General features: G+C 25.3%; 1 protein-coding gene across 27 annotated transcripts; it reads left to right on the top strand.

Annotated features, from left to right (window-relative positions):
* The first annotated feature begins 85,721 nt into the window (after positions 1-85,721).
* LOC129614661 (potassium voltage-gated channel subfamily KQT member 1) lies at positions 85,722-220,093 on the top strand. Of its 27 annotated transcripts, XM_055529392.1 has the most exons (22): positions 85,722-85,769; positions 95,927-96,115; positions 118,625-118,759; positions 143,787-143,869; positions 143,992-144,167; positions 147,174-147,299; positions 147,501-147,611; positions 152,069-152,256; positions 154,853-154,897; positions 168,041-168,088; positions 172,272-172,349; positions 177,889-178,136; positions 182,249-182,335; positions 185,850-186,212; positions 194,496-194,566; positions 195,926-196,053; positions 210,223-210,319; positions 210,464-210,739; positions 210,826-210,974; positions 211,179-211,360; positions 217,879-218,081; positions 219,878-220,093. In XM_055529392.1, the coding sequence occupies exons 2-22, from the start codon at positions 95,979-95,981 to the stop codon at positions 220,025-220,027; spliced, it is 3,081 nt and encodes a 1,026-aa protein (XP_055385367.1). In that variant the 5' UTR covers positions 85,722-85,769; positions 95,927-95,978; the 3' UTR covers positions 220,028-220,093. The 27 variants fall into 27 exon arrangements, with proteins under 27 accessions (XP_055385367.1, XP_055385389.1, XP_055385390.1 ...); XM_055529393.1 differs by lacking the exons at positions 85,722-85,769; positions 195,926-196,053 and adding an exon at positions 200,926-201,053 and having other exon boundaries at positions 95,914-96,115; XM_055529397.1 differs by lacking the exon at positions 85,722-85,769 and having other exon boundaries at positions 95,914-96,115; positions 182,306-182,335.
* The last annotated feature ends 68,265 nt before the right edge of the window (positions 220,094-288,358 follow it).

Below are 288,358 nucleotides of genomic sequence, written 5' to 3' on the forward strand. Positions count from 1 at the left end.
TTAAAAAATTTAATCTATATACTATATTCTTTAAATATAAACATTAAATAGTTTACAGAAAATAATTTTTTCTTTCTATTTTATTTTAAATGGACAGAAAATTAAATGAAAATCATTAGATAAAATTTGTTACCCAAAAAAAAAACAAAGTCCTATAAATACACTACCGAAAAATTAAAGCTAAATTAAAAGGATTTTAAAGTGAAATCTATTGAAAAAAAAAAATTTCGTTGTTCCTTTCATTATAAGTTCATTTTGATTTACATTTATAATTCAATTAAAATACTTTGTTTTGACACTAACCTGACCGATCAATTTCGGTCCTTGAATTCATCAAGCGAAATAATGCACCGTGTACATAGGAATTAAAAAATTTGGTATACACCTTAATAACAAGCTGTATATAGTCTGATATATTTCTTTGTCTCTTTAACAACGTAGCTTTAAATTTCAATTATTGTCATATTCCAATTATTGAAGCTATTAACTGCGATGCAACTTCATTATAATGCAATTTATCTTAAAAATTTAGAATTTACATTTCTTTGCCTGTATAATTTTAAAATGAGATACTCTTCATTATATGCAGTTAAGCATAAAAATTTAGTAAATATTCTTTTTTCTGTATGATTTCAAAATGAGAGACTTAAAAAGTATATTGTAAATAATTTCTGTATGATTATAAAATTGAGAGAATTAAATATGAACAGAGAATTAAATAGCAACGCGTATTGCACTGTTGCTGTTCCGTGATATTCCTAATTATTTTAATGAAATATATTATCTCAATATTTTTTTAACGCTCTCAATAATCTATTCATTAAACTCTCTTTTATTGGAATATTGATAATGGGAATTTTTATTAAAGAGAATTGTGGGAAATTTCACTTAATATGTCTCATAAATATTTATTAAAATATTTTATTATTAATCGTTCTTACTGTAAAACCACAATATTAATCTTTGTAATGACAATACAAGCAAGTTTTACAAGAGGGTTAAAAAATTTTCATACACATTCTATGCAAAAAACCAAATATGGAATATTGTTTTCCTGCACTTTTATAAAAAAATTTAAATAAAACTTAATTTTAAGGCATTCATGTTTAGTTTAATAATAATGAACCTTTTTACAGATCTTCTAATTTTAGTTAAAGTATTTTAATTTACAAAAGAAAACTCTTACATTTTATATATACACGTAAATGTAAAATCATTTAGTGTTAGAAATTAAGTAAATGTACAACACAAGAAACAACACTATTATACACTATACATGTATAATTCATATACTAAAAAGTGTCATCACTCTTCTATATCCAATAGGGTTACAAAATTATTTTTCGGGTTTTTGTCATTGAATTAATACATACGTTTTCTATTATTGAAGAGAAACAAAAAAAAAATAATATAACATTTTTAAGAATATATTATTTATAACACATTTACCATATAAGGAATTATATATATAATATAATTATATATTGAAAAGATTATGTGTATAGGATAAAGTTTTGGGGTTAATTTTATTATTAACATCTTGAAAAGAGATTACGTGGTCTCATTCTTAATTCATTTATTGGTTTTTCTTTATTTATTCTTCAAAAATTTACTATTCATTTAAATATATTCTGTATAACTATTATGTGTACTGAAAGTATCACATTCTAAAATATACAAAATTTTCTTAGAATGATTGTTTGATTGTTGAATTTAAGAAAATTTTGTTAAGAGGGTCATATAAAATTGTAAATTGATTGTTTTGTTTTAATGGCCATTTATTTGTAATCTAATTTAAATTTATTAACCTTATTCCTTTAATGCGGAATTTTATTAAGTCGAAAATATAATAATATAAGCCACGTTTCAAATTTAGTTTTTTAATTATTGAGTGAGAAAAATGTTAAATTAGAATTCTAATTTCCTTAATTGCAATCGCCATATTTTCTATAATTATTCTCATTTTTGAAATAATAGGAATTTTTTTTCAGCAACAATAAAATATGAATCATACAATTGTATTATACAATCATATTAACATTGGACATATATTATTTCTCAAATACTTATAAACACTAACATTTCCTCAACTACAAATCCTCATCTAATGTGAATTGCTACTACTGAATTAAATTTAAAAAAAAAAAATTTAATAATTTAGAATGTAATAAAATTTTTTGTGCAATCTAGCATTTTAAGTTATAAACTTTGGTAAAAAATATTTTTGAAATTTTTATTTTTCCTTCTCGGAGAAAGGGGATTTAAGCCCTTCTCACGCCAACCCATAGGATCTATTGTGATTCTCATCCCCATCTACATTAGATCTATACCTAGGCCCCTTCTATACATCCTTTACGGGGTCACAAAGCTACTCCTCCCGCCCCGCCCGGAAGCAACCCAGTGGTAGGCGAGCTATTGCCTCGCACTCACACAATAAATATGCCATCGTTTCGTCCTCCTCCTGACATAAACGATAAATTCCGTCCTCCATCCCACCCATCAGATAAACCATCGAGAGACAGTGCCCAGTAAGGATACCCACCAATAGCTTGAAATCTGGACGATCAATCATGGCCAGCTTTCGTCCCCCCAATCCCAAGAGTGACGAGAGGAAGGAAAGCCAAATATAGTTGTATGCTTTAACAGGAATCATATAAATTATAAATTGCATAGCTAAAACATGAAACACGCCACTTGAAAAAAAGAACCTACATAACTCAAACATATACAAATAAAAATCTGTTATAATGTAGATTTACATATGTATATGTATTTGTAATAAATCACGAAAAAAATATTTGAAGAATTTTAAGAACAGAATTACAAAATTTCATTAATTTTTGTTTTTAGTTTTTTTGTTGTTTGAAACAGAGAAATTCATTCGAATTCTTATTGTGTATATTGTGTAAATGTATGCACTAGCAATAAGAAACTCTTCAACATCATCCTTATTAAGAGCTACTAATAGATACACATATATATATATATATATATATATATATATTGTACATTTCAAGAATTTGTTAAAGCGTGCTTTTGATGATATCCTCCACTTTGAACATCTTGAAATTCACAAGGTCAAATTTTATTCTTTTGTGAAATTTCAGTTTATTTTTTTTTCATTTCTTCACATTTTTACTTTCAATTTTTGTTTCTAATTGTTGTCGGCATAAGAAATATTTGCTGTCATTAAGAAGAGTCCTTAATTAGAAATGAAAAAAGAGAAAAACAAAATGAACAGAAAAAATAGAAGGAAAAAAAATTATTTTTTGAAAGAATTTTAGAACTCGAATATTATGTAGTATAACAGAATAGCAGTAACAGTTTTGTTTTTAGAATTTCGTGTTGAAGAAAATCAAAAGTTCAATTATAAATCTCGTATAATATTTAAGTGGAATTTTCTAAAGATAAAAATTCCATCTAAAATTTATAGTGTTTTCATTTTGTGTGTATGTTTCTTTTTTATTATAATAGTGTAATTAAAATTTTAAGTATATAGATAGAATTCATCTTGATATTCAAAAGAAATTTTTCAATAAATTAATATTGTTAGTCAGAGGATATTCTAGGGTAAAATGTATAACAAATATATATATATATATATATATGTATATTGTATATATTATGTTAACTTATATAAAATAATAATAACAAACTATTAAAACACTTAAAAATAAATAAGAAATTAATGTTGTGAAATTCAAGCAATTTAAAATATTAAATATGAATTTTAATGATATGGAAGATTGTAGTACAGCTCAAATTCCTAGTTGTCTTTGAAATTCTAATTCAAATTAAACGGTAGAGGTGATAAAATTATACTTTCTGTTTTGATATTGCAGATAGGAGTAACTTTAAAATTTCAATGTACTCGTATTCACAATAAAAACCTACTTGATAGCCAATGTTTAAGAAACCAAGTCTGTTTGAAATGAAATTTAAAATGGTGATTTTTCTTCAGCTTATAATATTCAGTGCTGTTATTATATTGGTTTTTACATATTGAAAATGGGTTGAGTTCTTTCCAGTTTATCGCATATTATTTTATACATTAGAACCACATTGCATTTACAATTTCTTAGCATTTAAATTTTTTAAATTTTACTCTGTTTTCGATCATTTTGCCGTATTAAATTAATAAAAATTATATTATATGTAAGATTTGTAAGAATTTGTACAATTTTTGTTGTTTTACAGTAAGAACTCAAATAATTTGAAATTTTCATACTTTCATGTATTTTGTATAGTTTTCGGACATTGCTTGTAACAGGAAAATGAAATTCAAATATCTGGTATATTTGCTACATTGTTTATTTAATTATACATCTAATGTATAAGAATAAAAAGAAAGGGAAAATAAGAAAAAGAAAGTCAAACTATTAATTTCGTGCTCATATCCTAAAAGTATGCAATTTTTATGAAAATTCATTGTAATTTTATAAATTTTATACGAGTATATTATATAATTAAAATTTTAAAACTAAATTAAACATTTAGCTGAAATACATTAAAATTGTCAATTTTTTTAAGAATTATGCTCTCAAATTTTATATTGAACGTTTATTCTCTAAACTCTTCAAAGTAAATTGATGCAATAACTAATGCACTATTGTTAACTTTTTAATGCTTTTGAAGTAATTTAGCCATACTAAAAGAAATTCATACAAATTCAAATTAAATTCTTATTATCAAAATAAATAGAACAATTTTACGGAATTCTATTAAAAATTCAATATTTTGAAGAAAATTTGTGTTAAATAATTCCAAAATTAAATAAAATTTTATAAAGGACTTTTAAATTTAAATTAATAATCATTATTTATGAGTCACGAATTAGTGAAAAAAATTTGCTTTCTGATAATTTATTTATTTGGTTCTTATTTCTGAATCTACCGATTGCTCTTTTATTTATATTTCACTTAATTTCCAATAATAACGTTGCACTAAAACTTAAATGAAATTTAAAGTCAATAATGGTTTTTTTTTTTATTTATTTTTTTATATTTATTGTTTATATATTTAATTATTATTTGAGAGCTATGGTTATATTTATAAATTCAATCGATTTTTACATGAAATTATACAACCTTTTTAAATTTCAATTTAACCTGTCCCTATCGTTATAGCCTTTTATGAAAAATTGATCAAATTTTTTTAAAAACTACATAGGAACGTAATAATTTATTTATTGCTCCTATTTATATTTAATTTTAAAATTATAATAAAAACAAGGTTAATATTTTTCAAATATTTTGTATTCGATTGAAATAACAAACCTCTAGATTAAATTTCGAGTTTTGTAAAAATATTTTTCAAGAAAAACAAAAAATCTGACTTTGACGAGCTGTATCTCGAAAACTATGGCCCAAATCAAAGTAATTGTAAGACCAAAAATAAAGAACAATCAATCGTCTATAAAACAAGCTCCTAATGATAACTTTATGTTGGATGATTTCGAAGTTATAAGCATTTATTTATATGCAGGAAAAGTTTGGTACCTTTTTTTTTCAACAGGCTGTAGCTCGACTTTCAACAAGCTGAAATTATTTGCCACCTTATGCGAAATATCCTGTATAACAATATTTTTAGTGCGTACATTTTTAATTCTTGTATTGGAATTGTATTTTTTAAATATTTTAAATTTAAAATACTATAAATTTTCTATATGAATTGTGTTAAAATGCATAATATAACAGTTTGAATGTGTTCTCTAATTTTCTAAAAAATTAGTAGAGTAGCAAAATATACTACACTCTTTTGAATATAATTATACAATTATATATGAAAGAATGTTAACTTGTGAGAATCGTAAAAAAAAAAATACATTTGCAATTTTCTGGTATTATCATAACAGTCGCTATTAAACTAAATATTATTCTCACATATTTTCTTTGTAACAAATGCAACATTTTGTGTAATTTTATTACATCTCTCTTTGCCAACCCTTTATGTACTCAATATTAACATTTTCTCCATTCTATATAGAGTAAATTGTACTGTAAGTAATTAACAATTTGGGAGAATAAATCAAAGGAGAAGAAGACTAATAATAAATTTTTAACATTTTTTTCCTAATTTCTTTCGGCTTTAACATTTCATTTATCATTATTTCCAATACAAAAATATTTTGCTATTATATAAAAATTATTATTATAAAATTATTTTCTATTTTATTAAAAGTAATCACTGAAGGCGATTTTCTTAAATAATTTGAACGTACAATTTATTTAACAATTCGGAAAAAAAACATGAATAAGAAAAAATCGAATTATAACATCAAAATTCAATTATAAACTAAAATATCCTTAAGGGTTAGCAAGTTTAAATAATTTTGCTCTTCATTATTATATCGTTTGTAAAATGATATTCTTAATATTTTGTTATTGGACTGACTTATAAGAAAAATGTCTAAGCATTTAAGATTTAGGTCGGCAAAAATTTTATTTTACAAAAATATAAAAATTTTTTAAATTTAAATGTTAAGCCTTTATTTGAATTGAATAATTAACTGAGATAATTGTGAGATTGAATAATTAAGTGAGATTTATGGTGGTGGTAATCCGTATGAGCTTGGCATATATTAAAAATATAAAATCTATAAATTTCGGTCGTTTTTACCGAACTGCACAAAACTAAGTATAAAAGTCCAAATATAATTGAAAGCCAATTAGATTATTTTAAATTTTTCAAAATTACATTTGCCTTTTTTGATATTGACTTCGATTTCCATGAAGTATGTGATATTGTAACAAAAGTCAGGAAATTATCAAGAGTGTGTGTTTATTTGCTGACAAGATACACTTAGAATACTTTAAGTATTAAATGTAGTTCTGGAATCATTCCTATTGGGGGAAAAATTAAAAATAAATATGAAAAAATTTTATTTTTTTTCAACAAAGATGAGAAAAAAAAGAGGTGGCAATAATATGCCTTTAGTCTTTTAATGATCCTTTCATTATTTCTCCTATTCTCTTTTCTTTAATATAGTTTGGAATATTGAGTATTATATGGGATATGTAGTATATCTGAAAACATTTCCTTTCAAATTCCAACCATATTTTTATATTGTTTCTCGTTTTTTAATGATGAGGAGTCGCTCAAACTATAATAATATTGGATTGCTGTTGTATATGTAAGGAATAAAAGTCAATAATTTTTATTTGAAGCAATTTAAAGTCAATTTTTGTTATATTTTTTTTGTATCTTTTCCAACCCTTAAGTTTTTAAATTACTTTTTGATATTGTAATTCTTGAATATAGAATATTAGAGGAGGTAAAAGATAGCATTATGATTCAAAAATTTCGTTTATAATAAAGAATTTATAAAGTTTTTAGATTATTAGATTTTGAGAGCTATGTACCTAAGATTTCAATATTTTTGTGTTTATACTGAAATTTATTCTGATTCCGGATATATTTAAGTATTATGAATTTATTTTCTTCCTCTTAAATAGAATCATAAGGCAATTAATATTTTAAACCATAAAATATTTTTATTGTAATGATTTTATTTTTTTTTTCCGAAAGGAATACGAAAAATTTGTATGACGTATGTCTATTTATAATAATAAAACCTAAGAAATTTTGGTTAACAACTAAAAAATTTATTATTTTGCAAACCATTCAATTCCATTTATCATTAAATACTAGATTTCTTTGAAAAAGACACTTATTTGTGCCTTTGTATTTACAAAATATTCTTATAATTCAGTAATTTGAAACTCCAAATTACAAAATTGCATCTTTCTTTGTTCATTGAATGAAAACAAAACATACGCTGTTGACTTCAACACGATTTTCAAGTACCAGAAGATGAAGAGGGCAATTTTTTCATGTCCTTTCTGTAAATGTATACTATAAAATCTATACTATTAATATTTTTATATAAGTATATAATTTATTATAGACACTATAATGGTTTATTTTGAAATTAATAATTCATTTCGGCATTTCTTCGGCATTTTGTTTTGTTCTTACATTTCTCATTGAACTTTGTTATCTTCAATATATTTAAATATACACATACATACATATACATATATATATTAATTTAAAATAAAAAATATTGTTTTTAATTTTTTTTTGAAGTTAATAAATTTTACAGGTCATAATATATTTCAATATTGTCTTATTGTAAATATTTTACAAGTTATTTGTAATAAATAATCCTTAAAAACGGAGTGGTCCTTATATAATTTATACGATATATTTTTCTATAATATTATACTTTATGTATATTGTACCTAGTTTACTTCTTGTTATAGGCTGAATTTTAATTTATATAAAGTATAAAGATGATGTTTTTATGTATTTAAGTATTATTTATTAATACTTACTTATAAATTTATTTATATACATAATAATAATATAGACACGACTATACTACTACTCGTAGTATTAAGAAGAAATATGTATGAATAGAAAGGCGGTACGCATCCAAATAAAAAAAAACAAGTACTTTTACTTTATTTTTGTGTTAAGCAAGATGTTGAACGTTTTATAAAAATAAAAATGAAAGATGTGGAGGAGGATGGGGAGAGGGAGAGAAGTAGAGAGAAAAAAAAAATCAATATTAAATTTCCTTTTTATTTTTGTTGTTGTTGTTATTCTTATTATTGTTGTAGATTGCTGTCGGTCGATGCTGTCTTTTCATTTTTGATAATTTTTGTTTTTTTTTTCTTGTTTATTTTTTTATTTATTATTTTCTTTCAGGAATTGATAACAAAAGCGAATTGATGTTAAATTGGTGAAAGATATTAAAAAATCATTTATCATAAAATATTAAATTTTTAAATTGAAATTTACAAAAATTTTCTTAGCCCTTTATAATTTTCTATAAAAAAAAAAAAATTTTGTTTTTGTTTCCTTTGAGTAAAGCAACTCATCATTATCCTTACATAATAATTCTTATAATAATGCAAAGAATAAAACGCGTGTAAAATTTATTTTTTTTTTAAGAGGCGTTATTCTAATGATTTTTTCTTTTCCAAAAATAAAAAAAAAATTTAATAATAAAATTCGGGACTAGCCGGATAATAAGGAAATTCTAAAGGACATTGAAATAACATTGAGTCTTAGAAAATAAAAAAGAATTATTTGTGTTACTTTATCATGAAAAAATTAAAGGTATCCGAATATACACATATACATAGGTATGTGAAGTACCATTGTATATTATAAAAATAAGAAGAAAATAACAAAAAAAAAAAATTAAATTTATGAAAAATGATGTGAAGGATTTTTTAAAAATATGTTTTTGTATTTTGGTTTTCTTTTCTCGAATTTTTTAAAACAAAACAAAAAAGTAACCTTAGAGAAATTAAAAAAAATAACCTTCGTTATTTGAAATATAATAACTCCAGGATATTCATTCGTAAAATATGAAAATAAAAAAAAAAAATTATTCTTGGAAATAAGTCTAAAGCAGTTCAAATATCAAATCAAGTTTGACTAGAAATAATAGGTGTCGGAATGAATATGCGTCGGCTATAAAATTAAATTGGAATTTTTTGCAATGAGAACGGTCCCGATAGTTTTGTTTTCGGTATCTTTACACAGTACTATACATATGACTTGAATTACAAAGAATTTGAGCTTGCGAGAACTTTTCTTTTAACAATATTTTTTCTTTGTTCGGTTTAATATCGTACAATAGGCGTTCTTAAAAATTTGTTTGCCGAAGTTTATACTAGTTTTCTAATATTATAGATATTATGTACTGAATAATCAATTTTGTAATGTTATACACGAATATTACATTATATTGTATTAAAATTAAATTTATTATTACAATGTATAGATAAAAAAAAAATATTTCTTTTTTGTTTGTTTTTTGTCGGTTGAATATTATTAATGATATCGACTTTAAAATTATGTAAATATTATCTACGACTGCGACCATATTACTTTTTTTTTTATAAATAAGTACTATAATATATATATATTATACAATATACAGGAATGTAAGATTAAATCGTGAGAGAAGAATGAGATTATATAATGACGACGATCATAATAATAATAATGTAAGCAGGGTTGCCATTCATGAAAAATTAAAGAAAAAAAAAATTTGCCTAATTTAACCAAAAAGTGCCAAAATTGATAATATTCTTAATTTTAGAAGTGAAACACTTATTTGTATTCTAATTTCAAGTTTGATTGAAATTTTGGCTTTTTGATTTCGAATTTAATATTAGGTTACGTTGATGATCTGTTGTAAAATGCCTGGAAAATTTTTCGAATATGTATTAGAAGTGAAATCTTTGGTAAAATACGCTTAGTTATATACATTCTACAACAGAAATCTCAACATAATGTTGATGTGAAAACTTTTGCAGCATTTAAAATTAAAGTTTTCTTCATAATTGAGAAAATTGGTCAAATACCCAAAAATAGTGGGCAAACTGACTTTGAACAAGAAAAATGAGCCATTTTTGACTTATTTAAGCTAAAATGGCAACACTGAATGTAAAGCGGAAAAAAAGCAAAATAACATTACATTTTTTGTCTCTTCTCATTTTTTTTTTTATTATTATTTTAATGGTGTTTTTGTTGACCATTGTAATGTAATCTCTCTTTAGAGCTCAGTCTTTATAAATAGTTATTTTTTGTTTTTTTATTATTATTTTTATTATTTAGGTTCTTTATTCCTGTACATAGCCCATAGGTATATATATATATATATATATATATATATATATATATTATAAATAATATTTTATTGGTTCGATTTAGATAAAGATTTCGTATTATATTTTCTCTATTTTTAATGTTAAACAAAAGAAAAATAAAGAAAATTAGAGAGTATGAAAATGGTGGTGGTAAATTAGAGCAAGGAGAGGAAGAAAGAGAGGAAAATTCAAATGATTTATTTATATAAAAATTTTTTATATTTAATAACGTTCGCAAATTGATAACCAGGGATTTTAGGATTTTTATATCATTTTAATTGTTTCTCCGAAATTTTTTGGGATTTTTTTTTTTTTTTTGAGTTTTTTTATTTTATCTTTTATTCTCTTTTAATTTTACTTTTTGAGCCTGATTTTTTTATGAGGGTATTTTTAAGAATATATTTTTTGTTTTTGTTTTTTTTTGGTTTTGTGTTATAGGAAATTGACTATTAGAGATTTGACAGAAGATTATAATGACAAACTCTTCTGTTATAAAAAGTTTTCTTTTATTGTAAATATTTGTTTTTTTTTTGTTGTTTTTGTTTATTGTTTAGAAAAAGGTGTAGTATAAAAATTTTTTAAATAATTTTAAAGTATTCAAAAATGATTTAATATGAAATTTATTTAAAATTTTTTACATATACTGGACAACTGAAATTCAGAGTCAGAACTTTTTATAGGAACTTACAGTTTCCTCATACAAAATGTAGAAAGACGCGAACAAAGCAAGGGCTCTTAAATCAGGTAAAATAAGTGCCCTTTTATTTTCTCGCTGGTATACAATTATAGGTATACAATTTTTCAAAAGAAAAAATTATATTGTAATTTACAATTGGAAATTGCATTATTTTTAAAATAATGTAGTAAATTAGTAATAATTCATACTTAATCAAACAAAAATTTTGACAAATCATACATGTTCGATGTCAATCAAACATGTACGTATGTTATAGATACCAAAAAATTTTAAAATAATGCGGTAAACTAGTGATAATTTCAAACTTAATCAAACAAAAATTTTGACAAATCATACATGTTCGATGTCAATCAAACATGTACGTATGTTATAGATATTACATAACTTTTAAATTAATTCAATGAACATGAACTCCTTATCATAAAATTTCAATGTACGCTAGTATAAGAACGAAAATAGCAATAATACGAAATATAAAAATTTATTTTTAAATTTTTACTTATCAGAAAACCAAGCAAAAAAAAAATTAGAAAATAAAATAATAAAAGTAAAAAAGTAACATGACAGGAAATTTGTTGAATGATAGAATTTTAAGGATTTTTTTTTTTTATTTTGTTAATATTTTTGTGGGCCTTTATTTTAAAAGCATTTTTTAACAATACTTTCATTTGAAAGAAACAAAAATGACATGCCAGATTGAGAATGAGTGAAAAAAAAAATATGCTTTTCAAAATAAAACAATAAAAGTGTAAAAAATAAATAATTTTTAAAATGAGATAAAAATTAGGACAAGATGATGAAATAAAAATTTTATTTTTTTATTTTAAATCATTTTTTCATTTTATTTAATGGAAAATAATTTTCTTTTTTTCATTTCCTGTGTGTTCCTCCATACTAGATATTTTTATATTTAATTTTTATTTTTAAGTTTTTTGATTTTGGAAGAAAATTATTTTTCAATGCAATTGATATATGTGATTACTTTTCTGGAAAAAATTTTCAATTATTTTTTTGTAAAAATATTAAAAAAAAAAAATTATTAAAAAGGAAAGAGTGGAAATTTAAAATTCTTAAATTCTTTTTTAATTCAAAATTTTATAAAAATATTTTTGAAAATTTTTTATTATTAAAAATAAATTTCATTTTCCAGAAATTGAAAATATTTTTTTTTACAATTACAATAAAATTAAACAATAAATATGCAAATAGGTAGTCAAATTGCTAATTAAAATTTTGATCCTTTTATGAATTTTTAAAATAAAATCAAAAATAAAATGAGTAAGACTGATTTAGAGTGATTTTTATAAGTAATAATATTTAAATGACTTAAGTGAAGATGAAGGTGAAATTAAAAATCAACACTCTTTTATTATTTATGAAAGCCACCCTTTATATTTCACTCGTTTTCAGTGTAGTTTTGAGAAAATTTTTCGAATTTAATTTGAAATTCTAAGATTTATTATTATTAATAAATTTTATTTGGAAATTATATATTTTTTTTTTGGAATTCATTTCGGATACAACAATTCTATATAATGAAATTTACGGAATAATCATCATAACTATTTTTAAAATAAATGAAATTGAATTTAAAATACGAAATGTGTGAATGAAGACAGCTGTTATGCTGTCGTTCAGCTGTTGTTTGTTATGTTATATAAATGCTCTGACGTCAATTACATTAAAAACTAAAGGAGATTGAATATAAATACAGCATTTTTTCTCTTAATCTCGAATATACGAATTTTTCTCGTATAAAATGTTCTCATGTCAATTAAATCTACAAAAATGTTTTTATGTATTGAATGATGTCAATTCAAAGACTTTCATATACTGTACTTTGGGTTGGTTCGAAACACAAATGGGTTGGTTCTCAACTGATCTTAAAATTATTCGGGACTGCTTTCTTGTATAGTTTTTTATGTGAAAAATAATCCGTGTGAGTTGTGTATATGAATCGAAGTAATTTTATAATATTACATTCAATAATTTATTGTTATAGTGAAAGTTTTCGAAAGAGTATTAATCATATTAATTAAAAAAATAATTTCGAATAAGATATTGTTCTAACTTAAATAAATTTAATGCTATATTGTGGCCTGAAAAAATTTCCATGTACCTCTTCCTTGAGAGCTTAAATACCAATTTCAGACTAACCTATATAATATGATATTATTGCATATTTAAATATTTAATATGTAATTGTATTCGGATTTTGCCCGATAACGTAATTATGATTTTATTGTGTTATACAATATGTTTAATTCAATATATCATTGTCCACTAATGTAGCGTCATACTTACGATAATAACGTGCTTATAATTTTGCATATACCGGAATAAAATAATCAATGTCGTAATTAATATATCTCGAATTACTCACCCGGGTACTCTCATTTTTATAATTATACAAAATTATAATATTATAAATCAAAAAATTCAATTCACATTTTCATTTATCATTAAGCTCCCACATATCATATGTAATGATTTGATTTGCCAATATAATTCAGAATTTTATGCTTAAATTTGAATCTGCATCTGAAAATGCATTATGAGAATTGAGTTTTGAAAACACACTATCTCTGGCATTATTGTATTTAATAATGTTTTCCATATTATTTGTAATATTAAAATTTGAATGTGAAAATTGTTTTTCAATAGATTTAATCTAATTTTCAATTTTTCTTTTTATTTTCAGGTAAGTCATGTACAATAAATATTAATGTTGTAAAAGTAAATGTGTAAGTATATGTATGTGCGTAAATATTAGTGATCATTCTTCTTTTTACAAAAGTAAAATTAAAATAATATTGTTTTTTACTATTACGATATAATTTCATTTATATTAAAGATGAATTTTCTCTGTACTTTAATCAGGATTATGTTGCAATTTCAATTTCTAATTTAAAATTGAAAATCATTTTAAATACACAAATGATTTTCCACTTATGCAATATCATTGTAATCTTTAATCGAACATCATATTTCAATTATAGTATTCCTTAAGGATTTCATTATATTTAAGAGTTTTCAGAAAAGAATCCTTGTTTTTTTTTAAATAAAGTATTTGAAAATCAGAAAAATTAGGTGAGATTATTTTAATCTATAAAGTAGTTTCATGTTTATTGGAATTATGAAAATTTAATTTTTAAAATTTTAAAATAAACAAAGACCGTAAGGGAAATTATGTAATGATAACATTGATTTTGATTGTTATTCAGAAATGAATTTTATTAAGTGCAATTTATTATTAAAATTTTCTGAATTTTTAGTAATTTTAGACTAAAATATGCATGTAAGATGCATTAATTGTGTAAAATGAATTATAAATACCTTAATAGAAATTTATTTACTTAAAATCACTTCAGTATATCACGTAAGAAGATTTAAGTAAAACATATTATACCTAGAAAATATTTGAAAAATTTAATTAAGAAGTTATGTAATTTTTAATCTTACATCATTATTTAAAGTGTATATATTGGATGTAATTAAGTGTAGGTTTCAAATTATTGCCTCAAATTTCATTAAGCGGTTTAGGAATGCTATACAATACCGTAATATGTATAAGTATATTGTAATATGTGTATATTGTATTATAATAAACAAATGAAATCAGAAATGGGATTAACTGGAATATCTTGAACACCCTGGATGATCTTGAGTATGCGGATGATGTATGCCTTCTCACACACACATGTAGAAATATGAAGCAAAAATTAGAGAAGTTAAAGAGCTGCGCAACAGAAGTTGGCTTACAAATAAACACAAGAAAAACAAAGACCATCAGAATGAATGCCACAAACAACCAACCATTTGAGATTGATGGCGAAGCAATTGAGGATGTAACCACCATAACACACCTGGGGGGCATTATAAGCTCAGATCGCGGAGCAAGTGCTGATATAAAAGACAAGCCCAGAAAAAACTGTTGAAGATCTGGAAATCCACACAACTTTCAAGGAATGTCAAGCTAAGGGTCTTCGACGCCTGCGTTAACTCAGTAATGTTGTACGGCAGTGAAACCTGGGTCATGAACAAGAAAGACATTATTAAAATGCAGGTTTTCACAAATAAATGCCTCCGCATCATATGCCGAATAATTGGCCTATGCAAACTATGCAAACAGGACCCGATAGAAAACCAAATAAGAAAGAAAAAATATAGATGGGTAGATTACATACTTAGGAGGCCAGAACAATTCATAGCAAAGCAGGCATTGGAATGGAATCCCCAGGGTAGGAGAAACATCGGCAGGCCTAAAAATACATGGCAAAGAACAATAGAAAAAGAAAAATAACAGCTGCAGGCAAGACTTGTTCGCAAATAAGATCTATCGCCCAAAATAGAGAGAGTGGAGAGTGACTGAAGTCCTATGCTCCTCAACAGGAGTTTGAAAGGAAAAAAAAAATATTGTAATATGTATAAGTATACTTTTTTCCAACTCATTTGCTCTTGTGCTATTTACAATCAATTAAAATCATTCCTATGATGGTTCCTGTGATGCTATGATGATTTCCAGTGTTAAAAAATTTAAAATTTATAAAATAAATTCCGTAATTTTGTTAACAATTTTTTTCCTAGAACAAATATAACAGTAAATTAAAATATTATTAAAAATATTATAAAATAAAAAAAAAATTTTACACACAAAATTTATTATAACAATATTAATTGCAATACAAATATAAAATTTAAAGATCTATACTAACCCTAACCGTTTAAACAATACTAACATTAAATCTTTTGTATTGGGCCTATTATTTATGGCAATATAATAGAAAAAGGAAAAAAATATCCTCAAGAAGTATTTAATAACTTAAAAAAGGATATTATACTATTGTAAGTTTCTCTTTTTTTTTATTATTCTCTTTTGTTATTTACTATTCTCTCATGTTAAAATCTATATTATATAAGAAGAATTTTAAAAGAGAATAATAAGTAGGCATTGGTTATCAGAACATTGAATAACGTTTATATTATTGTATTAAACTTTTCCGATTTTTTATTAGAGAAAACACATAATAATAATGATATTATTCCTGTGTATCCACAACAACAAGCCTATATCCTTATAATATCAATTTGCATTCATTTTGCATATATATACATATATAATGTGAAAATATGAAATTTATGAATACATAAAATAATAGAAAATTATAATATTTACATACATACATATATATGATTAAAAATAAAAATGAATTGAGTGAGGGCTTTGAATTTTGTTGAAAAAAACGAATATGTAAAACGAATAAAATAAAGGATGAGATTAAAAACAAACCAAAAAAAAAAGGATAAAAACAGGTTAACAAAAATGTCTGTTCTTTTAATATGTAGGTATGAAAATTATAAAAAATATATTTATATGTAGGTATGTAAGAAATACAAAAACAATAGGAATAAAATTGTTTATTCTTTGAAAGGATCAACAATAAAAGAACAATACATTTGATACAAAAAAAAAAACAAGAACAGAACAGAACAGAAAAATTACAGAGAAAAATATAAAAAGAGAATGATTTTCATAATAAAATATGAAGGGCTTATAAAATAAAATATATTTTTTGAAATTCGAGATGTTCTTTATTTGTTTTGTAAGTTTTATGTATGTATAAATAAGTCTATGTTGTATTGAATGTGAGAATTCAAAAATATATCGGTATAGGTGCACATGTTCTCATAATAATTCTGGATTTAGTATACAAAAATAAAATCTGATGTGATCAGAATATAGCTGACCGCAATGAATATTGTCTAGTTTAGTAATAGAATATTGTCTAAAATAATAAAAAATGCCTTTGAAATACTTATTTAAGGAAATTAGTAAGCATTTAGTTAACATACTTGTAGAAAAATATAAATTTGTATCTTAGCATAGAGTTTCGCTTTGCGTACATCTAAATTCCCTGAAAAGTTCGCCAGTTGATATTTCGGTACGAACATTAAATTTTAAGAAATTGTATCAATTTCCGTAGATATAGTAAAAAAATTTAAAAAATTGGCCTCTAGTTTGGTTAAATATTAAATTTTGAAAAAATTAGTTAATTATTTCTCTTTTTAGATCAGAAATCCGGTACCTGATATATTTCAAAACTAGATCAATTCGTCAAATAATAAAAATAAACTCATATTACAAAATTTCATCAAAATCACTTCAGTTGAGATATTTGAGATACACATGTCCGTATACAAACCGACATTTCTCTGAAAATAATTCATTTGCGCTTCCCTAACTACAGAGAATTACGTTCTTACCGAAAACTCGATATCCGGATTTTGGGTGCCATCATATAACCTCTCTTATTGTATGCAATGCGGTCGGTAATATTATAAAAACTTTTTGTATTTGAACAAATTTTTTGTTATTATTTGTGAATTGTAATGGATATGAAGTTTATCTGGTTTTTTCTTTTTGAAATTTGATGAAGGATTAAAATTTTTTTATACAGCAATACCTACATATATATAATATAAACAGATTTTTACTGTGTTAACTTAATATAACAAATAAATTAATATACATACACACATATTATGCAAATTATGGACCTTAATTGTATAGTTTGTTATTATGTAAGTAAACTGAAAATAAAATTCTAGATTATATTGAAGAAAGTTTAACCTTTTATTTGTGCTTTTAAAAGGACAACTATTGGAAAGTATATTTAGTTACTTTTTATAATAATTTCAATATATTAACAACATAGGCATGTATATTAAGCAATGCTATATACAAATGAGAGTACGTAACATATATAGAATTAATGAGAAATTTATTTTGCTCAAAATTAAAACAGTAAGATAATTACTCATTATTTCAAATTCAAATTCTATCAAGAAAGCTAAGAATATTCAACAGCTACGTCAAGTCAGTTCTACTATATGGGAGCGCGACCTGGCTCGTACGAAAAAATGAAATGAAAAAATTACAGACAATGCTGAATAGGTGCTTGCGACTTATCTGCAACGTACATTGGCCCAGAAGAATAACAAATACGGAACTCTGGGAAATTACGAGCCAGTGAAATCTACCATCAAAAGAAGAAAATGAGGGTGGATTGGACACACACTCCGAAAAGCCCCGATTGCAATGGCGCGGCAGGCGATGGAGTAAAATTCGCAGAAGAAATGTGGGAAGAACACGATTAACGTGAAGGAGATCGGTCGGAAATGAGCTAGTCACAACTAGAATATCATGGGCAGAAATAAATTGCAGATGTAAAATAGGGTTCGATGGAGGAGCTTTGTGGAAGTCCTATACTCCCAAAGGGAGTGAAGCAGGGAAAAAATAACAAAATTCAAATTCTATATTATTTTTTCCAAATTTCTAAAGGAGACAAATCTGTTAGTTATGTTTGCTTTTGTTTTGAGCTGAGGTGAGCTGCGCAAATTATTTTTACCCCATTACTTGATGAGTGTTTGATTGAAGTGAAAAGAGAATTAAAATAGTAAAATAAAATTATAGTTGTATGTACCTCCATTGCATTTACAAAATAATATTTTATTAATTTATTAAGTCAACTGTTTTAGAATTGCCATGTATTACAAAATATCATTACTGTCGTTGGTATTATAGATTTGTAAGTGGTTAACTTGTTAAAGGTGAGATTTTAAAGTAGTACAATTATACGTGATTTTAAAATTAATGACATTTAATTTTGTAGTTTAATTTGTTAGGTGATACGCAGCTCCCAGTTTTATTTATTTTATAGTAAAATTCATAAAAATTTTTGAATTGTTTGCAAACTTTTAATATAAGATATGCCGTTCTTGATTCTAATTCAACAACTCTTATGATTTGAAGCCAATTTTTAAACGAAAATATACCCAATATATTATTTTAAGTTTTTTTACGAGATTCTGTGTTTTAAATTGCAAATTCTTTAACTAATAAATGTACTTGGCATGGCAACTAACTAATAAATATGTCTGAATCTTTTCTAAATTTTGTTCATCTTTAAATTCGCATCGGTGATTTGTACACACTTGTACACAATTTGTATTTTTTTCTCTAAAGTAACAAGAACGTATAAACCATTAAATTCTCAATGGAATCAAAAAATGTAAACGTATGTAGGTTTAGGTATGTGTCCTGTTACGTAATATATTTATTTATTTCTTATTCGGATTTTTCAATTTCAAAAGTTTTTTGATTTGTAAAAAGAAAAATGGAAGTTTTGCCTTAATAAAATTTTATTGCTAAAATAGTTTTTGAATTGGAAAGAATTTATGTTTCAATTAAGGATACATGCATGTAAGGTGAAAAAAAAAATTTGATTTTTGAGATTAGTACAAGAACACAAATAGAAAAAGAAGCAAGAAAAGTGTAAGTCCTTTCTCTCTCTTTTTTTTTTCAATTACAACACGTGCATGTACAGGTACACATATGTATATATTAGGGGATGAACAACTATTATGCAACATGAATTTTTTAAATTCTCTTCTCATAAGTTTCCCTATACACGTATAATATATTATATATGTATAGAGATCTCCCTTTCAACACTTTAAAATGCTAAAGGCAAATAATTTTTCTTTTCCATACCTTCATGTAAGTGTTTAAATTGTTTGCACGTGTATATGCACAGAAGTACTTTTTAAATAAGGTACATTATGTGTGTGTTATATACAGGTATGTATGAATACGCGAATATCAAATGAAATATTAAAATTTTATATAATATGGTTGGTTGATTCGAGTAACTTTAATGACGAGAAATCTGCTATACTATAATGATGTTCATTTATTTTATCGGGTAAAAGTAGAGTAAAAATATTTTGACTTTTAAAATTTAGGATTTTAAACAGAGAATAAATAATATTATAAAATGTACTTTAATTTGTATATCAACATTTAATAATGAAAGTTACTATCTTGAGATGTTCTGCAAGGTTTCGAAGAAATTTACGGCGGCTTTTTCTTTTATTATAAGAATTTGATTCTGAATTTGAATTCCAAAGCTGCAACATTTAATATATGTATTGAAAAATATGTCCAAGGGCCATCGATTTATAAACATTTTGTATGTGTATTCCCACAGAATTTTCTTCAATATCTTTACACCACTATTTGTAAGGTATAGTAATCCAAATTCATAAAGAACAGTGTACATAATTGGATTACATTTTTATTTATTTTACGAGCAGAATGTAAAAGCAAATTTTATAGACTTGTCTAACTTCTTTTTAAGAACATTTCATTGAACTCACCTGCCATAATAATTTAATTCACTCTTATACCAAAGAAAGTTTCGGAGGTTGAACTTTCAGGTTACGTTTTACAAAACTCAAAATTTAAATAATAAATTAATAACTATACCACAACGGGCCTAGTTGGCCTATATTGTTATTAATTTAGAGTTTAAATTTATAAGAGTTAAAATTGTAAAACATACCCTAGAAAACGTGTGTGAACATAAAGGGTTAATGAATTCAAATTACAAATAATTATTTTTTTTAAATATAGTGAATGAAAATTTTGTATATTTAAAACAATATTTTGGAGTTGCATAAAATATTTAAATTTGAAAAGTATTATGAAAATTTTTGGCATTTTACATTGTCAGAATAGGTTAAAGTTTATTTGTTCACAATAGAAATAACAACTTTATTCCGAATATTCTGTAAATCTTAAAATTTTGTAAGAATCATTAAGAAAAATTTTGAAATTTTTAAAATTTGCGATAACTGGCATGTGCTCAAATCAAAATTTTAAGATTTCCAAAATTTATTTGACAAAGATTAAGTTTGCTAATTATTTTCGAATATTTTGATTAAATTTTAAGAAATATGAGAATTTGCCAATATTTATTTACAAACAAAGTCATTTCAAACTTGGTAATTTCCAAATTTTTTTTTTCAATTTTCTTCCCTGGCGCCTAATTTCTTTTGTTTTCCTCACTATTAAAAGTAATTACTTTAGTTTTAAAGTGAGTATATTTTTTAATTTAAAATCGCTAAAAACTATAAAAAGTATAGAAAAGCGATTATTTTTTTTGCCTTAAGTCCTAAATCTCCAAAATTGGAAGAAATTAAAGGAATGGACAAAAATACATTAAAACTTTATTTTTTTTTTTGAAAATTTCCAATTTATTTTTTTTAAATAAATTTTCCTTTGATTTTCTAAATAGCGGTTTAAAACTTTTATTTGGTTTTATTCTTCATAAAGGTAATCAAAAGTTTTTTATTGAAAAAATAAAATTTCATTTTTTTTTTTTGTTCCACCAATTTTACTTTCCTTTTATCATTTTCATATTATCTGCTTAAAATCATTAATCTCTTAAGAGTTGATTTTCGAAAATAAATAAAATTTTTTTTTTAAAAGTTACAAATGACCAAAATCTTTTTTAATTCAACAAACAAACAAACAAACAAAAAAAAAGTTTATTGAACTTATCACCATCCATTATTCTTCATCACATCTACAGACTTATTATAGCTACAATTCACAAATGAAATCAAGAGAAATCACAATAGAAAAATAACATTTTTATATTGTCAATTTGTAAAAATAATTTTTTGTTTTTTCAACTTGTAATAAATCATCATAATATTTTAAATGATTTAGGATTACCAGATGTTCACAGTATATGTACAACGAAAAAATTTTATTGTTACTCGTATTTATGAGGAATTTTTAAAATTTTCAGGATAACAAGGTATTTTGATAACAACCATAATATTTTGTCAGTTTGATCGAAAGTTCACAATGTTAAAGCTGAAAGGAGTGATTAAGGCTTTATATATGCACTTGGTAGTTGTCCCCTTAAAAAAACATGTGAATTGTGGCTGGTTTTCTATAGTATTTTACCAACATTTGAAAAATTTATCACCTTCATATATCGGAGAAAAATTATATTTAACATTATAGATATAGAAAATTTAGAATAATATAGAATCAATTACGTCTCTAATTCTACAAGACTTAATTAATACAAGTCCTACACCTTAGTCAAAATGTTTTAGTCAAATATAATTGAAACAGTCAAACAATATTGGAAACATTTTGGAAAATGGGATTTGAGTGTCTATTTCTGTTGATTTTCATGGAACCTGATTAAAAAATAGAACCCCTATAAATAGTGGAGTATATAGAAATTTAAAAAAATGTCTATAACACATTTAACAAAAATGGTTGAATTAAGAACAGTAAATTGACAAGTGATAATTTGGGACTTTCGTAGAGTAAGAACTTCACTTTTTTATAATATGGCCGTCAGTTAGTCTTCAATATTTCCATGTTTAAAAAAATTTGTGCTTTAGAAAATTAATATGCTTAATGTCAGAAAGTATGAACCAAATATCATTACTCTACTTTTCATTGCAGAAGATTGGAAAGTTTTTGGGCCGTGTTAATGACTCCTAGTTGTTGGACCAATGGCAGCTAAGTGATTCAAAGCTTACACCATGCATTGAAAATTAAAATAACTATTGCTAACGTTTTAAATTGCACAATTTTTATTACATATATGGTAACCCTTCTGTTCTACTATAGAAAAGAATATAAATTGAATCCTTTAGCGAGATAATCCGTAACTAAATTGATAATATAATATTCATATATGAATATAAATGTATATAGGTAAACAAATACACATAGATACTTACAAAATATTTGGATAAAATATTTTTGTTTTTAAATCTTCACTAAAATACAATTTTAACAGGTCGTAAACGTGACTGGCAAAATAAATGTTACTTGTTTTTTTTTTTTTTTGCTCTGTAAAATTTTCTATTATATTAGATTTTGTTGATTTGAGCGTTTTTATTAAACGTTTTATCATTGAGACAAGCTAGAAATTTTAATACGCTACTTTTTGTTATACAGAGTGTTTGCGTTTAAATCTGAATAAAATTTGAAATTTCTATATTGATTTATTATAGCTGTGTTGCTGCGTATCTCATTAATATATTTTACAATTAGTAATTGCGTTCTTAATAAAAATTTTGTGTATGATATTGGAAAATAACACAGTTTCAGGTTAATTTACTGCAGACTGTATGAAAATTTGAACCTCTTGAATACCAGCTTTCTAAAAAAAGTTGCCATGCTTTATAATGAATTAAATCCTTGTGTTATATGGGGCACCTGTCTCTTTTTTTCTGCCTTATGTATAACATACAATCAAATTCAAAACTGAATAATCCATAAATTAAAAAAGAACAGTTTTTTCTATTTTTTTTTTTGTGTAAATTACAATAAAAGACGCGCAAAGTCTGCATTTTATATGCATAATTGCATAATTGCATTTTTGAATAACTTTATAAACAACGAAAAATATATAGTAACTAATATAACAATATTTTTCCCCAGACATACTTAACAATTCACAGGATATTTGATGGATATACATAATAAATTATTCATATAAAAATATTTTTACATACATATGTACATATATATACACATAATGTAACTATAGTTCATTTAATATATACCAAATTTTATTTCGAACTCTTTTAATATATTTTTAATATACACATCTGTATGTATGCATATAAATTATAAAAACTGTTATACTTGCATACAAGTACCTATGTTTTTGTATAAAGTACATAATATACTCCATGTATAGTTGAGTGAAATAAAAAAAAAAATTTAAAATGGAAACAATTTTTCTCTCTCATGTCAATAACAAACACCCTACTATTTTACTGTTGTTACATTATTATGAGAGTAGTGTTGACTAACACCGAATATATTGTATATGTGATTTTGTAACAAAGGCGAAAATGAGAAAAAAAAAAGTTATCACAAGAAAAATATAAATGCTGGCAATGCAAGAGGAGTAATCAAAAAGTGAGAAAAATGAAAAATGAAAAAAAAAAAGAAAAAATAAAAAACCCAATTGTAAAATTCTTGTTGACAAATTCTCCTTTTCCTAGATTTTATGGATGAGATATTATATCATAAATCACATGTTAAATCAAAAGTTCTATAATGTCATATAGTGAGGCAAGTTGATAAAATTGAGTTTTTAATTTTTGAAATTTTTTTTGATATTCAGTATTCGAGCACAGTTCATTAAGTAATAGAGCATAGAGCGCTTTTGATACTCTTACAAAATTTAGTTTGCCTATGACAGTCACTACATGAATTAAAACCAAACTGTCGATACAAGTTTGAAATTATGATCGTACGAATGTCGTACGGCAGTAACCTTATTTATGATTTGCTCCATGTCTCTTTTGCTCTTTTCATTTTTATTTTAAGCTAACACTTCCTAATGAAATGATTTCTGCTGGGTATATTACTTTGTTCTCAGCATATATCCGGTAACAGATCCAGCTTGATTCATTCTTCGTCTACTACCTTTTTTCGGAGACCCGATTTTCTTAAGCTAAAAAATTCTGCACATTAATCTTAACCATTTATCAATTCACGAAACCCTGCATTTTGTCTTTGCAGTTTTTTTGTAAAGCCTAGGCTTTATTTCAATATAGGAATCAATTTTCGTAACAGTTACTGTTCGGTATTGTAAAATAGATACAAGTTTTTTGTATTAATTTTGCTGTTATTATAATTTAGTTAAAATCAAGTGGGTTTGGTACACGATAATAGAGTACTGTATTGCGAATTGTATAAAATTTCAGTGTCGTTTAAGGGATTACTGGTTCTCACTGGACACTGCCTCACGAGGGTCCACCTGAAGAGGATGGGCAGGGTGGCGGATGAGGTCTGCCGTTTATGCCTGGAGGAGGACGAAACCATGAAGCACTTACTGCGTGAGTACGAGGCGGTTGCTTGCCTGCGGCTTAGGTGCTTCGGGGGGGGGGGGGGGGCTTTGTGACCCCGGGGAGGATCTCGCAGCTTGATGTGGCTGCCATACTGCGGTTTGTCAGGGGCCTAGGAATGAGTTAATGTAGGGGGATGGGAATCACAAAAGATCCTATGGGTCGATGTGAGTGGGGCCTAGGGGCTTTGGTCCCCGTAGAGGAGAAAAAAAAAAAAAGGGATTACTGATAGTTTTGCTGTTTGAATTGGAAAATAAGATCTACGCACAGTAGTAAGATTATTTAAGAGTCAATGTGTAAAGTGCAAAATATAAAACCAAAGAACCAATCAGTTTTCATCTCTTAAGGAGTCTCTTTCAAGGGGAAAAACAATCATTTCGTACATTAAAATTGGGTGTCTCATAATGACAGAAGAAAGGGATTTTAACTCCTTTTAAAAGACTACAAGTAGTTCAAGATTATTTGTGTAGTTACGCAAGTATGACTAATCGTTTGAAAACCTATTTGATTTCACAAAACACGTGCATTGAGACATTGAATAATCTATTTACGATATAGAATATCTTTAATCCTTTGTAGAGTGATTTCATTACATTCGTTATACTTTTATTATTTGCACGGATATCCTAAAATTAGCATTATTAACAAATTTCGAACGAATATTATTTTTTTTTATTGTTTCGTTCTCTTTTTCTTTGATCTTCTTTATGTTTTAGTGTCTTGTTTGAAAGAATGAATGTATACGTGTGTGTGCATTCTATAGTTAGGTAAATATTCATGGTTGTCTGGTTTTCTTCTTGACAACTTATTTCTTTTTTTAAGGATATTTTTGCTATCATCAACATGGTAATGTTTTTTTTTTTGAATTATTTTGTAAAGTTAAGATGTTGTAAATGAAAGTGATAAAATAAATATGGAACGTTAAAGTGATTGACTCAGCAGTATATTTTTTTTGTTCTTTGGAAGTTCTTATCCTTTAAAATTGAAGCTCAAGAAGCAACATTTGGAAAAGAGAGTTGGAAAATATTAATGAAAAGGTTTAAATGAGAATGTGGATTTTTGCGAAATTTTTTTTTTAAATTTTCCATCAAGTTGCTGTCGGATGGTCACATTCGGGTCTCTTTCAACCACTTTAAATAAATATGGCAAAATTTAGGGAAATATTCTAACAATAAGTTCTGTCTCGTGTTTCGTAGATCTATGGGTGTTTATTTAAACTACATGAACTTTATAATATACTAGATATACTAGAATTTTTAGTCGAGTATAACAAAACAAATTTCCAAAATTCAATAATATAAGGCGGATGTTAATTAAAACCAAATTAAATTTACAGTAAAAATCTTTCGAGTCATGTGCTGGCATTATTTAAAATCTTAAATTACTCGTAATATTTTCCTTTAAACTGCAGTGTAACTGTTATTCAAAAACCATCTTACTGGTAATAACTAGTAAACATAAGTATAATGCAGCAGTTTAAAATTAAAGTGTCCTATTAATATAAAAGCTCTAAACATGCCCCTCTCTTTGTATACTTTTCCTAAGCTTATGCTTATGTGATCAACCCTTAAATCTTTTAATGTATATTTAAGTGAATATTTTTTTTTTCTTTTAAATTAATTCACTCAATGAAAATTCGAGTGGTATACTTAAAAAGGTGTAACCAACATATAAAGCGCTCTCACAAAATATGAGCATTTAAATTAATAGAAAAACTTGAAGAGAAAAAGGACTGATTTTTAAAGCGTTTTTTTTGCTCTCCTCTTTCTTAAATCTCTACAACCCCCGTATAAAATTTTGGAAAAAGTTTAATTATAATTAAAATGTTTTTTTGGAGGAAATCTTTTTGAACGATTTTTTATTTATTCTCTCTCTCTTTTTTTTTTGCTTGTCTAAAACGATTTTTATTAAAATTATTAATAAAAGTTACAAGTAAAATGCAAATTTAATAAATATTTTAATTATTGAAATTTATAAGGATCGCTCATTAAAAACACCGTTTTATAATATTACACTATGTGTGTATGTATGGTGCTAAGAATGATTTGGTTATGATGGTAAATGGAATTAAAAAATTTATGAAAATTTCCTCAAAAAACTCGTCTTTATTAATAATTCTTGGAAAAAAAATAAAACATAAACCTTACCTCCATATTAATATCGAGGTTAAAACTTAAATGAGATATTTTTCTTGTTACTCGTTATTTAAGTGTATGCGGTAAATATGAAAGAAGAAACACAAAAAGAATGATAGAAAAAAAAATAAGAAGAAGAAGAATTAGAAACAGAAAGTTTTTCTATTTTATACCTTGTTAAATCCTTGTTAAATGCTTTTAAAAAATTGTAATACACTTGTTTGAGAGCGGTATAATGTATACTAACACTTAAATTCGACTAAACTCGCTTGTTATACTTGAATAAATATTTTTGGTACAGTCATCGCAAACAATTACTATTAAATGAATTGATTTTGAATTCAATGTATAGATTTTCATGTGAGAGTAAGGCGCAATTTGGAGGGGATGGCACTATTCTTTGATCTAATTTAGAAATTAAACTGACATTTCAACCGGATTTTGTTAAGTGAACGGCCTCATCAAGTTGATATAGTTAAGTTAATACTCAGTCATGAGGAGTTCTACAGGGCTATTAGAAATCTAAAATAGTTAACAGCACAAAATGAGAAAATTTTTTTACTGTAAAATTTTTGAGTCACAATTAATATTAATGTTTAAGTAGTTTGACCATTCGAAAAAGTTGTGTAAGTTAGGTTGACCATATTTTGTGCATAGAATACCATTTCTTATGGTAATTTCAGAACGGTCTAGATCTTAAGCTGCAATAGAGTTAATGCGGAATCTGTGCCCTGTTTGCAGAGTTGAAACATCCTCGTTTTCCGGCGAAGGACAGGATCTCTCCTGATAGGGATACACATTTATGGCAATGAATGACATTTCCTCTCGAAATGTCATTCATTGCCATAAATGTGTAATTGCCAAGGGTTTCTCTCTTCCTTCCACAATGTACCAAAAGAATCAATTTCTTAAGATGTTTAAAAATTTATTCGAAATTTGTATATTTGCAGTTTTTATTTATAAACCTTGAAAATATGCAAAACATTGAAGATTCAGGTTCAACATAGAAGAGATATACACTATCACATATGTTGTAAGAGTTTGGCTTATAAATCTAAGGTAGTTTTGTATTTGATTGTAGTACGAAATGTCAACTACTGTAGGTTTCCCTTCACTCTTTACATTTTCTCTTACATATTCCGAATTTACAAACACATTACTATATTTGTACTTTTACAATTCGTAGCCATTCAAAATATACTTCATGTTTCCTATAATATCTTCTGCTTAGTATGTTTTCCTTATCTTTTCCTCCTTCTTTTATGAATATCTCTGTATTGTAATATGTAAATTTACCTTGTTTTTGTATGAAATGGTATGGAAACACTGTATTGATACGATTATTATATAATATTTATTATGTCGTGAATATTGTTCTATTACACATCGTTATTATTATATTTTATCAAGAAAGTAAGTAAGTCGGAAAAATTTTCCATAATATTATTTTTCACGAATGAAATGAGAATTTTTTCTCACCTTTTGTATAAAAGATTTTATTTACCAAAATAATAGACTATGTGTGTATGTATATTTAAATGATAAAGTGAAAAGAGAAAGGGTAAAGAATAATAATATAAGAAAAAATAAGATAAAGAAAAATAATAACGGAACTAAACAGGTGTGAATATCTTAAAAAGCTGGAAAAAAAAAGGATAATATCATATGAAAATGAAATATTTTAACAGGATAACACCGATTATATTATAATGTAGTTAGGTAACTAAAAAAATCATTGTGATGATAGGGAAAAGGAGAGCTATTATTCGTATATTCTTTTACATATGACTATTATATAAATTTGCATATTTACAGGCGCAAGTATTTAAATTTTAATAATACTATATTCTTGTTATTTCGAATTGAATTTATAATACACATATACTGTCACATATTTTATTTAAAGTCGAGTATAATATTTTTATTATCAAAATTATTTTATATCACAAGGAGAAAAAAGTCCTTGCAATTATATTATATATTTTAAATAAGACGTGTTAATATTTTATATAGAGCCATTTCTCTTTGTTTCCTTGAAACTTTTTCATAATTTTTGATTAAGTTTAAAAGTTCACTTTGTTTAATCATTCACCATTATCCAAAATAAGCAAAACAAGCAACCACATTTTTGTGGTTTCTTCAATGGATTTTAGAGAATTAAAAAAGAAAATTTCAAAAAAAAAATTAAACAATTTTTTTTTCTTGTTTTAAATTTCAATTTTCACAAAATAATTAAACTACCATACAAAAAAGAAAATAAAAGTTTTCCCATAATTTTTTATTTTTCTTGTTTTTTAAGTAATGAAAATTTTTGAAAAAAATTGCTATCCTATTATAAAGGATAATAATTGCGTATTAAAAGATTTTTTAATATAAGTAGTAGGCATTTTCAAATATCTTATAAAATTTAAGCAGTTGAATTGAATTGAAAATGCTTTTCCGAAAATCTTATAGGTTTTCCAATGATTTAAAAGAGCTAGAAATCTTATGCTATAGAATTTCTCTATTAAATGTTATTTGCTTCTGAATTAACTGAATTTCCTCGATTTTATGGCATAATTGAAACTAATTTTTTATACCATATAAGAAGATAAATAGCAATTAAAGTGAAATCTCTATAATTTTCAAATGCAGATTTTTTGCAAGGGTTATAATATACTAGAGTAACTTCATTCAAAGAAGAAAATTAAGCCATATTATAGAATTCTGCAATTAAAATGCTCAGCAATTGAAGAATATGGCAATAAAATCTCAAAAAGAAAAAATTTGAGCTCACAGTTTTGATTGAATTGAGAGAAGAAGAATAGAGAATCAAATATCACTGAATTCCTTTTGATATTTTCACATTATTTGTATTATAGTATACAAGTGTTTGTACAGCATTATTGCTACATTCTTTTTTTTTTATAGAAACAAGAAAAATATTAACCACAAATCTATAAATATTAAAAGAGGTTTGAAAAAATAATAACTATAGTGCAATAAAAAATTCATTGAACTTAATTTCATATTATTTAAAATTGCATATTTATAGGGGAATATTTGAGAAAATTTTACCATTCGACATTATTATCATAAAAATAAATAGGGGAGGCAAAAACAAAAAAAAAAGCAAACAATCTTAATTTTAAAATAATAAAGTTTAATATTAATGAAGAATTAAATGGGTCATGGAAACCATATGCAAGCACCATAAGATTTATAAAAATAAAACAAAAATTAAAATATCAAAAAAATTCTGTTCTACTTTTCAACTTTTAAAGCAAATCACCTATAAGTTATAGTGTACATATACCCGTAACAAGTATGTTTGATTAAAAATGGATTTGGTTTGGTATTCAACATGTCATAAACAATATTTCAACTCATCTTAGAAGTCAAATCATATGAACATAATAATTAACTTTTGAATATTAAAATATTCTTAAATATTATACACAATATAACACTTAAGCAGGTATACTCGTATACATATTGTATTTTATGTTGAGTATTTAAGGTATTGATGTTCATGTATGAATTTGGCACAAAAGTATAAGACAAGGAATGAATGTGGGGTATAAGAGTGTACTAGAGTTTGCTGAAAAGAAATGTTTATACCACATTATCACTTTTTGTTTTTTGTTTTGGTTTTTGTGTTTTGATTTTGTTTTAAATATTTAAAGTTTATCCTGAATAATTCATGAGTATAAATATAAAAAATGAAAAATAATTTACAAAACAAAAAGATAAAATTATTACAAAAGTTTTCGGATCAATATTCTTTCATTTCACAACAAAAACAAAAACAAAAAAAAAAATAATGGAATGAAAATTTTTCAATATATCATTTTAAATCTTATGAATTTAAATTTTAGTGTGGTGAATATAAATTTTTAATTCTTAGGTTCGTTATCCTTCGAAGTTTATGTTGTTTGTATTGAAATCTTCAAATTATCAATTATCATTAATTAATTATTAAATTTTATTTGATTTCGGATTCAAGCTCAAATAAATCTAATGAGCGGTAATTGGAGAAATGTATAGCTCCCCTTTCTCCTTTTCTATCGAAATGCATTGTCGAAATTAGAATTTAATTGGATTTCTGAGTAGATATTGTAATGCTAGGAAACTTTTCTAAAGAAATTTTTTAAAAAATATTAAATAGATTCGAAGCTACATTAGTTTATAATAGCGTCAGCTGTAGCGGTAAGGTTTAAGATAGATGATAACAAAAAATTCTACTAATTCTGAAATGACCGAATTGATAAGGTAGTGTCTTTCTTTGTATTCTCTATCAGTTCAATGCATGCACTCAAAATGGAATATGAAGATTTATAAGCTGAATTAGATGTATTCAACCATTCATAGTCTGCCCCTTTATGCATATATTGCGGCTCATGTACATCTTAAATAAAAGACAACCTGTAAAATTCACGATTTAGTCATGAGCTTCTTTTCATTTTAATTTAATATAAAAAATTATTTTGTAGAAAGTCATAAGAAAAACGGGTACATATGTAAGTGGCAATATAAAATTACCTCAATTCTTAGAACTTTTTTTAAATCACAGTATTGATGTGCTTTTCTCGCCCACACAATGACTGGCATAAAATTTAAATTTAAATGCAAAATTCTCACATGTTTTTTTTTTATATTGGTATCATGTATATACGAGTAGTTCCATAGAATGTTGTAATTAAATTTTATATAAGTATTTGGATTTTTTATGGAAATTTTGCCTCTATATACTTTAAGCATCTTGTGTAGGTTATACTATCTTTATTCAAGAATACATAATCCAAACTATTCAATGGTGAAAATAAATATGTTTTGAAATTGATATTCAAAGAGAGTATAACTAGGACCTATGTATGGTATTAGAAAACACGTAAACAAACATAAAATGTTTCTACATTAATAATATGCAAATTGTGTTTTTTTTTTTTTTTTTTTTTAATATGGATTGATGCATGAAAAATTATTTTTATTGATGTCCCAGGAATATAAAAAGAAAGAAAGAAAGAAAAGAACAAGATTTTTATTTTTATTTGTTCCAAAGAAAAACAGTAAAATTTTCTTGTTTTCTCTTTTTTCTGCTGTTTGTTGTTCTAGGATAATTTTCTACACAGAAAACACTTTGTTTTTCACTGATATGGTTTTCTTGAGAAATGAAAGCATTGTTTTCGTATCGAACTTCGTATATAATCCAAAATATTTTAGACAATTGTAGGAAAACAAAAATATTTTTTAACTAGGCGTCTCTCTAATTGTTAACCTCTCCATTTCTGTTACTTCATTCTCAAATAAAATAATTGCAATTAAATTTTATTTTTGGACTTCCATTGAAGAGATTATGTTTAATTGATAACTCCTGCTTTTGGGACTCAATCACATCGACCTTTTCTTAAACACAAATTTGTATTTGTATTTTTAAAGACATCTTGTAATATAGCTATAGTAATGAATTATATGAATATTGGATTGCTAATCTGACCTGTTCAGAGTCACTGTTCACATAAATTTCTGAAAGTTTCTAATTGAATTGTGTTCGTGGATCGAGTGAATAGATTAACTTTTTTCAGTAATAGAATGACCACCATAATTCGCACAATACGGCGGATGGATAACGACACAACTCAAAATTTTTATAACTTTGACTCGCGGAATCTAAAGTATTTATAGCCGAGTGTAAATTATTATCGAAGGCTAAAAAATGTTGGTATTCTACGAGTATATGAATAAAATTTCCGTATTATTTTGTTAGAGAAAAGTTTTATATATTAAAATATAAGCGAATATCTCTGTATTTTGACTTATGTAATTGTTCTTGCAGTTGGGCGAATTTGGGACTTAACTATAGATCAATCGTACATTTTTACTACTATTTGCAAGGTAACAATGAATTCATCTGTAAGAAGTACACAAGGCGGATTCGGTCGGTCATGTATTGCTCAAATCATATTTTCAATTTTTTTTTTATTTTTGCATATATTTACCATTTTTATATTTGAAATTTTATGCAATTTAAAAATTATGTAAAATTAGCATTGAAAACATTAAATTTAAAATAAAACAAAAAGAAAATTTGAATAAAAAGTTTATGTTTGGTTGTTTTTTATCTGCAACATGAGTTTTTTTTTTTGTAACTTTTAAGTATATTCAACCTTCCAGATATGAATATGTTAAGAAAAATATTTTTTTTTTGTTATTATTCTTTTTGCCTGTTTGTATATGAATTGTATGCAAAGAGAATATTCTTTGATTTATAGAAGAAGAAGAAAAATATAACCGTAATTCTCTATTCTCACTTTGGTAAAAGGAGGAGAGTAAAAAAAGACGAGGAAATATTCTCTTTAAAATAAAATATTTAAAGAGAAAAAGTTTACTTTTAAAATTTTTTTACTCAAAAATTTTAAAAGAAAAATTCAAAGTTTCTTGTTTTTTTTGTTTTTAAGCATAGAGGTACAGAAAATTTTCATAATATTTTGAGAATTTCTAATTAAAATCACTTTGATTTTGGTTTCGAAATTTTTGAAATGCATTTTGGTTTTTTCGGTTTTAAAACTCAAAAGGATTAAGAGCACATATTCAAAAAAGGATTTTTATTTTTAAATTTCATTTTTGAGAAAATTATTTGTTATTTTCTCTTATTAGCTCAAAAATCCTCAATAACTTGCATGCGGAATGAAACAAAATTCGAAAAATGCTTGCCCCGGAGGGTATGCAATTTTTTGATATTACATAAGGGTATATGTTTTTGCTTACAATATGGTAAAATATACAATATAATTTTATTTTATATTCGCACATGCTGTAATTGATAATCATTCGATTTTATGCCATTCGTCTTAGATTTTAGACCTAAGTTAATAGCAAGATTATAAAATTTTCCAAACTATATAAAACGATATAATATACACATATTTGTACTAGTGTTGTATTGCATTGCCTCTAATATGGTATAATTTATTAGTCTTGAGTAAAGACCGGTTCTGACTTATTCAACGCCCTATGAAATTTCCATAATGTGCCTTCCTATCGCCCTGTCAATTCAAATCAGTGTAAAATATATAATAAATTTTGCCCATTCCGCATAATAAATCACTTTCTTTCAACTTTATCATGCTGATTGTAAAATTAGTCACAAAATTATGGTCTGAAATTGAATTTTCAACTTTTTGTTTTACATAGGTGTACTTGTATGTTAGCAAGTTAATTTCGTTCCAAATAGAAAGAAACAAATTTTTTTCGAAAATACGTTATCGTATTTTTAGTTTAAAAAGTTTTCAATAGCATTCTGGGTTTCGGCGCCCATTGCAAATGCTTGTTTTGCATAATTGATTGATCCGACGGTCCCTGAAAATTGTATGGCTCATAACACTACTACAATTTTATATCTTTTAGAGAATTCATCAGTTTTACTTATTATGTATACTTGAATTATGAAAATTGTCAGTGAAGACCAACAATCATGAATTCTTAATTTTCATAATTCACCTCAATTTTTTTCACTACAATTTGTTGAACTTTATTAATATTATTATTTTAAATATCATAGTTTATCACAATTTTAATATTAAAGTGCAACAAATTAAAATTCTCCGTTCTTATTTTTTATTAATTCATAAATTCAATGCCTTCTTTCCGTACCACTTTCCGTATTTCTAATTGCAAAATTTTATTATTTTTACTTATAAAATTGTAAAAAAATGTTATGCCAATTATAGAAAACTTGAGGGAAATTGTAAAATTTAATAAGATGGCAAACAACAACTCTTAAATTATGCATTTTACAAAAATGAAAAAAAAAATTATTTTTCCGATGTATAAAAGTGCTAACAAACGAGCCAAAAAAAAAAAAAATATGAAGGAAGAAATTAAAAATTGTATGCTCTATTCAATATGGAACTAAAAGGGAAAATTAATTTTGATTACAAAACTCTCGCTATAAAATATGAAAAAATTGAAAAATGAAAAAATTTTTTTTTTTTTTCGTTCTCTCTACTAACTGACATTTAAAATGCTTTTCAATTAAATTTTATAAAAGAAACTGTCATCTTTCTATTAGTAAATCTTTTTTTACAAAAGTTTCTCGTTTTCACAAATTATTTTATGAAGGAGAGACCAAAGGAAAAATAAGAAGAAATTAAAAGAAATTAATATTTTAGTAGAAAACAAAAAAACAACAACAAACTGAAAATTTATTTTTATTCGACAAAAAGTAACTTTTATTTTTTTAATTTTGGGCAGATATTTGATTCGGTCCTAAATATTTCTAGTCTTGAATAACAAAATTTGTTCGAAAAGCTTATTTTGTTGTATTTTCACTTTTGTCACTGTAATTCGTGAACGAAAACGCTGAGGTTCAGCGAAAATATTTTCGATTCAATGTGCTTAAAACTGAAGCACATTGTGCTAAAATTTGTTCTTAGTAACATATGCGTATGAAGCGGAAAGGAATTTCATTAAATAATCAATTTTTGTATATGAATTAAAATTAAGCGAATTCCAACTATTATGGCAGTACTAGTATAAATATGACGTATAAGGTACTATACACAGCGTTACAAAAAATGAAGATTTATCTTCAAATTGAAGGTTTTTTGGTCATAATTTTTATGGTCTAAACTTCAAAATAAGATTTTTAAAATTTTTAAATTTTTCAATTTTTTTAATTTAAAAAGTCATTTCAATAGGCAAAGCATCGTAACACTACTTCCAGTACAGAAAATTTTTAATATTCTCCGCTCCATTTAATTCTTTATTAATCGACTTGACACAATAAATAAATGCCCATACGGTTTAAAACATCATATGTCATTGTACATGCCATAAATTTTTCTTTTTGATTCCTGATTTTGTTCGAATTGAATTCGTGAAATTTTAGTTTGCTATTTTTTTTTCAATTTAACTTCTATTGAAGATTTCGAAGGGTTCGTGAAGATATTTTCTTTATCGAATCTTCAAAATTAAGATCTTCAAAATATTTACGCTAATTTATTTGGTAACACTGGCTACAGACAACATTATTATGCAAATGTACCTTTAATTATGTGATTCGTTCGATGATTGAGTTTGAGATCTGAATTAAATGGTAATATTTAGTTAGCCGTTTCTATAACAAAAAATTCGAAGCATACGGTATATTGCTTAAGACCTAATCAAACATTTTACATATTTTTGCTTTTCTGAGTCTGTTACATAAAATATTAAAATAGAATGTCGAAAAGGATTATTAATTTCTCTTTGCCAATACAAAAAAAAGAAAAACAAAACAAAAAACAAGACTGGAAAAACGGGAAAAGAAGAAATTAACTGCAATACTTTGAAAGTTAAGTGAAGTGTTTAAGGAAAAGAAAAAAGGAAAGAAATAGAAAATTTTAAGAAAACGCGAAAAAAAATTCCGAAAAAAAAATTCTAAAGTGAATATTGAATTTTTTTTTTTCCAATTTTTGACCAATTTAATATTTAATTAGTTTGTTATCGTATTTATAGTTAGTTTTTCATATTAATTTTAATTTCTACTCGTTATGGTCTACAGCGAATCTTTGCACGCTTGATTAAGATTTAAGTGATGGTTTTTTTTTTCTTAGTACTTCGTATGTATACCTTCTGCTTTTAACAAGCTGCAATATGTTACGAAATCTTATAAGAGAAATTTTTGTGATTTTATTTTTTTCATACTTTTCAAGGTGAAATTTTTATCACGGCATCACACGATTCACGTTTAATAAAATGTTCCACTTGATTTAAAGTAGATTTTTATATAAGTATAGAAACAGTTGAAGTAATGATGATGCAAGTACAATCTTATAGAAATGAGATTATATTATATATACTATGTATTATATGTATGAAGGTATGTACGATAAAAATCCTTTTTGCTGTTTTTGGATTGCATAAAATTTTACTTGAATTTAATTGAAGAGTTGTGACATTTGAGTGATATTTAAGGGTTTTTTTTCTTTTTTGTTCTTAAGATTCTAGGAAAATGGGAGAAAATTGTAGAAATCTGTGAGGATTGAATAATATTTTTAACTTTATGTACAAATAAAGGATGCTTTTTATATAAAAAAAAAATCGAAAATTTTCAGATAAGAAAATTTTCTTGGAAGGATATCTAAGATAGTTGCAAAGGATAAATTTACTAAAATGTTTGTATTTTTTTTCTCTGTGTATTTTCATATTTTTCATAATAATCAGCTTAAATTGCTGTAATAATCACTGATGTAAGCTTAATTTTCATAGTATATACAGTATTATTATATAATTTCGACAGAGTGAATTAGAATTTAAAGAATTTCGATTATCTTAATTGATCAACTGATTAAGAAAATTTTTGAGACCATTATAATCTAGAAATTTTTCTTTTCTGGAAAACTCGTATCTGGAAATATGGAAAACTTGTTTTTTTTTTTTGAAAAACTGCAATAATAAATGGTTTTTTCTTTGTTAATCCCAACAATCTGATACGGTTTACTGCGAGTTTACAATTCTAAATGCCAAATCTGCATTGTAATAGAACAGCTAAAGCAGCGTTACCTACATTAACTATATGGTGTAATCTCAACAACTAATCTATACTCTATATAAAAATAAATTCTATACTAATTCAGGTTATGATAATATGAAAGCAGAAAAAAAACTTTATGGTTTTGATTTGACAGAAGATTTTTTGCGTTTTAATAACAAAAATTGAATGCTTTTTGCAGCAAACTACAAAAACCTGCTCCCATTCTGGATCTCTGTTAAAACTGAAAACGTGAATTTTTTCTGTAATAGCTTGGACAGTTCTCAGTGCCGTATAGCAGCGTGAACAGTGCATTTAATGTTATAACTCTTATTAATATTAAGTTTGACAAAATATTGCATTAAATTTCTTTCGTAATGAAGCAATGAACTAAACTAATTCTAAATTTTAGTATTTTGGTATTTCAGAAAAATTTCTTTTAATTGCTAAATCCAAAAAATTGTTTATGATTTCATTAAAAATTAAGATTTTCACAATAATATAGATTTCGACTGCAAATTTATTAAATCACTTATGACTAAGCCTCTATCATCAAATCAAGAATATTTCAACATCCCTGTCTCTATATTATTAACGGGAAATTGGAAAAATAAAAAGGATATCAATATTTTCAACAGTTTTGTATTTATTTTTTTAAAACTCAATATTCTTTTTGCATTCTCAAAATTTTTTATAAAATAAACTCTGACAAAACATTTTTCATCTTTTCTAAATTCAATATGATTGGAAAAGTTTTTAGTTTTTCTGTTTTTTATGTTTGTCTTACAACAAAAATTTTTGAACTCTTAACATTTATTAAGAGTTTTCATTGTTTTCAGAAAATAGCAAATTGAAAATAATATTCCTTTCTGATAGTATACGAGTATGTTGTTTAACAAGGACTAAATCAGATATAACCAGTAATATATATTTTCCTTTTAAATAAATTACAATAATAAATAATATTTGTATATTATGTTCATCTCAACTGATTGATTTCAGAAACGTGCACAATGAGAATGCAAATATAATCACGTTTTGAAATTATAAAGTCGTTTTTCCACAATATTATATTTTGAGAAAAAAGTGTAAATGATATTGAAATAAAGTGTAATTGATATTTTTTATTTTCAATTATGATTAATAAATTTAAGGGATACAGATGAACAAGTTAAGATAAATTGATTGAAAATGGTATTTGTATTTGAAAATTACAATATTAATTTACGAAAAACCCTGTCAACTCTGTAATACCCGATACAATTAAAGATATAATGGAGAGCCCCAATAATATACTGGTGGCCGCAAATAATACCAAATAATTTTGTTAGTTGTATGGCAGCTATCGTAAGCGCTAACGATATCTCAATAGCATGTTGCAATATTGGCTTATATTGTACAAAGATTCAATCATGTACTTTTAATAGTTTCTAAGATATGACTAAATAATTATCGAAGTTATATGGCTGCTATCACAATGGAGTCAAGAAATTTCATCAAATTTTTGTCTCACATAACAGCCCCCCAAAAATTATATTTAATTGTAAGATATTTCTATATTATTATAGCTTCAATAATTTCTGAGATATTTCCTAATAATTTTTTAAGTTGTAACTACCTGAACTATTTCCACGTTCAATTTAAATAGGGTTTCGACATTTGCTACTACAAATTTATCATTTTTGAAAATTTGCTCAACATGGCTCAATAAGTTTTAGAGTTATCGTTGAGACGGATGGACAGAAATAGTTAAATCGATACAAATTTCGACACTGATTAGAAATATACACTTATTTGACTATTAATTTTTTAGCGTTACAAACGAAAATTTTTAATTATAAATTGTTTTGTTGAGCTGCACTATAAGTCATTCTTTATCTAGTACAGAACTTATTTTCCTATTAACTGCTTTTTTAGCAAAAAACATGAAAATTCGTTTCCCATATGAAGTGGTGAATTATCTTATTTTTCCAAATTCAATGGATATCTTATTAAAATCGGGATAACGAGTTGTTTAATACTTTCTTTTGATATTATTTTACAAACGAAATTTATTGTTTGTGTTATAACAGTACTATAAAACTTCTAGCGCTATTTCTTTTTTCATCTTTTGTTTTAACAAAAAAATTAATGAGCAAACTGATGATTTTAAAAGTTCCTTTGAAAAGTACAGTCAACAAAACTCTTATACTGAACACTAAAGCAGTATTAAAATATTGATCCATATTTCTATACAAAAATTTTTTTTCTTTGATTTTCCAATTTTTTTCAATCTTCAAAAAAAATTGTTATATTGGAATCAGCGACTAATATTTCATTTGTACATTTGTATTTATTGTATAATATTGATTTCGGAAAAAAAAGTAGATTGAAAGTTGATCATTTCAGTCACATCTTTTGACATTATACTAGCAGATATAGCCATATAATTTTATTTGCTGATCCTTGTTTGATTCAATGAGCGAACAATAAAGAAAATGAGTTTATTTTATATAAGAAGCTTATATTAAGAACTCTATGTCCTGATTTTAGTGATAGCGGCAAATGAAAAAAAAAATAATTCAAAAATCAGGTAAGAAGAAAATAATAATGTTCTTATGGTTTATACATACATATACATACTTGTGTACTTACCAAATTTGATCTGATTGACTTATAATAGAAAAAGCCTACTCAATTTTTAGAAAATAGGAAAATTTAATAAAAAAAAATCAATCGTACAAAATATCTAAGCACAACGCTGTACTAAAAAAATTCTTCCTTGTTTTATTTAATCAGGATTATTTTCTTGTAATATTTTTATGCGCGTAATATGGGAACATAAGTTCGTGTATGTATAGACAGTTTAATATTCCAGAAACTAGGGTATATTCTCGAGACAATTATTTTTTTAAATCTTCTATTCACAATTTTAAGTACCTTTTAATACTAAGTAATTAAAAAATATATTAATTTTTTGGTGATTTCGGGAATTTAATTTACAAGGAAACTATTAAAATTTAGTAATAAGGCTCTGATATTTGTAGCTTTAATTTTGTTGAATAATAATTGAAAATTATGGTAGTGGAAATTTCACATTTAAGGCAAATAATTTGGATATTTATATGAGAAAAGTAGTCAATTATATAATTACATTCAGCTATAAGATAATTATGTCTTAAATAGTAAGATTATAAACACAAACGAAATAATAAGACCCTAAAATCTTTGGTAATTGTTGTATAATAGAACCAATGTGTTTGATAAAAGTCGTTTAAATTTCTTGGTTCTTCTTCCTTCTGGTAGCTGCTATACAACTTCATAAGCTGTTTGCTCAAAGCTCTAAAACTATTAAAGCTACAAAGGTGAAATATTAAACAAACAATTTTTGGTGATGTGGCCATCATTTTCAGTAAAACTCTTTTAGATTGCAAGGGTTTATATCGTAACTATCATATACATATGTACAAATTAGCACTACCCATAAAAGGCAAGAGCTTAAATGAAACTGTATGTCAATTATTTCCAACATTTAAAATTATTTATTCGTACGGGTATCACAGAGTTGACACGGTCAAATGTATCTATTTCCGCTTTTTACAAATTCTTAAAGTAATATCGTAAAACACTCAACTTCACAACATCAATGAGTAAATATTTTACACTTCCATTACATTTTTCTTTTAAATTTTTTAGACTATCAAGTAATAACCATTAAATTTTTGTTTTCCTTGTCTCAAATTTAATGCAACTACATTTTTGTGTGCATATAATATGCTTGTTTTGTATCACAATAACTGGAACTGTGTACATTGAAAATTTTATATTGTAATAATTTTATTGTAAATTACTTTGAATTTCTCAAAATATATGTATATATATATATCCGTATTATATGTATATCCTTTAGGAAAATAAATTTATACTTTAGAGAAATATTTTATTTAATAGAATTTAACGAATATAACCTTGTGCTCTTGTGAATTTTAAGAATTTTATTGACTTCTTTACTGAAAAACAAAATAAATGTACATAAAAAGAGCTCTCAAGTTATTACAAAATTTTACTTACTATTGTTATAAATTTACACGGTAACAAAGGTAGAAAAAGATAGTGTAGTAAAAATGCATGAATGCATACCTATTAACACAAAATTTTATAGGTAAGATGAATAGAATAAAAGAATGTATGTAACAGATAAAGAATGTATGCTACAATAATTCTGATTACACGCTTTCATATTGCTTGTATACTTTCGACAAGGATGAATAAAGGATAATAGAAATATAGAATTGGAATTCAAAATAATAATGGAATATTTTTTAACATGAATATTTACAATACACATAAAATTATAGAATATACATGAACATATTTTGTATATTATAGAGGATGAGATTATGATGATGATCATCATATTTTCAATAGTTGATTTTTCCGGAAAAGCTTTAAAATATTCAATATGTTTATATTTCTATTCGAGTTTTTGAAATGGATTCGAATATTTGTGTATATGTATTAATGCACTGTTAAGTTTTTTACTCATTGGTTTAGAAGAGACTAGTTAACTATTATGGCAATCGTTTCATATGTAATATTCAAGTAATATAAGAATATTTTTGAAATAATGTAAAAATATTAATTTGGTAGTTTCCAGTGAGTTCATAATAAACTGTCAAAATGATAAAATTGCATTTATATTAGACGTTATTGCTTAGTAAAATAATTTTAGTATAGTAAGGCAAATATCATTTAGCAAACAAACGTGGCTATCAGTAACTGTACAACTAAAAACCGCCATCATTTATAGATAAGAAGAGAAGGGAAAAAAAATGCGACAGAAGAAATAATGTTAATAATACTAATTCAATATTAATAAGTAAATTAAAATCTAAACAGCTGAAGCCAAACGTATACGACTACCGTACAGTGAGCCAATAGAAAGTGCCACATAAACTAGGAATAAATTAAACAAACCTAATACTACTTTATAGTCTGATCTTAACAACCCTCTTAATTATATTCACTCAAAAAAACCGACGAGTACATGTTAGTTTCGGGAAACATACGCGTCATCGCGTGCTAATATTCTCAAGAAGGTGAGATTTTCCTTTAAAACCTTATAAACAAAAAAAAAATGCTTGGATCGTTAAACAGAAAATTCTTTAATATTTTTTACATAATATTTAAAATTAAATATAACTAAATTTTGGTTCTCCCCCTAAAACTTTTGTCAATGGTGTAAGATGTGTTCAAAAAAAAAAAAGGATATGCGTAAATAATCTCGAATTCGTCTTCTTTTTTTTTCAATTTTTACGAAATTTCAATTCAATCTAATAAATTTATGTACATTCATTTGAATTGAAATGGAACAATAGAAATGAAATGAAACATACAAAATTGAATTGATTTATTTTATAAGATTTGTGAGAAAGTGAAATGAGCAAAAAAAAAAAAACAAAAAAAAGAGCTGAATACCAAAAAAAATTAGAGAGTGTAAAGACGATAATGGATAATAGAAAAATTTGCATATTTTACGAGTAAAAAACTAAAATGCGTCAGAGAAGAGAACAGGAAAGAAGAAGTAAACAGAAACAGAAAACAATGCCAAAACAAAAAATCAAAAGAGCATGAAAATAGAAAGAGAAAATCAAATTTTTTTTTCTTGTAATGCTGGCATTTTTTATTTTTGCTTTTCGTACTTCATACTTTTAACGCTTTGTATTTCCGTTTTCGCTTTTTTTTCCATTTTTGATCGTTTTTTTATTGTTATTTTTCGCACTTCTTTTACTTTCTCGCATTTTAATGTTTTCTTTTTCTGACTATTTATTAGTATACAGTTGATGTCTTTTCATGGTGTGGTGAATTTTTATTTCTTTTGTTTTTTTTTTTACTTTATGGTTTTGCCTTGTTTCTTTTTCAGGAAAAATTTTCACTTTATTGATTTTCGATCATAATTTTTCTGTTTTCCTTTCTAGATTTTCTTTACCTTCTTTAGAAGAGGCTATATTTTTATTTTTTTTCGTCTCTTTTCAATTTATTTCTTTTGTAGCAATTTTTTCTACTGTACTTCCATTAAGAAATTAATCTAACAAGAAAATCCAAAAAAAAAAAAAAAATAAGGATGAAAGGATAACTGATAACAGTGGAAAGCTGGATGTTACTTGTTTTTTTTTTTTAATAACTGTTATATATTATGTAAGAGTTATGTTTAATTTGTGTTGCCGTATATAACACTAAAGGTGGGAATTATTTTCAATTTCATAAAGTAGAAATATTTTTCCTTATTGATCTTATCATACCCGTGATTTTTTTCTAAATATACCCGTATTTTCAAAGTGCTCAGTTGATTGACTTCTTCTTAGAGTTTTAAGAGCAAACATGCTTCTTAATTATTGTAAGATTTTTAAAATGTAGTCAAATGGTTTTGAAGAGCTTCGTATTTTTTGTTTCGGAATATCTTTATAAATCTGATCCAAAATGTCTCAGGACATATTTTCGACAGAGTACTGTGTACATGTTTATTAAGTCTTTTAGAAGAATGACTATAGCCGGAATAGGGAGCCATTTATGATAGGCAGGTATAACAACTTTCTTAAAATCAAAATTGATTTTTTTTACTTACTTTTCTATTGAATTTTTTGCTTTTTTTGCTTGGAATTTTTGTTCATCATATTAAAGTACTAATATGAGGTTTTTACACTTAAAATAACTGTTTAATTTTTTCGTAAAAAGGTAGATAATAAAAAACCAAATAGAGGAAAAATCCTAAATTTTAATGTCATATTTTGTGCAAAATGAAAGATTCCTTGTATAAAATTGTGGCATTGAAAATATTTAAGAAATCTTAGAAAAATTATGGGAGAAATTACTGAGTCTTAAGTTGGTAATAAATTTGGACGTTGCCTAGACTGTAATCTTAATTAAAAAAAAATTCTAAAATTTTCCTAAAAATCCCTAAAAATATTAATTATGCGAAGAATCATTAAAAATATTTTTTTAATTTAATATTTCTATTGAATTTATTTTACAGATTTCTTTTTAATTAATTTGAATTATATTTGATTTTTATTATTCCATATGAGAAATCAAAAAATAAATTGTAATTTTATTTTATTTGATCTTAAATGTTATTAAAAATTTACTAAAAGAAATGTTAAATAAAATTGTACAGGGTAATTTATAATAAATTTTCTATGATTTTGTGAAAATTTTACAAAATAATGTGAATGAAAAATCTTTTACTCATAATATTTTTCTAGTTCTTTATAGAAATTAAGTCGGATAATTAAATACGAAAGTGTTTTCCATATAAAATTCCCTGTAATTTGTGATTATTAATCAAATGTTGCTCTCTGATAGGTCTGAAACATGTGTACTCGTATTTTTGTGCTCGTTGCGCTAACAAGTAAACCGGCACTTACTTTGCGATTCTTACGGTCGTCGATTCTGAAACGGCTCATAAATCTTCTCAGCATTTTGTTGATTATAAGCGTGTTCTGTAATATTCCTAATTGAGAAAATTTGGTAATGGCTCGGCTAAATATATCACCAGATTATCAATTGATTTGCAAAGCATTATAGATTAAATATAATAAGATAAAGCAGGAGAAGAAATCATGGGTCTAGAAGTATGTGTATTTAATATAAAAAGACTAGTTAAAGTCATTCAGAACTGAAAAATTGCTTTTAAATTACTAATACAATTGTACAATAATAGTTTTAACAACCCTGTAAATAACTATATTATATAACAGAAAAATTTAATTTAAAATATATTCTAGTTCTTTATAAAACAAAAAAAAAAAATTGAAAATTACATAAAAATAAAGAGTGTCCTTTGTATATGGTTTCGTTTCTTTGTCACAAAGAAATTTTGTGTATGACATTTTCTAAATTTTAAATTACCTTTTGATTTTGTTATACAAAATATTATTTGCAAAACATTATAATGATAATAATGTTATAACAACTTGAAAAAGTCATAAAATTAAAAAAAATTTTTATTTTTTTCCTAAGTACCTAACGGAAATAAAAAATTACATTTTGTTTTCTGTTTTATGAATGCCTTGTTGCTTGCAGATGTTTGTTGACTTTTGAAATAATAATTAAAAGTTATTTATTTACTTATATACTGAAAAATTAATATGAAAAAATAAAAAAGTTTTCTTTTATGAAAATTTTCAATATTCTCTGTATGTACTTAATAAGCAAAGTGAATTTGAAATTAAAAAATTCTAATTTCGATCTTAATATTCAAGAACACATGACGTACAGTGTTAAGAAATAGCCACATGTGTGTAGATAGAATGTAGATAGTAGTAGAATATTAATGTGTAGTAGTAGTTTAAGTTGTAAAATGAGAAAATTGAGAAAATTTTGATTAGAGTATGGATTTTTTTTTTTTAATTTGTATTTGTACGTACATTTAAAAAGAAATTGTGAGAATGAGAAAATTTACCAATTTAATACCGCACTTTGTATGTTCAAATTTTCTTGGAATTGGGTTTTATTTAATATGATATATTTAATAGAGGTGTGCAAGTGGACATTTCCGTCGTCTCAATACTGAGGGAACTCAGTACCAATATTGAGCCATATTGAACAGCCTGTGTCGGAAAAAAATATATGAGAAGGTTTATTTACTTTCCCTACAAAATTAACAAACAAGATTATTTGTCAGGTTGTGCAGATAATATTTTACTAGACAGTTTTCAATGAAAACATTTGCAATGGTATACAAACCAAGTTTCTCTTCATCCCCAATAATTGTGGCATTAACTTTTCTGAGTATGATGGTGACATTAACTTTTCTGAGTATGCTGCGGAAAATACCTTTGTAATGTCACCAGATTTTTGTACCTTGCTAATGAAAACGTTATTCCGCCTCATTCAGAAAGTGATGGATAAAGGAAATTAGTACAAGAATTAAGAATGTTATCTAAGTTTTGTATTTGGTTTTGTATTTGTTGGGTAAGACATATTAACAATTAAATTGAAAAAGCCATTCTCTTAATTAAAATTAAATTTTGTTTTTTTCCTATATATAGAAGCCTTACATATAGACTGTTTTGTGTAGAGTGAAATTTTTATTAAATAAATTGTATAAAAATTTTAAATGTCTTTAATGTCAGACATATAATTAGTTCAAGTTTCAATTAATTATTCAATTTTCTCTTTTACATTATTTTCTATTCTCCTTTTTCCTTTTATGCTCTTTATGGCATTGAAAAAAATTCAAATAAAATTAATGACATTTTATTGACTAGAAATTTAGATTTTATAAAAAAAAAAAATAAAATGAATATTTATACATTTAAATATACATTTTATCGTAATTACAAAAGCAAAACGTACAAAGGAACAAGAAATGGCCCAATTATTTACAAAATGAAAAAAATGTTTAACATCCTGAATCACATTTTATATTAAAAATCAAAGCAAAATAGCAACAAAATGGTACTCGTACCACAAATTACAATGTCATTTATAATATTTTATTTTTATTTCTATAGTAATAGAGAATCGGGGATTTTTAACGTAAATGTTTGCATACACACATACACAGTTGTATCCTTTCTTATACATATGCGATTTATACTATAAATATGTATAGATTTTATTGTGGCGGAATGTTCGTATTCCCTATGCGTTCTTTTTAAGAGAATGCAATACTTTAAATGTTTACGATTACTCCCAGCGACATCGAGCAATACCCTAAGTGTGTTATAAACATCTAAATGAAACACGATCATTAATAAATTCATTCGTTTTTGGAGGTAAAAATAAGAGAAGAAATTCGAGAAAGCAAGACGTTGAAATTGAATTTATGTGTGTATGCTTTTGAATTCAATACGCTTTTGAATTGTGGTGAGAAAAGCAATATAGGAGTAACTTACGCAAAATTACATATTGATTTTTCTTTTGTAAATGAAATGAAATTTAATAACATTTTTAGAAGCACCCTCCTCTTTTTTTTTCTCTTTTATTGTAAAAAAACAATAAAAATCATAAAACAAAATGAAATTAACGAAATTGCAGTGTTTTTTTTTTTTTGTATTTTAGCCATGTTGTTATGACTTTTGGGATTTTATTAATAGCATATTTCTAGTATTATGAAAAATAAGAGCAAATTGCTGATTCTGAATAAATTTTTTTTTTGATTTTCTGTTCCCTAAAAGACAATATCAGAATCAAATTATATGAACAATGGTTTTGCGTATAAAATCGCGTAAATGACCTCAAAACAAAAAAATAATATTGCATAAAAGAGCATATTACAGAAAATATAAGGATAGTGTAGAGATGATTTTTAAAGGACATGAGTATATAAATGAATGGTGGTCAATTTTATAAAGTTTTTGTGACCTTGATTTGTTTGATCTCATTAGAATGTTCTAGTTCTTTAAAATTTTGAAAAATTTCATTCGTTTGGAGGTGAAAAGGGAGAGAATAATGTTGAATCTGAAATAGTTGTGTAAAATTTTATAATTTTTTTTTTCTTGAATGGAAACATTTTATTTTTGGATTATCATGAATTTTGTCAAGAAAATTTTAAAATTTTTGGAATTAATGAAGAAATTTCATATTTTATTCTCGATCATATTTACAAAATATTTTATGCGGCAGAAATATTCTTTCTCATATTTTAATAGATGAGTAAATTTTTATTTCGAAAATGCGGAATATACAAACGACTAATAGGTTTTAACACACATGTGCCCTTTTATTTGAAATAGTTGAAGAATTCTTGCAACACTGTAAGTGATAGAAAATAATTCAAATCTTTATGAATATAAAAATCATTTATTTTTCTACTATACCAGTATAGAATTGTGTTTGTATACTTACTGCTTACAACTTTTAATAAAACATTAATACACTATCGAGTTTATGAACCCAATTTGCCCTACTGTTAAACCATAAAAAAACACTTCATCAAAATGCAATTTGCGAATGTTTTTAATCACATTAATAAATTATTATTAAACTTTTCTATTTTTCTCATAAAATTTCCATTATCATATTGGTGTATATATATGAATATAACACATTAACATTTCCCCAACTCAAATTTGTATTATGCAAGTCCTTTTTATCTTCGTATATACATTTTGTATTCTGTATTTGAATTATCAATTTTATTTATCACTTAATTTTCAATATTAAACTTTCAATTTTGTTCCATTTATCATTACAACTTTTCATTGCATAAAATATTTTTTTCCACTTAAATTAAGTAATTGAATTTAAAAAAAAAAAAAATTTAATAAAATTTATGATAATATTACAAACATACTATATAGCTGTTGCCCTTTTTATCACAATTTAAATCGCAACCCATAAATATACTTTAATGCTTATCCTTTGTAAATTTATAATAATATAGTTTTGTTTAAATGCACATTATATACATTCCGTGTAAGTACTCTATATATGCAATGAACAAGTGCATAATTTAAATATATTTGTATTGCATATATTTTAATAGAATAATATATATAGTATATAATATGAGAACATAGAGTATGCAAATTTCATATTTACAAAGAAATATTTGCTAAATGACAGAAAAAACGAAAAAATAAAATAGTAAACTAAACAACCACCAACCATCAACAAAAATGAAATATAGGGAATAACTTGTGAATTAAAGGAAAAATAGTGGAAATTGGAAAATTGACATCAAGATGTTGAAATGAAGAAGCCAAAAGAGAAAAATAAAAGAATCAAATTGGAAATTTAAAGGAAATAAATTTTCATATTAAAGGGAAATTTATGATTTCATATCGACTTTGGGATATTTATAATTCGTAAATCATTTGAAAGAGGGCAATGAATATTATGAATAAGGTTAAGATAATTGCAGTGTATGGTCTTAAGTTTGTTAACTTGCCTTTTGTTTTCGATAAAATTTAATTTTAAACTCGAATTTCATGAACAATAGCAAACAATATTTGACAGTAAATTTCTAAAATAAACTAAAATTTATATTTTTGCCTTAACTCTTTTGTTAAAATCATTGAGTTTAGAACTTGTTGCGCCTTTTTTATTTCAGTATTACTCGATTTCTAGATTATATTTTAAAAATGCTAAATTTGTGTGAATTGTAATATGCTTGCCCTGAAATAAAAATTCTTGGCCTGATTCTTCTTCTCCTCAGGAAGCTCAAATTTTGTTTTTAGTATTAAGACTCTAAAAACATCCATTATTATACAAGATAAGATAGTGAAATAAGGTATTTCAAGTTGAAAATATGATTACTCGACAATGAAATTATATAGAATTGCAAAGCTTTGAAAACAATTATCCAAAAATTATTTGCAAAATTAATAATGTTTCCATTTTCTAGCCCTAGGATATAAATTTCTATACCCAATATCTGCACATAATTTTGAACTTTGAACACTTTAAATTGGCACTCTTATAAACAATCCTGTGAATTCTAATATAAGGAAAAAAAGATTCTTTAAATATCCTACATTATAAATGAAATTTTTCTACTCAAAATCCTTTAACGTAATCAACTACTTATGCAACACAAGAAAGAAAATAAGGAGCATGAAAAAAAAAATGAAGTATAAAGGAGAAAAAGGGAAACAAAGTTTATCTTACAAATTAATCATCTTAAGGCAATATTGTCGTAAAGTTCCGTTACAGCATCACCACTATGCTGGTTAAGCTTTCTATTTTTATTTTTTCTATTTTCTTTTTTATTTTCTTTTTTTTTTGTATGTTCTTTACTTCTGTCATTTTTTATTCTTAAACGGTTGATATAACCAACTACACGCTTACACATATAGATATCTTAAGGACTTTATTCTGTTTATGTACTTGAGTATGTATGTATGTATAATGGTGTAAGCGTTGAGTGTCACAGTATATTATAGTGAAAAAATAAAGTTGTAATCTAAGTTATTATTACCATTAAATTGTGGTTTTTATATAGTAAATTACGTATAAAATAAATAATGTTCTTGATAATATGAAACTATATAATATTGTAATATATATAACAAAATGCATACATACACTCATATATTACACTGAACGAATAACACTCGTAATTCTGCTCGTAAATTCATTTTTATATTTTCCGACAAAGGTATATATACTCTACTTCTACATTTTGTATGCTTTGCTTATACTCTTATATATCCAAGAGAGTAAGTGTATAGTACCATATAGATCACAATCAAAATTCTCTGAAGCATTAAATTTATTCACCATAAGATAAATTGTCAGAGAATTGTCAAATTGCTACTTTTTTTTCTCTTTATTTTTTAGTTTCTTTTTTTTTTTGCCACACGCGTTTCGCCTTTTTACTTTATACTTGTGTTATTTTTGCATTTTGATCTTAACGGTGGCTAAGTTAAGGTGTATTTAAAATGGTATTTTTTTTCTGATTCTGAGATTTTTGACTTGAATACTTTACCTAGATTTTGACAGGGTACAATTTGTTTTATAAAAAAAAAGGAATTAAATGGGAAACAAGGATATTAAAAAAATAAGTAAAAATTTTATCCATCAGCAAATTTTTTTTTTATTTATTCACTCTATCTATGTATTTCGTATGGAAAATCTGGGGGAAAAAAAAAATAAAATAAATTTTAAAATTTAAGAATTTTTGAATTTTCAATTTAATCCATTAATTTCTTTAAAAAAAAAATATATTAAGAATTTTGTGTTTTAGAATTAAGAACTAAGTAGTTCTGTTTGTTTTAGAAATAATGAGTTAAAATGTTTTAACTTCTTCAACACGGCTGATAATCGTAAAGTCCAAGTATATACCAGTAAAGTCCAAACATACTTAAAAGTTAAAAATGGTATTGTATTTGTTTCTTTGCTGTACCATTTTGTTTTTTACATGATTCGACACACTTAATATTAACGCGAATTTTTTCACCACAGACAGTTTGTTTAACATAATGGTAATAGATCGCACATGCTAAACATGTGCTTATTACATTATTCGAATGCTGTTCGAAAGCTGGGTTGAAAGGGTTAAGCCGTAATCTAGTAAGGAGAACGTTGAAATATCGTTTGCAGGTGTTCCACAAAGTATACAATTTTGGACGTATGATTGTTAGTTTTATGTATATATACTCGTAAATGATATGAAAATGGTACTAAATTATACTCAAAAATTATGTTATTCGTGAATGATTCTTTACGATATAGAAGAGGGATGTGCAACTGATTGTACTAACAAAACTAATGAGGCGTTTTGAAAAACTCAATATTGTAGCTTAAATATCGACAAAACGAAATTTATGATTATGAATGGTGTATTAGGAATAATAACGTAAAAAGTGACAATTGGACGATTGAAGTTTAGTGCCTCAAATCAAATACTTTCGTATCTTAATTAATAATATATTGAGTTTTTTTAATAAATTTGAGCAAAAGGGTATCGAACAAAATTAATTTTTTATTAAAAATAAGAAACAGGTTGTCAGAAACAGGTGGTTGATAGTTTTTTTTTACCAAACATATTATTTAATAGACTTCAGCTTTTGTGGGGAATTGGTTAATGAGAATACTACTTAAATTGAAAAGATATGCGTCGGTTATAAATATGTTAAGAATTTTGCAGTGGTTGAGTATTAAGAAGCGTTTAAAACTTAATGTTATTTTGTTTGTTTTTAAAATGAAATAGAATATGCTTCCACAATATTTATGCCGCAGATTGATGATAAGTATATTGAGGATGTTCAACATTATTTTTTAAGAAACACTTTAAATTGTCGCTTAAACTTCTTTTCCAATGAGAATGCTGAAAGATCGAATAAAACGAGCTCAAGATATTTAATGATTTACGAGCATTCTTGAATTAAACATTGCCAGCAGAATTTTTAAAATGATTAATTAAAATTTTTTATTTTAATTGAAATAAGTAATTTTACTTTAATATTCTATTCTTAATTGTTCCATTTTGACAACCTTTCATTATTTATTTCATGAATTCACAGTTTGTACTAAAATCAATTTATATTGAAATAATATTACAAGATAACTACAATTCTCATAATACATAAATGCACATACACAGTATCTATTTAAATAATATGTTGAGTAAATAACAAAATAATTAGTCTACAGTGTTTGTCGGTATGTACATATATGTAATTTTCGAAAATCTCTTCTGCAAATATTAATCCATATAATAATTATGTAAGTAAGCTAATAAATTTATAATTGTAATAATAACAGGTAATTAAAAATTATTACAAATCATAATATTGTTAATTTTGTTATAATAAATAAATTGTTAGATAAATTGTTGTTGTGGCAATATTAGTTGTATAAATTTACTAATTAGTGGAAAATGTCAATTTATAAAAAATTCAGATTTTATTTTCAATATGACCAATAAACAATTTCTAATTGATTTGCCCTTTGGTCTGAACGATCCAAGATATTAAATGGCTCGCGCTTCACCATAGGAACATCATTACCATCTGCCACCAAGGAGCAGAACTTTTTGGACATCGAGTTCATCAGTTGACCGTTTTTAATCAGTTACTAAGATGCCGAACGAATATCGCTTTTGGTATCTATAGTAACTTCTAAGTCCGCTAAATAAATGAAACAGCCTCCTTCTTCCCTCCGACCAAGCTCATTAGAGTACCCGTTTTCTTCAATGCCTCGGTGTGGGATCAATTACAACAACATTAAGCTTATGTATCCGACCAGTGTCCTCAATACATCAACGTATTGCCGAATTTGATTTCATATTTGTTGAGATCAAAATGGTTCCGAGCACGGCACTGCGGTTATGTAGAATATAAACGCTGCACTTTCTAAGCTTCCTTCTGATACATTCAAGAAAACGTACAAATTTTTTAAGCGAATTATCCTTGATTTGAGATCTAATAGTTGAAGAATTAAAATTTTTAAAAAGCTCTTCATACTTCGACAGTGTAACAATAATATCTTGAAAAGCTCATTGAATAAATGTCTGCCTTTTGCTATTATGCAATATTTAAATATACATTATGGGTCTTTATTCTATATTCATTAGGTCTATAATCTATAATACTTATCAATACAATTAAATTATTTTCATGAATTTAAACTTGAATGAAGTGTTCATCGTTTTACAAAATACATAAAGCAAAATTAATTGTGATTGTATAAAGCTGCGATAATTTTTAATTAAATTTCAATTTAATTTTCAAAATTCTAGATTCAATCAGTTCGTTAGCTATAATTCATTCGTGTACTCGTAAACTGGCATTTATTGTCTTTTGTGGTAGATTTTCATATGTTCCTTTTATGTACTAAAAATGCGTATGCAAATTTTATGTATTAAATCCATATTACTAGATTGTCGCAATGTTATGCTTTTTTGTTTTAGAAAATAGTTAACCTAAAACATTTTACATATTGAAACTACACAAAATTTCAAATTCAACAACGCGAAGTAAATCAATATAACCCTTCCAATTTTTGATTTTCATATACTAAAAGGCAATCAGGAATGTGCAACCTTTATACATTTAAATCAAACAAAAAAAACACACAAAAATAATTCACTTTGATATTGTGGTCAAGATTGGTATTTTAAATTAAATTCAAAGGCTAAAGGATTTTAGGTTTTTGATTGCTTTTATATAGCGAACTAATTTATTTTTTGGTGGTTTTACATTTTTTTAAATTTTAAAATCACAAAAATGAATTCAATTTAAATGAATTTGAAACTGGGAAAATATTAATTTGTAGAAATTTGTATTCAATTAAAAAACCGGTTTTATAAGGGTAGTGTTCGGAATATGAAAATTTTTGCAGTGCCAGCTTGTAAAATTTGCATACAGTTACATATATGAACATTTTTAGATTCGAACCAAGATTTTGGCTAGAAATTTTGGCTTTTACATAAATAGGAGAGATAGATTTTTACTTAAATCGTACAGATTTTAGGGTTAAGTAGAAATCATAAGGCAAAACTGATTTTCCTTTAATATCTTTGATAAAATTCAAATTTTTAATTCATTCATAATTCGGATTCATTATAGTTTTAACAGAATGTCTCATTTTATGTGAACAGGGTGTGCACTATAATTTTTTCATAGAATTTTTATAATTTTATGGCAGAAATTATTTGAAAATTTTTTTTTCTTTTGCTCATTTAATATACCATTAATTACGCCTACATAATAATATAGTACAAAAAAATTTAAATTTATACAAATATGATAATGAGACAGCAATAAATTTAAAAATTTTAATACAATATTATGTATATATAGTACATTATAGTTTAAAGATGAAAACAGAAATATGTTGGTTAAGACGGTATTCCAAGCAGTCTTAGGATATCTTGCATAATGTACAAATTTTTTTTTAATCTGATTGGGTTAAAAATTGCTGTAGAACCACAATTTAATTGAAAACTCGTAATAAATACAGGAAATAATTAATTATCAACTACGAATATATTATTAAATTTTCATAATTAATTCCTCAAAATTTTTGATTTTTAGGCAATTTTCGATTGAGCATTAAAAATGAGTTTAAATTTTCATACTTTTTCCAGTTTGACAACGTAATATTTTATGTTACCGCCGACGTGATATGGAATGAGCAAAAATTTCAATATAATGAAATTTCGAATATAATCAATTCGATATTCAAAACAAAACCATAAAATCGCGATTATTTTTACACTAAGCCTTCCATAAAAGTCATAAAAAAAAGGGAGAAAGAAAATCAGATTATCTTAAAAATTGAATTTTAAAAATTTTTATCACCTGAACGAATTTGTTTTGAATAAAAAATTCGAAAAAAAAAATGTTTGTATTTTTCATTTTTTCTTTAAAAAATTTGAATTTTTCTGAGAGTTGATAAAATTCAAGAAAATTTTAGAGAATTTTCCATTTTATTTATTTATTTGTGTATGTGTGTGTTTATGGAACTGAAAAATATTTTATTTGAAAAAAAAAAAACAGAGAAAACCACACACAGAGTTTTACTTATATACAAAAATATTTTTGTACACAGTATGTTGTCTTCAAAACAAAAACAAAATAACTAAATAAAATACACACTCACATACATTTGAATACTGTATAAATTTTATTTGGCTATTTAAAATTTAATGATAAATAACCCCATGGTATAGTTTCTTTTTTAATACAAATAATAAAAAAACACGGCAACTTAATAGAATTCGCAAATTTTATAATTTTTTAAACGATAATTTTTATTTTCGATCATCAGGGATATTAAATTGTTTAAGTAATTTAGAAACTGTTTTAAGATCAATAATATATAATTATTGAAAACGATTAAATTTGATTCTATGAGCAAAATAAATTAGATCGGCTACTGTGTTATAGTGAATATAATGAGATTATCGAGACTGTAAGTTGATTACTAAAATGTGATTGATTGGTTTTTAAAAACTATTAATTTTCAATCTTTGGGGTTGATTATAAAAGTACGTACGTTAGTTAATTAGTTAGTTAGTGAAGGGGTGTCGCATGGTCATTCCATACAACTCTAAGTGGGAGGACAGAAATGATCCCCATTGGCAACTCTCGAACCCGAAAAACCAACCGGATCTCTGAAGACTTTCTTATAAATCGTAAACACTTTACCGGGAAGACACTCGACGATTCCTCCAGTCTACCAAAGGAAAATACCCACATTATGAAAATTTAACTCCTCTTGATCAAAAATGCTCCTCCTCCTCCTGATCAAAAATAAAGACTCGAAGAGAACGTAGTTCACATTCTGTCCCCACCGCGACAGTCTCGATAGAAATTCAAAGACCTTATGCCCAATCTATATATTTTCCTTAAATCGAAATTTAACAGAAATAAAATATTGTACATTAAAATTTATATTGTGAAAGTAAAGTACATGTAACAAATAATATCGTAATTTTAAAAAAGTACAAGAAATTCTCAAATATAATTACAAAGCCTTGCATTGTTGTGGGAATACTTTTTTTGTAATAAAACTAAATAAATTTTACAATTAAATTATATCTAGATAAATAAATTTATGTGTTAATTAATATGCTCTCAGTATAGGAATTCTAAGCCGAGCTTACAAGCTCCGAGCCGAGCTCTTAAGTAGTATAAGTAAATTGTTGTGGTTATTTTACCAAAAATGTTAGGCACTGCCAGAAGTTGATCATATATGAGCAAAATACACAAAAAATTTTTGTTGCATGTGTTCTAAAAGACTATAAAAGTTAAGAATAAAAAATAAACAGGAAAGTAAAATTTTTTAGAAATAAAATTTTCTCTCTCATTTTTACCATTCAGCGCTATGAGGCATCTTGTATGGATGCTTTTGGATATTTGAATTTATTTCATATTAAAAAATATGCCAGTAATTCAACAAGCATGTATACTTATAGTCTAGTTCTAGTGTGTAGCTTATAAAGTTCAAATATATTGTAGCCGAATATTGTTGTCCTCTTCTTCGGACTAAAATTTCACTGATCCTTATCAAAGTGAATAAATTAAAATTTTTAAAAATATGTCGTCATTAAAAGTTGCACCTATAATGATTTTGCTAAACGCTGTTACGATCTTATGGCAAACATTTTTTACGATAAGCTTGCTAAACACTGTTACGATATTATGGCATACATTTTTGTTTTTCTTTTCTCTTCAAAAGATAAAAAGATTGAATTTTATTCGAAGTTTTTTTTTTTGTATTTTATTGATTAAAAAGAAAATACACAAAATAAGGAACACATACAATCTTACAAATGATATTTTATATTTAATCCATTTTTTGAATTTGAAAAAAAAAAGCCGAAAAATAAATTTACGTTAAGAAAATTTTGACCACCGCATAAAAGATATTTTCAAATCATAAAAAAAAAACGATTTATAAAACGTGAAAAACAAAAAGACAAACAAAAATTTTAGAATAATAAAATCAAAACATAAAAAAGAAAAGTCTATACAGTTAACGGTTCCAAGTGGTATAACAAAAATCAAATACGATGAGGGGCAGGGGGTCACAAAATCGAATTTTATTTTTGTAATTTTTTCTTTTTCATTTTGGCATTTTACTTCTGTTCTTTTCTTAGTTAGTACAGTACTACTTATGTGCTCTTTAAAATTTTATTTTGATTTTTTCATTTTATATTTTGTTTACTGCAATAAAACCGTTTTGGAAAATTAAGAAGAAAAAAAATGAAAAAGAGAAATGGAAAAGAAAAAATGATGAGAAAAATTTTTGTGTGATTTTTTGTTTTTATTAGTGAATTAGCCTCTCTCTCTCTCTCTCTATCGTTCATTCTCTTTGATTATTATGCATAATTTTTATTAGCATTTAGTGGCATAACCGGGAAATTTTACCTTTTCTCTCAATTGAATTGAATACGAATTGAGTTCGAAAAATTTTTGCGTTATACAAAAATCACTTAAGAATAAATCTGAATTTATTGAAAATTTTAAATCATTAAATTCAATTCACAATTTCTTGAATTTTATATTAAATTTTTTGATCAATATTTGATTTTAAATTCTCTAATTATCAAATAAATCAAATTTAAAATAAAAATCCAATTTTATTTGATATATGCATTTCAGGTTTTGACTTATGAAGACTGTTCTCACCCATCGAATCGATATACTTCATAAATTAAGTTTATCTTCTATTATGGCAAAAGCCATAGTTACTTTACTAAGGGCTGAAGTAGACATTCAATTTTTAGTTTTGCTTGATTATAGAATCGTTGCACGAATATCTAACCAACTAAATTATTGCGTGAATTCAGATCGGGTTTAAATAAAAATTCCATTCAGTTTTTAAATGTTTGCAAACTGTTTGATTGCTTAATTGTATGTGACAATACAATTGCATTTGTGTGCGCTCGAATATAACCCTATAGAATATAAATAAATAATCAAACAGTTGCAAAACTCAAAATTATTTGCCTATTTGAATCCTTAATGTAATTCTGTTGATGGCTCTGCTGTAATTTAAATAATTTTATGATAAGTTTTAATATAGACGAAAACTTTTTGATCTCACTTTGTCAAAATAATTTTTTTCCAGTAATATAGAAGGTGACTGTATATTATTTACTTTTGTTTTTATATTTTAAGTAAATTTTCTTTGAATAAAAGAAAAAGAAAAAAACCCAAAAATTGTTTTTAATTTAATGAAAACGATATACTGAAAAGAAAAACAAAAACAAAGAAAAAAAATTATTATAAAATATATTTTTCCACTTTATCATTTTCGGGTGTTTTTTTTTTAAAAATTTCATATTTAGTTGTAAATTAATACGCGTGAGTTTTAAAACTTCTTGATTTATAATCTCTCTATAATATTATAAAAAAAAAAATTAAAATATTCTATTCGATTATTTTAAAATAGATAATTTGAAAATAATTTTAATTTAGAAAGAGAAAAAAAAATTATTATTATGATGAATATACGATTATAATTATTAAGTATTTATGGACATACTTACGTACATACGTACATAATCTTGTGCCATAAATAATATGTGTGTGATTTTTTTATATTTTTTTTTCAAAATTTCATTTTAATAAATTAAAAATTTAATGTCATAAAAAATATAATATGTATGTGTACTTATGATGTAGCCTTTGAATACATTGAACTCTTTAAATTATAAATTTATAAAATTTTTTTAATAAAATTTTAAAATAGATTTTCTGACTCTTGGAAGTGGTGTTATTTGTGTTGTGTTTTTTTTTAATTTCCTCTCAATTTATTTTTATTTTTTATAATTATTTAATTTATGATGAAATATAGTTGAAGAAATGTGACAATAAAAATAACTTTAATTACAACTATTAAAAATATTTTTTTTTTTTTTATTTAAAATGTGTTTGCGGTACAAAAATATTGAAATAATTTCAAAATATATTTAAATAATTTTAATGTGTTTATAGTAGTGTGTATATAATGTGAAAAAAATTAAGTAAATGATTACTAAATTTATTTTGTAAAATAAAATTAAAAATTAAAACTTTAAATTAAATTTTTTTTTTCATTAAAAATTCGGTATAAAAATGATTTTTTTTTTTAAAATATACCTAGTTACATACATTCTATATGTTTATAATATATTTAAAAATATATATATATATATATATATATACAAATATACAAAAATATATTTATTTTTTTCGTCGTATTATCCACGAGCGACTTTAAATCTTTTTTTTTTTTATAGACTTTTTGCTATTAAAAGTTCATTAGGTTTAGCAAAAAAAAAAAAAAAATTTTTTGTTTTGTTGTTTAAAAAAAAAATCTATTGGTGGTCAGCATATAACCGTCCGCCTTTATACTATTTCTTGAATGAAAAGTATTCCAAAAATTAAATTTAATTCCAAAATTAATTTTAATTCTATTCCTATTGGTTTAAAAAATATGATGCTATAAGATTGTGATTACGTTCTTTGTGAAATTTATTTGAAAATTTAAGAAAACTAGTGATAAAAACCAAAAAATCTAAATTTGATTATTACCAACCTATTTTTGTTTCCTCCTTTGTTAATTCGCGGGTGAAACGTAGGGTTTCAACAAATCCTCTAAACCACACTCTATTTTGTGTGTAGCACTTTACTCCTGACTAGCATTTTCCAATGAATTCGGCCTCCTTAAGTATAACTTGCCGCCATGTTTACGGGGCCTACACACTCAATTCTTTTTCCCTGTGGGTTCCAATCTAAGGCCTGTCTGGCTATTGTATTATTTGGTTTCTAAAGCATGTGTCCCAGCCATCTGCATTTTCTTTCTTTTATGGCCACATTTATAGGTTTCTAGTTCATTGTCGCCCACAGATCAAGGAAAAATATCATTGAGAAACACGTTTTCATTGAAAATTCGTTTTCCGAAATTTGAGCCGCTCAGCGCATTAGTGGCCTATCCAAAATTTTTCCTGAAAGGAGTTATTATGTTCAATAGAACTTTAATTGGCTAAAAGAATTGTTGTATTTTTTCAAAATATTTAGTTTGCTCCTCTTTTCTTTCTATTTTGACATAAGTTTCTTTTGTGCCATTTACAAAATTTTCTTAAATATTAATTATTTTTAACATTTAATCTCAATTTACTCGAATAGTCATTTTTGAAGGTAAAACACTAATGCGCTGAACGCCTCATTTGTTGTTAACACAATACCTCCCTAATTGCATACGAGACGGTTGGTTTAAAAATAAGAGAAAAACAAAAACTTTCTGTTTTTTTTTTCTTTTTCCAAATTTATTTTATGTATATGTATATTAAAATTAATTTTATTTAATTGTAAAATTTAATGTAAATAATTTTAAGTTCACAAATTAAGTTTTAAGTCCAAAATAATTCTAAACATTTAAAAATATTGAATTTTGTTTCAATGTTACAAATTTAAATTTATTATTAAACTATTTTTAAATTAAAATCTTATAATAAATAAATATTTATAAAAATTTGTTAAATATTTATTTAAAAAAAAATTATTTTTATTAAAAAATAAAAATAATTTTATTAAAGTTTTTCGTGTAGAATAAATTTTTGCATGGTTTCTGATAATTTGGAAAAATTTTATAATATTTTTTTCCTGGTTTCTTAAATTTATATAATTTCATATAATTTTTAATGTATTTATATAATTAAAATAATTTAATTAAATAAATAAAATGTGTTTAATAGAATAAATATTATAAAAATCTCATTTCTAAAATTTATATATGAAATTTAACATGACTTGGAGCTACTAAAATAAGCCCGCACATTAAATTTGAATAAACTGCATAAAATCTAAATTAACCTTTTGAGTGCACACTTATTTTTTAGGGACGTTGAGTGCAAACATGTACCACTTTTGTCTCTTGTCCATAAATTTGTCCTACTAAAAAAGACCTTAATTTTTTTTTATTTTTTAATATCTCTAATGCAATAAAAACATTTACAGTTTCTTATATTCTCAAATTTTTTCGATTCGCTCTTGAAAGATGACAGTAAACTTTAATTAGATAATTTACAAACGATCTCATTTTTAAAATATTGCTGGACAAAAATAAAATATGTGTGCACTCAAATGGTTAAATTTATTTTTGTTTATGAACAGAGAATATCTATAAATATTCAAGTTTGTAACTTAATTGTTAATAATTACGTTGATTCATATACTTATACATAATAAGTAAAAATAATAATTAATATGTATGTACTACATGACTGTATATATCATAATATAATGCGTGTGGCAATGGCTTTTGTTTATAAAATCATAAATAATTCCAAACGCAGTACAATCTTAAATTATATAATAGTTTAATTTTGCCTAAATAAATAAGAATTTTAATTTTCATGCTAATAAACCGGTTCGTAGATTTACACGTGCATTCGATATTCGCCTGTTTGAACTACTACTACTTACATCCTTGTTATTTTCATAACAAACCCCTATATAGCTAAGTACCTATAAGTGTAATGTAATTAATCTTTTGGAATATAAAATAATTTTTTTGATAGTGTACTTGCTTGCGCATTATAAAATTTTTTCTTTGTCTTCATTTTCAAATTTTTCAATTTGTTTTTATTATTTTTAAAAATTTTATTATTTTTCAATTTGTCTATTTATTTATTTATTTAATTCTAAAATATACAATTGGCATATCAAAATAAATTAAAGAATAAATTAAAAAAATTAAGAAAAATTTTAAATAATTTGTCTGGAAAATGAGAATTTCATTCATTGTTTCTTAAATAAGAAAATTAATTAATATTTTTTTTTTCTTTTTGAAATTCTATCAAGTTCAAGTATATGAGTGTTTCCTTTAGACTATAATTTATTTTTAATTTATTTTTCAATTATTCAATTTTTTGTATAAATGGTTAAATAAATGAATTTTTAAAATTAAGGTTACTATTTTTGGTATTGCAATACATATAGCAATTTTATTAGATTTATTAATTTTCTAAAATTTTCGATTTCCTAATTTTTGTAATTTTAATTAATTAGAATTTCCTGAATTAATAAAAATAAAGGAAGCAATTTATAGTCGTTCTTGTTTGGTGCATTTAGTAAAACTTTTATGTAAGCTTGTCAAATGTATTCAAGAATTTTCTACTGAAAAATCTGTTTTGATTAAACAGATCTCATAAATTTAAGGCCTTACTTACCTTTTGGGCCTATAAAATATTATTTAAAGTAAGAAATATTCAAGTTTTGTAATTCCATAAAGGGAGGACTCTGGAGTATTGGAGAGCTAATCACGCATTAAAGATTGTCCATCTATATGGATAGTTCTAGAACTATTTTTTTCTAGTTCTAAGTTACGGGAGTGGGGAGTCTTCTCCGAGAAATTGGAGATAGAGTTATCGATTAGGGTGCCTGATGGTTGTTGGTTTTTCCAGCCGAAGATTTTGGCGGAACTTAGGGCGGCAGAATTGACAGCAACTAGCTCGCTTAGGGGTTCAATCTGGCTATATTTGTGGATTGCAGGGCGGCGATCGGGACTCTTGCCTCCTTCTCAATTATATCAGTTTTTGTAGGTCGATGTACGGAAGCACAGAGGGCCCTTTGTGATATGCGTAAGGTGACCGTGCGCTGGGTTCCCATTCACAACGAGGTACAATGAAATAAGATACTGCCTTGCAATGGCTGGGACTGGCGTGTTGTGGTGCTAAACTAGTGAATGGGTCAGTAGGCCTGCCACTGCAGAACGTCTGCGAATGGAGGAACTGGAGGAAAGAGGCCCTTATCTATATTTTTGGCAATATAGATAGGGGCCTCTTTCAATTTTTACTATTACTACTACTACAACTACATATACGTGTGTTTTTCTTAATTTAAAATAAAAGTGCTTAATTGGTATTAAATTTAAATTAGCAAGGTTTTATATTGAATTTTGTCTTACGTCCGTTCTCGCTAAAAGATGCAAATTAGATGTATCAACTTTTACACCTTTTTTTTTAATATAAAAATGTAAACTTTTACTTTTTCTACATTATTTCTCACCTACTTAGTCCATTTATTTCTCATGATTCCAAAACAATTTTATGTATTTATTTATGTGTTTGTATACATTGTGTTTCCATATACACAATTTTTTTATATTAGCCAGCTAGTTCTAGATTCATGATAAAGTGAAGTAGGTATTTTAAATATTTATAAAGATAAAAACAAAAATGTTTAACAAAAAATAAATTTTTAATTTTAAACAGAACAGACAAAAAACAAGCAGAACAATAAAATTATACACAAGCAGAAAAAAAAAACAGCAACAAGAACGCTATCTAGCGTACTAACTTTGTATCAAAAAAGAGAAAAAAAAAAGTTTGTGATGATATTAAAAAAAAAATTTTTCTTTTTATATTTTCTCTTTCTTTTTTTTCCTCCTAAAAATAAAATTAAATGTTTCGTACATGTTGTGACATAAAAAATGAATACAACATAGCTTTGTACATAATTGCTACAAACTGCTTCAACATATTGTCTATAATTTATATACAATTATTCATGTACCGTATAACACGTATTGCATATGTACACAAATAATTATATTACAGTTTTCTTCATAATACATTTTATGTACTCTCCTTTTACTTGCATATGTGTGTATGTAATACACGTATGTACACATTATTTATGTCAAAATAATATAATTATGTTTCCACTGAAAATATATACTATTTCGGATGCATATGTTAATTTGTTTTTTTAGCTTTTCATCTAGCAAGCTACTAGATAAATTGATATAATTTTCGTACGTTCCTATTTACAATGGCGACATAGTGGTGTACGGATTATATACGCGTACATAATTGTAGTTGTTTAGGAAGCCAGTGTTTAAAAAACTTTAGAAATTGTTTAATTTTGCAATTCGACCCATTTTGGGAAGAAATAATGGGTTTGGTTTAATTCGAGCATTTTGACAATTTTTTTTAAGAGAAACGATGTTCTTTTTGTCTCATATCTTTGTTCCAAAAATATTAGACCAAACAGAGGGTTAGGTATAAAAAAGCTTGCAATAGAAAAAGCTTTTTTGTCTTTAATCGTCTTCGTAGCGGACTATGTTTACCGCATCAGGTGCGTTGCCTGAGGTTTGAACTTTTTTTTAAGCTACTTTCTACAAGTTGCTATTACTTCAAAAGGTACTGAAAAAGTAATTGGTTTGGTAAAAGTGTCGGGCAGAGAGAAATATTAAAAATCACAATTTTGTGACGAGATGTTACGTGACGTGTTATCTGACTTGGTGAGACGGGCTTATATACCTTCTTCGGGAATATATAACGGGCTTATATCTTGTTTTTTTATCTTTTAACGGGTTTTTTCATCTTCTTCTATCTTTTGACGGGTTCAATTAACAGGTGACATTATCAGGAAATATCTCAAGGAGTATAATCGATTTTGATAACGTAGGGGAGGGGTTGTGGCATCATCACAACGAAACATTGCCAGTTTTATATCAACTCACGGAAGAGAATAACTCATAAATTTTTTCTCGTTAATTAGTGAAAGCCCGGAGCAGAAAATATGTGATTTTTAAATTATTTCATTTTAGAAGACTTATTATGTTTTATGGTCCCACTAAAAATAAGGTTGTAAGATTCTGATTTATAGAGAATTTTATATGCATAGCAGCAAGAAATATTTAGTTTGGTGTAAAACAGAGCACAGACAACAAAATTAAATTATTATTTTAAAAAAATAATAAAAAATTAAAAGAAAATGAACATGTGTTCAGACGACTCTATTGCTACTAAAATTCAAAAGTCTTATGAGACGAAGCATCATAAAAAAAAAAATTGTTTCATTTTTTTTTTGTGTGCTTTACAAGTAACTTTTAATTTTAAAATGAAAAATTTACACAATATGTGGAACCGTACATAATTTAACATTTATATATATTTTTATATGTATGTGTGTGTTTAACAAAAATTTTAATAAATGTAAATTGTCATTTAAAACTTATTATACTAATTACAGAAATTGACATATTTTGGTTTTTTTGGTCTTTCAACCAAAATTACCAATAATTTCTATTATTAGTGGGTACTTTAATATTTTAGATTTTTATTTTAAATGTTTTGACAGATTTTTAGCGCTTTTTATCTTTTCGATATTTTTGTTCAATTGTTTTTTTAATTGTTTCAAATTAAAATTTAAAATATCGAACTTATTTTTAGCTCATTGACTCTTTGTCTCAAATTATTACAAATAATAAATAAAAAAATTATTTACTCATTTACAATTTCTTTGCCAAGTTAATTATTTCACTATTTAGCTAGAGGCTCCGCTCCTTTGGAATTTGTTAAGAATTTTCGAATCCTATGAATGACCCGGAATCCTACTATGTAACTCGATTTTCATGAAATGATTTTCATATTTACATAAATTTAAAGGTAATATTCAGCAAATTAATTTGTACTACCCTAACATTTTTCCGAATATGAAAATTGTTTCACGAAAATCGAATTACATATAGTAAGGTTCCATAAATAATATTACTAAAAATCATATATTGGAGAAAAATTTTTGTTCTAGAAATTCAGGCAACAGGTTAAGTGAAACATTTAATTAGCTGATGGGGTCAAAAACTTAATTGGAAGTTATTTTGGGACTATATTCGGTCTCGGAACTGAATACTTACATTACGGCCAAAGGGTATATAACCGAATGTCTTTCAATTGAAAGTAAATGTTATTAATTTAGGAGGGTTATCGGAGCCGGGATGTAATTGATTAAGTAGGGTTAGCGAGACGGAGGGTTATCGGAGACGAGCAAATTATATCGGGCAATTAGAATACTATGTTATGTTCGGTCAATTCTAAAATAATTTGGGTCTGTGACGGAATGGTGAATGTGGGTAGTAAGCACTAAGCACAATTGCATTTGTTTATATTGTACGGGTTAGCAGAAAGGGAGAGTATAACGCTGGAAATAATTAGATAATTTTTACTATTACATGTATTTAAAATTGTTACAATAATTCATAGACAAATAATGTATAGACAAAAATATCAAATTATTACACCTGTAAATTAAAATCATAAAGCCAGTTATCATTGAAATCATTGAAAATTTATCTATCTTTTTTTCTTTTATCTTCTTTTGCAAAAATCATCTTATTAGAATAGAAAGCATATTTTTTTATTCAGATACCCTTGCCAAAAAAAATACAAGAAAACAAATTTTTTTTTTATTTTTTTTTTTATATTTTTAAAATTTATTGGAAAAAAAGTTAAAGAAAAGTTGAATGAACCAAAACAAAAATTAGTTAAATTATAGCGAAATTTTCAAGGTAAGACAGAAAATCACTTGTTTCTTCGGTACTAGGGAGTTCGGTATTAGGGTAGGGTCACATATGTATTTTCATGTTTTTTTTTCATGAAAATGTATTTTTAAAGATATGGGCTTGATATGGGAATATTAAGTGAAATTCAGTTTAAATTCCACTATACAAATTTCAAGAAGAATAAATATTAGAATTCGGAGTGTATACGAGAAAAGAAGGGAAAATAAATTTATTAAGGTACAAATATGTTTTCAATCTTTATTTATTTTATTTATACAACACAAATGTAACAAAACAGTAAATAAAACGCAAACAGGGAGAAAAAAAAAATAGTAGTATAACAAGTATTTTATGAGAGTTATAAATCTATCCTAATAAATTTTTCCGAAATTTTATTTTTGAAATGAAAATTACACGATTCTATTCCCTTTTTTCTTTTTCATAAAATATTTACGAGTTTTTCTTGTTAAAATTTCCAAAATATAAGAATCTTTTATATTGTATAACACTCTAAAATGTTATATATTTGTATATATGTGAGTAGGTATAAAATTTCTATACCACTTATTAAATGGAATATTTTAAATTGAAAGCTATTCACGGTAGTAAATTTTTTGGTTTTTTGAATTTTTGTTTTTTACATTAAATTTAATATTAAATTTTTCTGGTTTTTTCTTTGGGTATAATTTTAATATTGCCAAAATATGTACGAATATATGTAAATGAAAGTTGAAAAATTAAAATTAAAATGAAAATATTAATTTTTTTTCCTTAGAATTCTTATTAATTCCAGTCATTAATTTCTAAATAAACAAAATACACAGAAAGAAAATTAAGCAAAATTAGTAACAAAAGTGAAATATTTTTTTTTCAAGTGTTGTCCTGATTTACATTTTTCTTCTCTTTTTTGTTTTTTTCTCCTTATTCTTTAGAAATTTTACAATTTTGGCTGCGTAATAAGTACGTATGTATATTCGAAAATTTTATTCACTTTGATTAATTGACGATTAGGTTGCTATAGAAATGAAATTACAGAGGGAAAATTTTTACTGTTTTTCTAAAAAATAAAATTTTCTTTTGAAATAATTGAAAAATCTGTATTAATGTTTTTTTTTTTTTTTTTGTTAAATCGCAAGAAAGATAATATTTTTGTATCTTTATTTTCCATTGAATTTGCTTGCGGTTATACGACCTTATAATTGTTAAGCTCAGCCTTTTTGAATTAATTTTTAATTTTTTTTATCATTTTCATAAAATGTTTCTAACAAATTAAAAATATTATTCCTTTTGTTTTTTATGTATGTATGTATGTTTTGTTTTTTTTTTTGAGCGATTAAGGATAATTTTACCTTGTAGTCTTGTTTTTTGTTCTGCAATAGTAATATAAAAGTTTGTTAGTAATGTAAAAGATTTGGGATTATTCCAAGGCTAATTCCGAAATTGGAGTTGTGTTTCAATTTAGGTAAAAATTTTTATATAGTAATATGAATTTTATCACTTAATAGGTTGTATAGTGCCTTGTTTCCAGAGAAATTTCGTTGTTCGCCTTTCTTTTTTTTCAGTTTATGTTGATTTTTAGAACTTTTCCAAAAAAATTTTGAAAAAATGTGCTTATTATTTTTACTCTGTCCGTTCGTCCGTGTGTTTGTTTACAAAACTTCTAAACCCTTGCAGATAGAAAGCTCATACGTCGATAGATTTTTACTAGAAACTTATTTCTGTAGAAGAAAATTTTTACCAATTTCGCCTTTTCTAAAAGTTAGAGCCCCTCAAAAACTGAAAATTGTTACTTTTTGACTACTTATTTTAAAGAAATCATAAACATTTTTCAAATTTTGTTAAAGCAGGAAAGTAGTGTTATCAGGTTAAAAGTTATCTTAAGTTTTTTTTTTTTGAATTTTTGATATTGTTTTGCTTCTAAACCCGAACGCCTTAAGAGTCTGAAATTTGAGATTCTTTTAGATATTGATAAATAATTTATTTCATGAGAAAAAAAATTTTTTTTACATCTTCAACCCTTTTCAAGTTATCTTGAAATTTCAGGTATTTGAACTTTTGGCAACTTATATTACCGAAACTGCAAACTTTTCCAAATTTATACAAAAGCAGAAAGCTAACGGTAAATGCCATATCATTAAAATATAATTATTTTTCTTAACTTATGTAATTAATTCTTAAACTCGGGTATTATGTTATCGTCTTTTTAAATTTTTTCAAAGACTGTTCATCCTAAAAGTATGCAATTTTTTATTTTTTTTTCGTATGTAAATGAAATTAATTTTAATAACGTAATGCATAATTGGATTGTTTTAAAAACAGTATTTTCACTTGTTGAAGGAAAAAAGTGCTACATTACAAACCATTAGTTTAATCCAAAACTTTATTTTTGTATTTTTGCATTTGAATTTTACTTAGAAATGAGCTGAACATAATATTATTATTTTGATATTTTATTAAAATAAATTTATGGTTAAAAAAAATATGAAAATTTTCAATCCTTTTCAATATTTTTTTTGATTGATATTATTATTATTTACATACGTACATATATATATATATATAAGAATTGATGATTAAATTTTGAAATCATTGAATTTTTCAAAGTGATTTTCTGAAAAATCATTAATATTTCCTTTTTGAAAATCGAATTAATAATTGTTTTAATAAAATAAAATCAAAAAGGAAATTTTAAATGATTTGAAGAATACAATCACTAGTTTTGATATTTTTTTTTACTTTAACTTTGAAATTTTAAAATGTGAACTAATTCAAGGACAATACCAACAAGGACAATAATATATTCGAATATACTATTTGCCACAAAGCGGTTGATTTTAAACATATTTAGCAATAAAATCTTAAAAATTTTGAAATAAGATCGTAAATAATATTATTTATGTGTTTTCTCAATGCTAAAAATTTAAAATTTTTTTTTGATATAATTCAATTTTTACGTTTTAGACAAATTGTGACGAGTAAATTTCAATATTTTTCTAATTCTTTAGAATTTTTTACCAGAATTTTAATTTTTTCCTTTAACATATTCGGTATATTTAATAACGTATTGTGTACCATCATAATATATATATATATACATATATATATACATATATATTCTCTTATTCATATCTTAATAAATTTATTCACATCAATTTCCTTTTAAAATTCCAGTGTAATTGGCGTAACAGAAATTAATTGTTTTAGGAAAGCAAAAGGAAAAAATGTTTTTCATTCCTTTTTTTTTCTGGTATAATTTTTCACCATGATGGTATTCATTTAAATATTCTTATACATACACATACTAATCTAATAACTATATACAATTTCGTATATACGCACCAATCATAATTATTATATAAAGAAAAATATGTAAGTAATTATTAACACGTAGTATACGCAAGATGTGTACATAAGCATGTTATTTTTACACGTAATTTTAAAGTTTTACGTGAAATGGAAGGATAATAAGAATTTTTCTTATATTTACGAGAGTATATTATTTTTTTTTATATAAATTATTATGGGTAAAGGAAGAAAATAAAATAAAAAAAAAAAATTTTTTTTTTTATTTTTTTTTGTATGATTTTTAATGTTTTTGTCACGTAATTGCGTAATATTCTTTTTAACTTATGATTTCAAAGAACACATACACACATTTACAATATTGTATAGGGAGTGCGAGTAATATATGTATATGATGTTCATAATAATTATGTTTATAATGTGTATTTGATATGTTTCCGGAACAAAGTTGTCATAATAATATTATAGAAACTTGTAAGAAACTTAACAAAAATACTGAATGTATGTGTTTATTCCCATTGAAATTTTGTATAGTGTATAAATAATATGAAAATTTTTCATAATAATAAAAACCAAAATTAAAAATGTTATATACGTTGCCTTTAAAATTACTAAAAATTTAATATGATAAGAGAGAAAAAATTTCAAGATTTCTAAAGATTTTGTTTTAGAAAATTATTTTGAAAATTAGAAAATTCAAAAGGAATTTTTGAAAGTATTTCAAATCTTGTAAATATTTTGTATCATATCTGAACTAATATTAAGATTTTCGTTACAGTAGTGAGACAGATTATGTGCGAACTTGATTATAATTTGGTTTAAATTAGTTGATTAACTATCGTAGAATTTAGGTATTTCAATAAATGTTCTGAATTTCTTTCTTTTAAAAATATTTGCAGAACACGCAGTTTTCGTATTCGAATTTTTAATTTGAAAATAAATTTTCATAATAAAAGTTTTCTCGCAATACCAGATTTAAATTCAAAATTCAAATTTCTTTAGAGATTTTCAAAATTCAATATTATATTTTCAATATTATTTTCAATTTGTGGCATTAGTAAGTATATTTGATTTCATTTATACCTTAAATGACAGATACCTTATCTCACTCTACAGTTTTGCAATTAAAAATTATGGCATTTTAATTTTGTAAAGACTTAATATGTTTGTAATATAGTCTTAAATATTGTGCCATTTAAGCAGAATAATTGAAATATTTTAGAATTTTAATATCACCTTCAAATCTGTGATATAAGCTTGTTGATATATTTCAATATAACAGATTGTATCTGACTCTGAAGTGTTTAAAATTTTCTTTATTAAATTTCTAATATTTGAGAGTATATTTCTTGTATACAATATACAAAATATTGTATACATATATATATATTTTATATAAGAAATTATTTGCAAGAAAAATTTACTTTAACAAAATGAATAGATTTTATCTCAATTTCCTAAAAACCACATGCCAACCAATATAGACGTCTACAATAAAATTGAAGCGGAAATATCAATCAATTATATTATAAAAAGAGAGAAAGAAGAAGAGTGAGAAGAAAAAAATATATTTTATGTAATTGGCATCTCTTCGATATTATAAAAAATTTGATTTTAGTTTTTATTTTTTTTTTTAGATAGTTATTATTTTGGTATAAGGTATGGTACGAGTAGTTTTATTCGATAGTCATTCAAAGTATATGGTATAATATTCTATAGTTTCCAAGGAAACCATAAATTTTTTATTAAAAACAAGCGTCTTTATAATATGTAAGTGTGCAATGTCAATATCACGTGCTATTTTATTTGAGAATTTGAAGAAGAGTTCCAATTATATTATAGAATTTCATCATAATTTCAATATTATTTATGAATTTATTTAAGATTGAAACAAGATTTATTTATAAGCCCATAAATATTTTACCAAAATATTAATAGCATCAAAGAAAATGGCGTATTTATATTTGGCTAGTAGAATGTGTCTGTATTGGGTTAAAAACTACGCTAATTTATAAATTTGATTAAGTCATTCTGGCTCTTTTCATTAATCCCTCTATATTAGTTCCTGTTTTAGGAAAAATTTAAGTCCAATTAAGTCCAATGGGTTATACTTAATTTTTAATGAATTATTACTGCATACAGGATTTTAATCTTAATGTTAATGAAGCTAAACTAATTACGTTGTTACCGCTGCATTCTTCATCATAATATACGCTACTCATTAAAATATTTGAATTATGTTTTCTAATATTAATCAGTTCTTTTAAGTATACTTTGTTACCTTAGTAGTATACAAATTTCTTTCTGAAAGATTTTAATTCTTTATTATAATTTTATTTTCTCAATTATGCCTAAATATTCAATTAAGAACTTAATTAAATTATAAAAAAAAATTTTTTCTTGAAAATTCTTCTTAAAAATTTCTTCAAAAAATTTGGGTTTCATTATGAAGAAATAGATTTTTTATTAATAAAATATTTTATTTCTCAAAAATTTTAAGTAATTTTTTGGAGTATACCCATATAATGGAGTCATTCTTATAAAGATAATATAAATTTAAACAAAAAAATTTTATTTTCATTATTACATACAATAATATCATATGCTTATGATTTTAAGGCTCTACTTAAGTAAATCAGTTGTAAAATATTTTAAAATTTTAATAATAATCACAAAATTTTTTTATAATAAAGATTATTAGAGTTGCCAAACATGTACTCTGACTGTATATTATTTTGCAAAAAATTACAATTTTATTATACTGTACGTTCTCTTCGTTTAACGAAAATTGTCTCTTTATTTATAACAGTAGATTCAATATATAGAGAAGCAAAATTATTACATTTCTGAATGAAATTGTTTTTTATGTAGCATAGCTTGCAATAGGAGAAGATTAGTGTATTTCTAAGGTATGTTGTCGCGCGATATTAAATATTTCAAATCTGTTATATTATAAAAATTTTGTAAGCTATTGGCTTAATTATAAGGCAGAATAACTTGTTATTTGTCATTGACTAATGAAACTGAGCCATGATTCAGATAAAGTACAACAACTGTATATTTTTCCATCTTCTTACGGTTGAAACGGAAAAATCCGAAAAAATAAGATTATTATTTTCTCTGGTAACTTTATAATATGCGTAGAATAAGTAAATATTGATTTCTCTGTATAACAATAAATATATTCCATTTAAAATCTTTATTTAAAATAGTATCCCATAGAAACATGGGTACAACATATAAAATAATTTTGCAAAAAAAACAATATATAAAATTGTAACTTTTGGAAAAATGTAACTTCTCTTGGTAACAAATGTTAAAATATTGTATTCAAATAATATAACTCTTATATTTCAAAAAGTTTTGAGTGTCCTTACAGAATAATCGAAGTAGAAGATATTAAAAAAGGATATGAATCAGATGAGAAAATAAAAATGATTTTTTCCAAATAAATAATTTTCAAATATTTTTTGTTAAAAATTAAAATTTATTTTTTATTCAACTCCAAGAGAAAATATTAGTAAATATTTGTGACAATAAAATAAGATTGCAAGACAAACTTTTAAATAAAAGGTAATAAACTGTGGTCTATTAAAGGGAAAAATCTATTCTTATTCAGTACTCTAGTCTAGAGTTGCAAGAATTTTCAGAAATCTTGTTTTGTTCCCTATACAACGCTCTTCCTTAAAAAATTTATTTAACATAACCGTTTAGGTTTACTGCGAAAACTAAGCCGAATAATATAATAAAAATTTTAAAAAATAAACCAAGTTTTTTCGAAGACTTTCAGCAAATTAACATAGAATTTATACTTAATTTATGTCTTTTCAATAGCTTCAAGGGAGTCACAAATATTAAACTGATCCGAAAATTTCGAAAAACAAATAAATTTAAGTGCAAACTCTTGTTATACAACAATTAAATTTATGATAACAATTTAATACATTGAATCCCCTGCTTTATACCCATAATTAAACTTAGATTGAGTTGAAGTATATTACTGGTTAACAAAATCTATAAGGTTTATTCTTATAATCGCCTGTGAGTATGGACTCTATAAAGCAATTTAGATTTGCTCATCGATGATACAATATTCGGGTTCAACATGTTAAAGTAGACAACTTTTATGTAAAAAAAAATTTAGAAATTAAAAATTTTTCCTACAACAAGACGAAAGAAGAAGCTGCACAAGAAATTTAAAATGGACATGAGAAAATTGTATAAGGAAAACTTTATGAAAAAATTGTTCGAAAATTTTCATTTCTTTTCTATTTTATACATTTAACTTGTTGCGGTATGCGTTTACAACAGCAAAAATATCATACAAATCATAGCATTTGTGTCATACACGTGTCGTTGTACTTTAAATTTGTATATTTAATGAAAAATCTCAACAATTTTCAAATAATCTTTTGTAAGAAAAAAAAATTTTTTTTTCTAAGTTTCTAAATAAATGAAAATGTCTTTTGCTAAATTTAAAATTTCTTATACAAAATTATTTTTCTATTATTATTATTTCTATTCTGTAGAAAGAACAAGAAGAAATGTAAAGAAAAATTTAATCACCACAGAACAACAGAGTCCTTTTTTTTTTTTAATTTACAAAGATGTGTGTATAATGTTCGTATTCAAATATACAAGTATATTGTGTAGAATTAAATATTAAAAGTAGGATACTCTTGTATAATTTAAAGCTTCTACATCTTAAAAAATATATCTTATATTCTCAGTACACAATTTGTCTATATGCTATTTGCATTAAGCTATCCATTTATATTGTATAAATATTATGTATGTTGTATATTTCAAATATGCATGAATTCGTGTATTGTATAAGTTCTTGTTCAATAATTTTTGTAAAATAAATTAAAAATTTCAAGTGAAATTAAAATACAATTCACAATAGAAATTGTAATAGAACAAATTATGATTGATATTTTTTACAAGACATATTTTCTATACAAAATTAATAATTAATAAAACATAGATTTCAAAAAATAATGCTAAACATGTAGTGTCAGTCTTCTGATAATCCAGTAGAAATATATTTTCATTAGAACTCCAAACCCATATGTTCATAAGGAAGATTGTTTGCCGTGTTCGTTTCAGAATCCGTTTTATTAAAATTTGTTTCTAAAATATGGGCATCTAGACTGGAATTATTATATATAGGGTGGAACCATAAAGAAAGGCCAGTTCCAAATAGTGTTGCATTTCGTCATCGAATTTGTGCTTGAATATTTTAAATTTACATTTTAAATTTATATAAAATTTTTATTATTTTAATAAATAGAATTTTTGTTTAATTTTAAGTTGAAATTTTTAATATTATACTCTAGATACATACATATAATTATGTAGAACAGTATGATATAATTTGTACAATTTGTGTACATTATACCAAAATAAATATTTGAGTTACAAATTATTTAATAGAAGTACTTTTCTATTTAAAGGATTTAAAATTAGAAAAGTTTCTCTTAATTGTTATAAAATTAAATTGAAATTTTCCTTAATGTTGGTATTTTATATAAAGAATTTTAAAATACAAAAAAAAAAAAAAACGAGAAAAAATAGAGTTGATCATGTCAACACTGTGATACCCATACGAATATGTGTGAGTAAATATGCTATAGCTGACTATACCTATGTGGCAGACTATGACTATAAGTTGCCATATTATCGTATTAATTTAAGCAACATTTTAGTACCATGTAATTTCAATATTTTCCAAAAAGATATGACTAAAGTACTATTGAAGTTGTGCGGTAGCTATCACAAGGAGTCAAGAAATTTTAACGATTTTTAAATCGTTAAGACATAACACGCTTATCTATATACATTTGAAATTTCTATATTATAGCTTCCATAATTTCTGAGATATATAGCCAAATAAATTTTAAAATTGTATGGTAGCTACAAGAACCAGTGCCTCGGTCATATTCAATTTAAATGGGGTTCTGGCATTTATTAATAATAAAATGATTTGTTAACATTTGGTTTACTTAGCTGAAATTAGTTTTTGAGTTATCGTTGGGATGGATGAATGGACGGACGGAATCGGCTCATAATTCGACGTTGATCAAAAATATACACTTGTGTCTATATCTCAGTCTAAGATTTCTTAGTGTTAGAAACGGTAAGGCAAATTTAGTATACCTTTCGAACATAAATTCTTGCGAGTATATAAACATAAATTGTTATAAATAATGTAGACATTCAATTCGAGTGTAATAATTGAGTTTTGTGTATAAAATGCATAACAATGAAGAGAATTTTACAAATTCAGTTGTACAAATTAATGTTTTCATTAAAATAAAAGTTAAATTAGTTAATATTTTTTTTATAACTCATTTAGAATAGTCAAATAATTCACAAATGATCGATAATTAAAAAATTTTGTGATTTTGTCACTGAAATCATGTCCCTAACATCTCTAACTGGTTTTAACAATTTTTAACATTTTATTCTAACTCTTTCACTGTAATTCATTTTAGTAAATTGCTTAGCAATGAACAGAGTGTTTGGCAGTCATGAATGTGTTTAATACTTATAGTCAATACATAATGTGTTAAATACTTATAACTATAGGGTAAAATTGAATTCACAAAATAAGAGCAAGTGCAAGTTAAGCATTTATTTTAAATCGAAGTTCAAAATTAAAATTACTCATTTCCTGTAATTATCTATGAACATTTCCTAAGACCTTACAATTTTCAAAGGTTCATAAAATTTTTGCGATATCACAGAACTTTAAATTTAAAAATCGCTTCAATTTTATTATTACATTCAAGCTAAAAGAATCTCTGTAATGCATTTTGATGTTGAGTTTAAATAACCACAAAAATTCTAGAATTATATAATATGTATAAGTAGTTAGAGAAAGTTAAAATGATATTATAATATCTGAAACATAACCATATATAGAACTCACTTTATATTATTAATATTCATTTTATATATGCGGTTTTTGGGGAAAATAAAGTTTTTCACTTAAAGTTTTCATAATGAAACCACATAAAATATACAGTATTTTACATACACTTATAAATTCAATGATCTTGCAGAAAAGTTGGAAAATAGTTTTTACTAAATTTTACCACACTTTATAAATTTTTGTTTTTTATTATGTATAGGTATTTGGTTTCATTCATATAATTAGCATAATTCTTTCAAAAAGCAGGTATTTCTTAAGGATATATTAAATTTTATTTTATACTTGCCACGATTTTATTGTAATTTTGGAACAGGATGGTAGAATGGGTTCTAAGGTATTTTTTTATATATATTACGCTAAAATCCCAAAATTATTGACAGAATGTAAATATTTTCAAAACTGTTTTCAAAAATGTCAACTTAATGGCTATGAAAAACTTGGAAAAAAGAGGAAAGAATCAAAATTTATTTATAATATTTTGTACGTGTATGCCATGAGTACAAGGTTTGTTTAGAGTCTCGAATACATTTTATATTTTATTTTTGAAAACTTTCGATATCGAAATTTTAATTTCAATTTTAAATTTTTTAAATGGCCTTAAAAATGTATATATAACTGAAAAATATAACTGAAGAATATCATAGTAAACTAAAAATATCATAGATTTCGAATATCGAATATGGCAAAAATTGTACAACCTTTATCCTTTTATTATTTAAAAAATGAACTTTTTAATTCAATTATCACTGTTATAAAATTTCAAAATTAAAATTAATTTTATTTGAAAACAAATTTAACACCTTCAGGATTTTCTGAAAGGTTACACATTTATATAAGAATTTCATATAGAATTTTTGTTGATCCCATAACCTTTATATGATTTTTATAGTTACCTTAAAATTTTATTGATTATAAATTAAGTACCTACTTTAAAATATTTTAATTCCATTATGGGTTCTTATTTTTTTTTTTTGCAAATAATTTTCCAAATAGGTCAAAGTTTTTATTGAATTTTTTCATCCTTTATTCTTATTTTTTTTTTTTGTTAAATAATTCAACTGATTTAATAATGCCCACCATTTTTATTATGTGTTTTGTATGTAGGTAGATTTTTAAATGCGGTATTATATGGGATGATAATTTGAAGATGGGAGAACTGAATTTAAAAATTCAGAATGAACTTTTCTTGATTTTTGATTTTTTTCTTTTGTTATACGGATTAATCAAATGAAAAATCATTGAATGAATCATCGACACCAAAATGGATTCTTGGTGCCTATATTTTCTGAATCGGAAGAACTGGAAATACTTGTTAAGATATTTTCACGTTGAATTTGAGAAGGTGAAAAGGTATAACAGAAATGAACTGAAAATAATAAGAAAAAAAATGTGAAATTTTGTTTTTACATTTATTTTAATGGTTCTCTAACCTCTTCCTACTTGTATAATGTTAAGAAACTTGACGTTAATTTTTCTTATTTAATAATATTTCGGTACTGTGATGTGATTTAATTTTAATAAAATGACGAGAGCAATAAAATCAAATCAGTGTGGTACACAAATAGATTAGAATATCACATAGAATATAATAGCCTGAACGTATAACACTTTGGCTATATAACACTCTCAATTACATTATAATATAAATTGCAGTTATTGAGAGGAGCAGTATTACGCACTTTTATTCTGATTTAACGTTTTCGTATTGATTTAGATTCGTTTTTGTTCATTTATAAATAGATTTCGATACAAAATACCGTTCAATACTGCTCAGGAGTAGTTCAGAGTGTTATGCTCCTTTAAAAAGAACACGTTAATCGGGCATACTTCTAACACTTATGAAACAAGTTCTCTTTTTCTAAAATATTATTATAAAAGAGAAGATGAAAGGAGCATTTAAAAAATTAAAGTGATTTTTTTTTCTTCTTTGAATTTTAAATATAAAATGTGTTTGGTCCATTTGGCTTTTCCAAGCTATTATTCTTTTATACTATATAAAATTCTCTTTGTTATAATTTTCTGATTGGATGAGTTGGGTACGTATAGACATAGAATAATTAAACATTTTGTATTTTAATATTTTAGCGGCTTGTATATTTTTTTATTCAAAAAAAAAGGAAAATTTTTTCAAATTTGAGGGGTAAGGTGATGTTTCTTATTCTATGTGGAAGTTAGTGGTCTTGTTTTAAAAGCGAATTGGTTTTTTTTGTTATATTTAATATTGTATATAGCAGGTATTGTTTTCCTATCGATTTGGCATATTAAAAGGCGGAAATTATTTGTATTTTAGAGAATAGCCTGTAAAAATTCTTTATACCAGGAATCGTATGTAGAGTTTTTAAATTTTTTGATATTTTTCTGGGTCTTTCAGTTTCTTTGGTTTTAAAACATCATTATGTAAAGTAGTGCTACTTGTGAATGAAATTTCAAATTTTTAATGAGATTAGATTCTTTCATGCTGATTTAGTTTCGGTTCAAATACTCTACTTTAAAATAAACTAAAGTTTGAACTACATAAGGTCAATATTAGGGAAACATTTCCTGTAATATGGAAGAATTTTAGTGATATTTTTTATTAGATCGTCCCAATAAAGTTTTGTTCAGAATTGGAAAATAATTAATTAAATTAATCTTACAATAAATACGTATTGTATGGTTTAAGGCCTTTTGTCCTAGAAATAACAACTTCTGTACTTAAGAATTGCGATTTAAAATAATGGAATTCAGTCTTGTTCATAAGAAACTTTCCGAGACTTATTCATTATTTTAATAGTAATAATGATAACAAAATTTAAATTTGAGCTCACCAATTGTTTTATCTTTTACAACGGAATATAAACACCTTTTTCAATTACTCCATTTTAATTTTCGGTCTTTCGTGGGAGAGCAACAATTCAGAAAAAAATTTAAATGCGATCGAACAATGTGCTCACCATGTCAATTATTTTTTTTTTTTTTTTTGCTTTTAGTTATAATGAATTTTTATTGATTTGTACTTTGTGAATCTAAAACACGTTTTTTTTTTTTTTTTTTTTTAATTTATTTTCATTTCAAATAATTATTCTTTTGGAATTTTTTCTCTGGGTCTTTAATACATTAAAGTGGAAATGTAAACAAAATGAGCAAAAAAAGCAAAAATAATGAAAAATTAATAAAAACGTGATAATTTTCATTTTGTTTAGTTTAATCGTAATATAATAAAAAAAATTAAATAAAAAGGATCATGTCTTATTTTATGAGATACTTAAATGATTGAAGTTAATTATTAGGTATATAAGGAGAGCATAATATTATATATCTATATAGACTGAAATTTGAATAAGTATGACGTGTATAAAAAATGGTTTCGTTTTAGTGGCCTTTGACGTTTTGCGTATAATAAGAGGAAAATGTACACATTAAATTTATTTTTAGTTTTAGAACATTCTCGAAAATCATTAAGGAAATGATAACATGTGAGCAATTGAAATCATATTTAATTCTTTAAGAAAAAGAGTTCCTAATAGTTACTATTATAATAGAGAAATAAATGGGTTTGGAAATAAATTCATTTAGTTTTTATCTTATAACCCTAGTATTGCTGCATATATAAGATTTTTTAAATTTGCTAAACCTATAAAGTCTATGCAAAATCATTTTTTTAATATAGTTTTGTATACAAGGTGATTAGGTGATTGACCAACAAGTTAAAAGCCATATATCGGTATTATTATGAAATTGAGTAAAATTCATGTTCGGAATTTAGTATTAAATCGAAACCGTTTTCGAATTACAAGAATTTTAAATTTAGAATTTAAAAAGAATTTTAGAATTTACATGAATTTTAAAAAAAAGATAAAAATTTCAAACAAATAGTTTTTAAAACACGTTTAAAGTAACTTGAAATAAAGAACAGTGGGTTGTTTGGTTTTACATGTTTTTTTCGGAAATACAAGCATTCGAACTTTTTGGAAAATATTCCAATTTTCCTCATCTCTTATTTTTTTTTTTACTTTTTTTTTTGTCCCGACATTTTACATAATTTTGTTTTTTAATTCCAAAACTCTATTTACATAATTTTGCCCAGCTGCTTTAAGCTTTAATCTAGACCATTAATCATTGAAATATCTTATATAATACAGGAGATATAGAAAAAAAAATCATTTCTATATCCAGTTTCCGAAGGCCTTGATAAAATATTATGTAAACTCAAAAAATTACGACTATTTTTCATATTTCTTAAATAAGCCAACATAAAATTTCCCAAGCTCTTCTAATTACTCACACGTTGTTTAAATCAATCTCAGCTTACTTATGTGTTACTGCCTCTTGAAATTCAAATTATTAAGTACTAGTTCTATGACTACAATTTTGATTTTCAAATCACTCCAAATAACTTAAAAATTTTTGTTCAAATTTATAAAAATTTTTAGTAATTTTCTCCAGTAAATTTGCTCGTGTTATTTTGAAATATAAGAAAAAAAAAATGTTTTTATTTCTAATTGAATTTTGCTTAGAAAATGAAAACATTTTTTGCACGTGTTTTACAATAATAATATAAAAAAAAATTATTTTTAGAAAAAGATTTTTTTTGGAAGATTTTTGTTTTCAGATCAATTTAGATTCTATATTGGTTCTATTGGATCGAAAATAACACCATATTTTTTTTTTTTTGATTATTAGATATGCTTTTTATTTTTATATTGTATCAAAATAATATTGAAGGCCATCCTAATTCCATTATATACCTATACATAATTCGATTTAATATTTTTTTTTCCTCTCAATACTTATTTTAATTCTGTTCTCCATTTTTATTAACTAAAATACCTATACACATACTTATACATTAAATTAATAATGACGTACGTATATCGCACATTGAGAAGAATAACGACACAACTCACTTTGATTTCCGGAATTTTAAGTATTTATAGCTGAGTGTAAATTACTATTGAAGGCTTATAAACATTGTGGTATAGAACTATTCTACAAGAATCTGAACAAATTTTCTGTATTATTTTGTTACAGAAAACCTTTGTATGTAAAAGTTTTATAGTATTCAAAGCAAGTTTGTGACTCTGTCATTTTGATTTATGTCATTGTTCTCGCAACTGTGTGTTATATGTGGTACATATAATATTTTTAGCACTTTTCCAAAAAAATTTTTGAAAAAAAGTGCTTATTAGTTTCACTTTGTCCGTCCGTCCGTCTGTCCGTGTGTCAGTTTACAAAACTTCTACACCCTTGAAGATAGAAAGCAGAACATTTTATATATACATAGATCTTTAGCAGAAACTCATTTTTGTAGAACAAAATTTTTACCTATCTCCCCCCTCTAGAAGTTACACCCCCTTAAAACCCTAAAAAAACCATTTTTTAATTATTTATTGCAGTGAAACTATAAGCATTTTTCAAATTTTGCAAAATCAGAAAGGAAGTGGCTTGCTTCTTCTATCATGGCATACTATAGTCAAACTTTAAAAAAACAAAATGGCCATTTAAATTTGCCGTTATCTAAAATTCGTTTTTTCCAAATTTTTGATGTCGTTTTTTTCTAGACCCCAGCTTGTAAGAGCCTGAAATTCAGCAGCTTTTAGGCATTAACAAATTGTTTATTTCGTTAGAAGAAAATTTTTTTCCATCTCCACTCCCTCTCTAGTTATCGCCTCTTGAAATTTGTAAAATTTGAATTTTTGACGCCTTATATTTCCGAAACTGCAAGTTTTTTCAAATTTCTATAGACGCCAAAAGTTAACGGTAAATTCCATAACATTAAAAAATATAATTATTTTTCTTAAATTACGCAATCAACCCTTAAAAACGAGCATTAAGTTAACCCCTCTTTATAACTGCATAAATCGTTCATCCTAAATATATGCAATCCTAGAAATAGTTTCGTTTATGAATGAAAATAATTTTAATAGTGTGATAGGTATACATAGACTGTATTTAAAAGCTGTATTTTCACTTGCTTAAGGGAAAAGTGCTCCAATACAAACTAGTTTTACTCAACTTTATTTTATATCAAAAAATATTAAGCTCTTAGTATGATGTGCTCATAATAATATCCGATTAGAAAATGAAATTACGAAATTTTTTTTGGTATTAATTACTAAAAGGCTTTTTAATATTAAATAAAACAGTTGTAGCTATATTAGTTATTGAAATCTTATTAAGAGCATTTTTATTTAGATAAATAAATTAATGAAATTTTTTTTTTTTAATAGATTCCATTCGATTTCTTTTGTTATTTTAGTAATTAATTTTGTTGTTATATAGACTAATATTTCCTATATTAGATAATTTTATTTTAAAATAAATTTTATTAAGAGTTTTCTGTTTTTTTCAATTAAATTTTATGATATTGATAATTTGGTACTTTATGAAAGTGATTAATTTTTAAGTAGATAGATTTTTTTTGGAATTAGTCTTATTAATTAATTATGATTTGTTTTTTAATAAATTGTGTTCAAAATTTTTAAAAAATGAAATGTATAAGAATATTTTATAGAGTATTGTTGGAAATTATTAAAATTAAGGGATTAATTTGGAATTATTACAGGTTGCTTTTAATACCGCAATGTGTATTGTCAAGTTTATTGAAAGTGTTACAGAAAATTGAAGACACGGTTAAATGAAGGTTTTAACTACAGTTTTTGTAATTCTACAAGTTTCGAGTAAATGAATCTTCTTTCAAAGCGAAAATAATTCAAAAGTGTGACATAACACCTTTTAAAGATAAGCTGTCTCTTATACTGAGTCATTTTTTGAAAAACGGGTCGTTGCATAAGAAAGATAAACATATAAAATTTCTATTTATGCAATAAAACCATTTTCATAAAAATTGTAGATGACACCTTTATTCACTTGTGTCCTCAATTATGAAAATGCATTTCGAACACTTGCTTTTCAATTTTAAGGAAGTCAGTGAGCTTCTAGTTAACATACCTAAAAAAGTGTAAATTTGGGCCTTAGTAGATTTTCGCTTTGTGACACCCGAATTCTCTGAAAAGTTAACCAGTTAGTTTCGGCAACAACCAGAATTCAAATATTAAATTTTAAGAAATTTCATTTATTAGTTTCGTAGACATAGTAAAAACTGTAAAATCGGCTCCTAGTTAGATTTCCGAACCCTGACCTTTCCAAAAAAATTTATAGGTTAATTGTTTTAGTACCGGGAGTTTAACTATACAATTTCAACAAATTTCAAAAGAAATCAGTCAATTATTTCTCTTTATATGTGTAAAAATATAAAATCGGCCTGTAAAATAGCTTCCAAGGTATGATACACTCAGCTTCCAAGGTCTGATATATCTTAAAAGTTGATTAATCCGTACTATAGCTGAAATAAACTCATTTATAAAATTTCATTAATATCGTTTAAATCGAACTTGAGATGCATGCGTTCACACACAGTTTAACACAATTCAACAGAAAGACAGGCAAATAGACCGACATCCTTCTAAAAATAGTTTATTTAGGCTTACCTACTATATGGCGTTCTCATCGTAAACTCGACATCCGAAATTTGATGTCATCACATTACCTCCCTTATTGTATGCGATGCGTTCGATAAATATATTTTATAACAACGGTCGTAATTTGTAATACATAACATACTGTTATACATAATATAGTATTAATTGTCAAAAATATTAATATTGCCATTATATAAAAATATTACTCGTAATTTTTCTCAGTTTTCTATTATAATCGTAATTTTTCTCAGTTATTAATAATAACTAATTGCCAACTCTTATATTCCAATTGGTTAACAATTACTGTTTTACATATAAGCAGTAAATATTAAAACAGTAAAACACTAACACAACAATGAAAAAATAAATCTGCATTTCAAAATAAATTTTTAATTTTCATAATAATTTTTCTCTTAATATGCACACACATAACCCCACACAACATTTAGAACAAAATTAACTATGCTTTCAAAATTAACACAACACTATTCTCACATAATCTCTGCTATCGTGCTTATGTACACCATATAAAATAAGTAAATAATAAAAAAATAATTATTAACTATGGTAGAGAAAAAAAATTCCCAAAAGGATAAAAATATTTTTTTTTTATGTACCAACATGTTATACATACATATATTTTTTTTGATTTAAAAAAAAACAAGTGAACAAATATTTATACATGCAACGTGCAAATAACATTGAAAAAATATAAAAGGAAAAAAAAATTAGCAAAATAATTTTTAATTAAAAGCACTAGCATCATAACAGTAGAAAAAAAAAGAAAATTTTAATATTTATTCTAAAATGAATTCACAAATACAATCAACCGGAGCAGATATTGCAATAATAATTGAAAATGTTGATGGATCACCAATAAGAAGAGATTCAGATTTTATTAATTGGAATGATGATGATCATGCATTTATTGCTAAATGTAGTTTACCACTTGGTAGTCAAGATGATTCATTTTTAGATCAAGTTAATCGTGATGAAGAAAGTTTAACATCAAGAGCATCATCAGCATCAGAATTATTTTATAATGAAAAATTAAGATCAACAAATTTATTAGCATTAAAATTTTATGATGAATCAGTTGATTCAAAAAAATATAAAAGGTTTGAATTATTAATTTATATGTTTTCAGTATATTTTTTAGATTATTAATTTATTTTCGCTATTACTAACTATTATACAGTGTGTGTATACGAAGTAATGAACATAATATTTTATAGTCGAGAAATTATTGTAAGTGTGATTCAAATTATAGCATTGCCTTTCAAAAATATTTAACAAAATTTTACGCCCTATTGAAAAAAAATATATATAAATTTTTTTTTTTGTGAAAATATTTACTATCCTTGTATCATTGGACAGTACCAGATCTACCATATATGTAAAGTAAGCATATTCAATGAGCGCATATATGAGGAAACAGCGACGCAATTGTTAAGCGAAATGTTTATTGCAAATGTGCTTTTGTTTGAATGAATAGAAGGAGGAAGACGAAAGGAAAAAGTAGAAAAAGAGTGGGCAAGGGGGGCAGAGAAGAAGAGGCGAGGGTTTAGAGAAGGAATGGTCGAGGAGGGCAGATAAGGAGGAATGAAACCGCGTAAGCGCCGAAAAAGTTAGAATCGGGCTTGCTTTTCATTTTATTATATCGGAGAAGGAAGGAAAAAGTAGAGAAAGAGCGGGCAAGGGAGGCAGAGAATAAGGAGCGAGAGTTTAGAGAAGGAATGGTCGAGGGGGGCAGATAGGAATCGGGGCTGCTTTTCATTTTATTATATCTTTTATTAATTATATCTTTTATATACAGATTCTCCACTATATGTAGGTAACGTGCTTACTTTCAATTGAGGAACTTACTAACAAAAATCCTAAAATTTATTTAATTCTCTAATTCAAGCACAAATTATTTTAATTGTACTTTGAATTTTAAATTATATACAATATTATTTACATCCTATAAGTATGCAATCAATATTGTTTTAAGATAAAACATTTTATTGGAAATTGTTTAATAAAACAAAGCACATAATAATCTAGAATCTAGATCGAAACAAAACAAGTAAATTGCATATGTTGTAGATTGTAGATTCTAAGGGAACTGAGTGGGGACAGGAGCATCCCCCCAAGCCACCGCAGCCATTTTTGACTTATTGTAGCCACCCCACCCTCCCGTCTATAATATCCCCGTCCCAATCACAAAGCCGGAGATATCCCTAAGGGAGTTGGACAATAGTTCCCGAACACTTAGGGACCCATGTCCAAGACAATTGCGGCGCCGAACAGCCAGTGCCGGACAGTCGCAGAGAATGTGCACGGCGGTCTCATCGCCACCCCCACAAAATCTGCACAGGGGGGAGCCCGACTTCCCCAGCCTGTGCAGGTGGTATTTCACCGGGCAGTGCCCCGTGAAGAAATTCGCAATAGTGCGAACCCGGCTCCTGCTCATCCCCAGCAACTCCGCAGCGAATCCGCCGGAGCACGCCGGAACAAACACCTTCGCATGACGGCACCCTTTCGTGTCCCGCCAGTGACGACTGCATTCCGCCGCGAGTAGGCAGGCAAGCCTGGCCCCCACGGCGGAAGAAGGCAGACCACAGAAAGGCAGCGGCTGCACAAAGGCAGCCCCAGATCCCCTCCGCGCCAACTCATCAGCAACTTCGTTGCCCGCATGGCCACTATGGCCCGGCACCCAAATGAGCATCACTCTGTTTTCCGATGCCAATTCCATAAGTGCAGCAAGGCAGCTCCAGACCAGCTTGGATGTAACCTGAGCTGAACGGAGCGCCAGCAGTGCAGCCCTGCTGTCTGAGAACACATAGATGGTGCGGTTTCTATACCCCCTTTCCAAATTGATTCTCAGACAGATCTCTATTGCATGTATTTCGGCCTGGAACACTGTGCAATACGGGTCAAGGGTTGCATATACACGCGTGTCCGGGCGGACACCGTATACGCCCGAGCCCACACCCGACTCCGTTTTGGATCCGTCCGCATACCACACGCTCGAACCCGACCTAAGTACCGGACCACCCCGATCCCACGTCCATCGATCAGGAAACAGAACCCCGTACCTGTGGTCGAAGTTGTACCGCGGCAGACAGGTATCTGACATGGTTATCCTTAGAATCGGATCGCCCTCAATGAAGTCTCTGTGAGTTCTGTGGGCCAACTTTAGCCCTGCCCCGTCCTCGCCAGAGAGAAGTCGGTAAGTCACCAGCCGAGCTTCCTTCAATATATGGAGGTGCAGTGGCGGCAATCCGATCATCACCTCCAATGCAGCGGTGGGAGCCGTCCGCATCGCCCCGGTCACTCCCAGGCAGGCCAGCCTCTGTAGCTTTTCCAGCTTGGCCCGCACACCCGCCTGCTGTGCTTTACGGCACCATACAATCGACGCATAGGTGACGATGGGCCTAGCAAGGGCCGTATATAGCCACAGTGCTATTCTGGGACCAATTCCCCAGGTCCCCCCGATGAAGCTCCTACACGTCCACAAGGCCGCCGTAGCTCTCCCGATAACTCTATCGATATGGGTATTCCAAGAGAGACGATCATCCAGGGTTACCCCCAGATACTTCACCTCCCTCGAGTAACTGATACGTTCACCAAACAGAATTGGGCTCGTTAATCTGTCCCTGCTTCTGCGTCTGGTGAAGGCGACCAAAGTGCTCTTGCTTGGATTTATATTTAACTCAACGCCTTTGCACCACCTTTCCACAACACGTAAATTTTGCTGTAGAAGATCAGAAATAGTGCTCTCAAATTTTCCCCGCACGACGAAGGCCACATCGTCAGCGTATCCCCAGACACGCGCCCCGGAGCCCCTGAGAGCAGCTATTAGATCATCCACTACAATGGACCACAGGAGGGGCGAAAGAACCCCGCCCTGCGGACATCCTTTTGCAGCGGAGATGAAGAGTATATCGTCAGCTATGGTGGACTTAATAATCCTATCCTGTAGCATCCGATTGACCCATCTGCTAGTCGTCGCATCAATCCCTCGTTTGTGCAACGACTCACAGATGACATGATATGGGGTGTTGTCAAAAGCTCCCTCTATATCAAGGAAGCAGCCAACTGCTACCTCCCGCACTTCCAGTGAGTTTTCAAGGACCCCCACCAGACTCTGCAGAGCGAGTACAGTAGACCTTCCCGACTGATAGGCGTATTGAGATTCATGCAAGGGATTGCTTCCCAGTGCACCGTCCCGTATAAATCTATCAATCACTTTTTCCATTGCTTTCAATAGAAAAGAAGTAAGGCTGATTGGACGGAAAGACCTTGGGTGGTTGCTTGGTCGCTTACCCACCTTCGGAATATACGTCACTTTAGCCACCCTCCATGCCTGAGGGATGTAACCCCACGCATAGCTGGCGCGAAAAATTCCCAACAGTGCTCTAGCGATATGTTGGAAACCCCTCTGCAAAAATGCAGGATATATCCCGTCATCACCTGGAGATTTGAAGGGCCTGAAAGAGAAAACAGCCCATCTAATCCTACCCATCGTGAAGACTAGACGGGATCGTTGCCAGTCATCCCTCCTGGGCCAGGGTGCCCCCGGTTCGATGACTGCATTTGAGTGATTCCGAAGAATCTCCGAGTCAGGAAAGTGCGTTGACGCCATAAGCTCCAACGTCTGCCTTCCGTTCTCAGTCATGGAGCCATCAGGACGTTCCATTAGGCCCAACCTACTAGCATACTTTTTGGAAAGCACCCTGTGAAGACGCGCACTGCTGGGGAGTTCATCAATGCCCTTGCAGAACGCCCTCCACGAGATTCTCTTCGCTTTCCTAATTTCTTTATTGTATTTTGTGAGTGAGTCCTTATACTCTTCCCACGAACCTGACGCCTTGGCCTTATTGAATAGCTTTCTGGTCTTTAGTCTAAGCCTTGAAAGCTCTTCATTCCACCACGAGCACTTCCTATTGCTCCGCCTCGGCTTAGCACGGCAGCTCCCGTGATAGGCATTAGTAATAGCCGCCGTCAGGGCCTCGCTGGCCAGTTCGATATCCATCACCGTTCTGACAGAAGCAGGAACGGATCTAATCCCATCCATGAGGAGCGTTTCGAATTGACTCCAATCTGTGGATTGGGGCACCCGATATATTTCTTCTGCCAGGCCCCCGGAGACCATGATATCAAACCTAATCTGCCTATGATCGGACATGGATGTCTCATTTGAGACATGCCATCCACCAATCCTACTGCCGATAAATTCAGTGCAAAGGGTGATGTCAAGGACCTCTTCCCTAATTGCATTTATGAATGTCGGCCTATTGCCTTCATTCATAATCATTAATTTATTGCTATATATAAATTCAAGTAGGCACTCACCTCTTTTGTTTATATTGCTGCTTCCCCAGACGGTGTGGTGGGCATTGGCATCACTTCCTATTATAAGTTGGAAGTTCCTCCTTCCACAAAAGTCCACTAGATCCTTCAGTTGCTCGTCCGGGTGGGCACAGTCCCCCGGGAGGTAGGATAAGCACATAATGAACTCTGTCCAGCCCCCGCAGGACTTCACCTTCACCAACGCAGCTACCTGATCCTTAGAACAGTAATCTGGAATGGGAAAATACGTTAGCTTTTTACTAAACAAGATGCAAGCCCTAGGCCTGCCCCCAGTTGTATTATCATACAATAGCTCACCTGTTAGGCCCTTAACCTGATCCTTCACTATGTAAGGCTCTTGGATAAGGGCGATATCGAGGTGATCCTTCATATATCTATGAGCCAGAACATCAGTAGATGCCCTAGCATGCTGTAGATTTATTTGGATGCACCTCACAGCCATATTATTTCCTCCGGCTCTTGTCTATGGGCTTTGACCCTTTAGACAAAGGCTTTACATGAGCCTTACCTCCCATTTTCGCCTTTTTACACATCTTGGTGGGCGCCTGCCCTGCCACAGCCTCTTTTGCCGCCCCAGGTGCCACGCTGGCCCCTCCAACAGCAAATACCGAAGCATTTCCGGGCTTCCCAATGGGCTTGAGCCCTTCTGGTTCCCCCGGGACGCTTGTATTTGGCGTGCTGGTCGATGGTCCTTCCGTTTCCCTTGCCGCCATTTTCGGAGCGACTTCAGACTTTCCAATGAGTTTTGGCTCTTTTGGTTGGCCTGAAGTGCTCGTCGTTGTCGTTGTCGCGGTGGGCACTGGTTTTTTATTTTGTCCTGCCCTGCCGCCAGCACCTTGAGAGGATTTTCTTCCTTTAACCCGAACGGTAACACGGAAGAAATTCAGGAAAAGTCGGAACTCCGCTTTCCGTAGATCTTCCAATCCGGAATCATCCACGGAAAAGGTGATGGAGCAGCCCCCGTCCTTTTCCTTATCCATCCTCAGCACCCTCCAGGAACTTATCTTGAGGCTGGGATTTTGCTTCCCTATCCTACTTAGAAATTTGTCCCTGGAGAGACTGACGGTTGTCTCGTCCTTTGGTACGTATGTGACGCAGACATGCTGTTTGGGCATGCTGTCGCCATCCAGTACCACGACATCGCAACCGTCCCAAGGCTTTATCTTCCTGCAGACACTGGTTATCCACTCCCTGGTGTCTTGATTGTTGCATGTTACGGATATCCATCCGTCCCTTTGCAACGCTGCAGTGAATTGTGGATGAGAGTCCACAACCCTATCCATTTCATCCATGATGGCTACTTTGATTTTCCCCATCTGGACTTCGGATAGCCTTTCCTCTGGATGCAGTCTATGAGTGATGGCCACCTTGACCTGTGCTACTGCATCCCGATAAGAAGTCATTTTCGGGTTTTGTTGAGGAATGTTCCCAGGGACCTTTTCCTCAACATTGCCCTTCATCGACCTCTTCTTTGAAGGCCCTGCATCAGGGGTGTTGCTTTCCGACCTTTCCCTCTTTTGGGGATGGTCGGCCACAACAACCGATCCGCAGGCCTTCAGCTTTTCCAGCCTTTCCTTCTCGTATCTGCGAGCTTCCTCTGGGGACATGCCATCCCTGATATAAGCCGCGATACGCCGCTTGGATGCACCAGAGAAATATTGTTTTTTTCCCCTGATGTCCAACCTTTTCAGGTCCTCCTCAGTTTTTTGGATAATAGGTCCAAGAGGATCCTGATTATCCGTCTCCATCGGAGGCGACGCCTTTTCCTCCACTGGCGTGAGAAGGAGTTCCTCCTCTGCGTCAGTTGAGAGAAGCTCTGGTTCCGAAGACCCTTGAGCACTAAGTGGTTGTATGTTGTCCTTAGTGTCGTTGTTGTTGTTGTCACTGTTGTTGTTTGTCTTGTTGTTGTTGTTGTTGTTTTCCATTTCTGTCCCACGAGTAGCGCGGGAAGGTAAAGTCACCCATGGCAGAGCCCGGCATACCATGGGAAGGCTCATTTAAACTGGAGGGCGCCTGGTATCCAGAGTCCGCATACTAACGACTAAGCTCCCCCTTAGCCACGCAGTCATCGGCATATGCTGTTCCACCTTGACTTGGGACGCCTGTCGTCAGCTGACGTATAGATATAGGGCTGAAACTCACAAAGCAAGAGGCTCGTCGCGAGACATGACCACGACACGAACGTAACTTTGATCGTTTCAATCACCCCTTTATCCTCCGCCATTACCGGGGCCCACCACTAGGAGGTGACAGTGCGGTTTTGGGCCCCCAAATTGCATATGTTGCACTTATTTTATTTGATACTCGAAAAAATAATATTCTTTTCGAAAATTATAATTTTTTACTTTTATAAAAAAAAAATTTTTAAACCCTTATACATAATTATAAGTAAATCACTTTAATATCTATTAAATATAATGAATTTGTCTGTAAATAAAAAGAACCCTTGCCAAAAATCTACAAAAAAAAAAATATTTTTCCAATAAATAAAAATCGTTTACAAATTTATCGATAGGAATTTCCAGAAATAATTTAATAGTTGGGTAAAGTTTTGTTTATTTTTAAAAGTTTTATATCAGATGCAGACTTCAGAAGTATTCCAAGTATATAAAAATATATTATATATATATAAAATTATATTCATGAAAAATATGTATATTCATTTGTATTCTACAGGTTGATCCGAATTAGTGTTAAAATTGAATTACTTGGAGTTTTTTATTAAAAATTTGTTTGTGCGGATGGTGGAGTGGGAATGGGAAGATTATATCAGTTTTAAGAAATTCTCTCTCACAAATATCTGTTATACGGTTTCAAAATCGTTCTAGTTAGAATAATGTGTTGTTCGAAACTTTCTCTCTCAGGTAATAAACTTTCTCGAAGTTATTATCAATTCTTAATATCCAATTTCAGCTAAACATGAAATTTTTAATTAGAAAACGAGGATTATAACACCAATTTGGGACCACCCTGTATATAGTAAAGAGATTTCGAAAAGAAAATTTATTTTTTAACAATCGAAATTTATTTTTTAACAAATTTTTTTTCAATTTAAAAGTCAAAATGAAATCTATAAATTTTTATTCTATTGAAGAGGGACTATTATTTTACAAGGACTATTAAAAAAGAATACATACTTTTTTTTGTTCTATTATTTTGCTATTTTTTTTGTTTTTTTTTTTCTTGTAAATGTTGCAAATTTATTTGTAAATATTTTTTCTTAAAATCTCTTATTGTGTTTCTTTTCATGTTTATCTGAAAATCAGCTTATTACAAAACTATACACAAAGATTTATTTTATAACAATTTTTTAATGAATTTTCTTGAACAAAGTTTTAAAGATTACATTATATTCTCTTATATATACATAAGTATATACCCTTGTACATATAAATATATATATATATATACTCTTAATATATTAAAAGTTGAATAGTTTGTTCACCATTCGGTTCTTACAGTGATAGTATTTTCCAATTTAATAAGATTTTTTGTCCAAATTTAATGAAAATATTTTGTAATTGGGCAAGAAATCTTAACCCAGCAAATTCATTTTGCCAAAAAATATATTCAAATTCTTACTGGAATTTGGTGAATATTATTATAATTATGATAAATTCATCAGAAATAGAAGTGGGCTGTTAACTGTTATATAGATAAAAATGAATTTTTTAAAATAAATTAATTGCACGAATTTCTTGATGATTTTTTTTAAATGTTCCATGCATTAGGGTTAAGAATCCTAGATGATAATTTTTTTTAATAATAATTAACTCATGCAAATAATTGATCTAAATTATATTCGAGTGAATTTAATTTTGAGACAGCTAGAAAAATGGTTCAAATATTAAAAACTTAATACGAGTATTATATCGCACAATTCAATTCAAATCAAAAAAAAAAATCTTCTTTTCAAATTAATAAGGTATTTAATCGGATTTCAATTCACTATAAAAACTCATTCCGTAAATTTATATTCAAATTCAATATACCTTAAGAAACAAAAAAAAAAATCCTTATTATATTCGCAGTTTCTTAAAAATAACAAGAAAATGAGGTTACCATGGTAAAATGAAAAGAAAATCAAGGATGTAACAAAGAAAGAATAAATTCTATAGCAAACAATAATAATATTTTCAATGTCTATACATACATATATTTGATGTCTAGACTTATAAACATGTGGCCTAGATATTATAAACTGATACTAAGAGTGAAATGATATTATTTTTTTTTTGTACATACACACACACACTCGTGAAAAATACTGCTATATAAATAATTGGAAATTTTAAAATTATTGTAATTTCTAGGAATATCTAGAGCTCTATACATTGTTGCCATTAAATTCAAGTAAACATATAAAATACATTTGTACATATTCTTAACAGATTTAAGATCAAATAATAATTATTATTATATTTTTTGTTTGTGCGTTTAAGTACAATGTAATATAATTTCTTGTATGTTTAAAAATGTGTAAAATTGGCATATAAATGAGACACAATATTATTGTTGTCTGGCATTATCTCGTAAATAATGTGTAATAAAAATTTGGTACTTCTATATTTTATTTGAAAACTTGAAGAATTTTGCAATTTTAATTTATTTTTCGTATGTAATTCTATTTTTATTGTTATTTATTCATTTTATAGGTGATTCACTTCGCTATACTTTGAAAAAAAAAAAAAACAATTTTTAAGATTTTAATTAATTTTTTCTGTTGATTCATTCTGTTTGTTTGTTGATGAAATTAGATGATCTATTCAATTACATTTTTATTATATTTTGTTATTTAAAATAAAAAATAGCTATTAAAGTATATTTTTTTATGATATTAAATTAGAAAATAGGAAAGAAAATGCAGCAATTTTAGAAAATTTTTGGTAGGCAAAAATTTTTTATGCTCTATTTTTGGCAAAATTTTTTGTCGAAGACATTATAATAACCCTAAAAACCCTCATTTCAGTACTAGCTTATTGGTATATCAATTTACAAATATATGATTTATTTACAGATATATGACAAAAAAATTGCATATTTATAGGGGTAAAATTTGTTTTTATTGTCAAAATTTGTGTATTCTCATCACACCCTTAATTTTAATATGAAATTTAGGTTTTGAATAAGCTACAATAACAACAATTTATTTTTAATTTAATATTACAGTTTTTTTTATTGAAAATTCAATTATAAAATTTTCGTAAGAATGTTTAAGACGAAATTCCAAATGTTCACTTTTTGTTAGCAAAATTTGGCATATTTCAAAAAAAATATATATGTCTTTTAATTTCATGACAAATCATCATTTAATTATTTTAATTGCTTTATTCTAAGTTCAAATTATTAAGAAATAATATTCATTTTGCCAAATAGTTTTCAATTGAGGTAAGGCTATTGCCATTTCAAGTGGTTGGACAATTAGAAAATTTTAAATTAAAATTTGAATCATATGTAAAAAAAATATTGTATAAAAGTTGGGTCAATGTATAATTTTTCAATTACTAAAATTAATGTTGCAATATGTTATTTTTATCTATAAAATTGTGTAAATCTGCAGAAGAAGAATGATCTCATTTAATTACAAAAAAATTAGAATAAATTTTTAATTTTTAAAAAAAAATATTTAAAAAATTTGTGTTACAAAAAAATAAAACAATTTTCATTAAAAATAAAAATTTATTTTTCATTCTTAATTTTTTTTTAATTAAATAATAAAATTGTCAACTAATTAATATTTCAACAAATTATGTGAAAATTTTAACAAGTTGCCCCAGAATATTATTTTTAGTATCAACACAATTTTATGATTATAATTTGAATATTTAAAAAAAAAATTTAAAATTATTTAATTAAATTTCAAAAAAAAAAAAAAATTATTAATTAATAAAATATATTTTTTAATTTGTATTTACAGTGCGTGCAAGCTTACCGATAGGAGCCGAGCCGATAGGCTTGCACAACCACGAATGTCACTACTGGGGAAACCATTAAATTATAATCGCGGCTCACGACGTGATGCCCGGTATAGAAGGTTACAAAGTCGGGTCTATAATTTTTTAGAAAGACCTAGAGGTGTACCTGCTATCCTTTATCACGTTATGGTGTAAGTATAAATCTTTTCTTATTTTATTTTTGACAATAAAAATAAATATAATAAATTAAAAAACAATCGTACAATTTTATTAAAGACTTTGTTAGTGTAATAATTTTAAATGTCAGAGGTATTGCTTTGACCAGGTATCACTTTATAATGCAAATTAATATTGCATGGAAGAGTCATAATAATTATCATTTAAACGCATAAAATGCACGGTTCAGGTTGTCTAGCAAAATCGTCAACATTTTATAAGAGTTTATAAGGGAAAGATAGTGTAGAGATAGTTTATAGGTAAAAATTTTGGGACTAAGTTTTACGGAAAAATAAGCACAAAAATTAGCTAAAACAAAAAAAATAGTTGAGCCACAATATCACCAATACATAACCCATAGTTAGACATAATTAAAATTCTTATAAAGTACAGACCTCAGAGCACCCTTTCTAATGCCAAGATCAAAATTACTAGAGTTTTAATTGACAACACGGAAAATCCTAGTCGAGCCGTTGACTCCTCACATAATCCGTACTCACCTGCTAAAACAAAAACAGTGAAACATTGTCTAAAGCTATATGTTCGCATTCTATTGTAGGTACGAAGTCATTATTGTGTTAATAGTGAATTCCTCGAACTTTATATATTAAAAAAATTAAAAATTCCGGTAACAGTTTACGAGAAGTTAGAATTGTGTTCTTTGCTAGAATTCACTAAATTAATAAAATTTCATATTTTTTTGCATAAAACATAAAATAATGGTTGTTATGTTTTCAAGCTTAAGTTGTGACTAATCAATTTTTTTACTGAAAAAATTCATTTAACTCAAAAACTGAGAACTTCTACTAAATTTTCAATTCAAGTTGTAAACATTTTTTCTAAATTTTATCAAAAAAAATTTTCATTAATTGTTTCCAATTTTATGGTCTTCTATTGCAGGATATTTGAAAAAATTCCAATTAAACCATTGAACTTTCAGCTGAATAGTTCTACAATTTTTTTTATTTTTTTTTTGTGTTTTTTTTCTGAAAATTGAAATTTAATTGGAAAATTGAATTTTTTCCTCTTCTTCTTCTATAAAGTGCTTAATAAAAATATTGCCGCATATGTGGAATACAAGTACCTACGTGTACGTATATCAATTTCAATTTTATTCGATATTTCAAAAAGGATGGTGTTTTAACTGTTAATCAATTTTTAATTGCAATCGATAAAAAATTTATAACTACACTTTTGTATGCTTAAACGTTTTGTTTTTTTTTTTCTATAATTTTCTAAAAATAATTTACAAAGGATATTTACCTTCACTTTAGGTATTTTTAATATTTAAAGCATTTAATACACGTTAAATAATTTTTCCTTTCGCAATTAATAAAAAAAAAAAATACTATGATTCATGAGTGAAAGGACTGCAAAGATAAAAGTTCCCAGTCAGTATTTTTTATGAAATTTAAAACTTGAGTGTATTTTCAATTAGTTTTGCTTAAAAATTGATTTATTATTTTGGATTAAATTGGGAAAATTTCACTAGTGAACACTATTTTGCACGATTTCATTTAAACTGAGTCACTATAAGTACCTAATATGTTCTAGTTAATAAAATCAATATAGTCAGCAGTTATGGTTGTTTGCAGTTGTCTTAAGATAACTATGAAATCAGGGTTTCAGAAAATTATTCTATATTATTTGGATTAACAGAAATTTTGAATTTTTACCCATTTCATAAAAAGTGATCTTAGTAATCCATCTGAGCTACCCAATATTATTGGCAAATTTTTTTTGGTTTAAAAAGTAATTAGGAGAGTATAATAAAAAATTTGAATATTTTCAGTACATTGCACTCGTAAATTGGTCCGTTCGTAGCTGTGTGGGTGTTTGTCATTGTAGTTTACCCTCTATTAAGTTAATATTGATACTTGAAAGAATTATGATAATTAAGCGAAAAGTATAGTCGTAAATTTCTGCGTAATAATTATTTATAATGCCATTATTAATCAGATTTTGGTCATTAATTTAATTCCCTTTAAATTCATTTTTATTATTGCTGTTCAATCCTAAATGTATGCAAAACGTTTTTTTAGATTCATTTTTACAATTATTTATCTCATCCTAAAAGTATGCAATTAAATCAAACAATCAAATTTCCCTGCGCAAAATTGTTTGTGCAAGGAAATGTGATTTTTTACAGGGAAACATGATTTTTTGATTCAACTGTTTTAAGAAACTTATGATTTTTATTTCGTACAATATTAATTGCTTTCTATAAAACATTGTGTTTAACATTAAAAAGAAATTACCGTTTTGAAATATTTTCACAGGAAAAAATTTTTGTTTTTGAGAATGGTTGTATATGTATAAGAGTTTTTATTAATATCCTTAAAGAGATTTTTACATTTATAAAACTTTTAATTTTTATATAACAATTTTATTGAATAAATTTCAAGAAAATTCACTTTTTAGCACTTTTCCAAAAATTTTTTGAAAAAAATTGCTTATTAGTTTCACTCTGTCCGTCCGTCCGTCCGTCCGTCCGTCCGTCCGTCCGTCTGTCTGTTCGTGTGTCTGTTTACAAAACTTCTACATTCTTAAAGATAGAAAGCTGAAATTTAATACGTACATAGATCTTTACTAGAAACTTATATTCGTAGAACAAAATTTTTACCTACCTCCCCCCCTCTAGAAGTTATACCCCCCCAAAGCCCTAAAAATGGCCTATTTTAACTATTTGTTGCAATGAAACCATAAGCATTTTTGAAATTTTGCAAACGCAGAAAGGCAGTGGCTTGCTTCCCCTACCGCGGTATACTATAGTTAAACTTTAGAAAAACAAAATGTCCGTTCAAATTTACCGTTATCTAAAGTCCTTCTTTTCCAAATTTTTGATGTCGTTTTTCTTCAAGACCCCAGCCTGTAGAAGCTTGAAATAAGCTTCTACAGGCTGGGGTCTTGAAGAAAAACTAATAAATAAAATTAAATAAAACCTTAAAATAATGAAAAAAGCTTTAGGGGCTTTTAGACATTAAGAAGTAGTTCATTTCGTTAGAAGAAAATTTTTTTCCATCTCCACCCCCTCTTAAGTTATGGCCTCTTGAAATTTGTAAAATTTGCATTTTTGACACCTTATATATCTGAAACCGCAAGTTTTTTCAAATTTCTATAAACGCAAAAAGTTAACGGTAAATTCCATGACATTAAAAAATATAATTATTTTTCTTAACTCACGCAAATAACCCTTAAAATCGAGCATTATGTTAACCCCTGTTTATATTAAATTTTGCTTTATTTCAAAGACTGCATAAATGGTTCATCCTAAATATATGCAATCCTAGAAATAGTTTCGTTTATAAATGAAAATAATCTTAATAGTGTGGTGGATATACATAGACTGTTTTTAAAAGCAGTATTTTCACTTGTTGAAGGGGAAAGTGCTACAATACAAACCATTGGTTTGACCCAACTTTATGTATATAAAAAACCAGAACCTTGTAACTATAAAGAAAATCTAATGTAATTTTTCTTTTTCTTAATAATTGCAATTATCGCAATTATACACTATACACTCTATATAAATATATAGAGTGAAGTTATTAAGTTTAATAAAATTATGTCATTAGAAAATGGAAATATAATTAAATAATTGCTAAAAAAAAAAACGAAAAAAAAAATTCATTTTATTCTTTTCTTTTATGTTGCCTTTAAAATGTCATTATGTATTAATGGAAGTTTTGGTTCAAAAATTAAGAAAAAAAAATATTTGTAGTGTTTCTTTCTAAGCAAATGGTTCTTGTAGAATGTAGAAAATTAAAAGAATGCAAAAAATTTAATGGAGAATCTTTTTAAATTAGATTTTTATCAGAAAGGTGAGAGTTTCATTAATTTCTTTAATATAAATTTTAATTTATTTCCCCCCTCTAAAATGTTTTCGAATACAATTTTTCAAGAATAAAGAGAAATGTCTAAAGAGGGCAAAATATTTAAAATAGAAATTTAATTTTCTCTCGTAATTTAATTTTGTTTTACAGGCTGTAACGTTGTTGTATAACAGTATTTAAATTTTATAATTTCTTATCATTATTTTACAATTTTCTACTGTTTATTTAAAGATATGGTAGATATCTTGTAAATTAATTCACAGAACAATATTTTAGTTCTTACAACTTTGATTGTATGTCAATACAAAATAAATATAAGAAATCATACGAACCAGTTCTTACGAAAAAATATCATGGAATTCAAGGTAAACAAGGGTATTATTCCTTTCAAGCACGAAATTAAATTCATAATGTTTGCTTTCCTTGAATAGGATTAATTTGCTTTAGGAACAAAGGTCAAACATCTCTGCATTCAAATTTTTGAGGGTTAACTATATTATGTCTTAGGATTCATGAATGATAATATTAATTTGAAGATCACCTTGTTCTTATTGTAAACAAAATTTTTAATAAAGCTAGAGAAAATTCCTTTTACATTTCTACTATATTATAGACAATATTATATTAGAATCTAAATTAATTTTATTTTTGAATTACTAAAGTAGTTACAATTTTTAAATTTCTATACAAAACTAAATTCTAATGCGAATTGTAATGTTCAGGATGTCTAAAATTTTTGCCTTATATTTTGAATACTTCTTAATTATTAAATTATTCTATGCTATTCAGGAAGTTTCCAAATGATATACAAAGTAAAATAATAAATCGGATCTAAAGAAATTTGACTTAATTTCAAAAATCATTCAAACATCCTGTAGTTTGTTATACATAAAAAATGTTTTTTACCACGGGAAATAAAACACAACTATTTATACTCTTACATTATAATGTGCTCGTACTCTTACATTATTTGTGATCTTTTAAAATTCCTCCCTAATTAGATAAAAATTTTGAATTTTCATGGTCTTTTATTCGGTATGAATTTCGTAATTGAATTCATTAAGTATTTTAAGTTTATAGTGAATTAAATTATATATATGTATGTTGTAACATTTTATAATATTCTTATAAAATGTACTACATATATACAGAAATATTATTATAAAGGATGTTAAGCTCATAAAATTAATTTCATTGTATAAAGCACTAAAAGATTCTGTGTAAATTAAATAACAATTTTTTCTTTTTGATTGGAATTAATGTTATAAGGCAAACATTATAAATTATGCTTGAATTTATGAACTAATTGAACTAAATTAATAGTAAATTATGTAATATAATTTAATTAACAATACACTATGCATATAAGAAATTGAAAAATTTTTATTAATTAAAATAAAAGTATACATAAATATTTTTAATTTTTTATTTGAATTAGTTTCCTTTTATTGAAATTACATCCAGTAAAGGAAGAATCTTAACAAAATTTTATTAAGTTTCGAATAGCCTATACAAGGACTATGACTTTAGAGACTAAGGAATTGAAATAAAATCAAATTTGGTTTAAACCTTTAAATTTGAATTATTTACGATTCATTTTATTTAATTATTATTCATAAGAATTTTGAACTCTTGACATAATTTGGGTTTCTAGGAATTCTGCAATTGTGATCACTGGTATTAAATACTTACGTTTATAATTTAATTTACAAAAATCAGTCTTTCTAATTTATATTTTGTATTCTAATAAAATTAAACTAGATACTAGAAATTTTTATATGTAAATTCTTTCATTAATATTACATGTATAACAAAAGACAAGTAATATTTTCAAGTGGCATTACCTTTTAAGTTAATTAAAAAAATATTGAAGAGAATCTTTTTTCGATGTTTATATGTGTATGTTTCCATGTATGTACAAAAGGTATATACTGGTATGCCTCACAAAAAATGCTAATATTTGGATAATAGAATCAACGTGGAATGACATATAAAGGAAAAATTGTAGTATGACTCATTCAATTTTTGACACAATAAAAAAGACACATACGAGTAGCACCTATTGTACATAAAGAAAATTAAAAAAAAAATTGGTATAGGTACTCGTATATCACAAGAGGATCACATTTTCTATAATATTGTGTTGAAAATCATTGTAAATTGTACAAGTTCCCGATATGCTAAAATCTTATACATTATATTTGAATTTGTAAGAAAATTAAATTAATTCGGTTTTTTATATACGTTTATAAGCCTTAGTTTATAAGACTTGTGTATAAGCCTAAAAATTTTTAAATCCAACGCTTTATATTAGGAATGAAGCAATACTGTTAAACTCTTAATCTTACTAAAAATTTAATAATTTAGATTTTTTGTCAAAAATTGCATAATACTAATTTTGTATAATAGTTTGTAGTGACAAACAGAACACAATTTTTGTAATTACACAGCTAGTGCGAGTAATAATTTACTAAGAAAAACGGTTTGTTGTGTAGTTATAAAGATTGTCTTATGTTTATCGCTATAAGCAATGCACATAATAACGACTTTATGTAAATGCAATGAAATTGAATTAATTTGAATTATTTGAGGTCAAAAATTTAAAGTTTTAATACAAAGAGCGCTGTACACAATGCTAAGGTACAGTCAATTACTTGAATTTAAAGTACAACTTTATGAAAAAATTTTCTTTAATACAAAAAATTTTAATTTTTAACGAAAATTTAAGGTAGGAATCTTTTTTTTGCATGCATCCAAAATTATTTAAAGGCTTCATTAAAAAATTATGGTGTTCAAGTAAAAGAGTCTCTTACCTCTCTTATGTTTTTTTTATTTCACATATTCGTGCATACAATTACGAGCACCAATATAACATGTTATCCTTTTTATATAATCAAAATAATTAATTATTGATCAAACAAAATTAAACAAAATAAACAAGAATATGAAGAAGAAAAAAATGTGAACAAAAAAAAAAACCACTTTTTAAATTTTTGATATGTCATACCCTTTTTTTTTTACAAGGACATCCGTTTAAAATTTCTCATTCTTTTTTTTTCTGTTTTTATGTCATTGTCGTGTTGTTCAGTTCTTTAAAAAAATAAATATTTTTTTTTTCTTTTTTTTTAAATAAAGATATAGGCTTTCATCCCGATTCAAAATGAATGTACTCCGAAAGAAAAACCACAAAAAGGCAAACAATTGAAAGGCTGCTGTACGCTTTTTCGTTCAAATTTGTTTCTGTTGCGGCCCTTGATATAATGCATATTTTCTAACTACTTTCGTCAAAAAAGGTAGATTAAATTTTCATTGATTTTCTCTTATATTATTAGAAATAGGTAGAAATAGGAAAAAAATTTCATTCGTCCAATAAAAAATATTTTTGAGTTAAAAGAAAATCTGTTGATTTTGCAATTCATTTTCCATTACTATGTAAATTGATGGGGGAAATTACGAAACATCCTATGATAGTAAAATAAAAATTTATATGGAATATGAAAGGAGAAATCATAACAGTGACATTTAAAATAGTAATTGGCAGTTGTAATAAATTGACAAGACAGTAATCACAAAAAAACTTAACAGTCTTTTACAACAGTTTCATTTCATAAAAATTGAAATTTTTATGTTAGATTATATTCCAATTAAATATCACATTAAATAACAAATTAGAGATTACGTTACTACAGGTACTACACCTTTTAATATACAAAAATTTCTGACATAAAGAGTGTATATCTGGAAAGTAGCTCACATTTTTTTGTCCTCCATATTTTCTCTCAAATAGCTATCGTATTTCCACGTACAGAACGCAATTACATTCAAAGCGCTTTCAATATGCGTTACGTGAACCCCTGAAAGTATGCAAATTTTATTTAATTTCAAAAATAAATTTCAAGCACCTACCGCACTTTTATTCTAAATTCCTTAGCAATTTATTTTGCATTCTTTAACGGTATATCAACAATTTTTTATAATAATTGAAAATAAGAAAACGTAAATTCATCATAGGCTTTATTTAAAACACACACACAAAAACAATCTGAAAAGTGTATAAAATGTAAAATAAAAAGCTTTTTAAAAAAAAAAAATTAATTAATATTCTGTTGCTTTATGCTTTAAAATTTTTATACTTTGCACACCATTATTTTAATATCCTTTTGAATCCTATATATATATATATATATATATACATATACATTACTTTCATTACTGTTTCATAATAATGACTAGATTGAGTTCAGAATGAGTTCTATATGGTTTTTGTGGGCAGATATTATTGTCAAATAAAATTTCTGTACACGGTTATAATGAGAATATTTTGATAAATTTTGCATTAAATATGATGGCATACCAAATGAGGAGGAATAAGACGATTATGTGAATTGTATTTCGTACTCTATGTAGGATTCATTAATTTCCTATATTAAACTAGTGTTTCTCTGTATCCGTTTAATTTAATTGTAAATTTTATTAATCAAAATTTAAAAGTGAGATTTCTGTATTGTTAGGGATTTAACGATATTCCTTATATGCTAGCCAATTCACACAATGTTCGCCCATGTAGGTAATGGTATATATAAATGACAAAAAATCTTTGATTGAGGATGGTTATAGTTGACCCAATTCAGGTTTCTTTACAATTACTTATTACATTCTAATTCAAAGAAAGATTTAGCGACTTCCAATATCCAAACAACTGTTTAAATCCTATTTAAAACATATGCCACTTTAAAATAATTTTTTCGGTGTATTTTCAACTTTTAATTGACTCTTAAATCATCCAATATTTTTAGATTATAATCAAATATAATATGTACGAGTATAGATCTGTAAAATGAATTTATTAATAAAAACAAAAAAAATTCAATTGAATTTTCTAAAATTTCATCTATATATATAGAATCATTATTTAAATGAACTTCATAAAAGCGTGTCAAATCAATTTAAAAAATATTTGATTTCGTGATGACACTGATTAATGAAGTTTCTTGAAATATTATATAATATGGTATACATATACATAAAAAATTTATTATGAACACAATTTATAATCATAATTATATAAGTATATTGTTGAAAAATTCAGTATTTATGGATGTAGAAGAAACCATCTTTGCTATTTAAATGGATTTTACTCTAGAGAGGTAAGAATTGTAATAGAAAAATTAATAAAGCAAATGATAAAGTAATTAATAACTTCTATATTATTGTCCTTATTGTTTACTAAAATAAATTTATTATAAAATGAATTATTTGGAGAAAAAAAATGGAATCAGTGTATTGTTTTCAAAATTAAATTAACTTAAGAAAACTGTTATACAAATATTATTTTCATATAAAATATTTAAATATCGGTATAAAATTTTAGTACTTTAAAATTTAAAAGTAAAACTAGTTAGTGCAATAGGGCCCAGCTCAATTGAATGCAATTAACTGTGATGAAAAGAAGTGTGGTTGGCCCACCTCTACTGAATGTAATCAATTGTGATGGAAAGTTAGAGTGCCTTTTATTAAAAAATCACAATTTCGATCAATCAAAAATAATTTTAATTAATTTTATAGGAAAATAGGTAAAACGTGACTAGCCGTAAATATACTAACGTATATATTAAGAAAACGGGCAAGAAAAGAAAGTGTCTTAAACAGTATTTATCGATTTTTTGATTTCCGACCACAGATTAAAAAAAAAACAGTAATTATTTATTTTATTTTCACAAGAATTCTTACAATAAATTCTATTTTTTGCACTTGATTTTGTTAAAATTTTTCATTTATCCCTGAAGAAAGACATGGACAAAGAAATTCCTCCCCCTCAGCCATCGCAGCCAGTCATATCTCATTGTAGCCCTCTCATGTCCCACTTAAACTACCATTGTCCCAAGTAAAAATTCGGAAATTAAAATCTCTCAAGGAGCTCCCCCACACTTAGAAAGTCCCGCCCATACCATCCGCACCTCTTAACAGCCAGAGCTGGGCAGCCACACAGAATGTGTATAGAATAATAAAAATGTATTTCTTAACATTTACATTTTTTAATTTAAATTTGAAACTATTATTTTTTTACTAAAACTTTTGTTATTACAACATTATTACTTTATATACTAAATAATGTGCACATATTATACACATATTTATTTTTGAAATTCGCTTTAATTTCCTAAAACTAAGTAGAATAATTTTACAAGAAATTTTCCTATGTATAAATTATGGTTTCCAAGAATTTTAAAGTATTTGCTGTAAAATTTTAATAATCTTACAAAAATTTTCAATACTATAAAGTTCTTTATATCTGTTATAAATTTCATTATATAAATGCATTTCTACATAATAAACCTATATATATATATGTAATATATAAACGTCTTGTACTCTTTTGTAATAATATAGAAGTAGAAGAAAATTCAAAATGAATAAATTGTGTCACAGCTGGTAAAAATGATGATTTAAATTTGTTTTGTTTCTGTAAGAGTTTTAAGTTTATATTGATAAAAGCAAAGAGAAGAAAGAAATTTATTCATTCTTAATGTAAACTAGTTGAGTTTTTTTTAAAATTAAATTTGAAGTTTTGGAATTCGAAGTCCCCTGTAGAGTTACGATGAAATAAACAATACCATTCTGAATTCTATACAATTCTGAAACACCTGACATTACTAAGAATATGAAAAATTATAATTTGAATGAGGTTTGGTAATTGTGGAATAATTTTCTACGTACAGAACACAATTACATTCAAAGCGCTCACAATATGCGTTACGTAAACCCCTGAAAGTATGCAAATTTTATTAAATTTCAAAAATACATTTTACGCTCATAAAATTTACTTTTTCCGCTATCAAATTAAAATTTTGTTTGGTTTTTGAATAACAAATGAGACATAAAAAGGAAAAAATATCAAATTATTGTCACAAAATTATATTCAAAAACACAAAAATAAAAATTTAATTTTTCAGAAAATTTTAAATTTTATTTTAATATTGAAATTTTTTAAAAACCATAAAATTTTTTCCTAAATTTACTTTTATAAACTTTTCAATTTAACATCTAATATTGATAAAGGTATACAATTTATAATAATATTATATAATTTCCAAAAATTGTTCAACATACACGCACACACACAAAAAAACAATAGAAAATTCACAAATTGCCAATTTAAATGAAAGGACAATAAATGAAAAAACTTAAATTGAGAATCCCTTTTGTTGCCCTAATCAAATAATTTATTCCTTTAAAGGATATTTCTTTGATATTTTCACAATTTTATTCAATTTCCGAAAAAAGAAAAAGAAAATTTGAAATTGTTGGTTGTCATTAAAATAAAAAAAAAAAATTTCGTTTATTTTTTTTTTTCATGTTTTACTTTTGATATCTAGCCATGGCCACCTTCCACTTTAATATTTTTTTTTTGTATAAAAATGAGGTTTGATTTTCATTTCCGTTTTGCTATATAATTCCCTGTCCGAAATTATTTTTATAGAGGAAGAAATAATCAAAGGTGCCTAATAAGGGAATAAGAATCTTAAAAATTTTTTAGTTTCATAAATTATAAGAGTAGCCTTTGAAATATCGAACCATTCGCTTTATAAATTATTTGCTGGGTTGTTTTTGTAAAGCCATGAGTTTGCAAGAGTAGGAGGATTAAAATGAGTACATTAGTTGAATTTTTTTTAAATTACTAATAATCAGCTTTTATAAGAAAAAATGAAGAATTCAATCAATACAATTTTATCCTGGTTTAATATCCTGGTTGTGGTATAGTTTTTATGATGTGGAATTCAATAAGTTCGATGAGAGCATTATCTAACGAAAACTGTACGAATTTGTGAACCAATACGCTAATTATTGTAGATATTAAAGCAATACAAGTAAATTTAATATTTCCATGTAAGTTGACAAGCATTGTGTAACTAGGCAATTAGTAAGAACAAAATATTTGTATATATTCATCTTACATATTATTCACAAAATATCAAGCATCATTTTGTTCTATTTTACCGTATAAAAATGACCAAATGGAACATGAGAAGCAAAAAACAAAAAAACTACCTTTCTATTTGTATTTTAAAACATTCAACGTGTGTAATTTTAACATATAAAATATTATAAGGAATGTTATTTACAATGTTAAAAGAAAATTCATTTAAAATAATAAAAAAGAGAATGCAAGTTTCATTGAGAAGTAAGGATATTAGGACTCTGTATACATAAAAATACAATATTTTTATACCCATACGAACGTATGTTCGAATGGCATTATAAAATTACCATTCGATTTATGATGCTAAGAAATAGGTGTCCGTGATATAGACATATAGGTATTCTACTCAAATTCTGTCTACCGGTCGGACTGTTCTGGTCACACAACAAGAGCAGATTGAGTTAAGTTAACCAAATTTCGAATGATTGTTTATAGCAGTTATAGTACAAACCCTATTTAATTTCGGATCGGTTGGAAAAGCTGTTTGCCATGCTGTTTGTTCATAAGAAAATTTAAAAATATTTTCTTGGAAAGTAAAACTATTTCAATGTTTAAGCTTTTATATATGAAAAGTTTAAGAATAACAGTGGTGCATTTTGATATTTGATAAAAATGGGTTGTCATTGTGTAAGGTTTTACAAAAATTGTCATAGAATTTTGAAAAATATTTCTAGTCACCTCTGTGAAAGCATAAACCTCCGAATATTCAAATTTTGCCTAAAAGATTTTGAAGATACCAATATTTCCGATGAAATTTGATGAAGATTTTGCAAGCTCTAGCAACAGCTTTCATAATGAAATATGATGCTGAAGTCTCAAAATTTCAATAAAACGAATTTTGTATAGGGCTAACCATTCTGATGTACCAAATATGAACGGTTGCCGTTTTGGAACACTTTTCCGCTATATTATCATTAGCTATATTATCATTATGTTCGTACAGGTATAGGAGTGTTGACATGGTCAACTCAATTTTCTCTCGTATTTCTTCGTATTGTAAAATAAAGATTTTTAATATAATTTTTATTGTGATTTTTGTTTTATTTTCTTTTTTTTTCGTTTTCAAAAAGTATACATGTGTTCTTCCAATAATAGAAATTTAAAACTAAAATAAAAATCCTTTTACATAGAAATCAATATAAACTAGATATTTTATAGGAATACTATATAGAAAGATTATAAAAAATGGAAAAAATTTAATTTAAGAGGAGGTGGAATTTTATAAAATTGGTATTTTTCTCTCTTTGTTCAATCATTATATTTTTGTTCTCATTGATCTTTTGAATTTCAAAAAAAAATTTCAAATGCAGCAAAAAAATTACCACAATATAAAAAGTATTATAAAAATGTTCATGGTTTTAAAAGAGCTCCTATTATTATTAGAACGAACTGTGGAAAACAAGAACTTTATAATATTGATTTTTATCATTATTGTTGTTAAGTCTTAGAATGACACAGATCAATAGAAAAATATAATTTTTATAAGGCAAACAGCAGTTAATGTTGATTTGCACTAAATTTAGGAATTAAATTGTTCTGTAGTCGGTCCTTGGAATTAAACGAAGACGTTGATGCACTTAAAAAACAAAGTAGAACAAAACACGTACAACTTTATGAATAAAGAACGTAAAGCTTCAAATACTTGCATAATGGCGCAGACAATGGAGAATTCGGACATTAGTATTGAATTTAACAAACGGATGAACGATTTTAAGACATTTCCCAAAAATATTATTTATAAAAAAGTTGTAAATTGAAAAATTTTCTTAAAAATTCTCGACATTTAATAAATTCTTATAAATTTGTTAATAACACATGTTTTTAAATTTTTATCTAGAATTTTTAAAGGTTTCCTGTTTTACTGCCGCATCCGTAGGCATAATAAAATAATAAGAGGTTAAATAATTTCCTAGAGCTTGTTATCGCTCATTTTTATAAGCCACGTTATTTATTTGTACGTGCAAATATTCATAAAACCAATTGATACGTTCATTTCCTAAATATTAGAACATTAATTTTGTTTCTTAAAATGTCGGAAAATTATACAATAGAAACTCTTCAGGAAAACAGTTTGTGAGGAATTTGATAAAAGTTTTCCTGAACAATTGAAAATTAATATATTAGAAATAATTATAAATGAAATATTGTGTAAACCTGGAATGTTTAATTTTTCACAAGAAGTGGTACAATGTCTTTCTGTTATTATTCTAATAAAAATTTTACAATATTATCTATTGTACATAGTTTTTTAATTAAATTGAAAGAAATTTAGTGGAAAATAAATCCGGATATTGTTGTTCTTAATTTTGTTTTTATAATTTCAAATTTCAAAATGTTATATTTAGAAGTATTAATGTTTACTGGGGAGTCGGCCCAAATTTATTATACTTTTTTCTTTAATTCTTCGCATAATTTCTGTAGCAAATACATATGTAGAAGTCCAGAACGATTTCTGGAATAAAAATATTTCTTTCAATTTAATACCTACTAGGTATAGAAAAAAGGAATCATGACTGGTGTTTCAAGAAGCAATAAGTGACTTTGGAAGAAGAATACTCGTATAAGCTAATGTAATTGCTCAAATTAATGAAACTAATTTCTGCCTACATACTAGCCTTCCATTGCTATAGTTTGAACATTAACAAAATTTCAGTTAATTCTAATTTCTTTAATATTCATTTCATATATTTCTACTGTAATTTGAGTTACCCTATAGTTAACAATTAATATAATTATTAGAATATAATTTTTTTAAAGAAAATTTATGAGTTTTTAATTTTTTATGAAAAGTACTCATTTTTTTTGGAATAAATTTTTATAAATAAATATTATGTATGTATTTATACAATAAAATCTTAACCTTTATCATCTTAAATAAATTAAAAACTCATAAATTTTCTCATCTTAAATAAATCTTAAATTAGAAAATTTTCACATAATAACAAGGGTTCGTACATATGTTAAAATGAATTAGGATAAAGAAGAGGATAACAAAAAAACCAAAATTAATTTAATTATAATATTTCAGTGTCAAATAAATATTTTAATTAACTATATATTTCTATACATATATTGTACATGTATGTTGTATAACAAATAATCCTACAAAAAACTCAAACACATTCATACATTTGAATATTTAAAGAACCTAAAGTATATGAACATTATATAAAATTAAGTGGGTTGGTATACACATTAATAAATGTCTAAAATCAATTACACTTACGTTATATCACTTTTATCTAACAGAAAACAAAAAAAAGCTGTTTTACATAAAAGAGTATAAAGCAAACAAACACCAAAAAAAAAACAAATAATGTAAAAAATCTAAAAACACATATTTTTCTTTGTGTATGTATTAAAAATACAGGACATAAGACATAATCATGTAGCTATGTAGAATAAATAAAAAAAATTCTAGGAAAAAAATTAATTTATTAGCAACATGTTGCTACTTTTGTTCAGTTCATATGGAACAAAACAAAGAGAGCGAGAGAACAACAAAACAAAAACTACAAAAATTCCAAACAGAAAGAACAAAACAATAACATATCTGTAAACATGTTAATTGTCTTATTTCTCTCTTTATGAAATATAACGCTATTTAATGTGTGAGCCTGTCCTATATATATATATATTTTTATACTCATATTTTTAAAAACTCATTATTGTGTATTATGTTATGAGTATGTGCATATTTATATTATATTCATAAGTATGTATACCGTATGTTATTCTAATTTGTATAAAAATAAAGAAAATTTTAGGAAAAATAAAATATATTAGAAAAGAGTATGAACACTCTTACATAGTTTAATTGTATGTGCACATTAATTATAAAATTCCATGAATTATAATAGCTTTTTAAGTATGCTAAAATAATGTAACAGATTCATCTACAATCGCGTATTTCTATAACCATAAATAAAATATAGGCATAAGTTTTTAAATAGCGCCACATTTTTCCTCGTAATTTACTATACAAATTGTTAAGCGAAAAAGAATATGAATAAATTTTATTGTTTCCAAGATTGCTGATTGTAGATTGCAAAGAAAGGGTAACAGTGTACCGCGACCAGAAAATTGTGCCCCTCAAACTAGATGTGTAGCCATACAACATCCACTCGAGACTCACACTTCTGATGAATTCGAGTAACTTTGACGGATTGGAAGACAGTAGCTCCACCAGAATGAGCATTTAATTTTGCTTAATTTTCATCTGAGAGAGGGTTCTTTATTTCCTCAGAAGGTGTGCCGAGGACTCCTTGTCCTACCCGCAAAACCTGTACATTAAATATAATTATGATTTAATAATAAAATTGAAAATTTACCTACTACATTTGCCAAAACGCCGCTTATTTTATATTACGAGAGTCAACTAGTCCATTGCTTGAAACTGTAAGTAGAATTGTCTGCATGTAATAAAGTTCCAGGTATAATTATGCGGGCATTTGAAATAGGCTTAACATTGAAAAGAATATAGAGAATCATGAGTGTCAATATTTGTTCCTGATCTCTTACACTGAAATACTCTTTAAATTCAATTATAATTTAAATTTTATATTTTTTTTTTCTATATCATATATAAAATGTAAATTTACATTTCAGAATATCTTTTAAAATAATTTTCAATTAACATTACTCTACATATATATATACAAACAAAATATTATGATATTTCCACCTGTATACATTTATTATTTTTATCATTCAGGTAATAAACACACCTAATTAATATTCATAAATGTTTTATAACACTATGTATACCCAATACTACTCTATTCTATTATTATAACATTAAATATTATACAATGTTAACGATAAATATTATATTATATAAAGTTGGGTCAAACAAATAGTTTGTATTGTAGCACTTTTCCCTTCAGCAAGTGAAAATACTGCTTTTAAATACAGTCTATGTATATCAACAACACTATTAAAATTATTTTCATTCATAAATGAAACTATTTCTAGGATTGCATATATTTAGGATGAACGATTTATGCAGTCTTTGAAATAAAGCAAAAATTAATATAAAGAGGGGTTAACATAATGCTCGATTTTAGGGGTTGATTGTGTGAGTTAAGGAAAATAATTATATTTTTAAGGTCATGGAATTTACCGTTACCTTTTTACGTTTACAGAAATTTGAAAAAAAAGCTTGCGGTTTCGGAAATATAAGGTGTCAAAAATTCAAATTTTACAAATTTCAAGATGCGATAACTTGAGAGGGGGTAGAGATGGAAAAAAATTTTCTTCTAACGAAATGAACTATTTATTAATGTCTAAAAGCTCCTAAAAGTTCAAGCTTCTACAGGCTGAGGTCTAGAAGAAAAACGAAATCAAAAATTTGGAAAAAAAAGACTTTAGACAACGGTAAATTTGAACGGCTATTTTGTTTTTCTAAAGTTTAACTATAGTATACCGTGCTAGGGGAAGTAAGCCACTGCCTTTCTGCGTTTGCAATATTTAAAAAATGCTTATGGTTTCACTGCACTAAACAGTTAAAAAATGGAATTTTTAGGGTTTTTTGGGGGGGTTTAACTTCTAGAGAGAAGGAGATAGGTAAAAATTTTGTTCTATATTTCTAGTAAAGATCTATGTACGTATTAAATTTCAGCTTTCTATATTCAAGGGTGTAGAAATTTTGTAAACAGATACACGGACGGACGGATGGACAGAGTGAAACAAATAAGCACTTTTTTTCAAAAATTTTTGGAAAAGTGCTAAAAATGTATAGATAGAAATAATAGCAACAAGCCATATAGAAAAAATTTCCCAAAAAAAAATAAGACTAAAAATTAAACAAAACTATAAAAGAAAATAAACAAAAAAAAGCAACATGAAAAATTTTTTTAATGTTTTTCTATTTAAAACAACGTTAATATAGTTAAAAGGGATTGGAATTTATGCATGTATATGTGTTATAGGCATTCTATTTTCATTCTAGACCTAGACAATGTTTATATAATAATTTTGTTAAATATTATAACATACTATATAAGTATATATATATATATTTGCTAAGCTATGCAATATGCTCTAGTATATTATGTAAAGGTCGGCTTGTTTGTACAGAGGTTAGTTATAAATAGTTTTACTATAATGGTTACATTTAATTTAAAAAAAATGTTGTCTTTATTGTTGGATTTTTTGTTATTCTCTTACATGCTCAGTTACTCTGGACACATAATGTGAAATCATACATAAAGAGTATTAATATATGTACAAAGAGTTTATTTTTAACTATATATGAAAATACAGTACAGTTTGTATATTTTTAAACTTTAACATTTCATTTTAGAATTTCACATTTTTACGATCACTTTCAATACACAAATTAAAAAGTGAGAAAATTTTTCTTAAATAATTGTGTATTTCATACAAAATGCTCTCTCAAAAGCAAGCTTATATTATAGAGAAATGGAATATTATAGAGAGAGAGAGAATTCTAAAATTTATTCTCCTAAATGAGTTAGTATAAATTTTCATTGAGCATCAATTTGTATTATATTACAGAAATTTCTAGTGCAAGTAGAAATTTAAATTGTATATAATTTTTTAATTTTAATATTTTATAGTACTAAAAGCGTTATTAATATAAATAGAGAAAACATGTTGTACAATTTTCAGTGACATGGCAATAAACAGAACAGCGACATGATAATAATATTTTAAAGACATAAATGAATAAATTATCTACCACGTGTATTTGTATTTAACAAAGCAATAAAGTGTTCAAATAATAATATACATGACTGTCTGAAATAATATGCATGTATATGTATATAAATGGTATAACTTATTATGTTAATTAATAATATTTTGATTTATTATTATAATTAACATATTTTATTCAAAAACATTGTAACTATTTCTATATTTATAATATTAGAAAATATCTTTTCATTAATTTTAGAACAGATTTGATTAAATACATTTTGGGCGAATTAAATATACATGACGATGTGCCTTTATATAATGAAATGTTTCGTTGTATACACAATTTAAATACATAAAATTTTGCAATGAACTCGTTTTTTAATTTTTAATAATATGGCAGATATACAATAACATGAATGTGAGATGAACATGGTCCTTATTATTTTTAATTGTAAATATTAGTTCGCAAACACTGGGGTCGAAAATACAACTTCAATTTGACCATAAAATTAATATTACCTAACAATATTTTGATGAACACATTTATAAATTCCTTATATATTATAAAATGTTATAAAACTGTTATATATGTTATAAGATTGTCATAGTTCAAATAAGATTTTCTTAAACCAATATTGTATAAAATTTTTCGTCCGAGAATACCATATTATACGAGTACGTTATAGTTGAACCAATTTATTATTTTGAATCATTTTCCATTTTCTTTTAAAAAAAAAAATTTACATTTTATGAAATAATATTCATAACGTAATGTAAATAGACTTAATAACTGTTATACTAATACAAATTACAGAAAAGAACAAAAAAAAAAAATTGAAAAGAATGTGTTTGTGTTCCTTTCATTTCCATTGCTTTATTCCAAAGAAAGAATCATAGAAAGAGCGAGAGAGAGAGCGAGAGTAATAGAGAAGAAGGGAGGGGGGATGGGCTGAAAGAGAGAAATAAGATAGTAATAGAGATAATAAAGTTAGTTTATTTTTCATATTTTTTTCCCTTCACTATAGTCATAAGCTCGGTACTAGTATGATACCCAAAGGACTACTTATGTGGCATATTATTTTTTTTTCCATTTTTTTCTTTTTCTTGTTCTTTTTTTTTTTGTGTGTTAGTGTTATTATTATTCTCAATAGGTCTGACCTAACATTTTTTATTCGGTATAATTTTGCAACTTTTACTTTTCAAAATAGAGAATGAAAAAATTTTTTTTTTCAATTCATTTTTATTTGAAAGTCATGTAAATACCTTAATGGCACTTTATTTTTTTTTGCTTCGTTGTTTTTGTAGTTCTGTTAAGAAAATTAAGTACCAAGAAATAAAATATTATTTTTTTTTTTTGTTATTTTACAGTTTTTGCTTTTCTTTTGTTTTTAAATTGCGATACTGTTACTTACCTTGACTAGTTACTTATATGAACATTAGATGGTAGCATGCAATATTGTTGTTTGCATATTGTGTTGGGGGCATAAACACGATTCTAGTTTCAATGAATTTATGTATTCATTGAAATTTTTTTTTTTTTACTGTTTACTGATGTGATAATTTACATTGGTATCAGATTTTATTCACTATTTTTTTTTTTTTTAGGGCAACATTAATGAATTTATAATAAATCTTGATCTAGCAATTAGAGCTTGATCGTGTATTTCGATATTTTACTCGTCAAGTGAAAAGAAATTGAGTAACTACCATAAATTTGTAGAATGTAATTTTCGAGACACGAAAATTATTCCATATTTCATATCTCGTTTTTTTTTGGAAAAGGTATACAAAATTTGTTCACTTTGTTTTTGATGTTGGGACGTTCAGTTGTTCATTTGAGAAAAAATTCAAAAATTCAATTGAAAAAATGTGTAATCTTATTGGAAAAAATTGAGTATCCATTAGAAAAACGTAAAATTCTGATTTAAAGGAGACGAAAAAGTGAGACTAAAAAGTGAGAGATAAAAGCTAGATATACACAATAAGGTTGTTAGAATATTATTAGAGGTAGTACAAGTATATGAGAATTTTCTTCGAAATCTTTAAATCTGTTCGAATTCTATGGGTATTCTTAATATTTTACATTATATTACAGTTAAATCTGGTTAGCTACTCTTGTTTGTAAATAAGTTCTTTTAAACGTAATTTTTTAATAGCACAGTTTTAGTTTAGGGTATCAAATTCTGAACGCTTTTTTTTCGTTTTCATATGAAAAAAATTCTTTTTATAGCATAGTTCCAAACCATGGCAGAAGCAAAAATTTTTATTAACAAACTTAAATTTAATGCTGCTAATATTTGCCACTAGCTACAAGCATTTTATAGAAAATGCCGTTTACTTAATAGTTTACATATTTTTCAAATTCAGCTTCAAAGTTTAGATATTATAAGGTCTTTTAAATCTCATTGATGGCTATCAAAGAAGGATTGACTTCAGCAGAGTTTGCAAAATTCATAGAATTATATTCATAGAATATAAATTCAGATAAATATATGTACATACATACATATTTGTGTGTCATTATGATTTTGTTTTAATTCATTTAACAGCTCGTTTAAGGCAGTTAAGCAAGTTCAGTTAAGTGCATTAATTGTGCTTCTAAGAGGATTCTTTTAATTGCTTTTTTAACATAGCTACTAAATTTTTATTATAAGGTAGTTGAGGCTACTGAAATATATTACAAAGTAGTCGAGGCTATATATTAGCCTCGACTACTTTGTAATATTATAAACAATTAGTAAGAAAATACTGTAGAATTTTCTTTTGAAATTTTTATTTTCACATTATTTTGTACACTAATTTATGTTCGCATATTATAAAGGCCACTATACTAGAAATTACTGCCTCATATTTTCAAAACTAAAAGAAGTAATTTCCATTATTGCTATTCTTTCAGCTTTTGAAAAGATTTTGTAAATATGCGTAAAAAAGAATAAAAATCTAAATTTCTAACAAAAAAAATTAGAATCAAGTCTGTCACAATATAAAAGACTAGGATATTCAAGACTAGGTTAAACAAAATTAATGTAAGATAAAAAAATTACGCAAAATGAGGTCATATAACAAAATGAAATTCTCTTTAAGTATACCAGAAATTTTGTATTTCAAATTGTAAAAATGCAAAAGGACATTTAAATTATAATTAAAAAATAATTTTTAAATAGTAAAAATATTGTGTTTTCCTTTCTATTATTCTTGGTGACAGATCTTTTACTTTTCTTTTTTTTTTTTTTGAAAATTAATGTCAAGATTATAAATTATACAGAGTGTTACTGTTTCTAATGCCAATATACGATTATTTTAAGGTACAGCGTCTATTTTCTGTAATTTTATTTCATAATTTTATCACACAAATTTTTAGGACACCCCTTGAAATCATCTTCATATTTTGAATAATTTGTCGAAAGATCTCATGCGTAATACACGCTAATATCATTATCATTCACAAATTGTATAAGCATCCCTTTTAGAATTAATTAAATTCAATGAATTTAAAGAAAATACGGATTACCTTCCAAAAATTTAGAATATAATTATTATTTTTTTCCTTATTCAAAGAAAAATCATAGCAGTATTTAAAATAATTTTTCTATACGTTTTTCACTAGAATATATTCATTTCAGACCCACCCCTTAATGATTACTTCATTTTATATATTCATTAGAATGGTTTGTTGAAATAACATTTCTTCTTTTATTTTTCGTAGAATCCAAACAGACAAGCTACAAAGATGAGATTTTTGCCTAAAAAAAAAAAACAAAAACAAAGCGTTAGCGGGCATAGTAAAAACAATGATTACTTCTTTTATACTTTTGTTATGTTGAGTGTATTTCATTGAAACTTTATATGTATATATACATTACAACATATGTATATATATATATATATATATAAAAGTCTTTTATATTACCTTATATACAAAGTTCCTCATTTGATTTATTAAAAATACAAAACTAAAAATAAAAAAACCAAAAAAATTAAATTTTTGTTTTTCTATTGTTTTTCAGTTTTTTTATGGTGTTCACGTGCCTGGCCTTAAGCGTATTTTCCACAATTAAAGAATACGAAGAGCAAGCGTTATATATATTATATAGAATGGAAATTTTAGTGGTTATTTGGTTTATAATAGAATTTTTTTTAAGGTAAGTTTTTAACTAAATTAATTATATTTTTTTTTGTTTCTAACACTATTTTTTAATAACAATATAAAAATCATGGTTTCATATTAATTTTTAAATTCTATTTTGTCAAAATATTATTTTTATTTTGATAATAGCAAAATTTAGTTAAAAAAATTGCAACATTGTTTACAATTTTCCAGTATGACAAATTCCAATTTTGAGTTTTTCTTTATTCAAAAATATTGTAGAATATAGGGCAAGTAATTACTCTGTTATTATATTAGATATGTAGTAAAAATGAACCGGGACCCAAGAGGTGAATCTACTGTGGTCTCCCTCTCATACTTATCAAGCTTAAAGCACTGCCTCAAGAACTATACTTTCGAAAAATTCGAATATTTTGTGTGAAGTGATTTTTTGCAGCTCTTCTGCTGCGAAGACGCAACTATACCAAGTGTGGATTAATGGTTTACAATCAACAAGAACATGCATTTCCACAATTCAACAAGAACATGAAGTCTTCTACATTTCCCAACAGAACTTACAAGCGCCTCCAAGCCTTGTTATATAGTAGAAAAATTTCATTTTTTAATATTGAATCGCAGAGATTTGAAATTTTGATACAAAATCTCAAAAGAGTAATATCTCTTTAATTATTTAAATATTTAGGCTAATCTATTTACATATTATATAGAAGTGGTTTGGAATGACATTTATTTGGTTGACAGTATGGTTTATATAGCAGCAAATTAAAATAATGATAATTGCACTCAATTTTTTAACTCATTTTACTGTTACCACAGTTATGTGTTTATTGTGGTTTTGTGGTTTTTGCTGCATTGAGTACAAAGTTAATTAATTTGAAATTGGAAGCCACAAAACTATCATTGGTTTTATTTGTGCAATATGAGATTGGATTAATCTATTATCATCCGGACCTTTTTAAGCAATATTTTTACTTTCAACATTTATTGAGAAAGCACGGTAATAAATTGAAAATTACTAGCGGCAAAATTAACACAATAATAAAATTTAAAAAAAAAAAAATAATTACCGAAATTTGTTTGTTAATGGGCAGTACAAACACAGGTGGTCAATAAAATGAGTGTGCAATTTTCTTTTTTAACGAAATTTCTTCCTCTATCGTTGACAATTCCACAGAGAATCCTGAATATTTTGCAAATTTATGGAAATTCTACAAATTTCTGAATAAGTTAAATTTGCAGAATGAGCCGTCAATGCCATTGGGATTCATTCGTCCGCCATATTTTCAATAAATTGAGAAATGAAGTACACATTTACGAAAAACTTACTATGTAGTTAGTACTACAACACTTCAAATAATATTTTATTTTATTTTTCTACTATCATTTTAATAATATCAATAGTTAACTATCGTTTTTATTTTAATATATCGCCATATTTATTACGTCACATCAAAATCTATTATAATTCAAATTCAATTCAATTATTTTAACTTGAATTTAATGAAGTTCTTAAAATGTGAACTGAATTGAATATGAACAGAATGAAAGAAACTTTAAAATATTTATCACTTTCTTTGTTTTTCTTCCATGTTCTCAAAAATATCCCAAAAATTACAACAGGAAAAAACTTTTCACAAAACAAAAACAGAAAAAAAAAATTGAGTTAATTCAAAATTCTTTGAAATTCCTTGAATTGGTAGGGTGTAACAAGATTTAGATTTGTTTTTTACCCAAATAAACTTTTAAATCTCGATTATGACGGAAAATTTTCAATATGGAACGGCAACGGACCCATGTATTTTCTATTACTTTATAATAATGTAAAGGTATATAGATTCGTTTTTTTTTTGTATAAAAGAACTCAAATTGTCGGGAAATTTTTTCTTTTTAAAAAGTTTCTGAATCTTTTTTTTTTTTTCTTAATAATTTCTGCAAAAAAAATTTTTGTTTTTTTTATAAAATCAATTTATAGGATAAAGAAGTTGAATCGATTTCAAATATTCAATACAACAAATGAGATCCTTTTTTTTTTGTGGGAGTTTTTTTTTTTACACTTTTCTGTTTAAACGTAAAAAAAAAGAATAAAGGAAAACTCGTTGAAAGCAAATTCAAATTTCGAAGCACTTACTTTGTGTTTTTTTTTGCTTTCGATTTTAATAAAAATTGAAAAAAAAAAATAACCTTTAAAAGGTCTGCTGTTCTTTATTTTCTCTAAATACTTCCTTATAATTTTCATGCAATATAAAAGTGTTGGGACAGCATTGCCAGATTATAATTTTTTTTCTTAAATACCAACCTAAAAAAATATAATTTTGGCTCTTAGTAAAGGTATACTTTACGCTACTCGAAGTACAGTTAATTTCGGTAACAACCAGAAATCATGTATAAAATTTCAAGAACTTCAATCAATTATTTCTGTGGATAGGGTAAAATAATGAAAATCGGCCTCTAATTCTGTTTCCAAGCCTATATCTTTACAAAAAATTTATAATTTCACTACTTTAATATCTCCCATTTTAAATAGTAAATTTTAAGAAAATTGACACAAAAATATAAATTTGGCCTGTAGGAAAATTGCTGATTCATACATAAAATTTTATCATAATCTGTTCAGGCGCAAAGTTATGCAAATACGTGACAGACAAGACTGTCTCTCTAAAAATATAGTTTATTTACCCTACATGTGAAATTTGATGCCATTACATAACCTTCCACATTGTACGTATATGCAAAAAGATTTGTAACATAATTGTCTTGTTACCCGATAAGTGAATTGCAAAACTGCATACCGCATATGTTAAACAAGAAAACAAATTTATTTTGTTTGTTAATTATACTATAATCTCTCTTTTAAATCTACATTTAACGTTACTCATTTATACATAATTTAAAATATGAAATTATTTAAATAGGTATTTTTATAAAATGAATTTTTATGGGATATTTTTATGTTTGTAAGCAAAATATTTTTAAAGCTTGAAAATAATCTCCTAAAAAAATTTATTTCTCGGATTTTGCCATAATTACTTTTTGTTTTTGTATTAAAACAAAATTTTTTCAATTTTTTAAATTTTTTTTATTAAAAATTTCCAGTCATTGTAGTACAAGTACTTTCCACTTCTGTACAAGTGGCAAGCCTTCGCATTTATATTTTTGAATGTAATGGAATTATAAATCTGGGTTAAGCAGAATAAAATAAATCCTATTTTAATAATTTTTGAATTTTTTTTTATAATAATAATATATTTATATAATAAATTTGGAATTCTTTGATTTCAATCTGATTATAGAAGAATGATGAAGAAAACTGTGAACTGCAAGAAAAACAAAAAACCAGTAATAAAATATGAAAATTTTTGGGAAAAGTTAAAAATTTTTATTTTTTTTTTTATGGAAATTTTTGTGGGACTTATTAGATTTGATTGATTTTTTCTTAAAGTAAATTTGAGTGCAATTTTCAATCATCAATAAAAATTTTGTTTTTAAATAATTTAACGATCATAACATTGATTTTCTGAACAATATAATTATTGTTGAAATTTCAATAAATTGTATTCCAAGGACAAATTTCGATTAATTCTTATTCGGATTTATAGAATTGCAGAATTGCTTGGATAGCAGAATATATTTTTAAGAATTTAATTTAAATATTATAATTTATATGAGTTTGGCTTACTCAATAACGATGTATTTTGGTAGGGTATACAGACATCTCCTCAATAAATCCTTTAAATGCTTTAATATTTGAAAAATTCATTTAAACTTAAAGGAAACAGCCTATATGTGCGTTAAAACATCCAATATACATACAAATTTTCATATATACGCTCTCAAATATTATATATTTTATATAACTATGTATGTGAGTTTATTACTACTTTCTTTTTACGAAATATACGAAATTATTATTCAACTCCATACTTACATGAATAATTTTTTCGTCTTTTCTTCAAAACAGAAATATTCCAAATCTTAGAGTCACGCAATGCGTATTTTGTTTTTTTTTTTTTAACAAAAATTTCATTCATTTTATAATTTTGCCATCTAATGATTTCCTTTAGACATGAACGCGACAATTCTGACTTTACAAATTAGAATTATTTTCAAAATTTATAATGCCGAACGAATTGAACAATATTAGAAATTCGTTCGGCATTATAAATTCGATTCAACAATTTACAAAAATTTTATGGTATTACATATAGAAAATTGTAATAAGGTCTATTGTTAACCCAGCATTATTTTAAAATATAATTTATGCATTCTTTAAATATTATTATTTGAGATATCAATGTGTTTTTGAATGTAGTCAATCTTTTGAATCTAGTTTTTTGTACATTAAAAATTATTTAAATGATATTTTAGAAGAAAATGACTATTAACACTAATTATAAATAAGATTTTATTAAAAATTATTCATATTAACTAGAGATTGTCACGGCTAGAGATACGAGAATGGAACATATTTCAATTAAATGAGGAGTCAAAAAGGGTTAATTCTGAATTTTCTAATTTTATTAGATCTTATTCATGACATATTTCAAATATTTTTAGTGTTTCAGTGATTCATCTGATACTTTCCCGGAATCAGTGCTTTGTCGAAATTCAAAAAAATTATGTTAATTAATATTTGTTATCCTTGTAATACCCTACTGAATTATAATGGGTATAAAGTTATAAAACTAAGGAAAATTAGTTGTAAATAAAACAAAAGCAATAAAGCAAAAATCACTATTTTTTTTTTATAATCTAGTGTTAACACTCACACTAATATATAATATTTAATTATTCAAGTTTTATATTTTAATTATAGTACCTTTAAATATTAAACACCTTTAATCATAAAAAAAAAAATTAATGAATCAGATATTTTTAGGAAACAGCAAACAAAACCGAAAAGAGAAATAAATTTCTACAATAAAATTTATGTAAATATTTATGTTTGTATTTTTATACATAAGAATTTGTAGCTAGTTCGTATGCGTGCTAACATTAAATGAAAATTTATTTTTTATTTTATTTAAATATAGTTGTAGAGTAAACAAAACTATAATTATAATATTCTCGTAAACTGTTCTATCCGGTGACAATTTGATATTTTAGTTAATTCAATCGGAAACTCCAATTAAAAAGACTGCAATCAGAAACAAAGGAAAATATCAAATAAAGAGTAAAAAAAATAAAAATAAATAAATTTTGTGTATGAAATAGAAACTGAAGCACAACTTAATTTTGCACCCCTACAAATAGACTTTAATTAATTGAATAAAATTTTAATTCAAAATTAAAATTTAAAAGAGTGACTTTGTAAAATAGGCTAAAAAATTTCAGAAATTATCACGGACCAGAATGGCCATTATTGTTTTAAAATCAATTTAAATTGAGAAAATAAATTTGTTGCACTTAATGGTAATATTGAACATTATAATTTAACTACAATTCCATTTAATTTGACTTGGGAGGCTTTCTATATTAATTTTCTCTTAAATTCTGAATCTCTCTCATGACTTTATTCACATTTTTTTGGTATATTGCAATTAAATCATGATAATTTCGTTTTTCTCTTACTCTTTCCCCTAGAAATATGCAATTTTTATGAATTTCATATTCTCAAAGAAAAAAAAAATATTTTTTACCACATCTTAACCAGAATCATAATTTCAAGTAAAATTTTTATTATAATTATTATTTGAAGATATTAATAAATAAATAATTTTAATGTTTTCCAAGTTTATTTTCGATTTTTTAATAAAAATAAAAAAAAGCACGACATTTATTATTTATTTTATTATTTAAAATTAAAATTTGCGGTTTCATCACAAATTATGCAAAAACAACTTTTGTGTGCGGGACAAAAATATAATTTTATTTCTGTTTACCACATAACCTTTTTTACCAATACCCTTACATACATATAAATTTAATCACCAAGGATTAAAATTATAAAATTTCAATTTATATTTTATTGAGTTGGAGCAAAGACTGGCAATGTTCATGAATATAAATAACAGTTTTTTTTTTCAAGAAAAAAATTATATCATATGTATAACAATATCCTATTATATAATATATTTTCGTAACGCATGTAAGAGATAAAAGCAAAGAAAAAAAAAATGATCACAAATTTACACACTATCATATTAAAAATCGACAATAATAGCAGGGTAAGCCGAATAAAATATAATAATTCTTTAGTAAAGTGTGAAATTTTTCTATTTATATGCAAATCAGATAATTATTTCAATATTATTCTGTTTGTAATTGAAAGACTAAGGATTTTTCATATATATATATACATCATTATGTGCCATTCTATATATTGTACTTGTAGTAATATGGAAATTTTGTAATATGCAAACTTCGTATATATATTTGTAATATTTTGCAGTAATGTAAGCAATAAAACATGTATTAATTTTAGTAAATTCAGTTCAAATTGGTATAACAAACATGTCCGGCAACAAAAATGGCAACTAAGTACAAACGTTTTTTTTTTCTATTCAAATTACTGTTGCTTATTATTGCATAATCCCAGTTGCAAATTGTATATAATCCCAGTGTATTATAGTTATGAAATATTGGGTTTAATTTACGAGTTCTCTTCAATAATTTCAATTGTGTTAGTCACATAAGAGTTGCTCCATATTCAAAATATTAAAAATATCCAAATAATTCAAAAATATTATTACATAAATTAAAGTTGTAATAATTTTGTTGCCAATTTGATATTTTATAATATTTTTCCTTATTTTCTATACATATTTTATTATGGAATTTCAACAACATGGTTAAACAAAAAAGAAGAAAATGAAAAATAAAACACAAACAAAACGAAAAAAAAAAAAACAGAAATATTTTCAACCGGAAATTGAGTAAAATGAAAAAATTTCAAAAATAAAAATTATCTGCATGCGGATATCGCCTCCTTTTTTCTGTTATTCCGGAATTAATAATGTGTTATATTGAGAATATTATTTCATATGGCTACATTCAGAATAATAAATACATATATATGTACATATAACACAATTGTTATGTATAAATGTATAATGAATTTAAGGGACATTTCAGCGCGTGGGGACATTATGGTAACAATTTTAATAAAGTTGCATGAATATTGAAAATATTTACATATATGTCAAAAAAAAAAAGTGGTTAACCTGCAACGGAAAGTAAAAATTAATAATAAGTATAAATAATTATATTATTATAAATATGATTATACCATAACAGGATATAAAAGGAAAAATTAAAACGATAAAAGCAGGATATAAGACAAATTTTGTTAAATAATAATGATTAAGTATATATTTTTGTATGTATGTATTCATAATAATTTTTGTAAATGACATTCTTAATTCTATACTATTTGAAATTCGTAATGTCATTACTGAAATTTTAAAAGAATATTTTATATTCAAGGTTCTATCTATTTTATTATTGATTTTGATTTCTAACTCATTTTACTTATAAAACTCAATTACAGATCGAAAATAATAATGAATGTAAAAAGAGCGAAAAATCTCAAATAAAAATTTCTGTACAAAATTTTCAAAGAAAATCAAAATCGTATGTTGCTTTGCTTCACAGTACACCGCTCAATTTTTATTATTTTTTTTGTTCCATTACTATTGCTGCAATGCAATTATTATTGAAAGCTTCTCATTCTCTTTATATTATTTATTCTGAATTGAGTTTCTCTGTTACTGTTGTACTTTTACGACGCAACACAATGAGAAAAATTTAATTTCAAATAAATTTCTATGCTTCTCTTATAATAGAGTAGATTCTGTATTACTTTAATAACAATTACTGTTTAGAATAATTATTTCATTTATATTATATCCTTTTATTTCCGGAAATAAATATTGTTATAGAGAGGAATTTGACTTTTTAATAAATTTTAAAATATAATTACATTCAATTTAATTAAAAAATGGGCTCCATTCCAATATTTAATTAAAGTAATTAATTGTTCAACTATAAAGAAAATTAAAAAAATATTAAAACAATAAAAGAAAATTATTATTTGAGAAAACATGTGACGATCGTTATTATTACATTCTGCATTTCTTTACATTGTTTTCTCTATATTTATATTTTATTTTTTTGTTTATTTACAAGTTAAATAATTAAAATTATTTTAAAAATAAAATATAATTATTTATAATTATTACAGTATGGTTATTGTTTGATAATTTGTGTTATATTTTTGACATGCTAATTAAATTTTTTTTACTTATTTTAAAAAAAAAAAACAAATACCGCAGTAACATGGTTAAATGCGTGATGAAAATACATAAGTAATTATTATATTATTTTTATTTATAATGTTTTATAAATGCGTCAAAGTTACAGAGTACAAAAGTCGTATAACATGTAAAACATTTCTAATATTATAATTATTTATGTAATTAACATGAATAAAGTCAACGTAATTAAATTATAGTTGTCCCTATCAATATAAATGCCATTTATTTGACTTCAAAATTATATAGGCACGTAAATTATTTACATAATATTTAATTAGGCCATTTTACTAGCAGAGTAGTTGGGATGTGGTTGCAAAATAAAGCTCATTCCTTAAATTATTTAAAAATCGCATTATTTAGTGATTTTAGTCACTTGTTTAGAACTCTTTAAGTCTTTAATAACGTGAAGACAAATAATAAAAATAAATTTCTTGATAAATTTTTGCCTAAATAACCGAAAACAAAAATTTTAACCTTAATTACTGTCTTATTATATACACACACCGTACATATACATATTATCTACTTAAAATCAATTAAATAGTCATTAAAAAAGAGTGTATATATTTTAAGTATTTTAGTAATTTTAATTGCTAAAAAACAATAAAACCATTATTACAATGTATCGTCATTTAATAGCCGCCATATATTATAGTCGCAACTCGAGAGCAAATATCTAAAAATAAATGAAAAACATTAAAAATGGTTCATCATTTCCGAATGCCTATCCTCTTTTATTTTTTTCATTTTTTCTAGTTGTTATTTTTTAAATAGAATTTTTAACAAATTAAGATTATATGTATATATATATATATATATGTACACTGCTTTTAATAAAAATAAATAAAATATGTACAGTGTGAGCTAAAATAAATGAATGAGAGGAAAAATTTTTTTTATATTTTTGCAAACTTATTATATACGATATAATTGTTAACCTGTATTATAATATAATGGCGAAAAATCAAAATTTTGTGTGACAATTTCTCATTAATAAACCAATCATCCGATCACAATAAAATTTTGGGAAATTTTTTAGAAACTGGTGTTTTACGTCGACTCAGCGATTCGTAATTTATAGCGAAATTTATAGCGAGAACTTGATTTTTTAATTTATAGCGAAAATTTGATTTTTAAAGTTATTTCAAATCTTGTCATACTAAGATTGAAAGTCAAAAAAGTTTGTATATGGAAAATTTTCGAAAATGTCTCGGTTAGATCTATAACTTTGATTTCGACAAGTTTTTTGACAATGGTTCGGCATAGTACAAAAAAAATTTATTGGGAGGCCATTTGTAATTAAGGGGAAGATTTTAAGGTGCAAGGAAATCTTAAATATGAACGAAATTTCAACTTAATCATATAGGTTATAAATAGAAGGCTTTTGATTTGTAATAAAAAAATGCTGCTTCTTTTATTATGGGATTGCAGCAACAAGACAGTACAGCTAATAACTTTATAACCTTACAAACTTATTATAAAATTTATTTGTATAAAATTTTCATGTTAATTTTTTTTTCTTTCCTGTAATATCTTATACTAAAATTAACTCTTATTGTAGTTTTTGCCATCGTGTTATCATTACTTTTATAAAATATTTTAGTAAAAGTTTTTACTAGTTTACTATGTTTTTTTTTTCGGTAAAAATTCAGCAATAATTTCTATTGTAACTGAAGTCATGCACGACCTGGTTTTTTTTTTATTTTATACATTATATTTTCACAACTTATAAAAATATATAACAAAATTAACAATAAACTAATATAAATAACAAAAACTGTTAAAATTTTCACTTAATATTTGGTTAAAACTATATATATGCATGATTTTTCATTGCTTTTTTGCGTTATTTTCATATATATATATACTTAAATTTTTATCAACGCTCATGATCATTTTTAATATGCCTACTTCAACATACAATCATGCTAACAACAAAAAATTAAAAAAAAAAACATACAAATACAAAAAATAAAAGCAAAAATAGGAAGGAAGGAAAAATACAAAAACAAAACTAGTCATCGTTTTAATCCTGGCACACCACATATTCTTATTTATAACTAAAAAGCGGTTTTTGTGTTATTTTGTGACCATATTATAATTTACTCTCCTATATAGCTTGTATTATTATTTAAAAAATACATTATTAAAATATATGTGTATATAATATTATAAATATATATATTTTTTATATAAAAACAAAATCTAAATTGTGCCCAATAGATTTACAAATGAAGTTAATAAAATATTTTATAAAAGGAGAAAAATCCTTTATATTTAATGTACATAAATTTATGGTTGTGTATGCAATTATTATTATACATAGAAAAATAAATATAAAATAAAATATAATGAATAAAAAAAAAACCGCAATATTTAGTTACACAACAGTAGAAGAAAAAAAAATAAATAAAAAAAAATTTCTGTTATGTTTTCGGTCAGTAACTTTAGTTTGTCGTGAGTTTTCGATTAAATCGAATTGGTAACAATAAAAATTTTTTTTCTAAATTTTTATTTTTATTTCATTTTATTTTATTAAATTTAATTCGAAACTAATTTTAATATCTACTTAAAAAAATTGTGATACAATATTAATTTGAACTTAATATTTAAAAAAAAAAATATTAAAATTGAAATTAATTAATTTTTTGAAATCGGTGAATAAAAGCAAAAATATCGAAGCAAATTTTATTTAAAATGTAATTATTTTCTTTAATAAAATTAAAATAAAATTAAACAAACAAGTTTTCACTTGGAATTAAATGATATTTTGAGTAAAGAGAGTGAAATTAAAATTAAGCATATAAAAATCGAGATTAAAAAATATTTGAGCAATTTTGTTGCTGGATTGTATCATATGCTTGTAGTTATGCAGTGTTTCATAACAGCAGTATCGTAAAAATTGAATTATGTAAACAAAACAACAATGTTGCGTTTCAAATTTTGAGTAATTAATCTTTAAAGAGAATAATGTAATCAAAATATATGCGAATATAAATAAGTAAGAAAAAATTTTCTTGAGACATTATTCTTTAAAACTACTCAGAAAATTATTCTATCTTATGTATGTTGTTATGATATTGTTGTTATTTACATTTATGTAGCCTATATTCAGAAATAATACATTACATAATGTCATATATATATCTAACAAGCTCAGAGAGCAAATCAAAAATAAATTCTAAATTTATATGGAGCTTAAATCGAAGGGGTATCGGAAATTATTTGTGTGAAGGAAATCGATAAATATTTTAAGCTCTATTTATTCTACATATTTTTTTTAAATTTAATTGCAATTCTTAGCGCAGACAACCTTTTCTGTCTTTCAAATGGAAGGGGACTGAATTACGGACTAAAATTTTTGAATAAGAAATAGAATTTAAAAAGAAATTGAAAAAAAAAGAAGTGAAAAAATAATTATTATAATCTACATGACTTTTAAGACCATACTAAATAAAGAGAGAGTGACTCTCAATACTCAAATACTTCAAAAAAAAAGAATACTCAAAAATTTCAATAAAAAAAAAATTTCAATAAAAAATAATTTCAATCGGCATACTTCGCCAATATTAATCGGCATACATAAAATATTAAGCATGATTTTTCGTATTTTTTTTCCCGTTTCAAAATTTCGAAAAATAATTTTAGCTTGGTGGTCTGATAGATATATATGGCATTACGTACAAAATTATATTGAAAATCAATAGACATTAAAAATGAGATTTTTAAAAAAGGCGAGAAATTACAAAATTAAATTTTAAAAAATAATTTTTACTTTCTTTCTCTGTTATATTTTTATTATCAATTTAAAATTTAATTGACAATATTTTTTTAAGTCTAAATTTTTATTACTAAATACATTTTATTTAAGACCCATAAACTATTTAAATTTTTTCGTTTACTCTTAAAATTAAAAAGTACATTAGAGTGCAATATAAAATGAATAAAGTGTATAACAGAAATTTGTATTTTGCTCTATTCTTAGGAACAATTCTAAAGCAAACCATTAAAGAAAATAAAATATAAAAGGAAGCAAAGGAAAAATAACAATTTAATAATTTTTAACCATAACATAAGTGTAGAACACTCGAAATCCTCTTATAACAATATTTAAAAAAAATAAGGACTTAAAGTTTATTAAAAATGTTTTTTTTTTGTGTGATATTCCACTAAGTATTTAAACAAGGATAAAAATATTTTTTTATATTTTTGTTATTTGCTTCCTTTTTCTTCTTTTTCGTTATTATATGCACTGTTATATGTTTAAAATGCAACTAAAAGTAGGGAATTTATTAAGTGCAAAATAAAAAGAAAAAATCAAAATTCTTTCATTGAATAGAATTAAAATTTTTGATGTCCCGATTAAATTGGGGATAAAGTAAATGAAAATACTTTTTATTTTAAAGATATTAAGTTCTCAAGTCAACTTTTGAAATTTATGTGATATGTGAAATTTATGTTATTTTAATGTGAATGATGAGAAAAACAAAATTTGTAGTCATTTTAATTAGTTTTAGCGGAAAAAAAACATGTATTTTGTGTTTTAATAATTTGCTACAAAAGTCCATTAAATTTAATATTTGGTCGTTATGGAGAGACAAGAACGCGATTTAAATATAAAGACAAAAAAATGTTGGCATTATTGAAGCTCAAGAATCATGCTTCTTTTCCACTAATCTTTCACTGAGTTTTCAAATTTTGTATAAACGGCTATGTTATTATATTTAAATTAATTTTTGTTTTAAACTGTTATACAAATTATTATTATTTTTGTTCATGTGATTTGTCTATTCAAAACTACCTGCTAACTAACTGTACATGTTAACCACCAGATTAAATCTATATTTTTAAAAAAATGTAAAATCAATTCATTTTATTTTATGATTGCCGTATACTATAAGTTGATCTGTTGTGTTTATTTAGAACGTGCACGAATTCAAATCATAGCACATTGTGACTCGAACAAAAACAAAAAGAACATAAAAAATTATAAAATTCTGCACACTTTCAATACATTTGAAATTTTTTTTTTTGGATATTTTAAATCCATTTGTATTAAATTGAAATTTTTTATTTATTTGGAATTTTATTTCAGTATTTTTCCTTCAATATGCAAATAAGAAAGATTTATATAGCTAGAGTAGTGAAATTGAAAGAACACCTTCAATAAATCTATTTCTCGTCAATATTTTGATTTTAATCAAAAATTTTAAACTGTATTATAATATGGCACGTGTATAGAAATATGTGAATATTTTAAGTATAAAATTAAAATTTTTAAGCAAGTTGAAAAAAATTTAAATTTTTTCAAGAATTTTTTAGTAATTTAATGAAAAATTGAGAGAGAATAATGAAAAATTTTTAAATTCTTGTTAAAAATTAATTGGATATCATAAAAAATTGTATTAGTTTTAATATTTTGAATATTGCATACATTTAGGCGTTTCGTTTTACTATTTTCTATTGTTCAATTAATGGAATATTAAAATAAGGTTCAACTAATGGTAACATGGTAAATATTTCGAATTAGAAAATTCAAGATATTTACAAAACAATGTTTTTTACATGCAATTAAATAATATCAAGTTCAAGTATTTAAATGTAATTTATTAATATTATTGAAATGATATAAGTCCCATGTAACTCCAAAAATAATCAAATTGCTTTTATACATACATATAAATTTTCCCAATAACATTCAAAATAATTACAATACAATGTGTCTGAACTTCAATTTCTTGATATATTTTAAAAACATGACAAACCCCCCCCCCCCTTCTCCCCCTTCTCCCCCTTTCCACCACCCTCACAATATCATTTACAGTATAATAACAAAATTATGATTGAAATTTTCTAATATATTATTTTTATAACATTAATTTTATTTTACTGAGAGCAATAATCATAATATTCTCTGATTTATATTTTATCATTCATACAATACATAATATTATATATTTTTTTTTCTTCTCTCTCTTTTTCGATTATTATGAGAAGCTATGCAGTAATAACATAGTGGAAATATTCATTTTTATTATACATACATAAGATATTGTTATATTGTATGTATAATGTTATCGAAATCATTACATATACTGGAAGAATAATATTTTTTTTTATTTAATGTTATTATTATCATCAGACATTATTATCTTTACTTTGATTTCAATGATTTTTTTTCTTTTTTGCTTTCTTTTCTTATTCAATATTATATAAGTATGTGTACGTATACACACATATATATATATATATATTCTTATGAAATGTTAACGATATAAAGAATTGGAAGATGTTTAAATTCTTAAAAAATAAAAATTTGTTCTTAAAGCCAAATTGGATTGAAAATAATGACAAAATTCTCTGATTTTTAAAGAATTTATTTTATTATTAATTTTTAAAGTCTGGGAAAAAACTATATACAGTTCGAAAATAATATTGGAAAGTTATAAATCAATATTTAATTGGAATTCAAAGAATTTCGGTATTTCAGTTTAAGGACATTTGAATGAATCTGCTCTTGCCGATATTATATATGTATAACAGTTTCAGTGAATCAAAAAAAACGAATATTATTTTATGATTTGAAAGACTATCACTCTTTTTAGAAAGAGATATTCGAATTCAATTTCTCTTAAATGCACTTTGAGATCTGTATTATGTCCCGAAGTCAAATTTAATTTCGACATTATTTTATTTTATATACATTTCGAACCCGAAACATTTTTTTGTTTGTTAAAGAAAATTTCATTTTTTTCTTTTCTTATTTTTTTCTTACAATATTATTATTTTATTATTACTAATATTATTAATATTATTATTGTTATTATTGTCGTTATTATTAAAAAATAATTTTGAGAGTTGATTGCTTAAAGAATGAAAACTAATGTGAATAGAATAAAAATCAAAGAAGAAGAAAAATTATTTAAGGATTTTTTATTATAATAAGAAAATATTGGAATTGTCTGAAATTTTAACTCGAAACAAATATAAGAAATTCGAATAAAAAGAAAATTTTTTTATAAATTGTGAGCTGATATCATTTTGGATTCAATAAAATTTTAATTTGTTTTGCTTTAAGTATAATAAATTTGATTTTTTAAAAAAAAATACTACAATTCACAATGCAATAACAAAATCTTAACTGCGACTTTGTATGGAATGTTTTTAATTTGTTATTTTTTTTAATTTGTACATATTTAAATAAGAAGTTACTTTACTAATGACACCAAAAATCTGTATTAGATTTTTTAAAAAAAATTCGCCTTGCTTCGTGAATGCGTCTGTTGTTAAACGCGTACTAGAACTTTTAATATTCTATATAAGCGTATTCTATTTATTTCAAAAACTCTGTATTAAATTAAATTCTTGAGTATATTCTAAAATATTTTCCATTACTTTTTGTATTAATCGACAAATTATTATATTGAAATATGCAAAATTTACGAGAAAATTTTATTTTGGGAAAATATTTCGTTTTTTTTTCTTTCGAAAATTATTATTCAAAAATAATTTCTAAGAATAATTTTGTAATTTGCTGCTTAGATTTTAATGTATTAAATTTTAAATTCGTGAATTTAGAATTCAAGAAATCAGTATTGCTACGTCAAAATTCATTTTTATAACATATATGGAATACAAAGCCCAAACAATGTTAATGAAGTACAATAGAGAACGATTAACGTGAACGATCTTTAAAAATTATTCGATATTAAAAACTAAATTTTTACAAATTAAAGCATGATTTGTTGCTAAGAAAAACATTCCATTTATGAAAAAGGTATTTATAATTATATGAGACTTAAAATTGCTAAACAAGACCGACTACAAACATACCAAAACACTTATATGAAAATTATGTTGTAAATAAAAATTAGATATAGTAAAAATTTAGAAGACAAACTTCTCATTTATTTATTATAAACATAATCTTACCGCGAAACGGAAATGAAAAAAAAAAACATATATTTATTTCACTACCCCTCTCTCGCTCCCATTCCCCCTTCATACAGTAAAGCTCGTACTAGACCGAAACGAAAAACAAAATCCCGATTCTTGTAATTATATAAATAAAATATACTATTATAATGGTTACTGTTGTGCCATTTAAAGTTAATATTGAAAATTAAAGAAAAATTTAATTTAATTTTTCTAAGAAGTCACAACGTTAAATGGAATTACGCCAAAAAGAAGAGAGCGGGAAAATGAACAATTTTGTTGTGGAAAACAAAAATTTTTCTGCTTTAAATTTACCTGTGTACATTTGAAATGAAAATAAAATTAAATATAAAAAAAAAAGAGAAAACCATTATGCTATGTCCTGTATAATTGTTATTTGATTTTTTTTTCTTATTATTCTTCTTTATTATTTTTGGGAGAATTACCCTTAGAGGTCATTTAAATTAAAAAAAAAAAATGGAGGATGCTATACACAAATATGAATTTCTTTATGAAAATGCCTAGACTCTTTACGTTTTCTACACTATGTATAATTTTAATTGTTCAAATTATAATAAAGAAACAGGATAAATTTTCTTTCGCTTAAAAAATTCAAGGATTTAATTTTGTTTGTTTTTGAAAAAAAATTATTTTTTAGCACAAATTTAAGTATTTTTTTAAATTTGCACTACCAAATAATTTTCTTTAATAAAATTTCTCGTGTCAAATTATTATTCTTTATCTTAAAATTTAAGAGAGAGAATGGAAATTAAATCTAGTGATTAATTTTATACTTAAACTATAAATGAGAATTGAATTTATGAGGATATTAGGTCTGCTATTAATTTATTAAATATTAAAGGCAAAAGTTCCACCATTTAACCAATTTAATTTTTGTAATTATTGAATATTCATAAATTTTAACTGTTGTACTTGTTTTAGTAACATTAATATTTTGAAAACCAATATAAATATGGTGTAAAATATTAAAATTTTCACAAAATTTTAATCAAAATATTTTTGGTAGGACGTATTGTTTTATTAAATTTTTATTATAATACCATAATAAACCACAATTTAATATAATATATAAGTTGAGCAATAAATGAAAATTTTACCCACAATTTATTATGTACCTATGTGCGTATGTAGATATATGTATAGGTTTTGCCTCTGGCTAATCTTATATAATTTTTATTATACAAAATCCCTCATTAGGCATCGAATTATTTTGAATTATATTGGAACGCTTGTATATAGAATTATTTATATTTCGATTATATAGGTATATTGTATATAATATATTATATAAGAGTATGTAACTAATGTTTTGTGAATTTGAATGAAATCATTTCAAAAATATTATTTATTTTTTGTTTTATTTTGTGTATATTGTGTGTATACAATATAGATTTCAGAAAAATATCCTATATTTAATCTAAATCAATAATAATAAATAAATAACAAAAATTATGATATTAAGGCTTACAAGACAGAAAAAAATCTTATGCAACGAAAAAATAAAAATGAAATCTTGGGGTACAAAATATTTTTGTTTTTTTTTTTTACAACCTCATAAAATTCAAAGTAAAACTCCTTTAGCAATTTCGGATAATATTTGTACATTAGCCTTCTTAATATTTTTATTTTGTTATTTTTATTACATAGATCGCTAAAAGATCAAAAAATCAAAAACGTGACCTTCATAAATAGACCAAATTGTTATGACTTACATATACATATAAACAAATATTATAGTTATATGTTACGTTATTCTTATGTTCAAAAAATTTACGATAAAAAAACAAATTTTAAAAATTGTTTTTTTTTGTGCTTTCACAAGAATACCAGTATATTATACAGGAGGACTAAAGATTTACAAAAGGAGGACAATAAATACGTTTCTGTATTTTTAAAATATTGATAATATTGTTGATGGTAATGATGATGATGAATATTAGGAATATATAGTTGATTTTAATGCAATATAACAATTTCATTTACCGTAACCATAATATCATTTAAGAAATACGTGCTCTCTTTAACTTTGTTTCAAATAAACTATTTTGAACTTTTCTTGATTTTATTATAAAATTTTTTCTTTTAACTAAATTATAATGCAAGAAGTGTTTTTTATTATAACAGAATGCTTTCTTGGAATAATGTGAAATTACGTGGAAGAATGAAATTTTGGAAAAAAAAATATGGAGAATAAAATTAATTTTCTGTGATTGCTATTGGTTTTAGTGTTTTTCTTTTTTTAAATGTTATAAAATTATTTGAGATCTACGAAAAATTACAAAAATTATTATGCTAGAAACTTATAATTTTAGCAACAATTTACGTAAAAGTTTAATGCCCTAGCAACTCTAGGTAAGATATTACGAATTTATTGTTTTCTAAGAAAATTCATTAGAGTTCAATGAAAGAAGTTGTGGCTCTCCTCCCGTTCGAGACCATCAGCTTTTTCATTTCCGTTTATACCGTAATGTTTCGATATTCACATCACAATCAGCTCAATTTCTTAGCAGTTTGAATCCAACTAAATAAGACGAGAAGGCTCCATAAAAAATCTGTTCTTCCTGAGGTTTCCTCTGATACAATTTAAAGTACACAATTCAATAGCATATGTTTCAGAGTGAAATGTTCGATTCGGACCGATGGCCCATTTGATATTTACAACCTCGTCTATACAACCATATCTACCTTTATCTTTATACCTTTATTGGTTTTGGACTTATATTTGTAAAAATCACACTTCCAGAGAAATCAGTGCCAAATACTAATTTTTCTTCATCGCAAATTTGATTTTTATATTAAATATATTAAATTTATATTCTTATCTTCGGCCCAATGTCAGGCAACCCCATGTCCTGAGTGCTTTTGATCTCTATCACAATACTAAAGTAAAGATAATCAAGGTCACCTATGGCTTTATTGTTGATCCCTGTATTACTTGATTCGCATTGCTTCATAGCCTTATTTTGTAAAATTTTAAAAGGTATAAAAATTAATAATTCCATAAAAATATCTGTTATAAAAAAATTTAATTTCTGAACCTGTATCGAAACCGAGTACCCCAGAATAAAATAGTCTATTAAAAATAAATTTTTAAGTTAAATTTTTGATAACATTTCTATAACGCTTGCATTTTTCCCAATTCATTTTCTCGCGCCATCTATTAGAAAAAATAATATAAATTTATAATTTACACAATAGGCAACAAAAAATGCATAAATAAGAAAATAATTATTATTATTTCACGAGAGTTTTTAGTTTGCCCTCCTTAAGAAAAAAAAAATTGTTTCTCTTACCTTTGCTTTTCCTTTGCACTCACTTCCTTCTCTTAAAATACCATTTAAAAAAAAACCCCCGTTTTATTTTTATTCACTTCTTCTCTTTCATTTCATTTGTTTGTTTTTTTTTCTCTAATTTTATTTTTATTCCTGGTTTTGTTAAGTTTCACTAGAGCGAGATAAGTTGGTTTAATTTTTCTCTTGTTCCCTTTCTACCTCATTTTGTTTATTATGGTTTATCTTTCTGGTATTTTTACTGACATTTGAAGTACCTAAAAGAACAAAAAAAATTTTTTTAATAATAAAAAAAAAATAAAAACGTAAACAATTGTGCAATTTAGGGTCCATTAAATTCAAATTTTTCCATTTTTTTTTTTAGGTTTCTTTTTATATTTTTATTATTATTATTGTATACTTAATTCAAGTATTTAAAATTCAATCCTGAAAATTTATACCATCATCATAATAAAACAATTTACACACACCAGGTGAAAAAGAAACCAACAAACTGAGCGAAAAAACCCCATAAAAAAAAGAATAAGCAAATAAAAAGAACACAGAGAAATAAAACACAAAAAAATTAAAAAGCAAGAGAAATTTTTATAAGGAAAACGGTAAAGGAAGAAACAGAGTATAAAAACAAAGCCAAATAAAATTATTTGAAAGCGAAAAGTTATTATTAAAATAAACAAAAATATTAAATATGAAAATTTAAAGTGTATTATAAATGTATGTGTGTATGTAGTATATGACACAAAGGGCGTTCTAGGCTGGTGGTCAAAATGTATGTACGTATGTTTGTGTAAACCAAAGAGGGGGAATTGTATTTAAGTTTATATCGAATTTATTACTTATATCTGCGTTCTTCTACGACACTTTAATAACCGCGATATAACAAACGAAGCCACAAGTTATTCAAATTATAATTTGTGCTTTAGAAACTAAAATTTGTAAATTTTCAAGGGCGTGTTCATGTAAATGAAAAGTCATGATTTTAAAAAACTCTTATGTTTTTCAAGGAAAATAGGAACTAAACATTTCAATGAAGAAAATTCGGCATAGTTATTTTAATTTCAGAAATTTTCAACTGAAATTTTTGGAAGTGACTGTTTTGCTTAAAATTAATAAATAATTTTTTTTTTAGCTGAGACACGAACCAACGGAATTCGAAAATTATGTAAATCTTAATGGAGAAGAGCAAGAGACATTTTTATGATTTCGTATACAGTCCATTCGTTTAACCCACAGTTACTGATTAATCGGGATTTTCGGGATCGGGATAAGAAAATATTATTCAGGAAAAACAAAATCTTTTCCCACTTGTTCTTTTGATAATAAAAATTTTAAAAATAATATTGTGCTTAAAAATATGCGAGATTAAGATTAAACATTCATTTTGATCTTCATTAAAAATTTATGTTCTAAAAAATAAGGACTTGTATTCATATTGGATGAAAGCTTAATGAAACATATACACTTTTATATTAATTTAAAATTTATAAAATTCACATGGCTTCACTTAATTAGAAAATAAAAAATTTTTCTCCCATATTAAATTCAACGAAAAATTTAAGAAGAATAAAGGAGCATTTAACATATGGTTAATACCTGCCTTCCATCTATGTTATTCTGTTACTACTACTCATTTAAATCGAAAAACAAATTTTTCTTCAGAGAGTTTCATTTTCAAACCTCGCCCCTTTTCATTGTATTTATACTTTTCCTTATTTATAGTTTTTATTTTGAAAAATTTTTAAATAGTTTTCCTGTCAACATAATCCTTTCGTTTCAGGGTGTGTGTATGTGCGCGTACATTTTAAGATACCTATAGGCAAAAAATATAAATCTGAGTGTTTTTCTATAGCCGTATGTTGTTGATAATAACATGAGAGTTGTCTAATATTATAAAATATTATAATGATAAAAATATGTTAAGAAAAAAATATAAAATGTAACTGTAAAATGATGACATTGTTTTGTTTTTCTCATACAGTTGGAAGTTGACATAAAAGATTTATAAATTCCTGAATAAAATGAAAAAACTATGTAAATAAATAGTTGCAATCTATTGTGATGTATATCTACCCATATTCTGTACAATATACCGAAGCTAAACACTGTTCACTCAAAAGCTAACTTACGAATTAGGGAGAGAGGATTTTGACACACGCTTTCGAGGAAAATAAAAGTTAAATCACAACGTGAAAGAAGTCTCTAAAGACCGTCGAATACTGCAAGATATTTGAATTTGTAAGGCGAATAGATGTCAAGGAGTGCTTTAGGTGTAATAACTGGGTTAGGAACATAATACGTACGCTTCCTAGATTACAGTGTATAGCTCTCTCTTATAATTCAATCCGCACAATATTCAATCCCAAACTTAAAATTTTAATTAATTATTTTAAATATTAGAATTTTTTTGAAAATTCAACTATAAATTTTAGGATTAAACTGTTTTAGAAGCTGCATATTAAGTTCCCATCAGATCGATTTTGGAAAAATTATTTATGAGAAACTTAAAATGTAAATTTTATACTTATGCCATAAGAAGCTCTTCAATATTACAATAGTTACGCATAAATTCCATTATTGTTGCGGCATTTAGTAATTCCAAATATATTGCCATCCATTGTACTTCAATATGAGTGTGTAATTAAACTGTTCTTGTTCTCGAACTTTCTATAGTACTATTGAATTATTAATTTATTGTATACCACCTACTTAAGATTTCTTATACATAAATGAAAAAAAAAATTTAAGTACAATTTTTTAATAATGTTTTATTTAAAACCAAAAAACCCATGTATTACTAGGGTTTTAACATAAAATTCTGTACATAAAATATTGTCTTTCAGTTTTCAGTTTCTCTCGGATTTGTTTTCATAAAATAATGTACAATGTAAGATACTATACAAATACATAATAGAAAAATATAAAATAGTTAAAGGATTATGTTAACATTATAGTGTACATGAGTAAAGAAAAAACCAACAGCGATGACTGGAACATAATGTAAAATTTTAAACTATATGTTTAGTGCCTGTGGAGGCATCCGGAAAAATGTCGTGATAAAATATACTTTAAAATTTTTTTTCTCTTACATAAAAACTGAAATTTTTTCATCGTCATTATGTTCTAAATATTTACAAGTACACATATACACTCAATAAAAAATATCCTTAGACAAAAGAAACAAAGTGAAATTCATTAAAAGAGTAATGAAAATATAAAACGCTTATTATGAAGAATTTGATAAAGATTGCAGAGAATGCACAGTAGAAACCTAGTTAGATTTAATAACTCTTTGGATTTCAATTATCATGGATGAAAATATGCGCCCGATACTGTTTTTGTAATTTCAAAATTTCATAATTTGATTTTTATATGAAAATAACTATTCCGAAACCCGAACGTGTTTTCTCATTTCTCCTTTTTCTAATATAGCAACTCATCTTGTTCATAATTGTCTTCTATTCCAATGCGCTCTAGCATCCAGCACAAAATAAATCAGTTGTGCCTGCCCAACTATACTTGCTCAACATTACTTTGAAGGTGATCGAGTATAAGCTTAGCGCTCCAACACTATTTCAGCTATATCGGACATAATCGCTCTATCCTGTCTCTGGTACTCTGTCTCAGTATTAAAGGACGCGCAATATATCAATGGCATAATGGTAAATGTGAGGCTATATATATAATATTTTAGTCAAATACAATCAAATTATTTAGATTCTACTGTACAAATTATTTTATATATTATGGTTTCTTAAACTATAAAACAAAGAACATGATTGTGTCAAATGCGCTACATAATTTTAGTGAAAGAGAATGTCATGACATTTGTAATTCACCTAGATATTTAAAAATTGTGTGTTTTATTTTTTGTTTATTTTAATTAAAAAAAAAACTAATTCGTGTGTGTGTTTATAAAAGCAATATTTAGATTGTTCATTCAAATTTAGACCCAACATAGTTTAGTTTTTTTTCCTACAATTTAAAAACTATGTTTTACCTACGTTCGTTTTTTTAATACCTGAATTTGTTTTAAAATAATTGTTGTTTTTAATGGTCTTAGAGTAAAGAGTGATTATTCGGTATGTGATGAAGTTCTTAGGATATTTATAACATTAAAAAAACAAGTCATAAAATTTGACAGTGTTCTGTATAATAAAATTATTGTCAGAAATTTGTAAGTCAGAATTATTGTTAGAATTATTGTACTGATATGCTTCCGTTCAGGAATATCAAATTGGTAAATAATTTCCCAAGTTAGGTCTTTAATTTCAATCAAAATTTAAATTTCATTTTCCTGCATGGTTTTCCGAAACATTAAAGTTATATTATATGCTGTATAAATATTTGGACCTCAAGATGGTTTATACCTATGTTATGTATATAGTCTCCATAAATATAAAGGTATACCTTATAGTAAGATCCAATCAAACCATTAAATATCATATTTTTTTATTATTATTTTAAAAGTTCAAAATAAAAACAAAATGAAAATCATTTTGGATTATCTTACAATATTTTTTTATAGTTATAAACAAAAAATTTTAATTTCGGTAATGTTAACATACAGATTTCAGATAATTATGGTGGTATACCTAAGTATACCTTAACATATAATTGTGGTGCTCTGTACCTAATAAAAAATTCAGAGTATTTTATAATAAAACGTAGAATTGTGCGGTATAGAATACAATTGAAACCATTCTGGGAATTATTTAAAATATTTCTGTATATAAGCGAAAGTTTCTTTCTAATATTTAAAAATTATAAATACTATTTAAATATCAACTATTTTAAACTTTTAAAAATAATTAAATACGGGAATTTTGTACATTAGTATTGTGCTTTTTTGATTCCAAGCAACAAAACTTTTTATATAATAGCTACATAATGTGTATGTGTGTTTTATGAAATAAAATATTGTGAATTTTATTTAGAAATTATTTTGTGAATATTTTGAATCCTTAGAAATTTTTCTGATAAATTTAATTTATTTAATTTTGAATTACTTTTGTTTAAATATTATTAAATGAAAATTATATGAACGTGTAAGAATAAATAAATTTAAATTTGTAATTCGAAAATTCTGCCATAATTTATAATTATAAGTGATTTTAATTAAAATTGTGAATGCAAGTGAGTTTTTTTTGTAAATAATTTAAAATTTACACCATATAGTTAAAATCTTATTCAATAAAATTTTCTTTTGAAAGAATTGTTTAAAAATTTTGAAAAGATCGACGGGATCACAACGCGCCTTACAACGGCGTATGTGTACCTTGCGATACCCACGTTAATTTAAACCAAAACCCAAACCTTAATAAAAATATCAAGGATATTAAAAATGTATTAGTTAAACAGTGAGTGGGAATACTTTTGATTTCTTTGAAAGAAACAGTGCATTCTCCATTTTGCTATAAAACAGCCTTTCCATTCATTTATTATTTTCATTATTTTTCAGATAGAGAGCTAATATTACGATAATCTTATTAAAATTTAAATTAATTTAGAAAATAAATTAAAATTTTTAATAAATATTTAAAATATTTGTTATCTCTTTTTACAGACTATGGTCATCGGGATGTCGATCTCGTTACCAAGGCGCTGTGGGCCGACTGAAATTTTTAAAGCGGCCATTTTGTATTATAGGTAAAGTATAAAAAAATTATTTAATTATCTATTTAACATCTATTTTTATAAATAATTATTAATAATGAAAAAATAATATAAATTTTAAATTAAAATTTAATTATACCAAATTTATATTATAGATGTAGTTACAATAGCAGCATCATTAGTAGTATTAGGTATGGGCACATCTGGTCAAGTATTTGCTACGAGTGCTTTACGTGGCCTTAGATTTTTTCAAATTTTGAGAATGGTACGAATGGATCGACGTGGTGGAACATGGAAATTATTAGGAAGTGTTGTATATGCTCATAGACAAGTATGTTTTTATTAATTTTTTTTATAAATAAAAAAAATATTTTTTTTTTATAAAAGATTTATGCTAATGCTAGAGAGTTGTTGTTTACTTTACAGACATAATTTAAATTTAATTTTTGTATTTTTAAACTTAATTGATTTGTTATACTTTAAATTGATTCCAATTAATGGACGTGAAGTAGGTATTCTTACAGAAATTTTCAATTTAATTTTTAATAAATTTAAAATTTATTTTCCTTGTATTTAAATTTAATTTTTTTTTTTTAATATTCTACTTGATCCATTATATCCAATTATAAATTTAAAACTCGTGTAAATATTTTCATATTGTTTTTCTATGTATAATGAAATTTTATGCGGAAACGTGCTTACATTGTAACTAGTTTAAGAAAATGGAATTATATAGAAAGTATTTAAATTTTTAATAAGAAAACTTTAAATATCAGAATTTTATATTTTGTATACGAGTAAAATACAATACAAGGACAATATCCTTGACAGATTTTGAAGAAAGCAGTCGTTTTTAAAACATTTAAATTTTTTTTTTTCATTTTATTATTTTTTATGTGTACAAAATAACAAGGAAAATTTCTAAAGAAAAATAATTTGGTTTGCTTATTTTTATTATTGTTCTAAAATAATTTCATTCTTTCAGAAATACAAAGTCCTATAAACATTTTATTTAATGTCAAATATAATTTGAATATTTCGTCAAGGTATATATGTAGGTATTCTAGGCAGGCATGGTTCTATCCCTTTCAGAGCCCTACGTGGTTTTCAAAACTGCACCCCTCCTTTTTCAAAGCAGGAAACAATAGGCAATAAACATATGCTTATATTGCATATATGATAGATCCGTCACTGATTCTAGGTAGATTTATACGTGCATTTAATGATCATGAAAATGAGGTGTATGTATGGTTGAATATGGTTTTATAAAACACAAGTCATGATTTTAAAATAAAATTGTGTAGAAAACAGCATTACTGTTATTTTAAAGCTGTTATATATTCTTCATCTGTGATGTATTCTGAATCAACAAAAAAGCTGTAGGAGCTTAACCATAATTACTATTGTTAGTTTCGACAAATATCGGATTATTCAAATTAATAATATTACTTTGAATTTCAGTAAATCTCATAATTTCCAATTTCAGTATAATAGGCCGAAACTGTAGAAACTTTATTGCTTAGATTATTTATAGTCTTCCTCAAGCTGCAATACCTATGAAGTAAGAGAGCGTATATGAAAAGTTCTCTCTTAAAATCTGAACATTAAAATCCAATACGAATTAAAAATTTTTTGTTACAATAGATAGGCCCATACTGTAATTTAATAAAATACTAAAAATTTATCACTATAACTAATAAATTTTTTATACCCGTACGAACGTATGTTCGAAGGGTATACTAAATTTGCCTTACCGTTTGTAACGCTAAGAAATAACGGTGTTAGATATAGACTCAAGTGTATGTTTTTGATCAGCGTCAAATTCTGAGTTGATTTAGCTTTGTCTGTCCGTCCGTCCGTCCGTCCGAACGATAACTCAAAAACTAATTGAGCTAAGTTCACCAAATTTTCACAAATGATTTATTGTAGTAAGTGCCAGAACCCTATTTAAATTGGACATGATCGGGGTACCGGTTCGGGTAGCTGCCATACAACTTCAAAATTTATTTGGCTATATCTCAGAAACTATAAAAGTTATGGTATTGAAATTTCACACAAACGAATATATTAGTAGAGCCAATGTGTCAGATAAAAGTCGTTGAAATTACTTGGCTCCTTCTGGTACCTGCCATACAACTTCAAAAGTTATTTGGCTATATCTCAGAAACTATAAAAGCTGTGATATTGAGATTTCACACAAGTAAATATATGAGTAGGGCCGATGTGTCTCGTAAAAGTCGTTGAAATTACTTGGCTCCTTCTGGTACCTGCCATACAACTTCAAAAGTTATTTGGCTATATCTCAGAAACTATAAAAGCTGTGATATTGAGATTTCACACAAGTAAATATATTAGTAGGGCCGATGTGTCTCGTAAAAGTCGTTGAAATTACTTGGCTCCTTCTGGTACCTGCCATACAACTTCAAAAGTTATTTGGCTATATCTCAGAAACTATAAAAGCTGTGATATTGAGATTTCACACAAGTGAATATATTAGTAGGGCCGATATGCTTGATAAAATTCGCCAAAATTTCTTGGCTCTTTCTGGTAGGTGCCATACAACATCAATAGTAGTTGGCACAACCAGTATTTTGAATAACACATAGTACTGAAATTTTGCATAAATTAGTATGGTAATACGGCAACTTAAAGTCATAGTCTGCCCCATAGTTAGTTATGGAACATTAGTTATTCGCACATAGGATAACAAATTCGTACGGGTATCACAGAGTTGACAAGGTCAACTCTATTTTTTTTCTCGTTTTTATTAATTTTGTTTTTTAATCGCATAGTGTCCCAAATTTTTGAAAATTACTTTTATGCCTGTAAGCTATGTGATGTGAAAGAAAAAATAAACTCCATTGTAAATTTTTAGTAAATTTTCTAATGTCTGAATGAAACGGGACTCATTGGTATTGGTAATGACAGTAAACTTTAACTTATGTAATGTATGAGGTACTTGGAATAGTTGTAATTTCTGGAACAATCATTTTTGTGAACCAACAATTCCTTAACGATAAACTAATCAAATCCATTAAATCTATAATTCAAAATAGGTACTTATTTACTGAAAATTTTTCATTACCTACGTAAGTAAGGAGTATGAACTTCATACCATCTTATGAAATACACTAAATCTCAAGTATTTCTAAGATACTATCAAATTACAATTAAATAGATGTAAAATTCCTATTAGGCGAATTTCTTACATCAACCATTTTGTATACTAATGCCGCAAGACGTTTAACATAAAACATTTAATTTACAAGAATAATTTTTGTTTATTTTTTAATAAGAACAATAATATAACAGAAATAATTTTACATTTTATTTACAGGAACTGATAACAACTATGTACATAGGTTTCCTTGGCCTTATATTTGCATCTTTTCTCGTTTATTTAATGGAAAAAGATGTCAATGATAAATTTAGTAATTTTGCTCAAGCCCTCTGGTGGGGTGTGGTAAGTTTTTATATTTACATGTTGCATGGTGTAAGTTTTAAATAACATTTTGAAATTTTTTAAAGAATTTCTCTTACATTTTGTTTTTTGTTTTCCTCCATTTTTATTTGTTTATTATTTTATGAATATTTATTTAGACTTTTAGAGGAATAATTTTATTTCTTTGAATTTTTCTTTTTTTTTTTCAAATCTCTTATTTAGATAACACTATGTACAGTAGGTTATGGTGATATGGTTCCAGAAACGTGGCAGGGTAAATTAATAGCATCTTTTTGTGCACTTTTAGGAATTTCATTTTTTGCCTTGCCAGCGGTAAGTAAAATGAAAAATAAATTTTTTTAATAAGAATTTTCCATTTTTATTTGTTAAGTAGGCAAAAAAACAATTTTTTAATTAAATTTTATTTTAAAATTGGTTTTTCTAAATTTTTTCTTGCCATTTTACATTTACGATATTTGGATTTACTTGTAAAACTTTAAAAAATTGAATAGAATTATTCGTGTTTCAAATGCCAAGGAATTTAAAATCGTAAAAAGTTTCCTCGTTTTTTAAATAATCGTGGATATTTTGCGTTTTTCATGTCACACGTTTAATGATGGTTTGTCGCTGTTAAGAGATTCTCATGCTTGACAATATTTTTACTGCTATTACTATTTCTATAATCATATAAACAAAAAAAAAATAACCAAAAAAAATAATATCAAACAAAAGGTCATTTTATGTCATACGAGTCATACTATAAAAATTAAATTAATTGCATACATTTAGGCGAGGCATACTCAAGGTCTTACATTAAATTTTAGTTTCATATAAAATATAATTAATATACTAATTAATCAACATTATCCGACCGCTGTGCATATTAAAATTATTGCGTTTTTTAAAAAAAAGTCTACCTAATTCAAATAATATTAATAATTATAACAAACCCCTTGCGGTTCAATATTGCAACATATTAGGCTGATTATTTGCCTTTTTCTCAATTATTAATTAAATAATTAGTCTGGTTAAACCTTAAAATATTGCATAATTTAAATCTCATGGCAGTGACTTTACTTTTTCTAAACTTATCATTACAATTACAGACTTTACTAATATTAGAATAATGACGTGCATATATTTAGGAGAAATTATTGTATTGATCATATAATGTAAAAGAATTTAATGGAATAAAAAATGGATTTGAATTATGAAAAATATCCAAAAATGAAAATAAAAATTTCGAATTATTAAACATTTTAATTTGAAAAATAACACTTACGCTTCAAAATTTTAAGAAGTAGTCAATAATAGACTTGAATCCTCAAGTTTTCAATGTTTAAAGTATAATGAAACTTTTATACTTCATTACCTACTTTCTTTTTAATAAAATTGTACCCTTTATTTTTCACTGTGAGAGTTAATGGCACAGTATGAAAATAAAAGAATGAAAACTTTAAACAAATAACGGAAAGGCGTAAAATAGCTGAGTACGACTGTATTTTTTAGCGTAAAGGCTAGTAATTGCAGGAACGTGAATTATATTTTTTAAACAACATTTAAATTCAGCGGAAATTTTATTGGTTTTCGAAGTTTTCATGTAAAATTAAATAGCCGACAAAAATTTTTTTGGAGTTTCCGCTGTAAGAACATTTCGTTTATTGAAGCATAATTTATTCATGTACTTGAAACTTTTGTTAATAATTCCAACTTCATTTAATTTAGCCATTAACAAAATTCGACAACTCGTTTCAACAATGTTTTAACACTTAATTACCTAAAACTAGCAATATTTTACAATTAATAATTATTAATTAAAAATTTGCCTATATTAAAAACACAAATACATTTTTAGATTTTAATTATTTGATTTTATAGAAAAAGAAAGTTACAATTGAGTTCTGGTTCAAAAATGAAATAAAATTTCACATTTTACTTATTGACTTACCTATAACAAATTGGGGAACTGGAACGAAAACAAAACCATTTTATTTTTTTAATATCCTCTTATCCTTATCCTCTCGTCATAATTATTAAGTTAAAAAATATTTTTCTATTTGAGGTTTTTTTTTTGAAATATGAAACAATAGAAGAATTTCCCTTTTATTATCTTTATTAATCAAAAGAAATCAACTGCTTTTCATAACTATCATCACAAAAGGAAAATGCCAAAGTGGTCATTTTAATTTCTCGTTGTTTGTTTTCTATAGAAACTTGTAATATTTCATAAAAATATAAAGGTATATACGAACCTTTTAGTTTTCATTCATTTTGTTTTGGTTTGAGACTTTTCAATTGCCCTATAGTTTTCAGTACCTACTCATAAAAATAAGTTATTAGAAAATGAAAAAAAATATTGTTTTTGAAGAATCCTTTTGAATTCACTCGGGACAAAATGTTTTTTTTTTAACACCAAAACAATCGATAATTGAGTCTTTGTTTAAAATCCTGTATAGAAAAATTTCTTTTAAGTATACACGATAGTACCTTTTCTTTTGTGAGAGAAAGCGAACAAAGACTGCAAGTACTTACTAAACAATCACAATAAAAGTAAAGTTATAATCCAAAATTCAAAATGGTATTATGTTTTAATGAGTATACTTGTTACTCATTACTCATTGTTGTAATATGAAAAGATTTCTTATATTATATATAACAGTATATATAACTTATACAACTAGAAAATAAATTTAATATTGCCATACTAGAAAATTTATCCTTAAAAATTTAGATCAAAAATGGATTGCAATATAAAACTTGTATATTAAAAATTTCCAGATAAAATTCTAATAATGATGGCACACGTTTAAATATTTTAAAACAACAATTATAATTTTATAATATACAACCCCTAAAAGTATGCATTATTTTATAAAATATAATTTTGATTAAGTACACCGTTCTACGATCCGGAATATTATAATTTCTTTAAATAACACCCATAATATAAATAGAAGAAGCCAACACACGTTTTATTTTAAGAAATTTTCGAGGTGGGCGAACTAATACGACATAGGGCTTGTACTAGAAAAATTTATATTGATCAAAATTTTGTTCTAGTATGTCGAATAACGAATTTGTTAGACAAGCAAACTTGAATTACTTGGGTTATACATAGGTATACATTATTTGATTACCTATACATGTTTATTTATTTAATATGTGAAATATGTTTATATGCGTAGGTTTACCAACATACCTATGTATATGACATAGGTATCTATGTAAATATACCAAAAAAAATATTTTATTAATTCATGTCATGAAATATTTTCAAACCACTCAAATGATAAAACCGAGCATAAATCTTTAATTTTTTTTTTTCCTACATTTGTGCCTTTTTTTTTTCTCTTGATATCCTTCATCCTTGGATATAGTATAGCTCTAATTCAATTAAATTTGATTTATCTCCTTAGCAGTTGTTTTCAGTTCAGTTTGAGTTTTTCGTTTTTTTTTTTTTTTTTCAATTCTTAATAATTTTCTTTTTACTTCTTGTCATTCTGGTTTCCTTTTTTCTTTCTGAAAATTTTTTTACTCTTATATATTATATTGGTATATAAAGGTAGTAGAGTCATAATTTCTCTTGAATACAAGATATGGAAAATGAAAATGAAAAGGAAAACTATTTTTCATGTTAGACCATCTATCTGTCTATATTATATGGATAATACGTATATATAGGTACTTGTTTGTATATTATAAGGATATCTCATTTCAATGACTATTTTTTTTTTTTGTGTTCCTTGCTCTTTGGTTATAAATCAGGATTCTATGAAATTATCCATAAGAGATTATTATAATATGTATGTGCTTATATTATATATATGTGTACTTATATATATATCGATTTTTAATACAATAATAGCTTCTTATTACAGTGTTACTGTGTTAAAGGTGAGATAAACTAAAATAATGGTTCCTATAATGAAATCGAAAATGAAAAAATAGAGAAATTATTTTTTTTCTTTTCTTTATATAGTAGCTATCTATCTGTATTCAATTGTATTCTTTTTATCTAATTTATATAAGAAGAACGTTATTTCTATTGGGAAAATGGGAGTTGTTTTTACTATACGCTTATGTATATGACTTTAATATTAGCCTATATTTCGGTATTTTTACTTGGTTTTTGTTGTTTGTGATCTTTATGTTTGATATATGAGAAATATTTTATTAAAAATAATTATATGGAAAATGTTTTTTAAATTTTAAATCATTGCCTTCCGGTGCTAGTTATTATGTGTTTTAATAAAATTTTAATATATGTAGATGCACGGCTTGAATTCTGCTCATGAAAGATTTGAAATTTTTTACAGAATTTCGAAGGAATTTAGAAAAAAAATTGGAGAAATAAAGTTAAAATTAATTTATTAATCTTTTACTAATGACGTCAAATTTTATTAAACTACTTCTAAAGTTTGGTCTAACACATCCATCACGTATATTAATTTTTTTTATTTTATAGTTTTATCAGTCATTTTATAGATTTATCAAGATATTTATCTTACATTTCTCTTACATTTACATATTACAACTGTTTATCTCTTCAATATGCAAAATACTATTCTAATTCGGTCTCTTTTTTTAATTCAAATATTTTTAAAATCTTGCAGTCTAATAGATTCCTTGTCAGCAGATTTACGTTGAATAATATTTGATACGGTATCTGGTCTAGTTATGAGTATTGGAAAAATTTTTATTAAAATTTTTTTATTGATTTTATCATTTGAATAATTTTGATTTATTATTAAATTATTGAATTAAATTATTTTTTAATTTTAATTTTATAGGGCATCTTAGGTAGTGGTTTCGCTTTAAAAGTTCAACAACAACAAAGACAAAAGCATATGATTAGAAGAAGGCAACCGGCAGCAACATTAATACAATCATTATGGCGTTGTTATGCTGCTGATGAACATTCAGTATCCGTGGCAACATGGAAAATTCATCAAGTACCATTACCAAGTCCTCCTCCGTCGTAAGTATTTTATTATACAATTTGTATAAGTTTTTCTTTTTTACTTTTTGAAATTTTTTTTTATATATATATATATATATTGAACATAAATATTTATTTTATATATATATATATATATATATATTTATAATATATACATATATATATATATATATACAAAGTAATATAAATAATAATAAAAAAATATTTATTATTTATTTAAAATATGGAATATAAAAATATACAAATTTTTTTTTATTTTTATTTGGAAAAACAAAAAAAAAAAAAAATAAATAATAATTTTTTTTTTTTCTTAACTAATATAATTTTTGATTTTTTTAAAATTTTAAATTTTAATTTTTTATTTTAGTATTTTTTTTTTTTTTTGAGTTTTACTTTTTCTTTTTTAAATATTTTGAGGAAAATAAAGTCTTAACTTGAAGCCAATAAGTTAAAAGAATAATATTTGTGTTATTTTAGTTTATTGAACAATAAAAAACTGTTTTTCAAAATAATTTTTTTTTTTAGGTCTATTAAATTTTTGTTATGCTTAATGTGGAAAAAAAAAAATAAATACAAAATTTCTTAGCACGATGGCAGAACATTTTTATATTTGCAATATTTCACAACAAATTAGGAAAAAATGGTAATGAATTCATAAATGGACAAATAGTATACAAAAATCTATTTTGTGCTCTTGTGTTTTACGTCATAGTAAAGCTTAAAATCTCAAAAGTTGTTTATTAATCTTCCGGGTCTCAAAACGTTCTCCAAATCTCTGAATACTCTCTTAATCTTTTATATTAAAAAATTTAGATGTGTTAACAGATTTATTCAATTTTAATCTCTTTTTATTGTCTTATAAATAATGTTAATCAAGAGAGAAATAAAATAATTGTGATCAATTACTGTCTCGGTTTACTTTTAACAAAGAAAATTTGAATTCTCTTACAATTTTTTAAAAACAGTAATTAATTTCTCTTAAATTGTATTTATATACATTAAATATCACCATACCCATATTCGTATATCGTATTTCTAAATTTTAAACGTAAATATTCAAATTGAAAAAACTTTAGAGAATTCTAAAATAGTATTAATTAAATTTAATCGTGTAGATCATTTAATTGTAAATGTAGTTAATTGACTGTAGCTATTTAACTCAAAGAGAAATATTTATTTGAGAAGAGAATAAAATGTTCTTAATTCATGCAGTCATACCACAAAATTTTCTACATTTCAATAAAATAGAATAATGTTTGAGTACGTGCAGTACAAATAGTTTTGCGAATTCAATAAATGTAATAAAAATGCTCTGAGAATTTTTACAATTTTTGTATTGTTGCAATTACACATGAAAGTTCTGCCATCTCTTAAATACATTTTTTATTTTAATATTATATTATAAATAATTTGCTTTTAAAGAATTCAGATTCTTTTGATATTTTGTTTAGGTATAGGATTTTAAAAAAATAATAATAATATTTAACAAATATAAAAAAAAAAAAAACAAAAAATTATAATTTTAAATTTGGGTAAGTTATTTTTATTATTTACCAAAATTTACTTATAATTTACTTATAACCTTTATGGTTCCATTCAAATCTATTAAAGTCTTTAACATTTAAATCTAATTTTTATAGGAAGAATATAGTAAAAGACAACCCTATTGTTTTAAACACTTTCTATTCTTTTGTTTTTTTTCTTTTTCAATAAACAGTATAAGAATATTTTATTCACATTCTTTAAATATCCGAATTCCAGTTCATCTACAACATTCTTTTCATAACTTTAATGTTTCAACATCGAAAATTATTTGTTCATTTAAGTAGGGAAAATTTTAACATTTTATCGTTTCTTATTAACTATAATATTATTAAGTATATACGACGGATAATATTTTTTGATTAGTCAGTAGTTTATTGAAAATATTATTTTGTTAACAGGTTTTTGGTCCTAGAAACAAAAATTATTTGAAAGCTCGTGATAACCTTAGAATTTTTGTTTAAATAAATTTTAATTGTTGTTGTTAATTAAAATTAATTTTTTCAGGAATACGAAAATAATTTTAAAATAGCCATTACAATTTTTTACTGATTAGATTTACTTTAGAAATTTTTAAATATAGCAACTTTTTTTTTCTTAACAAATTAATTTGACTAGTAATTGAAACGAAAACACTAACGGGACAGTAAAATTTTTGTTTCTAAAGATTTTATTATTATTTTTTTTCTTTCAATAATTTGACTAATATCATCACTGTTTGACGATAGTGGCTATCATTAAAAATGAAAAATTTGTCAATAATTAATTACCACATAATATTGTCGCATCAATATTTAAAAATTGAGATTTAATATTATTAAGAGTGTTGCCGCTATTATTAACAATAATGCTGTTTACACTAATAATTTGTCTTTTCAACGATCATAAATTCATAATTATTGTAGTAATACCATTTAAAGCAATAGGGGATAGTAAAAAATTTCATAAATAAAGGAACGAAAAATTCATCTTGAATTGTTGCCGTTTTTAATTAAAACAAAAAAAAAAATATAAAAAAAAAATTATTTTTCTGTTCTCTTTATTTATAATTTTCTTTTTATTATTTTTATAGCTCAGAATACTGGGATAGATTATTAAAAAATTTGACCGAATATAGGTAAATGGTAGCATGGGAACAAAAAAAAAATTAAAATTTTTATTTTTTCTTTCCGTTTTTTTTTTTCTAAGTATAATCTTAAAACTTTAAGAAGGATTGATTTGTATTTTTGTTAATTTCCACTGAAGTTGAGTTATTAAAAAAAAAAAGTATAATATTCAAAGGAAGTTACTTATTTACTATTTACACAACTTATTAATATTTTTCAATTTTTTTTTTTGTTTTATTGATTTTGTAAACAGGGCTTTAAAATTATATTAATTTATTTTTTCTTCAAAAAAAAAAATTTTCAAATATTATTTTAAATTAATTAAAATAAGTAATAAAATAATGAAGTATAACAGTTAATTTTAAATTAAATATAATTTTTGTTCCAATTCCAATGTTCCTTTGACTCAAAAATAATAAAGAAGAGACTAACTAAGTACAGTTTTTGTTATGTTAAGATTGTTAATTTTATTATACAAACAATTAAAATTACTTAATTTATATTTTTATTGTAGATAATCCAAAAGCGAACTCTTGGCTTGGCTTACTTAATAGAGTAGTTTTCTGTCTCAGCTATTGATAGTATTATTTACTTCTGAGAAATTAATTAGTGAGCGAAAATGTTATTACTATATAAAAGTGAAAAATAACAATATTACAAATTTCTTTAAGCGTCTCAGGCCCACATTAACCTCATTTTATGTAACTTCTATTTAGAAATATTTTGTACAACTCAACTCTCAATCCGAGAGCATTTGTATTATACAATTATTATAGATATTGTTATAAAAATAGAAAGAATAAGTTGATGATTAGCCAATTTTAAGAATAATTTTCTTTTGATTTTAAGAAATCCATACGAGTATTTAAAAATTCCGTCATCAAGATGATTAGATCAATTTTGAAAATAAATGTATACTTATTCAGAAAATAGCGAATTTTTTTTTCAAATTCAAATTCATTTTAAAATTTTATAAAATTAAACAAAATATACCTAAATAATACATATCAATCATATATATCTACCCACATGAAGAGTAATTACTTACAATTAAGGTTATTCAGGTTTTGGGACGGTTAAAGAAAGTTGCATTCTTTAATTATTATATTATAATTAATTATTCAGAAAATAGCGAATTTTTTCTCAAATTTCAAAAATTTTAAAATTTTATAAAATTAAACAAAATATACCTAAATAATGCCTGTAAATCATATACATCTACCCACATGGATAGTAATTACGTACAATTAGAATAATTCACGTCTGGGACGGTTAAAGAAAGTTGCATTTTTTAATTACTGTATTATAATTAATTATACAGAAAATAGCGAATTTTTTCTCAAATTTCAAAATTTTAAAATTTTATTAAATCAAACGCAATATGCCTATCAATATATTATATCTACCCACATGGAGAGTAATTACGTACAATTAGGGTAATCCGGGTTTGAATAAAGAAAGTTGTATTCTTGTTATTCTTCACTTTTAGAGTAATTTGACTTAACATTTTCCGCTCACTGTATTCATTTAATCTCATTTCGTTTTAAATTAATTGTCTTGAAAATTAAAATTGAAAAAAAAAATTTGACTTATACTTATTGAGGGCTTGATTTATTCTTAATTCTAATGAGTTTGACTTCTGATTAAAAAATTTTTATTTTAATTTAATTTTTAAATTCGAACAATTTTATCAAAAATCACATACAATTATATAGAACAATATAAATAATTTAAATATTTTTGAAGTCCTGTTTTACAATTTCTTATAAAAATATTTAATATTTATATTTATTTATTTATTTTTTCTTTTTCTATAATTATAATTACAATATTTAAAATCTGTTTCTATTACACATTTTATTAAATTTGTTATATGAAAATTATAATATTACATATAACTTTCCCCTCTTGAATTGAGTTTGTCATTAACTTTGAATTTACAAAAAAAAAAAAATAAAAAAAGAAAATGAGTTTAATTCCAATAAATATTTTTAATTTTCTTGTTTTTTCTTTAATTTTTTTTTTTTTTGAAAAAAAAAAAATGGTCTTGCAAAAAAAAAATCTCATATTAAATTATAATTTTCATTTTGATTTTTAATTTTTAATCTTTAATTATTTTAATTTTAATAAATATTTCGAAAATTATATTAACCATAAAATCGATAAAAAAATAAAATTTTACAATTTTGTGTAGACCTTAATATTAGTTAACAGTATAACAGTTTTCGGCCATATTCATAATAAATCATCGGATTAACATAAAATAATAATAAAAAAAAAATAAAATAAAAATTGCTTTTTTTCCCCCTGTAGGTATATTTTTCCCCCTATAAAAAATATTGTGGAACAAAATGGTGTACGAAAAAAAAAACAAATTCCACAATAATAAAATAAAAGATTTTCATTTAATATTGGTTTAATTTATTTTCTTTTTTTTAATTATATTAAATTTATAATATTATTTAAATTAAATTATAAATTAATTTATGGAATTTACAGCTATAATTGCGGAGAATTTAGGATAAAAAATAATTAAAAATAAATTTAAAAAAAAAAAATTCAAAATAATTATTTTAATATTTTTGATAATTTTCAAGAAAATACCGCCAATTTCCTAGGAACTTTTAATTTTGCATAATTTTCTTTTTTAATAAAATACAAATTTTTAAAGAAAGAATTAAAATTTTTACATAGATTTCGTGTTATTAAATTTATTTCAATTAATATATAGTACAAATGGGTATAGGAAACTAAAATTTAAAATAAAATAAAATTTTGACTTGACTAACAATTTGGACTTAATAATTAACTAACAATTTAATAACTATAATAATAATATTTGACAAAAAAAAAAATCTATGTCTAATTATTAAGTCGAATTTGCTCTACTAATAAATGTTCTTTTTAATACAAATATAAATATAGGTACTTCTCTCATAGGTGTTGCTGTTAAGGGTTTACAAAAAAAAAAAAAAATGAATTTATTTTTTAACTGAACCATAATTAATTTTAATTATATTTTAATATTTTAATTTAAAAGTATATTATTTATATTAAATTTATTATAATTTATTTGTATTGTAGACTGGTATAACAGAATTCATTGAAATTGATAATCTATTTTCTCAAAATTCTGTAAAATTTACTCTGTTTTTATAGAATTCTCTCTACAATATGATAATATTGTATATTTCTACTATATGAATTTGCTGAATCTAGATTTTAGAAAAATTTGCTGTAGGGTTTATTATATTACAATTAAATTTTAAAAATCAACTCGTGAATTGAAATTAAATTATAAAAAAAAAATAATGTACAAATTAAACTTTAAAATAATAAAGGAAATTTATATTCTCCATGAATCATAGAAAATTTATAATAAATTAAAAAAAAATATCATTTTAAATTTTTTGATTTCTATTTCAGAAAATTTATCTTTGATTTTAAAATAACATTAATTTAAGTTTAAACTTAAATAATTCAAAAGTTTTGTGTAAATTACAAAAAAAAAGGAGCTATTTTAACCAATATTTTTCTTACAATATTTTATTTAAATTTTCTTAATTACCTGTAGTTCCATGATTGGGTTGTTCTGGTATATTTTATAATTTTCAGAAAGTAAGAATTTATTTTCTTATATACATATATTCTATATACTTTGCATTATTTTTGAATTTTAATTGAAGAATAATAAGAAGTCTATATGAAATATCTTTATCATTTTTAACATTTAGCAATAATATAAATGTAATATCAAAAGAATACTATATAGATACATTTGGATTTTACGAACTCTTATCATATTATCCTTACAATGATTATTCAGGATATTTTTTCAAGATTTACTTAAGTGTATATACATAATATTATAATGTTTTAATACATGTATATTTAATATTGCATCTCATATACTATTAAATGCAAATAATATATAAGAAATTAGGGGTAAAATATATGAGGTTAATATTCTATTTTTATTATTATTTTATTGATTGTTTTTTTTTCAAATTATTCTTATAAGGATTCACATATTATATAATATGAGATATATTGATATACAATAAATGGTATACAGTATAAAAAATTATTATGAATATTTTAACAGTAATTATTAATATATACAAATTACATCAATGTTATAATTTTTATTTTATATAATTTTATTTTAATGATATATATATATAAATATACTCGATACTATATATATATATCATATATATACATATGATATATATATGATGTATATATATCATATATATATATATATATATATATGATATATATATATCATATATATATATGATATATATATATATATATATATATATATATATATATAAATTTCAATATAGTATATGATATAAATTTTATAATGTAATTTTAACATGTAATTCTATATATTTAATATTTATTTTCTGTTAAAAGGAAATGTTTTTTTTTTTAACATTATATATATAATTATGTTATATATAAATATGTTATATATTGTATAAGATTTTTTTCTTTAATTTTTTTTTACATAATTATTCTTATTTGTATATCTATATGTAAAATATATTATATAATTTCTTTGTTTTTACTCATTTCTTACATAATATTAATTATATTATTCTCTCTTCATTCACAAAAAAAAAAAAAAAAAAATTATTTTTTTGTTTGTTTTTCTCTCTCTCTCTCTCTCTCTCATTCTGTCTCTATAATATAAAATTTTTGGAAAATATAAAATTTTATATAATTAAATTAAAAAACAAAAAAAAAAAAATAATAAAATTAAATTTAAAAAAAAAAAATGTAAATCGACAAAAAAAAAACAACAAAAAAACATTTTTTTAAAGCTTCAGGGGCCAAAAAATTTATCTCCTAACTCGACGTTATCCTTCAGCTACCGAAAGGTTGGTGTTCTTTCTTTTTTAGAAAAAACAAACACACAATAAAAAAATGACAAAAAACATTAGAAAAAAAAAAATTCCACACATAAATTAAATTTTCAGCTCTGAAGTAAAAATTGAAAAAAAAATTTTTTTTTTTTAACAAATTTATTAAAAATCCTTTCAAAGGAATTTAATTTTTCATTTTTATTTTTTTTATTTTTTAATTTATCCACTCTTTTTTTTTTTTTGATTTTTCAAAATTTTAATATTAAATATTGTCATGTCTATTGTGAATCTCACTGTTATTTCTATTGTTCACTCTTAATTTTCTATTCATACTAGAAAATAATTCTCTTATTATCCATTGAAATATTATTAAATTTTTACTTATAGCTCTAACGGTATTAATTACATATATATAGCTTGTATTTGATCAGAAAAGTAACGAGTTAAAAAGTGCGTGATAAAATAAATATTAATATAGAGGAACTTTGGGTATTGTGGACCACCCTTTATATTTCTTCAGCTTTCACAGTCCAAACATGGTTTCTGTAATTGTGTAAATATTTAGAAACCCAATGAAATTAATAAAATTTATTTAGTTCGGTAATTGCAGAAGTTTTGAAAGAATAAATGAATGAAGTCCAAAATGGCTACTTTTGATTTTGGTTTAATGGTAATGTGAAGGTTTTGCGGAACGGTAATTTGGACTACTAGCCTTATATTTTAAATATAATATAATAATCTCGTCGTAATATAATATTATAAATTTAATTAAATATCATAATTATAAAATTAAATAAAATTTAATATAATAATCTCACCCCATTAATTCAAAATATCGTGACTCCATCTTTTTAATGTATGCAATTAATTGTTTTTCTATTTCGAGAGTAAATACGAGTTTTTGTAACCTGGTTGAAATACAACAATAAAAAGAGATGATAATATTATTACTTTACTTAAGAAATTTGCAAGAAGCATCCTTTTTTTTTTGGTTCAATCATTATGTTCTGTCCTTGGGATAGCAAACGTTTTTGAAGCTAGCAAAAACCAGTCCAAAATACCAGAACTGCTAGTAGTCCACATTTCCCCCAAACATAATTTTTTACCATTTTGAGAAAGAAAAAAAATACGAAAATGGCCCTCTTCGTTTTATTATCTTGGAAGAGAAAATTTTGCCCTACTTGCAAATTATAGACAAATATTCACAAAACAAAAATACTCAAACATCACTTATCACTCCGAAAATTGTAATTGAACTGAATTAAAGAGAGAAATTTGTTATGAAACATCCAGTTGTATGTTTTTATCGTCTATATTTTGAAGTGTTTAATTGGGTTGAACGAATGTAAATTACTGAAAAACACTGATGGTCCACTTTTTCCGACTGGTCCACTATACCAGAAGTTTTTCTACTCATAAATTTTCTCTTTAAATATTGTTAAATTCAGTACAGTGTAACAAATTATTACCTAAAATGTATATTCGAGAGAAATAAAATAAGTAATAATATCAATGAGATTGTATTTTGTATAGTATCATAGTAAAAGAGAGACTTATGATAATAGTTTTCTCTTTAAATAATTAAAACTGTAACATAGAGTAACTTAAACAAATTGATAATATACTCTACATTTGAGAGAAATGAAGCAAATGATAATTACATTTACAATAATATTATAGATTTTACTGCTTCAGTACAAAAAAGAGTAATTATATTCGAAAATAATATATTTTAATCGATTTCATTGTGCCATAATTTGTTTTTTTTTTTAAATAATTGTATGTTTTAACAAATGAATTTATCATAATATTAATTTTTACGATATTATCCGCAAGAAGGTGAAGTTTTTCTATGCAACTGATATACGCAAATTTTTATATCCATATAGATTAATTCCAAATATAACAAGTGAACTTCATTTTAGACATGTTCAATATTATTTATAATATTATCGTTTTCATTTATAATTTATTTAATTTTAATTAATTTTTTATCATATTATTTATAATTAGAAAATTTTAATTATAATTTCAATATATATTTTCCCCTTACAACAAAACAAATAATTGGTAGTTGAAAACACATAAAACAAATTAATTTCAAATTGATTCCCTTTGATTTTCTTCCCCTAAAAAATATTATGGTAAAACTTATAAATAAGTAGATCTATATAGATTTTGATTTATTTTCCATTGATTTTTAAATAAACATTAATTTATGAATTTTTATTGATTTTCCAATAATAATCTAAATATTTTTTTATTTTTTTAAAAAATATTTTTGTTTTTGTACAAAGAAAGAAAAAAAAAAATCACAAGAAAAAAAGGGATGTTTTTCCTTTTCTATTTCTATGTGTTTTATATTTAAAAATATTTAAATATTTTGCACAGATCGTAAAAAAACAAATTATAAATATTTACAATCTAAGCTTTATTATTTTTGTAGTCCAAAAAAAAAAATATAAAACAATAACAACAATAACTTAGAATCCAAAATGTAAAAAATATTTTTCCCTTTGATTACATTAGTTATTCAAAATATTTATATATATATATATATATATATATATATATTTATATATATATATAGGATACGATAATAATTTATAAATATTGTATTATCCCTATTGACCCTTTATTTACGAATAATCAAGTGAAAAAAAAAAAACAAATTTCCCCAAATTTCTTTCATAAATGTTCTTTGTTTTCGTTTCTTTTTCCCTCCTTTTTTACGTTCTCCTTGATTTTATTACCGTTTTTCAATAATAAATAATTATAAATAGCTATTTCTTAAAAATCGTATATATATTTTTTTTATATTATATATATTATTGTTATATATAATACATGAATGTTTATTGTTATATTGTATTTTATATGTGTACTACATATATACAAAAATTGTGTATACAATTAATTAAAAGGCAATTTCTATGTAATTATTATGTACATTAAAATTGGGAATGAATATTAATTATTAATGTATATACGATATTAAATTATCATACTTGAAAAAAAAAAAATTGAATAATTTTTGAATTTTTTTCTAAAATAAGCAAAAAAAAAAAAAATTTGAATTTTAAAATTGTTTTGACTTTTCTTGTGAAAATTTTTTTTTTGATTTTCCTATCATAAACTTTTATTGTTGTTTCTTTTATTTTCAAAAACTTATATACGATAGTCGAACTTATGAACTGCAAGGTATTTAGTTACTTAGAATTAATTGAGGTCTTAAGGTTATGTTTTTATTATTTCAATATATTTATTTTAGTACTGCAAGGATTCTTGAAATAAATGTACTAAATAAATTGTACTGTACTAAATCGAAACTGTCTGAATTACTCCAAACCCAAACTTAATATGACAATATTTTTGAAAAGCTAAGCTGCTTTTTTAAAATTTTAAAAAATTTGATTAAAAATTTATACGTGTGATTTCTCTCTGGTCCATTTCTCTCAGAACAAATAAATTCGAAACTGGTTGATTTTAGAACTGACTATAGAGTCAAATTTTTTAAAGGCAATTGTAACTGAATATGACAATTTTTCAATTAGGCGCCCTCTTATCATGTGGAAGTGATTTTATTTCATATTTTTTTTTAAAAGATTTAGTTATATATAGTAAAAACTTTCTTAGAACATAAAAATGTACATAATAAAGTAAATGCAATATTATACATTAGCATTAGGTTTAATATTACATATATAGGTATATATATATATGTATAATATAATATATATTCTAATTTTTCACATTAAAATCATAATCTTTAATTTTATTTCAAATAATTCACTATATATAATAATACACAAACACACACATATTATTGTGTAAATATGTAACGTGTAGTTTATCAAATTGCTTAAAATTCCTCGGTATATCATAATTAAAAATATATGTAAATATATAGTATATTAGGTATATCTATATACTTATTAGAAAAGGAGACTATATTATTTATTCAAAACTAAATTAATTTCATCTCTTTAATATTTTCAAAAATCTATTATACATAGGTATATATATATATGAAAATTGTCTATATATTTCTACTCTATTTGTCATATTATATATTGAATTTGTACCTATATCTTAAAATTGAGCCTATATACATAAATTATTATCACATTACACTAGATTGAGGTATTGATAAATAATATTATTGATAAACACGCAATAAAATTAAATTAGAAATTATTTATAATTTGTAAAATAATATTATTTTAGTACAATAAATACAAAAAAAAAAAAAATAGTACTATATTGACATTCAGAAAAAGTTTAGATATTTTAGCTTTAAAAATTTTGATTTAAAAATTATTTTGGCTGCATAAAATGAAAGCACAGATGAAAATAATTGACCCCAAGCTTTTGGGGGAATTTTAAATGATACGAGTAACTAGCTATAATACAATTTTTCTCGGCTTCTTCTTGATTTTCTTAAAAAAAAATTTGCCTTATGCATTGGGGCATTTAGGCCTTCACACGTTTTGTATTTTCCAGCTTCTTCATTTTACGCTCAACTTTAAATTTTTTCCTGTTATTAAACGAATATTTTTATATTTAGAATTTCTCGGAATTTTCTGTTCCCAAATGAATTTTATTATATTTAGAATTTCCCAAAATTTCCTGTTCCCAAATGAATTTTATTATATTTAGAATTTCCGAAAATTTCCTGTTCCCAAATGAATTTTTTTAAAATTTATGAAAATTTCATTTCCTAGAAATTTGCACTCTCAGTACAATTTCATTTTACTTTGTCAACTATAGGTGCAATCTTATATATAGTGTGTTTTTATTTTAGGCAGTCAAACTTTAAATTTTTATTCTAAAACTTAGTAAAATTTTAAAATTTTTTCACACAAATTTTTTATTTTCATCTTAAAATGACAATCTATAAACTCTGTACAAATTATTTATTTAAATTAAAAACAAAAAAAAAAAATAAGAAGCTTAATTTAAAATGTATACTTAGTGTTATTTTATATAATATAGAAATATTAAAAAAAAAAATTTTACACATAAAAATTTTATTTTGAGTAATTTTTACTTTTTTTTTTTTGATTTTAATTAAAAAGCAAGACCTAAAAACACGTTCTATATATAAATGTATAAAAATATTTTATAATTTTCTAATTTCAACTGCATGAAATAATAATTATTATTAAATTTATATTATTATAATTTTTGTTTTACTTTATGTTATATACAAATATTTTCATAATATATAAATATATACTGTTATAACTTAATTATGAATATTATCACAATTATAAAGTTATTTTAGAAAAATAACTAAAATAATTTGCCTCAAAAGGAAATAATATGTACCTCAATGAAGCCCATCTACGAGTATACATACATATAATCAATATTCAATATTTTATAAATTTAATTTTAAAATATTGAATTGAAATATAATAAATATAATATAAAATGAATTATTTAATGCTAATTAATTTTAAGAAAATATTAAATATCATATAAAATGGCTTCATTATAAATGGAACAATAAAATTTGAATGATTTTATAAAAAATTCTATAATAATCGAATATCAAAAATATTTAATTCTAAAATATTAATAAAATATTATTGCCTTGCTTTTATTTCAATATTCAATAATGCTCAAATCAGAATAGCTTAAAAGCAATATTAGTTCGTAAAACAAAATTTATAGAATATTTCATATAAAATATTTGGCATATAATATGAAAAATTATTAGAAATTTTTTATTAAAAATTAAATAGAGATTTGGAAATTATTTTTCAAAAAAATTCAAATTCGAAATATTTAAAACAAATTTTAATTAAATTTTATATGAAGTTCATCTTCTATTAAGCTTCCTTTTATATAAATAAATTATTAAAAATTAGTTTTTTTTAAACGTTTATAATATTTTTATGATAAGGACAAATCACATTTGAAAAATAGTGTATAGAAACACAAACAAAGCATTGATAATGGTTTTTTTGCAACATTTCATAGGTCATATAATTGCATTTGAGTTGTTTTAAGTATATAAGAGTTTTAGGGCACGATCACATATTTAACTATTTTACTCACTACAACTAGATAACTTGCAATTATTAGTTTAAAGATATTAAATTTTAAAGATACAAAATTTAGCAATAAGAAATAATTTATCATGAAATATATCTAGTTTTGGCATTATCATTTTTTAGATATTTAAAAAAAACTTTTAAACTTATAAATATTAATCACAGATGAGACATCGATTCTATGACACCTAGTTTAATTATCTAAAAATATATAAAATTTTCGAGTTATCTTACTCTATCTCACTTATCTCTATTTTCGAGTATTATTATAGTATTATTTTGAGCATTAATCTCACGAGTATTATTGTAAAATGTTATTTTCGAGTGAGAAGAAATTTTTTCGTTTTGAAATAATTAACAAATATAAATTGAACACAGGACTAAAGTCTAACATAAGAAGAAGAAGAAGAAGAAGAAGTAATCTTATTGGAAAATTGAAATATCGATTTAAAAATACTGAGAATTCTTATTTGAAAGTGAATAAAAAGTGAAATGAAAAAGCGAGATATATGATTGGGCTTTCAATTGCTACCAGAGTAGTTAAGATTAGTGCGAAACGGATACCGATCAGTTTAAAAAGATTTATTCAACATTTTGCGTGTTTATAATTTTATATTCGAAAATGCATACATGCATATCAGAATTTCTGATAATAATTGAAAAAATGTTAAAAATTTTAAAATCTTAACAAATTAGGAAAACTCGAATTAAAAAATTAACTACCTGTCTATTTGTTAATTTATTCTTGTTAGAATTTTCTTATAAAAATTTTATATATAGTTGAAAATTATACGCTTAATGGAGCATTAAAAACGTTCTTAGTCTTATAATTATTATTTATTCTAATTATTCTAATTAATTTAACCAACTTGTAAATTGTATTATTCATTTTCCATATGTAACTCTTAATTCACAAGAGAAAAATTGAGAGAACAATGAGAGAATGCATTTGATATTTGATCAATCCTTTCTTTAAAACAAATATAATTAAATTGTGAATTTTGAGAAATTTTGAATGAAATTGAGAGTTCAAATAATTGAAAAATCTACTACATCCAATATCTGCTACAAAAAAAATCTCTTTTTCGGGGAAGCTTTTTTTTCTTTACTGACAAGAGACGTATGTTATAGTATTGTAGAATGATGAGTAAAAGACATTTACTGTTATGATACTAATATTATATTCTGTTAATTGCTTTCATGTTATTTAAATTAAATTATGGGAAATTGCATTTTATTATTGTGATTTGTTCTTATACATAAAACAAAAACAAGAAAAATATCAAAAAACAAACAAATAAAAATAATTTTAATATATTTATATTTAAAATATTATAGTTCCATATTAAATTTATTATATTATATATAATATTATTTATTTATAAAATAATTAATTATATTTCACACTTATTTAATATTTTTTTCTTAAATGAAAACTCACAATAATTTTACTTATTTTTTTTTTTTTTTTTTTAAATATTTAATTTTATCTTATTACTATTATTATTATAAAATATTAAAAACTATAAATATATTTTTACATATATACATATATATAACTTATTTATATTATTTTTTTTCTTTCTTTTTTTTTCCGTCTTCTATATTATATATAATATATATATATATTCAATATTAAATTTTTTTGCTGAAACTTAAAAAAAAAAATCTTTGTATATCTACACCGTCAAATTTGAAAATGAAAAAAATTGTAAATGATAATTTTGCTAAAATATGAAAAATATGAAAAAACAAAAACAATTATATAAAATGTGCACTATATACCACTATATACTACAATCAATGAAAATCAAATTTTGAAAAATATTATGGGAACATCAAAAAAAAATTAAAAAAATAAAATTTTTTTTTATAAAATGCATCACCCTCTCACAATAAAATAATCAAAAAAAAAAAATAAATATAAACGCGTCCATTTTATTTTTTTGTTGCTATACTACAACTACAACTACATAATATATATATATAAAAAATTTCATAATGAAAAAATTTCTTTGCAATACAAATAAAAAAAAAATTTGAATACAAAACATTCTATTGAAAAATTTATTTATTTTTTTTTTTTATATTATATATTTATTATATAATATATTCAAAAATTGAAAACACGCAAAAAAAAAACAAACAAACAAACAAAATTTTTGTTATATTACCTATTAATATAATATCGAAAAAACAAAAAAAAAAAAATCAGTTCGAAATTGGAACCACCAGAGAAGTTAGCATCTGCTTCCAGTGCAATGTAAGTCTCAAGCCATAATAAAAATTTATAGTTTGAATGAAATAAAGCTGTTATACATTCTTTTATATAATATATATATATATATATATAAATTTTTATTTAAATATATTAATTAATAATTATTACAGGCAATTTTAAATAAAAAAAAATTTTTATTATTTAAAAAAAAAACAATAATCAAAATTCATTTTTCGAAAATATTCAATAATTTTTGTAGTTGTGTTTTTTTTTATATAATTATTAAATATTATAACTATTATACTCATACAATATTAAACATCAATATTTTGTTTGAGATGAACAAAATTTTTTTTTAAAATAATTCATTCCTTTGTTCACATTAATTTTGGTTTCTGTTATAAATTAAAAAGATCGCATATGTATTTTAATTTCAAGATTTTTCTTGAAATTTTTTTCTATTTTTATAAAATATATAAAATTATATTAATATTGTTTGTTGCTAGTTCTATTATTATTATATTCAACATATAAAACAAGTGCATAATACCAATATCAAAAAATATAATATAAAATCAAATCAGAGTTAAAAAACAAAACCCATTGTTTTCTTAATTTATTGTTTCACTAAAAAATTTTTTTAATTTTAAAATTTTTCATATTTTTTCATATTTAAATTTAAATTCTTATATATTATTTTTTTTCTCACTCTCTCAATATTTTATTACAATTAAATATTATTTATAATTAATATTATATAAAGCATTTATTTTATGAATTTTCGCAATTATATTTTTTTCTATAGCTTCTATCGTATTTTATTAAAAATAATAAAGAGCACTTATGTTATTATATTGTAGGCAATTTTAATTGAATTTTTATATAAATTAGTTTTTAAAAATTAGCTTTATATTATACCTATAAATAATATAATTAATTAAATTAAATGTTTATTAGATAATAATATATATTTGTTATAATTATGCATAATTCTAGTTACACATTCACTCATTTAGAATATTGTTAGTTAAAAACCAACTCTGAATGCAAAAAAAAAAAACAAAAAAAAAAGTTATCATAAATATTAAATCAAGTTCTCTCTCTCTCTCTCTCTCTTTTTTATTTAATTCTTTATATAATGTATGAATTCTCTTAAATTTTACCTACAAATATTTTAATAATTACATTGATAACAATAAAATATTAACAGTGTTTTATTATACCTCATAATAAATTGGGAGAATTTCTGATAATAATATTGAGTATGAAGCAATGACTGTAGTGTTCCCACTCTGTTAAAATAAAATGTATACAATTTCGAGAAAAAAAATGTATTCAAAATGTATCCAGCCTCGTAAAGTAGATTTATTATACTAAGTCGTCTTATTTTACACAAATTAACTCATAATTAATGAGTTTTAATTTCAACAATGTGAGTTTTTGTTAGCTTATAGTAAATTTTTTTAAGAAATCACATACAATTTCTATTACATTTTAAATGTACAAGTTAATGTTAGAAAATACATATATGTATATGTTCTGTAATTGTTGAATTATGCGGTAGAGACAATTCATCATGAAAACAGACAAATTTTAAAAAGTATGCATTTTCTATTACATCTAGCTTACATCAAAATATTTCTTATCCAAATAAATTTGGAAATTTGTTTGGAAAAGCCAGCAAATAATATTTTTTGAAGATAAACCAATTTCACAATTTAATATTAACAGAATTTTAACAGTTTTGTAATATTTATGTAGTATTTGAAAAATAAATGTATTCATATTTCTGTAAAAATTTTGAAATGTAGCCAATTTTGGTATTTTAGCAGATTTGATTATCTATGTATCCAACCTTAATTTAAAGAAAAAATGAAATTTAAAGAAACGGATTTTTTAGCTTTTTTACCAGAATACTGATTAAAATTGTTAATATTGTAATTTGTAACAGTAAAAAGCTGTTAATTTATTTAATTAAAAATTGTATGTAAAAAGAGTTCATGCTCAGTAATTCAGTATTCATAAGTCTCGAGAAATTTTGCTATTTTCTCTAACAGAGATCAAGTATTATTAATTTTTTCTCTTTATTAATTTTCAAATAAGATTGTCTCTTTATACGATTCAATGAAATTCAATCAAATATCACATAAAATTCTTATACACAAATAATATTAAAGAGAGCATGAATAACAATATTAAGCAGGAGTATACAAAATAATCTTCTCTTTCTAATTTTGCTCATTTTAATTTGACATATTTCTGAACAAAATTAGAAAAAAAAATTAAAATTATTGATAACTATTTTTTTTTTTTTTTGCATTTTGAAATTTTTTAACTAATTTATTTCCAATAATTGTACCGAAAAGAAAAAGCAACAAATCATAATTTTATACTCAGTAGATAATTTTTAAATATTTTATTTTATGTAGAAAATATTGAAAAAAAAAATGTATTCAAATTTATGCAAAAAAATTTTTGTTTTAAAAATATTTTTCATAATTTAAATTCAAAAAAAAAAATTATCATCATAATATACATTACATGATTACATAGGGAAGTATATATATTAGATTTCATATATAAAAATTATTATTAAAAAATTCTCCCACACAATACAGACACCGCTCAAAATTGCTTTCTTTGCAATATTAAATTGTGAAAGTAAATAATCATAAACGCCTAAATATAATCAGAGATTTACATAATAAATAATTATTTAAAAAACAATATGCGCCCAATACAAACACAAACAATACAAGTGCATCTGCAGCAGCAATTTTAGTTTTACGCAAAATTAAACTAACTTTTTTTTTTTTTGTTGAAAGGCAAAACAGGAAGAAATGAAAAAAAGCAAACACAGTTCACATCTTGGTTTTAGCATTTATGTTCTAAAAAAAAGCAATCACAAGCAAAATAATGGCTTTTATAGTTGAAAACGTTTTGATTAAATAATTAATTAAAATGATGTCTAAACTTTTTTGTGATTCAAAAAAAAAAAAAAAATAAAATTTTATTCGAAAATTTTCTAACACTGTGTATAAAATAATTACTAGTATTATTAAAAAATGAAAGAATGAATTTTTACTAAATGAATAAAATTATAATAATTTTTTTTTTGAAAAATGAATGAATGGCAAATTGAAAAGTTTGTTTTTGGTAATGGAAAAATTTTTCAGCGATTCTTGTTATATTTGGATATGCAAAATATTTGGCTTTCTTGTATATATTATAACGAAGTCTTTTATGGTATGAGATTTTAGTATGATTACGCTCATTAACATTACGATATTAAAATATTAAAATACTTATACCATTTTAATCAAATCTAAATTAATGTATATAAAAATTTTACGCTAAAAAATAAATAATATTACAAATATTTTATATAGTTTACACGATTTGTGTGATCTTTATATTTTAATAGGTCACTCACTATAGTATTGAAAATAACCATACATTTCAACAGTGTTATTCGGAACTGATAAAAAATTTGAGAAAATTTCAAAAATTCTCTTCATATCTAAATTTTCTCTCTCAATAATATTATTATTATTACTATAATATTATAAACAATAATTATATGAAATATTTTCAGCGAAAATGAAATATTTTCGGCGAAAATGAAATATTTTCGGGTAAAATGGTACAAAAAATCTAATTTGAGATCTAGTTCATCTTTAAAATGATTATTTCTATAATATAAATGAAACTACTTTAATTCTTAACTTGTTGAAATTTTTCGCTAAGTTGAAATTTATATAATTATTTTTATTATTTTCTATAATAAAGCTAATTCCAATCCTCAATAATATCTCAGACAATCTAATATTTAAATCTACTTTTGACTTTTGCAATTTGTAGCATTGCAAAATTGTAAAAAATACAGAATTCGTCTCTTAGCAATGAAAATACTCAGAGTACTTTAAAGACCATTGAACAATTTTAAACTGTGTTTAATATAGGGTAAACATTTTAAAACCTTAAAAAACAGCCATCAAATTTTTTTTTTATAAAATTATTAAATTTTTTTGCAGTTTTTATAATTGGCACAAATAAAATATGGCAAAAACCACATTGAACAAAAAAAAAAATATATATAAAGAAAAACTAAACCGCATTTTCGTTTGAAATTCACAAAACAATTCACGAAAATTTTTTTTAATTTTGTTGATGATTTTTTTTGGTAATTTTTTTTTTTCATACAAAAATACTAAAATTTTTACAGAGAACTCAAGATCAAATCAGGTGCCATGGTTCAATATCTATATAGAAGAGGCCGACAAATAAAACTTTCTTCGCCCAGGTAACCAAAAATACAAAACAATTTTTCGTATGAACATCGAAAAAATAAAAAAAATAATTTCGCAAAAAAAAATATTTTTATATTTTTAATTACAAATTTACAAAAAAAAAAGAAAAACCTCTGATTTTAATTCTCTTTAAAAACTTCACCTAATTTCTTTAGAATTTATTTAATATTTTTTATATTAAAAAAAAATATGTGCATTTAATAACATTTATTTTCTGTTTTTCAATAAAAAAAAAAAAAAACTCAATTATTTGCATAATTTTTTTTCCAAAAAAAAAAATCTACAACAAATAAAATTTTATTGAGCCCAAAAAAGAAAAAAAAATTTAATAACAAAAAAAATTAAATTATTTTTAAAATTAAAAATTAAAAATAAAAAATTTTTTTTTTTTGGGACAAAAAAAAAATTTAATCTCATAGCATATTTTTCGGCTTCTTTTCCAATATTTTTATTGCCTTTGGATAATTTTTGTCAATAACACACAAATTGGATAATCATTAATTAAAATACTCTTTTTGTTGTTTTTCCTCGAACAAAACATTTTCTCCAGGATTAATTATTTGGTAAATGAAAACTTCATAGAATGGAATGGTGTATATTATTGTTTAAATTTTTGTTTTTCATCATGTTTCATTAAAAATGGGTCCATTTTTTTTTTTCAAAATTGTTGCTTATGTAAAGCAAAAAAAACAACAAAAATCTACATAGCACGTTATTCTTTTCACTTTGTATCTAATTTTATATAGTATTGGTTGAGGTGTGATCATAAAAGAAATTTAATATTAAAATAATAAAATCTTCATCAATTGCATAAATTTTGGCGCAACATACTTATATATTTTATGAATTTTTGTTATAAAAATTTTCTCTGTGTCTCTCTTACTTTTTTTTGTCTGTAATTTGTATTGTAATTGAAGGGATACTCTAAAATATTTTCTCTTTTACTCATTATTTTCTACTCATAAATATATGAAATTATATTCAAGTTGAAACGTTACTGTTACAGTTACTTTGAGTACTATACTCTTAAATGATTTTATTTGATATTTTATTGGCCTAACAACAATCATATAATCACAATCATACATCGCTCTTAATCAAGTTTTCAATTAAATTTTTATTTGCAATGAGAATGCCGATGTTCCAAATAAATTCCCACTATGTTGTGAGATGGCAGTAAAATTTACTCTCACATATTAGAGAATCACATTTGTTTTTTCGTATACAAAATGTAATCTCTGTTCTTATAATGTTCTTTTGCTCTCAATACCTAGAAATATTGTACTCTTTTTTTTCAAAGCATTGAATTTTTATAGAAAATTGTTGGTTCTCATCAATTTATTTTGATAAAACAAAATAATATAAATAATAGGAAAGGTTAATATTCTTCGAACATTAAACATGTTAGTGCAACATTAAGACTTAGCAATTTTTAACATAAATTAAAATAGATAATTTTTAAGTTTAATTTAGTTTTTGATTCAATTTATACGTCAGCGTACAGATGGTAATGTGCAGTTCTAATTTCTGTAAACATATTATGGATGTTATTTATAATAATATTTTATAAAGGTAGATTAATATAATTTTATTAAAATGTATATAACACGTAATTATTCGTTTATTTCTTTTTTTTTAAAGTCTTAATAATAATAAAATAAATCATTATTATTTATTTTATTCTACAATATTATTTAAATCAAGAAATAATAATTCACAAATTAGTTGTAATATTAAAACTTAATGTTTTTTTTTTTTTAATTAAAATATCTGTATTATATTGTACAACTATAAGATATTACCAGAAAAAAAAATGTATTATAATAGCTCTCAATTTATATCTGAGATTAAAATATAAATGAAATAATACTGCAAGAGAACGAAACACAAAACATTGTGATACATTTTGTTTGAAATAGAATCAAACACGTTCGAAATAAAACAATCTGTTATCTATACAAATTAATACAAAAATATAGAAAATTTAATATATTATAATTGTTGATAGTCGCGTATATTTTCATTTAAAAAAAAATTCATAATTTTGTGGTCCGCCACATTATCTGTACTATTCATTTAAATTCAATATATTATACAACATGAAAAATAATAATAATATAATATAGTCATTCCATTTTATTAGAATTAAAATTAAAATACAAAATAAATACTATTTAAAAAAAATATATATACATACATATATATTTTTCTTTCATTCATATATATATTTATATATTCGAAATTCAAAATGGTTATGGCTTTTTGCATGAAAATTTTCATTTAATTTTTATATTTAATCCTTTTGTTATTATTATTATTATTTTACATATTTATATCATAAAATATTCCCAATAGTTTAATTATACAAAAATTATTTTAAATAATGATAAAGGAAAAATATAATTTCCAAATAATTATATTATTTTTAATGCATTATTTTATTATAATAAAAAAATAGTGTATATTCTATAATTTTAATCGAATTTTAAAAATATATATATTTTTTTTTATAATGCTTTCACACATGATATTTAGATAGTTTCGATCAATGAATGAAAATTATTTGTTACCATTTTTATTTTTTTATAAAAGACATATTTGAAATGTGTTATACAAATATGTTTCTTATTATTTCCAACACGTATTGGTTAATAAATAATAGGCAAATAATATTAAATGAATTATAAAATTTAAAAAATGTGAAAAATAATTATTACTCGTATGTTTTTTAAAATTACTACAATAATATCCGGATTAATTTATAATATTAATTTTAAATGGATTACATTTTAAGCTAATTTATTGCGAACGCACAATATTTTGTGAAAAATTTTATTAAATATTAAAAATGAAATATTTATATTTATTGATGAGTCATATTGCATTTCTAAGATGCTTCGTTTGATCATACATGTTACATTAAACATGTCCATTTTGAATCAAACTGTATGATTATACTCGTATAAAACAAAAATGCTCTCTTTGCATGAAATCAGATATATAACAATATTGTTAAATTCTAAATAAACTTTTTTTTAAAATTGGAATTATTATGTAATTAAAATACAATTTGAATCAAACAAAAAATAAAATAAAAATGGTAACAAATAAGAAAAAAAAAACATTTACAATTCATATCAAATAATTAATTACGATTTACCTACTGTTATGACAGTAAAATTAATTATGAAAGTAGTTTGATTAAAATTTTCTATTTTTTTTATATAATAGTTATGCATAGCTTTGAATTTTATTAGCCAGTTAAAACCACTATAGCAAATTATATTCATCACCAAAATAATTAATGTTGCTATATTGTTATAAAATTTTTTTTTTCCATTTTCATTAATAGTCAATTTTAGATTTAGATTAATTAATTATCCCCAGAATTGTCCTGTATTATAGTTTTTAAGAAAAACTTTTACCCATTTTTTTAAAATTTTTTTTTTAATTTAATAAATTTTTAAATTTATTTTTTATATAAAATTTTTTTTTTTTGTTATATACACCCTGTTTTTCTTTTCTTGTTATATAATATTTTAATTATTAATTTTATTAATTATTTGAATAAATTTACGACAGAGCATTTTACAATAAAAAATTATCAAAATATACAAAATATAAATATTATACATATTTAATATAATAATTACTAAAAATTATACTAGTTTAAATAAAACTTAAAAATATTATTAACATTTAAAATATTTTTGTTTTACTTTTTTTTTAAAACACTCAAAATTACTCAATATTACACTCAGAGCTTTTTGCTTAAATATTTTTAAATTATATAAATTTTTTTAGTTTATTATTAAATAATTCTATTTTCATTTTAAAATATTTACTTTATTTTTTTTTTGTTCTAAAATTTTAATGAAAATTTTGTTATAATTATAGGAGAATGATAATAATATAAGAGTATATAGTTATAAAATCAATCAATTTCAATCGAAAATGTTCACTTAGGTTTTCAAACAAAAAATTTGTTATCTAAAATATTTTAGTCTCATCTAAAAATAATTTATAAAATTAATTAATTTTTAATTGACAATATCATAATTGTTTTCATTTTATGAATTAGTACCTAATTTTTGATTGATTCTATTGACTAGGGACTGTATAACAAATTGAAAATTTAAAATTACAAATTCAATAATGTCAAATAAAAATTTTTTGCCAACTAGAAAATAATTCTAAAGATTTATTTTAATTTTTCAATATTGAGTTCATTAAAGAATGTAAATTAACAATGGTATTAAACTTTATCGAACTTTATCGAACATGTTGCATCAAACATGTTGTATTCTTAATGTGTGTCAAACAAAATAATCAGAAATAGGACGTTAAATATTATTTCACTCACATTATTATATAAATGTATATAAAAAAATTTATATACACAAAATAAAAGTAAAACTTTATCGAACATGTTGCATCAAACATGTTGCATTTCTAATATAATATAAAAGAATTTATGTACAATAAATAAAATACATTTTTTCAAAATCTTGTATTTTTAATATGAAAATTTAATTTTTGTATTTTGTTTTAATAACAAATTTAAATTTATTTTCATAAATTTTTGGTAACTAATATTGCACAAAAAAAAAAAAAAATTTTAATAAAAATTAATTTTTCAAATTGTTTTCAATAATTTTTATTCTTGTTTTTTTAGTGATAATTAATAATTTGTTTTTGTTTTTATTTTTATAGTGAATTGTTGAGAATTTTTTTTTTGATTTGAGAATTTCGTTTTTTTTTTCTTTTCTTTTATTTTTATGTTTTCCTTTGGTTTTTTTATTGGTTAATGTGCTTCTTTATTATGCTTTATGTTTGCGCCGCACAACCACTACAACTATTACTATTATATCACAATTATTACACTACTGCTATCATATTCAACATAAACACCAATAAACGATGTGCCTTCATTTTTGTGTTCCCGATTTTTCTGTTTTTTTTTTTTTTTTGTTTCTTTACATTGTGCTCAAACAAATCACATACAAATACGATTTTAATTCCACAAAATATATATACGCTCACAATATCATACACACACACAAACACAAAATTAATATATTTTTAAAATAAATGTGCCGTCCACACGCACCCGCACACACATATATGTACAAAAAATATAATTCAATTTCAAAAATTTCATATATTTTTTCCAATTCACAAACATACATAAATACATACATGATTACATAATATCCATATAAAATATGATTTTTGCACGAATAAAAAATAATTTGATGCACGCACACCACATTACAAAAAATTTCCTTTCTTTTTTTTTTTTTTTAATTTTTTTCTTTTTTAAATTTGATAAAAAAATCAAATTTTTAATGCATACATTATAAACGCATTCAACATATTATGTAAAAAAAACTACATACATAAATCAAAACAATACAAAAACATGAATACCTATCGTAATTTTCCTTATCCCATTGTGATCCTTATAACGTTTTAAAAATTTATATAATAAATAAAAAAAAGTTATCGAACAAATCGTATATCGCTGATTAGGCGGGCATCTTCTAGTTTCAAACATAATGCATCATTTGTGGCACGGTTACCAACCATCCGAAGGCATAAAAGTCAATCATTACATTCACCGGGCAATCAAAAAACACCAGGAAGTGATCGATTAGGTAGTGGAACTGGTGGTGGAAGCGGTGGCGGAGGTAGTGGTGGTGGTGGTGGTGGTACTGGATCAACTCGTACAACAAGATGTGCACGTTTAAATGATATGAATACATCAGCAGAGAATTTGGGTAAGAAGAAATTTATAATAATATTTTATTTTATTAATTTTTTTTTTTTAAAAAAATTATTTTTAAAAATCTTTTTCTAATCTTTTCCTTATGGTGTGTTGTTCCATTTTATAATCTATATATATATTATATTTTTTTTTACACAATTCTAAATTTAATTTAATTATTTTTTTTCTTTTGGTATTTTTTAAAATTCTTATAATTTTTATTTATTTTTACAATATGTTTATTTTTGTAAATTTATTCTTTAAAAATTATTAATTAATTAATAAATTAGTGCATCCCTAAAAGTATGCAATTCAACATTTTCTTTATAAAAATATTAACTGTTTTGTTAGATAGCTAGCTATCAATCAAACAAAAAATTTGTTGAATTTTTTTCAAAAGTGTAGAACTTTTTGTATTATCGGTATTAACATTTTCTTGTATGTGGGCTCCCAAATATCCCTTGGCTTGCCTATAATTTTATTAATAATTTTTAAAGAAATAAATTTTTATTTTTAAAATATTTTCATTTTTTCACAATTTCATTTTCATTATATTTGATTTTCGTTTATTATTAAATTTTTTAATATTAATTTGATTTGATTTTCTAATATCTTTTTAAATGTTATTTAATATTATAATTATTATACTCACTATATCTAAACTAATAACTAACACATTTAATTATTATATACATTATTGTTTTCACAATATTATTTCTATATATATATATATATATATATATATATATACAAATTAATTATTATGCGTCTTCTTATTTCCAAAAAAAAAAAAATAATAATTTCTTCTATTAAAAATTTTACATTTTTAATATTATTAATAATTCTTTTAATATTATTTTTCAAATAACTTATTAAATAAAAAAAAAATTTTATTAAAAAATTAATAACTATTTAACAAAAAAAAAACACAAAAAACTTGCATTATTTGTTATATTTTTTTGTAAAATGAAGCAAAAGAAAAAATTCTGTCATGTTTGAATTTAAAAATTCAGAAATTTATAAAGCAAAATGATGAAGAAATGAGAAAAGTTCTAAGCATTTTATAAACTTTTCTTAGAAATTTTAATAATTTATTGTGGTGTCCTTTTGTATTAAAAAAGCAAAAAAAAAAAAAAATTGAAAAGCGAATTTAAAAAAAAGGATACTATTTTGGTATTTTTACTTCAATATCAATGTCGTACAAAAATTAGTAAGTAAATGTAAAAAATTAAAAAAAAATTGAGTTGAGAAAATGAGTTCGAATTTCTAAATGTAAATTGTTTTTATATTTCACTATTATATTATTATTATTATTATTATTTTTTTGTATTAAATTTGTATAAATAAATTTTAATATTTTAAGATAAACGTGTTTGAATGTTTAAAAAATTATTGTTATTTCTATATTATTAATATTATTATTATAATTATTATTATTATTAAATATAATATTTAAATATAAAATAAATTCAAGTTTAAAAAAAATAACTCAATACTATCACTCATATTCTGGTAGTCGTATATCGCATGCAAATATTGCATGTTACTATTACGCCTATTTATTATTATCGTCGACGTGATAATTAAATGTGGTGCGAAACTTGACTTGCTGGTTAAAAATGTTAAAATTATCATATATGCTCTTTCTATAATTCTTTCTGCTTAAGAATTTTAAAAAATTTTATGCTATTTAATAGTAATTTTTTTATTACCTCAATAATTGCACTCGATGCATCATAACGTGAGAGTTTTTCTAATTTAAATCTCAAAAATAAAATGGAAAAAACGGTAAAGTTTGTAATTACAAAAATTATATTTAATTAATATTGAATTGTAAAAATTTTGCTCTACTCACTTTTTATATTGATAATCGATGTATCGATTAATTATAGGTTCAATAATTTCTGAAATAATGCCAAATAATTTTTGGAGTTGTATAGTACTCATGAGATCACAACAACTTTTAACGAATATAGCTGCCATTTTATTATATTTGTTTTTGCAAAATTTCAGTAGGTTGAACAGTTTTGAAGATATATCCAAATAACTTTTAAATTTGTATGGCAGCCATCAGGCATAAGTATTATCAAACACATTGACCCTACTACAATATTCACTTATTCGAAATTTGAATACCGTAATTTTTATAATATTTCAGATATTTTGTTATATCTGAAATATTATAAAAATTAATTATAAATTGTGAAAATGTATAACAGTTCGAGTAGCTACTGGTTCAAGTAACCAATACCTTTTAAATTTTTTGTGACGTCACGTCAGCTGTTAATGCTTACCAACTTAAAAAATATATTTTTTATCGCATCCACGAACACGACTATCACAAAAGGCATATTTGAGGTGATGCGATAGTTTTTTCTTTATCATATTAGTGACGCGACGAACAGAATATATGGGTGTATATATAAATATATAATATATATATATTTTTTTAAAATTTAAATAAATGCATTTAAAATTGATGTCGTGTATAATAAAAATTCAATTAAAAATATTTTTTTTTCTATTTAATTATTATTTAGTTTTTGTATAAATTTTATTTTTTAAATTTCCTTATGTTTTTATTATTATTTATTTTTTTTTTAATTTAATTTTTGTATATTTAATTTATATTTTATTTAATATTTAAAAATAATATTTTGTTTTAATTGATGTTGCAAATGAAGTTTATAATAAATTAAAATTTTAAATTGTTATATAATATGTAAGAGTTGAGCATCTTAATTTTATTTTTTTATGTATTATTTATAAATCAAATATAATTTAATTAATGGAATTTTTATAAGAAATTTAAAAAAAAATTTAAAGTATTATTAAATATTTTATTGCTTTTCTTTTTTTTTTTACATAACATTTGTCATGTTTGAACCATTTTATGTATACTTTTTGTATTAGAGTGTTTCTCTTTTATTGAGATTAATATTATTATAAATAATTTAATAAGAAAATGTTAGCTTTTAGTAGAGTAATTTCATTATTGTTCATTGTGAGAAGTAAGTACCATGACAATACTGATGGTATGGTACAATAAGATCGAGAAAGAAATATAGAGAGATTAAATAGCTGTACAGTGATAATAGAGTGATTACGTGAATAAAAGAGAAATTTATCATAAAATTTTATTAATTTATTTTTAAATTAATTTATTTTTTATTATAAAAATTTCATTTAAAGTTGAGTAAATTAATTTCTAGATAATTAAATCTTGTTTTTTATAGAAAAATACCCACCACATAATTTTTGTATTTTTTGCAAAATTTAAGCTACCCACATATTTCGTGTGTTAACTACAATTTGGTGCAATTCAATAATTTCTGATTTTTCTGATAATTTCCGGATCGTAATCATTAAAATGTTCATCAAAAAATCATTAAAAGAATAAGATAAATTGAAAATAAAATTCTTAAATATTATTCAATACATTTGATTTTTTCTCATGTTAAAATTTTTCTTTGAAATTACCATATTTTGATAGATTTCAAATTTAGGGTGGCCTAATCGTCTATATCTCGCTATTTAACTCGGCAAGTTAGAAGAATGCGAGTAAATATCATAAATTTGTATGATGTAATTTTCGAGTGAGAATAATTATTCGGTATTGTGTATCTCGTTTTTTTCCTAAAATGTATAAACAAAATTTATTCACTTTGTTTTTGAATGTGAGTCGTTCACTTGATAATTTGAGAAAAAATGTAAAAAAATCAATTGAAAAAATGAGTAATTTTATTAGTTTAAGCAATAAGAGCAATTCTAATTTGAAAATGAATAAAAATCGAGTCAAAATATCTAGATACAAAATTCAATTGAAAGTTCTAAATGTTATGTAAATAAAAAAGAAAATGCAATAATTAAAATTAATAATTTTCCTTTTTGTCCTTTAAATTAAGAAATTCAACAAAAAAAAAAAAAAATTTTTCGTTTTTTAACAAAATTCAAAATAGTTAATACATTTTATATGTATAACATATTAATATAATAGTTTTTATATAAATAACGTGAATATCATTGATGAGTAATTCAAAAAAAAAAAAAAAAGCAAAAAAAAAAACTCAAAGAACAAAATCGTAAAGAAAGAGAAAACAAAATTTTTAAATTCATACATTACAGAAGTAACAAATAATGGAAGGCGTTTGAAAGCAAGTCTAAGTGAAGATTCTGTTGCAGAAACGGCCATCTCTAAAAAGAACTCGGATGGTAAGTATATAAAATACAAATACATATTTCGTATAAAAAATTGAATTTTTTTTTTTTTTTTTCAAATATTTTTTAAATTAAAAAAAATATTAAAAATAAAACGAATTAATTAATTAATTAATTAATTAATTAATAATCATAATAATTATTATGAATTAATCATTTTTCTCTTAAAAATGATTTTCTATGTTTGCGATGCATGTTGCATAATATTTCATATATATATTAATAACAAAATATAGGTATATAGTAATTAAAAAATTCGAAATAAGAAAAAATAAGAGAAAAAAAAATTTTCTTTCTTATTTTGTTTTTTTTTTTTTTTTAGAATGTCATACGTTAATAATGCTTTTAATTAAATATTATAAAAAATTGTTTAATTGTTATAACAGGGAAAATTTTATGCTATAACTCAATATAATTGAATAAATCCCAAAGATGAACTAATTGGAATTTGTAATATTCCAAAAGATTTTCGATATTCTTGTAGTTTTAAATAAATTATGCCAATTATTTTTGAATACAATTATGAAGTTTTAAAATTATAACTTAATATTATTAAATTATTTAATTGAATTCGATTTTAATCAATATCCTATACTTTTCTGGGTTTTACAAAAATTCCAAATTCCAAAAATTGTTATACAATATTGAAAATTTAAAAAATATTAATAAAAATTACAATTCTATCAACTCGGAATTGTATTATAGAATTAATTAAGAAAATAAAATTATTTTCGTCCTTACACAATATTGAGGTCCTCATAAAAAGCAATTAAACAATAAATTTTATTCGTAATCCCCAATGTTTAATTTCTATATTATTAATTAATATTAATAAATTTGTGCTTTCTAATTTTTTTTTTACAATCTAGCATGCCCATATTATTTTTTTTTCTCTCGATATAATATGCATGATATAGAATTTTTTTTAGTTGATGTTTTAAGTACGTATTTAAATATAATATTGACAACTTACTATATTAAATAATAAAATCATAAATTTAATAATCAATTGGATTAAAAAGAATATTATTTAAGTTATTTTTCTCTTGTTTTATTTTATTTTAATAATTAATTTAAACAAAAAATATATACGATATTGAGTTCGAAAATGGAAAAATAATAAAAAAGAAAAAATGTTAAACCTTAAAAATTTTTTACAAATTAAATTTTTTATTTATAATTTTAATTTTCTATCGCCACCGTAATTATTTTATGATTATGAAAACTTGAATTGGTTTTATTATAGAACAGAAACCAAATCTATTTTCTACAATTTAATAAAAAGCAATTTGAAAATTGCCTTCCAAAATATTATTTTATTGTTTGACTCTCAAGAATTTTTTCAAAATATTTTCTTCACTAGAATTTTGTTTTTTTAATCAAAAATATTTTTAAGGTATGTTGTTCTAAATAGTTGTTCTACAGTTTCAGAAATGTAACTATAACAAGTTTTTGGTCTTGTTCTTAATATTAAAATTTCAGATTCAGATTAAATTTTAGTATGAGAATATGTTAAATTGTTCCAAGTATAATGCACTCTTTTAAGAGTGGGGAAATGAAAATAAATTTTTTTTTGAAGTGAGGGTTGTATGTTTGTCTGTCTCTCTGTCTCTGTTTGTCTGTCTGTCTGTAATTCCTTAAAATTTTTTATTACTTCACGATGTTAACACAATGAGCTACCTAGCTTTTCAAGTACATTAGATTCGAGAAACTGTACGAATTTGCTATGAATCGAATTTACATTTTTTCCTATACATACTCGTATATAAAAATTTTAATAATATAAATGCAGTTGATAAAAATAATGAAAAACCAAATTTTTTTTGGAATACCAGAAAAAGCACTGTCAATATTTGCGCTCTATTTGAGAACGAATTTTTCAAAGAATTCGGGTCTCAGAAAGTAAACAATTTTATTAAAAACGAAATTTACATTTTTCTTGGTATATTAACTAAAATGTTACTTTCATAGAATTCGTAATATTTTCAAATTTTGTTCAATAATTTCCGTGGAATTTCATATTATTCAGAAAATATGCATTGCAGTCTGTTGTGTGCTGTTTACATCAGTGACGGACCTTCCATATATGCAAAGTAAGCATAGGCAATGAGCATTGCCAAACAGAATCGCATTCATTATGCGCAATATGAAATTTTAATTGAATATAGTTCATTGTTTTGCAAGCCGAAAGTCGCACTTATTGGAAACCGCTTAGGGCGCCGAACATTTCAGAACCAGACCTATTTCACATTAAATTTTCCCTATTACTATATATTTTAAATTTATTGAGCAACATATCATTAAAATGTTTAGATATCAAGCTATATACGACACTATACTGCCATTTTTAAAAGAGCAGAATTAATCGTGTAACACGCATGTGACATGGTATATTCGTATGATAACACAGAAAAGAACCATTAAATAACTCTGGAATGTGCTGATATTTTGGTAACTACTATTTTACTATACGATTTTACAATGAATTCTCTCAGTGTAAAAGGGATCATGCAAATCAGAAATTCTATATTCAATTCAATATAATGATGAATAATATTGAATTCAAATTGTAAAACATGTCATGGTTGTGTGATACGATTCTTTTGTACTCTTAAAATTGAAAAAAAAAATTTCTTTCACAATAAATATACCAATAATATTTATCCATTTTTATAAAAAAAAAAAATTTCTCCCCTTCCCCCAAGTTTAATTGAATTTTATACAGTTATAAAAAGAAAAACCCATTACAACAGTGGTTATTTATTTTCTGATTATATTATTAGATATTTTGTGTCTAATTTATGCATTCATCATTAACCCACCCACCTATTTAAATTTTAATCTTTGAAAATATTTTTTATAATATAGATTTACAAAGAACCAGGCATTATTTTCAAAATTTGTTAAAGTTTAAAAGTTCAATAATTTTTTGAGTTTTATTGATCTTACATTATTTTCCCCCCAGATTCTCTTTCTTTTTTTGCCCCAGATTCTCTTTCGTTCTTAAATTCCTAGGAGTAAATTTTGCCATACTATACGATGAGTGCATTTTTATAGTTCTTTATTAACTCTCTCTCTCTTTCTCTCTCTAGTTACATTATATCTGATGATCACAATACCTGTATATAATTTTATGTAAATAGAGAAATTTTTGAAATATACTTTCTCTTAAATTCTATATAAACTACAAATTTTCTTAACAATATTTCAATTTTTTTTCTCTTCAATTTTCACTCATCTTCTTCTTCTATATCTTCTTCTCTTTTAAAATAGATCTCAAAAATTCAAAATAATTTTTATTTTCTCTGATTATCGTATTCTTTAGGATTATTATAAAATTTAAAATCAAATAAAAATAAAGTAATATTTCAAAAAAAAAAAATATAAAAATTAAAACACAAATTATTTAGTAATAATTTTATTCAAGAAAACAAAAACAAAACTAAAAAAAAAAATAAAATAACAAATAAAATACCAAAAACAAAAATAGAAAATTCTAACTCTTTAGATACATTCAATGAAGAAGATGAATTTTCATCGGCCGCACCAAGCCCATTTAGTGATCGTAAAAATAGTTGTGTGAGTGAAGATGATGAACAAAATATACAAACAATTCAATCACCATTAATACAAAGAAAACGTAAATCTATTGAAAATGTTGGAATTAATGGACCATTAACTGTTAGTGGTGCATCAGTTTTGCCGTTAACTGTTAGTGGTGCATCAGCATTACCAGTTATGTTATGTGGTTTATTACCAAAAGATTATGTAACAACAAATGAATCATCATCAGGATATCGAAGTCAATTTAAAAAATCACAATATTTTATAACGCCATCTGCCAGTACTGATCATATTAAAAATGTTGGTCGTGCGTAAATTTTATTTTTAGTTTTAAATTTTTCTTTTGTTCTATATTAAAAAAATTTTTTTAAATTAAAATTTTATAAAAAAAAAAATACAAAACTTAAATCATATTAATTGTTTATGTTACAAAAAAAAAAAATTTAAATAAGAACAATGTAGCCAAAAATTTTCAAAAATTTTTATGTTTTATACACAAATTATATTTGTTTTCCAAAAAAATCACATCTCTTGCATCACATATTAAGTATAACATTAAAATTTTTCTATGTTACACAATTTATTCAAATTTCCGAAGCACTTATAATTTCTGTATTCTGCCAATCACAACATGATTAGAAAATTTATCAAATATATCGTTGATTATTGCACAAAAGAAATGATTATATTCTCAGTAAGAAAATCTTATAGTAGGGTAAATCATGAATTGTTTGGCAATATACGATTAATAGTTTTCGTTTTTAATGTTATATGCTTCATTTAAATGCCATTTTTACTTTTTCTGCAAATAGTGTTATAAAAAGTGATTTGATTGCAATGATATTAAAATTTATAAAATTTAAATTGAATCAGTTTCCTAATATTGTCTATATATGCCTATATATTGGTAATCAATTCCAATAATATATTTACTTGCTTCATAATACATATATATACGGAACGTAATATTACAATGATATTAAAATTCAAGTACAATATTTGCTAAAATTCAAAAATATAACAAATATTTTAATTAATTAATTTTAACACTTATTAAATTTAATGCAAAATTACATTTTATTAATTATTTTATTAAAAATCCAATAGGAATAGGAATAGAAAATTTATGAAAATATTTTATAAAAAATCATTATTTTAATGCTAAAATAGTTAAAGAGAGAAAAATAATTTACATTGAAATGAGAATGTTAAAATTTCTCTTTAAAAAATGAAGGAAATCACGTACTGCTTTTTCACCCCATACTGCGCTCACAAATTTAGTTTTTTTATAATTTGATTTTTGTACATAATATAAAATTCTATCATAGTTTTATAATTATAATTTTATATATTAGTACTAAACTATTTTTTTACTGTGTTTTACAAACATATTGCAATATTTGAAGTCTCGGACCCAATTGCAGTACATTTAATAACCAATTGTATTAAAGAGTGATATTTTTTAAGAGATGACCTCATTTACATTTGAATTTATTAAAATTACTAGACTGTTATATAAACTTTAATTATACAAGTATATATTTTTTTTTTTGAATTGGTATTCATTCTGTACAATATTTCAGATATTGTACACAATGTTATAATATTAATGAAATATAAATTTAATTCAAATTCAATATATGTTATTTAAAAATGTATTATTACCTGCACAATGTATAATTATAAAAATATAAGAATATGGCTACTATACAGAGTTGCCGGGACTCAATGGTATTCTCGAAACAGGGTGATAGAATAACTCCAGATAAACAAAAACTCTTGTTCTCGAGTTATAGCACCTCAAACTTAAAATGTCCGACAAGCGTCAAATTTTTACATTTTATAACTTGGGAAATATGACAGATGAAGTTAACTTTGCATACTCTTTATAAAGCTAATCAAATTCTTCCTCTAACGGTATACTAGTTAAAAAAATTTCTTTAGATTTTGAAAAAATAATATTAAAAATCTCAATTATCACATTTTAAGTAGTCTTTCTTTCAATATTCAATTAAAAAACCGCTCAATCTCATTGAGAGTGAGTGAGCTAACCATTAGGAATTATTTATAACAGTATATTTTTTTTGAGATAACACATTGCCGAGTACAGGATACAGAGTGGATTGGTTGGTTGGTTGGTTGGTTAGAGTGGCCGGTGCGACCCGACTGGCCAACACCCCAATTAGCACCGACGTGCCGTTTTGCTACCACCGCCTCGTGAAACCCGGTTGTCAAAGTACGTTGGTCCAGGGCCAGCGATCAGAGCCACCCCGTTCTTTTAAGGAACTTATTTACGTCCCCGATACTTTTATTAGAAATGTTCCCCAGTTCCATTATGTCCGTTTCCCCAAATGACAACAACCTGGCCCTTTGAAGAGCCGGACACTCGCAGAGATAGTGAAAAAGCGTCTCTTTTTTGTCTATCTCCCGACAACTGCGGCATGACGTATTAAAGGGAATTCCCAGCCTAGCTGCATGATCCCCCACAGGCCAATGCCCCGTGTACACAGCCACTAACTTAGCTATGTCCGGTCGAGGCATCGCCAGGAGGCTCATTGATTTCTTATGGTCGTATTTCGGCCACGTCTTCCTAGCCGTTGCACATGTGCTCAGGCCCCTCCACCTGCGGTCCGCACATGCCACTTGGAAGCGGTATATATCAGTTTTGATGGTGTTTATAGGGACAAGAACTCGCTCGGCCCTGGAGCCGTCCAATGCCGACCCACATCTGGCCAGCTCGTCAGCCCGCTCGTTTCCTGGTATGTTCCTATGTCCCGGAACCCAGAGTAAGGTGATACTATGATGACTGCACAATCTCGTCAGCTCATCGTAGCAAAGCCCTACCAACTTTGAGAATATCTTTGGCGAATTTAGAGCCAGAATCGCAGCCTGACTATCCGTCACAATTGCGACCTCCCGGGCCACAACCAAATCCCTTCCCAGGATTTCGCATGCCTTCCATATGGCGAATACTTCCGCCTGGAACACGCTTGATCCGTTGGGAAGGCGATATGACTCCGATATGTTCTGAGTCCCTGAAAATACTCCAGCACCGACCCCATTCCTATCCTTGGAACCGTCAGTGAAGAGAGCAACATCAAAGCCTTGCAGTGGAAGATTTCTTTTCCACTGCCCGCGAGACGGAAGCTCAACCCGAAACTTCTTGTCAAGCTCAAGTCTAGGGATGCAATAGTCTGTAGCATCCGCAACCACTCCGTCCGGTAGTGACTGAAGGACATTGCTGTGGCCATACGGCCTTTCGTGCCAGCACTCAGCCTCTCTGAGTCTAACGGCGTTTGCCGCGGCCAGATTCCTAATATGGATGTCTGGTGGAAGCAAATGGAGGAGTACATCCATAGCGTCCGTGGGCGTCGATCTCAATGCCCCCGTAATGCTTATGCATGCAGCCCTCTGTACCCTACCGATCTTGGTACAGTTGTAAGCTTTCCCCAACGCCGGCCACCACACGAGTGAACCGTAAGTTAATATAGGTCGTACAATGGCCGTGTATAACCATAAAACCATTCTAGGTTTCAGCCCCCACCTCCTGCCGACCATCTTTTTGCAGGTGTAAAGTGCCGTACAGGCCCTGTTCACCCTCTCTTGCACGTTAAGCTTCCAGTTAAGTTTAGAGTCGAGTATGACTCCCAAATACTTAACCGCCGGACTCAAACTGAGCCGCAAACCACCCAATCGAGGCAGTCCAAAGCTCGGGATTTTTGTCTTAGTCGTAAAAAGTACAAATTCCGTCTTGGCTGGGTTCACTCCAAGGCCACATCTTTTAGCCCAAGAGCTCACCACATTTAGAGATCCTTCCAAAACCCCACTGATTGTTGGAAGGTCAAAGCCGGAAACCAGGATTACTAGGTCGTCAGCGTATGCCACTGCCTTCACTCGCCTTTCTTCAAGTTGCAGTAGAACCTCGTTCATAACAACAAGCCACAAAAGTGGCGAAATCACCCCACTTTGGGGCGTTCCCCTACTAATGTACCTTGCGACACTACTATCACCAAGATCCGAATACAGGATCCTGGTCCGCAGCATGGATAATATCCAGCGTACCAAAGCATCTTCCAACCCCAACTGAGTCAGAGAATTTTCTATGGCCCACGAACCAATATTGTTGAAAGCCCCTTCCACGTCTAGAAAGGCCGCCAACGTGTATTGCTTATAATGGATAGATTGTTCGATAGTCCTCACTACCTCGTGTAGTGCGGTGTCTGTGGACCTTCCCCCGCAATATGCATGCTGGGAAGGCGGAAGTCGAACTTCCTTCATTCTGTTCCTGAGCCCTAGCTCCAGAACGCGCTCCAGCGCCTTTAGAACGAAGGAAGTCAAACTAATTGGTCGAAAATCTTTGGCGCCCTCATGGCCCCTTCTTCCCGGTTTGGGAATGAAAACAACTTTTACACGTCTCCACGACTTGGGCACGTATCCAAGGATAAGACAACTTCTAAAAACTTTTAGAAGCCACGGAACTATTAGTTCCTTCGTCTTCTGTAACATAGCTGGAAATATCTCATCTATCCCCGCCGTTTTGTATGGAGAGAAGTTGTCTATCGCCCAGCTAACCTTCTCCACCGTTATAATAGCTTCAACCATTTCACTCGACACAGGCTGCCCCGGAAGGGAATCCAACTGGATAGCCTCCCGAGCCGACCCGGTATTACCCGGGAAATGCGTGTCCACTAGTAAATTGAGAGTTTCCATAGATGTTTTTGTCCATGTCCCACCCTCATCCTTCAGAAAAGAAGGACCGGTATGGTCCTTGGAAAGCACTCTGCTCAATCTGGCAGAATCCCTGGTACATTCTACAGTTCCGCAAAAATCCCTCCAACCCTGGCTTTTTGCGGAACGGATAGCCCTTTTATACTCTCTCAGGCACTCCTTATAAGGTTGCCAGAACCCATTCTTGTAGCAGATATTGAAGACATCCCTGGTAATCTTCCGGAGATTACTCAAATCTTCGTTCCACCACGGGGGATACTTTTTTTTTGAATATTTCAAAGGACAGGATGCTCTGAAAGCCACGCCCATGACTTTCTCAAATCCACTGATTTGCGCATCAAGTTCTTCGACTTCCTTAATATAGTTGTTAATATCGGGCATGACCATGAGCTTGGCCCGCACGATGGCTCTGAATTTAACCCAATCTGTTCTTTTAGGGTTCCTAAAAGGTTTGGGATTCCCAACTTCGAATCCCACCGTGAAGACTATCCAGGCATGGTCAGAATACGACCTTTTGCTAGATACCCTCCAGTCCTCGATTATACAGTTGTTAGTTTTGAGTGTTATATCTATCACATCTTCCCAGCCAGCAAACCTGTCTGTGCTAGGAAAAGTGAAGGTAGGGGTGTTGCCTCTATTTGCTATCTCTAGATTACTATCTAAGACAAAATTAAATAAAGACTTACCTCGTTCGTTGATCTCTGTGCTGCCCCAGAGGGTATGTCTGGCATTGGCGTCGCAACCCATAAGCAGACTTGCTCCTTCGGCTGCGCCAACCTCTGCTAGGTTTTGAACTTCCGGAGGTGGAGCAGGCCTATCATGAGCCATGTAGACTGAGCTTATTAATAGGTTCCCGCCGTTTCCTTCAATCCTCACCACCGTCATGTCTGCGGTACTGAAATTAGAGCAAAGAAAGGCTTTTATATGTTTTTTAGTTAAGACACAAGTTCTGATCTTACCTTCAGCTGGATCTACAATCCTGTAGAATAGGTTGTATTTCTGGGTGCCCAGTCCCTTTATCCTGTTACCGTTCACCCAAGGCTCCTGAATTAGAGCGATGTCGATGTCTTCCTCTTCTAGGAAGATCAATAGGTTATCCGAGGCTAATCTCGAATGCTTGAGATTAACCTGGATTACCCTCATCGCTCTTGCTCTTATCAGCCACCTCCATCTGTTCAAGGAGCTGGCTCGCTTCTTCTATGGCGTCCCCTTCTGGGTCCGCATTTCGAAATATTTTGAGCTTGGCATGCCTTATGCCAAACCGCAGTCTGTTGTCCCTCCTGTCCAACGGCTGTAGACTCTCCTCATTAATGAGAAGTAGGAAGGACTCACTGTTTTTCTGAGGTTCCTCCTTCTTGATAATTTGCCAATCATCCATCGGCACCTCAGGATTGGCAATCTTTAGGACCTTTAGCAACTTGTCCCCCGCAATATTCATCTTAGGGATCCAAATACGAGCCCGGGGTCTCCTAGGAATTTCCTTAGCTGGGATGAGCTCAATCTTGGACCCATCCCATGTATCGCTAATCTTAGCAACACACGAACTAAGAAAATCCCCGGAAAGCCGGTCCTCGCATTTGATCACCCTGTAGCCCCTGACTACCTCAGATGAATCGAAGCTCAGGACTTCGTTGCCATCGGTCGTTAGGAGATGTTCAACTACCATCTCCGATAATTTTGCTTCGACCTTGCACCATAATTCGGAGGACAACTTCAGGTTGGTAGACTTTCTGTCCACCACCCCAAACTGGAGATGATCACGGACCACCTCGCTCATTGTTCTCCCCTGTGCATGATTACCACTTGATGTTGAAGGTCTGGTTGTCCCTGGCTTGACGACCTTCGACCTTTTGCTCTCTTGAGCATTTCTTTCTTCATCTTGAGACCTTACTCTTTTTGTGGTCTCCTGAGGCTTCGTGCTCTTATACGCATTGTACTCGTCAATTACCTTCTGGTATTTGACTTTGTCCTCCGCGTCTTTTTCAGAAGTTTTACCTTCTGCTTCATTTTGGGCAATCTTGCCTAAAATGAAGATGGCCTTCGAATATCTCTTCTTGAGTACGAAGGCAGGTCCTGATTTTCTGCTTTTGGAACTATGGCTGGTTCCTTTAGCTTTTTGTGTAGATTGTTTTGGTGGTTTTGCTACCTTACTGGTTTCATCACCACTAATCGATACACCTGCTTCCTGACTGGAAGCTAGTATCTCGTCTTCTGACGAGGTGCCAATTGGCTCTTGTTTTTTTAAAATTTTTTTAGTCGAATCTTCCATTTTGATCCCACGAGTGTGTCCGGAAAAACAGTCCATCCTGCCAGAGCCGACTTACTAGGATAAGGTCATCGTTACTCTCTGAGGCGACCCGGTATCAGAGAGACTCCGTTCGCGGTAGCCAGTATACCCCCCGGCTACCAACTAGTCCACTAGGCACGGGTCGTATAACACCATTGGATTGGGGGGGGGTGGGACTTGTTGAAGATTAGCTTACGCTGTTACTTCATGCCCGTGGGACTTGCTGAAGATTGGCTTGCGCCGTTACTTCAAGCCCGTGAGATTCTCTTGGTCTTTCTGGTCTCACTTTCGACCTTATCGGCATGGTTGCACCTTCCAGATACCACAGAATTGTAGTACCCGCCGACATCGCTCTCAAGATCATTGACCCTACTTAAGCTCCTTCACCACGGCAAGGTGGAATCCCATCGAAAGAGTAAAGAGTGGATTAGTTTATGAATATTTTTAATGCCAAAATTTAAATATTTTTAACACCGAACTCAGTAATAATATTAAAAAATATTCTTTTTAAGAGAATAAAATTCAACCACAATATTGAGAAATAAATTATTACAAAATTTAAAAAGAGGGAATTTATATAAGACGGAAATATTATTACTCACACTCATAAAGAAATTTTAAATATATTTCAAAATTTAATTTGACTCATAATTCGAATTAAGTTTAAAATTTTTAGTTTTTAATCATCTTAATTTTAAAAACAATAATTTTAGACTAAATACAATTAGAGGCTAAAATTATTATTTAATTTTATATAACTTTATGTTTTTTAGTGATTGGTATATGCTTTTTGCTTTTTAGATAAAATTGTTGAATATAATTGTATGCGCACTTTTTAATAATTATTATTATTTAATAAAATATTAATATTAAAAAGTATAAATATGCAATATAAGTAGTTATTAAAGCTTAACATTTAAATATATTAAATATATGTACTCGTATAATGGACAACTAAAATGCCTAGAAAATAATTTACAAAATGAAAACAAGATTTTTTTTTTCTTAATTAAATTTATAATTAAATATAACACAATTTTATTTTTTAATATTAATATTTAATTTATAATAATAATAAGAAAAGGGGTTACCTTGATAAAAATTTTTATTTTATATTAAAAATAATTGTTTTATGTTATCCAAAATCAAAAAAAATGAAATGAAAAGTAAGTAGAATTTTTCGAAATTTATTTTATTGCATAAAATTTATAATTAATTAAAAATCACCATACATTTAATAAAAATATAATAATTAAAAAATAATAACAAAGTAACCCCCACCATATTTTTTTTTTTCTAATTTTGTATTATTCACTTTTTATATTTTATGTTTTTTTTTTTTTTGTTATATTTTTATTCTTGTTTTTCCATATTTTCTTTTGTGGTTTGACAAGAAAGTGAAAAAATGAAAAATTTTATATTTTTTTTGGGCTTTTGTTTTTTCTATACTGTCCGTTTTTTCTAATCTATTTTTACTATAGTTAAATTTTTTTTAATACGTTATACTTGCATAAAATTTATTAAATTTTTATAATTAATTTATATTTTAATAATTATTTTATATAATTAATTTAGATGAAGATGATGAGCCTCGTTGTGTTCAATTAACAAATCAACACAAAACTGCAATTAGATTTATTAGGAAGGTAAGTTTAAAAAACTATTATATAAAAAAAAATTTGTAAGTAAAATATTTTTTTGATGTTTTGGAACGAAAATAATAATAATAATAATAAAAAAAAAAAATTTATAATATTTTTTTTATAAAAATTTATTTTCTGTTATTTTTTTTTTTTTATTTATTTTTAATTTTATTCCTTAAAAATTCAATATCCTATGATACTAATGAAATATAATATTTACTGTTCTAATATCACGAATTTACGCCTTATAATGAAGTTAAAGAATGGCATACAAGAAAAATTTTAAGAAATAAATATAAACTTTTCATGAATTGCCATTAAAATTTTTCGATAAATCATTTTTAATAACATTTTTATGTAAGTACAGTCGAATACGGATATATGTACACACAAAATTTTTCTGCATATATTCGCTTATATAATTAAATTTTTAATGAAAACCTTGTATTATAGAGATTACAATGTTTACATAGTACAAAGTAGCCTTATTAAATATTAATTTATATTTTTTATATTTTCCAGTAGATGGCTCATCAAGATTTCTTTAAGAAAAGAACAAAAATTTTTGTTTATAAGCAAATTTTTTTTTTTTTCAAAAACAATGACAAAACTTTAAAAAATTTTTCCGCTTACAAAAATTTTATATTATTAGGCAAATTGTAGCTGAGTGTTGCAAAAATTATGACGAATTAGATATATTCAAGCATATATGTTATGCATGTCAAAGAAGTTTCCTCTATATCCGTGTTACAGTCAAACGTGTTCTACTGCACAATTTTGTATTTCACGGCATACTAATTGAATCGAACACAAAATTCTAAATTTATAATTTTTCATAATATATAATTTTACTAAATTTTATTTATAAATATCGAAAAATTTGTCTAAATAAGGCATCAATAATTTTCGTTATATGAAAACTGCTATTATACCAATATTCCAAATATTGGTGTAATTATCCCCTATAAATATGCAATATTTTGATTTTATTACCGGAAAATATTTTGCCATTATCCTTCACATCTTCTTTCTAATTGAAATATTAGTTTTACAAATAATATAGTTATTAGAACAGTAAAACAAAAATAAAATAATAATAAAAAAAATTTTAATTTTTTATTTTTTTAAAAATTATTTTAAGAAGAAAAAAAAATTTTTCTTTTCCATATAAAAAAAAAAATTTCCCCCCCATTAAATACAAAAGTGAAAAAAAAAAAGAAACCAATAAAATTTAGAAAATTTTAATGAATTTCAGAATTAAAATTCATAAAATAAACACTTAATATTAAAGACATATAAAAACAAAAAAAAAAAATTTAATATTAATAATAAAATATATATATATATATAATTCCAAAACAGATGAAGTATTTTGTAGCACGACGTAAATTTAAGGAGGCTTTAAAACCATACGACGTTAAAGATGTTATGGAACAATATGCAGCCGGGCATGTTGATCTACTCGGCCGAGTTAAAAATGTTCAAACTAGGTACACATAAATAAAAAAAAATAAAAAAATAAAAAACAAATTTGAAAAATACCTAAAAATTTTTTTTTTTTTTGTATATTTTAACTGAACTAAAAAAAAAAAAACAACAAACAAAATATATATTTAATAATTTTAATATATTTGTATATAAATATAATATAAAATATATATTTATATTAAAATATCAAAGTAAGGACCCAGTTGTAAGAAAATTTAATAAAAAATAATGTAAAGGTATTCGTAAATAACGTAAATAAAAAAAAAAACACAATAATATTATACATAACATTATCAAAATTATTATGTGTATGTACATACATAAATATTTTCTGTGTACTCATACAAATTACATAATATATATATATATTTATGAATAATAATTTTAATATCGTAAATGATTTCGAAAGTGATTCATTTGATTGTGTCCAAATTTAATATTTAATTATCAGCCACATATTATAAAGTACTCATTTATAGTATAATTCCTATACTCAATTTACTTTCACTCGATTTTTTTTTTCACAGATATTCAAATATTGATCAAGATTTTATTTTTTTGAATATTCAGTATTAAGATTTTAAAATCGCTCTTATTTCAATTCAAGATTTGAAAATTACTTGTTATTGTGACTCTAATTCTTATTTAATAATACTATGTTACCAAAAACTGCAATATGTAACTCGCTAATCTTCTTCTCTTATTGTACCAGCACGAACATTGTGTTCGAAGGGTATACTAAAATTGCCTTACCGTTTGTAACGCTAAGAAATAACGGTGTTAGATATAGACTCAAGTATATGTTTGTTATCAGCATCGAATTCTGAGCCGATTTAGCTTTGCCTGTCCGTTCGTCCGTTCTAACGATAACTCAAAATCGCTTGACTCCTTATGGTAGCTGCCATACAAATTCAATAGTACTTTGGTCATATCTTAGAAAATATTGAAAATACAGTACTGAAAATTTGCATAAATTAATACGCGGCATCCTAAATAATAGTCTGTCCTATATGGTCAGCTATGGGATTTTTGTTCGCCCGTAGGATAATAAATTCGTACGGGTATCATAGAGTCGACACGGTCAACTCTATTTTTTCTCGTTTATTTATAAAATTTTTGAATTAGTATTATTTAGGACTTAAAATTCTAAAAAAATTATTTGAACACTTTCGAGTCATATACAGAACAATACGATATTCATATACGATTTTAAGTAGATTTTAACAAACTTTTTATTATTTTTCAAAAACTACTAAATTTTTTTTTTAAAAAAAAAAGAAATAAAATTTTATGAGTAAATCATAGTTATTAAATATTATTCAAATAACACAAGTATATTTGTATTATTTGTACAGTATATTATTTGAATATTATTCATGTCTGTGATATATACTATTCTGATACTATAATTTAAAATAACTTTCCTTTCTTTTTTATATATTTTAATAAAAAAAAGTAATTAAAGTATATTTATTGTATTATAACAGCGCAAGTAAATAACTTATAGTTGTGTTTATTAAAAAAATGAAAATTCCCACATTAAAATTTCTGTGAATTTATTTCAATATGAATAAAATTTATCGACATTATTATTCTACTATGTTTCTAATAAGAAAATAGTAAAATTCGCATTTAGAAATAAAACTAACTCCATATTTTAAAAAAATTATTGTCCATCTCTTGGAAAATTTCGGTTTATAATAATATTTTGCACAAATTAAAACAAAAAATTCGAAAATGAAAATTCTAATCGAGCAGTTTTTTCCTACCCTCTAGGATAGTGGATTTTTTTCTATCACTCTCTCTAATAGGAATTTTTCTCCATCACTGTTTCTAATAGGAAATTATGTATTTCAGGCCTATTAAACTTTCGTACAAAAAAAAAAATATTACAGTTTTTAAAGATATTTTGTATAGGGTTCTTGTATAGCGTCTTCCACAAATCATAAAATGTTCAACATTAGGGCACAATAATATTTCATTTTTAAAAAGTTTATTTTATTGTGAATAAGAGAAAATCATTACAAAAATTTTAACCAATTTAAATATTAAAATTTACGCCTACTGTACTGTTCTCTTTATATACTACACAAAAATAAAATTTAATATTTTTTTTTTTTAATTTTAATAAATATATTTTTAATGTTACCTTATATAACTTGGCTTTATGTATACAAAAAAAATATAAATGGTTTTAGCATTTATCTTACTTCATATTTAAATATAAATATATATAAATATATATGTACACATATTTGTGTTTATATGTATATATAAAGATATATATACATACATATATACATACCTCTATTTATGTAATTTAAAAAAAAAAAAATAAAAAAAAAAAATTCGCCTTAAAAATATTTCTAAAACAAATGCAAAATCTTTCCTCTCTCTCTCTCTCTCTCTAAAAAGAAAAAAAGCAAAAAAGAAATGCTCATTGTTTTACTCTCCTTCTATATACTCTAAATAATCATAAATATGCTCCTTGTGTTTCAAAACTTAATTTGATTGTTCTTATGCTGAAAAAAAATGTTTTATTTTTCTATTTTTATTTGTATTGGTTAAGGATTTTTAAAAATAATATTTTTTTTTTGTTTATTTTCTGTTATTTATGTACAAATTTTCATTCTATCAAAATCTAATTGAAATAAGAATAGTTATTCAATTAATAATAAACAATATTTAGAGTAATTGAATTCATTTAATATTATTTTAGAATAATATTTTTGAATTTAATTATTTCTAAAAATTGTGATTATTATATTTTACGAATAATAAAATTTATAAACAAAGAAAAAAATTAAATTAATTATTTATTGAAATTTTATAATTCTACTCAAAAATGTTACTATACATATACAAATAAATAATAAAAATTATATAATTGTGGGGGTAATACAAGAGAATAAAATCCACACAATTACTTATATAACAGTTGTAGGTATCTCTCAATTACATATTTCGAAAAAAAGTTATAAATAACCTAAATATTTTCATTATCTTGTTTAAAATACAAATATAACAATTATTATTATTTTAAAATTTAAAAAAAAAATAAAATATAATTTATTTGTGTTTTCAATATTAGTATTTGATTAGGGAAATTTGCTGTACAATCCTTTTTGTTATCAATTGAATTATTAAAAATTTTAATGAGTAAACAAAACAATATTAATATTGAGATATAATAAAATAATTTAGTGACAGTATGAAAGAGAAAGCAAAGCTTTCGTTGAAAATAAAATTTCTAAAGAAATAACGTCTCACAAAAGAAGACAATAACAATCCGAATTGTTGATTACTCCCAATAATTAGTCCCCTACATTTATGAACATCACCTTAGAAACATTAAACTCTTTTAGTCTTGTTCTTGTTTTCTTAATTATGCAATATAACTTTGCTTAATTTCCTCATTTATATTCTATTCTTGAAGAATTTCTCTTTAAAAAATATGGTTAGGGGAATTTTCAAATAATTTACTTTTACTGTTTCGATTTAATATTTAAAATTATAATTGTGTGTTGTTCCTCGATTAGGGGAAGATCAAACACCTCGATTTAGATACAAAAATCCTAATGTAAATACAAAACAAAATAAAAATTTTACCAAATTGGTACGTACGTCGGTCCGTGGGAACGCTTTCATTATTTTTATACTAGGTTTTAAGAACATTCCATCGTTATAATATGCATGGTCACTTCAAAAATCCAATAGATAACGAAACAAATAATTTAATAAAATTATTCAAAAATTGTGTACCAAATATTTTTGTGGACAAAACAAATTATTAGAGAGTAATTTTTAAAATCTGTGCCAGTCCGGTTTATTATAGGATTTAAAACAGTCGATATTTCATTATAATGTATATAACCACCGATTTTTTTTTTTTGTATTAAAATATTAAAATATTATAATTTGAATTATAATATTTTAATATTATAATTTAAATATAATTAAAATTTATTTCATAATATTTTATTCCAAATTTTTATAATATTTTCAGCTTCTATAATACCATTATGTAACTACTCTAAATTTTAGAATATTACTATTATCAAAAATACAATTTTACACACATGATATTGCATATTGTATATTTACGTAATATTTGCAGCATAGGGCACCAATAACATTTGTAATTTAAAAAAAAAAATAGTGCTACAAAATTAAAAAATATAAAATGAGAAAAATATAAAATCACAAAATAATTACGAGACATAATGATAATTCGTAAAGTGATACGTAATAGTCAACTATAATCTTTCAATTAAAATTTCTAAAATATCACGGTATAATAATTAATATCACAAAAAAAAAAATTAATTTGACTAAGGGAAATAATAAAAAAAAATAAAACAAACCAACTGAATTCGATCTTTTCTTTATTGTAATTATCCTGTATTTTTATTTATTTATTTATTTATTTTCAAAGGCAATTTATATTCCTTTATTTTTACACATGTAGAATATGTTCAGTCAAAAATTCTCTTACTTATTATCACATAATACAACAACAATAAAATAATTGATGAGAACAAAAACGAAATTCTCTGAATATATTCAACATGTAAATTAAGGATGCCACCTGTATAATAATCAAAAAAAAAAATCATTTGAAATAAATCAAAAAGTAATAATTATTTTAAACAAAGAGAAAGACAAACGAAAAAAAAAAATAAAATAATTACATATTTTTTTTTTGTATATGATTGTATTTGTGTATGTTTTAATTTATATATCTTAACCAAATGTGTCTATTTCTCTCTCTTTCTCTCTGTCTCATTCTCGCTGTTGCTCTCTATGTTGAAAAAAAAAAAAACAAAAAACAAAAAAACAAAAAATAAACTGAATATAAAATGTATGTGTGTTAGCTTCAATACTTTTTGGCACGTAAAAGATTTCGTGAGGCACTTAAACCGTACGATGTTAAAGACGTTATAGAACAATATTCTTCCGGACATGCTGACCTACTAAATCGTGTCAAGAATTTACAATTTAGGTGAGAGTCCTTTAAAATTATCAAAAAATCAAAAAAAAAAAAAAAAATTAATAAAAAAAAAAAAACAGAACATAAAAATATTAAAACGCAATTTGTCTTGTTATTTTTTTTTTTTATTGTCTTAAATTCACAAAAAAAAGCTTACAACACTTAATTGTTTTTAATCAAATATATTTTTTTTTTCGCAGAAATCACTTTAAAAATTTCATTTTTAATTCGTAATAATTTAAAATTAAAATTAAAATTAAAAAAATTATTGTATAAATTAAGAAAAACAATATTTTTTTTTTTTGGTTTTGCAAAATTTTGTACATAATTTATTTTCAAAATTTTAGCCTCAAACTCGAGCTTAACAGTCTGAACGTGTATCTCGCTTTTTTTACTCACATTTTTATTTATTTTCAAATCCGAATTCTCAGTATTTTCTAATGGATATTTTACTTTTCCAATTAATACTCAATTTATCGACTGAACGTCTCACTTTCAAAAACAAAATGGTGAGAGTATTTTGTATGTATTTTAGAAAATAAACTAGATACGCAATATCAAATAATTTTTCTCACTCGAAAATTACATTATACAAGTACATGATACTTACTCAATTTCATCTCACTTTCCGAGTAGAATAGTGAAATAGACGATTAGGCCTTTAATAAAATTCTTTTAAAATTGCTTTCTACTATTTAACATCTACATTATCATATTGGTATAGTTTTATTTAAAATTTTTTTTTTGTAGTATAACTCTTAATAACATGAAATCCTTTATATTTCACTATTGAAAATTTTGAATTACAAAATATTGAAAGTGTACAGTATACTTGTGTCTTATTTATTTTAATTTTAAAATATCTAAAAATTTAATTATTAATATTTTATTGTTTTCATTTTAATTAATTACACTTAATAGTTTTATTAAGATTAATTCATATTATTATTGTAGAAATATTACCTTATACACTGTCCTGGTAAGTATGAGGCCACCATATTAAAAAAAATTTCCAATCTACTTCAATCGGGTCAACTTCGATATAATTCATATGTTTTTTCTTAATTTTCTATTGAAATTATTTTTTAGTTTGAAAGGAACTATTAAAGAAGTAGGTCCGTTTCGTTTTCTTAATATATTTTAATTTTCATACAATTAAAGGCATTTAATCACTCTTTTTTAGGTTTTTAACTAAAATTTCTAACTGAAATGTTAAAAATATTTTTTTTACATAATTATAGATCTTTAATAATTAAAAATTTCACTTTTGAAAATTTATTGGTTAAACTAAATTAGTTATGTTTCTATATGTACATTTCATATGTACATGTATGTACTAAATTTCATATGTACTCAATGTATATGTATACATAAATTTCATATGTACGTGTATGTACTATGATGCTATGATTTTTTTCGAACTTAATATAATTTTATAGTGTATAAATAATATTTTTACAATACTTTAGAACTATAGACATGCTACGATTTCCGGATGTACATTTCTTTATTAAACAACTTTTTTTGTCGTAGATATTTTGTATTAATTCTGATTTAGCACTGATTATTTAAAATACGCAATATTTTCTTCAATATAAAGATGTTTTCAGTAAAACTTTCTAATAAATAGTTTTTCCGTAATTTAAATTTGAACAGGAAAATAAAATTCCAAAATTTATTTATATAAAATTTTTTTTAGGTATTTTTAGATATAAATTGCTTAAAACATAAAAGCACGGTGATAATTTTTCTTTTTCTTCATATAAACTCTATATATTTTTTTTGTAAACTATAAAATGCCTTATACTTACCAGAGTAGTGCCCTATACAATAAAACGTACTCTTTTCACTTCATCACTGGCGGTATGATGACAAAATTTAACTATTCTTGTTTTTTTGTACTGTTTCTCTCATTTTCTCATTTGTTTTTCTCATTCTCTTTAGTTGAAAAATAAATGTAAAAATTTGAATGCTATTCAAAATTATTATTAAACATTTGAGAACTACTATTATTTTTATTTAAATATACTCTCCAAATTAATGAACTATTATAAATAGTTAAATTTTTACTCAATTTCGATTATTATCACTGAAGAGCTCGAGTTGAATAGCTATAAATTTTCACAATATATATTATGTACGAGTATATACAATATTTGCAAAATAATTTTTTTTTTTTGTTAAATTAAAGTGTTGTTAGTATTTTGAAATTTTTTTAAAAAATTTTATATATATATTGCTAAAAATGTGTTTTATTATATATTATATAATGTTATATATGAAAAAGAAAAATATGAATAATTTTGTACTAAAATAGCTTATTTTTCACGTTCGAATTTTTTTTTTTTCGTATACTTTTTTTTTCTTTAATTTATATATACATATATGTATGTACGTATACATATATATATATACATATGTGTATGAATATGTAATATATAAATTGGCAAATTATTTTTTTTTTTTTTTTTGATTAAAGCTTATGCATCTTACGCATATATTTTACATATATGTATATATTTTAATACATAAATACATACATATATTTATTATATAAAAAAAAAAAATTTTAAAGATAAACATAAGAAAAATTTTAAGAACGAATCATTTAATTTGTAGATTTTAAGTGAAGCAAAACAAAAAGAAAAAAAAAAAAAATTAATTTTTTTTTTTTTTTCATAATTATACCTATAATAGACATGAATGTTTAATTTTTGTTTTGGAAAAAAAAATATTATTAAAAAATATATTTATAAATAAGCTTTTTGATATGGTATTAATGAAATTAAATTATTAATTTTAAAATTTTAATTTTATATAACTTGTTACAAAAAAAAAAAATATATAGAAAATAGCTTGAATGAATATCACATGTTTATTATTACAATTATATATACATAATAAAATTTATTAAAAATAAAATTCACTTCGATTTAACATTCATTCGCATAATTTTCTTCCAATCAAAAGAAAACAACAAAAACCAATCATTCAAATTCAAATATGGAAAATTCTAACAAAAAAATTCATAAATATTTTCTTAAAATTCATAATACCTACCAAAAATAGAATATATAGTATTATAAACAGATTATATACACACATTCAAATGTTTATATACATTATTATAACTCTACATTTTTATATAATAATCTTGAAAACATTTTGTTATACTTTAGAAAATAATCCGTTCCAAAATAGTTTTTCTTCATAATTGTCTCTTATGTTAAAATAAATCAAAAAAAAAAAATATAAAATTCTTGTACATGTTTTCGAAATTTCACTATCTACATCTATCAACATTATAAACTTGAATTTTAAATATTGTAACTTAAAGTGCTTAATTTTTCTTTTAAAATAGTTCACAATTCAAAAGCGGCTTCAATGCACTATTATATAAATATATAGAAATTATTAAAATACACCATACAGTTAAAACTAATATTGTTGAATTATAAAAAAAGTAAGGCGAACTTAATTAATTAAGTAAATGAAATTATTAATAAAAAAATATAATTGGATATTACAATATGTATATAAAAAATTTAAATTAAATGCAATTTAATAATATTTTATTCTAATATTTATAATAAGCATGCCTTAATGCTGTGCATGTTTTCCATTCAATAAACCCATAAGATATTGTTGCAAGATATTGTTGCCATATTATACAAAATAGAAAAATTTAATATATCGCCCCGGATAAATTTATAATATCGGCTTCGTGTATATGACCGTATAAAATATTTCTAAAATTAATAAAATTTTTATTAGTATTGTTATTACAGTTTTGATAATATTGTTTATGGAAAGTTTAATATCGTTTTTATATAGTACATTTATTTCTGTTATATAATATCTAAAAAATATATATTTTGTACGTGTGATATATGTACGTGTTTAAAATTTATAATAGATAATTGAAGTTTATTTAAATATTAAAAAAATAAGCTAATAGTAGCAAGGACAAAGGATAGTGAGACTAATGAATAAAGTACATTAGAATAGCATAAACAATATTATGCAAATTATTAAATAGCGGGAAAAAGAAATTTTGTGGTAGAATTTAATTGAGATTTTAATTTAAAAAATCGTATTTATTCAATTTTTTGCTATTTTTATTTAATATGAAATATTTTCTGTGAAAATTTGTCAAATTCCGATAATTCCGTATGTCCTTATTCTAAACATGACAATTGGAAAAATTTTGAAATTTCGTTTTGAAACTTTGTTTTTTCAATTTAAATAGAAAATCTTGAAATAAATATTAGAGAATTGTTTCCCAATTTCTATCTAATCAATTATCGGGTCAGTTGTCAGTTTTTTATTTCAATTGTACTTAAATATGTTGTATTATAATTAATGTGCTTAGATAATATTGAGCTAGTTTTTTTTGAAAGTAGCATAAGTTCATTTTTTTTCAAATATATTGAGATATTTAAGAGTTTGTGTTTGAATCAATATAAAAAAATATTGGCTATTATAACATAATTGAAATTGTGATTGTAATTGTGGAGAGAACTTGTCAATAGTTCAACAAAGTTACCATTAATTATTTTGATTTATAGTACAAAAATAAATTTATAATTGGCCTTTAAAATTGATCAGAGATGAGGTTATCAGGTTTTGCAAAATTTTCACAGATTTTAATTTTTAAATGTGATAAATAACCTTTATGGGGCATGTATTTTTTAAGAACCGTGATATAATCCAAAAGAAAAATTGGTAGATTTCATTGAAGGTTGAATACATATTTGGATTATATTGTTATTTTTGTAAAATAACTTATAACTATTAACGTATGTGAGATTTGATATCTGGTATAAGAAAGTGTTTTATTTGTTCACTATTAAATTATCTACTATTTATGTTCAATAGAACTAGTAGGCAATAATACTACAAATTAAATTATATTAAATTATGACAATTAAACTATATTTAATCACGGCATTGATATATCGAAAGACTGCATTTTAAGTTTTTCAACTTTCGAAATTTTTACGTACACTTACAGTCACGAATAACGTGAATCATGTGTCAACAACGTGAATAATGAATAAGGTAACTTTACCTAAGGAATAATCGAAATTTACCTGAGGATAATCAGCAAAGTAATAATAAAGGTCATACAATCCTGACCAATAACTTATGATTAAATTTTAATTTTCATAGAGCGATGATTCCCATATGACACGTACTGCCGCATCTCTTCCAAAAAAATGTCATTCATATTTACAAACAAAAACGGTCACGGTCAATCATTATACAATAATTTAGTCACTATATTGATTAAAGTATGAGTCTAATTCTTATTTTTGAAAAGAGGAAATCTGAGTGCAAACTCTGGCAACATACGGTGAAATCTGTAACAAACGGTTTTCTATAAATACAATGAAATCTGAGGAATCTTACCATAGATGTCAATTTCTAATTTAACTCACTTCGTTAAATTGAAATGAATAAATGCAGGGTTAACTTGGAGAGGTTCTTCTATGTGTTATAAATGTACCTTTGGTTATAAAATTATAATTTTTAATTTGTAGATTTACAAATTTGCATTTATTTTTTATGGTAAGACTTATAATGCACAAAGTATTGATACTGTTGCTATATTTGACTTGACAAACTAAAAATTTTAAATTTTTTAAAATAAATGCAAATTATTTAATTGGATTTTCGTTGTTGTTAAATAATTTAAAAAATTTTTTTTTTTCATATTCCAACGGGGATATGGATATCTAATATCGTAAAATGATTGTATTTTTTAGATCATTTTAAGACCTAATATAATTGTTGATTTCGTTATATAGCAATTGAAAATATATTATGTAGGTTGTAAATTTTTATTTATAGTGGTTTGCATATCATGAAAATTGAAAGATAATAAAAATATAAGAAGGTCATAAATTCGAATTATAATAAGATTTTCATGTTACTCCAAAGTATTTTTTAATGAAAAATTAAATATACCCCGATATACTTACACATAACCAATATGCATTATAATCCTAAAACATAGATAGGGTAGTTTATTCCAGTATGAAATTTAACTTAAAAATTGCACATCGAATGAATTGTACACTAATAATTTAGAATATTTTGACTTGAGAAAAACCTTATTGAAAACACAATTTGAAAAAATCTATATTAATAATTAGAAACCAGTTAATATAGAAAATATACCTAATACCCAAATAGTTATTCTACTATTTATACAAAACATTCTTAACATTATTACATCATTTCTATAAAACAGAATGTGTCAACTCTATATATTTTACCTACCCACATATACATAACTCTCTATTTATTGTAATAAATTTCAATACAATTGTAGTTAATCTTTTGTAATATGCAAAAAAAAAAATTTCCTTAATAAAATTTTCATCACTTTTTTCTTATATATAATAATAATTATGTGTGTGACTATTATATCAGTATATTTTGTATAATAAAATTCGACAATCGCTTTGATTTTCATCGATATCCATGTTTACTAAAAATATAGTTAAATTAAAAGAGTTAAAATTCTAAATTAAAAATTTAATTAGATTGAATTTTTAGCACATTTGCAAGAATATAAAAAAAAAACAAGAGTGTTTTATAGTTTCACGTCTGTCCATTCATCCGTTTGTTAGCGTGATTATTTTACAAGACTTCTACATATTGTAATGATAAGGTTTGTTTATTTCGTTCGGCAAAAATTTTTTTGCAACGTCTGTTCCGTACTGTACTGTAAGTTATCGCCTTTGTCAAAATTGGTAAAATTTCAATTGTCAATTGCTTTAATTCCCAAAAGTGCAAGCTATTTCAAATTTTTATAATAGCAAAACGAAAACAATAAACGCCCTGTCTTAAAAATATACAATTATTAAATTTAAATTGAGGTTCAATTCTGCGAATTCGACCATGATATTAAAGCTGTTTTCTAATTTTTTAACTAGTTTTTTTTTCTCCGAAAAGTATGCAAAAATAATTTTTTTCGCGCAGCCAGATACAGTTATAATAAAATATTAAAAAACTTATTTGATACTTTACAAGGCAGCGGTTTTGTCCAGATTCATTATTTTCCCCTTCTCGAATCTTAAGGTAAATTTCAATCACTTCTCAAAATTTCAATTTTCGGCAATTCGTGCCTCGGAAATTTAATGTCCTTAACAATTGAAAATTAAACTCCTTAACAAGAAATATATAGTTATATAAATATATAGTTTCGAAATACCCAATCACTGATATAATTCTATTAATTTCATCCTAAAAGTATGCAATAACAATTAAGATCATGTTTTTAAAAAACAAAAGCTGTACTAACTTCACTTGTAAATGTGCTAATTTACAAAATTTTAATTTGGTCCGAATTTATTTAATTTTAACTTACCTATATGTACACATTAATATTATGCTGTAATTTGCATTAATGCTAATATAGAATAATAATAATAAACAAATTATCTATAACAGCATAATTAATAATTTATATAGCTATATAAATTATTAATTATTATTAACTATGTAGAGAAATGTTATTTTTTTTTTTTTTTATAATATAAGAGTTTTTAAAAATAAAACTCTATATTATATTAAAGGAAAATTCTATAACTATTTTCTTAATATATTTTTATTTCTATAGAAATTTTCAAATTCTAATAATAATTTCTGTGTTATTGTGTGTGTTCTATATGTTCTTGTATATTTATTTGTTTGTATTATTATTATTTCACTATCTAATTATTATATTATTATAATTTTCAAAATTTTTATTATTCTAATTATGCTTAAATTATTATTATATTTTAGAAAATACTAAAAACTTATGTATTTAATTAATATTTTATTTTATTATATTCTATGGTGTTTGTGTTTTGTTGTCTTTTTTAATATATCATGTTCTATATACACTATATATATGTTATTTATAAAAATATAACAAAATTGTTTTTACTATTATATTATTAATAATTATAATATTATATAATATATGCATAAAATGTGTACGCTTTAAAAATATTATAATATAAAAATATTAAATATAAAATAATTATTAAATAAATATTTATTCTGTATCCAATTTTTGAAGGATCTATCCAATTTTAGTAATTCAAGCAATTTCTAATATAATAATGCTTTGAATTTAAAAAAAAATCAACATTCAATATAACAGATATATATGAGTGTGGTTCCTAACTAATACTGTAGGTATACATATATATAAAATTACTATAATTTTTTCCATGCAAGTTTCACTCGATCTTCAGGATTAGATTCAATTACCATATTCAATACTTTTAATATTATTACCCTATTACTAAATGCCTATACTATTTCTAATACCTATCTATATAAAACAAACTGTAAATAAAAATTTCTAAAATCATTTCTGTTAAAAGCTTTTTAAAATCATTATTGAAAATACTATCTAGAGTCTTTATTAGTACAAAAGATCATAATATTGAATAAAATGCTTTATGCTAATTAATATTTGCTTATATTTTCTTTATGCCATATAAAGTAGTATAAAACATGCACTTTATATTTTAATAATTGCAATATTTGCATAATATTGAAAAAAACTCATATAATATATATTATTAACTCTATATACCACACTCTATATTAAAGAATTATATATTTTCTAATATTCTAATTACAGTACTTATAAACTATATTTGGTATTTTTAAAAAATTAAGAAGATGAACGAAATTAATGCAATAAATTAATTTAAAATATGAATGTTTTATTAATTTTAAATTGTTATTTATATTTTATATTTAATATATTCGTAGAATTAAAACTAACATAATATATACATATATATATATGTTAAATTATTCTAATACTATTATATTATTATAACAATTATCTTAATGTATAATTAAATTATTTTCAAATAATTAACAATATAGCATTTAGTTATAGAATTATGGCAGAAAGTTCAAATTTGAATTTTTGTACAATGAAACACTTACTTCATTTTCGAAAATTTTAATTTTGATTTCGAAATTTTAATTGCGGTATTTTCGAATTACTATTATATCAGTATAAATCAATTCAAATTTGAACTTGCAAAAATAAGAAATTTAATTTAAAAAAAAAAAAGAAATTTATTTTGAAATAATATTAATTAATTTTATTTATTCTTAATTATTTTTTATTTCCACAATACAAAAAAAAAATACATAGGTTAGATCAAATACTTGGTAAACAAGGATCAAAAGCAAAAGACGTTTATGCATCAAAAATTAGTTTAGCGTCCCGGGTAGTTAAAGTGGAAAGACAAGTAAGTATCCTAATTATATTCTGGAATTTTAAACTGGGATTTAAAATTAGACAAATTACTCATCAAACACAATTTACAAACATATTATTTTGCACATTTTTTAACAATTTCATTTCATTATTATTTATTTTGTATATTGTATAGGTAGCGGATATTGAAGAAAAATTAGACATATTGATTAAGGCGTATATGCAAGACCGTGAAAGGTTTTTATCTCTTCCATTAGTTTCTCAACAAATTCAACATTCCAATTCAAGCAATAATAATAATAATAACAATAATAATAATAATAGTAATAATAATAATCAAAATCCACCAGGTATTGGTGGTATAAATACTGGTACATTAGCTATTAGTGCTACTACTGGTGCAATTACAGCTATAGGTGCTACATCGACAAGTACAAGTGGTGCATTAAAAGTAAGTTTTATAAATATATAAATTAATATTTTTTTCATAATAAAATAATTATTTTTTTTTTTTTTTATTATTAATATATTTTTCAGCCTAAACCTATTTTAATAGATAATAAACAATTTTCGGAGCCGAATTCTCCAATATCGAAAACTTTCGATGAAAACGTCCAATCACGTCCTCCTATGAATCGGGGCTATTCAGATTTAGGAAATCGTATTAAAAAACGTGTTACTTTAAGGTATATATTTATAATTTATTATTAATTATAATTTTATTAAATAGAATATTAATTAAAAAATATAGTTAGTTCTCAATTTATTGCTATTATATTTTTTTTTATAATATCGTATATATTTTGTATTTTTCTCATTTATTATATAATTTAACATTGTATGCTATATAATTTATTTATTTTTATAAAAAAACAAAAAAAAAAAAACAGTTCAATACCACCACAGTATGTTGAAACAAATTCCGATCAACCGGATGATGTTGTAATTGTAGTGCCAGATTTAGAAGTAGATCAATTAGAATCAGTTATAGTTGGTGATATTCCTGATAATGACGATGTTCTTGAACAAGATATTGAACCAGGAAGTCCAAAAACTACAACTGAAAGTTCTAGTGAGTTAAAAAAATAATAGTGTTTGAAGATGAAGAAAAAAAAAAATAAATTATAATAAAAAAATAACATGTGTATAAAATATATTTTTATTTTGCTTTGTTTTTTTTTTATTTTTTTTTTGTAATTTAATTTTAATTTTATTATTCTTATTTACAAAATTATAAACCAACTACTATATACCAAAGGTACTGCGGAAAGTATTTTCGAGCACTATAATAATTAAAATAATTTATTAAATTAAAATTTAGGATTTTAGAAATCAATCATTTTATGCAGCCTGGCTGCATTTTAAAATCGAATTTCAAATTTAGAAGTATAATTACTTGCCTTTGTCTCAATTTAAATAAATTATTCAGTACCGCATATTTTGCATAATTCTTCAATTATCTCAAAAATTATAGAATTAATTTCTGTATTTCGTTCAATAACCACCTGCCTTCCAAGCATATAACTTCAATATTTCTCATATATAAATATTGTATAACAAGCATGATTAATAACTTTGGGTGTAATAAGCCAAGACATTTCAATATTTTATATTTTCGAGTTTACACTCATTTATATTATGTATTTTAACATGAGTACTGTTATACGTATAATAATTTATATCAAATAAGACAATTTGCAGTAATAATATGCAGTCATTTTAATAAAAATTGAAAAATTTTGTTATAATTCACATTATACGCACCCATAGATACTAAATTATTTTTACATTTTTGAATAAATTTTTTTTTATATTTTTAAATTTTCACTCCAAAATGGCAAAACATTATATTTTTATTTAAAAAAAGCTCATTTAAGTAAATATTTTTTTATATTCACATTTTGTTTCTCTTCTTTTATTGTAATAAATATTTATGTATAATTATATTTTCTTAAAAATAAATTCTATTATACAATAAATCTTAAAAATACAGTTTATTTAATAATAAGTTCTTTACAAAATTGATTTTTTTCTTTTCTCAAATATATTATTATATATACCTATCTATTACATATATTAAATTTTACATTATATTTTATACTCATATTAACCAAAATTCAATATTATTTCAAACAATAATATTTAAAAAATAATTACAGCTAAACATAATATGTTTAACACCGCATATTGTTGATATTAACAAGAAAAAAAAAATATTAATATTCCTAAAATTTATTAAAAAAAAACAAACATTTTGTTGTTTATTATTTGTTTTTATTTATGTATTTAATATATGTATATTATAATTTTAAATAAATTCTTATATATACAACAATATTTGTTTCGGTATATTCAAAAAAAAAATAAAAAAACAAATAAGTGTATATGTAAATATTCATAACATTATATATGTATAATTAATAAAATATAATATATTTTTATATAATGTTATACAATAATACATAAAATTTATAAATAAACTATAAACTTGTATTAACACAGTATATACGTCCAGTTATATACATTGTATACAACATAAATACAATATGAGATGTCTCTCGTATCTGTTAAACAGTGATTAGGATTTTTCAACAATTTTTGGTAGATATACAAGGAAATTAGATAAACGCCATTACAATTAGGTATAAGAAAATTCATAAATAACTCGATCTCGGGGTACCCGTATTTCTAAAATGATATTTGCCACTTAGTTGCCAGAACTGTACTTGAGCAAAGTACATCCCGCATCGTATCTCTTTCAAATCAACAAGCTTAATTTTAAGCGGTTTCGCCATTTCATTAAAAAATTATCTCTAATGCTGAAAAACGTCTCTGATTCCAATGCTTTTGTATTTGCTCTCGGTGTTCTCATTCCAATACTTTTGTTTCCATTCGTATAAAGTTTGGTAACACCTCCCTTATTGTGACGAATTCCGCCTCAAAGGCGCTTCGTTTTTCCATCTTTCACTATGGAAGACGGAAGGATATCTCTACACCAAGTTTTGTGAAGCCTTTAATCTAAACCCTGTTATTTATAGATTAGATCTCTTCATACAAAATTTTCCCGATCCACCCGTCAGATGTTTTCTTCTATTAGGTTAGCTCAGATGCGAACAAAATGTCAAATTCATTTTTGAGATGTTAATGAAAGCACATGAGAGACAGAGTCAACATTATTCTTCCGGTTCCAATGAGGTTTTGTATGGCTCCCTGAAGCATAAAAGCATTGTAATGCACGGACGATTCTGTTGTCATTCGTTTTGCGAAAAAATCGTTTTTCATAAACTTGAAAAGTATATTAATAGTGATCGTTTTGCATCGCAAGAAATCATCCACGCAAACGTCGTACGCCGTTATGTAGTATACCATTCCAGACCTCTAACTTTTTATTCATGCCGCTAAATAACCTGTGTTGAATTTCATTCTGACATGAAATTAAGACAAATTTATAGTTCATGTTACCACCTATCACTTATTTTTTTTTGTACAATATTAATTTTAAGAAAATTTCATTTTGAGACATCTTGTATATTACGTAATATTATATATATATAGTATATTATATATATTATTGCGTACATATGTATATATGTATAAAAACATATAAATATATATATGTATATTTTCTATTTCCATTTCTTTCATTTCTTTCATTTTGTTTTGGTTTTTTTTTTTTGTTTCTTTATTTATTTTAATTATACTAATATTATTCCAGCATCATGTGATGGGTATTCATCGACAACATCCTTATAGCAACGACAGGATATTCAATGCAATCAACATAATAATTATGTTACAATTTGGGATGGGACCAATTATCAAGCTTATCATTATGAAGATGATCAAACAACGCTTATTTAATATAAATTTTATATATAAAGACTAAAAAAAAAAAAAAAAACAAAAAAGAGAATATAAAAACAAAAAACAAAAAAAAAAAAAACAAATAAAAATTAGTATAAATGTAATATAAAATTAATAATATAAACAAGGAAAAAAAATACCGTAATATTTGATAATAATTTTTTATTATTATTTATTTATTTATTTACTCTTTTTTTTGTTTTTTTTTTCTTCTTTTCTTTTAATGAATTGATTTTAATTAAATAATAACGCACGTACGTTGAAAAGGTATAGCAAATGATTGGTTCCAGGAGGAAATTGTATACATTTTTCTTTTTTTTTGTATTTTCTTCATTTGTTTTTGTTGTTGTATTACACGGTAAATAAAAATGAAAAAATGATTATAAACGAATTAAAGGATTGCATTGAATAAAAGCCATTAAAAAAAATTATTTTATTAAAAAAAAAGATAAAAAAGTAAAAAAAAGATAAAAAAAATAAAAAAGGAAAAAAAATTTAAGTTTTTAAATTACCGTGCAAATATCGTAAATGCAAGTACCGTTAATCGAGAATTACCGATAGATTATAAAACAAACAAATAAAAAAAAAACAAAACCCGAAATATTGAATCGAAACGATAAAAATATTGAAAAAGATTTACGAAAAATTTATTACGAAAAACGTCCTTTTGCTAGTGAGTCCTTTTCTTTTTGTTTTTATAAAACTAACATATTTAAAAGAATATTATAGTTGTTCGTAATTTTTTTTTTTTTTTTTTGTGATAATAACGTTGTTGTTTTTTCTTTTTTTTTTATTCCTTATTGTGTAAAAATAATCAGTAATGCAAATCAATTTACTTATATAATTTTTGTCAACGTGTAATAAATAAATACTTGTATATGCATACATGGGTGTACAAATGTATGTATTTATGTATATGTATAGTAGAGTATTACAATATTTATATAAAATGCAAATTTATCACTTTTATAATAATTGTAATAGGTACACGTGTAACGTATATAGGTGGTATATGCTTATCAAGAATTTTAAAATCAAAAAATCAAATATAAATTTTGTTTTTTATTTAAATTGTTACAGAACTCAATACTGTTTGGAATGCATTTTTTAATAAATAATTTTAATTTTAGAGTTTTAATTTTAGAGTTATGGAATTATTCTTATATGAGAGTCTCTAATTTTAAATTCAAATTTTTTATATAATTTGCTTAAAAATGTTCAAAAAATTTCTTTTTGAAAAATTAAATTCTAATTTAATATTTTTTATAAACAAACACATAATTATGAAAATTTTTTGTAACCGAGCTTTCGATAGAGTTTAACAAATAAATAAATATTAAATTTAAATTAACAGCATGTGTTCCGTTAACTTAAACAAAATGTAATTTAGAAACTAAGGGAATATGAGTTGAAAATAAGAACATTTTGATATGAAAGACTCCGGTACAAAACTTTATTCGACGGCTTTTCGAGTTCGACAAAACATTTTCCAAAAAAAGTTAGTTGTTTTATAAAAAAAACTGACGTAAAAATTTATTTTATATACAAAATTCTTGATAGGTGTGTATTTGTTGCATTCGTATATCAACTTTAATATCTAAATGTTTTTTTGTTATACTTTATAATACTGAAAATTGTGCATTAATAAACTTAAAAACTAAATCAAAACAAATAATAATTAAAATAAAAATAGTAATTTTTTTTCGGATTAAATTTAAAATAAAACTTTAATGACTATAAATATGGTGATATTAATCTTTCTATTTAATATACAAATCTTTTATTCATTTAAATAATATTGCTCTTATGGTCTTAAATTATAGCAGAAATTTCCAAAATGTATAACAGAATTTTACTTTTATGCAAACTATTCCTTCATATTATTGTACAGCTCGTTCAATATATACTATACATATAATATAAAGATGATACAAACAAACTTCAAATAAAAAAATTAAAATATTAAATAAATATAATGCTATATAATTGGATGCTAAATTATTACTTTAAAATAATGATAAACTAATTAAATTAATATTTAGCCGATAAAAATGAAAATAATAAATGCATGCGTTGATGTCCAATTGCACTTAAATCATATATATATATGTATATATCATACGTATATATGATATTTTTTTTTCAATATTAATGAATATCTGTAAGATGCTGTAAATTATGCAAAATACAAAAAACATTAATTATATTAATTATACCTAAACACATCATGTTAATATTAAAATACCAAAAAATATATTTTCGATCAATTTAATTCTTTATAATTTTCAAATATTACCATATTTATTATTTCCATATCACATAAAATGAGAAAAAAGAAAATTATTTTATTGGTTTTATACACTAATGTACATTTTAATATACATTGTAAACTACATTATTATATACAATACCCTTAAACGAGTAGTTATAGGTAGCTTTAATGCATAATGATTATATTATTATGTATAAAAAAAATTATTCAAATTGAATAAAATATTAAATTTTATGTAATTTTTAATTTTAAATTTTGACTTCTTATACATTGTAACACTAGATTCAATTATAATACGTGAAATATTAAATTAACTTATCAATTAAATTACATTTACTCTATTGAAAAATTAAAGTACACACTCTGATGAGGACGTATTAGTACCACAAAAATACACTTACTCTCGGTTACACGTACCAGTCCCACAAAAATACACTTATCATTTTACGGAAACTTTTGGAATCGACATGAGGAGACGTGACGTGACGTGACTTGGCGTGACGTGACTTGTTGTGACGTAACTTGGCGTGGCTTGACGTAACGTGACGTAACGTGACGTAACGTAACGTGAAGTAACGATGTGACGTAACGTGTCGTGACGTGATTTGACGTGACGTGATTGGAAGTGGCGTGACGTGACGTAACGTAACATAACGTAACGTAACATTACAATATGATGTAGTTACTCAATAATAGCGATTCTGCTAGTTCGAAATTGAGAAATATACTATAATTAGAGAGTTTGAGAAAGAAAACGAATTAATCTCTATAATATTGGTGAATAGTTGTCTCAAGGTTTTTTCTTTTCGATAGTTATTCACTCCTTAATTAGTCGCTCAGAGACGATAATATTTTCTCTTTAATACAATAATTCTCTTTAATGTACAACGATCTCTTGTATAATAAGTCAAAAATATTTTATTGCTTTAATTAATTTTTTTTTGTTCCATAACACTTAACAATTTAGAAACACCAATACTTCCAAAATACATAAAAAGTACTTGAATATAATACACAATACATTTTATTTTTGTAAAAATACCCATTATGTAAAACAAAACTTTAATAGCAAATTTTATCTTTTAATTTAACTTACAAATTATTTATTTTTATACATATGTGTTTTCTGTATTATCTCTATCTATTATATATATATTTAATAATATCAATTTGTATAAGACTAAACAAAGAAATTGGATTTTTTATCTTTCCTTTCTTTCAAATACCTACATAACTATTATATGTACATATATAACCTATATATATTATATATAAAATGTTATATATTTAAATATTTTATTGTTTTTGTGTTTAAATCGAACATTTTTTATTTTTATTTTGTATAATTACCTTTTGATTACATTATTAAAATATTTCATTTAAATCAATTCAATTAATTTCAAATTAATAGTAAAACAAAACAATTTTTTTTTTTTTTTGCTATTTTAATGTAGCAATTATAATGGATGAAGAGGTTGAAGATATCGAAGAAGAAGATTTAGATTGTGAAGGTGAAATGGATCCAGAATCACCACCATGGGATATATATGGTGAAGGTGATATTGAAATTGATTGTGATGTTGAAGAATCAACAGAGGATACTGCCTTATTAAGGACAGCATTAAAAACTGAAATAATTGTAACACCAATTAGTCCGGTAAAGAATTATTGTTAAACTTAATTTTCTACCATATATACATACATAAATACATTATACATAGCATATAGCATATAAATTAATATATACAGTAAAAAACATCAATACACAATCATAAAACATATCTAATTGTTTTCGTTTTGAATAATAGAATGTGAGAATATAATTTAAATATTGTTTTTCTATTTTAATATTTTTAAAAAAGAACATTATTTTAATTGTATTCAAATTTCATTTAATTAATTTCAATTGAAATACTCTTAATTATTTATAAATAATTACATTTAATTTTCTATATTGTATTCTTTTCACGTCATAATTATAATTATGCATTATTCATTAAAAAAAAAAAAATTTTTTTTTTATTTTTTAAATTTTTATTTTTTTTTAACAATATGTAAAAATTTTATAAAATTTTTTTATACTTTTATATTTGAAATATATATACGCATAAATTAGTAAATTTTAATTTTATATTTTCATTGTATACCTTACATTGTTATACATGTATTAAATGTGAGTTTTTTTCATTGTGTTTAAAATTTTGCATGTAAAAATTTCAGCTCTTCTAATGCTTTAAAGTTTTTTTTTATTTTTTTGTTTGTTATAATCACTTCATAACCCTGCTATACGAGTAGAAGACCTCGTATGTTAAAAAGTTCTTCCAACATTTTATGTTTGATATTGTTTTTGTTGCCATCCGACACCGTGATCTTTGTCCGTCATCCGACATTTTTTTAGGGCAAAACAATTTTTGTTCAATTAATATATAAACTATATTAATTTTCAAATTGTATTTAGTTTGTATGATTTTTGGTGATCATAATAATAAATTACAGATTATCATCAAAAATTGGTCTTTCAAAAAAATTCTTCCAAACTTCAGTTTTACGGTAAAGTTCATTTAAAATTTTAATTTGTTTAAACTTCTGCTGAACAAGAAATCGGTGTATAATAAAACTGTCAGGTTTGTCGCTTTAAATATCTTTTTATAATTATTTAAATTGTATACATACTTCAGAAGCAAAATGTTATTTCTTAATTAGTTAACAAGTCAACATAATTTAGAGACATTGTTATCAACATTGTTATTAACACTTAAGAAAATTTTAAATTTGTAAACCATTTATGTGTTTGCAGCTATTACAATTAATATTTTTGGTTTCGACCACAAAATATGGAAGATGCATTTTATTTACATTCTGATATAGAAATTAAAACGACAACAATATTTTCCAGAAAAAAAAACAATATTTTACAATTTCTTGTCTCTAATATAAATAATGTGTCTCCTAATCTTCGAATTATGTGCGCAAGATTATTTTCCAAAAATACAAATTGATTTTTTTTATGCAAACGAACTTTTCAAGGAGACCTCTACAGTAACTCTTATAAAATTTTATCGGACCAAATTGAAATTATATATATATAATTGGTAAAATCTATTTGGGAAATATTTTTCAAAATTTATTTTCAAATAAATTCGAGTTTTAATATTTTAATCTTAAATAATTTTACTCTAATATTAAGGTAAGTTGTTCAATGATAGGTACACACTAATTTTTTGGCCATAATAATTATTGTTTAAATGTAAGTACAATTATGAATTTTTTTTACACATTTTGTTTTTGTTTTTGTGAGCACATTATAAAAAATTTTAAAATCAATGCAATTTTCATTCATAAAACTTAAATTTTTTTTTTTTAAGAAAATAATAATACAATTTTATTTTTATCTTTATTTGTTATATTAAAAAATTTCATTATCTTTTTTAAAAATATTTCGTGTATATATAGGTTAGTTCAAGGCAGGATCTTCAAGTTTTGGATAGTGGTGATGGTAAAAATGGTAATAATACTGAAGATGGTAGTAGTTCAAAATCAATGGATCTATTAACACCTGATTCAACTGGAAGACTTTTATCACCATCATCAAGTGATATTTGAGAATTGTGTTTTATTCAGCCTATTCAAATTAAATTGATATTTTTGTTAAATAATTGTTAAATTCATTATATTAATTTATGTTGTTGCCATTATTATTTGCTAATAATTTATTCTAAAAAGTTTCCTAGAAAAAAAATGACAATAAAAATTTAATTTCTCCGATTACTAAAATTATAAAAATATTTTTTTTTCATAATTATGTAAATTGTGGAAAGAAAATATTACGTCTTCTAAGTCTTTTGACTTAGAAGACGTAATATTTTCGTATATCCCGTCGAAGAAGTCGTATATCCCGTATTTCACTTCAAAAGCACAATTATACATATAATTTTTAATAATTACACAATAATTTTTAACACACACAAATATGCAAACTTGAAATTTTCTTTATTAACTTTTACTTTCTTTATTTTCTTTATTAAATATTCATTAATTTACTCTTTTTTCATTCTGTTTATACTTTCTACTCGATTTGTGCTCTCACGTATTATAAAATTTTCTCTATTCTCTTTATTAGTATTTATTTTTTGTCGTAACGTTATCAATATTAATACACAACTATTAATTAGTTACCCAAATTGTGATTATGTGTATGAAAAAAACAAAATTACATTAAATTCGAAATTAAAAATTTTAAAACTCAAAAATAAATTAAAAAATACTCTCAAAATTACTCCAAATTCCAAATTAAAATTAAAACATAAAATTTATTTTAATATTTTTTTTTTAATATAAAAGACATAATTATTATTTTATTAAATTAAATTAATATTTAATTATATTATTGAATTGAAATGAAATTTAGACAAGAGAAAATTATTAAGTCATTTTTTTTTAATATAAAATATATTTAATTTTAAAATTATCTTAATATTATAGTAATATTAAAAAAAAAACAAAAACAAATTTATCATTCAAATTTGTATTAGGCTGAATTAATAATAATATTGTATATATAAATTATGTATTAATAAATTTGTATAAAATATGTCGTTGTAATAAAAAAAAAAATTTAAATAACTAAGAAAATAAAGCATATAGAATTAAATTAAATAGTGAAATTTTTAAATAAAATAAAAAATGATGTATAATAAATGAAATTTAAAATAAAAGGTATTATAAAAAGTATAATTTTAAAGCAAAATATCAATTAATAAATTTAATAATGCAAAATATAAACCTATAAATGAAGGAATTTTATATATATATATAAATAAGAAATTTAATATCAAAATTAATAACATTAATTTTTAAATGAAACAAAAAAACAAACCATATTTATAACTTTTAATACAAAACTCAAACAAACCCTACTACATACACATATAAACCAACCATAAACACAAAATTAATTAACTATATCTATAGTACATAATAAATAATTTATATATAGTAGAAAGTACTTATAGGAATATAATAAAGATATTATACAAAACAGATTTAAATAATAGTAATATGTAAATTTAAAAAAAAAAAAACAAAAAAAATTAAATAAGTAATAATCGAAAATTAAAAATAAATACAAATTAATAATAACAATAATAATAATCATAATTACATAGATTTTATCCAAAATTGTTTAGAATTAATAATTGATAAAAGACCAGATTCTTATTCTTAAGGAAAATTAAAAATTAAATAAAATAAATAATTATTTCTAAAATTTAAAAAATAAACTAGAATTATAAAAATTAATTTTTTTCCCTCAATTTTTTTATCACTTTAATTTTAAATATTAATTAATTAATTAGTTAAAATACAATATATAAAATGTTAAAAAAAAAAAAAAACAAAAAAAAAATTAATCTTAAATTTAATTAAAAATTAAAATAAGCTGTTAAATTTTTTAATATTTAGAAAAAACAACACAAAAAAAAAAGAAAAATACGTATTATTTATTTAAAATTTCACACACACATACTCACACACATTTACTATTCAACAACACTCATAAGCAAAACAAACAAAAAAAAAAAAAACATTAATTAAATTTTTTCCTTTTTCAAAATTTTAAATTAATTTTATTCATTATCAATAAAAAATATTCTTAAATTATTTAATAACTTTTTTAGTATAAAAAAAAAAAAATTATTAATATTAAAAATTATTTTATTATACATATTTCCTTTTTTTATACGACTTTTTATAAATACACTAAAAAAAAATTTCAATTATATTTCATTAAATTACTATTTAAATCCTTACAGCCCCTAAAACTATGCAATGTGATTTGTTAACTATTTTTTATATTTTTTAGATATTTTGGAATTATTTACTTTACAGTAGTTATCTTAATAAATTCATAAAAATGAGTAATTTATTGCTAATATATAGAAAAAATAAATTCAAAAATTTACTTCAGCTAGCGAAAACCTGCTGCCCTTAACTACTTTTTATTCAACTCGCTAAACGATAAATTTTTAGAAAAATATCAATAAACTTATAGAGTTAAACAGAAGCGCAGTAAGAAACTTATTTTTCTATACGGAAACTTTATCACCAATCCCACCAGAAAGTGTATAGCATTCTTTCATTTCAATAGTTTAATACTGTATGTTCATTTGAGCGTTTTACGCATGCGAAAATATTAATATTTAGAACCGTATGACTGTTTAAGCTATATTTCGAGTATGCGGCCCGTATAATAAATTTTATTTTAAAAATTTCCGGCCATTTAAAAAGAGTTGCCAACTTCTGCTTTAAATGATTAAACTATTTTAATCTCAAATCTCGGATCAGTATCATGTGGTTTGGTTAATTTAATTATGATGTATAAACATCCTATTTTTTCTTTTTTGCTCCTGCTTTACTCCCCTTGGGAACATAGGGCTTCCACAAAGCTTCTCCAACGAACTATGTTATGGGCTATTCTTTTTACTTCTGCCCATGCCATGTTAGCCGTGGCGATTTCTTTCTTTATTGTTCTTTGCCACGTATTCTTTGGCCTTCCAACACTTTTTTCTACCCTGCGGATTCCATTCCAATACCTGTCTTGCGATGATTTCAGGCGGGCGTCGCAATGTATGACCAATCCATTTCCATTTTTTCTATAAATTAATACATTAATATCCTATTAATAGAGATTATTTATTTTGAATTAATAAATTATTTGAACAAATTCTATATTTATAAAGAAAATTTGCACATTCAAAAAAATTTTTTAACCATTTCATATAATATGTAAATCCTCCAGTTGGGCACAATTTTAATTAATTAATTTCATTTTAAAATATTAAATAAAAATAGAATTTAACAAGTAATTAGAACAAGTTGAACCAATGAACACATTGTATTACAGAAAAATTATAAAATTAAAAAAAATATAAAAATTTTTTCTTGTATTAAAATTATTTATAAAATATTTTATTATTCAATGATATTATTATTTTTAATAAAATTAAATAAAATTGTTATATTAAGAGAGTTAATCTCTATATCTGTTTTTTTTCTTCTTTTTTGTTAATATAAAAATGTTATACATATTATAGTATAATTTAGATAATTTAAAATAAATTTAATTTTTATTATTATAGATAGATGAAATTTATAATATAGAAATAAAACAAAGATTTAGAAAAGAAAACAAGAAAATAAAAAAAAAATTAAATCCTGTGATTATCTGAAAATTAATTTAAATTAATTAAATAAAAATTATGTATAAAATACATAATTTTAAAAAAAAAAATTATGCTTATGTGTTAAATTTATAAATTCGAAAAATACAAAAATAAAATAAAAAAAATATTAAATATAAATTAAAAAAATCAAATTAGTAAATTTTGTTATATTTCATTAATTTTTATTAATTTTTTCTTTTTTTTTTCGTTTTTGGGTTAATCTCATTATTTTATTTTATTTTAAATTTTATAATATGAAATTTTGTAAACTTAAATTATAACTTTATTTTTATTATATATAAAATAAAAATTTATATTTGTCTCCTTTTAAGTTTTTCTTTTTAATTTAAATAAGCTATAAAAGTGAGTAAAATTTGAAAAATCTTATAATGTATAACAATTTCTATTTATATGAGATAAAATACGAGTAGTATAACAGTATAATATCCGTTCAATTGTAATTTGTATTAATTAATATTTCGAACCTATTAACTATTTACATTTTTCACAAATAAATAAATTTTCGAAATCTGAGATACCGTTTTTTAGGTCGTAATCGTCTATTTTACTGGGCAAGTGAGAAAGTGTATAACTATTATATTGTGTAATGTAATTTTCAAGTGAGAAGAATTATTAGGTATCTCGTTTTTTTTCTTAAATAAAGTGTGTAAAATTTACACACTTTGTTTTTGAAAATGAGACGTTCAGTCGATAATTTGAGAAAAAATACAAAAATCCGATTGAAAAAGTGAGTAATGTTATTAGAAAAAAAAATTAAATATCGATTAGAAAATATTGAGAATTCTGATTTGAAAGTGAGTAAAAAAGCCGAAATATACGATTAGGCTGTTAAGTAAAAGAAACTAATTTCATAAACAATACATAGAAAATGAGGATTGAGAATAAAATGAGAGTGAAAAAATCGGAATAAGCAAGAAATATTTAATAAAATGTTTGAGCGTAAACAACAACGGAAGTGAAATTGTGTGAAATAATGTGATCTTTAAATCAGTCTCTCTCTACATGTACGATACAGTCTGCCTGTATTGTTATTTCACAATGTAAAATTTTGCGAATTTCTCTTAAAATATTTTTAAATTATTTTTTTTTCCTTGATAAAGATAATGTTATACACATACCTTGCTCTATAGTCATAATATAATATTTAGGAGAAATTTCAAGCATATGATGGAAAAAAAATAATGAATATACCAATTTAAGGTACATTTTATTAAAATTCTCGTTAAAATTAGAATATTTCCTTTAAATTTTTAACTGGTTTGCGAACCCTCTGCAAAAATTTCAAAAAGCTAAATCAAGTGTGTAGATCATTTAATATGAAATTTTATTACTTTTGTTGTACAATTTTAAATAAATAATGGATTTTTGGTAATTAATTTATAACTTAAATAAATTATTTCCTTGATTGGTACATATGATTATGTTAATATACATTTGAATTTAATTTTCTAATATTTTTATTAATTTATTATTTTTAATTTATTATTTTCAAAATATATGAATTAAATTTCCTTACATTTTTTTTTATAAATTTTAAATTTTATTTATTTACATATTATGGACAATAAATGCTCAAAATTATGTAAATAAATTAATATAAAAAAAATTAATTAAAATAAAATGAAAATAAATTTTTCAAAAATAATCTGTAAAATTATAAAAAAAAATACAAAAATTAAAAATAATAAAATAAAATTACTTGTTATAATATAAAAACATTAAATTTTGATTAAATAATATTAATAATAAAATTATTATTAATATTAATAAAATATTTAATTATTTGCCAAGAGGATCCTAATAATTAAATTTTTATATATATATATATAATAATAACAGTTTAATAAAAAATATATAAGATTTAATGTATATAGAGCTACAATGATTTTAACAAAAAAAAAAAATTGTAATATTCAAAACGGCTTATATAAATTTTTTAAATTTTGTAATTTAATAAAATTAAATTTCTCATATTTTTGCTATATCATTATAAAATATTTTCTATATATGTACGCTTCATTAATTTCCCACATCAAGATCAGGATTCGACACTTCTAATTTTCTAAATTGAAAAATTTCTTAACTTTAAAATTAAATTGATTTTTTTTTTATTATTAATTATTCTTAAAAGAATAACTAATGGAAATTTCTTCAAACTGCTGGACAGGTGAACGACGTAATCAATTTTTTCTTCTCGAATTACAATCGAACCATTGACCCAGTGCTATCTAGACGGACGCGTTACCGATTGAGCTACAAAAATATGAAAAAATTGTCGGCAAATTATTCTTCAAATTGCTTTATACTGTAATAATCTACATGCTTACTATTTATTATTTACATGACATGCTACATGCAATCTTCCATTCGAAAAACACAATCACATGAACAAATATAAATAGGTATTGTGGCTATTACACTTACAATATTACAAATGCATGAAGAAATTTTCATTAGTGATTTTTTTTATTTATTTAATTTTAGTGTTCAAAATTCCCCATTATAAATTAAAATTTTTCATATTAATTAAATTTACTACGCTAATAATTTTGTTATACATTATAACACATTTTAAAATAAAAATAAAAAAATTTCTTCGCAAAAATTTAACAAAAACTAAAAAAATATTAATAAAAAAATAAAAAAAAATATCCTATAATTTTTTATTTTAAATTACGAAAAAACAAAAATTAATTTTAAAATGATAACCTTAATGGGATCACGAAAAATGGTACAAGAGCTTTACGGAAATTAAGAAACTATAAAAAAACAAAAATGCATATTAAAAACAAAATATTATAAAATCCTATAATAAAGAAAAAAAAATAAACAATTACAAACCTAATAATTGCAAAACTTAAAAAAAATAATTAAGATTAAAAAATTAAAATTTAAAATTACCATAGGAAATTTTAATGAAAAATACCAAAATTATCTTTTTTAAATTTAAAACAAAATAAAAATTTTATAAAATTTTATTCAAAATACACTACTCTTACACACACACACATTTATATATTTTTTACTATAAAATAACAATAATATAAAAAATGGCATCAAAAAATATAAAGGACCAAAAATGATTTTTTTCCTAAATTTTTTTTATTTAAAATATAAGAGTTATAAATTTTGTAGATTATTTTTAACAGTTTAATAAAAAGAATTCATAAAAAATATTATTAAAATTTACATCAAAAATATTACAATATTTCAGTACCAAATAATAGTAACTAATTGAAAAACTGTTATACAAAAAAAAAAAAAAAATTGAAAACTGTTATACAGAAAAAATTTTATTTACTTAACTCTATTAGATATACTTATTTAAGACTACTCAATTGTAAATATTATTATTTAAATATTGGACAGGTTGATACACTGTTATATATGGCTCTGTGTTTGGAAAATTGAATAATTAAGAAGCTATATATGTGTTATACTAAAAAATTTCCTTATTATAAAATTATTTGCAAATATATATTAAATTCGTAATTGAATTAATTAGTTATACTTGACTATCTGTAATATGTATGTATATATCAATTTTGAAATTGAATCACAAGTATATACGAGTGCATATTACTATTTCTTTCGTGGTATAATAAATTTTATATAGTGCAATTTAAATGATAGTGGAAATAATAATAATAAAAATATTCTCTAGACCTTTCAAAAAACCCTAATACATATAAATTGTGTCAAAAGTTTTTGATTTAATTATCTTAAAAATTTGTAGAGAAAATTTACTCTTCAAGAAGACTAGTTAAAAACTAAGAAATAAACAAGTAAATTATATGAAAATACAGCTTATACAGTACAGTAAGTATAGCTGTACTTATAATATATCTATACTTACAAAATTCCATCCAATACATTTGGATATAAAATGTACACAAATTATATATAATTCATTTAAATTAGCTGTATACATATACCGTATTAAACCTTTAAAACCACATCATATTTGAAATTTGTAAATTGAAAATTGTGGCTAAAATACAAAATGATTATATATATATGTCTATATATATATATGTATATATACTTATACAGTTATTGTATGTAATGTCTCTTTTCATATTATCGTAATGTATACGGCTGATACAATTCAATGTTTTTCAATTACGTGCATATTGTTATACATAATATTATACAATAGATTTTGTATATAGTTACTATTATACACATGTTCTGTATATATATTTTGTATGTCAAAGTTGTTAAGCTGATATATATGAATTTTCATTTCAAATTTTATAAAATTTCATTTCCAAAAGTATGTTACATTGTTTGTGGTGGAAATAAAGAAATCTGAAGTCATGAAATCAAACCAAATTTAATATTAATGAGAATTTATAACGCATAAGTATAGGATTATGCATAATTTTTACGTTAACCTAATAATTGTATAAAATAATATAAGTATGAATAAAAATAAAATTTATTTTGAACAAATTTTTAAAGAATATAAATTTGCAACGGTAATTATTCCTCTTGAATATTAAATAAATTGATAAAATTTCAAATTTTTTTTTTTAAATTAAACATTTATCACAGCTGATCTTGTTATCCATTACTTGATTCTCTTCCCATATTAAATAATTTTTATAGCCCAAACAAAAATTTTTCCGTAATCAAATCCAAAATATTCTTCTATTGTAATTTATTCTCTTCAACAACTCTAATTTTTACACCTAAAATTTTTTAACAAAGAAGAGAAAATAAGAGAAATATACCCTATATACAAACATTTTTTTTTCTAAAGAGGGGTACGAGACCCTTGTGGCCACTCTTATATCAACCAATATAACCTTTTTTGATTCAATATTATGTTGACGAATTATATGACGAATCTCAATATTATGTTCATCTGGGCCCGCAAGACTTTTAAAGAGATCACAAAACCAAACCCAAAGCACTTGAGCTTTAGCCTCAAAGCCACAGTTTCACACTCGATTAGCAGATACTCCACCGTCTTATGCTCTTTCATGAGCATAACTCCTAGAGATACTCCACAGACGACACAGTTCATCCTCCACATTACCCATCTTTTTTGGGTGAACTATGATGACACAATGTCTAGTGGACACAAGCCTCAAGTCTGGACGATTCAATAATATAAAGCTATTAGTTTCTAATAATGAAATCAAACTAATCCACATTTAATATTAATTAATTGTTGCAAATATAAAAATTAATTAATATACTGAAATATTGTAATATCTTATGAAAATTAAAACAAATTTCGAAGCTATAATATTATTTTCCCTGGCATTAATTTAAAAAAAACCTATATATAAATTATAAAAAAAAAAAAAGAATTGTAAAAAAAATATAAATAAATAAATTTTAATACAAACGCTTTAATATTAATTAAATTAAATTATTTAATAGAATTTCATTAATTTTTTTAAAAATTATTAACAAAAAAAAAATTATTTAAAAAATTTAAAAAAATACAAATTAAATTGCGTTTCTTATCATTGAAAAAATTGTCTTCGAAAATATAAAAAAAAAATATATTTAAAATTAATAAATAAAAAATTGTAAATATTTTATATATAAAAATAATATTGTGAATAAAATTAAAGAGAAAAACAAAAATGAACATTTTTCTATTGCTTAGTAAATAATTTAAATTAAAAATAAAAAAAAAAAACAAAAAAAAATATAATTAAATAAGGATAAGTAGATATTTCATTTGCATTTTAATTAAAGAGCAAAAATACAAAAAAAAAAAATAAATTTAGTTAAAAATTTATAAACAAAAAAAAATTGTAGTTATAAATTTTGTGCGCTTAATGTAGATAATTTTTATTAAAGAAAAGAAAAATAAAAGAAAATTATAAGAAAAACAAAAAAAAAAAGTCAAAATTAAATTTCAATAATTTTGTTTTTTTTTCTATTTATTTCATATATCGTTTTCTATTTAATTTTTAAGGAAAAAATATTTAAAATATTTAAAAAAAAAATCAAATTTGCTTTAAAATATTTCAAAAATTGAAAAAAAAAAAAATGTAAAAAAATGAAACGCTGTTAAATGTAAATTTTTCAATTGAATTTTAATATGAAAAAATTTGAAAAAAAATAATATTATTATTTATTATTTAAAAAGCGATAAAAACCCAAAAGAAAAAAAAAAAAATTAAAAATAAAAAATACTATTTTCAAAAAGATTTTTATTGTATTTAATTTTTTTACAATAATAACAATTTATTTAAAATTGCCTGCCCCAGCTTAGCTTAATACTTCCCGTACTACCAAACACATGTAAAAGGTAGGTATACCAAATAGTTTTCGATTAATCAATAAAATATAAAGATAAGCTCTCTTGGGAAATTTTTCGTACTCTTATCTTCCGAAAATTCTAAGTAATTTGTAATTAAATTTTAAAAAATTTCCCGCTTATCTCATTTAGGATTTTTTTTTGTAAATGGAAAATACACTAGTCTAACACGCACACATTTATATTTCTTTTTGCTATAAAATAACCATAATATAGAAAAATTGCATCAGAATATATAAAGGACCAAAAATGATTTTTTTCCTAAATTTTTTTTATTTGAGATATAAGAGTTACCAATTTTGTAAATTAGTTTTAACAGTTTAATGAAAATAATTCAAAAATAATATTATTAAAATTTACATCAAAAATATTACAATATTTCAGTACCAAATAACAGTAACTATTGAAAAACTGTTATACAAAAAAAAAAATAATATTTGAAAACTGTTATACAGAAAAAAATTTTATTTAGACATATTTCTTTAAGACTGTTCAATTGTAATCGAATTTACATTAAATTATTTAGGATTTAGGATTTTTTTTTATAAATGAAAAATATTGCATTTTTACTTCAAAATTTATTTTTCTGTTTTTCCAGATGTTCGCAATAAAAAGCCCGTGAAATTCTCAACTAACATTTTTGTATTACTCATAAAATCCCATAAATGATCCTTTAAAATCCTCCTATTAAAGACTAACATAATATCTAATGAAAAATTTCAAATATCAAGTACATTTGAATAATTTGACTACTTCCATATAAAAAAAAAATTTTGAGGCTTTCTATACATACATATATTTTCTGTCACAGGTATTGCAAAATATTAGATTTACTTTTTACGCTAAAAAAAATAAAATTTACTCGGTAGTATTTTGGAAAACGTTTTAGACCACAAAATCTCACCAAATTTATAAATAAAAACAAATCATATATTTTACGAAATTTTATTAAAAATCTTTATTTTTTTTGAACTATTATATTGCACTACAATTAAAACTTAAAAAATTATTATACAAAATTTAATAATCAATTTTAAATTGCATCTTCCAGTCTATGATCAAATCAAAATTTGAAACTCGTATATAATTTTAATTTCGCTGTGGAAGAAAGTATTCCTCTTGAAGTCCTGAAAAAGAAAAATTTGAAAATATAGTTATATCTTAATTTGTAAAGATAATATTTTATATATGATTATATTTTATGGAAAATTCTTGAATAATTGCAATAGAATGTATTTTTCGAGTAAATTAATTGGAAAATCTCGACATACTTAGTAATATCTTAAATAATAATTTCAGGGATGATTCTATGATCAATTTCCAGCAAATAACCGTATGGGTGGCAGGGGTGTGATTTTGACGATTTCCTTTTTTTCAATAGGCTGTAGCTCGAAAAGAGCATTTCTGCACCCCTCTCCCCCCGACACGTACAATTTTTTGCTGGAAATTGATCAATGAATCATAACTTAAATTATTTGTAAGCTTATGTGAAACTTCCTGTATTACTTTAATAATAATATAATATTAAATTTATTATATGTTTTATATTAAATTGACGATTTAATTTAAGAAATTTTAAATGACAGACACACATGCTGCAACCTATACTGCCGAATATCTGTTATCTATATTACATTATCAGTCATAAGGTTATTTTAAATCAAGTTTTAATTTAATTTATTCTTAAAAGGCCCATACTTTAGAATTTTTCTATTCCTGAATATTTTTAAAAGCATGGGGTTTCGGAATTTTGTTTTTGTTGAAAAATTATGCAACTAAATTAAAGGGGAAAACAAGAACAAATAGAAAACTTGATTTTCTCTTTTCTATATTTTTCAAATGAAATTTCAAAGAAAAAAGAAATTGTTATATCGAAAAACTTTTTAAGAACTTTCAATTTTCAAATATAATATTAACAAACAATAAACAAGAAAGTTTTTTAAAACCAATTTCAACTTTTTTTTTTTTTTTTTTTAATAAAATTTTTATTAATAGATTTTAAGAATTAATAATAAAAAACAACCTTTCCATGACTTCATTTAATAGAGTCATTTCATTTGACACAAAATATTAAATCAAAATTTTTAAATTTGCAGAAATGTGGATGACGTAATCAAAGGAACGAGTTAAGGCAGAAAAATTTATTAAAAATTATTTTTAGTTCTTGAACTGGATTCAAACCAGTGATCTATCGTTTTCTAGGAGAATGCTCTACCAACTGAGCTACAGAGATGTGAAGAAATTAAATTTAATTTGAAAATTATGATTTTCAAGAACAGTTTCTTTACAAAATCTAAAAAATTTTTGTGATATATTGTTATGACCTCTTTATTATAATATATGAAACGCGATTTTATAAAGTACTTGCTTCAAATATAAATTAATTATCGTAATATTCAAATGTAATTTGAACATCAATAATATTCTGTTTACTAATTCAACGCTTTCTTGAGAAACCAAAACTTTTATTAAAAATTTTTCAAGTCAGTTGTCTCAAATTAATTATTTGGAATCGCCAAGAGTGTGTCTGATAGCTATTTTTAAAATATTTTTTAATTATATTAAAAATTTAATGAAATAAAATGCAAGCTAAATAGAATTCTAAGTACCGAAAAGCAAAAAAAAATTTAGTTTTTGTTATTCCAATATTTTCAAATAATGAACCAAAATTTTTAAATCTAGAAATTTCTTTATTCGCTTAATTTCCAGAAAACAATGAAAATGAAATTTAGTATTGAAAATTATGGTTATGTTTTCAGCTCCTAAAAGTATGTTAAAATAAAAATGTTTGTCAAAATTTGTTAAAATATGAAAAAGATTTTTTGTTTTTCTTCTTATGAAAAGTTTAATTCTCTTGTGAAGAAAGTCAAAGAAAGAATATAATAAGAATTTTTGATTTTTGTATTTCTGATGTATAACTTTATTTTCATGAGAGTTGAAAAACTATACAGAGTTTGCATCTGCATCTGCAATGCAATGTTGGGAAGAAGAATAGAAATCGAATAAAACAAAGTTGTTATTTTATAGTTGAATGCCTTCAGCATGAAATATTTTTAATATAAGAGTTCATTGAATTTAAAATTTTCTACTGGATATAATAATATAAAAGTGCTGGCCACGTATGTCTGATCTCACGTATTCCGGATATTGCTTATTGTATAGGTAATATCTCGGATTTTGAACTGAAACGTTCCTTTGTTTACGCTTTCGAATAGAACTGAAGAAAATATTTTTTTTTTTGAAAATTTATAAATGCGTATTTATAAAATTTATAAATGAATCAAACAGAATCTGCCAATATTGTGATAATAAACTGCAGTGAAATTTCTTGTTATAATAATTATGTTCATTTATGGTATGTTAATTACCCCACCTCCACAAGAATAATTTGTTCCACAAAACGGCTTCAGAGAATTATTTCCTGAGAGTTTTAACACCATTTTCGTAACACCTTGTATATATTATATGTACAAATTTTATTACATATGAAATCCTGAATTTAAGTGGTTTTTCTTAATATCCCTGTGATATGCACACGTACTAGCATACACCTAAATCTTCATCTGAATGTGTATATGTGTTATATAAATTATTAATGTATATAATTTATGGATTTTTATTATTTCCATGTGGAATTCACCGTGAGAAGTGTTTACTTTCAGCTTTATATTTACTTTACTTGTTTTTTGTTTTTATACGGAAAACACAAGAAAAACAAATCAATGTTTATAGCACTTGAAATGAAAATAAAATTTAAATATGGAAATGAAAAACTTTGTTTTTTTTTCTTTGTGTCTTTTTCCTCTTCTTTCATTTAATACACTTTTGTTAATTTGTTTTTATTGTAAATTGCATAAAAAAAAATTCATGTATGTATGTATGTAATAAACGTGAATATAATAAAACATTTTCAACACATACTTATATTTTTTATATACATATACAGGGTGTTTTGTATGTTTTTTTTAAATACATTTAACACGTTTTACTGAAAAAACTTAGAGAGATAGAGGAAAATGTTATATGGGTAAAAAAAAAAAAAAAAATAATAACAAAAATTTTCGAGAAATTTCGAGTTTTGTCAAAAAAATTTCGAAAAAGAAAAAAATTCTGACTTTGTCGACCTGTATCTCAAAAACTATGGCTCAAATCAAATTAATTGCAAGAACAAAAATAAAGAACAATCAATTGCCTGTAAAACAAGCTCCCAATGATAACTCTGTGCTGTAAGGTACCAAAATTATAATTATTTATTTATATGCAGGAAAAGTTTGCTACCTTTTTTTCTTACAGGCTGTAGCTCGAAAACGAGTATATCTGCACACCCCGCATTCATACAATTTTTTCCTGGTAAATTGATCAAAGAATCATCCTTGAAATTATTTGCTACCTTATGCGAAACAGCCTGTATTAAATTTCACATATCAACACAAAATAATATTATAAAAACAGGATGCACTATTTATTTTAAAAATGGGTGGCGAAAAAAAGAGGAAAAAATTAAATCATAATAAAATAACTGTGGCGTGAAATCGTTTTGTTTACCTTTAAAATCTACCTGTATACGTGATGTTATTGAGTTTATTTATTAAAAAACAAAAATCAATGTAATTTTAATTTATAAAATTATGATATTTTATATATTTTTAATCAAAAATTTTATTTTATATTTTTGAGAATCCTTGAAATATTTATTTTGTTGTTTTTGTTCTAATATTTTTAGTAATTTTTATTTGAAGAGCCGCAAATTATTTGTTGTAAAAATAAATATTGTAAAAATTTAATATTACAGTTTTAGTTATTGTACAAAATCTAATATTAAGTGTTATACACGTTTGCAATTTTGTAAAGGTTCACATTATTGTATCATATTTAAAATTTATACTGAAATTGTATATTAAGTAAGACACAAACAACACTGCGGCTTCAAGGAAAAAGTACTTGAGTCACAAATCCAAAAAGAAGAGTTTTTTACAGCAATGTCATTGATTTTACATTCTCTATCGACATACTCTATCACTTTGATCAATTTCTACATATGTAAAATTCGTTGTAAGTAAACGATACGAGGGCTGTCTCAGAATTAAGTTGCCTTACCAAGAAAACACAAAAATTTTGACAAAATTTATTTTTATTTCTCAACATAGTCAGTCCCCTTTTAGGTGGATACATTTTTGCCAGCGGTGTTGAATTGCTTCGATATCATTTTTATAGTAAGAACTGGGAAACTCTGCAAAATAGCCATCAACACCAGACTCTACCTATTTTCGTATAACCTCCCCAAAAATCTGCATATTTCAGTTTGCGCAAAAACAATTGAGTTGTCTTAAGGATTAATGTTCAAAAAAGGCGATTACATTTTGACTTAGACTCGTTTTGGGCCATTATTATTAACACACTAAATTAAAAAATTAGCTACGTAACGAGAGCTGCCTTAGCTCCAGTATTTTTACAATATGATTTTTAGTAATAATATTATATGTGATTTTTTTTTTTTTAAATTCTACATGGCATTGTTAGAGAGTCAATCTTGCGCATTTTCAATACAGATATGTGTGATGTAAAAATATGCCCATATATTTCTTACGTTCTCAAATGAACGCCTAAACAACAGGCGGACGAACATAGTAATAGATGGAATTAGAATCGATTCGAAATTTTTACTTCTTGGTGTTGAATGCGTCGTAACAAAATGAATATACCTCCTATATATAATATATAAAGGGGCATAAAATCTCATTTTATCCAATATATTTGATCAAAATGAATATCCTTATTTAACTTTCTTATTGAGCACAACAAAAAATTGCATACATTTAGGGGAAATCTTAATAAATACGTGAAAACTTTTGTATATTTTATGTTTAGTGTATTTTATTTTTATTTCATTTTCATAATACCAAACATAATACATAATACAATAAGAACATCTTCCTATTTGCTTGTTAAACGTGTTTATCTCACATAGCATGTTAAACGTGCTTTTCACTGCATATTATATTTAAATCAAAATAAATTTAATTCTCATTATTCAACTGTACTCATTGTGATTTCAAAAATCACAGTGTACATTTCTCTTTAACTGTTATATTTGTAATAATGTTATACATTTATATATATTACACATTTTATTTTTACATATGAATTTTTCCATCAAAAGTTTAATGAAAATTTAATTAATATAGAAAACAAAAACACAAAACCAACAAAACAAAAGAGAACATTGTGAATAATTTGAAATTAGTATGCAAAACACATAAATAATGTACGGGAAAATGTGTATAATATTTTAAAATTTTCAATCTCATATGCTTAAGATACGTGTTAAATATACGGAATTCATTTAATGGGAGAAGTGATTTAAGGATAAAAACAAAATTAAAAAAAAAAATAATAATAATAATTCATAATATTATTTATTTTTTATGTGCGTTAACACTGTCGGAAATTGAGTTAATAAAAAGTTTACAAATTTAATTAACAGTAACATGGAATTTTTTTTTAAATTTTAAAAATTTTTAAATTTTATAGAAATTATCGTGAATGTGAATCGTTTCTTTTTTTAAATTCATAGAGATCTCAAAGCACATGAGATTTTTATTTTGAATTGAAAAATTAGTTTTTCTATTTTAAAAGTAATTTTCGTTGTACAGCTGCTGAGTTTTAAAAATATTAAAGAACTTTACCGTAATACAAAATATTTTTGAATGCGATTATAGTCAATAACTTAAACAACTTAAAATTGCTTTGTTGTATGAGTCAAGTTGACAACAGTTTTGAATTTTAGCAAATTACAACCGGCTATCAGTAGGTAATCAATACTTAGTTGGAAAATTTCAATAATTTAATTTTTTAATTAAATCAGAAATTTTTACCGAACTTTAATAAAACTCAAGTATAGACTTTTGATTTATTGCCATATTTCGAAAACTACAAATGTTATAGTGTGACGATCAAATTTTGTATTAATTGAATTTTCGTACTAAGGTTTATTATTCCAATAAAATTTGCTTATGGTTGTACAAGTTCTTATACCAAAATTACCACACAAAACTGCCGTTGAAAATAATTTTGTTCAATTCCAAAAACTCCATTCAAACAATACAACACTTTAATTTTCCACGATCAAGTTTGATAACAATTTATCACTATACAGGGTGTTTCGCATGAAATGGAAATTAATTGACAACCACTCGCCCTCTCCTCCTCCCCTGCTCATACAATTTTTTACTGGAATTTGTCAAAGAATCATCCCAGAATTTATTTGCCTACTTATTTGAAACACCATGTTTTTTTAACAAAAATCTTTATCTAAACCGTGTGATCTTTAACTAAACGGTGATTTTTGGTTTTTGATTGTAGCTGAAAAACATTTGAAAGGTTATCAAAATTGAATACAGATAATTCTGTACTCGCTCGCTTTAAAAATTCTTTAAAGGCGCATAATGAATAAAAATTATCCGCAAGGACGATGTAATTTTAATAATAATAATAATAATAGCTATGTACATTTCATTTACAATTGCTCATACTAATACAAAATTTCAATTTCTATTATATTTGATTAAATAAAAACGAAAAAAATAAATTTATTTGACTTATTTATTTATGCTAATGAATAACATAATTAAGTGAGACATTGGTCACTATTTTTATTGGTTTAATGAGTTTTAAATGTTGCACCGAATATTTTTATCAATATTGTGTATGATTTTAAATTAATTAGTAATGATTTTTCGCACTCTCAAATGTGCATATAGACATTTTATATAAATAGCACTTATCTTATATTTTGTGTTAAGTGTATAAATTATTTTAACCCGTAAAAATAATATGTGAATTGAGGTTAAAATACTAAATGAATATACAATTAATTCACACAATCCAGTTAATTATTTTTAATTTTTAAAACAAATACTATTTTACTCTTTAATTTTTTGATTATAATTGTAGTTAATATAATAACAATAATATTGAATACGAAATATCATGAGCTTTTAATAGACCGTTGTATGTTTAAATGGAAAATTTTAATATCTAATGGAATTTTCTTCATAAAACTGCGGAACAGATGGATGACGTAATCGAAGAATGGGGTGAAGCCAGAAAAATTTTATTAAAAAATGTTTGCATCTCGAACTGGATTCGAAAGAGTGTGATATTGCTTTCAAGACGGACGCTCTACCAAACGTGCTACATAGCTATGAAGAAATTACATATAAATAGGCATTGTGCCTTTTTCCCTAATGAAATTACTATAATTATCAAAAAAACGTGTATAAGAATTTTCCAAAATGAAACGTGTAAAAGAATTTGGTAATGGGCTAAAAATTTTAATTAACATCAACGTGATTTTATAATTATAACACTTATAAGAAAGAAATTGCCATTTTTCTACATTTGCTCTCAAAAAAATTGAGCCCCATGCTCAATTTTAATAACAACATTTAACTGTTAACTAATAACATGTGATAACTAATAACAACATTTTTTATCCAATTCAATGGGAAATTTGCTAAAGAAGAAAAATGAAGAATTACTTACATTAATTCTTATAAACGTTTTAAAGCATCCACAAATTTTAAATATTCACATATAAATAATTTTTAAATGATTAGACATAACAACAACATTCTGTTATTATTTCTATATGTCAAAATTAACATAAACAAGAGATTTATGGTAAATATTATAAATAATAATTATTATATAACATTATTACTTATGTATGTGTCCATTTTAAAAAATTTGTATTGTAAAAATATCTTATTAATAAATATGTACATATAATTAAAATTTACAATGATAAATTTTTATTTCCTTATTGCTCAAATTTCTAAAATTAATTCCTAATAGAAAATCTATTATGGGATATGTATGTGTGTCCTTTAAATTAAAATCTTATTTCTTCAATAATAAAATGGACACTATTATATTAGGGTATAATTAATAATTTTGAAAAAAAACAAAAGATATTTTCATGTACATAATTATGTATATTTTTATGTTCCTATAATGCTCAAATAAGCAATAGTATGTTGAGATAATATTTTAGTATTTTATACATATATTATATATGTATCCGCCCTACATAATATTAAAAAAAAAAAAAGACTGAAATTCTAGAATATTAGAATCCTTAAAATATAATTAAAACAAAATATTATAATTTCATATGTGTCGTATTTACCAAAGCTCCACAATATACTATTATAATGTTAAAGAGAATAAGGACAGAGAATAAAGACGAATTAATATTTTATGTTGAAGGTTATAAAAGGATGGTCATCTAATTAATAATTTTGTTATAATATTATGTAAATGTATAATAATATTATATATATACATATATATATATTAAAATCCATTATTATAATAATACAGAATTTGTAATTTTTATACATACACACATACAAAAATATGTACTTGTTATTATATCTATCATATAATTATGTCTGAATAATTTTTCTTCTCAAAAAAAAAAACGACACTCGCCTTTTATTTTGTATTTGGTATGCTAATGATTTTATATACTTAACATTTATTTTATACATAAATACATAAATAAGCATATATACTTATGAACCCTTATACTACAATATACACTTATAACTCTTTAATAATTTTTTTATTATTTTCTATTTTTTCCCTTTCAATCTTATACATATTTTATTAAGAGTGTATTATGTATGTATAGTTAAGTATACAGGGTGCAACAAAGTGCGATACCTCCCTTACTCTGAGGTTTCCAAACCATATTTATTCATAAGCCTGTCTTATACAGACGCACAGTTATACTTAAAATTTTAAAAGCTAAAAAAATCTATCGAAATTAATTTTAAGTCTCTGTAACTCCGAACCTGTTGAGCTGTGAGAACCGCCTTCATACAAAAGTTTTGGATACTCACGAAGGCCTATACAATGATATATAGCAGTACATTTTGTTATGAGACACCTTGTATAATATGAGTATACGATATCATTTTGTATATTCATAATACACCATGTAATATACTTAACTCATATTATATGTTATATTTAGAGATTATATTCACTTTTAATTAGCACACCCAAAAACATTTAGACATGTACTTGAACATAATAATATATAGATTAAAAAATATTTTGTTTTTTTTTTTTAAGGCAAAACATGTTTCATAAAACGAGGAACGATTAATCAGTTAAAAAATAACTGTTATAATATAAACTGGAGTTTTTTGAGTATTTTTAAGAAAAAATTTGGAAAAAAATGTGCCCGTTATACTGTTTTTGTCACGGCCTGATCCAGGTGATGCCGTGAATATACCGGGTTAATTTATCGTTTTATCGAATCCCTTACAGATTTATGATTAAAACAATCTTATTGTTAGAAATATAGTTATTACTTTAAGATATTATTAATAAAAACTAAAAATTTAATGCTTTCTTTTTTCCAAACTTCCCTCTACTATAATGAAAATGAATTTAAGAAGGAAAATAATTAAATAAGCGCTGTGATTTTGCTTTAGTCTCTGAAAAACCATAATTACTTCTGTGTAAGTCTAAATATAAAAAACTATGACATTTTATATTACAGACTGGCTCATAAATATTATACAAATTTAATTGAAAAGGACTATTCATTCTTGCAGATAAAATATCATGCGAGAACATAACTGACGCGACATTACTTCTAAATTCAAGACAATACCTGTTAACTTACATTTGGTAGTAGCATTCAACTCAAAATCTAACCATATTTTGATTGTACCGATTCAAAACGCCTAATATGTTCAGTATATGACGGCATCCCTATGGTTGTGGCATACTCAAAATGTGCACGAACTAATGAAGTAAACAAGCTTTTGAAAGTATAAGGATCACAAAATTGTGAAGAGTGTCGCTTAATAAAATCAAGCAAATCTTTAATTTCATCAACCACATTTAGGAGAGAATTATTGAGTTAATAATAATTAAAGTCGAAGCAACTATTGGTTTTATAAAATACCATTAAACATGACAATAAAACTAAGGAACTTCTTTTAATTTGAAATGTTGAAAGGGTAATTAGTCGTTTTCTTAATTCGCAATACAATTTAAGCTTTATGCTAAATTGTATATTCATTTATCCTAAATTTATGCAAATTTTAATAATAAATTAATTTTATTTTTATGATTTATCCTAAACACATGCAAAAATTAACACTAAAAGAATTATCTTGAAATAGACAATTTATTACTTTACTGCTTATAATTTAAGTACTGCCGCCGAAATATAGATAGAAGATACTACTAGAATGTTATAAGAAGCAAGTATTCAAAAGGATTCAGTAAGAAATCTGAAATGTATAGGTATATAAGTTTTGATAAATTATGAAAAAAACGTTGCAACATCAGGCAGATCAGTTGATCTAAGAATATCTTAAAATCTAGTTAATTCTCTTAGATATAGACTTTTTCAATATGAATTGAGCTTGCCTCCTGAAATCATTTATAGAAATGCTGTTAAAATTATCTTGCCGCACATTTAATTGCTAAGTAATATTTTGCAATAAATATAATTTATAATTCTACCATGCTAGTTATATACGGATATTTTATATCTAACTTATAAATTTGACCTCGTTTACCTATGATAACATTAGCATTTAATATAGGTTATCCTGTTTCAGGAAATATTTTTATAAGGATAAATTACAAGTATAAGTAGTCAAAAAAAAAAACACAAATTTTTTTTTTTTTTTGTATTTTTCTACTTAAGTATCATGTACCAAAAAAAAAGCGAATATATTCTAGTAACTTGTAGAGGCTAACAAGAAAAAACAAGGAAAAAAATGAATACGAAACGAAATCTTCTTTCATTTTATAATAGAAATTTGCAATAATAGAAAGAAAAAAGTAGAGGTTTAATATGAAAAGCATTAAACACAGAAAAAAAAAAACGAAAAAATGTTAGGTCAGACCTCTTGAGAATAATAATAAATTTCCTGCCACATAAGTAGTCCTTTGGGCTTGATAGTTAATACTATGTATATATATATATGAAAAAAATTCTGTGAAAAAGAAAAGAGAAACAACAAAATGCTGGATTGGAATAACAAAAAGAGCAAAACCATTCTTTTCTTCTCCTTTCTTTTACTTCTATTTCGATTTTCTACGTAAGTACAATATGAAATACTCAATATATAGGAAAGGAGTTTAAAATGAAAATAAAGGACTAAAAATTTATTTTAAATGTGGTTTTCATTATTTGCTATTCTTCAATTCTCATATCTCAGGTATTATGATTTAAATATTGTTTTTGTTTTTTTTTACATGAATTTGCATTCTACTCCAAATTTAGATGACCTTAAGGGGTTCTTATTGTGTAGTTTAATAAAAAAAGAAAAATAGTCAGTTAAGGTATTAAAACATACCTTCTTGGTTCTATTTTTATTATTTTTTTTTTTTGGAATTTACTATTTGTGTCCCATATAGAAAAGAAGATTTAATTGCGTTAAATAAATTAAATTTTCGCATTTACTTAAATAATATGAAAAGACTCCTTTTTAATCATATAATTAAGGTTTTATGTGTAATAGGGTTCTTGTCAAAAATTCAAAACAAAATATGAGAGAAAATTTTATTAACAAAAAAATTAAAATGACCGAATTATTTTATTGTTTTTATGAATAAATAAAGGTGGGTTGAAACAAATGGTTTATACTACAGCATTTTCCCTTCAGCAAATGAAAATACGGCTTTTTGAAGCAATCGGGCAAAGTACTACATTATTAAAATTACTTTCGTTAATATACGAATATATTTTTAAAAAATTGCATATATTTAGGATGAAAAATAAATAGCTATCTTTGAAATAAAGAAAAAAAACGTAATTGAAAGAGTCTTTAACATAATGCTCGAATTCAAGGATTAATTGAGTGATTTAAGAAAAATAATTGCAATCTTTAATTGCATGGAATTTACCGTTAGCTTTCTGGATTTATAGAAATTTGAAAAAGCTTGTACTTTCGGAAATATATGGTGCCAAAAATTAAAATTTCACAAATTTCGAACAACAATAACTTGAGAGGGTGTGGATATCGAAAAAAACTTTTCTTCTAAAAAAATAAATTATTTATTGGTAACTGAAGGCTACTGCAGATAGCTGTCAACAAAAAAAAACGATATCAAAAATTTTAGCAAAAACGGATTTTATATAACGGTAAATTTTAACGGGCATTTGGTTTTTTTAAAGTTCGGTAAAAGAAACCAACCAGCTACTTTTCTGGATTGACAAAATTTCAAAAATGCTTATGGTTCCGCTACAGTAAATAGATAAAAAAATGGCATTTTTGGGCTTTTGGAGAGCTATGACTTTCTGAGGGAAGGAGATTAAAGTAAAAATTTTTAAGTATAGTGAGATTTTTAAGGTAAAAATGTTCTTTTAAGGAAATAAGTTTCTAGTAAAGATCTATGTACATATAAAATTTCAGCTTTCTATCCTCAAGGCTGTAAAATTTCTGTAAATGGACGCACGGACAGACATACGGACAAATTGAAACTAATAAGCACTTTTTTTCAAAATTTTTTTGTAAAAGTGGTACGAAACATTGAACGGAGAAGCTTGAAGGACGTGAGGAAGACGGACATGGAAACTAAATATATATAAATTTTAAAATGTAAAACTTATTAACAGCTATTAATCTACATTTAGAAGATGAAGTTATGAGAAAAAATTAAAGCATATTATGAATGAAAATTTTATTATTTCTGGGGAATTATGTAATATTAAAAGCTATAACTTTATATAAAAATTCTCATTTATAATAGAATATTAGTTTTAGCTTTAAACATCAAGGTAAGAGAGTAAGGTAATGTTATTCATATGTGCTATAAAAATGGAGTGCTATATTTTCATTTTGAACGCGATTTGTTTGAATGTTAGCTGCAGAACATTTGAATTCTGATCATAATTATAAGTAATTTATTTAATTTTATTGAATATTATTACAAATGTACTCATATACAGTGACAACTAATATCTTGGAAATTCTTCATTTTATAATGTTCATAATTTTTATAGTTTGCACAAATATTTTTAATTAAAATTTTTTATGCCACTTCTCAGACTACTGTCTTATGCATTTCCCCATCCATTTGCATTAACTATTTGAAAGGAAATGATGTATATTAGTGCATAGAGCTTACGGTAGCAATAAATTATAATCGGATGTTAATAAATTTTAATTTATAATATTAGAGGATTGTTAAAAGAACAAAAGAAGGTATACGATTTTAATCAATATTAGAAGATTTATAGCTATATTGCTAACACTAAATTTATTATTAACTATTTTTTATTATATACTTTAATATTATCTATAGCCCTTGTTTATTATACTCGTAAATCAATCGAAAAATTCGAATTTTTTCACTTTAACTACGGAAAATTTCAAGTTTGAAATATAATTTTCTATTCGAAACAATCACATAGACACATTCTATATGAAATTAAAATTTTTTGGTCAGAAAGCAGTATTAGAACTTTAATTTGCCATTTTAAAGTAAATAGGAAAGAAATTGTGCCATTCTCTTGCTATTTTGGTTAAAATCTTTTGTCTATGGTTAAAATCAACTTATTCCGCTCTTCTAAATTGGTATAAAAATTAACTACTTTAAAAAGGAAAATTAAAAGCGAATAATTATTTTTTTTTTTCATCCTATACACTATCCTAGACTTTTATAAATACAATTTCGTTTTCTTGTATAAAAAAAAAGAAAAAATTATTTTCCTTTTACTTTGTAGGAAACTAAAAAAAAAATTTAATAAAGAAAAAACTTTTTATGAATTTTCTTATATATATATATATATGTATATATATATATAAAAGATAAGATTCCTTTTAATTAAAATAAGAGTTAAAAGGATCTGTTCATGTAATCTTTAGTGAAAAACGAGAATAGGTACTCGTAGAGTTGATCGTGTCAACATTGTGATCCATGTACGAATAAATGGTTTTATATGATGTTGTGGTAATTGCTGTTTCATACATACTCATGGTATTTCCTCGATACTACCTCAAACGAAATTTTATTGAAAATATTGACCATTCAGTTATGAAAAATTCCAGCACAGTAAGATTCTATAGATTCTGTAATAGTTTTATTAAATATAAAAGTTTAAATATAAATCTAATAAAATATTTGCTTGGGCGAAATTTCAATACTGTAGGCTCTATATTATAATTTCTGAAATCTAGGCAAATAACCAACTGCTTCTATCGAAAATTGATGAACATATTACTATATACTTTTATGCAAAATTTCAGTACTATATAAATTCAACAATATAGCTTCTAAATTATGATAAACTTTTGAAGTATATACGGCAGCCATACAAGGAGTCAAGGAATTTCACAAAAGTAGCCAATTAATATATTTACTTGTGCGAAATTTCCATAGCTTCAATAATTTCTAAGATAGTTTTTGAAGCTGTTATGCAGCTATCTAAACCATTGCCTCAATAACAACCAACTTGAATAGGGTTCTGTCATTTACTACTATAAATCATTCGTGTAAATTTGGTGAAATTTTGGAGCTTAGCTTAATTAGTTTTTTAATTATTGTCGAAACAAATTGCCTGTCCGCATAGTGAGAATTCGGCACAGGCGAAATCGACTCATAATTCGACGATGATCAAAAACATGCATTTCGGTTTATATTGTAGATCACTATTATTCTTAGTGTTGCAAATAGTAAGGCAAATTTATTATACCTTTTGAACATACGTTCATACGGGAATAATAAGTAACAATTTGTATTTGATGGAAAGAAAATTATGTAAAATGTACAAAAAAAAAAAAAAAAATTGTGTTTGTGGTGTGTCAAAAAAAAATTTACTGATTTTTTAACTGAATTTACAGTAATTAAACTTTTCAAAATATGACATTTGCAGTCCTTTATTACAAAATTTTTTTACTATTTTGTATTTTTCATTAAAGATATAATTAAAATTGTGCTTTCTACAATAAATGACATAAGTTGAATAAGATTTTCAATTAGCAACTATAATTTTTTAAGTTATTATAAATCCAAGACTTTTGTGTCATAAAATAATTATTTTTCTTGTTAAAGAATTTTATAATTAACCTTTTACATTTTGTAGTATTTATAATTTTATTTATAATATAAAATTAGAGAGCTCTTTAAAATGGAATTGTGTAAAACGATGGATGAGTTTCTAAATGATGAACTCGACCCGACTGTATAAGTAGTAAAACATAAACATATGAAAAACGAAATCTATATTTTTTTTTTCAGGGTAAAAGATGGCTGTTCAATATTTCTTCAATTAAATCAAGCTCAGGCTAGAATTGATGATTCCAAACTATAAGTATAATTTATATCATATTTATATCATACATTTTTCTGGAATACAATTGAAAAACCTTTGGTAGAAGCTTGACAGAAAACTGGAATAATCAGTTTGGTATACAATCTACAGGCTTAACCGTAAGTCAAAAACAAACACAAATATATTTTCTTGCAATAATTTCATAGATCAAATAGATAGTTAAATGGGTATACCGTGGCCGAACAAAATCGACATAGGCATTTTTATCAAATTTCGCAAATGTTAATTCCAAACTGTAAGGAAATCCATTGCAGACTCCGTTACAACTAAACTTAAAGAATTTTCTTCAAAAATTCCTCTTTAATTTAAAAATCTATTTTAAAAAAAAAATATCGATTTCACTTTTAACATTTTTAATGAGTCGCCCCCCACAAATTCTTCACAAAATTTGAAAACAAAAAATTGACCCTTAGTATTACAAAATCTTTTATTATAAAATATTTATGTGAAATAATCTCGGTATAACAGTCAAACTTCATATAACAAGCGAACAGAAAACAATGAAGCCGCAACAATAGACGACTTCAAGCCATTTCGGTATTTTAATTAAATTTGCATTAGAAAGTTTTCCTATTTAATTTATAATATTTTTTCCGAGAAATTCTGAAAAATATAATATTTTTGTATATAAGGAATAAATTCATTTTCCAATTTAAAATTTAACACAAACCTACGCTTATTATTAAGGTAATTTGACGAGTTATGAAAAGCTTCTTTTAAAATATTAAATGTCCAATATTAGAATTCCAAAAATACAGGTCCCTTTTGTCCATTCTATTATTTCTGTAAAAAAAAAAAAAACAAATCTTGGTTATTTATATAAAAATTTCTTTTAAATTATAACATTTAAATACAATTGGTATACAAAACGAAAGAAAAGAAAAATATTAATGGTTGTGTGGACGTGTAATCCTTGTATTTGGCTTTCATTAACTTTTTAAAAGGACATTAAAAGAAATAAAAAAAAAATATAAGAAAATTTAAATGTTAAGATTTTGTCCCAAACAATTATGGGATACATTTGCACTGTTATATTGATAATTCATGCTAAAACTATTAAACAACACGTAATGGTATAATTTATAGGTATAGACAGGGTTGCATTGTTAATTCATAATAATTTCATGTGGAAAACAACTGGTTTTACTATTCAGCCACGAAACCCGACGGTGATCGGACATTTATTTTTATTGCTAATTTTACTCTAAATCTCAAGAATATTTCTTCATTCCTGAAACTGTAAGAATGGTATGATTGATTTAATTTCTGAAGATCAACTTGAACTTTCATACAGGGAGAAATGAATTTGGAAAATAAAATGAAGAGTATAGGAAAATGAAATCGCATAAATTTGTACTGCACTTCAGAATATGTACGAGTATTGCATAACCTAGCATTATAAATAAAAAAAGAATTACTGAATACACCATTAGATTATTTTTTATCAGAATATAATTAAGAAGATAAAAGCCGGGCGATAATAATTTTTAATGTAGTAGCTTATTTACAATAAACATTTAAATGTTTAATAGTAGACCGTCAAAAAAAAGGGAGAGATTTCGAGGAAATTAAAATCGTTTTTGTTCCTCTTTTTGTGCTTTTGGGGAAATTTTTTTTAAAAAATTTTAACTTAATGTAACTAGATGTGCTAACAATTTGTGTCTTGTTTGTTAAGCAAACAATTTTTTGAAAACTGTAAATATTAAAAGAAACAATTTGTATGATTAAGGTCTTACTTTCACACACAATTGAAGGATTTTCTAAATTTTTAAGCTATTTCCAAATTGTTTTGAGACAGAGCGTTTAGCCATTTTTATTGCGTTTTTGTCATGTATTTCTTTACTCGGTTCTCGTTATGGAATTCAGTAGTACTCGAACACTACTGAGCACATAGAAAGTATCATTATTAAATTTGAGAACATCAAGAACATTAATAAACCGCGATGCTTTCTAAAAATTCCAAATTTAAGAATTTCCTTCTATTCTCTTTTTCCTTTGTATTTAATTTTATTCTAAAAAATTTTTAAAACCAACATTCGCGTAAAGCATTTTGAGAAAATAAGGATTTTATAAAATTAGGAAAATTTTAATAAAACTGTGAATCCTTTTTTATGTGGTTTCTTTTCATTTTATTTTTTTTTTTTGGCCATGGGTTTCATCAATTTTAAAAAAGTGTGCATTAAAATCAAATTAAATTAATTCTCAATTATTTATTTTATTTGTTTCGAAATTTAAATTTATCAAGACAACTGAAGCACAAAATAAAAAAGAAGCTGAAAAATGAAAAACCAATTTTTAGTTTTTTCTTTTTGTTTCGCGCACTTTAATAATTTGAATGAGTGCCAGATATTTAAAAGGCATGTTAAAAAAATTCTATAAAATTTAAATTTTTATTCTGCTTTTAATGTTTCAAATCATTTCTAATAAAGTGAGGTCCTGTTTGGGATAACACATTTTTTGTTAAGGCCCTTGATACGGTGACTTGTACTGGATATAATAAATTTTTAGAAGAATAATAATTTTTAGCACTTTTCCAAAAAATTTTTTGAAAAAAGTGCTTATTAGTTTCACTCTGTCCGTCCGTCCGTCCGTCCGTCCGTCCGTCCGTCCGTCCGTCCGTCCGTCCGTCCGTCCGTCCGTCTGTCCGTGTGTCTGTTTACAAAACTTCTACACCTTTGAAGATAGAAAGCTGAAATTTAATACGTACATAGATCTTCACTAGAAACTTATTTCCGTAGAACAAAATTTTTACCTATCTCCCCCCCTCTAGAAGTTATACTCCCCCAAAACCCTAAAAATGGCCTTTTTTAAATATTTGTTGCAATAAAACCATAAGCATTTTTGAAATTTTGCAAACGCAGAAAGGCAGTGGCTTGCTTCCCCTTGCGCGGTATACTATAGTTCAACTTAAGAAAAACAAAATGGCCGCTCAAATTTACCGTTATTTAAAGTCCTTTTTTTCCAAATTTTTGATGTCGTTTTTCTTCTAGACCCCAGACTGTAGAAGCTTGAAATTTTAGGAGCTTTTAGATATTAATAAATAGTTCATTTTGTTAGAAGAAAATTTTTTTCCATCTCCACCCCCTCTCAAGTTATCACCTCTTGTAATTCGTAAAATTTGAATTTTTGACACCTTATATTTCCGAAACCGCAAGCTTTTCCAAATTTTTATAAACGCAGAAAGCTAACGGTAAATTCCGTGAAATTAAAAAATATAATTATTTTTCTTAACTCACACAATTAACCCTTAAAATCGAGCATTATGTTAACCCCTTTTTATATTAATTTTTGCTTTATTTCAAAGACTGCATATATGCCTCATCCTAAATATATGCAATCCTAGAAATAGTTTTGTATATGAATGAAAATAATTTTAATAGTGTGATAGTTATACATAGACTGTATTTAAAAGCAGAATATTCATTTGTTGAAGGGAAAAGTGCTACAATACAAACCATTGGTTTGACCCAACTTTATTTACTCTGGACTCTGATTTTGAAATCTGCCGAAATGATTTCTCCCACCTATTGCATTCACTTTGGCTTCTGGTCTTGGTAATAGTTACCATAGCTCTGTTGATAAAATAAATATAACGAATAATTTCTATTTTTGATAGCATTACTTTAAAAAAAAATTTTGATATTATAAAAGCGTAGGATAATTCGAACGCTGCTGGTATTGATCACACCGATATAAGCAATATTATATAGTCGAATTTCATTGCTGTTCACCATTTTAAAAATATTTGAACAAGTTAAAAATATTTTCAATAATTAACAATTCTGTTTCGGGAATGGTATCTCAAATGAAGACGCACTTCTGGTATTTTTGTCGAATATTAACAAAGTTTTAATATAATAAAAAATATAGTGCCGGTAATTTCTTTGATATTACTAAAGCATTTGATATGGTAGATCATTCTATTCTTTTATAAAAGATGTCTGTCTTGGGTTTCTGTGACCTAATTTTTTATAATTTCAAATCCCATTTAAGTGACAGAATAAAATACCTTGGAATTGGGAATTGATGTAGTAAACATAAAAATATTAGTATGCCTATACCACAAAATTCAATTCTGGACCCGATCCTGTTTTTAATTTATATAAATTCACTTTTCAAATAGGAATTTAGAAGTAATTAAAAGCCTTTTCTGATGATGCCACTTTGACAGCATACTTAGGTGATCTAATGCGTAACGAAAACTATCATATTCTGCAATTAATCCTGCAAGGTAAAATAGAAGACAAAAGCCGTGTTGGACGAAAACAAATGTCGTGGCTGCGAAACATCAGGCAATGGATTGGCCTACAAACAATCGGGCAACAACCAGTAGTGTATAAGCAGACGAAGAAGAAGAAGATAGGGAGTTTAATGTGAATTCAAGTGTTACTTTCACTTGCAGCCCCAGATGTTTTTGTATTGAAAAAGTTGAAAATTCTAAACATACCCTTGATTATTTCAAAATTTTGTTCTTAATTTACATTTTGGAAAATTTTTACGGTAAAATGTTATAACTATATACATATATGCTAAATTATTTTGTTTTTATAGAAAACGTCATTATTGAATAAATCAAAATAATGCCAATATTAATTATTATAGACAATTTCTAACATTTCACATGAAAATCTTCGGTGAAAAAGTCATAGAGTCGAAAAAATTTATTATTATAATGACTGTTGACTTGACCTATTCAGAAACCCAAAAACGAGAAAAAAAACCAACGTAACAACAATAAGAGACAAACAATTTACAAAAATTTATTAACAATTAAAGGTCAAATGATTTGCTTTAATTTTTTTCATTTTGTATGTTTGAAGGGTATACTAAATTTGCCTTACCGTTTTTGATCAGAGTCGAATTCTGAGTTGATTTAGCTTTGTCTGTCCGTCCCAGCGATAACTCAAAAACTAATTGAGCTAACCAAATCACTAAATTTTCACAAACGATTTATTGTAGTAAGTGACAGAACCCTATTTAAATTGGACATGATCGGGGTAGCTGGTTCGGGTAGCTGCCATACAACTTCAAAAATTATTTGGCTATATCTCAGAAACTATAAAAGCTATGGTATTGAAATTTCACACAAGCGATTATATTAGTAGGGCCGATGTGTTTGATAAAATTCGTTAAAATTTCTTGGCTCTTTCTGGTAGCTGCCGTACAACTTCAATAGTAGTTTGGCACACACAGTATTTTGAAGAACACAGTACTGAAATTTTTCATAAATTAATATGATAATACGGCAACTTAAAGTCATAGTCTGTCCCATAGGACAGACATATTATAATAAATATTCGTACGGGTATCGCAGAGTTGACAAGGTCAACTCTATTTTTTCTCGTTTTTATTTCATTTGAAAACAAAAACCAAACCTTTTTTTTCTACTGACACAACTTGCCTCCAAATACAATAAAATTATATTTGTATATGTGTATATATAGTGTAATTTTATTACACCCACAATTTTTGTGTTTCAGGAAACACTTTCTATATTATAATAAAACAATAATTAGATAAAGATCATAGATAATTTACTATTTAGAGTATAACAAAAGAGTATTATTGTTTTAATAGTAGTTCACCTCACGCAAACCTTATTTTTAGATTATCTAAATGCATATACACATATATATATAATTATATATTATATAAAATATATTTTAATACTACATTATACTATACAAATTAATTTGAGGGTGATGATTTTATGTTGATATAAGAGTATGAGTATTTTATACAAAAAAGAGCATTTTTATTATGTATACCTAGCGTAAGCTTTAATAATGTTTAAGTATAATCATATAGTTCTTCTTTAAAAATTCAATACAATTCAATATATATATATATATATACACAATATACATACATATATACACATTGAATAGAAAATAATTATTGTATTTTATTCCAAGGATAATAATAATGATGGCGGTGATATGAGAGACGAACAAAAATCGAATTGGTTTTTTTTTTTTGTCTTTAAACGATTCAAGACACTTTAATTGGAACAAATGAATTTTACTGAATTTCTAGTACGAATATTAAATTGTATGAATATTATTTTTAAATATTGGTAGATATACGAGTTATAGAAGTACAATAACTTCTTGGTATCATAAAAAATTTTTGCATAAATTTAAATAAATTAGTTACAGCTCCAAATTTAATCCTGATGTAAATTAATTTTTTTTATTATTATTACATTAAAATATTTGGTTAAATTGTGCATTTATTTAGTAATGCAATGAATTTATGCTTAAATATAATAGAAATTTTTGCTAGAATAGAAAAATATTAGTGCTTTAAAAAAATGACTGCTAAAGTAATCTAAGAAAATTGAACAGAAATATTATGGTCAAGTGTTTGTCGTATCATTGAAAATGTCATTTAAAAATTTTTGCTATAATTTCGGAAAAAGGTCTTGAACTCATTGATGCTTTGAATTTTTTAATTTTAAAAATTTTCTTGCAGGAAAGACGAGGCCTTTCGATAATGTCTGGAACATCTTTTTTAATTTAAAGGGTTTCAAGTAGCTTCTCCACTATCAAAAAAATAGGGAAGCAGGGTTAATTACTTTGAGGAGTTTAATTTGGGACAAAAAAAAACTGTTTTAATTTTATATATGTCCAAGTTGCCATGTAGTCATGTAAGAGAAAAATTTTTGCAAAAAACTAATGAAACACCGGCTTTAGATATAACAATTATAATTTTAAATAACTATTAAATATGATGAATTCAATGTCCTCCAATAGTTTACTGTATATTTTTATGGTAGATCAAATAATTTTTAAAGCATACAAAAATATATTTTAAAATTTTATCAATAGATTATCTTCAGCACATTATTATTCTTTAAATTATTGTCAAAATTACCATTAAGAGTGAGTTGGGGTTTTCATTTATGCGTTCTACGCTGAAATCTTTACATTTATAACTTACATTTGCAAGCCGAAGCGTTAAATAGTACACAAAAATTTCAACTTAATTTTTTTCTGTTTATAAACAGTCCGCAAATTCTAAAATTTTTAGATAATGTGATACGAAAATGAGTGCGGCATTGCTATTTTGAAATTTTAAAATTTTTTAATTTAAAAAATCGAATTAATGAATTAAATGTAAGCGAATTCACTTGATACTTCACTGCGAGTAATTTCCTAGTGTGCAGCTTACAATTTTTAAATTTGTTACAAGTTGAAAACTATTCTACGAGTAGAACTGAATTAACGACAACTCTTTGACACTTATAATAAAAACTTTTACTCATCTCGATTACTAAAAATATGCACATATTAAAGATGAACACCATGTGTGCTTTTAAGATGCTAGTCTATTCTTAATTTCATTTTAGTTTTTATTCTAATCTTTTAATGCAGAAATATGACAGACAAAATGTTAAAGAAAAGTTTATGATAACCTTAACTTTTTTAATTTCAAAAAAAAAACACACACACAAAATATTTATGGAAATGAAAATTCAATTCAAAAAAATTCAACAAATCTTTGTAGTTTTTATAATTTAAAAGGAACAGATTTCTTTTTTTTATTAAAAACCGCAATACTTTTACCATAGTTACAATTTCCTTTCATCTTCAAAATGTATTATCCAACTGGAGGGCAAAAAAAAATGAAATTTTGTCACAAAATTCCTACATAATTTCAAGCGTATCACAAACTACAATAAGTAAAACTAAAAAATGACTTAAAAGAATTTTCTTGAAACAAAAAAAAATGAAAAGAGAAAACAAAATAAATTTTGTGTTTGAGTTTTAGTTTTCGAAATTTCATATTTTGTGTAAAGATTTCGTGTTTTTTGCTTTTTTTTTTATTGTGCCACTTCTCGTCCTTTTACAAAGAATGGAAAGGAAGTTTTTAAATCAAAATTGCATTCTAAAGTTGTTCTCATATTAAGGGAGAAAATAAGAAAATATGAATTTATTTTTTTATACAATTTAGAGCTGAAGAACATTTATAAAAGGCAACTGGTTTCGTCACATTCGTCATTGTGGATCTCAATTGTTAAATGTTAAAAGTTCGAAAGATAAGGAATTTTTTTTTTGTAAATCAAAGAATTCTAGATTGCAAAATAATGGAATCGAATTAAAAAAAATTAATATAAAATTTTTTCTAATCCAACAATTTATAGCACGGAGAACCCCATACTTCCAGTACGGAGAACCCCATACTAACTTAGTACCCCATAAGGATGTCAGAAATTTTTTTTAAGAATTCTTAAGATTTTTGAAAAGGACACTTTTGAAATATGATTTTTAAACAAAATTACCATTTCTTTGCACTTAAAACTTATAACAACTATAATAAATCTAAACAATTTCGAATTTAGAGAATTTTCTTACAGTTTTTCAAGTATTTGTTGTTATAAATCAGGGGATGGCAATCTGCGACCGTTTAGAACTTTTTGTACAAAAAATAAATTAAGTCAGAGAGTGTAACGAAATGTATTTGGCGAATTTCTGCCACGAAATGCATAAATGAGTATCATAAAATTTGAATATCAATTGTGTTTAAGCTACATTTGAATGTGCGGCCCATATTAAAAATTTTGTTTTTAAAATTTTTCGCCATCCCAGAAAGTTTGTCGATCCCTGTTTTGAGTGATTGAATTGTAATGCAAGTAACTAAAATAGTCTCTTTCAATATCCAACTAGCAGAACAAAAATAACAGCTGACAGGATTCCTACAATTGACTTCTTTTATCATAACCTTTTGCATTTTCCAATAGAAACTAACAGGAAAAAAAAATGTTTTTGTTTTGTTAAATTGAAACATAAAAAATCCTTGTGTATTTCCTCTCATTTTAAATTTTTTTTTTTTATTGTAGTATAAGGATTTGTAGCTTGCGGCTTTCCTTTAACCTGAAAATCTACAAAATAAAATCAACCACTCTTTCAAGTATGGCTTTTATACAATGCACTTTTTGAGTATAAGAGTGGGGCGGGGGAAATAAAATTTAATTTTCTAGGTTTATGGTTTTTTCAATTGAAAGTTTTCGTTATGATCACATTGTAAAAGTTTTCTATTTTGTTATTTTTTTTTTCTATTTGTGTTTTCCTGGTTTTAATTTTAATTTCAGGAAGCTGAACTGCTTTTTTTTTAGATTTTTTTTACTTTTGAACAGAATTTTTATTTTACTATTCGCCCTTTTATTTTATTCTTGGATTTTTTGTAAAATAATGTTGTCAATTATTACTTAGCTTGTACGAGTATCCTTTTTTTTGTGTTTTTTTATTTTGTAACTTCTTTGATAAAGAGTTGTGTAAGAATAAAGAGCGAACGTGTTCGTTTGAATACAAATTTGCTTTACTTTGTAGTATTTTAATGGGGTGATTTTATAGTTTTTTTCTTAAGTGAAAGTCGACACTTTATTTTATATATTGTGAATAATTAAATAAAGAGAAACAACACTCTCTCTTAAATCTTTTTATTTTCATAGTTCGTTTGAAGAGTAAAATTTGAATTGTTATATAATTAGTCGCTCTTATATTGCGTTTTATTACTTCTTTTGTATATTTTGTTTAAAATAATAAACTTATGAATTATTCAACTTTTGACCTCTGTCTTAAATAAAATATTTTGAAAGAGGGTTGACCGAAATATGTAGATTATACTTCGTGCAAAAATATTATGTGCTATTTTAATAATTTTTAAACAGGTACCTTCTCAAAGTACTAATATTGTTAAAATTTTCTCGCTACTTCGTTGACAAGTTTTAATTAAGAAATATTATACACCTGAGAATTCTTTCATATCCGAAACAATCAGAACAATAATATTTTATCAGTATTAGATTTTTTTTCAAGAGAAGCTCTATTTGTGCGTAACATAAGTGATTTATTGTTGTAACATTTTCCACTGATGATCTTGAACATATAGGAATAAAGACTTTATAAACTTAAGGTCGATTTTCATGCCATGCCGATTTGAGACTAAAACAAATCAAAAATTATAACCTTACTAACAAATATGAAAAACTGGAGTAAAATATGAAATAACTGGAGAGTTCATTCAAAAATTATAAAATTAATTGAATAACTAGCGTTTCGAAGTTTCGTTAGACATGACTAAATTTTTGTCATCAATTAATCTGAGCATTTCGACCTCTGAATTTTTATAAAATTTAAATAAAACTATGCAAAAAAAAAATAGTTTTCAGATTTTTAATCAAATTGTTGGAAATATTAAATGGTTGAGTTACAACTTTTAGTCCCCAAAAACTGATCAAATTAAAACCAACAATAACTAAACTCATCATAAAAATTTGACCTTTATTGCTTGTGTATTGTAGAATTAAAATTTATTTAAAGAATGAAATACATACTATATACTAATGTGTTAATTTTCTGCCCCCAAATTTCAAAAGAAGATTAACTTTTATTTTTCTTCCCAACAAATAACATGTTAGGAAAACTTCATTTTAAAAAATAAAAATTTCTATTTTTGATCACGTTTTATTACCCGCACATATACAAAATGTTTTATATTATACACAATGAAAATGGATGAGAAAATTATAAAAAAAAATTGAAAATTTTTGTGGTTTTTATTCTCATTTCTATTATATTGTTGGTTTTTTTTAATCTAATTCCAAAACACATATATATCTATATATATATATATATATATATATATATATGGTTATATTTTTTATAAAAATGTCACCTTTTGCCTCATATTGTTCGCATTAAATTTAATGAATCCGGAAATGTCCTTTATAATAATGAAAAAAATAAAAAAATAAATTTGTTGGACGTGACTGTAATACTCGTAATTCTATTAAAAAATATATTATTAAACTTATGATTCCATCAACTTATGCGGACAACATATTTCATATTATTATCTCTTATGATATTTTTTGGTTCATTATACGTAAATTAAATATATGGGGGGGACAATCGCTACAAGAATGTATTGAATCAAAAATGTTGAATTCGAGAAAATTGCTTTCATTCACAATGAGATGCATAAAATTCAAATTCAAAAATTGTTTTGAAATGTGATAAAGTTTTAGCCCACATTACTTTACTAGGCTGAGCCTGATAAATCACATTTTTTGGTTTAAAAGCCCCTTTAGTATTTATACATGGGACTTATGTGTTTTACATTCGTGTATAATGATCCTCCAAAGAAAAATAAGTCTTAATAAATTTATTTGATTAATTCAAAATTGGGATACAAAATTTAAAATTTCAATTTTTAATATAGGATAATATTATTTCTTTTAAGCCTTCCTACAGCAATTCTGTTCTATAAATAGAAGTAAATGGTAATTTATACAATTATTATAATTTTAATTTTAAAATACAGATATTCTGAAGAATTATGAACACATTCTGATATATGTTAGCTTCAATAGTACAGTACAGGATACCCACCGCTTGATTAATTCCAAACCGAATGTACATGTTCTAAAACACAACCCGGCGAATAATGCTTAATAATGGACATTTTTGTCTTATTCTTGCTTCCCGAATTATTGGACCCCTTTCCTTACTTCCTTACAATTCAGTCAAACGAAATTGTTTATTCATATACATTTCAGAAAAACATATTCTCACTACTTCGTTAATTTCAATACTAATTTAAACCAAAAAAAAAAGTTTTTCAGTTCTCAATACACTTTATAATTGACAACAAAATTAATTTGATAGTTTAATAATATATAAATTATATTTTATTGTTCTATAATTTTTATAATTTAATAATCTTTAATTAAAGTGCACTTGAAACCACTTTATAATTTAATAATTTCGCGGAACATAACAGAAGTTTTCAGAACTTAATTTAATCAATTAATCCTACCATATTTATATGTTTGTAATTGTTTATTGGCTGATTGAATCGATGTTTATTGGAATAAAATTTAGAAAAACAAAAGTGTAACATTACAATTGCCGATGGGCTCCCACGGGAAGCTGACTTTGTGCAGACACTGCATTTCTTTGATCTGCCTTCTTCCGCCGCGGGGGCTAAACTCGCCTGCCTGCTCGCGGCGGAACGCTGTAGGACACGAAAGGGTGCCATCTGGCAAAGGTGTTTCTTCCAACATGCTCGGGAAAGTTCACAACGTAGCTGTTGGGGATGAACATAAGCCGAGTTCACGCTATTGCCAACTTTTTCACGGGCCATTACCCGGTAAGGTATCAAATACTTAGGTGTGGAAAATCGGGCTCAGCCCTGTGCTAATTTTCCCAACCTATGCAGGATATTTATCAAACTTTCACAGGATTAAGTTTTTTATAAGATTGATTAAACTCTTTAACAGTGAAAGAGAACGTAAATATCTGTTTTATGCAATCATCTAAGATTTGCCTCTTACTTCAGGAATGTCATCAGACATAAAATTAATAATACATATAATTACAAAGTAAACTAATTGAATGAACCAAGTAAACAATGTCAATTTTTTTTTAAATTGAGTAAAATTTTTAATTAAGCTAAATCTCACTATATTGCCGGCTCAATAATTAATATTAATTAATTTGCCAATTATCGCATTTCATTTTCAAATAAAAAATTGCAACTAAAATACTCTCAGAAGTGCTGTTTAAATTAAAATATAAATTTTTCATATTACAGTAAATTTAAAAATATTACAATATTTTAAAGAATGTTAAAGGTTGAAAGATTTTTCGAAAAATTTTCATTACTTTACCATATTAAAAAAATTTTTGTATAATACTTATGTATGTATTTTACATAAGGGTATATATATCGAAATATTAAATGCAAGCTTAAGGGATAGTTAACTTAAGGGATAGTTTTACATAATATTACAAAATAAGCTAAAAAATGACTAAACTAAAAACCAAATAAAAAAAAATTATATCTTATATATAAGAATGCTAAAGGGGTTTTATGTGATTTTAAATAAAATTTAGTTCATAGTTACGTTATAATTTTCCGTATATTAAAATAACTTTATCTTGCAAATAATATTTTCTGACCTCCCTTCCTCTATATAGTTTTATTAATATATTTGTAAGGAATTTTATATTAAGACCTTTTTTTCTGCACTTTAAAACACACACAAAAAAAAAACCAGCAAGCAAAACGGGCATAATATTTAAAGGCATCACCTGAAATGAAAAATTTCCTTGCAGCAATAATATGTTTTTCCACTATAACATAAAATTACTTGCAGCATATTTTTTTAACATGAATAAGAATTCATTTTACATATTATGTAACTGGTATAAATGTTTTAATTTAAAGTAGATAATATTGTAACTAAAATTTCTATATACATTGTATAGTTTCAATAAAAAATTGTAATAATGAACTAAAAACAAAAACAAAAAAATTTAGGACACATGATAATGTAAAAGAAAAACACAATGATAAATTTTGTGAAGATGCAAGGCCGTTTGATATGATAGAGGAAAATATTATGCAAGTAAATCAAAAAAGATTTTAATTTTCAATCATATTGGACTAAAATCAACAATAAAATAATTAATTAATTTACCAATTCGCTGCTACACAAATTTAAAATAAAAACAAAATTTAAAATTTTAAAATAATCAAATTTCGTTTTCATATTATTTAACAAGTTATTCATAATTTTAAGAAAATTACAAATAGATAACCAGGTTCGAGTTTAAATTGGTCAGGGCCCTACGCGATTCAAAGTCCATCCATCACTCCATCCGCTTTCAAAGCAATTAACAATAAGAACATTCGCATTGCACTTGCGAAATCACTTTTTTGTAGCTTTATAATCTTATTGAGTGGAAGATTAGTCATAGAATTAATACCCGTAATTAAAATTTCAGCTTTTTAGCACTTTTCCAAAAAATTTTCGGAAAAAAGTGCCTATTAGTTTTACTCTGTCCGTCCGTCCGTCCGTTGATATGTTTAAAAAACTTCTACGCCCTTGAAGTTTAAAAGCCTAAATTTACATATACATAGATCTTTAGCAGAAACTTATTTCCGTGGAAAGAAAAATTTTTATCTATCTACCCCCCATTCTAAAAGTTGTAGCCCCTCAAAGTGCTAACATGGCATACATACCTATGGTACTAGAAATTCTTTACATTTACAATCAATCTAGATCAGGAAAGAGTACAATTTACGATATAGCGATTGTGTAATACAACAAGCTACCCAACACAATAAAAGGTGCAACTAAAGAAAAATTTAAGAAAATCATCAAAAATATTTTGTAAGTTAGCCTGTGTATTGCTTTGTAAAACTAATTTATTCATATTTTCCTTTTTTTTTTCTCTTACTATCTCTGTCGATATTCTTATATTCCATAAATATTGTTTGCTTAAATATCTTGTTTATAATTTTACTATTTTGTATTATTTTGTTTCGCCATACTAAGTCACCTTTGTATATTATTTAATTTAAATTAAATTTGTTAATAATCTAATTTATTTTTAATTAGTTATGTAATGTGGCAAATTTTACGAACTCTATACGAGCATATTTATAATTGAGCACTAGAATTTGAGAATTCATTCTGAATAACTAAATAAATCATGTGTAATTGAATCATAATAGCAACAGAGTTTTTGCTCCTCTTTGATTAAACACTTTTAATAATATTACTAAATTAGCATTACACTTTTTTGGATTTCATACTTTATGCACCATTCTATTGATACTTACACTTAATATATTTACAAAAATTATTAAAACATTTTCATTTTATTCAAATATACCACTGGCCGCGCACTGGCCATTGGCATAAACTGGTATAATATTGAATGTTAATATTTTATATTGACCGTATTTGGCTCTTCCTTCTACTGTCAGTATCAGATCTTTTATGTAAATTTATTTTTTCTCTCTCATTTTTCATTGAATCCTTTTTACATTTTTACATTATTTTTTTTTCGGGCACAAAGTAATTTAAAAAGAAATTCATATGTGGTTTTATGGGTATGCATAAGATTATATTCATTTTTTTAAATAACAGTTAATCCTTTTCTTTCTGTGCCTTTGACATATTGAAACATAATATAATAATTTTGTATGAAAAAATATTTTGATAATAATTTTTACATATTTGCATTTTTTTGTTTTGCTTTGTTCTTAAATCTTTAGAGAAATTAAATTGTCATGTTCATGTAATTATAAAAACAAAATTTCTATTTGAATTTTGGGCTTTTTAAGGTTGATTTTATTTATGAAATTAAAATTAAAAGAAATTGGATTTAAAAAAAAAATGGACGAAATTTCTGTTTTTCATTTTCTGACAAAAAATTGATTTTAAAATAAAAAATGCATTTTCAATCAAAATTTATCAAAGTACAAGGTGATAGAATGAAACAATCTGATGTGATTAGCACATAAATTTTGGCTCTTAGTGAAGCTTCGTTTTGTACCAACCGAATTTTCTGAAAAGTTCACCAATTAAATTTCAATAAATTCCTAATAGATGGAATTATTCCTAATAGAACTCAGTAGAAAATATGATAAAAAATATAAAATTGGTGCTCTGTTTGGTTTTCGAACCCTAATCTTTCCAAAAAATTTATAGGTTTGTTGTTTTAATATCTCGAACAATATTATTTGAATGAAATTGTTTGATTATTTCTCTTTAATATGCGCAAAAAAAAATATATAATCGGTTCCATATAAAGGTTCAGTCCCCGAGGTAACTCCAAATCAGTTCGTAGCATACCCAAAATAAACTCACATATAAAATATCATCAAAATCAATTCAGCCGAACTTGAGATACACGCGCGCATAATATGCAGATCGACAGACAGACCGATATCTCTCTTATTAACCATTTTTATTTATGTTTCGTTACTATGCGGAAGTGCTCCACCGAACACTCGATATCCGAAATTTGGTGCTATCACCTAATCTTGCTTATTTTATGCTATGCAGTCGATAAAAGTAAGTTTGTATAACATTTAGTTGTAAAGGTATAACAATTAATGAAACAGTAATAATCAAAAAGAACCAGCATTAGAAAGTATTTCTGAGAGCATAACTTAACTCAGCTCAGAAAGCTCAATCAGAGTTATTGAGGAGCTACAGAGTAACAATTACAAATTTCTTTATAGCATACTAACAAGAAAAATATTCGGCATAAACTGGGTATATCCGCAAAAAATGCTGTGTACATCCGCTTATTTGTGCAATATTTGCAGTGATTGCTTAAATACTAAGCTAGTGGATAGATTTATATTAGGAAAGTGCATTTTGTCAGCCTTTATTCGTTTTGTTTAATCTATACATTAAAAAACTAATATTTAATAAAACTAAAAAAAAATATTCACAAAACTTATAATATAATGTAAAAAGTTTAAATTTTCTTTTCATGTCACACTGCAATTTTAAAATTATAATTTTAACTGATAGAAATCATTGTAATAAAGATCAAAATCGATTTTTTACTTTTTGTTATTCCGAATAGTTAACCACAATTTCAGTTTTTAAAGTAGGACAGTTATAAAATTTAACAGACTTTAAATTAAAACTAAAAACTCGTGACCTCATTATTTAAAGAACTTCTATATCAAGTAATTTAAAAAATAATACGATTTCTTTTTCACAACAACGGAATTTTATTATTGTATGTATACATAAAGTATAAGTACACAACTGTTATATAAATATGCTATAATATACTTGTATATATGTATATTCACAGAATAACAACAATACTATTATATAAACACATATATTTTGTTATAAAGATGCAATTTAAAAAAAAAATCATTTTGCAGATATGCTGTATATGACGTTCAACTTTTAAATGACATTCACTTTTATGAATCAACTGCAGAATTTTTATTTCCATTTTCTCTTTCTTACTATACAAGTCATTGTGTAGAAAAAACAATCTAAAAATTTTTATTCTTTTTGTTTTCATATTTTTAACAAATTTTTTAATTAAAAACGATTTAAGGAATATTTATAACGGAGTACAGGTGTTGCCCGTATGTTGATGTCGTAATAATGTAAGCTTAATGCCCTAAACACAATGAGGCAGAACTTCAAAAAATTAAAAAAATTGACAATCGAAAAAAAAAAACGGCTTCTTGATTATTAAATGTAAGCGTACACAATGAAACTGCAAATTCAAAATTAGTTTAATTTTTGCAGTTTTCTATTGCATGTCAATTCTATTTTTGCAGTTACTGCCTGTCATATTTTACTGATTTTGATATTATCGTTAATTTTTGTTTTCTGTGTGTCGCAGCCGCAATCCTTTTGCATTTTATAAAGCGTTGAAGCTAAAATTTTTGCAGTTATCAAATTTTGTAGTTTTTGAAATTAGGCTACCCTTGTTTTTAGGGCATAAACGTCAATTGACAATGATAAACTTAAAAATTAAACCGAAACATTATTTTTGTGACTTCTGCTTCTCATATTATAAAAGAATTTGATTTTTCATTAAGTTTTTCATGTGAAATTGGGTATTTGTAACTCTTTTTATGAGTTTGTTTAAGCGACTTGTCAAAATGCTTTGAGAATGGTTTTTTTTTGGAACTATAAAGTTCTCTTAGTTTTTTGAATAGAGAATGTTTTGAATATTGTAGAAGAATAATAAATTCCAATAGCATCAATTATATACAGATTTAATTATAGCAAAAGTGTTAAGTAAAAACGCAGCTTTAGTTTCGAAATGATTTCGAGTCAAGTACTCAAGCTGTCATATAAACGAGGTATACAATAATACTCAGTATTACCAGGACAAATTTCATATCTGGTAATATTATTTGGTTTTTTAAATTACAAATATAACAAAAAAAAATGGTTTTAACTTCTTACGACAAAACCCTAAAAAAATTGTATTTTAATAAAAAAAAGGAAAGCTTGATTTCATCAGCTGTTTCTTTATCCTACGAAAATAATTTTTTTCGTCTTCTCTTTCTCTCTTTTCCAGAATAATATATGAAAAAAAATAATCTTCTTCTTTTTATATGCAGTGCAGTGTTTTAGTTAAAAACAAAAAAAAAAAAAACATTAATACGAGTATGAAAAATTAACTAAAGAGTGGTTGAATATGAACTGTTATCCTTGTTATGAATTTCATTCAGCATGTTTTAAATAATACGGCGTTAAGGTTTTGGGCAGATATTTGAATAATATTGGAATTTCACTTTCGGTATTGTACAATGGAATCAAAAGTAAATATCTTTCATTTACTAATTTTAATTGCACCAAAATATATTATCATACTCGGATTAATTTTTCAAAATGAAGTTTCCTTCATGAATTGATTAATCACTTTTCCAGGCTATTTGCTTAAACAATTGTTTACATTCAAAAAATTTAAATATCTTTAATTACTTGTATAAAACCATTCTAATTAAAATTAGCCACATAAAAATTTATTGAGCTTCTTAATTTTTCTTCTTCTTTAGCCGTAAGGGGGATAACGAGGCTATTGCACAATATTATAGATGGAACCATTTCTAATTGAGTTTAACCAGGCAGGTAACTAGATTACCATAGAGATCATTAATCACCATATGAATATTAAGTCTTAATATTATTTATTAAATACAAATTAATATATGATCACGAGAACTAATATAAAATTATTTATAACAACAAAATGTTTTTGAAATTTACTTGTCTTCCATTTTAAAATTTTTACAATATTGTGCAAGTACACAAGTACGTATGTTTTAAATCTCACATTGCACAAGTTATTATTACCGCCTTCAAATCTACAATTTTCCATTCGTAATTAATTTTAGAATAATAAAATATTATTTTGGGTTTAATAGCCTTTAATGTTGAGATAGAACACGTAAAACATTACCATATTTTGTCTCTTAATCTATATAATGTAAACATAATACTAATAAGAGAACTTGGATTTTTTTTTTAAAATATGAGCAATAAAATAATTTGCAAATAAATAGAAGAGAAAGCAAAAATAATTTCTTTAGGGAATTACCAATATTAATAAATTGTAATACGCACATGAATTTATAAAAGTCACTTAAAGTAAATATAGTTATATTGAAAGCTGTATAGGATTAGTTGTATTTTTCCATCAAGTTGTCTATAAATGAAAAATAATTATTGTGAAAAACCTAATGTGGTGAGGAACCTGTTAAATTAAAATTAAAATATTCTCTTGCTAACAGCTAAATTTTAATTAGGAAAATTGGGGTTTTTTGTGTAAGACAAAAAAAAATCTTCATAAATTGTCATATTTAAGTACAAAATGATATTTTTTGAGTTGTTACAGTTCTATAGCAACGAAGCAATATTATTCAATTTTTATTAGTTCAGAAATATATGTTTAAATTTGTGAATTTACTGCAAGAAAGTCACAGTAGAACAAATAACGATTTAGAGTTAATTTCAGTTCTTCCGTCGATTGATAGAATGAGTGACACGTGATGTGGAAGTATTTTCCTTGAAAGTTGGAATCTAAGATCAAAAATTAAAAAATAAAAGGCTATTTTATGATAAAATTAATGTATATTGAAAAAAATTGCAAAAGTAAAACGCGTAAAAGAACAAAATGCTCGTGTCAAAAAGAATTCGGTCCTTAACAAACAAACTCCTTATAATTTTGACAATTTCTAACAGAATGCCCAGATTGGGCTACTTTTTCTAAAAATTCCCTCCAAGAATTTTAAAAAAGTAGCTCGGAACAAATTGGGCTAAAAAAGCTCAAAAATTAGGATTTTTGGTCTGCAAGCTAATCCGTCACACGTAAACAAGTCTGTAAATAATGATAAATTTTTATGTAATTTATTATTATTTTTTTCTAATTTATTTACAGATGGATCCCTTATTATTTTCAAATAAGTGTCAATCAAGTTATTTTAATTATCACACCCTTCCTATCATGTTCATGACATATGTTTTATAAAGTTTGACTGAAAATAATATGCAAATCTGTGAATTCCCAGTAATCACAAAAAACACTTAAAATCGCTCTATCTCTCCTAGTTTAGCCAGAAAACGCGTTTAAAGTTTTCCAAAAGATTTTTTTAAATATCTCCAAAAATATTTTTGCTACAGCCTATTGTCACATATTGGCAGAATTTGTGAATTCCCAGTGATCTTCTCGTTTAGCCAGAAAACGCGTTTAAAATTTTCTAAAAGATTTTTTTAAATATCTCCAAAAATATTTTTGCTACAGCCTATTATCATATATTGGCAGAATCTGTGAACTCCCAGTGATCACAAAAAAATTCCTAAAATCGCTGTATCTCTTCTAGTTTGGCCAGAAAACGCGTTTAAACTTTTCCAAAAGGTTTGTTTAAATATCTCCAAAAATGTTTTTGCTACAGCCTATTATCATATATTGGCGCAATCTGTGAATTCCCAGTGATCACAAAAAACACTTAAAATCGCTCTATCTCTCCTAGTTTAGCCAGAAAACGCGTTTAAAGTTTTCCAAAAGATTTTTTTTAAATATCTCCAAAAATATTTTTGCTACAGCCTATTATCACCTAAAATCGATCTATCTCTTCTAGTTTGGCCAGAAAACGCGTTTAAAATTTTCTAAAAGATTTTTTTAAATATCTCCAAAAATATTTTTGCTACAGCCTATTATCATATATTGGCAGAATCTGTGAACTCCCAGTGATCACAAAAAATACCTAAAATCGCTGTATCTCTTCTAGTTTGACCAGAAAACGCGTTTAAAGTTTTCCAAAAGATTTTTTTAAATATCTCCAAAAATATTTTTGCTACAGCCTATTATCACCTAAAATCGATCTATCTCTTCTAGTTTGGCCAGAAAACGCGTTTAAAATTTTCTAAAAGATTTTTTTAAATATCTCCAAAAATATTTTTGCTACAGCCTATTATCATATATTGGCGCAATCTGTGAATTCCCAGTGATCACAAAAAACACTTAAAATCGCTCTATCTCTCCTAGTTTAGCCAGAAAACGCGTTTAAAGTTTTCCAAAAGATTTTTTTTAAATATCTCCAAAAATATTTTTGCTACAGCCTATTATCACCTAAAATCGATCTATCTCCTCTAGTTTGGCCAGAAAACGCGTTTAAAATTTTCTAAAAGATTTTTTTAAATATCTCCAAAAATATTTTTGCTACAGCCTATTATCATATATTGGCAGAATCTGTGAATTCCCAGTGATCACAAGAAATACCTAAAATCGCTGTATCTCTTCTTGTTTGACCAGAAAACGCGTTTAAAGTTTTCCAAAAGATTTTTTTAAATATCTCCAAAAATATTTTTGCTACAACATATTATCATATATTGGTAGAATCTGCGAATTGCCATTGATCACAAAAAATACTTACAATTGCTCTATCTCTTCTAATTTAGCCATAAAACGCGTTTAAAATTTTCTAAAATATTTTTTAAATATCTTCAAAAATGTTTTTGCTACAGCCTATTATCACCTAAAATCGCTCTATCTCTTCTAGTTTGGCCAGAAAACGCGTTTAAAATGTTCTAAAAGATTTTTTAAATATCTCCAAAAATATTTTTGCTACAGCCTATTATCATATATTGGCAGAATCTGTGAACTCCCAGTGATCACAAAAAATACCTAAAATCGCTGTATCTCTTCTAGTTTGACCAGAAAACGCGTTTAAAGTTTTCCAAAAGATTTTTTTAAATATCTCCAAAAATATTTTTGCTACAACATATTATCATATATTGGCAGAATCTGTGAATTCCCAGTGATCACAAGAAATACCTAAAATCGCTGTATCTCTTCTAGTTTAGCCAGAAAACGCGTTTAAAGTTTTCCAAAAGATTTTTTTAAATATCTCAAAAAATATTTTTGCTACAGCCTATTATCACCTAAAATCGCTCTATCTCTTCTAGTTTGGCCAGAAAACGCGTTTAAAATTTTCTAAAAGATTTTTTTAAATATCTCCAAAAATATTTTTGCTACAGCCTATTATCATATATTGGCAGAATTTGTGAACTCCCAGTGATCACAAAAAATACCTAAAATCGCTGTATCTCTTCTAGTTTGACCAGAAAACGCGTTTAAAGTTTTCCAAAAGATTTTTTTAAATATCTCCAAAAATATTTTTGCTACAACATATTATCATATATTGGTAGAATCTGCGAATTGCCATTGATCACAAAAAATACTTACAATTGCTCTATCTCTTCTAATTTAGCCAGAAAACGCGTTTAAAATTTTCTAAAATATTTTTTAAATATCTTCAAAAATGTTTTTGCTACAGCCTATTATCATATATTGGCAGAATCTGTGAACTCCCAGTGATCACAAAAAATACCTAAAATCGCTGTATCTCTTCTAGTTTGGTCAGAAAACGCGTTTAAACTTTTCCAAAAGGTTTGTTTAAATATCTCCAAAAATATTTTTGCTACAGCCTATTATCATATATTGGCGCAATCTGTGAATTCCCAGTGATCACAAAAAACACTTAAAATCGCTCTATCTCTCCTAGTTTAGCCAGAAAACGTGTTTAAAGTTTTCCAAAAGATTTTTTTTAAATATTTCTAAAAATGTTTTTGCTACAGCCTATTATCATATATTGGCGCAATCTGTGAATTCCCAGTGATCACAAAAAACACTTAAAATCGCTCTATCTCTCCTAGTTTAGCCAGAAAACGCGTTTAAAGTTTTCCAAAAGATTTTTTTAAATATCTCCAAAAATATTTTTGCTACAGCCTATTATCATATATTGGCAGAATCTGTGAACTCCCAGTGATCACAAAAAATACCTAAAATCGCTGTATCTCTTCTAGTTTGGTCAGAAAACGCGTTTAAACTTTTCCAAAAGGTTTGTTTAAATATCTCCAAAAATATTTTTGCTACAGCCTATTATCATATATTGGCGCAATCTGTGAATTCCCAGTGATCACAAAAAACACTTAAAATCGCTCTATCTCTCCTAGTTTAGCCAGAAAACGCGTTTAAAGTTTTCCAAAAGATTTTTTTTAAATATTTCTAAAAATGTTTTTGCTACAGCCTATTATCATATATTGGCGCAATCTGTGAATTCCCAGTGATCACAAAAAACACATAAAATCGCTGTATCGTTTCTAGTTTGGCCAGAAAACGCTTTTAAAGTTTTCCAAAAGATTTTTTTAAATATCTCCAAAAATATTTTTGCTACAGCCTATTATCATATATTGGCGCAATCTGTGAATTCCCAGTGATCACAAAAAACACTTAAAATCGCTCTATCTCTCGTAGTTTAGCCAGAAAACGCGTTTAAAGTTTTCCAAAAGATTTTTTTAAATATCTCCAAAAATATTTTTGCTACAGCCTATTGTCATATGTTGGCAGAATCTGTGAATTCCCAGTGATCTTCTCGTTTAGCCAGAAAACGCGTTTAAAATTTTCTAAAAGATTTTTTTAAATATCTCCAAAAATATTTTTGCTACAGCCTATTATCATATATTGGCAGAATCTGTGAACTCGCAGTGATCACAAAAAATACCTAAAATCGCTGTATCTCTTCTAGTTTGGCCAGAAAACGCGTTTAAACTTTTCCAAAAGGTTTGTTTAAATATCTCCAAAAATGTTTTTGCTACAACATATTATCATATATTGGCAGAATCTGTGAATTCCCAGTGATCACAAAAAATACCTAAAATCGCTGTATCTCTTCTAGTTTGGCCAGAAAATGCGTTTAAAGTTTTTCAAAAGATTTTTTTAAATACTTATCCCCATAAATATTTTTGCTACAACATATTATCATATATTGGCGGAATCTGTGATCCCAGTGATCACAAAAAACACTTAGAATCGCTCTATCTCTTCTAGTTTGGCCAGAAAACGCGTTTAAAGTTTTCCAAAAGATTTTTTTAAATATCTCCAAAAATATTTTTGCTACAGCCTATTATCATATATTGACGGAATCTGTGAATTCCCAGTGATCACAAAAAACACTTAAAATCGCTCTATCTCTAATAGTTTAGCCAGAAAACGCGTTTAAAGTTTTGCAAGTGATTTTTTCAAATATCTCCAAAAATATTTTTGCTACAGCCTATAGTCATATATTGGCAGAATCTGTGAATTCCCATTAATCTTCTGGTTTAGCCAGAAAACGCGTTTAAAATTTTCTAAAAGATTTTTTTAAATATCTCCAAAAATATTTTTGCTACAGCCTATTATCATATATTGGCAGAATCTGTGAATTCCCAGTGATCACAAAAAACACCTGAAATCGCTGTATCTCTTCTAGTTTGGCCAGAAAATGCGTTTAAAGTTTTTCAAAAGATTTTTTTAAATACTTATCCCCATAAATATTTTTGCTACAACATATTATCATATATTGGCGGAATCTGTGATCCCAGTGATCACAAAAACACTTAGAATCGCTCTATCTCTTCTAGTTTAGCCAGAAAACGCGTTTAAAGTTTTCCAAAAGATTTTTTTAAATATCTCCAAAAATATTTTTGCTACAGCCTATTATCATATATTGACGGAATCTGTGAATTCCCAGTGATCACAAAAAACACTTAAAATCGCTCTATCTCTCCTAGTTTAGCCAGAAAACGCGTTTAAAGTTTTGCAAGTGATTTTTTCAAATATCTCCAAAAATATTTTTGCTACAGCCTATTGTCATATATTGGCAGAATCTGTGAATTCCCATTAATCTTCTCGTTTAGCCAGAAAACGCGTTTAAAATTTTCTAAAAGATTTTTTTAAATATCTCCAAAAATATTTTCGCTACAGCCTATTATCATATATTGGCAGAATCTGTGAATTCCCAGTGATCACAAAAAACACTTAAAATCGCTCTATCTCTCCTAGTTTAGCCAGAAAACGCGTTTAAAGTTTTGCAAGTGATTTTTTCAAATATCTCCAAAAATATTTTTGCTACAGCCTATTATCATATATTGGTAGAATCTGCGAATTGCGATTGACCACAAAAAATACTTACAATTGCTCTATCTCTTCTAGTTTAGCCAGAAAACGCGTTTAAAATTTTCTAAAATATTTTTTAAATATCTCCAAAAATGTTTTTGCTACAGTCTATTATCATATATTGGCGCAATCTGTGAATTCCCAGTGATCACAAAAACACTTAAAATCGCTCTATCTCTTCTAGTTTAGCCAGAAAACGCGTTTAAAGTTTTCCAAAAGAGTTTTTTAAATATCTCCAAAAATATTTTTGCTACAACCTATTATCATATATCGGCAGAATCTGTGCATTCCCAGTGATCACAAAAAACACGTAGAATCGCTCCATCTCTTCTAGTTTAGCCAGAAAACGCGTTTAAAGTTTTGCAAGTGATTTTTTCAAATATCTCCAAAAATATTTTTGCTACAACCTATTATCATATATCGGCAGAATCTGTGCATTCAAAGTGATCACAAAAAACACGTAGAATCGCTCTATCTCTTCTAGTTTAGCCAGAAAATGCGTTTAAAGTTTTGCAAGTGATTTTTTCATATCCAAAAATATTTTTGCTACAACCTATTTTCATATATCGGCGGAATCTGTGCATTTCCAGTGATCACAAAAAACACGTAGAATCGCTCTATCTCTTCTAGTTTAGCCAGAAAACGCGTTTAAAGTTTTGCAAGTGATTTTTTCAAATATCTCCAAAAATATTTTTGCTACAACCTATTATCATATATCGGCAGAATCTGTGCATTCCCAGTGATCACAAAAAACACGTAGAATCGCTCTATCTCTTCTAGTTTAGCCAGAAAACGCGTTTAAAGTTTTGCAAGTGATTTTTTCAAATATCTCCAAAAATATTTTTGCTACAACCTATTATCATATATCGGCAGAATCTGTACATTCCCAGTGATCACAAAAAACACGTAGAATCGCTCTATCTCTTCTAATTTAGCCAGAAAACGCGTTTAAAGTTTTGCAAGTGATTTTTTCAAATATCTCCAAAAATATTTTTGCTACAACCTGTTATCATATATCGGCAGAATCTGTGCATTCCCAGTGATCACAAAAAACACATAGAATCGCTCTATCTCTTCTAGTTTAGCCAGAAAACGCGTTTAAAGTTTTGCAAGTGATTTTCTCAAATATCTCCAAAAATATTTTTGCTACAACCTATTATCATATATCGGCAGAATCTGTGCATTCCGAGTGATCACAAAAAACACGTAGAATCGCTCTATCTCTTCTAGTTTAGCCAGAAAACGCGTTTAAAGTTTTGCAAGTGATTTTTTCAAATATCTCCAAAAATATTTTTGCTACAACCTATTATCATATATCGGCAGAATCTGTGCATTCCCAGTGATCACAAAAAACACGTAGAATCGCTCTATCTCTTCTAGTTTAGCCAGAAAACGCGTTTAAAGTTTTGCAAGTGATTTTTTCAAATATCTCCAAAAATATTTTTGCTACAACCTATTATCATATATCGGCGGAATCTGTGCATTCCCAGTGATCACAAAAAACACGTAGAATCGCTCTATCTCTTCTAGTTTAGCCAGAAAACGCGTTTAAAGTTTTGCAAGGGATTTTTTCAAATATCTCCAAAAATATTTTTGCTACAACCTATTATCATATATCGGCAGAATCTGTGCATTCCCAGTGATCACAAAAAACAAGTAGAATCGCTCTATCTCTTCTTGTTTAGCCAGAAAACGCGTTTAAAGTTTTGCAAGTGATTTTTTCAAATATCTCCAAAAATATTTTTGCTACAACCTATTATCATATATCGGCAGAATCTGTGCATTCCCAGTGATCACAAAAAACACGTAGAATCGCTCTATCTCTTCTAGTTTAGCCAGAAAACGCGTTTAAAGTTTTGCAAGTGATTTTTTCAAATATCTCCAAAAATATTTTTGCTACAACCTATTATCATATATCGGCAGAATCTGTGCATTCCCAGTGATCACAAAAAACACGTAGAATCGCTCTATCTCTTCTAGTTTAGCCAGAAAACGCGTTTAAAGTTTTGCAAGTGATTTTTTCAAATATCTCCAAAAATATTTTTGCTACAACCTATTATCATATATCGGCAGAATCTGTGCATTCCCAGTGATCACAAAAAACACGTAGAATCGCTCTATCTCTTCTAGTTTAGCCAGAAAACGCGTTTAAAGTTTTGCAAGTGATTTTTTCATATCCAAAAATATTTTTGCTACAACCTATTATCATATATCGGCAGAATCTGTGCATTCCCAGTGATCACAAAAAACACGTAGAATCGCTCTATCTCTTCTAGTTTAGCCAGAAAACGCGTTTAAAGTTTTGCAAGTGATTTTTTCAAATATCTCCAAAAATATTTTTGCTACAACCTGTTATCATATATCGGCAGAATCTGTGCATTCCCAGTGATCACAAAAAGCACGTAGAATCGCTCTATCTCTTCTAGTTTAGCCAGAAAACGCGTTTAAAGTTTTGCAAGTGATTTTTTTAAATATCTCCAAAAATATTTTTGCTACAACCTATTATCATATATCGGCAGAATCTGTGCATTCCCAGTGATCACAAAAAACACGTAGAATCGCTCTATCTCTTCTAGTTTAGCCAGAAAACGCGTTTAAAGTTTTGCAAGTGATTTTTTCAAATATCTCCAAAAATATTTTTGCTACAACCTATTATCATATATCGGCAGAATCTGTGCATTCCCAGTGATCACAAAAAACACGTAGAATCGCTCTATCTCTTCTAGTTTAGCCAGAAAACGCGTTTAAAGTTTTGCAAGTGATTTTTTCAAATATCTCCAAAAATATTTTTGCTACAACCTATTATCATATATCGGCAGAATCTGTGCATTCCCAGTGATCACAAAAAACACGTAGAATCACTCTATCTCTTCTAGTTTAGCCAGAAAACGCGTTTAAAGTTTTGCAAGTGATTTTTTCATATCCAAAAATATTTTTGCTACAACCTATTATCATATATCGGCAGAATCTGTGCATTCCCAGTGATCACAAAAAACACGTAGAATCGCTCTATCTCTTCTAGTTTAGCCAGAAAACGCGTTTAAAGTTTTGCAAGTGATTTTTTCAAATATCTCCAAAAATATTTTTGCTACAACCTATTATCATATATCGGCAGAATCTGTGCATTCCCAGTGATCACAAAAAACACGTATAATCGCTCTATCTCTTCTAGTTTAGCCAGAAAACGCGTTTAAAGTTTTGCAAGTGATTTTTTCAAATATCTCCAAAAATATTTTTGCTACAACCTATTATCATATATCGGCAGAATCTGTGCATTCCCAGTGATCACAAAAAACACGTAGAATCGCTCTATCTCTTCTAGTTTAGCCAGAAAACGTGTTTAAAGTTTTGCAAGTGATTTTTTCACATATCTCCAAAAATATTTTTGCTACAACCTATTATCATATATCGGCAGAATCTGTGCATTCCCAGTGATCACAAAAAACACGTAGAATCGCTCTATCTCTTCTAGTTTAGCCAGAAAACGCGTTTAAAGTTTTGCAAGTGATTTTTTCAAATATCTCCAAAAATATTTTTGCTACAACCTATTATCATATATCGGCAGAATCTGTGCATTCCCAGTGATCACAAAAAACACGTAGAATCGCTCTATCTCTTCTAGTTTAGCCAGAAAACGCGTTTAAAGTTTTGCAAGTGATTTTTTCAAATATCTCCAAAAATATTTTTGCTACAACCTATTATCATATATCGGCAGAATCTGTGCATTCCCAGTGATCACAAAAAACACGTAGAATCGCTCTATCTCTTCTAGTTTAGCCAGAAAAACGTTTAAAGTTTTGCAAGTGATTTTTTCAAATATCTCCAAAAATATTTTTGCTACAACCTGTTATCATATATCGGCAGAATCTGTGCATTCCCAGTGATCACCACACGTAGAATCGCTCTATCTCTTCTAGTTTAGCCAGAAAACGCGTTTAAAGTTTTGCAAGTGATTTTTTCAAATATCTCCAAAAATATTTTTGCTACAACCTATTATCATATATCGGCAGAATCTGTGCATTCCCAGTGATCACAAAAAACACGTAGAATCGCTCTATCTCTTCTAGTTTAGCCAGAAAACGCGTTTAAAGTTTTGCAAGTGATTTTTTCAAATATCTCCAAAAATATTTTTGCTACAACCTATTATCATATATCGGCAGAATCTGTGCATTCCCAGTGATCACAAAAAACACGTAGAATCGCTCTATCTCTTCTAGTTTAGCCAGAAAACGCGTTTAAAGTTTTGCAAGTGATTTTTTCAAATATCTCCAAAAATATTTTTGCTACAACCTATTATCATATATCGGCAGAATCTGTGCATTCCCAGTGATCACAAAAAACACGTACAATCGCTCTATCTCTTCTAGTTTAGCCAGAAAACGCGTTTAAAGTTTTGCAAGTGATTTTTTCATATCCAAAAATATTTTTGCTACAACCTATTATCATATATCGGCAGAATCTGTGCATTCCCAGTGATCACAAAAAACACGTAGAATCGCTCTATCTCTTCTAGTTTAGCCAGAAAACGCGTTTAAAGTTTTGCAAGTGATTTTTTCAAATATCTCCAAAAATATTTTTGCTACAACCTATTATCATATATCGGCAGAATCTGTTCATTCCCAGTGATCACAAAAAACACGTATAATCGCTCTATCTCTTCTAGTTTAGCCAGAAAACGCGTTTAAAGTTTTGCAAGTAATTTTTTCAAATATCTCCAAAAATATTTTTGCTACAACCTATTATCATATATCGGCAGAATCTGTGCATTCCCAGTGATCACAAAAAACACGTAGAATCGCTCTATCTCTTCTAGTTTAGCCAGAAAACGCGTTTAAAGTTTTGCAAGTGATTTTTTCAAATATCTCCAAAAATATTTTTGCTACAACCTATTATCATATATCGGCAGAATCTGTGCATTCTTAGTGATCACAAAAAACACGTAGAATCGCTCTATCTCTTCTAGTTTAGCCAGAAAACGCGTTTAAAGTTTTGCAAGTGATTTTTTCACATATCTCCAAAAATATTTTTGCTACAACCTATTATCATATATCGGCAGAATCTGTGCATTCCCAGTGATCACAAAAAACACGTAGAATCGCTCTATCTCTTCTAGTTTAGCCAGAAAACGCGTTTAAAGTTTTGCAAGTGATTTTTTCAAATATCTCCAAAAATATTTTTGCTACAACCTATTATCATATATCGGCAGAATCTGTGCATTCCCAGTGATCACAAAAAACACGTAGAATCGCTCTATCTCTTCTAGTTTAGCCAGAAAACGCGTTTAAAGTTTTGCAAGTGATTTTTTCAAATATCTCCAAAAATATTTTTGCTACAACCTATTATCATATATCGGCAGAATCTGTGCATTCCCAGTGATCACAAAAAACACGTAGAATCGCTCTATCTCTTCTAGTTTAGCCAGAAAACGCGTTTAAACTTTTGCAAGTGATTTTTTCATATATCTCCAAAAATATTTTTGCTACAACCTATTATCGTATATCGGCGGAATCTGTGCATTCCCAGTGATCACAAAAAACACGTAGAATCGCTCTATCTCTTCTAGTTTAGCCAGAAAACGTTTTTAAAGTTTTGCAAGTGATTTTTTCAAATATCTCCAAAAATATTTTTGCTACAACCTATTATCATATATCGGCAGAATCTGTGCATTCCCAGTGATCACAAAAAACACGTAGAATCGCTCTATCTCTTCTAGTTTAGCCAGAAAACGCTTTTAAAGTTTTGCAAGTGATTTTTTCAAATATCTCCAAAAATATTTTTGCTACAACCTATTATCATATATCGGCGGAATCTGTGCATTCCCAGTGATCACAAAAAACACGTAGAATCGCTCTATCTCTTCTAGTTTAGCCAGAAAACGCGTTTAAAGTTTTGCAAGTGATTTTTTTAAATATCTCCAAAAATATTTTTGCTACAACCTATTATCATATATCGGCAGAATCTGTGCATTCCCAGTGATCACAAAAAACACGTAGAATCGCTCTATCTCTTCTAGTTTAGCCAGAAAACGCGTTTAAAGTTTTGCAAGTGATTTTTTCAAATATCTCCAAAAATATTTTTGCTACAACCTATTATCATATATCGGCAGAATCTGTGCATTCCCAGTGATCACAAAAAACACGTAGAATCGCTCTATCTCTTCTAGTTTAGCCAGAAAACGCGTTTAAAGTTTTGCAAGTGATTTTTTCATATGTCTCCAAAAATATTTTTGCTACAACCTATTATCATATATCGGTAGAATCTGTGCATTCCCAGTGATCACAAAAAACACGTAGAATCGCTTTATCTCTTCTAGTTTAGCCAGAAAACGCGTTTAAAGTTTTGCAAGTGATTTTTTCAAATATCTCCAAAAATATTTTTGCTACAACCTATTATCATATATCGGCAGAATCTGTGCATTCCCAGTGATCACAAAAAACACGTAGAATCGCTCTATCTGTTCTAGTTTAGCCAGAAAACGCGTTTAAAGTTTTGCAAGTGATTTTTTTAAATATCTCCAAAAATATTTTTGCTACAACCTATTATCATATATCGGCAGAATCTGTGCATTCCCAGTGATCACAAAAAACACGTAGAATCGCTCTATCTCTTCTAGTTTAGCCAGAAAACGCGTTTAAAGTTTTGCAAGTGATTTTTTCAAATATCTCCAAAAATATTTTTGCTACAACCTATTATCATATATCGGCAGAATCTGTGCATTCCCAGTGATCACAAAAAACACGTAGAATCGCTCTATCTCTTCTAGTTTAGCCAGAAAACGCGTTTAAAGTTTTGCAAGTGATTTTTTCAAATATCTCCAAAAATATTTTTGCTACAACCTATTATCATATATCGGCAGAATCTGTGCATTCCCAGTGATCACAAAAAACACGTAGAATCGCTCTATCTCTTCTAGTTTAGCCAGAAAAACGTTTAAAGTTTTGCAAGTGATTTTTTCAAATATCTCCAAAAATATTTTTGCTACAACCTATTATCATATATCGGCAGAATCTGTGCATTCCCAGTGATCACAAAAAACACGTAGAATCGCTCTATCTCTTCTAGTTTAGCCAGAAAACGCGTTTAAAGTTTTGCAAGTGATTTTTTCATATGTCTCCAAAAATATTTTTGCTACAACCTATTATCATATATCGGCAGAATCTGTGCATTCCCAGTGATCACAAAAAACACGTAGAATCGCTTTATCTCTTCTAGTTTAGCCAGAAAACGCGTTTAAAGTTTTGCAAGTGATTTTTTCAAATATCTCCAAAAATATTTTTGCTACAACCTATTATCATATATCGGCGGAATCTGTGCATTCCCAGTGATCACAAAAAACACGTAGAATCGCTCTATCTCTTCTAGTTTAGCCAGAAAACGCGTTTAAAGTTTTGCAAGTGATTTTTTTAAATATCTCCAAAAATATTTTTGCTACAACCTATTATCATATATCGGCAGAATCTGTGCATTCCCAGTGATCACAAAAAACACGTAGAATCGCTCTATCTCTTCTAGTTTAGCCAGAAAACGCGTTTAAAGTTTTGCAAGTGATTTTTTTAAATATCTCAAAAAATATTTTTGCTACAACCTATTATCATATATCGGCAGAATCTGTGCATTCCCAGTGATCACAAAAAACACGTAGAATCGCTCTATCTCTTCTAGTTTAGCCAGAAAACGCGTTTAAAGTTTTGCAAGTGATTTTTTCATATCCAAAAATATTTTTGCTACAACCTATTATCATATATCGGCAGAATCTGTGCATTCCCAGTGATCACAAAAAACATGTAGAATCGCTCTATCTCTTCTAGTTTAGCCAGAAAACGCGTTTAAACTTTTGCAAGTGATTTTTTCATATATCTCCAAAAATATTTTTGCTACAACCTATTATCGTATATCGGCGGAATCTGTGCATTCCCAGTGATCACAAAAAACACGTAGAATCGCTCTATCTCTTCTAGTTTAGCCAGAAAACGCTTTTAAAGTTTTGCAAGTGATTTTTTCAAATATCTCCAAAAATATTTTTGCTACAACCTATTATCATATATCGGCAGAATCTGTGCATTCCCAGTGATCACAAAAAACACGTAGAATCGCTCTATCTCTTCTAGTTTAGCCAGAAAACGCTTTTAAAGTTTTGCAAGTGATTTTTTCAAATATCTCCAAAAATATTTTTGCTACAACCTATTATCATATATCGGCAGAATCTGTGCATTCCCAGTGATCACAAAAAACACGTAGAATCGCTCTATCTCTTCTAGTTTAGCCAGAAAACGCGTTTAAAGTTTTGCAAGTGATTTTTTCATATGTCTCCAAAAATATTTTTGCTACAACCTATTATCATATATCGGCAGAATCTGTGCATTCCCAGTGATCACAAAAAACACGTAGAATCGCTTTATCTCTTCTAGTTTAGCCAGAAAACGCGTTTAAAGTTTTGCAAGTGATTTTTTCAAATATCTCCAAAAATATTTTTGCTACAACCTATTATCATATATCGGCAGAATCTGTGCATTCCCAGTGATCACAAAAAACACGTAGAATCGCTCTATCTGTTCTAGTTTAGCCAGAAAACGCGTTTAAAGTTTTGCAAGTGATTTTTTTAAATATCTCCAAAAATATTTTTGCTACAACCTATTATCATATATCGGCAGAATCTGTGCATTCCCAGTGATCACAAAAAACACGTAGAATCGCTCTATCTCTTCTAGTTTAGCCAGAAAACGCGTTTAAAGTTTTGCAAGTGATTTTTTCAAATATCTCCAAAAATATTTTTGCTACAACCTATTATCATATATCGGCAGAATCTGTGCATTCCCAGTGATCACAAAAAACACGTAGAATCGCTCTATCTCTTCTAGTTTAGCCAGAAAACGCGTTTAAAGTTTTGCAAGTGATTTTTTCAAATATCTCCAAAAATATTTTTGCTACAACCTATTATCATATATCGGCAGAATCTGTGCATTCCCAGTAATCACAAAAAACACGTAGAATCGCTCTATCTCTTCTAGTTTAGCCAGAAAAACGTTTAAAGTTTTGCAAGTGATTTTTTCAAATATCTCCAAAAATATTTTTGCTACAACCTGTTATCATATATCGGCAGAATCTGTGCATTCCCAGTGATCACCACACGTAGAATCGCTCTATCTCTTCTAGTTTAGCCAGAAAACGCGTTTAAAGTTTTGCAAGTGATTTTTTCAAATATCTACAAAAATATTTTTGCTACAACCTATTATCATATATCGGCAGAATCTGTGCATTCCCAGTGATCACAAAAAACACGTAGAATCGCTCTATCTCTTCTAGTTTAGCCAGAAAACGCGTTTAAAGTTTTGCAAGTGATTTTTTCATATCCAAAAATATTTTTGCTACAACCTATTATCATATATCGGCAGAATCAGTGCATTCCCAGTGAGCACAAAAAACATGTAGAATCGCTCTATCTCTTCTAGTTTAGCCAGAAAACGCGTTTAAACTTTTGCAAGTGATTTTTTCATATATCTCCAAAAATATTTTTGCTACAACCTATTATCGTATATCGGCGGAATCTGTGCATTCCCAGTGATCACAAAAAACACGTAGAATCGCTCTATCTCTTCTAGTTTAGCCAGAAAACGCGTTTAAACTTTTGCAAGTGATTTTTTCATATATCTCCAAAAATATTTTTGCTACAACCTATTATCGTATATCGGCGGAATCTGTGCATTCCCAGTGATCACAAAAAACACGTAGAATCGCTCTATCTCTTCTAGTTTAGCCAGAAAACGCTTTTAAAGTTTTGCAAGTGATTTTTTCAAATATCTCCAAAAATATTTTTGCTACAACCTATTATCATATATCGGCAGAATCTGTGCATTCCCAGTGATCACAAAAAACACGTAGAATCGCTCTATCTCTTCTAGTTTAGCCAGAAAACGCTTTTAAAGTTTTGCAAGTGATTTTTTCAAATATCTCCAAAAATATTTTTGCTACAACCTATTATCATAGTGATCACAAAAAACATGTAGAATCGCTCTATCTCTTCTAGTTTAGCCAGAAAACGCGTTTAAACTTTTGCAAGTGATTTTTTCATATATCTCCAAAAATATTTTTGCTACAACCTATTATCGTATATCGGCGGAATCTGTGCATTCCCAGTGATCACAAAAAACACGTAGAATCGCTCTATCTCTTCTAGTTTAGCCAGAAAACGCTTTTAAAGTTTTGCAAGTGATTTTTTCAAATATCTCCAAAAATATTTTTGCTACAACCTATTATCATATATCGGCAGAATCTGTGCATTCCCAGTGATCACAAAAAACACGTAGAATCGCTCTATCTCTTCTAGTTTAGCCAGAAAACGCTTTTAAAGTTTTGCAAGTGATTTTTTCAAATATCTCCAAAAATATTTTTGCTACAACCTATTATCATATATCGGCGGAATCTGTGCATTCCCAGTGATCACAAAAAACACGTAGAATCGCTCTATCTCTTCTAGTTTAGCCAGAAAACGCGTTTAAAGTTTTGCAAGTGATTTTTTCAAATATCTCCAAAAATATTTTTGCTACAACCTATTATCATATATCGGCAGAATCTGTGCATTCCCAGTGATCACAAAAAACACGTATAATCGCTCTATCTCTTCTAGTTTAGCCAGAAAACGCGTTTAAAGTTTTGCAAGTGATTTTTTCATATGTCTCCAAAAATATTTTTGCTACAACCTATTATCATATATCGGCAGAATCTGTGCATTCCCAGTGATCACAAAAACACGTAGAATCGCTTTATCTCTTCTAGTTTAGCCAGAAAACGCGTTTAAAGTTTTGCAAGTGATTTTTTCAAATATCTCCAAAAATATTTTTGCTACAACCTATTATCATATATCGGCGGAATCTGTGCATTCCCAGTGATCACAAAAAACACGTAGAATCGCTCTATCTGTTCTAGTTTAGCCAGAAAACGCGTTTAAAGTTTTGCAAGTGATTTTTTTAAATATCTCCAAAAATATTTTTGCTACAACCTATTATCATATATCGGCAGAATCTGTGCATTCCCAGTGATCACAAAAAACACGTAGAATCGCTCTATCTCTTCTAGTTTAGCCAGAAAACGCGTTTAAAGTTTTGCAAGTGATTTTTTTTAAATATCTCAAAAAATATTTTTGCTACAACCTATTATCATATATCGGCAGAATCTGTGCATTCCCAGTGATCACAAAAAACACGTAGAATCGCTCTATCTCTTCTAGTTTAGCCAGAAAACGCGTTTAAAGTTTTGCAAGTGATTTTTTCATATCCAAAAATATTTTTGCTACAACCTATTATCATATATCGGCAGAATCTGTGCATTCCCAGTGATCACAAAAAACATGTAGAATCGCTCTATCTCTTCTAGTTTAGCCAGAAAACGCGTTTAAACTTTTGCAAGTGATTTTTTCATATATCTCCAAAAATATTTTTGCTACAACCTATTATCGTATATCGGCGGAATCTGTGCATTCCCAGTGATCACAAAAAACACGTAGAATCGCTCTATCTCTTCTAGTTTAGCCAGAAAACGCTTTTAAAGTTTTGCAAGTGATTTTTTCAAATATCTCCACAAATATTTTTGCTACAACCTATTATCATATATCGGCAGAATCTGTGCATTCCCAGTGATCACAAAAAACACGTAGAATCGCTCTATCTCTTCTAGTTTAGCCAGAAAACGCTTTTAAAGTTTTGCAAGTGATTTTTTCAAATATCTCCAAAAATATTTTTGCTACAACCTATTATCATATATCGGCAGAATCTGTGCATTCCCAGTGATCACAAAAAACACGTAGAATCGCTCTATCTCTTCTAGTTTAGCCAGAAAACGCGTTTAAAGTTTTGCAAGTGATTTTTTTAAATATCTCCAAAAATATTTTTGCTACAACCTATTATCATATATCGGCAGAATCTGTGCATTCCCAGTGATCACAAAAAACACGTAGAATCGCTCTATCTCTTCTAGTTTAGCCAGAAAACGCGTTTAAAGTTTTGCAAGTGATTTTTTCAAATATCTCCAAAAATATTTTTGCTACAGCCTATTATCATATATCGGCAGAATCTGTGCATTCCCAGTGATCACAAAAAACACGTAGAATCGCTCTATCTCTTCTAGTTTAGCCAGAAAACGCGTTTAAAGTTTTGCAAGTGATTTTTTCATATGTCTCCAAAAATATTTTTGCTACAACCTATTATCATATATCGGCAGAATCTGTGCATTCCCAGTGATCACAAAAAACACGTAGAATCGCTTTATCTCTTCTAGTTTAGCCAGAAAACGCGTTTAAAGTTTTGCAAGTGATTTTTTCAAATATCTCCAAAAATATTTTTGCTACAACCTGTTATCATACATCGGCAGAATCTGTGCATTCCCAGTGATCACAAAAAACACGTAGAATCGCTCTATCTGTTCTAGTTTAGCCAGAAAACGCGTTTAAAGTTTTGCAAGTGATTTTTTTAAATATCTCCAAAAATATTTTTGCTACAACCTATTATCATATATCGGCAGAATCTGTGCATTCCCAGTGATCACAAAAAACACGTAGAATCGCTCTATCTCTTCTAGTTTAGCCAGAAAACGCGTTTAAAGTTTTGCAAGTGATTTTTTTAAATATCTCAAAAAATATTTTTGCTACAACCTATTATCATATATCGGCAGAATCTGTGCATTCCCAGTGATCACAAAAAACACGTAGAATCGCTCTATCTCTTCTAGTTTAGCCAGAAAACGCGTTTAAAGTTTTGCAAGTGATTTTTTCAAATATCTCCAAAAATATTTTTGCTACAACCTATTATCATATATCGGCAGAATCTGTGCATTCCCAGTGATCACAAAAAACACGTAGAATCGCTCTATCTCTTCTAGTTTAGCCAGAAAACGCGTTTAAAGTTTTGCAAGTGATTTTTTCAAATATCTCCAAAAATATTTTTGCTACAACCTATTATCATATATCGGCAGAATCTGTGCATTCCCAGTGATCACAAAAAACACGTAGAATCGCTCTATCTCTTCTAGTTTAGCCAGAAAACGCGTTTAAAGTTTTGCAAGTGATTTTTTCATATGTCTCCAAAAATATTTTTGCTACAACCTATTATCATATATCGGCAGAATCTGTGCATTCCCAGTGATCACAAAAAACACGTAGAATCGCTCTATCTCTTCTAGTTTAGCCAGAAAACGCGTTTAAAGTTTTGCAAGTGATTTTTTCAAATATCTCCAAAAATATTTTTGCTACAACCTATTATCATATATCGGCAGAATCTGTGCATTCCCAGTGATCACAAAAAACACGTAGAATCGCTCTATCTCTTCTAGTTTAGCCAGAAAACGCGTTTAAAGTTTTGCAAGTGATTTTTTCAAATATCTCCAAAAATATTTTTGCTACAACCTGTTATCATACATCGGCAGAATCTGTGCATTCCCAGTGATCACAAAAAACACGTGGAATCGCTCTATCTCTTCTGGTTTAGCCAGAAAACGCGTTTAAAGTTTTGCAAGTGATTTTTTCAAATATCTCCAAAAATATTTTTGCTACAACCTATTATCATATATCGGCAGAATCTGTGCATTCCCAGTGATCACAAAAAACACGTAGAATCGCTCTATCTCTTCTAGTTTAGCCAGAAAACGCGTTTAAAGTTTTGCAAGTGATTTTTTCATATGTCTCCAAAAATATTTTTGCTACAACCTATTATCATATATCGGCAGAATCTGTGCATTCCCAGTGATCACAAAAACACGTAGAATCGCTCTATCTCTTCTAGTTTAGCCAGAAAACGCGTTTAAAGTTTTGCAAGTGATTTTTTTAAATATCTCCAAAAATATTTTTGCTACAACCTATTATCATATATCGGCGGAATCTGTGCATTCCCAGTGATCACAAAAAAACACGTAGAATCGCTCTATCTCTTCTAGTTTAGCCAGAAAACGCGTTTAAAGTTTTGCAAGTGATTTTTTCAAATATCTCCAAAAATATTTTTGCTACAACCTATTATCATATATCGGCAGAATCTGTGCATTCCCAGTGATCACAAAAAACACGTAGAATCGCTCTATCTCTTCTAGTTTAGCCAGAAAACGCGTTTAAAGTTTTGCAAGTGATTTTTTTAAATATCTCAAAAAATATTTTTGCTACAACCTATTATCATATATCGGCAGAATCTGTGCATTCCCAGTGATCACAAAAAACACGTAGAATCGCTCTATCTCTTCTAGTTTAGCCAGAAAACGCGTTTAAAGTTTTGCAAGTGATTTTTTCAAATATCTCCAAAAATATTTTTGCTACAACCTATTATCATATATCGGCAGAATCTGTGCATTCCCAGTGATCACAAAAAACACGTAGAATCGCTCTATCTCTTCTAGTTTAGCCAGAAAACGCGTTTAAAGTTTTGCAAGTGATTTTTTCATATGTCTCCAAAAATATTTTTGCTACAACCTATTATCATATATCGGCAGAATCTGTGCATTCCCAGTGATCACAAAAAAACACGTAGAATCGCTCTATCTCTTCTAGTTTAGCCAGAAAACGCGTTTAAAGTTTTGCAAGTGATTTTTTCAAATATCTCCAAAAATATTTTTGCTACAACCTATTATCATATATCGGCAGAATCTGTGCATTCCCAGTGATCACAAAAAACACGTAGAATCACTCTATCTCTTCTAGTTTAGCCAGAAAACGCGTTTAAAGTTTTGCAAGTGATTTTTTCAAATATCTCCAAAAATATTTTTGCTACATCCTGTTATCATACATCGGCAGAATCTGTGCATTCCCAGTGATCACAAAAAACACGTGGAATCGCTCTATCTCTTCTGGTTTAGCCAGAAAACGCGTTTAAAGTTTTGCAAGTGATTTTTTCAAATATCTCCAAAAATATTTTTGCTACAACCTATTATCATATATCGGCAGAATCTGTGCATTCCCAGTGATCACAAAAAACACGTAGAATCGCTCTATCTCTTCTAGTTTAGCCAGAAAACGCGTTTAAAGTTTTGCAAGTGATTTTTTCATATGTCTCCAAAAATATTTTTGCTACAACCTATTATCATATATCGGCAGAATCTGTGCATTCCCAGTGATCACAAAAACACGTAGAATCGCTCTATCTCTTCTAGTTTAGCCAGAAAACGCGTTTAAAGTTTTGCAAGTGATTTTTTTAAATATCTCCAAAAATATTTTTGCTACAACCTATTATCATATATCGGCGGAATCTGTGCATTCCCAGTGATCACAAAAAACACGTAGAATCGCTCTATCTCTTCTAGTTTAGCCAGAAAACGCGTTTAAAGTTTTGCAAGTGATTTTTTCAAATATCTCCAAAAATATTTTTGCTACAACCTATTATCATATATCGGCAGAATCTGTGCATTCCCAGTGATCACAAAAAACACGTAGAATCGCTCTATCTCTTCTAGTTTAGCCAGAAAACGCGTTTAAAGTTTTGCAAGTGATTTTTTTAAATATCTCAAAAAATATTTTTGCTACAACCTATTATCATATATCGGCAGAATCTGTGCATTCCCAGTGATCACAAAAAACACGTGGAATCGCTCTATCTCTTCTAGTTTAGCCAGAAAACGCGTTTAAAGTTTTGCAAGTGATTTTTTCAAATATCTCCAAAAATATTTTTGCTACAACCTATTATCATATATCGGCGGAATCTGTGCATTCCCAGTGATCACAAAAAACACGTAGAATCGCTCTATCTCTTCTAGTTTAGCCAGAAAACGCGTTTAAAGTTTTGCAAGTGATTTTTTCAAATATCTCCAAAAATATTTTTGCTACAACCTATTATCATATATCGGCAGAATCTGTGCATTCCCAGTGATCACAAAAAACACGTAGAATCGCTCTATCTCTTCTAGTTTAGCCAGAAAACGCGTTTAAAGTTTTGCAAGTGATTTTTTTAAATATCTCCAAAAATATTTTTGCTACAACCTATTATCATATATCGGCGGAATCTGTGCATTCCCAGTGATCACAAAAAACACGTAGAATCGCTCTATCTCTTCTAGTTTAGCCAGAAAACGCGTTTAAAGTTTTGCAAGTGATTTTTTCAAATATCTCCAAAAATATTTTTGCTACAACCTATTATCATATATCGGCAGAATCTGTGCATTCCCAGTGATCACAAAAAACACGTAGAATCGCTCTATCTCTTCTAGTTTAGCCAGAAAACGCGTTTAAAGTTTTGCAAGTGATTTTTTTAAATATCTCCAAAAATATTTTTGCTACAACCTATTATCATATATCGGCGGAATCTGTGCATTCCCAGTGATCACAAAAAACACGTAGAATCGCTCTATCTCTTCTAGTTTAGCCAGAAAACGCGTTTAAAGTTTTGCAAGTGATTTTTTCAAATATCTCCAAAAATATTTTTGCTACAACCTATTATCATATATCGGCAGAATCTGTGCATTCCCAGTGATCACAAAAAACACGTAGAATCGCTCTATCTCTTCTAGTTTAGCCAGAAAACGCGTTTAAAGTTTTGCAAGTGATTTTTTCAAATATCTCCAAAAATATTTTTGCTACAACCTATTATCATATATCGGCAGAATCTGTGCATTCCCAGTGATCACAAAAAACACGTAGAATCGCTCTATCTCTTCTAGTTTAGCCAGAAAACGCGTTTAAAGTTTTGCAAGTGATTTTTTTCATATGTCTCCAAAAATATTTTTGCTACAACCTATTATCATATATCGGCAGAATCTGTGCATTCCCAGTGATCACAAAAACACGTAGAATCGCTTTATCTCTTCTAGTTTAGCCAGAAAACGCGTTTTAAAGTTTTGCAAGTGATTTTTTCAAATATCTCCAAAAATATTTTTGCTACAACCTATTATCATATATCGGCGGAATCTGTGCATTCCCAGTGATCACAAAAAACACGTAGAATCGCTCTATCTGTTCTAGTTTAGCCAGAAAACGCGTTTAAAGTTTTGCAAGTGATTTTTTTAAATATCTCCAAAAATATTTTTGCTACAACCTATTATCATATATCGGCAGAATCTGTGCATTCCCAGTGATCACAAAAAACACGTAGAATCGCTCTATCTCTTCTAGTTTAGCCAGAAAACGCGTTTAAAGTTTTGCAAGTGATTTTTTCATATCCAAAAATATTTTTGCTACAACCTATTATCATATATCGGCAGAATCTGTGCATTCCCAGTGATCACAAAAAACATGTAGAATCGCTCTATCTCTTCTAGTTTAGCCAGAAAACGCGT

The sequence above is a fragment of the Condylostylus longicornis genome, unplaced genomic scaffold, assembly GCF_029603195.1.
Source record: "Condylostylus longicornis isolate FDR11 unplaced genomic scaffold, ASM2960319v2 ptg000114l, whole genome shotgun sequence".
NCBI lineage: Eukaryota > Metazoa > Arthropoda > Insecta > Diptera > Dolichopodidae > Condylostylus > Condylostylus longicornis.

What these genes read in the sequence shown, in the direction of transcription:
- LOC129614661 (XM_055529392.1), top strand. Translation starts at nt 95,979, where the DNA reads ATGTCACTACTGGGGAAACCATTAAATTATAATCGCGGCTCACGACGT. An exon ending in ATCCTTTATCACGTTATGGT is followed by an intron (nt 96,116 to 118,624) that starts GTAAGTATAAAT and finishes ATTGTTTTTCAG; the next exon opens with TTTTTTTATGGTGTTCACGT. An exon ending in CTCTAAAAAGAACTCGGATG is followed by an intron (nt 182,336 to 185,849) that starts GTAAGTATATAA and finishes CTAACTCTTTAG; the next exon opens with ATACATTCAATGAAGAAGAT.